The sequence below is a fragment of the Calliopsis andreniformis genome, chromosome 9 (genome assembly GCF_051401765.1).
Source record: "Calliopsis andreniformis isolate RMS-2024a chromosome 9, iyCalAndr_principal, whole genome shotgun sequence".
In the NCBI taxonomy this organism is placed as follows: Eukaryota; Metazoa; Arthropoda; class Insecta; order Hymenoptera; family Andrenidae; genus Calliopsis; species Calliopsis andreniformis.
In genome coordinates, this window is record NC_135070.1 from 20,330,757 (window position 1) to 20,558,052 (window position 227,296).

The following is a 227,296-nucleotide window of genomic DNA, read 5'->3' on the forward strand; positions in this document are numbered from 1 at the left end:
TTGAGAAAAATCACTTCGCGGGATTCGAGGTCGATAAAAAACGCCGGCATGAACCGGCTACACTCCACGAAGCTCGTAAATTTAACGCGGCGCGATCGTTTCCTCCGTTTCGTTGGTTTGGAATCCTGGCCGATCGAGCAGCGGTTTTTACTCGAAACCGAAGAGCAGATAAAAAGCGTTTCCGACCGCGAGGAGTTCTAAGTAACTGTCTATCTTCCTACGAGCGCATGCACGCGGTTTGTTCGGAGTTCTTGGAGTCGGTTAATGGAAGCTTCTCCCAAGTTTCGTTGAGATATTGAAGAATCTGACGGTGAAAGATCGTCCAGGAGCCTAGCAATAGGGACAAGGTAGACGAGATTACGAAAGGGAGGTCTTGGCCGAGGATGATAAAATTTCATTTCTGACGACGCAACGATCTTCTTCCCGTTGCTAATTGACTCGAAGAAAATGGCGAGCAGTCTGGCTTATTGCACTCGAGGCGAACGGGAAACTCGAGATCAATTAATCAAATTCCTTTGCAATCGTGCTCTTTGTTTCCCTTCTATTTCGCGCGCGCGACGCATCGAACATTCGTCATCGAAGATTTCGCTAATGGACTGTTTCTCTCTGCAATTACAACAACCGGTTTATCGTTTATAAAGGCGACAGTGAAGGCGTGTTTAAAGAGTTGAATAATTTAAAAGCCGAGCGACAGAAACGAAGGAAAAGGAGAAGTCACATCGCGAGGAAAATTACGTTGATGGAAAACGTTTCGGGATTCCTCAAAGGAGGCTGCTCTTGAAAAATTAAAATCTCCCGCGTATCTCTTTTTCAGGCCTGACCGTTACTATAAAGGCCCTGAAAAAACTGTCTCTCTTTGGGGCGATGTGTCCCTTTGAGACTCGCCAGATAATCTTTAAATTTGTACTTAAGTTATTAACACTTTGATGGTAACGACATTACAATTCGCTAGTTAAGTTTGATTAACAACTTACGACATTAGAATATTGAATGAGAAGAAGAGTGGATCTTCGCAGGGAAATGATCTCGGAAGTTCATCGAATAATTCCGTGCCTGAGGTACCTAAATCGTCAGCTAAATTGCCGTAGTCTTCTACGGCGTCGTTTTTCGCATCCCCGTTTGCCACCTATCCCACGCCATCCCCGTAGCCGAATATCGCGCGTTCCTACCTCTTTTTCGTCAGATTTTGCCGGAGGATATCAACAGGAAACGACGAACAGGAAACGGAGCGAGCGAAACGAGAAAGAAAAGAGACTGAAAGAGGGAGTCGAAAAACGGGGCGCGCAAAGAGTACAGTGAGCCTCAATGGTGGGGGTGGAAAATGGGGGGCCGAGAAGAGGTGGTTGGTGTGTGGAGAATGGTGGTAGGTGTTCGATGCGACGAAAGAGAGCAAGAGAGTGCAGCTCTTCGACTCGTTCGGCGATGGTGGTAGTTCCGAGGGGGTGGTATTGTCTCGGTGATTATTTATGGCGAATTTTAAGCCCCTAAGTGTGGCTGCTGTAATAATTAACAAAAGGCATTATACCGCGTCGAGAACGAACCCTGGCTCCTGCCTCTCCCCACCAGCCTAGCCAGCCCTATTTATATACACGGTGGGACGCAAAGGTGGTGGCTGGTCTCGTTCCGAGGTTCATTCGTTCGTTCGCTCGCCACGAGAGATAACACCTGGGACCCCGCCACTCGATTGCCCAGGGCTCATTTACTAATGAGTACGTCCCTATAACGTGCACGGGGGTAATGCGACTTCTTTTTCGTTCCTAGCTACACGTACACGTGAGCACGGAAGGGTGCGTGCGTGGTTGCCTCCACGAAATGGAATCGTCTCGTGTGTATACTGGGTGGAAGAAACGAAGAGACGTTCTTTAAAGACCCTCGAATCCCACGTTCAGCTGGAAGCCTGTTTTTCGTTAGCTGTAGCAGAACTGCGCGAAATATCTGTTCAGCTTGCTTTGCTATGAACTGTACAAAATAAATTTTCGATATTTAGACGAACCATATTCTGACTCGTTATACTCTATCCACCCAGTATGCTCACGTGTTCATCTCCTGGTCTGCTTCAGCCCGCGATTCGTCACGAAAGAAGTACGTAAGCCGGATGACTCGGTACGCAGGCAATGGGCGCGGGCTATTCATCGGATGCCACTCGAGAGCAAAGACCCTTTTTTCTAGCCTGTAAGCTGTCTTGACAGCAACCAGACACGGACGAACGAGGTTGCTCGGAGCGATGCAATAGCCGAAATTCGTGGGCAACGATCGATGCTACCCTGTGCGCTTGAAATGCTAAGGTCTCTCGACTATGCGATAAGAGATCAGGCTGCATAATTTTTTTCACACCGGGACAACGATGCTGTAGATAACGTACGCGACGTAATGTAGAACATCGTGCAGTTAACGACGCGTTACAGTAGTAACGAGATTAATAATTGCACCGACGACCCGGTAATCCGACAAATTGATTTTAATCGCAGGAACAGCCGCCCCTGCTCTCTCTTTCCGTCATGTATATCGCGTCACCGATTCGAGAGCGTCTCGATTAAGGGAGACGCGTTTCTTTCGTTACGCAATTCCTACCTTCCCTTCTCCCGTATCGGTACTCAGCCGGGGATCAGAGGTCGCGAATGACAGCCGCAGTTCTACAGGGAGCTAATGGCTGAAATTTAGAACAGTTTAAGTGGCATATGGTGGCATTTTAATTGACAGTCCGCTTAGGTCATCGCGGTTGGCTCGTATCGCTGTAACACATGGACGAGAACGACCGGCGTGATGGAGATACGAAGAAGCCTTAACCACCACGTGGGGAATGGTTTATGGGAACCGGAGCATGCCTGGGGCGTGTGCGCTGAGCGGTTCATACTCGTCTCACGCCTCCTATTCTTTCTTTCTTCTTCGAACCTCGCCGCGGTTCATCGAAACAACTGTTCGATTTTCGGAAGATTGCTTTTTTAATGTATGCATTAAAAGCGCTTTGTCATGTATACAGAACGGGAGAACGCATCGCGCCATTAGGCGTTTAGAAGCAACGCGTGGACGTTTTTCATCCTGAAGCTCGTTATTTTGCCATCAGTCCCGCATTTTCAGTGGGCGAGGGTAAAGAGAATGCTGCGATCGATGCAGCGAGGTAGTAGGAGATAAATAGTGAAGCGCTCGAAAAATCTTTCAGTGATATGGAGATGACCACTTACTTTCAGCATCCTATAATTTTATCATTTTCACCGTGGACTGCTTCCAGGACCTCACTATTTTTTTCTCAGCCTCTATACTGCCATCGTACGTTTTCCCAACGTCATATTAAATTAAACAAATCTCTATGTCGAATAAAGATATTCTTAGTGAATTCTCTCATCGATTTTTTAACACTTCTACTTTAATATCCTTCGTTAGGAATCGTACACGACAGCCATCCATGTATGAAAGGTTTCGCGTATTTGTACATTACCTCGGAGATCTCGGTGCTCTTATCAGAGATCAGCAATCAACGAGGAACCTGGATGATCATCCTCCCACGCTAAGTCTCGTTACTTTCGAATTCGGTCAATTACAGAAGCAGAGCCGGCTTATCTCGCAGCGCACTTGTATCGGTTTATCTGGTTTAGCTCTCGCGAACAAACTCCTCCAATTAGGAGGCAGAGGTCCGGTTAGATGACGACGGGAAACGAACTGTTGCGCGGACCTACGAGGACTGAATCGAATCACTGAGTCGTCCCCTTGTGCCGCCAGCACCACCAACAGCGACCAGACCCGAGATGCTCCGAAACTTATCGAACGTCATCGCGAAGACGTCCGAGAGTGATCTTCGTCGGTGACGTTTCAGGACGCAAATGCATCCGACTCCCCCATCCCCTGAGAACGTCTCGCTTCCACCACGCCTCCGCCGTCCTTCTCTTTTGACAGAACCGCCAGTGAAATATTTGTTTGGACCGCTCAGATCCACGTTACGTGCTTCATGCTTGAAATCGTTGCGGCTGGCTCTCGTACGATCCAGAAATGGAGAAATTTCAATTTAATCGGGCTTCGATTTAAACGAAATTCTTCCGATATCGTATCGTTCGGCTTTCACTGGAGATAGGCGCGGCGTGCGCTGAATTTTATTTCAAACTGTGCTTTCTCGATCTTTTTTTAGGCAGCATGCGTTGAAAATTGCTTGTAAACTATTTCTAGCCAGCTTTCAAGGTAATAACTGTACATGATGAAAGTATTTGAGAAGCAAGAATGTAGAGAATATAGAATTGGAAAAATTGCTAGACGGACACGTGTCGCAAAGTAATTACCAGTTTGACGAACGATAGCATGAGAGAGATAATAAATTCAGTGCTCCTCCGTTGTTCGAACGCCCAAAGGCCCAAAAGTTATTTAGAGACAGGCTGCAGCTGCTGATCGATAGTTGAGATCGCACGATCGGGAATTATTAATTTGCCTCACGCATCGGCTACCCGCCTAAGTCGTTACGATCAGAAGCGTTCGATTCTCGTCACGCGAGGAAGCCCGCTTGCTTCTAATTTGCAGGAATTGAAGTTGACTTTACTCTAATGAAATCCATGAAAACAAGCCTCTGAACATGCTTCAATTACTCGCTCGATACTTCTTGAAATATAAAAAGCCGAATAAAAACGAATTCCTCTAATTAATTATAAACACCTTTCCTAGATTACTCTTGTCCCAATTTCGCGCAACTCTAAAAGTAGAAAGTCTAGTCCAGGGAGCCACCGACAAACCCTAAGGGAGACGTCACACTTCCGAGCTTCTTGGAAAATGAATTTTCTACTTATTTTTCGTCCAGGGAATGACGCCTGATTCTACCCGAAATGGGATGAGCCTAAAGCAAGGTCGACTCTCCCTTCTCGAAATTCCAGCGGGCGAAATCGTGGGCCGGCTGACGGACTTAATCATTAGTGAGTCACGAGGAGTCCAACGACGAGGGAGACTCGTTGCGTGGCACGCTGGTCGATTCGTGACCGGTCGTAACTTTGCTAGGGTCAAACAGGGTCGCCGAGCGAGAAGAGCTCAGCGAATTCATTAGTCACCGCAGACGAGCAACTTCTCCGCCGGTCCATATTGTCGCTAGTCACCGAAATAGGCGGGGAGTGTCTGAACGCGCGAAATGGGAACCCGTTCGGTCAGGGTTGTGCGTCGATGGCCCGGGTTCTTCGAGAGGTCGATTTCTTTATCGGTCACGGGACCGGTGTGAACGACCCTACTCAGGGACTGGCTCCAAGAGGGGGAAGAAATTCGTTTGGAGCATCAGCGTGATCCCGCGTAACGAACGAGAGGGAAATACGGTCGTCGGGGTGCTCCAGAAACCTCGTTCCTCTGGAAAATACTTTCGCTAACGACCTAACCAGCCGCGTCGAACGGAATTATCATTAACACGAACCCGCGTCTTGGCGGATTATCAGCTTTCAGCGAGGAACAAGGAGTGTGGCGACGTTAATGGCAGCTGTCTAATTACGAGAGGACAAATTTTCGTGAGCCCACGCGGTGAGAGAAAAACGCGGGCTCTGGTGTCGACTCGAAGCAGCGGGAGGACTGGAAAGAGAGAAACAGGCGGAGGGAGCGGTGGCTTCTGTACGGTGGCGCATATGGAACTCAGATCCCTGAATGCTTGGTGGTACGCTCTCAGAGAGAGAGAGACAGAGACAGAGAAAGAGAGGCTCGCGCGGAAAGCTTGGCCCTGTGCTAGGCCTTTTGTGAAAGAGAGGGTCTTTTGTCGTCGCGACAAAGCCCGAAGAATATCCATCCTTCAAATGTGGAACAGCTGCCATCGAATGGCCCCGGCCGCCTTTTTTTTCAGAGTCCCGTGCACACACCGCGTGTACACGGGCGCAGTGTGTGTACAGGGCTTTAAGCCAGAGAGAGAGAGGGACAGAGAGAAGGGATCGCGGACGGGGGTCGGGGGAAAAGTGGATAAGAGCGAGGGAAACAGCGAGAAAGGGCGCAGAGGGAAAAAAGGAGGGACGGGCTGGAGGAAGAGGGTAGAACAGTGTTTCCAAGTGGCGGGATTCGGTTTGCCTTTGAAGCGACCTGTAGTGTCGGGCTTTCTGCACTCCAGGCGTCGCCGAGTGACGCGATGCGCTCGCTGGATGCTGCGTCAACGACAATTCGGGGACACCGGCAGAATGAAAACGTCTAACGGCGCGATAATGCGTTTCGAATGCACGCGCGGAACCGCAAAATGGAATACGCGATAAAGCAATAACTGTGCGGTCGATTCGCCGCGAATCCTCCGCGGAAAACGGCTAACACAGCTAGACGAAATCATTTCAGAGACCGCGAACATTAACGTTTCGATTGCATAATTCACACGATGCATTTCCTGCTTTTGTTCCTTTCGATTTTTTTCGCCCAACTACACGTGGTATGGACAATAACCCGATTCTGTTCAAGAGGATTTTTCTAAATAATTGTAAAACTCGTACATGTAAAGTATAAAACACGAGAATGCCATGAGACCGAAATAGAAAGTTACACGTTTCGAGCTTGAGATTTATAGGGGTGTAAGTTCTCTTTGATTTGCGGAAAATGCTGTTGGCACGAGCCACGGATGATCCAAGAATATCGTTAACCAGTGCAGGACAGGGGCACTCGAACAACGCGCCGAAGAGAAGTACGATGAGCTGCGTTTTGAAGATGCATCGGTTCCATGATTTCTGCAACCGAGCTCTCTGTAAAAGCTTTCTAGAACGTAGAAGCATCGACTTAATATCCTGGCATTCCGACTTCAGAATCGTACAGAATGCACTTCTAGGCTCTTGACTTTTAATACTCTGACGCAATACTATCGTCAATAACGCTGCTTTTACTACTTCGCTATATAGACTGAGGTTCTTGAAATTATCACTTTAATTTATGTTCGGCCGAGGTATCATCTTCGAGGAAGAATGCTTGGCTCGAACGAAGACACGAAGCAGCCCGAAGGAGATACATATTCGAAACTGGAAGCGTTCCATCGACGTTTTTCTCCGAAAGCAGCGTAGAAGTACGAGGTTTGGCCTTATCGGTGGGTCAAGTCTCAGAAACGCGCGTTCCTCGTCTGTATCTGCACGAAAGCACTCCCCTTAAAAGCAGTCCATAAACTCCGGAAAAATGACGGCGCGAAGAACAAGAGACTCGAGGCGGCACAAAGCCCAGGGCCGCGATGCATCCAGGCGTCGTTTCATAAATCAAAAGACAAAGAGGAATATGTAGGAGTAGAGTGGGGGGCACAGGGCGGGAAAAGGGAAAAAGGAGGGCATCGGTGAAAAGAGGACACGTCGCGGTGTCGCGCTGTCATCGGAGGGGGCTGCATCGTTCCCCCATTAAACGCATCCTACTTTCCGAACTTAATTCCATTCGAGTCGACCGCTTAATTGTACGGTCACGTTCTCGGACGTGCACAGAGCCGTGGCGTGCGCTGCTGATCCCGAAGGGGCAACCGAGGATTATGTATAGGTGGCGGCGCGCAGGAACGCCGCGCGCAGACAGGAAATCCCCCTCGCGGCTAGAGTGCAGCGGTCCACATTAGGCGGCCGACACCGGGAACAATCGGCCAGTAGGGGCTAATCCGACCGAGGCATTTCCATCCGGCGTTTCGGAACTTCCCGCTGCCGGCCAGATTCCGATGTCTGCCCACGACCCTACCCCCGACCCACCCTTCTCTTTTCCTCTAACTTTGTTGCGAACTGGAGCTAAGCCGCCCGCCGAAATCACAGGACTAATCGCTATTTCGCCGATGCACACCTCCCTGATAAAACGTGTCTGTACTAAAGCGTTATTTCTACCGTTAGTTCTAGCCTTTACAATAATGCGATGTAGAACCGAATCAATTGAGATACCACTGTATAATAAAATAAATTATCCTCCCAAATAGTATGATTTTATGTTTCTCCAAGAAACGGGCAACCGAAATTCTTGAGAGTCCTGAGGAAAGGCACCCTCATGGATACTTAGCTCATACGACTTCCAAAAGATTTCCCCCGCGACTTCTGCCCTCGTAGTTGCTGCTTCCGACGTGATTTTCGCGCGCTGATCCGACCCATTATTATCCCATCATCGTACAGACTCAGATTTCCGGAAACCCAGACTCGTAACGCGACGAACACGGAAGAGAAAATTGTCTAAATTGACCTCTTAGTAGTGTAGTCTCTTTAAACGGTGGCACGCTTTAAAGTCCAATATTTCTTTAAAAATATCCGCGCAATATATCGAGGAAATTACTTGGGAAGGCACATTTAATGCTTTGAACGTATTCTGAGTATAATCAGCCCGACTCTAATTAGTGAACAATCCCGATTAATTTCGCTGCAACTACGTAGGCGTCCACCCCGGGCGAGGTTTGAAAAGGAGGTGGAAGAAAAATAAAAGTTTTCTTGGCGCCACGCGATTATGTGTAAGGCCGAGTGTTTTACCGCGCTGCCTCTCTCGAAAGGCATTTATGACCGCGTTATAACGCTGCTTATTATACACCTTCGGAGGTGGCAGCTTTATGATAGCTTAGCCCGCAGCGGTTCTCAATGATCTGTAAAACCATCGCTCGCGACCTGCAGCGTGTATTGGTCTCGCATAAACGGGCCATTATGATTCTATCGTGGCGCAAATGCAGGTTCCCCGGCGCGGCGAAAGGCAGGGTGCGGCGTGGCGCGGCGCGCGGGTGAGGATCTGTGCGGTTTCCCTTCGAATGCGCCACCAGGACACATTGTTGTATAAAGCTCGAGCTTTTTCCAAGGCACCGAAACGGCTCGGCGACAATACGACATCTTTGAATGGACCTTGAATGCTGCCGCGACGCGGCCGGTAATGGGCGAACTTTTTAATCGGGTAGCTGAGGGGGCAGGGGAGCTGCTGGCAGAGAGACTTTTTTAGCTTTCAATAAATCATAGGCGCACGTACGACTGTATTAAGGGCGGCAGTCGCTGAACGAAGGGGCGGAGAAGGAGGAAGGGGGCGAGAGAAGCTAGACGAAATTCCCCGGAGGCAGAGTCGGTTAAAATATCGACAAATTTCCGATCACTCCATCCTCCTCCCTCTGCTCCTCCAACCATCCCCGTCCGGCTGCAAGAAAGAAATATCTCGCGGACTCGGCGCGAGCATATTTCTCATTTTTCAAAAGCGGCTCGCTATTGACGGAGATTCACGGCGGAGATAATTTCACCCAGCGTCACGAGGATTTTGATTTACTGAATATCAAGGTTTCGCGTCCCCGCCGCGACGTTTCACCGCTAGTCGTGATTTATTCGAGATTCGACGACGCGACGGTGACACGCTCGAAACCTTCTAAACTGATCGATTAGCTTTTCAGTGAAAAGGGAAAATAAATCATTTATTCTGCGAATGATATGAAAAGCAATCGCTTTCAACGATCAAGATCCTGCAAAAGTAGATAATTAGATCGATATTTTTTCACAGGAATTACATACAGGTTCGTTAATTAAAATTTGAAAGACTCACGCGGCGATGAACACTAGTCGACAGAGAGAAACGTCGATCGCGTGGGCGTAGAAGAGAACAACACGCGGAAGCGCCGAATTAGGAAGGTTAGGAAGTCGCTTTGTGACTGAATGTTTGGCATTCTAATGAGGAAGGCGGCGTTTACACGCCTTATGCTTCGTTCATGGTACGCGTACGCTACGTGAGCGCGATTGTTATTGCGACTGTTGCGTGTGGGCGACACGCGTCGACGTTCCTCGCCACGTGAATCGCTTCGTCCAATTTCCGACTACTAACAACGCGCGATGGCCCATAATCCCCGAATTACCGGATTTCGTGCGTGTTCCGCGGCGAATTAGCAGGCTGTTGCATTTTGGAATGTGCTCGCCTCTGTACGACACTTTCGAAAACTCCGGTCGACGTGCACAATCGGAACAAATAGATATTCATGAAAGTACCTACTACCGCACGATTTCGACAGAAGCTTCCAGGAAAATTTCGATGGAATCGGAGAATCGCGAAAGTCCAGAGTCGACAGTGGCGTTAAAAGTATCGCGGCGCTTAATGAACGACAATTAATAATCAGAAGAGCGAAATTAATGGGGGATTCTCGGGGCAGTCGGTCTCGCGGAGTCGAATTACTGTCTCGATTCGGTCGCATGATTAACCTCGAGAGGATCACGGTAACAAGTAGGGAAACCTCGAAGAGATCCGCTGCGCCGCCGCGCTCGATTACGTCGCACGGCGATATTTCACGTCACTTCCGGTTCCACGGCCCCTCCAGCCAGCGAGGTTATGAGACTTTATTCGAAGGGGGAAGGAGGAGAGGACAGGAGCGAGAGAGGCAGAAGACAGAGGCGGAAACAAAGAGCCTTCGCTCGAGAATTAATTTCAATTGGATTACCATGAATATTGTCAGCGCTTAGGTCGAGGCGTCGCATTCCTCCGGGAGGCTGGCAGGGCGTCGCGACGCGCAAAGTCACGACTCTTTCATCTTATAACGAACTGACTGCGAACGAGCAATTATCGTTAAATGCGAAGTAATGCTCTCAGAAGGCGCCCCTCATTTTTTCCCCTCCGCGGACTTCTTCTTTCCCTTGTCTGCGCCTCCAGTCGCTCGAAAAGACGAACTGGCTTCCTATAAAACGCGAAGATGCAATGGATGACCTGACTGAAACGGAACATGGACGTTTCAATTTAGTTTAACCGTGCCTCCTTCGCTCTGTCAAGTAACTTCGGTGCGCCGCTTGAACCGTTCGCCAACTTCCACGCGCACTGCAATCTTCGAGCACACCCCCGCGTTCAATCATATTTTCTCGGTCGAATGGCTTCGACGAAAGTCTTCCAGTATGTTCTCTATTAACCAAGGAAACGAAGCCTGACCTTTTAGAACTCTCTCCCAGAAGTCTAACTCTTATCGGTTTGTATTTTCCGCAAATCTTCGTTAAAGGGATCGAATAGTTCACAGGCCTGCTTTTCGATTGGAAGATGCGATTCTTGCGAGGCGCGACAGACCGCGATAAGCGATTCGACGTGAAAAGGCAGCGCGACAGCACGTGAAATCAAGATGCCGCGGAAGAAAAAGGCCGATAATATCGGATCGCGTTTTCCTCGAGTGACAGCGCGGTTGGGAAGAATAAGCAAAGGTTTCCTCTCGTTAACCAGGCACAATGTAGAGCGGCGTCCATCGACTTTCGAAGTCCAGCCCTGAAGGCATCTCGACAATGAAGATGAATGCGCCTACTTTTGCTGGCTCTTCTTTCCCGTTTGAAAAGTAGAAGGCAAAAGTGACACGTTCCTCGATGCACGATGAAGGCACAGAGAGAGAGGCGTGAGGTGGAAAGAGGGCAGGGGACCGATACAAGGCTCATTGTTACCAGACCCGCGAACCTATTGTACCAGAGTTTCGCCAAAGTTCGCCAATTTGCGTTTTCTTCTCGAACGCGACAAAGACGTGGTCGAAGGACGCCGCATCACCCCTCAGATAATATTTCCACGTTCTACCCCCTTTCTGTCTCTAGCACAATACTACTTTCTTCCCATTCGCGCTCCTTTTTTCCACCCCTCGCGAGCACACTTTCTTCCTCCCCTCCTCCTCTATTCTTCCTCCCGGTTCGTCGCGCTCTTTCCAGCTCGCGATGTCGAGGATCCTTTTATACGGGCCCGTCGTCGCGTAAAGCGCGTTAAAAGGAAACTAAAGACGCTGGATGATAATAATAATCATTGCGCGTAATGACGATGATAAAGGAGGTGATAATGGGTAACGTGGGAAGGGAGGCGAGGAGAATGGAGCCGAAAAGCGCGAGCAGGGGGTTGAAATCACGCGATCTCGACTGCTCCTTCGTCTTTTCTAATTATCTCGGCTCGCGCGCGCTTTTTCCGCCTGGTTCTTCGACACCCGTGGACGCCGCGACGATGACGAGATTTTCCCTGTATTTTCTGCCCTTCGGAGTTCGTTTCGTCTTGGGTTCCTCAGCGGCTAGATCGGCCTATGACCGTTTCATCCGGTTTCGTTAAGCGAGACGACGATGCCGCGGGCTGAGTGACGCAACGTTGATGGAATCTGTCGCGGGCGACGAGAAGACGAGGAAAAAAGCGGACTAGGTCTTGAAAGGCTAAACGGCGGGGGAGGAAAAAAGGCGGGGAACAAGGAAACGAAAAGCTGGAAGCGGCGATGGATGGCGGGGCGAGAGGGAAGAAGGGTGGAAGAAAGCTCCGTGGCGCGGTGGAGAATGGCAGAGTGCTTCTCGAGCCTCCGGCGATCGGAAAGTTTCACGGAAATGCGTCCTCGTGAGAGGATTTTCGACGCTTTCTAGCTCGAGCCGCCTTCAGCCGCGAGGAAAGAGATCGAAAATCTTGTAAGGGAAATCTTTCTCCTGTCCGTGTCGTTGCTTGCACCACGACGTCGCGCGATTTTTAGCGAGTCGATAAACACACCCCTCCGTTTCACGATTTCGCGCGGAAGCAACTGGTTGGTGGCAGAGCTCTCGAGCGTCTTCGCTCGCGTTGGATCTCTTTAAGATTCACAAAAGGACGAATCCAGAATTGATCGATGGAGCCAATTTCCTCCGATAACTTCGTAAAGGCTGCCTTGTGATTGTGCTCGCGAGACGAGCACCTTCCTAGATCCCCTGTCGATCTCCGTGAAAAAAATTTAATAAATTTCGTATTCACCGCGGCGAACGACGCGAAATACGTAGAATCGGTGGCGCGATGCCCCGTGGCCAAGTAAAAGCGCCCGTAAATACTTTGAGGGATCGTTTGAATGCATTCGAGCCCAGCTCGATTGAGTTTCCTGTTTGTGCGAGGTGAAAAGCACAAAAGTTTTCGCCGCTCGTTAAAGTAAGTTTTTGTACCTCAACGATTCCAGATTTGGGTCACTCATCCCCGTCCCCTTTAGCTCGTGGTTTCACGAAATATTTCTAAAAGGGTGACAAAGGGAACTCTGGGCGTGGGGTGAGAGAGGAGTATCTCGAGAGGCTAGGGACTTAAAGCCTATTCGCAGTGGACAATACTCCCGCATACATAGTATACTTGTTTGTGGGCGCGCTGCATCGCCTTTCAGCTCAAAAGTGAAAGAATTCAATGAGACTTACGCAATTCACCCTGCTAGATGAAGGTCCGAAGCCGTGAAAGTGTGAACGATGTCGCTGCTCGTTTACCATGTCGATGCCGAAGCGGGAAATCGATCGATGCTGATTTTTTCTCGCTCTGTTTGCGTTTGGTACGCCTGTAATGCATATAAACGAATAAATGCAAATAAGTCCAGGAATTGTACGGTTTTTTTTTTTAATTTATCTATTATCTTATTTCCACGATCATTTTTGTATCGTTAGTAGCGGTTAAAGCCAACGAGAGAAATCTTAGAGGAAGTCGATAACCGAGCGTTCCAAGTTTGCCTTCACGATGTTTCTCCGTTCCTCAAAGTATAGCCAGCAATTTCGTGGTAGTACGCCTAACCACATTGTTAAACTTCACGCTATCACGTTCGCTTTGTAGCGAGATTATATGAATATCGTGAATACCAAGAATATTTCAAGTGGAAAATATTTTATTTTTACTGCTGTAAAGTATTTATTTGATTTATTGGTTTTTGACGAATTTGGGGAGAAAGCCGAGAATATTTAGGCATTTATGTGGAACAGTAGACAATACCATCGAGATTACTGGCCACGCCAGTTTCTCTCCTCATTGCTTGTGCTACAATCCTTGGTTAGATAGGAAGCCATAGAAAGCGCTACTATAGTCGGGGCAAAATCAGCTGGCCTTTAAGGCCACTTTCCCAACTGCACGATATACTAGCCATGACTATTTCCCAGAGACTGTAGTTTCGTAGATATTATTTCTATGCTCCCTACAGTAATAGAAAAGTGGTTGCGCTTCTTTACTATTAGTATAGGCAGAGAATAGGAAAAGAAGATCTATTATAGTCTAGTCACATCCGCAATTGGTTTTCCAGTTACTACATACGTCGTTTCGGAAGCTCACCCTCGATTCTTCAACGTCGCTGCGAGCCACCCTATATATCCTCGTCCGAATATCCCTCAAAGAACGCGTACAGGCGAGCGTACTCACATGTGTGCACACGCGCGCACACCACTCGTATCCCCTTCCTACGCGTACATCCATCTCTGCTATCCCGGACAAAGCGAAGGAAGCCGTATGTGCATTGAACATTGATTTTAAACGCGAGCCGCATGCTACAAGACTGCCGTAAAAAAGGCCTGAATCCGCCAGGCTTCCAACTTTCCCTGTTCCCCGCTCTAATGGAAAACTGGAAGCATGCAGATACGATAGATTGATATGGAGAAGGATCGGAGATGTCGTTTATCGGCTCGGTTCTGTGATAAGTAGCCTCGTAGATACTGGCGTAGTTACGTGTACGTTCTCCCTACGATTCTTTTTATCTCTGGCGAACACGCTAGTTGATCTCGAGAGTAGTTGCCTCGCTGCAGCGTTCTGCGCCTTTTTTTCAACCACTTCACGGTTGCACGTTCCATCCTCGGCGACGATAGCCTCGCTCCGAATTTCTGACGAACATCGACTTGGGGAGGTTTCGTGGTACTCGAAATTCTCATTTCCTACGCGTTTCCTCTCGCGGAGGATGTTCAGCGAAGGGTTATTTTCTCGGGCAAGAGGGTCGAGAAACACCGACTCGTTCCTGCTGTTAAGAACCATGGAATATCGTGTATCGGCGTGAGTACGTCACTGCACGAAGACAGTTATCTCCTGGAAGCCGCGTATTTTTACGCGCTCACAGTTTCCACATACACGGATCTTTGAACGTTATTTCACTCGGAATGAGAGTAGTCGGCTTCTACTCGCGCATCAATTCTTAAGCACTTTCTTATTGCGGATCCGTTACTGTCGATCAAAAATATAGTTGCAGAGGAAGGGATACTTAATTGTGTATCGCGGAAAGAGATTACGGTTTCGGAACGTTTTCTTTCTGCAGCTACAGAGTGTATTATTCAACGAGCTGCTACCATTTGACGGCAGAGAACACCGTCTACCCTTCCTCAGTTATTTAAAGGGTAAAAATATATCCCACGCTCGGTACGTTCCTCCAGACCTACATAATTTACCGTCAAGTTATTTTTCGGGGCCACGAGTGCTACTTCATGGACGGGCAAGATTTCTCTCTGACATATTTCGTTGAGGGAACCTTTGCTCGAAATGTAAAGCGACGTTTATACGGAGATCGGGTTATTTATCTAACGAGAGGGTGCGCCGCCTGACGAGCCATCAATTGCTCAACATCTTGACCTACCAATTCATGCAAAGCAATTAGGTCTTCTTTGTTAGCTAGTTGAAAGGCCATCAATATCAAACAAGCCTTTTCATTACAACCTATTTTACATCCATACACTAATTTTCAACATTGTTTTCGCGTTCTCTTCCCTTTTTGATTAAAAATTAAGAGTCGATCTAAAAACGTTCAGTCGTAGATGTTGCAATCTCCAGGCAAGACAGATGAACAGAGAGATGAAGGAATACAAGAATTTTGCGATGCCTGACTATATTCAATTTAACGTCGCGCGAGTCGCGCCTCGTGTCTGCCTTCCCCGGTTATTTAAGGGGTCAAAGTATATGTATAACGCAGCCAGGACTCTATCACCGCCACGTGCATACGCCACTGTGTGTAGATACCGGCACTCCAAAGTTATTTCGCGGGGGTAAGGGAGGGGGACCACCGTCCTGTTCTCCCTATGCACATACAATTTCCCTATGTACGAGGACCAGGTTCGGCCCGCGCGCGCCTCTGTGGATGTGTGCGTCTCTATGCGAGGGGAGAAGCACACGAACGAGGACAGGAGACGGAGAAATATGCGACAGTGGCCGAGGAGGGCGAGAGAGAGGGAAGATATGTAGAGTAGCAATGGTACTATGTAGAAAGAGAAGTAGAAGGGGCGGTAGACTAGAACAGGGGTGCGAAGGGGTACGAGCGTAATATCGGAACCCCAAACGGTAATCGATATCACATATATCTCCCCCGATGTATATTCAACCATCCTGCACGGTTTTCCGAAAGGAACTCCTTAATAAAACTACTTACAAGTCTAAGACGTCTCGGTGGTTCGCTCTCTTTCTTTGCGTCTTCTTTCGCCCGCTCGTTTTCCGTCCGTTTCGTTCCTATATTACGACCGACCTAAGAGAGCCGGACGACTCGGCTTTTACGATGGAAATACGAGCACTACGCCATCCATGGGCCAATGGTGCACGCGTTCGGGCTTCGTGAGAAATATTAAAACCTGTCTGAGACGATCGGCTGCTCCTTTGGGACGATGCTTCGAATAACCGCCGATTAACGAGCTCGATCGCGACCCACGACCTCGTGAAATCAAACTCTGAAATTCGATGGGTTTAGTTTCTAATCATTCGGACGAGTTCTTACCTATATTTGGTAGCGAAGAGTTGATTACACGGAACCGCGCAAGGGAATTAAGTCGTTCCATGTAATTATTTGCTTCGATTACCACTCGCGACTCGTCACGCGATTGGAGCACGAAACGACACGGGTTCGCCATACCATCGCAAATATTGTACTTCGCGGGATCGTTTTTCGATCTTCCACGGTGATCGGCGCACAGCCGCGTAAACGCAGCGAGGAACGTATTTGCATATGTTGCATTGCAATGCAACGACAGCTCGGAAGAATCTTGAAATTTTCAGTAGTCGAGATTTCGTTTCCGACGCCGACGAGGATGCGTCAGTCATGGGAGAAAGAGTAGGCAGAAGCGTTAACGAGTCGACGATCGCGAGTCGAGGAAACGGAGCATGGAAAGAAGGAATGAATACGAAATTAATAGTATTCCGCGAAGTGCAGCCTGGCGCGACTCCATGCATTTATATGCGCTCGCTGGAAAGCTTTTGCTTCTGTTGTCGTCTTTTTTCTTTCATGCTCCTCTTTCTTCTGCCTGGGCTCTTTGTTTCTCTCTTTTTTAGTTTTGACTGACTTTCCACGTGTCAGTATCAATTCGACGACAATGAACAACGGGAAGGTCGAGTGAAAGAGTCTGCGTCGAGATATTGTCCTTCCACCGGACCATAATGGCGCTTATATCAACTGTCTCGTGAACGCTGCTATTCTGCTTCTAAATGTTACTGCATCCGTACATCTCTGGTTCGATTTGTTTGTTAAATTCAATGTCACTTCGACAGGTTTATCGACGTCCCAGCTCCCCAGTCGATGCGTTGTTGAGCATTCCTTTCATTAAAAAATAGAATTCACGTCGTTCTTCATCCGATACTCCATTTCCTCGACCAGAGTTCATTAAAACGACCGTGCGATCTTGTTAAAACGTCCAAGCATCCATCAGACCAGATAACAGTATTTACACTAACGACAACGATTCATTGAAAAACTGTCGACACGCGAAGCCAGATGAAACTAATAATCCGTGGCTAACAGTTCGATTTTTAAAGTATGGCTCCCCTGTGTGGTCCACATAAATCAATAATGATCACCGAGAGGAAGAGTATGAAAAACCTTGCAGGTATAAACAGCTCGAGGGCGAAGAAAGAGCCTAAGTCAGCCAGAGATTAACGAAATACCGTGCAAAAATGATATCTGTTTCCAAAGGTCCTTTAGTTCTCTTAACGATAATACGATTACCCTAAAAACGAGTGAAACCGGTGACCCAATGCGCTCTAGAGATCCATGATAACTAAGTTTCCAGGGTAACTGGAAAGTGACCGGTTCCCTTGCTTGTTCAGATTGTCCAAAATCTCTATTAAAGCGGCTCGACTGCGGGCCACAAGACACTGTATGGTAATTAGCCGGGAGAAACTTGCCCGGGCGAATTGTAGCGGGCGCCGTGGCGAACTATGCCCGCATGCCCCTTGGGTACCAAATACCAGCACCGGGGAGGTGGGTTAGGTGGTGCCGACATTACTAAAATGTCAGAGAATGTCACCCATCTCATAATCTATGCCCCAAGCCCGCCTCCACCCTCGGCAGCCTGCAACCACTAACCTCGAGGTTCCATCGGCAGAGCCCTCGGTTAAACCCTCTCCTCCGCTTCGCCTTGCCGCTGCGGCCCCTCTGGAACTCACCCTCCCTCCTAACCCCTCTCGTTGCGCTCTCCGGCTGCCCCTGGTTCTCTTTCTAGTCAGTGGCTGCTGGTGCAGCAGCCGCATTCTCGCGAGAAATTAATTTGGCCCTATTAAAATGATCACTTCTGAATTTAAGTTACGATCTCTCCGCTCTTCCTTCTCCCTCTCTTCTTCCAGCTTTCTCCGCTGCCGCTTGCCGACGTTCCAGCGTTCCATCAAGAGAATGGAGGACCCGCGTATATCCCTCTCGGCTTTCTCGGTGTCATTCGTCGTGGCAGCGGCCCCGTGACGTTTCACGAGCACGATTGCAGGCTAGAGGGTGGCTCGAGGTGGCGACGTTATACGAGCTAGGAGCTGCCGCGCGCTCCAGACACCGGAGGTTTTAGCTGCCGCATAAACGGAAGAGACCGCTCGCGTTCGTCGACTGATGCGCGGATAAAGACAGCCCTATATAAGCTCCTCAAGTGTATAACCGCGAAACCGTCCGCCGACTGGAGTAAAGGATAATATATAGCGGCGGGGTCGCTGGATCATGCTCCCTTTTCCTGGGGTAATTGTCACTGAACTCTGGCTACGTCTTTTCTTGCTATTGTCGAAGGGGATTCTTCCTGGGATCTTGCGAATATCTGCAGTTCGCGATTAAATCTTTTTCTACCGCCACTGGCTTTGCTGGAAACTGCTGCACATCAAATTTTATTCCTAAAATAACTGAATCCTTATTTTGAAGTAATCTCTTGATAGATATTGCCTCACAAAATGCGTGTAAGTGTAACAAATGGTATACCACAGGGCTACTCTCGTTTGACTAAAATAAAAATTTATTTTAGAGTGGGTCTCACTAGCAGTTGCGGCAAGAATAAAAACTGTTCAACGAGCGGCGTTGTTAATCTCCAGCGCAATATGGGATTTGTAAATTACCTTGCATCGATATGTACTCGGCTCGAGTCGCCAGCCCAGGGGATGCTTGCGCAGCTGGTATATGCATGGTGGCTGAATAAGTAATAAAATATGTCGTCCACGCTCCTGGGATGCTGAGCGTGACCACGCGTAATATTACGTGGCCAACATGGTTCACCCGTTGACGGGAAAACAATTTCCTTTAACGCTGTAGAAAATGGTCGACGACGCAGCGGTAACCGGAATAAACGTGGTTCGTCTGTGAATGCAAATTAGCGAAATTTCCATATGTTGAGAATTATTGCTTCGTTCTTTCCAGCCGTTATTAGTTCAGTCGCTGTGTTGATGGAGGTACCATCTTCTCCTTCGGTAAACTTTTTCCTAGTTGATTCGATTGGAGGAACGCTGACCCGCCGCGATAATAACAGCCTCGAATTCCCGTTATCCGTGCGTGTGATCGTCGTATCAAGCGAAAGTAGTAATTGGTTGGAGGCCAGCGTGCCGCGATATGCTTTCTAATATTTGCACACTTTGATTGGAGTTTGCCCAGACGCCCCTCAAATTAATTACACACTTTTTCGCGTGTCCCGCATTCGATGGTTTCTCTCTAGGTTATTCTCCAGGGAAGATTACCGTTCGATTCTTGAAAGCTCGATGAAAATATTCCTGTTATCACTTCCAAGCAAAAAACACTAATCTCTTCATGTACGGAGAAAACTCTCTTGGGCAATTACACCTATCGTTGCAGAGCTAACGAGGAACAGGGAAAATATCGGTTTGATCTGTTACTCGTTGGGCACGATGCTCCTTCAAAGGTATCTTCTCAATTACCAATGCCAATAAAACAAGATACTGGAAAGAAGCGAGGATTTCAGTGCCGCTATCGAGATCGCTTTTGATCAGCGGGCAACCATCGTTGATCGGATCCCGAATAATTAAGTCTGCATCGCGGATCGTTAGCAAGCCATCGAACTAGTAATTGAAGCTGGATTTTCAGCAATCCAACGCCACTTCGTCCATTAACGATCCGACTAAATCCCGTCAAAGACGACAATGTTGCAGTTTCCGTTTCACGTGCGCTATCGAAACATGTTGCGCGTTGGATCGAACGCGAGAACGTTAACCGAGGTCACGGAAGCTCACCGCGAATCGAATTAATTAAAATTCGTTGGTTGTATTGAGCCTTCTCGCGGCGAGACATTCTCTCTTTCCACGAGATTTCGACGGTAATAATCGCTAATTACGCGACATCGACGTCTCGCTAATTAACTCGGGCCCGGGCTTTAATTAACCGCGCGTGCCTCGTGCCTCGTGCCTCGTGCCTCGGAAACGGAAACTTCTCTACAAGGTGTCGCTTGAAAGCTCTTGGAAGAGAAACAAATTTTTGATGATTTATCAAGTACGTGAAACCAACGAATAATCATTGTTGTCTCTGATTGTGAATACCTTTAACACAATTGTGACTGATATTGAGGCGAAGGGATTGCGTTGACCCGTTCTCTTAATCAGTATGCAAATGACGACAATTAGGGATTCCCATTTCGCAAGTTGTATGAAAGAACTTTGCGAATGAATAAAGTAGATCCTGTCTGGCTAACATTCGTGAGTAATCTTAAGGATCGAAAATGCCTGGAAATTAATTGCCTTTTCAGGCGTTGTTTCTCTGGTTGGTCGTGAATGTCGCTGCTTCACGAAAGAAGGGAATATTTGCGGCATTATGCGAATGATGAACGATGACTCGATGCGATCAACGTCAGTTTAGCTCACGTTGCGTTACGTGCTCTGTCATTCCTCCCGTGATGTATGGAGAAGGTCTCTGTGTTTCTTAAGGGCTTACGGTTCTCTACGATCACAGACAGAGGGCTGTTCACGTTCCAATAATATCGGGCTTTCGCCTCGTGCGATACGGTAGCCGTTACACAGGATGGATGCGAGCAAACAGCGCACCCATACTCATTCAGTTAGAAATACCAACGTTTTTCTACTTACAGTGGAAACATGAAAGCCAACGAGAGCTTTTCGAACGAGTGGCAGGTCGATCGACCCATTTGTCTTGGTCATCAGTTGGTCATCAGTCTCCCATGGCTCCGATTTCCTAATTAGCAACTTTAGTTCGAAGAGACGATTCGGGTTCGACAGTTTCGAATCAACAGAGACTATCTTTCCTCCCGATCGCCGCTATGTCGAGTTTCTTTTTCAAAAGATCTGGCAGAATAAGAAAAGCTGCTTATCACGCATCAAGGATCCTGCTCGCCTCGGCTGAAAGCCTTCGACACGTCTCAAATGTGGCAGATGTACGCACAATGGGGCATATATCCGGTGGAAGAATCAGTAGTCAGGATCGTGGGATGTCGCCCCTGACTTACGAATGATCGGCAGGAATCTGCAGAGAAGGAACGAGCAACAGTCGAAAGAGGAAAACGAGGCCAATCGTCGGCTTCCCTATCCTCGGTTTTTTGCCAGCATAGAAAGGAGGACAGGCTTTGACGAATGCAAAGCAGCGAGTAGACGCGAGAAGAAAGAGGAGCGAGTCCGACTGGGGAAGAATTAAAGGAATCCGGAAGGAAGGCGAGATGGCGGGAGCGCGAACGTGTCTCGGTCGATCAAAGTTGCTCGTTCAAGGGATCGATGGAGCGGCGAAGGAGGTCGGCCAGGCGGAGGAACAGATTGAAAGAGAAGCGAACAAGGTGAAGGGGAACGGAAAGAGACGAAGTAAATATAGAGAGATTGTAAGGTGGGGGAGAGAATGGAAGTGCGGAGGCTCGATTTTCCCAGGGCTGGAAAAATATTTGCACGCTCCTCCATCCACCGACTTCTCCCTCCTTCCCTTTTTGCCTCTCCTCCAACATCCGCGAAGTCTCGTTTTCTCGGCCGATATCGGCTATTCCGTCTCCATATTCCCAAGTTTTGCAGCCCGCAGCGACTTTCACGCCGAGTCTCCGATTTTTTCGTTTTCTCTCGCCCCTTGCCAGCCGTTCGAGAGAACGGCTCCCTCCCTTGGCATCCTGGCCAGCGTACATTGGGAAATATGAATCCTTCGTGTCCCGTCCGCATTGTCCGGGGCCCGTGTTTGCCACGGGCACACACGCGAAACCTGTTCTCGCGTTTGCGTACGTGCGTGCGTGCGGCTGTTTGCTCGCAGGTGGTGACAAAGATCGATCGCGGCGGGTGGTGCACCCCGGGGATGAAAAAACCGAGAGGCTGGGCCAGAGGCGTCCAGGGGGGCGAGAGATTGTCCAGCGAACGCGTTGTCCGACCGAACGATGATATACAGCGGGGCTACCTTCGAAATTTTCACAATTAACGTCGCGTATACTGGCTACGGTGAAACACTGCTTTTCGAAGCGAGAGCGCTGCCTGTGACTGCTTCACGCGTTCCATGATGGATGGTCCGATTCACGCTCGAATCAAGTCAACGCGCTGCGACTAAGTTTGAGCTTAGTTCGACCAAAGCTTCGGTTAACTCGTTACCCGCTATTCGTCCGACTAACTTCAACAATTGAGTTTCGTCGTGACGGCTGTCTAATTGTTCGCCAACTCGTCACCGTCGAGGACCTTAACGATTGCAAATAAATGATCGTTTTAACTCGAGACACTCGGTGTTCAAGCTTCCTCCACTATCTCTCTCGTTTCTTCTTGAACCCCCCATCGGCAAAGCATTTAACACGATAAATCGTCTAAACGAGGGAGAAAAGTTTGCTGTTTGAACGCCCACGAAGATCGAGATCGCTCGAAGCCACGGAGGGTCCAGCTCAAAACCGAGCCGACATTTATCCGCGTCAGCGGTGAATTAACGCCCTTCCCTCGACCAGGAGTCGTCTGGAGGGAAAACGCGAATAGAATTCCTAGCGTGAGTGCGAGCATGCACGCGACGTCCTGTAATAACTGTAAATAACAATGAAAGGTTGCTCTTGCTACCATCGGCCACCCCGACTGATCCGAGGAACGTGTTTTGAACGCGACCTCGAGATCCCATAGCGAAAAACCTGGAACTGCGGCTTCGCTTCTTCAACTTCCTTCTCTTAAGTCGTCACATTGTACCCACGCGACTTCTCGCGTACTCTGTTGTGTTCGTAAAACAGCCACTTTTTCCGCTACTCTCAAAGGACCCTCGACTTTCCATTCTTCGATTTCGAAGCAAGTACTTTTCTCTCTTGCTTTCTCTTATTCTACTTCCACTCCTGGCTTAGGGGCGGGCCTTCTCCAATCATCCTGTCGTCTCTATACTTTCCTGGATCAAAATCTCTGTTCGAAATTGTCTTTCAGCTGTGTTTCACCGCGATGGACGTTTCGCTGCACGAAAGGGAGCACAAAAGCACTTGTGCCGCTCTCTGTTCAACTTTTAGCTTCTGTACTGCGACCAGCAACTCGAGTTCTAACCACTCGATCGTGCTTTATTGCATTGCAGCTTGTTCTGTTCCGTCCGCCCGGTCGCAGCGGATCTCAAGATGAAGTTAAAGTCCCGCTTGATTCCACTGGCGTCTTTTAACTTCGTCGAGCAACAACTGGATCGTTTAGCCGGCTTCCTCTACTCGATTTCTATCCAGGGTGTTTATGCATTATTCACGAGTGATCTTGGTGTTCCTACTTGCTCGTAAAATTGTTGATATAGTAGCAGAAGAATCATTTTATCCGTTTTAACGACACTCTGTGGTTGGTCTGAGCACACTTTATCGAAGACTAGACGCATAGCTAGGATTCTGAATTTATTGGAGCACATCGAAGAGTGGGATCGAAAGCATCTTGCCCGAGTCACGTTCCTTTGATACAGGCTCCCCCCTGTGGTCATAAAAGTACTACGATCGCCGCGAGCATAACACCAAGTCCACGTCCTCCTTGAACCTTCCCCTACATGTTCAACCGCGAAGGTTGCGCTCGCGCGATCAGTTCTTATATTCCGTTGTGTCCGTAAAACAGCCACTTTTCCAGTCGATACCCTCCCTCGAGGATGACCCTCGAGGTTTCTTTGTTCGATCTCCAAATATCGTTTACTGCCTTGTCCCCCTCTCTCTCCCCTTTTCTTGCCACTTCCCGCTCTTAAGCACCGTCTTCCGAAACGGAGACGAGCACCAGAGCAGCTATTCGACCGAGTACCGATCACGGTCGACTCGAAACGCTGGTAATGAGAGCGAACAGCCGCATTACTTTCGTCCACGTCGACAGATGCCACGGCTGGGGGTGGAGAAGCAGTTAATAGTCGCGGGGAGAAAAAGGGTAACGTCGCGACCGAACTAACCGCAAAGAGCTTTCCGATACGCTGCAGAAAACAGCGGCACGAGTGCGGAAAACAATTTGTTGGCCACGAATCGGTCGTGGGATCCACCGGCCTCCGGTAAATCGTTCTGTCGAGGGGGTATTATTGCCCTCAACCAACTAAATGCCGCCATTTTAGAGAGATAATTAAAGCCTCGGTGTTCCACGTTCGCTGTTTCGACTTCGTCGAATTTTCCTCGGAAATTAGATACGTTTCGGCGGCCGACCACCATTCAAACCATCGACCGTTTTATCAGAATCTTCGAACTTCATTGGATTCGTCCTCAATCCATTACATCTCCCATTCTTGGTTCAGGAATATGCACGCTTGACGCGATTTGCTAGTTAATTCGAGACAGAATTCTTCACGTGTCGACTCGAGCGGAGAAACGATTGGCCATTTTGTTCTCGGTTCCGCGAAAAAGAGATCCTTCTCCGATACCATTTTCTGAGCCCTCTCCGGGATTGAACTCGGAGACAAGGAAACAATTACTGGGGCCGTGTTACCCTAATCCGAAAATCCTGTTTGCCGCGATCCACTCTCCTCGTACCTCGATTCTTTCCTCGCGAAGACGAACTTCGCCCTTAGTCGTTAAGCGACACGACATCCTCTCCTCTCCGCGACAATTTGCTGCAAGCGAGCAATTTCTGCGACTCCGTCTGGTCCGTTTCTCGCACTGCTTACAATAACCGACACGCTCGCGGTTTTTCTCCAATTTTATCGAGAGGGGAATCAATGCGGTTGGATGCGTATGGGGGCGCGTTTGAATTTTGAACCCAGGACGGAAGAATATTCCAGGCGGCGGAGTCAGCGTTGAATTTTCATGAGAGACGCGACGAGGCGTCGAAATAAAAATCCTGCGCGGGATAATATCAAACGCAGTTACTTTCAGGGGTAAAGGGGCGTGAAATTCGTCCAGGGCGGAAATTCAGCAGGCGAAAATCGGCACCGAGGAAAAAGGAGTCAAACGAAGAGCCTGGAGAGTGTGTGACACGGTATCATCCCGCGAGCGTTCCAACACCCTCTCTCTTTCGCTCCCTTTTTCCCTCTCTCATTCTTTCGCAACGCTCTCGAGTTACCGCAGCGGTTAATTAACCCATCCAAGTAGGATGCCTGACCGTTCCGCTCATCTCGATCGTATTACGCTGAATTTCACGGCACGCGATTCGACGAAAAAACCAGCATGCCCTTCGCGCGCGACAATCATTGCGAATATCGTGGTGTCCCTTTCAGAAACCGCTTCAGCGAATCATTCGTTTCAAAGCGGTTACGATTACAATTTCTCGAAAGGGATGACTGTACTCAAAGCAACGGAAACTGAACCGTCGTCGATTGGTCCATCAAGCTCGAGGAGCGCGGCAAAGGAGTGGAAAGAAAGACAGGGGGGACTAGAAAAAGCAAAGGGAGAACGGCGAAAGTTCCGGCGAGTAATGGCTTTTAAGTGTGAAACCGTTCTCCGCCGCGGTGTCGTTCTCCAGGTTTCTCCTGTCATCTACGTTAAAAGGCGCGGGACCGATTTCTCCATTCGCTCTTTTCTTCCACCACCCTCTCCTCCTGCCTCAACGTCGGTTGATACGAGCGCGAATCGCGAACATTACATGATATCACCGAGCAGAGACGCTTCCAGTCGATAGGGTAGTTCGGGGTTGCAGAGATTCGGTTGGCGCCGGCGCTAAGCCACCCTCTGCCACTGGGATTTGCATCCAGCCCGTTTGTCTTTTCTTCGCCGAATTAGTATGGATTTAATGGCGGCGAGGAGAATGGAACTGATTCGTGAAGCGATTTTAATTAGGCGCCGCTGTTACAGACTGTCGGGGAAATTGAAATTGCGGAACAATCGCTGGCTGATTTCGAGTTCGAGTGCAAAGTTACCTATCTACTGTATCTTTCAAGAAAACTCGATTGTACGTACAAGGAAAAGAAGTTATCCCCTTGTTTAGTAATTTACAGCGTGAACGAGAGAAGTTCCAATCGCAATAATACTGTCTCGAGTTGCATATAATTAACTACACGGAGGTGATGGTATCTAAGGAGAAAGGGATGCACTAGGTACTTAATCCACATATGCCATTTTCAAATCCCTCGAAAACCTTGATTCCTCAGCGATTCAAGAAAAAGGGGAGCACTGAGTTGTCCAGAAACCGATACGTTCGTGGAAGGATCATTACGATATCCCTGGCGGAGGTGCTCCTCGTCGGTAGCATAGTCGAAGGTGGTAGGTATTCGGATAGCGCCGGCGCTAAGCTTCTCTTCGTCGGCTTTAGACCTGGACGTTTGCATTTCACGCTGCCACGAAGGCTAGACGAAGACGCAGCCGACAGGGGTAAGCGGAGAAAGGTACGGAGAATCGGAGAAATGGGAGTCGTCAAAGGGAGAACAGAGACACAGGCGCGTGGAAGAAGGGTGAGGGTTCAAGAAAATGAAAGCTGCTGGGGTAGAGAAGAAGAGAGATCGAGATGGTGGAAGCAAGACACTGTGACGTGTATACGCGGAAAGAAACAGAGGGAAATGGAGCGAGGGCGGGAGCGAGATCGAGAGAGACAGAGAAAGGGCGAGGGAAGGAAGGAAGGAAGGAGGGAGGGAGGGAGGGAGGGAGGGGGAGAGAGAGAGAGAGAGAGAGAGCGAGGAAGGGGCGCATAGAGGGTGATATAGGAAGAGGGTGAGGAACAGAGGGTGGCAGAGGGATAGAGAGCAGCCCGAGGCCATCGCTAACGACGCCATTGTCAGCGGCTTGGCCATTGTGCGAAGCGTCCTGTACGAAACGCTGATTCCTAGCTGCGATCGCGGGCCTTGGTATACATATATTACAGGGACGGGTGAAACAAATCATTTCGCGATGACGGAGCGATGGAATCAATACGTGCACTGAAATCCACGAGAAAAAAGTCGCGCGTCGACAGCGATAAATCTTGTTTCGATGATTCCGCGATGAATGCCTGATCTGGTTCTGGACATTGAAATATTTTTATTCCGACCGATACGGAGTTTGCAGAGCGGCGAAAGTGGGGCGGAACGCCGCGAAACGACGCGGAAAGTGTCTCGACACGCGCGAAATATTTCGACAAGTGGTTCGAGAGGGAAAGTTCGAGGGAAAAGAAACGCGCGTAAAACGGCGGAACGAAATTAATTCGTCGGGAAGGGAGGACAAAGAGAATTACAGTTTTAATGGGACGCGTAAGCTATGAGGAGAATATGAATCGTAGAAAGGCGAGCGAGTTAACGTGGAAATTCGAATGAAAAAGCGAACGGCGCCGCTTTATTTCAGCGATATTAATTCAGAGTTCAGTCGGCAGATAATCCCCGTCCACTTCACGCCCCCTGAAATATTATTTAATGTTCTAGTCGAACAGTTGTCCCGAAGTGGCCCCGTTAAATAAACTTTCGACTTTATTCCGAGTCGAATCGATCGCGCCCGCCTCTCTCGAGTTCCAACCACCGCGGGGGATCGCCGCCTCCGTCCAGGAGAACAATTTCAAACTGGAGTTTGTGGAATTCCGCTAAGAATTCGCCTGGCCTTTCGAATGCGGACCGAAACCTATCAGGCTTGCTCGAACTTCGCCAACGGTCAATATGTTTATCCGACAAAAAACGAGATTAATGGACTGCAGCGCAAATCCTCTAGAAGCGTAGCTATATCTAGACGCGTCAAAGAGCAAGACAAATCTCCTATCTTGCCAACTTTCTTCTTCTTCTTAGTTTCAATTTTACCGCATTCCTTCGGTTTCGTATCCAATTCAGTTCTTCTTCGAATTATGTGAGAGAGAATCTCGGCTTTTCAAGCCTCAGATTTTTCTAGGTATATATCAAATTCGGATTAATGGTAAGACGAGAATAAAGTTTAACAACGAAGTATCGAATTTCCTTTCGCGATCGATTTTCCAGCAGAACAATTGGCCGCGTTGCATAGGTTGACTCGAGAGAAGAGCAAAACGCGGCTCGTTCCTTGAGATACATCAGCCTCATTGTGAACGCGACTGAATCCCTGTCGCGAGCTAAAGGGAAACGCGGCTGAAAGGTGGGAGAGATGACAAGTTCTCATTCCGCCTCTCTTTTACAATGCGATTGAATCGATGCGGCGTGGATACAGCCGCTGTCTGCCTGGTGTGAATATTTAATGAATGTAACCGTTAATGAGGCACAGTCATATTAGTATTAATTAACGGTAGGACGCTCCTCGCGTTTCCATCGCGCGAGAAAGAATTTCAATGAAAAGGGCCTCCAAGATGAGGAAAGAGGGAGAGCCGAGCTTTCTGATCGTTGAATGCACACAATGCTCCGTTTCCTTATTAATTTGCGCACACAGATGCAGGGATTGTTTTTTATCGTTATCGCCGAAGGACTTCGCTATTGTAAAACGAAGCCACGTTGCGCGACGCCTTCGCGAAAAAGGACGAGATCGATTTTTCATTAGCGTCATCCAGGGGAGTTAATTATCGCTCGGGTAAAATATTAACAGAGTAATGTTCCTCCGGTTCCCATTTTCCATAGGTTCCGCGGAAAAATGTATCGACGATAAGTCGCAGCAGGGACCAGTTAAAAAATGCGTCAACCCCGGAGCAACGTTAGCCCGATCAATGAACAAATAAAATATTCTCGACGTGAAAGGCTCTCTCTCTCTGTTCCTCTTTGACGGTAAGGCATCCGCGCGTCCCAAACTCCCGGACGGAGGGATTTAATGGGATTGAGAATGAAGATATCTTTGTATGGCGTAAAAGGCTTTGAATGTGTTGATAGGTTAACAGGATTAAGGCGGGTTCAGTGTGACCCTACAAAGCGGATACTTCAGTTAAGCCACGCTGCCAGAGACGCGACCTGAAATTTGCAAGTGCTGCCCCAAAGCGACCAACGGGAAGAAAAATTCAAGGAAAAACATGATGTTTCAATGGACTGCAGGCGGCATGTAAATCACCACTTGCAACCTAGTTTACGGGATAGCAAGCGGATTAAAATAATCTTCCTCGAGCGAATGACACGCGGCTTTGAATGAGATTTAGCTGAAAAGTGCGTTCATTCTATTCTCTCTCGTATTTGATTACTCGAAATAATATGCAAATGTTGTTTCTACAATCTAGGCCTGTTTTCACCTAACTTTTCCCATTAACCAATTTCGTTTTCAACTAAAGCATGATGTAAAGTTAAACTAACTTTGGTCCCGGTGCACAAAAATAATAGGGTGAAACAATGTTTGAAATATTTATTTCAAAACCTGTTTCGCTTCAATATTTGGCCCAGTTCGACTCCAGATATATTGATACTATTATTGTTACTCGAATAGCGTTTCTTGCGGATGTTACGCTGGTATGCCAGACAATTTCATTCAACGAAAATATTCATTTAGCCGACTTCCTGTCGCAGCTGGCAAATACTATATTGCGCGTGGAACTCGCGCGCGTTAATCCCGCTATTCCTAGCAACGAACACGTACCATTGACTGCCGCTTAGCGACCAGTGGTTGCCCCACAGGATAGAAATTTCGTTTTGTCCAGTTAAATTATGCTCGACACAAAACTTTCGTTATGAAAAGGATCTTGTCTTTGTTTGTTGCCCGATTCTATTGTTTCGGAATTGTGAACAACTTCGGAGAGAATCTTCTTCTGAAGGATCAAGGACTTGGACTCGACAATCGCGAAGAATTTGAAAGAATGGAAGAATACAATTTTATAAATTTCAGTGCCCTTTTCATCGTCGATAAAAAACAGCGCAATCGACTAACTAAATTGCACAACGTTTCAATGGTCCTCAGCGACAACGTTAATTTCAATGCGACTTTTCCAATTTCGGTCGCCAATCAAATATATTGGATTTCATTATCAGCTTTAACATCGCTAAATTTAACGACAAATATGGATGGCCGGCTGCCATTACTGCTATTAATAAATTAATCCCACGCGGATTTATTTCCGGTTAGTTAGATCAAGATAATATGATTAAAATTCTCCGAATTAAACCTACTTCAAATTATTTCTCGCGAAAGTATATTAAGGTAGAAACCTAACTTGGTCGTTTTCATGTTGCAAAAATAGAATTATCGAGGCATCAATGAATTTTCTAGAAATTTATTGAAACGTGCTCTTGAGAAGCCGATAGATACGAAACGATTGTACAATGAATCCAGAAGAAATTTGAATAAAAATGTTGAATTTTGAAATTTTCGCAAGGAAAGAAACCCTTGCTTTCCCGAGGAAAACAAAAGAGATTCAATTTTTGCGCTGACTCGAATCGAAGAGGAAAGTGGTCGACTAGTGCTCGACGATCCGGCAAGTGTCTACGCACGTCTTTTATACCGGCAGCCACGGTTCAACTCAATCGATCAATCAATAACGCTCGTCGGGCTTCGATAATTTCGGTCAACAAGAACGAGGAATCTGCAGTTCGACCTAACCGCGGGGAAAGCTTCCCCCTGGTCAGTTCAAAAAATTTCTTCCCCATTTTCGTTGACCACCATTCGCGCTTCGATCTCGTCGTTATGCGGTTTCGGTTCGCAAGGGGCACGTTTCAAGGTTATGTAAAAGGTAGCTGGCTGATGTGTACTTACCGATGCGGCTGAACGGATTCTCTGGCTGACAAAAGGTCGAAAACACCTTGAATCCCTGCGTGGTCCCGTCCCTGTTGGCGTGAGACAGGTAGAGAAGCCTTTTGTTCTTGTGGACGGTGCACGGCGTCGTGTGTGGAGGACAAGTCCCGTGCTCCGTGGGATTCTCGTGAACGATCGTCGCAACGACGTGACCGATACGCTTCTCTTGGACGAACTGAGCTCTCCCCCCCTCGCGTCGCCCTTATATAGCACCCCCACCCCTCTAACCTTCCCCTGAACATCCCTTCCACCAGAGCAACCCCTGCACGGAAGACCACGGAAGCTACGTGGGGATGGATCCTGGTGGTCCACCGTCGACTCCGTCATCCTTTCTCTCTCTCCTCCCTTCTCTCCCAGTTCGTCCTCTCTTTCCCTTCAACCCTCTCCGAAATTCTCCCTCTTTTCCTTCTTCTCTCAACCTTTTCTCTCCCGCTATCGCTTCTGCTTCTCCCGCTTCTCCCGCTTCTCCCGCTTCTTCCATTCCGATCCGTTCCTCTATCTGTCTCGTCAGCTCCTCGCTCACTTTGTCGCTTCTCTGTCCCTCGTTATTTCCTCCCTCTGTCTCGCCATGTCCCAAATGACAATGTGTAAACTTCGTGCTCGAAACCCCGTGGCTCACCAGCCTAAGCTTTTCTCTGCCTCATCGTCTGCGTTTCCTCGCCACTCTTTCTCTCTCGCCGCGGCAGACCTTACGCGTTACGCCAGGAATGTCCCTCAGGGTCAGAGTCGGCGAGGCCAAGTCGGAAAGAGAGGAAAAGTTCGCCGAGAGAGAAAACCACCGCACGATAGACACGGAAGAGGGAGTCCCGAGCACCGCACGCTCGGATTATCCACGATAAATATTTACGCGTTCGCGGTGCACGGGTCTCGTTCATTGAAAAGCGCAATGCTCGGCCGATGGTGGTGGTTCGCGCGCGAATCGCGCCACTTCAGCCTGCCGCAATGCACGAGCCTCGTGCGCGGCATGCTTCTTGCAGCCAGACTCTGAAATAGTAAAAGAAATAAAAACTGCAGGTTTTTTGTGCTCGTAGCGTGGCTGTTTCGTTTGAAGCTGGGTACACATGCGTGTAGGGCGATGCAACATCTACTGCAGTACATTTACGTGTCTAATACCATTGCATGTTGCATTGTATGGGTGTATACCCGGTTTAAGATTATAGTTAACGATGGTCTTTGAAGGTACCCATGCTGTAAGAAAGTGGAAGAATAAAGGAAGCAAACGGCAGCGGAAAGAATAAGCCGGTTTTCACTTTCGCCCCATTTGTGTCTCCCCTATTTTACCATTGCGATCTTTACGCGCCATCTATGAGCACATAAGTTCTAATGTTTCTTTCCTGAGTCTCTGAAAGACCTGACGATTTTCTGTACCAGCAGGAATCGTCCCACTAGCTGGATGCTTGAGTCATCCGAGAATTTGGAAATCTGCAGCGTGGACGATCTCGAAGCGTGCACGCGGTCGAGCGTGCATACGTTCTCACGAGACGAGCGTGCGACACATTCCAGTAGTCGCTGGTGTTTTTGCCGTTCCGCCGCCTCTCTCCTTCTGCAGAAGCATATGTGTGATCCATGTGCGGCGGACCACACATCATACACTTGACGCGCATAAATATCATTATCTCCAACAGGCCGCGTAACTCGATTTGGAGGCGGATCGAATCCCTCCCCCTCTTCTCTGTCCATTTCCCTCTTCCTCCCTCAATATCACCGACCTCTTTCCTCCGCGCGATGCTCCTCGTTCACCTTACTGATCTAACTTTTGCAGAACGCGCGACAGACCATCCGCACACGCCCACGCTTCTATTTGATTTATGCCACATGCGCGAGCCTCGAAAGGGAGTCTCGTGAGTGGTCGCAATAAACGATCTCCAGGGTTAATGAAAATTTCGGTGCACGAAAGCTCGCTGGGAAAGATCGAAGCTGGTCAGGTGAGGACCTCTGAGACACCTACTTGTCGACATTACCGATTCGTGGGGAGAACGATTAGGGTAATCCCAAGAAAACGATATGCGAGGTCGAGGTAGGTAGGGAAGGAGCGAAAACCGCAAACTCTTGCCCGGGTGTCATTGAATTCCCGTCAGGAAGATCGCGATAATCTAATCAACGATCCAGAAATCGTGTCGACGATATCGTGTCAGGGCCGAGCCACCTGGAGTGACCCACCTGACCCTCGATGCACACAGGGACGCGAGAAGGACACCGGCGGCTGTGAGCGGAAGAGAAACGTGGCCAGCGAGATGATCGAGGAGCGTCGTAGAGGGGGCGAGAGAAAGGGGGTAAGGAGAGACGGGGAGAAAGAGGGGGACTGTGGAGGAGAGGGTCAAAATCCTCTGGCCGTCTCCCGCACACCCCAGAAATTCCTTGCTGCGGCGGCGATAGGGGTGCTCCGTCGCCCCTTTCCTGGCTTTCCAACCCCACCACCCCTGCTACAGCGACCTCGGTGGGGGTCGTAGGGATGCTGTCGTCATGGTGACCCGAGCATCGGTGGGGATGAAGCATAGAGGGCCGACGGTGGCATTGATCGCTGCGCCCGTGGACCATCACAGTGTTGCCACGGATGTAGAAGGGGTGAATACAAACCCCCCACTCCCCGTTACTCGCACGCGTTTCCACCGCACATGCATTATGGACCTCGTATTCGTACGGAAGCACGCGTCCAAGTATGGACTTACGTGCTTATGCGCGGCTGGCGTGAATGATTCGCGACGCGAGAGAGCTTCGTGGCTCCTCTCTGTCAGTCGGCACGCATGCCTTTCCCTCCGTCGATCACTCGCTAGTGATCGCTGGTCAATCGTTTCGATCGCCGAGATCGTGACTGTCGATACGCCTCCACTCCTATCGGGAAACCGATGCTGTTTTACCTCGGTAAGATCAAGATTAAAGGAGAGCAGGCGAAAAGACGCGTTCCTTGGGATCGAGAATTTCGTCGCGCTACTATCCTACTGCTCCCTGCTTCGTATGCTTCTGGTATAATCCGTTGATTAAAGAGATCGAACGTCTCGTAGCCGACATTCTCTAGTTTCTTTTTCGTTCTTTTTGGCCGTTTTGGAAACAAAACCGAGATACGTTCCGCGGAAAAGCGAACGCCACGATAATGGTAAGCAAGATTTTGATAAAAAGGAGGGAGAGGGAGCAGGAGGCCATAGAAATGGCAGAAATTCCGGTTAAGTCGTAGTCGTTGGAGCGAACAGGCGGAAGCTTTATCACGATCTCGGATGACATTATATCCGGATAAGAGAGGTTTTTAACACTGTCATAACCCCATTACGCGTGGCGCCACCCTCGCTCACCCACATAGCCGCTGTGGACTGCGCTGTGACATCCCGTGGGGTGGTTCGAGAAAGACAAAGATACAAAGCGGAGCGGCCTATGATCTGACATTCCTAAGTTTGCATTCGCAGAGTTTCCGTGCATGATATATTACACGGAACCGCCGAAGTTGATTGATGCCATATCTCAGAGACGCTTAAAGCGCCGCGAATGAGACTGGAGATTCTTCAAGATTCTATCATCTTAATGTACCGAGCAGATGAAAGATAATTGCGCGACGCTTCGCGGGGAAAAACGTGATGAATTTTCTGAGTTGATGGAATCCGCTTTTAATCCTAGATTTTTTATGCGATTCCCATTTCAGCTTTGAAATGAATTTTTAATTGATATGTCTGGCACATGCGCAACTAATGCTGCCATTTCTAGTAGATTTAATCTAGTCTATACAGCAGGTAATCGTATCGGAATTTCGGCGTTCCAGTTATGCGATACCGGAAATTCATCGAATTACTCTCTGTAAAGTGATTTGCATTTCATTTAGTATCGCTTTTCGCTGCCAACAATATTTTAACCTCACCCTTTTGCGGTCGATAATTGTGAAGCGTGTATTAAAACAAGGGGAGTATGATCCTACATTCTGTGTTTACGTTTAGACGATTTAAAAGGAGATACTGCGATGCTTTGCCATTTCTGACCACATTTTCTGTACCGCCCTGTAGATACTCGACGTTTCATTGATAGTAGCAATATATTCTCGGCGACTTTCAGTGTAAGAATACACTCGCATCTCGTTCCCTCCACGAGTTCTTTTTACATTCCCGCCTATTACTATTGCTGACTATCACAGGAGATACAATTATTACTCGTGCAATCGGGACGTAACACGCGAGGCCCACTTTGAAGTACAGCCCCTGAACACGCACCAACTAGTGAAGTATATCAATAATAAACGCCACGACGCGTCGTTAAATCGATGGCTCGACAATTATTGGAGATCCTCGACTGGTGTGTTTCCGGTTACATGCAGTCAACGCGAAGGCACTTGCCCCATGTCGATGACTTCATCTATGCTAGCAGTAACGGGCCATCGTAGCATCGGATTTTGCTTGTGCTAATTAAAAAATTCCACGCGAAGTCAGATTTCCTCTCTCGTCACCGCGGAGAGCACCCCTCCGAACAAATCCAATACCAAGCCGTCTCACCCCCTGCTCGACCCCCTTCAGTCCCCTTGCGATGCGTATTTAATTCGTTATACGGTAGAATCCCCATTATTCGAACATCCGTTTTCCGAATTCTCTATTATCTCAATTACTTCTTAGTCCCTACTATACATATATCTGTTACTTCACCTCACGAATAAAGTACTGAACGCGTTGGAGGAGCTGGTATCCCGTTATTGGAAAATTCCCTCACACAAACAACCATATCTCTATTAATTCGAACGACAGAATTAACGTGACGGTGCTCCTTCGCCTATTGGAATACCGTCCGAACACGAAACGAAGCACAATCTCGTCCTTAGAAATTAAACGAATTTAGACATTAATCTCGATACCCACGAAGTCAGCCTCGAGAACTTTCTGACCACAGTCCGAGATAATTGAAATCCACGAGCAGACGAGTCCGCGAAATGTTTCCAATTCAGAGGATCGCGTGATACGCGAGAGACCGATCATGTCGGAAATATTTTTATTCCATCAGGCTCAGGCAAACGTATCGAAAGATGGATAACCGAAACCCATCGACTAAGTAAACCAGCCGATGCCGCGTGTTCCTTCCTCCGCGGGCACTTCTTCCGCGACCATTAAAAACGAAAGGAAGCGAAGCAGCGCGCGCTCCGAATTTCGAGCGCAATAAAGCGCTCGGTTAGGAGGCGCAGGCACGCGCGGAACGCTTTTCGCGGCGGGGATGCAAAGGGGTGCAGCCTTACACGGATGCATTCTTCGTGAGGAGCGCAGCGAGCGCGCGCACACGCTGCTACGGAGCTGGACACGAGACCGGAAGTTTATTCGACGAGCCACGTTTGTCACTACTCTTGCTGGCGGCTTCATTACGGGAGAGGGTGATAGTGCAATTTTTAATTTGCCCGCTGCAATTATCCGCGCCCGAGCCTTTTCGTCCGGCCTCCAGGCTTTTATTCCCGCTTCTTCTTTTTCGCGGCGATAATAACCGCAACGCTCGCAGCACGTCAAGAAAATTAACCGCGGAATGCCGGCTAAATTTACGCGATTCGCTCTCGAGGAGAAACATCGTCGATGGGGTGGGGTTTGTTAAGCATTTTTTAATTAAATCCACGTATCGATGATAACGTCGTGCCTCGCGCTTCGACCCAACGAAATTCACGGGCGAGGCCTAAAGAGGAACGCGCATTAGCGGAGGCAGAGGAAAAAAAGTGTATTCGAGCCGCAGCTGGATAGCGTCGACCGCGTCGCTTTTCCTACTTACTCTTTCACCCCTGTGAAAGGATGAAAGGGAGTAATTTCCAATCGAGAGCTGCCCTATACAGGCCGATGCTTCTGTTTTTCTCCCTCTCCCTTCGCCTCCCTCTCGCGCTTTTTTTCGTCGCTACTCTCTCGTCCTCGGAGCATCGAGGTGTACCGACTCACGGTGGAGGGAGGTTGCGATGCGCGACGAATGAAAAGCGATAAGTGCGGATCGCATGAAAATTGATCGGCTAATATCGGATAACGAAACAGGAATATGCATGTATGACGAATGACTAGATAGCTTTCTGATTGCTTTCAGCTCCCCCTGTCGAGCTCCGCGATCCCCACCGCAAACGTGCTTTTTCAGGGTAGAGTTTGAAAACACCTTTGCCAGGAACCGATAGGAACATATCTTGGTTTCGGTGAAGACTGTGGCATAGATTTTTCGCTCACGAGAATTCGTCAGCGGTATTGAATTAGAACGCAACGCATGGAAACTTGTCCGAATCCCGCGCGTGTGAATTATAACAGATTGCAAGCTATCTGAGGGAGCACACTGTAAGCGAATTAGGCGTCTCGCGAGGAGCCCAAAGATAGTCGCGATGTCACATCGTCACTCATGCTAGCGGGAGTAACACGCGTTTCATCGTGTGCTCTATTGAGTAACTAAGTTTCGTCCCCCTCGCCTAGGTTTGTCTGCCACCGACAACGGTGACAATACCGCAACAAGATCGTCTGCCATTGTGCGCGATTAAATCTCCAACAGCAAAGTGATATCTTCCCGTCTACCGTTCCGCTGAATCTTCCTGCCTAGCATCGTCTAAAGTGGAAGAAATTTAGTGATAGAACGTCCATTCAGTATACTATTTTTAATCAGTTTCTGGGTCAGACTTTGGTCCTGAATCCTATACATATGTAACTTGTGGATGTTGTAACTATGGTAATTATCAAGTGTAATTTCATGATTTAATCTGAGAATAGTGAATAAAAAAGATTAATAATTGCTTACTCTTCATCTTTCGATAAAATTATTGTACAAATAAGGCCTCTTCTATGGGAAATCTGACGCGAATGGAAAGGAGTTTATCCGCCTATCGGTTAAAGAGCAACTAACGGAAAATCTGTTCGGAGCTTATCGATAGTTTGTGGACAACTAGTTTGGCCGCACCACGAAATAGTTCTCTAACAAGTTTAATATACATAACGAAGCATCAATGCGCGGCTCGTTGACTGTGCATACTATCAACCATGTCATTTATTAATTATACTGTTCATCGAGTTATGAGTTCCCTCTCGTTAACAGAATATCTTGTAATACTGTCGCTTACAACATACGTAGCAAGTGTCGGGATAAGATAGCGTATCGTTTCGCGAGATTAAATGACGAAGAGAGTAACCGCCTTTTCATCTTGCGCCGTAAGTCGACGGATCTTCAGAACTTGAAAGCGCGTCTCGCGTGGTTTCGAACTCCGTTGCATAGAAAGTCATTAAAAATATACGCAATGCTGGCATAAACGAATGCATCGAGTCAAAGCTTCTAAAGTTTACACGGAAGATAGCTTTCCACGTCGAGACGACTTCGCGTTCGATATTAAATCTATCCTAGATTAATGTCTCAAAAGGAATGTTTTGTTTCGTCAATCCTTGCAATTTTAAGGAGAGATCCTACGTGCCAAAATAGAACGAAAATGAAGAATAAATAAATTGCACTTGAGTCATTAATTGCTGCAAAAACGCCTAAAGTTGTGGCGAAGTGTGTCTGACTCGAGGCAGGACTTAATCTACTGGCCGCGCGCGTCAGCCAACTCCGCCACAGCAGCGTTAGTAGAATAGGTGAGTAGAATAAATCGAGTCAGACATATTTCACTCACAGTATTAAGTGTACGATGCTTCAAGCCCAATTTCGACATTCTCGATCTTTGTCTTACTTTCGTAGGTGTCCAGAATCATTTCTTAAAACTTGACTGGAATAGGTAAGCTATCAAGACTCAGTGACAAGATCAAGTGCAAAGTTGAAACTGGCAAATCAGCAAGGTTGGTCGGACAACCACGCAACTAGTGGGGGACCAACAACCTGAAGAGCTTGACGGGGTCGCGGTTCGAAATGTCGTTACTTGTAGGAGGAAAGTTATCTCGATACAGGCGCGTCTGTCGCGCGCGCCGTTTAATACCGTAGCGAGGGACGAGCGGAGGCCGCGCTTTATCGGTGTGTTAGTGAGAAACTAGCCTGGCAATGGTGCATAGGACGAGGACGATAGGCTCGCGTTGGTGGTGGTACACTGTCAGTGGTGCAGGCCCATTGTTCGTCAGACACAAAACAGTCGGCGTACAAAGTGGCTGCTGCGTTCACTGCGGCGAAGGCGAAGCTGAGAGCCGTTGGGCGACGAGGGGGTGAGTCGAGGGGGTGAGTCGAGGGTTGAGGGTGGCACGGTGGGTGGAGATGGGTTGGCTACGAGCGAGAGAGAATCACAGCGGTATCAGAGAGTGGGTATTGTCTACAGAGCTAATCAAAACCAGCCCTTTCAACAAACCACTCTCCCTCTCTCTCTTTCTTCCTCCCATCCGTTTCCTTGCAAGTTCGCACACACGTGGACACGCGTGCACGTACGAGAACCCGCGGCCGTGGTGTTGGTGCCGCGGTTCTAGGTAAATAAAAGTCGGCTCGAAGCTAAGTTTCCGCGTGGCCGTGGGAGTGCATACGTGCGGGCCGCAATAGGCTCGTGGAGAAGGGGATCCGTCGGAATATTTTCGCCGCTGAAGCTTACCTTTTTCCGTGCGCGAGTAATTTCATGGTCGACAAGTTCACGGGGGATGAAAGGGTGAAAGGATGAAAGTCTCGGCGAAGACAATGTCTCGAGGGAATAAAGGCTGCGAATGAATTTTTACCTTTCTCCGCTTTGTATCTTAATAGAGTTCAGTTCCTCGAGATTTCGTTAATTTCTCTATCATCTACTTACTTCGCTTACTCTACTAATCAATTCTTCTTCCTCTTCGTCGCCTCTCGGTTACTCGTAATCCAATTTCGTGTTTTATTCAGCGAAAGTTTAAGAAACGATGTTTTGCGAAACTTCACTGCATTCTAAATTCCATCTAGCAAACTTCACATACCGAAAACATTAAAAACCACGAACACCACGAAGATTCATATTTGATTACAGCTCGAAGCTGTTACGAGGGCGGCGTGGTACACTCGTAAAGTTTCGCCTCTGCCTATGGTTAGCAGGAGAACGATAGGAGAGATGAGAAACACAGATAATGTTTCTAATTTCCGAAACGAACTGCTGTAGGACGAAACGTTTGGTCGAGGTGTCGAATGCGTGAACGTGTTCTTTCCTCTCCCCTTTCCACCCGTGACTTCTAACTTATGCTAAATGAGATCGTGCAATCAGAGTACACAAACATTTCAATTCGAACTTTGTCTCTCTATTACCGTGCACCTTTCGAATAATGCTATCAGATGTATTCCTATCATATATTTTCAACCTTCAACTGGTCACCAAAAATATAAAAAATAACGAATATGGACAGCGCAGGAGGATAAAAAACGTCTACCCCTTTTTTACTATTTTATAATACCTGCGATATGAAAGAGAAGCCAGACATCAGAAAGTTGTGGCCAATGTCTCGAAGGAGGCCAAGGTGAGCGAAGACGAAAGAGGGAGAACCGAGAGAGAGGGCAGGGTGTACATTTCATAAAGTTAGATGTGCCATTCGTATTTGCCAGGGGTGGTGGTGGTGGCAGTGGCTCGGTTTCGGTCGCCGGGGGTTGTATCTCTAACTCGAGCGCCTATAACATCCATATCTATATCCCATGTACCGGGTGTCCAATAAATCTATTACCCGTTCCCGTGGGGCTGGAGCCGGCGGGTGCCATACGAGCAAACACGTACAAGCCTGCCTGCGTATAGGGACTGTGTGAGGGATTGCTCCGATGCGCGTCTATCTGCGTTATGATTTCCAGCCGAGCGAAAGGCGATCGCGGCTTTTTTTACGCGACCATTCTTTCCTTCCTCCATGTTTCTTCCGTCCTGACCCGAGCACGCCAGCTCCTCGCGCCGACTCGCGTCCTCCGGAGCGATATTTGTATTCGTTTTGCAACACCTTCGGGAACGAGGCCACACATCTTCCTCTCGACTGAAGAGAAACCGCGTGGAACCCTCTCGAACCGATCGAGCGTAATTTCGCGAAGGTATTCCTCTCGATCGAAGAGACCAGGCTCCCGAGCTACTGCACCCGTTTAACAGCGCAGATCTCGGTGCCTCTCGAAGGAGAGAGGCAACCGCTTTCCGAGCGATTGTCAGGAACAAAAAAAGCTTCGGTGGAATGTCGAAGCGATAACTGTCGTCGGATGGGCACGCGGTTGGTCGAGGAACGGAGGCGCGGCGCGGCGCGGCGCGGCGCGGCGTAGACAAGCGAAACGAAGCCGGCTAAGACCGGCTAGAAAACTAGGGAGGAGTGTGCAGGGGTGGCTTGGGGATGGAGGGAAAAAAAGGGGGGACTGTGGAAAACGACGAGGAGCGGCGAGCTGGGAGTAGGGGAGGGCACGGTAATACGCGAGACGGAAACGGGCGGGAAAAAGGCAGTGCCTAGCGGAGAATAAAACCAGAGAAATTGTCATTGTGCTGAAGAGGTCCGGGCGTATAACAATGACAGCGGCTGACGCAGCATCCCGCAGCTACAGATCATCCCTGGATATTAAAAAGTCGGCCTACCGCGCGACTCTCTTTCTTTCTGTCTCACCCCCTCCGACTCTGCTTTCCTCCTCTGTTTCTTTTTTTCTTTCTACGTTTCTCACCCCTTCCAGCGGTATCCGCCAACGCGTAACCGATACCGGGGGACCGATGAACGACGCAGGGGGACGTGGGTGGTACCGCCACCTCCCTCGTTCTCTTCGTCCTCTCTCCTCTTGCGAAAACAATGGTGAGTACTCGCAATTTCGTGTCATCGACTGCCCCCCTCCAGCGAGCAGGAATTGTCCTTGCACCGCGAGAGAGGAGGCACTTGGGGTTATCGAGGAGACATCCTGGCCGGGTGGCGTCGGGAAGAAAGGGGTCAGGTTGAGCGGTTCCGGATGACTTCGACGAGAGAACGGATACGTCAATGCGAGCAGATGGCCAGGGGGAGGGGGGGGAGTCTGACGATTGCACGGGAGGGTAGTATTGACATTCCTGTGGCATGGAATGACTAGAATGGAGCGGTAGCTTCATGGACGATCTTGCCCGACTGGAATAACGCCTGCTTTTGTGCCATGGACGCAGCACGCGGGGAAATCGGGCCTCGTAGGCACGAATCCACCAAGATTTATCCCGTCGAGCTAAGTATTATTGGCTGGGAGAACCCTGAAGAGTCGTTTGCGACGCGCAACTTCGTATCATCCCCGCTCCTCGCGGCGCGTTATTTATGCTTATTCGAGAGCTTGGACTTCGCGGGGGTTCATGATACGCTATTGGTTGGGAATAAGCGAGGATTAGGGTGAATCTTTCGAAGGCGAACGCTGGCGAACGCGAATGACACGAAAAGCGGAGGAAACGCGATATAGGATTTCGAATTCTGTCAGTGGTGAGCTGTCGATAGCGGTTTTCGCGATTTTCGCGACGCGGATCGCACTGCCAGACGGAAACCGAGACCGCATTCGGGAGAAATGAAATATTTCCATTAGATCCGCCAACGATAATCCATCGAGTGCGTGTGCGCCGTGCGCGCGATCGCCTCTGATGCAGAATTTCATCAGAATACTCATCTCATAAAGTATTCAGGGACACACTGAATTAATACTGTTCAGCTCGGCTTCACTATGATGGCTTTTAATGGCCACACGCCAGAGTCGTACAGAAGAATCTGTTTAGTATCGATCCTACAAGAGAATCGTCAGATTTTTTAACGTCCTTCAGCAGACCTCAAAATAGACAGATTAATTTGGAGAGTTGAGAACAGACATTGACATAATTCTAATACGAACTTTTACTAAAATTTGTTCTAAACTGACGACGAGTGAGTTGATATATCTCGTCGAGTTACGCGTATTAATTTGTATCTTCGAATGTGTAAATGGAGGCTCCGAGGGATTATGGATCACGAGATGAGTAATGGGCTGCCTTATCGCGTTGTTTCGCGGGTCCAACGAAAATCCAAACGTGACCAACGGTAGCGGCAAGCTATCGCGATAGAGCATTGAAGTGCCGTCCAAAATTCGGTGCAAGAGTCCTAGTGCGACCACTCCACGGGGAGGGTAACACATTGCGTTGCAATGTGCATCGGTTGTTCCTAGCTGGTCGTGGTGTGCGTATACAGGATCATGCAAATGTGACGCGTATGTGATACTCGTGTGGCCCGTGACGTCTAGTGTCCTGCCGATGACGTTTACTGCAACCACGCCCTGTCCGTGCTCGTTCCACGTCCATCCTGGACAGGCATCAACCTCCTTAATTACCAAGGATTCGGCTAACGATCCGGCCAATTACACCTTTCCACTTGGTATAATATCATATGTGGATCTATTAAATTCACGTTTCGCAACGATGCTGTTTGTTAAAGATTTCGACAACAGCTGTAGATGATTTCTTTTGTACCTATTGTACCTCATCCGTTTCGTGCTATTTTTCTGAACATGTCTTTTTTCGTGACAGGGTTTGAATATGCTTCTTTTTATTTGGAAATGGGTCATTCTTGGCAAGCTGAATTCCGTAATGACGTATAGCGGGAATTTCGAGCACGATTTAGCAATAACTGGTAAGCCACGGTGACCAACGCATACCCTCCCGGAAATATGTTATAGTTATGTGCACCGAGCCAACAAATTTTTCATTGCAACAGCCGTGTGAACACAGAGAGTGTTGATCGAACGCGTTCTCCCCAAAGTTACACGTTCCCGATAGTCATCGAGAACCAGGCTCCTTCTACCTGCGTACCGTATCAAATAATTCGATGAATAAGTAGTTTAACTTCCTCGTTAGAAAATGCAAGGATGTAAGCATGCAACCCCGTTGCCACGGCGATTATGTCTCCCCTTCCAAACGGAAAAATACAAAAGGAAAAGTAAGGGGAACGTCGAAAGGGAAATGACTGTTCGCCACGCGACTCGATGCGAATAAAAGCGAGTAAATTGTTTTAGCCGTGAGGTACTCGTGGACCCACCGACCGACATCGGGAAGTCGAGCACAACAGTGATATTCGATGGGAGTTTCGAGCACGACATCGAAATATCTGGTAGGCCACAGTGGCTAGAGTATGTACCTACTCGGGTACGGAAATGTCCAGCGAGATAGCCACTCGTAACGAACAATGGCCGATTCTGGTTTCGCCAAAGTCGAGCGTCCCTCACCGTGTATACAGGAATCGCTCTCCTCTTTCTCGTCTCTCCTCTCCCCCTTCCCGCCACCAAGTCGCCATAATACACGCTGGTATCGCTACTTCTGCCAAGTGAGCGACTTCCGACTTCCTTTTCGTCGTGCACGACAATGGGACACAAATTTAAGAGTGTCTGCGAGAATGCCGCGCACCCGTTCGTCTTCGAAAACCTCTTCTCTTCGAGTAACGCGAGGGAGCGGTGCGTTTTCTTCAATAGACACATCCCTATTGACTGACAATCTTCCTTTGATCGTTTCTTATGCCTCTCGACAGAAATGTTCGAGTCTGGTGACATTACTTGATCAACTCTTAATTGTACTAATTTCCATCATCTTGAAAGTGCATCTGTTTTTAATTCATCGATGTTAATTCTAGGGCTTTTGTGATCAAAGTCTTGCCAATGTATTTTTAGGGAATTCTCTAAAAGGAAGATACATTCCAACTTTCGAATGAAATACTTGGATACGATTGACAGTTTTTCTTGGTTGAGTGCTCACCTTACGTAAGCTCAGTGGTTATAAGAACTTATGTGGAAGATTTCGAGTTAATCTTCGCCATTTTTCGCTATTTTCTCGCTGACCACCAGTCGAATCGTAATAGATCTTCGAATTCCTTCGGGATGTAAGATTCTAAAATTTTATAGCCTTTTATTTTCTAAGAAGGACTAGCAGCAAGAAAAAACTGCACGTCCATGTTCACCAGAAATCATGATGGAAACAGTGGAAGGAGAAACGATATGTCAGACTCAAAGGTTCGAGGAAAAACGATTGATTATGATTTATGGCGAAGAGTTTTCGCATCGGCGAGCCCGGCGTGTCCTACGATTCGGAAAATCTAATTTGTAGGGGAAAATCTGAGTGTGACCGAAGTCGATAGCTCTTGGACATTGTGGGCAGAAGTTCTACGAGGTCCAGTTTCCGATCCTTCCAATGAAATTCCTCTCGGCACGATTACCTCCTCGAACGAGGAAAGACCTAATGAATCGTCGACTTGGATCACGATTAAGTTTCCGAATTCGTACAAAAGACAGTAATTACCCGGATCTACTGACATATTTATCGGTCTCGGGGGTTCTTCCTTAGCCCCACGAAAGCAAGGGGTGAAGCTTAGACATTAAATTAGAAACGCCGAACTAATTACCCGCTACTTAAGAAATGATTAATTAACTTCTCTTGAAATTTGTTTTCAGTCTGTTGCACGTATTAACAAGGTTGTGCTACAAATAAAAATTCTGTCAACTTTGGAATACCTAGGTATCGTTTCATCGAAAGACTTCGTTTCTTTCTCTCAGAGAGGAACAAGGTAAAAAACGGTCTATTTTCCGACTGGTTCCATCTTCTACGGTCAGTTGGGTCGCGTGTCCAAAGAATTGCACAACGAAACAGTCAATATTTCGCCGCCATTGGAGCGGTAGTTGGGTCGGCCTTATTCAATATTAAGGAACTGACCGCGTCGAGCGCTGGACAATGCGTCTCACTATCGCAGCTGTCGACCTGGACGAGCACGCCAATTGATACCCCGAAGGACTCGCGAATAGTTCCCCTGGGACGCGAAACGCCTTCCCTTCCGCTGGCCATCTCACTGAATTAATTCCGCCGCCCTAAACGCGACCTACATTCTACATATCTTCAAACATTTTTTCCTGTGGTACGTACTATTTTTAAAACACTCTGGTGATTGAATATGGACGAGCCACTTCTGAACCAAGTTTTTAAAAATATTTTTTTTTTATAAAAAATAGATCAAAAAAGTATTTCATATTTTTTTACATATATTGCATATTCTGTATGCAACTAGTATTTTGAAAAGCCAGTCTCATGTAAACAGTTTCGAAATTTTAGTCTAGTTAGAGATGAAAGTGTAGAGTGAATTAGCCACTTGCTAATCCTGGGATTAAGCACAGACCGTTTGTTTAATTCAGGCGCGAGGAATTAGCGCGCGAATTACGGTTGAGCCTTCGACGAAGGGTGAGCAGTTCGTGAAACCGGCGAATCGATCATTAAACGTCCATGCTGTTAAATTAACCATCATTTCCTCGGTCTCTAATAAAGTGGTCATTCTCCCGTCCCACCGTGGCCGGCTGTACACCCACGTAAAGACGCGTGCTTGTGGCTTGGTTACTCCAAGTCTACTCGCCTTCAAGATACTTGCCTCCGCTCTAACTTCTACACGACGCAACATACTTGGTGTCTTGGAAGTAGTCTGGAAGTATTTTCCACGTGCAAACGGAAGTTATTCGCCAAGTACCCATAGTCTGTTAAATCTCTCGGCCCTTCAAGGAAACGCCTATCGTTTACGATCCAAGCAGTTGCGTATCGTTAATAAGCCCTAGAATCGCATTTTAAAATATATTCAATGTTCAAGTAAATACCTTTGGGATCCCCCAATTAATGTGTCCCAAGACCCTGAAGGCAGCCTGAAAGCAAGGTCGGGGAAGATACGACAGGAACGAAGGAAGAAGAGTTCCGGAAGTTTTCCCGGTTGGTGGAAGCGATTAAACGGAGGCATAAGGTAACGGTGGCGCTCGTTAGGCAGGGCTTGCCCTAAGTGATCTCGTATAACACGGGATTTTATGGAGAGTGCATCGAGGTCTCTTTGCATGCATTCCGAGGGAGGCTGAGTGCCCCTACTATCGAAATGACGATTATCGTCCATCTTGTCGGGATGTGGCTGCGGCGTACCTACTAGCTATCCTCGATACACATTTCTCTTCCAACTCGCTCGAATTTCCTTCGAAGATTTACACAGCGACCGAGCCGTGTTTCGTACACCAGAAACCATCAAACATTCATCGACGCAACAGCTCCTTGCGCGATTCATTATGAAGCTCCTATCTTCGCGCGAATTGACCTGGTGCACGGATCCTGCTATCAATATCTCATGGTGCGAGGGACGTCTTATAATTTCGATCGAAGTCAGTGGGACCATCAACAGGTACGCGTCATTAATACACATTGGTCTTGAGACGACGTTCGCAGCAGTCCTGATTGAGTTTGTAATATTAAAGGCAATTCAAGTTCCCAGACGTGGTTGGGTAACGATGAGCATATTGGAGTAAATAGGCCACCGAAGGACCCGCAGGTTCAAACTTGAACAATTTTGGAAATCTCGATGTCATCTACCCCTGAGTTGACTGATAATTAATTAGGAACTAATATTAGGATTGATCTTCTCACTCAAGTAGATGAACTTTAAAGGGGCCATTGACTTCGAAGTTAAACAATAAGCGAATCGAGAGTTTCTGAACTTTGGCAGAATCAGAATTTTCCGCTAACCTCGAAGAGCAATTTTTTCGTTTTTCTTCTCCTCAGCTAATTTACTTCGTTGAATCTTATTGCTGTTGGTTTATGTCGACCAAAGATGTCTCGTATTCAGAGGATATCAGTCTCGAAATTTGTTTGCCCTGTTTTACGAGGGGGCCAGGTTGCATCGACCGCCTTATTGGATTCTGACGCGACGCCAAGACACGCGTTCGTGGAGTGGAGCACGTGTTTTCTCTGCACACATGAACCTCTACACGTGTAGCCGAGGAAGACGTACATTCAAGAGAACAACGTAGAATAACGAAGTCACTAAAGTGTAACAAATTCAGCAAGATTAAGAATGACTCGTTGTAAAAGAGACACCTAATAGAAAATTGATTTCCAGGGCATATTTAGTAGACAAAGGTACCAGTGACTCAAGAAAAAGAGAAAAACGAGGAATACATAAGACACCAGTCGCGAGCCACGAAAGTGTCTCTCTCGAAAGGGCCCCGAGAGCGTAGAAGTTCGGAGCGTAACTTGTCTGGCTCCTAGAGGAACGTCCCGTATCCTTGCGATGGAAAAGACAATCGAGGGAGTGTAAGAGCAGTACGATGTAAAAGGAAGGCAAGGTAATACGAGGAGAAGACGGGGTGGAGGTGCGCAGGACGAATAGCAAGCAGTGTCTCGTGGGAGTGTGCACCAGGTGCCGGGTTAACCCCTGCGGCTTAGATGTCTTTAGGCGGCGCGTTACCCTGTCGTTTCGTAACCAGAAGGTGGTAACCAATCGGTTCGTAAGGTCTGCGAGTCTGGGGAAGAAATAGACGAGGACGGCGTGATGGAAAGACGAGGTGGATGCCCAGCGTCTAGGCTTCTCTACGTGACCAGGAAAGTCATTCTTCTTTGAGGGACCCTACAAGATGATCCAGCAGCGTTTCTTGTTCCCGAGAAGAACACCGTAAATTTTGATCCTTCGAAGACGCTAGACAACCGTAAGCGATTTAACGCATCGAGAAATTTATTAGAGCAGAGCCACCATCTCGCGGTTCGAAGTTCCACGCGCAATAAAACGTCGAGTCGCTTCCCAATGAATTCTTCAGCGATACGCCATTCCCGCGGCCGTTAAGCCGCCGCGGCCTGCTCCCGCGTGACCCCTAAAAAAGGCGAACAGACCGCCGCTCCTGGACATTAAACGAAAGAAACGCGACAAGGGCGAATGGTAAACGGCAACTGGTTGCGGCGACGTGGACGGAATTTAAACTGCCTCCTAACAGCTTATAATCTGACCAGCGTTTTAAAGACCACTAGATACTGCCTGGAATTGAACCGTGAGTCGTATACTTCTCGCTTTTTAATTACTGCTTCTGCTGTAACAAACTTTCGGAAATCATTCGTAGGAAACCTGTTACCTAACGGATACGAACGATCGAGTGGTACTCCTCGAGTCCTCCACCTTGAGCCCACCCTATAACTCGCATGTTCTTCGAGATGCAGTCTGAAGGCTCAAGGCGTCGCAGAAGGGTGAACAAGAGATGTCGATGGAAGAATCGGGGGGCTCGAGAGTGGAGGGAAAGAAAGATGGTCGAAAATGCATTTTCGTCGGGGAGACTACCCACTATTCCTTTGGAAAAGGTACCGCAGCGTGGTGCGGCGTGCATGTTAGGCCATGCGAAAGGAGCTGGAAAGGCGCATGCATCGGGACCGTACGGATAGGTAAGTAAAATAATAAAATACAAGCAACGTCGGTTGTACCGCGTCGATACGACGGGACCAATAGGAATCTGGGAAAGCCCGTGACGTCGTTGGACGCACGCCCGTTGCTAGGAGGGTCGTAGGTGGAGCTTGCAAGAGCGACGCCCCAGGAGGACAGGTGGAAAACGCAGGTAAAACGCGAGATTCCTACGGGCCGACGCCGAATTCGTGACGCACCCGTACCGTGCACCCTTTTTACCTCCCTCTCTCTGCGCCACCGCTTCCCCGTTCCTCGAACCAACCCCCTTCCTTCTCCGTCCTTTTGTCCCGCGGTACCGTCGCCCAGTTTTGCCCAAAAAAGGAAAAGCTCGCACGGATGGCTCTCGAAAACGGACGATATTAATTCCTAAATTCGCCGTTCCGTTCCCTCACATAAATAATCGAAACTAATCTTTTGGAGGGAAAGAAGGTCCAGACAAATGACGAGTCAGTCAAGTTGCAGATGTAGGCAGTCGTTGAAATTCTACTGTGTAGGTACCTATTTGAAAGATATGAATCTAAATACAGAGAATTAGCCTCGCTTGCATACTTGCTCCGCCCACTCGCGAGGAACCACTTGAATGCAATGTTTCAACATTCGAGACAATGGAAGAGTCTTCGTGCGCCAAATAGGAATACATCTAGCGAGTGGTATCGAGGAAAGCTGTATAACCTCAGTTTCTTCATCTAGGTATTGTGAAAAATGACTACCTTTGCATGCTGCTTTTACTTCAAATTATGGTATCTGATTAAGGCCCGCGTCTCAGAAAAGATCAACCCTGTCGCCACAGAAGTGACTCACAGCTTCCTTAAGAACTACATCTGATACTGCAAGAAGACGCGACGTCTGTCTCCACCACCCAGGCCAAAGGTCAAGTAACGTCTTCGAGGCCTTCCTCTGTCCAACGACAGGCGTCTCCAGAATTCCACGTACAGCCTGAGGATATGGAGGCACGTAGATACGTATTTCGTCGAAGAAATACCTTTTGGCCCTCCCCTCCGTACGGTTCAGGAAGCACAAGGGGCGAGGTAGAGGAAAGAGGGGAAAGGTGATAGAGGAAGTTGAGGCCGTGGGTTGGAACCAGACAGGTTGTTACCTGTATGGAAGCAGGGCCGTGCAGGTGTGTGTTACACGGTCGATGGGCACACACGGAGAAGCATGCGTGTATGGGCCACGTATGGGCGTAGCTCGAAAGACGCCTGCAACTTTCATGCTACGAGACGGCTGGAAGATGGCTGCCGGGTAACAGCCGGCCGCGAATAAACTGGTAAATGCTTTCGTTCGCTGCTCGAAGCTACAACGAGAAGCTTCGAGGTATCCATTTTCGATTTCTTTCGGAGCGCTCTGTCTGAGCCCGTCGAAATTTCTTTCCAGCAATGGCGGATGAACTGATCTGATCTACCACCCCGTAATGCCTCTTTCGGGGAGAATGACGGTATCACGAAAATGGAGAACCGAATTTTCCCATCCCCAAATTCCTATAAACTCTACCACCTAACCTCCAGGTTTACATAATTCTTCCACTTTCAGCTGGTCTCTCTCTGAAGAAAAATTTGAAACAAGATAAGCAAGAACAGATGTAAACTCGTTTTTAAATGTAAATAGCTGAAGCTGATCGGTAATTAATTGCTTACAGAGGGAGAGAATTCACACCATCGGTGGCGAATCCTTATGAAGATCCAATAAAACGATAAGGCGAAAATCAATAAAGCACGTACACGCATTCTTGCGAGATTAAGAGTCATAATCTGCTCTATCGGAAATTGAATCTTACAGCGAGGCGAAGACGGTGGAAGAAGTGTTGCTTCCAGAAGAAATCGAAAGGTTTCGGCGGACTCTCCTGTACGAACTAAATGCTTCGGAAAATGTGGTTGATTAATAGGAAATACATAAAAAAATAAATACTAGCTGGGTGGTTGCAAACTAGAAGTGTTAGTCGCGCGGTCAAGCTTATTATTTATTTTCTCTAATAAATTCGAGAAGTTAGACACTTTAATCCGCGGGGAAGTTCCAAGTGCCTGTCAGTTAGGCTCGCCTACTTATTACTACTTAAGCGTTTTAATGGACAAGTTATTATTCTGATATATTGGCTTTTAAGCCTGGCGGCGTTTCTCTGCAGCCGAGAACCGTGATCCCCTAACACACCGCGAGCAAATTATTCGTCAACCTTCTTTAGCTCTTGCGCTAATTGATCAACAAGAAAGTGGGAAAAATCTTAAGAATTTTAAATTTAATAGGGAATATTATAGTAAGTAGAAGAAGCTATATTGCTGCTATACACCTCCGATATGTACTCCACGCGAATTCTCTATGTGCTAAGGGATCTTGGTGTATTCCTCCTATTCGAAATCTTATCAGGACACCTCAAGAATGGTAACCTGGTAGCAGGGTCAAGGATAGATACACCAGTGGCACGTGGTATTGGCGATTCGTAGAGACAAAAGTTCACTCACGATCGTGTCACTCGCTGAACGATTCTTATCCCGGAAGGAGTACGGTTCACACGCGATTTCGTTCTCTTTCAGCCGATGATCGTGGGGCTCGCGTCAGGGAGCAGGTTCAGGGGCAGAAAAATGGGCTTTGTGCGGGATTCGCAAATGGCGACACACAGAACGACGTGGAGCGACCGAGCGGGTTAAAAAGAAATAATTTGAAATGGAGCCCGCATGTGATACACGCGTGTCTGAGTATCCTTCAGCCGGCACACGCGTGGAGCACGCATCGCTACGGACGACGACGTCGCTTCTGTCCCTCTTTTGCAAGGTTCGCGAGCCACGATTTTACATTAAATCGCCGCTACGTATGTAATCGCGAACCAAGGGCGACAGAAAAAGGGGAAAAGGCTAGGTACGAGCATTAAACTCGTGCCTCCGTTGGAGGATCGCGAACGAGTGCGCGGCCGCGACGCGATGGGGGCTCGATGATGGTTTACGAATGAAGACTTCAAAATGCGCGGACAATGCGCGGGAATCTACCTCTCGTCTGTCTACTCCGCTTCAAAGAGCCGGCCGAGTTAAGAGGGTGTTTACGTATATTCGTTTTACGAGGACTCTCCCTTGATCGCTCTCGGCTGGCGTTCCTTTGCGCGCCACGCGTTTCAGCGGGGGTGGACAACAGGGCGCTCAGACGGTGCCGAAGCTGCCAGGCTGGTTTTAATTTTAATTACTGTGCGGTGGATACGGCCACGATTAAATCAATAGCGGTGTTTGGCTGAGATATTGATCATACGGGTGTTGGGAAAATAACGAAGTTATTTCCGCGGTATTGTGCTCGCGGGTACCGCTGGATTCTAACGTATGATGAGACGCGTCGCTTTTGCGCATTACGAGAAATATTTTCACAGTAGAATAGTGCACGCCTAAATTCCAATAGAGCCGGGTGTCCATATTGGAATTGTCACGTAACAGGTTCAGATTCTGTTCTAGGAAAGAGGTCCAGTTCGAGCAAGTTTCAATAGGTTGGGTTACAGTGACCCTCGAGATAATGAGTAGTGGGGCTGTACGCTTTCGTAATTTTTTCGTACGCAAAAACGAAATAAAAAGCGGAAAAGCAATGATTCATGCCAAACTGTCTAATAAATACTTTCCAGGCTCGAGTGTCGATCGACGAGAGCAGGTGGTCGTGATCCAGCAAGCGGTGACGCAATCCGCGATGTAATACGCAGCGGGACAGGACTATTCAAATTCCAAAGCGAAAGAATGTCTCGCGCGCGCCGCCGCCGGCATGGAAGTCGTCTTTCCCGGTAATGCCTGGTCTGATATGCATCTACGTGCCTGCCAAGGGCAGAGCCTCCCCGGCTTATTAATATTAAACAGCGCCACTTTCCCGAACACGGCTGTGCTATTGTCGATCGAGCCTCGTCGCGTTTAACGCGAGTCCAGGGGACTTAACTTACCCGGTACACGTAGGAGGAGGGCACTTTTAAATAGCGGAACAAGCAATCCACGAGTGAAGGGATTCCCTGATCCCGATGGATACTTCATCCCCTTTCTTGCACACGCTCGGAACCAAGCCCCTTCGCCGCCGTTGCTTCCGTTCCCTACGAAATTTTTATCGGGAGGAACGCTGTGCCATCAAAGACTTCGATTACGAACACGGTAGTCCCTTTGGTTCGCCTTGCAACCGCATGCGAATGCATCGTAGTCTTGTTGGGGATGTCTGAAAACAATTATTTTTTCTTCGATTAAAATGCGAGGTATTGAGCAAGAGCGCTCTCGAAGAACAAGCGAAGGTAAAATTGTGAAGCATGGAGTGCAATTTTCCCGTAGTACATAGATGATTTTTGTACAAGTGAAACTTTGATTGCATTAAAGAATAGGAGGATTTCCTCTACATAAAATGCTTAAGGAAAACTATAGTCGCAATTCCGTCGATTAACCTCGGATCCTACCCCTTCCACTATTATCCAGCCAATATCCCCGTAGCCAGTTCGGGTCATGAAATATTAATCCACCAGCGATCGTAGCAAGTGCATTAAGGAGGAAGCTTTTTTTTCGTTGGTCGATCCAGCGATTGATCGTGGCAATTGGCGCGGCCAACTTATTGGCACAATTTCTTTTATCTTCCCGATCCCAGGTGCATCCCTTAACCAAGGCGAGCCGCGCCGCCTCCCGTGAAAACCTGGGGAAGACGATATCGAGACGAGAGGGATGACAGGGGGAGAAAAAGATAGGAGAAGCGCAGGGGAAGCGTTTCGCGAGATGAAGAGAAAGAGAGAGTATCGGTAGCGGGAGGGAGAGTGGCGGGGAACGCGAGCGAGAGAAAGAGAGAGGGAGAAGAAACAATGAACGAGAGAGTTATCTGTAATGGAATAAGTTGGCAACAATGGCGCATTGTTTGCCGGGGACGTTCGCATCGTCCCTGTTGACGGACATTATCGCCGGACGTTGCGTTTCCGGCGCACAGGAACGTCCTCGTCCCGTCAGAAGACGTGTCAGCCGGCGTGATTCGAGGCGGAATGTATGCCACGCGAGCTGCTCCGCTCGCAGAAAGCCGCCCATTCAAATTCGCGGCCGCCTATCGAACTATCACACGCGGGCCGCGAATAGAAACGCGGCCGCAGTCGCGAACGACCAACGCCGCAACCGCATTTCACCCGACGACACTTAACGACAGGCCGATTTCTCTCCTTACGTCATGGTTCTCCAATAATCACATGCCATTCTACTCTTCAGAGCCTAGTTAGGTAGAAACGTGGCATCGTAACGTGTCGAGTTGTAAAACATTGTTAGCGACGTGTCTGCCTGAGAATTTTCTTCTAAAGAATATTTCATTCAAAGTTTCGGCTGAGATTGAATAATGCAGTAGACTTGCCTACAGCAGAAGGAAGTCAAAAGCAGCAGACCATATAGCGATTCGTAATCGTTCGTGAATGACGACACAGAAGAGGGTGGAACGATTGTGTTTCGGAGGTTCATCCCTTAACGCCAGTAATACCACAAACAGACACCCTGCGGATTAAGACGGCAACCCCTTCGTCTTGCAATCTTTACTTAGCAGTCCGCCAGCTCTCTTCTCCTCCCTCTGCACGACGCGACGCATCGAATGAAACCCCTTTAAAGACCGCTCGAGCCAATCGTGAGACTTGTCTCGGTTTTACCTACACCCGTGAATCGTCGCGAGAGATCGCGGTTTTCGATTCTCTCTATTAATCTCCTCTGTATTCCTCATTTCCAGCATCGCTTTAGAACTTTATCAGTTGTTCTTTGAGTCGAAATCAAACAGGCGTAATCCTCGCATCCTTTATTTTTATGACGCACGCTCCCGCGAGTATTTAACTTGGGCGAAAGCGAGGACGACAGCGACAGGGAGTACTCTACGATTGCTGATAACGGAAACAAAGGCTGGTTACAACAAGCGTCGACGGAAAAATCGTCCTGCCAAGCCTACCGTCGCTGAAATTATCTTAAAGACCCAACAAATGCATTTCCAGCTAACTGCGCGCGTACACCGCCGACGCATACGGATTCCGCTTCTCGACCTAAATTGCGAACAGGCCACCCCCCGTCCTTCCTCTTTTTTGCCTCTTCACCGTCGCAGACAGGCAGAAATGAATGGTGAAATTATGCTCGTGAAACAATTCGCAACCCGTGCTCGATGCACGTCGGATGCACCAGCAACGACAATGCGCTTTCGGAGGCTGTCGAGCAGGGGGAAGAAAGGGGAAGAACAGGAGGAGAGGTTGAAAAAGGAGATTCGGACGGGAAGAATCTTCGGTGGTCTCTGCGCTCGCTCGCGCATTACGGCTCGCGTGGGCGTAAAGCGGATTATAAAGAAGGTAAAAGTATTAAAATCACGATGTATTTGAAACTCGGCGCTCTCGTCGACGTGGATTCTCAAAAACACGAGCCGGAGAAACGAAAGAGACACGGGCGCGGAAAGAGGAAAAATTGCGAGGGTTAGGCCGGAAGACGAGGAACGCGAAGACTGGAGTGGTATGAAGCGCGGAGAACAGAACGGCGACCAAAGGGACCGAAAAAAGACGGCTAGAGGGAGAGGAAGGAGCGCGAGAAACAGAGAGGAGAGGAGGAGAGGAGGAGAGGAGGAGAGAGGACACAGAGAGTGTATAAGTGCTCCGACTGCAGAGACCAGAGATGAAAGGCGCAGCGCGCTCGAGGACACAGATACATTTGTCAGGGAGGATACTAAAAAATAATGAAAAAAAGGGCAAAGAGAAGGGTAGGGGTATGAAAGAGGGTGTAGCTGACAGTCCTTCGGAATTTTTCGTTCTCTGGAGAAATCTTTCCCTTCTTTTTCCACCCGAGGAAAATTGGTATCGCGCAATAGTAATCACTCAGTATCGATAATTCGTGCAAAAAACCTTCGTTATTCACCCCACGCACCGTATCGTGCTGAAACTGAAGATTAATCAGCATCGCTATCGATACCTTTCACACCAGGTTTCTCTCTTCCCACAAGCGTCGACTTAGAGAGAAAAAAATGTTTCACGTAAAGAAATGGAGAACCAGCGAACGTTCGACTCTATAACGTTTACATACAATTTTCAGTCCATCCGACGAGAGGAGGAGAATTAAAGAACAGAGGATTATTCCTCCAGGGGTGCAAAAGGAGGAGAGGGAGAGGAAGCCCTCCGGAGGGTGGTTGCAGAAGAACGGGGTGGAATTAAGCATCTCGCCTGAAGAGACTTCAAGTCACTTCAGCGTCGTTCCCTTCCCTTCACGGGTACGACAAGGATTAAAATCTGCCTGCTATAGCGTCCCGCCCACCCTCGCTCGCTCTTCCAATATTAAACGGATGTTTCGATGCCTCAGTGTCGATCGGTCGCGTCTTTTAAATTTTTCCTCGTCACGAAACTTTTTGAAATCAGTAGCTTTCTCCTCTCGCCTTTTCGAGGGCGAAGAGTTCGTCGATCGCGAGATACGAACCAGCCACGCAATTTTGCGTTCGACGACGAATGAATAATTAATATATCGTTGTTTCACAAACAAAACGCATGGACTGCGTATCTCGCGTCACTGAATTAACAGCTCACGGTGTCACCAACAGACTTGACAATTCAGGAAACGTCTATATCAGGATCGATACCAACGCTGCTGATTACATGCAATTCGCGCACCGTCCTTGCTACGTCGAGATAGCGTGATCGCATTACAACCCCCAGTGATGCTATCATTCCCGGTTACAAGCGCGGTTAGTACCGATTAGGACAAGGTATCGCCGATATCGACAAGTCGAAGCTTTGAGCAGCTGTGAGCGAAAAGATGGCTCTTAAATATGAAACGACCAATTTCTCTGTTTTGTAAAATTGTTATATTTCATCCCCCTGAAATAATCACGAATTTTTCACATTTCAATAACTAAACGTGATTATGTTCATTTCTAATTCTACCGAATAAAGAATTGCTATAGAATTTTTGCAATCTGACAAAAATTCCCTAGAGATCCCATGAGCTTTGAATTCAATAATACCCAGCACCTTAAATCAGTTCACCTAATATTAATTCGACACGAGTAGGAAGGAGATGTCTGTCCACACGGATCTCACAAATGTTTTCCGTATCCCTGTTCATAAAACAGGAACGAAACGGAGAATCTTCCCGCCTTGGCGTGCTCGGTCGAAGATCGAGGAACCAATACCATCGAGAGATGGGCTCGTGCATAAGGTCTTCACACAGGGACTGGAAAGGTCAAAGTGCGACGGCGGGCGAGTTATGGGGACGTAGTCGTAGGGTGGATGTGCCATGGGATCACCATAAGGTGGGATATTTCGTGAGACAGTATCCACCGCGGTAGCAGTCGCATAGGACGCCTGGCGTCCCGCGGGAATTTCGGGATCACCCATTATATCCGTGGATACCGACCGAGTCGACGAACGACTGGAAAATAATTTGCAGTTCCCGCTCTCATGGGGAAAATGACCGGGAGGCGAGAAGCGCGCCAATGTGTGCACGCCTGTGTACGCATGCACTGTCTTCTCCTTTTTGATCTCTCCTCGCTTTCGCTCCCTCTCTTCCGTTTCGCCCGCATTTTCGACGCCGATAATTGGAACGAGATTACCGAGTACTGCCACCGTCGATCGATTTCATCGTGACGCGTTAATTATCCACTACCGCGTGTTCGGTGCTCGGTGGTGCGCGAGGCGCAGCGACTGTGAAAGAAATTCTGCCGAATCAATCGGTGTTTTCCCGCGAGGAACGATGGCCTAAAAAGTTTACTCAATTCTGATACTCGTGTGAGTTTGAGACGCGATAAATTTCCGTGGGTCGCGAAGGCGAGATTGGAACTCGTGGGAAACTGAGATGACGCGTGAGAAGAAGAAAGGATTCGAAAAGTATCCCGAAGGAACAGAGTGGGATTTCAGCGTCCGGGAACCGTATATCTTCTACTCCCTGTGCCTGTCCACCTATGACAATTTCGAAAATCTACCCTCATTAATGTTTCAATATCTAAGTTTACGTCTCCTAGAGCTACTGCCGTAGAAGCTGGAGATCAATGTTCTGTAAAATGTTAACCTTCGAAGGAAGGTACAGCGGCTTGTTACGACTACTTTCCGGAAGGAAACGAAACGATACCGAATCACGAAGGCCGTGTTTTTGAAAACGTCGAAACACACACGACGACTAAACGTTTATAGGCACTTAGGGCAACTTTTCCTCGCGCAACGCTATATGAATAAGTGATAAAGCAGCGGGTGGGTGAGGCAGAGGGCTCCTAGTATAAATTCCAGAAGGTTGTCCTTTCCTGGCTCTCCCAGGGGTGCACCACACCCTCTAACCGCCGGCATAAGGGTTATATTTGATAGATACGGCTGGGCTAAGTGCTTATCGTATTTCGTTCAGACGCCCGCGCCGCCGCCACGTTTAAACTCACGATCTTTGTGAACGCGCCTTAAAAGCGGCGAGCCCAAAGGTCTCTACCTTCAAGGATCGACCGAATTGGAAGTCGGCCAAGACGAAATTTTCGCCGAGCGGAAATATATTAGCGATGAGTGTTCGCCGTTGTGCTGAATTATGAAATTTTTTGTTAGCTAAAAGGCAGCAAAATAGCCGGAGGAGAGAGGCGAGACAGCGGGACTGGTCGAAATAATTTAGAAAGGCAGCGGTAACACGGTTTGCGATAACTTCCAAGCCCCAAGATCGTAACGAGAGATAGGCAAAAGGCTTCTCTCGCGGATTTGTCGCGATGATTGATAAGGCAATCAGAGTTTCAGAGAATGGAGGGGGCGGATTTCGTTCGTTTCGCGAGGCTAACGACCCATTAAATACCCCGTGGCTGGACCAACCCCCGTGATGATACACGACGTTATCCACTTCATTAATAATCGATCGGCTCTTTGGACCATTACGCGGTCCGAACAGTCGATAATTGATAGAATTCAGTCGTGGATTTAAGTGGCCCACCAAATGATAAAGAGAATTCGTACGTTACTGTTCATTGACTTTTAGTTAGCCAGCCGAGTCGTTCGATTACTATTTCTCGCTCCAATTATATATGTACTGTCTTCGCTTGAATTCACAAATAACGCGAAGCAAATAACGATTGCAACGGCAAAGCTGTTCTCAAAACGTCGGGCAAATCGCGCAAGCAATTTGTAATAGCGACAATAAGAGAGTTTCTAAATCGTTGAGCAAATTTCGCCAGCGCATTCCATTAATCATAGCGATAAAACAATGGCTATTGTATCAGAACGTGACCAGGTGTCAGCTAGAAATCTGTCGAGGACTTCGATTCGATGGCTCGCGGCAAGAGGGCCAAACGCTGAGAAGAGGCACAGGGAAGAATAGAAGGAGCCGCAGACGAGGAGATCCGGGGATAAAGAAACGAGAGTAGGCTTACCCGGGCTGTTCGAGATCGAAGTCGCCTTATAGTATGCCTTTTCGATGGTCGTACGAAGGCCTTAAGGGATAAGGCCTCTCTCCTCGCAGCGCCACCCCTCCTTTCATTCGCGCTTTCGTTCGTTTGGGAAGAAGAACCGCGGAGAAACGGGGGTACCTAAGGCACGTTAGTTCCAGGTCCTCCTTACGGCCCACCCGGGGGCTGCATTAAAATGCCTCGAATTGTTTACTGCTCGCCCCCGCGAGCAGCTCGCTGTAATATCCACTGTAAACTACGCCCGGATAAAACTCACCCCTCCGACCCCTCTTTCTTCTTCTTCCTCTCCTCCATTCTGTGGCCAAGCGAGCCAAGCCTTTCAGTCGCGGAATTATTTATACAATTATGGGCGCGCAGAATACAAATAGGGGACGAAAGTTTTTCTATAAAAAACGTCGTTCCTCCAACTAGATTCCATCCCCTCCTCCCTCTTCCAGTCGCCGTCGAGCCTATCGCGGAGCGAGATCCGCGAGATAATGCGTCGATCACGGCAGCGTGGAAGTTATTTTGGCACCGATCCCAAGCCGCGATGAATTCGCTCCTTCGGCTGCTATTTTCTTCGTTAATCGAACCGGAAGGACCGCGCGGGATAATTGCAGAACGGGTCGTGACCGAGTTTCGCGTATAAATGGCTCCGCGAAATAGAGTCGCGAAGGAGCGAATCGAAGGGCTGCAGTTTATTGGGCGACGGTATCGAGAAAGTAGAATTGGAAGCGAGCGTATCGATTGCAAACGCAAGATACTGGTCGGCGTAATCGAAAGGTCCAGTCGCGGCAGCCCCAGACGGGGGCTATTAATCGGCTCGTTACCGAACGACCGAGCCACGATCGTGATGGATGCTCGGCGCGTATCAACGAGAGCGGGCTCATTTTCATCGTGGCCGCGCGTTTATGCCCGGAAATGCCGGGAAATGCCGGGAAATGCCGGGAAATAACGCGTTACTTTGATTTCTTTGTCTGTCCCCGCGCGGAGCGACTCCGCTGCGCACCTATACACCGCGCTAGATCGATACTTGTTCATTCCACGCATGTAAACAGCAGGGCTCGCGTTTCGCAACGGGCCAACGGCCGTTTTGTTACACTCGAGTCCGAACTTTTGTCGTAAACTATACGCTTTATGCGCGGATAGAGAGAAAGCGCGGCACACGCATCTGTACGGGACACGATTAGGCGGCGCACGGCGAAACGGGCTGCTCGGAGGAGTGAGGGAGCCGAGGGGGGCAGAAAGAGGGAAATAGAATCGGGGGAGGGAAGAGGAGGGCGCGGGCGAGCGAACGCGAGGAGGATCGCGGGGTGAAAGAGGAAACGGAGGGTGTGCTGGGGGTTGGTTTCAATTAGGAGGCAGTAACTCTCCCAGGCATTGTTCATTTCACTCTAGATTTGTATTCCTCGTTTGTTTGTTCCCTTTGCATTTGCGTTGACCTGAGCGAAAGCGAGCCGCCATGCGTGCACGCGCAATCAGTCAGGGCGGAAAAGACGAGCCAGGGACCAAAGAGGAATCGGATGATCATTCCGCCCCGCATCATCGTGATTTTTTTCCTGAAAACGTTCGCCGCTCGTTGTTCGGGAATCGACGCCGAGATATTGCTTCGGCGGGATCTTTCCAGAGAAACCGTTAAAGTGTGTTACGGAAGGATCGCGATCGTATTTGCGAGATGCCGCGCATCGAGCTTCGCTTTTGCTGCGTTCTATGCCGGCTGATGCGATTCGAGAGGCAGTTCCCAACAGCACACGTGTACTGGCTTTCGAAAAAGCCTGGCAAAGTAGTGGAGGCTCGCCGAAGGGGAAATTGCCGGAACATTTTCGAACGATTAGCCCAGATTCACAATGCACCGAGAGCATTAGCGAGCGCTTGCACGCGGACTACCAGCGAAATCGGCTTGAGTATGTACTCCTTATGTGCTCGTTCGTCCATGCCGTGGCCCGCCGCGCCGTGCGGAGGAAACTAATGCAGAGACTTATACGCTATTTTACGCGTTTATAGTAAACGCGTCGGGCTTGAATGTTCCCTCGCGAGGGCTGTGAGCCTCGTAACGAAATTCTCGACTAACTTCCTCCGTCCTTCCTCCCCTGCTTAACTCGTAAGAAGTTTCGTTTACGTTCATATGCCGAAATAAACGTAATTTCCAGCGGGCAATTATTCGTCGGACTGCGCCGCGGCACTTGGACGTATTTCTCGATGGTCGTTGGAACGAGTGCAGAGTCGTGATGTGTCGATGGGGAAGATTTATCGGCTGTTAGAAATGCACGGATGCCGCGAGAAGGGAATCAACGATCGAAGAGGCGCGATAGGAGCGAGATGTATCGATCCGTCGACGGGAAACAGTCGGCGTGCCAATCGGAATTTGTTATGCGAAACGTCAACGCGTGTAGCTTCGCTGGCACGCCGTGACGCGAATCGATCTCAGCAACATTATCACCGATGACGTACGCATTTCTACATATTTGGAGATGAGGTTGCTCGTTCGAGGATCCCAGCGATGAAAACGGTACCAGGTAATAGGGAAGCTATCCAAAAATTCGCAATAAAGTGTGCAGGGATTCTATGCTCTTCCATTTCTAATCTGAAGCATGTGCACCATTGAGGTATCCACGTTCAATATTTGAAATACATTTGAATTGGGAATATAAGGCCTCTTTAAGCTGAGTCCCCTTGAAGGAAACGTAGTTCTCGATAGAAAAAAAGAATGGATGTCTGTCTCAGTGGAAGGAAAGCGAAAGCATTCCATGAACGGAACGCTTACCACGAACGCACAGCGGAGGAAGCGGAGATTGCTCCTTGTTCCGTCCTCTGATTTCGCTGGTCTCTTCTTCCCGACCGTGGCACAACTTCCAACCCCCCTTTTCTCTTTCTCGCATCGGAACGGCAAGTTATCAGGGCTAATTTTTCGCCTTTGTCGCATCCCTCGGTGGCCAGCAGCCGGTTCGTTACTCGCGTTTAGCTGGCACTGTGTTTTTAATAACCTAATGGCTCTTACGCGGCACATTATGTCGACAGGGTCCCTCCTCTCTATCCGCTGAACAGCCCCCGCTACCTTTGCAGCTTTTTTTCGTGCCTTCGCTCTTTTATTCGCGATTTTTCGTTGAAACGACAAAAATATCCGGCAGCCCTTCTCCTTCCCGCCCGCACTTGCTCGCTCGCGGCATGCGAAACTTTTGTCTGAGCAAAAGGGGTGAAAGGAACGCGTGGATGCGGCGGCCAGGGGCCGGAGAAGACGGAGAAAACACGGAGAGACCGAGTGCTTTTTCTCCAGCCGAACAAAAATCTTTCACAGTCCCAGCCCTCTCCCTCTCGCGAGTCCTCGTTCGAACGATCGGCCCGGGAAGAAACGATCGCTTAACTCTTCATTCTTTGCGTTTTTAGAGGGAGGAAATTCACCGTGGCTCCTTGTTCCCGCGGTGAAAGCCACGGGGAGAACGGAAGCCACTGAATCCCTTTGCAGTAATTAGCCCCGAGAGAGTACGACTCGTATCGCCGAAGCGACTGGGATCGACTGTTTTCCTCTACTTTTCGGCCAAGATGCCCTCACGATTGGACTCCCGTTAATTGCTCGATATCGTGCGATCGAGCGAAATCGTTCCGCGTGAAAGGGACGAAATATTAAAGGGTGATTCTCGAGGGCGGAGGTTCGGCATTGAAAGCGACAGATCCGCGATATCAGGCTGGCTCGCGGTGAAATCCAGCGACGCGAAACGGGAAGGAATCATCGCTGGAATTATTCCCATTGAAAAGCCTCTGGTCCGAATAACTCTGCGCGGCCCCTTCTCGCTGTAAAATAGCCCCGTTCGTTTCAAATTACTTGCCCTATTTTCCTTTGTCTTGTCCCGCGTTTTGCGGCTCGCTCGTTTCCTCGCGCGCACCACAGAGGTCTCGGCGAGGGCCTTAATTTAGTAACCAGCCACTCCGAATGGCACACCGACTTTCCGACCAGACACTCGCCCGAAATTACCCCCGTAAAATTAACTGCGAGCTCGTTGGATATTAATTCGCCAATTAGAACGATGATTCGAGCAGTTCGGAATTCCACGCGTTGAACAGGCTGCCTTGTCGCGCGGTTCCAAATTCTTTTTTCTTCGTGATTCTCGCAGTCTAAACCGAAGAGTCGAGCGGAAGCCTTCTCCATCGGGAGGAACGGGTGATTACGATTCAGGGTGCGCGACTCAGCGATATTTCACCTCTTTTCGAGGCTTTACGATCGGACGTTTTTAATTTCCCCCCGAAGAACGAGCAGGCCGAATGCAAATTGTGACAGAGAAGTTATGCGGCACCGTGAAATTAATGACTCTCCGGGATCGGGAGTTAATAGGCCGCTACGCATTCTCTGTCGCGTGTGCCATAATTTATTTACCGACGAACTTCGCTTCACGCCTGATCAATTGATTCATAAGCGATGACGCCCGCAGGTAGAGTGACCAAGAGGATCGGACCCACGGTCGATCTGCTTATCTGCGTAGTCTTCGTCGTCTGTCCGATTTTGGCCTCGACGAACGCGGAGAAGACGGAACATGGGAACACGTACGCGAAGAAAACTTTCGATGACTCACGACTCTCGAAAAGTTCCAAGGAATCGAAGGTCTCCACTCGTCGGAGTCAGAACGATCACTTGCTTGTAAGTAAATCTATTTGTGGTATTTAAGCGGACTCAGATCGGGGTGTTAGAAAATTAAAATGGTATACAGTGATAATAAAAAAGTTGAGTGAATTTGAATAATACTTTCTGTCACTGTTCTATAAGTTTCACGTCTCTCAACCTTTTGATACGGGAGATAGTAAAACAGACAATCAAAAAACGTGTCCCATATAAGGACAAGATGCGAGCAACGTGGCATACCAGGTCCGACAGACATTTCCTTTCGGACGCGTTTTAATATCTCAAGCATTTAATTTCTTTTCGCGGGAAACACATTGTTCGTCTCACTTTGTCTTCGCGCTACTGCTCCACCTCCTCCTTTCTCTTCCCCTTCTCAGCGATTCGTCCTTACACCGGATGACAAAATGACAAAGGGGTGGTCGCCCCAGGCCAGCGATATTACCGTTTCCGTTTCGGAACTATGCGAACTGTCTGCGCCCCCCCTGGCCCGCGTATTACGCCCGAAAACGTCTCGTGATTGATTATGCTCGCCGTACTTTTGGCTCCTGCCGCCCTCCCCTATCCACCGTGAACGCGATTGACGGAGTGGCGAAAGGAACGATCGAGATATCGTTAGCGTGCCTTTTAGAATGAGAGGAGTGACACGAAAATATGGATAACGAAGCCGTCGGTTAACCTGACCCACGATAATCACGAGAATGTCAAAGTATCTCCGACGAGACGACAGCTATTCGAGCCACGCGTGGAAACCAATAATGGCTGGCACGTATTCCTCGCGCGATGCAAATGAAACCGTAGGATTTACATAACATTCAACAAGTGATCACAGGGGAACATCGAGTTTCATTTGGGAGCCGCGGCGAGCAGCAGGCAAAGGTGGCAAACGTCGAACAGAGCGTCCCCGAAATCTCTGCTACCTCCTGGGGCAAACAATGCCTCCGAAAAAGAGGCACGAAGTAGAGTACATTAAAGCGGGTCTTCATTAAGGGCTAGGGAAACAAGAGAAGAGAAAGATAGAAGCGAGGAGGAAAGTGGGATCGAAGGAGCGACACAGCCGCAGCCGGGGGTCGAGCAGCGGCCGCGAGCCTCGACCTAAGGGGTAGAAAAAGAAGACGGCGAGTGTTTATTTAGTTAAATGCCGCGTGTAATTGGGTGTAAGACTTTTTTTGTTCGACGATGCGACGACGGTGGTCGTCACGGAAAGGGCCAACTCCGGCTGGCAAGGGCAGCAGCCCCGTGCTTCCTCGCTCGAGCTTTCCACCCCTTTTTCCGCGCGCTGGCAGCCACCTGATGGCTGGCTGGCACAAGGGCCCGCCGGGAATGAGATGCAGATTGCCAGAGGCCACTTCACCCGCTAGAGGGAGTGAATTTTTAATAACACCGCGCCCGTATCCGCGGCGGCCCCGCGCGTTCTCCGCGCGGAATCCCATTGTCTTGGCCGCGTCGTACGCGCTGGAAAAAGGACGATAGCGCGGACGATGCGTAGCGGAACCGCGCTCGCCCGGTATTATTATCACGAAAGGAGGATTGTCAGCGACAGGACATGCCCGAGTCGACGAGGATTCTCCACGGGTCCCGCACCCTTTTCCTTTAACGACGGTGCCCTGGCTTCTGAGCGGACCTCGTTTACAATTTTCAACGTTACAAACTTCATTGCACCAAATTCGTCACTAAGACCTTCTGTATTAGTCTTTAGGGGACACTTGTAATTAAAATTTTCAATTTTCATGTCACTACGTAGAGCATCAGATAGATATAATTTTCTTTATTTCAAATTCTTCCTCCTGATCTGAATGTTTCTTTTAGCCGAAAAGTGAAACACAATTGACAAAGCCTAGCAATGACAACTCTGCGTTGAGTAGATTCCTAGAAGACGTTCTGAGAGCTCAAGATGACTTGAAATGGATTGATCAAGCTGTTCGTGGCATCAATCCTGGGAAGGATTGGGAGAAGTGAGTGTGATCAATTCGTATCAACTAGTAGCTTCCCTCATCATGAATAAAACATGCGGAAATTGGACGCTTGCCCCTTTTGGCAATTCTGATGGGATATTTTTCAACAAGGCCATCCTCTTCTCGTGTAAGCAAGAATTCAGAGTCGTCGCACAAGCAGAAGATCTTCTCGTCTACTAACGCCGATCGTGACAATAAACCGCGCGACAAGAGAGCCTTCGATGAGAACTATGAGGAGATGTGGACGAATAAGAAGAAGTATGAGAACAAAGACTCTTCTGCAGTACCTGAGAGGGTGTACTTGGACAGTGAATTACCATTTAAAAGTGACGTCGATTCTAGTAATTTTGATGAGTATGATATTTTGTTATTATACTGAGTTGAACGTCATCGATCAGGTATAAAATAAATCAGTTCCATTTGCTACAGTTTGAATGGAAGAGAAAGTCCTTCCACACAAAAGAACAAATTGAGCATTCCTGCGTACGAAAAAGGGACGGCCGACGATCAAATACCGAAAGACTGGACCAAGACGGAGGATATTTGCTCCTTAAGCGATTGGCTGAATTCGAATAAGGAGCCTGAGACTGAACACGAGAAGCGAGGGGATCGGTGGATCCGCAATTTCGAAGCCAGCCAAAGAGATCAACCTAGTATGGTTTACTAATTTTCGTGTTCCATTGAATCTTCAATAATTCAACAGTTCCTTGTAATGTTGGTAAAGGTGAAGATGAAAAAGTGCAATCTCGATACTACGTAAGAAGCCAACGAGACGAAGAGAAAAAGGATGAGCCACTGACGCTGGAATCTCTGAAGGAAACAGTGTTGAAATTGAAAAAAAGTCTCACGGAGGCTGACAAGAAGGAACATGAGAATTCCAAAAACGTGGAAGCCGCGAGAGCCAAGGAAGAAAGGAAAGAGCGAATAAGTCGTGAGAAGAAGAAGCACCAGAACGAGGAACAGGATGACGAAGGTATCATTTTTTGTAAAGTACATAGGTTAAAAAAAAGTGAAGATAAATATTGCCCTTTTTTTAGAATCCAACTGGTGGGAGGCTCCAAGATCGGAGAGCTTCGATTTGAAAAAACGCGAGGAAGCATCTCAAGATCTTGACAAGAATACTCCGCTGAAAGTGTGGAGAACGAAAAGGACCGAAGAAGTTAATAACGACGATGGTAACCTGAAGCTTTTTCACCGCGCGGGGTTTGGGGAGCCGTACCTTGAAGAGAGAGCCCTGAAGGAACTTCATGATCGTAAAAGACGCAGCAAAGGGATACCACCCGACGAGAAACGTTATTCAAACGAACCTTTAGATAAGAACAACCTAGAATCTGACGAGAAAAGCGCGGACAAGGTTTCAAAAGGATTGAGTCCCTGCGACATGGATGACTCCAGCAAAAATGAGTTTCCCTCCAATGATATGCACGGGAAAGGGTCGAATGATATTGAACAGTCAGATCCACCTCGCACTGACTCGAAGATAATGGAAAATAAGCTAACACAGGACGAGAGGAAAGGTGAAAATCCTGGAACAAATTCTTTGCAAACATTTGAATCTATAAAAGACGAATTGAAACCAGTTTTTGCGAAAACCTCCAACAATCTTCGGGCAGACGAAGGAGATGTGGCTCGAGAAAGCAGCACGAAGGAGACGGAGGAGAATCAGGACGATGCAAGACAGCTGATCAAAGTCGTGGAACCGCAACCGCGTCTGTATCAGACCGACGAACGTACAAAGGAAGTCCAGAGTATCGGACCGGATGAAAAGGACTGTAGAAAAGTGCCTCAGCAGCTATCGGAGGAAAAAAGGTCCGCGCAAGAACCAGGAAATATTAATATCCTCCTCAAGTCGGAGAACAAGAATCTAATAAAGCTTAGCAATGCAGGAGACAAGGAGAGATCCCCTCAGAATGGTCAGCATCCGTTCGTGATGAACAGATTCGACGTGAAGAAGAAGCTGATTGTGGAGAACGAAGAGAAGCCTGGGAAATCGGTATCCACGATCGTCAAGATGAAAATTGAGAAAGCTCAGATCGACACGGGTGCAAATGCTAACGAAAAACGCGAGAGCGTTCATGAGGGTGATGCAGCTGCAATCTTCGATCTAAAGAAGAATAAACCTAATGAAGAACTATATAAGGACACGCCCGAACTTACGAGCGACTTGAAACAAAGGAACGTCGATGAAGAACGACTCAAGAACTCCATGGAGTTCGACAAAGGATCCACGCAAAGCGGTGACAATGAGGGAGGCAGGAACTGGTATGAAGGCGTAGTTCGTAACCAGATGGGTATGAACATCGATCAGAGCGGGGCGGAGAAGTACAAAGAGGAAGGTGAAAAGGACAAATTCAAGAATGAAGAGGAACGTTTTCGCGAGGATAAAAAGAAGGGGGAATCTACCAAGGATTCTAATGATGGTGCAGCTTCTAATGCAGACCAGAACCCTCCTTCTGTGCATGACAGAGAGAATGAGAGAAATAGGAAGAAATATAGCGAAGTATTTATTATGAATGATGGTGTTGCTGATCGAAAACTTGCAGATGGGTACGTTCAGAGAAAGATACTACAGTATGTGGAATATTCCAATGATGATGTTGAAGATGCTGATCTGAATTACGGAGATAAGGAGGAAGAGGAAAATCAACAACAATCTGGTCCAGCTAGTAAGTCGATAAAAAATTGTAAAATGAATACAAGATATTAGGCATAGATGAAGAAAAATTAGAGAGTGATTTTAGACGTCTTAATACGACAGAAATGAAGAATAATTCTTGATTTTCGTCTTAGTCTAATATTTAGAATCGCCCTCATCTGTAGTTGAACACTCTGTATATTAATTGTCCTTAACAGGAAGCAATGTGGTTACGAAAAGGAAAGAGCGATCAAACGGCAAAGGAAACCCAGTCAAAGCGAAATTAAACGTAATGATAAAGAACAAGATAGACAAGAAAGAGAAGAAAACTCGTCGAAAGAGACGCGATCCAGACGTTATCGAGTACTACGAATACAACAGCGACATGGACCAAGGTGATCGCGATGCCATATCTGCTGCTAGGGACGAAGAACAAGTTCAAGCCAATCGCGAAGAGAACGCTGTTGGACCCGACTCAGGTAATTATGCTTGCACTTCCGAATCATCGAGACTTGAACTCGAGAATTGCTCGAATCTCGAAGTAGTGAAGTAAGAAAGTGTTTGGTGTCGCGAAGATCCCGTATTACGTTCAGTGTTTCAGAATTGGCAGGAATGAATGAAAGCTCATGTTACCTTTCAACCGCAGCAGAAAGCCAGAAGGGTACACAGGCTTGTCCACCGTTTAAGAAAAACGAGAACGAGGAGGAGATGCTGAAGCAGGAGAGGGAGAAGGAGAAGCTGAACAAAGGACCGCAAGAGCAATTCATCCTCACTCTGGGTAAAACACGACCTAAGAACGTGACCGGGAAAGCCGGGAAACTGAGCGAAGACTCGTCAAGGTTATCGTCAAAGGTTACGCTCGACGAAGAGGAAGGACCAACCATAGGCGATCAGCAGCCGGGAAGGTTAGATCAAGGTGAAGACAACGCGAACAGCATTAATCGCGGGAGGTCAGCGGTAAATCCTCGAACGGGATAGTCAAATCTAAAGCATGACACTGACCCAAGTGATCCCGATGTCAATGCATCTATTGTCCCAGCTCTTTGTCTTGTACCTAATCGCAATATCTTGTCAGATTAAATCAACTTGAAGGAGAGAAGTTTCCAGTGGCGAACGGCGTGAAATCTACAGCAGGAGAGAATTCAGAAAAGTGCATCTTAAATAAGGATTTGGACTCTGAAATGTTCGACGATTTTCTGGAGGACATCCAGCTGCTGGATCAACAGTAGGTTTTAGCTGTACGTCTGTCCATGTAGGTAATACTAGGTCAGCTGTTTTACAGACACGGCAAAGTGGCTCAGGATGTTGAACCCCTGTACGAGGAGCTGAAGAAACTGTACGATTGGAGCGACAGCGACTGGAAGAGCAAGCCTAGAATTAAAGGGGATCAAAGGATGTCCTACAACGTTGATGACAAAGTTGATTCAATGAATGCAGTCGACGAGTCGTTCAAAGACCAAGTGGAATCTCCGGAGATTCCCAGTCAATCCGAATCGTCTGGTAAAAGTTATTAATTTGCTCAGAGGCGACTCGACTCGTATCGACCGCGATCAACTCCGTCGTTCAGATTCTAGCCCAAACTTGCTGCCTCTTCTGCTGGCGCAGGGTGGACAGGCAGACGCAGGGGTAGCTGAAAAACTGAACCCAACTGTATCATCCGAGCGGCTGGAAAGCCCCAGTGCGAGCAACGTTTCCCAAAGTAATTATTTCGCTCTTAAAAGCACGGACGATATGTTTAAGGGCGGGTCGGAGCAAAGTAACAGTACCGAGGAGAAATTACGAGGAGCGAGTTCTATCGGAACGGCCGTTCAACGGCCAACACAAAAGGTAAAAGGGAGCAAAACGCCTAAGCGTTTCCAATAAATTATTTCCTCGACTTACTTTCTTTCGCTCTATAAACCTTGAATCGTAGGTGAACGGAGTGAGAAACGACGCGACCGCAGAGAAATACCCCGCGAGTTGGTCATTAACGAACCGTAGGCAATACGTTGACACAGATTCGCGTTCTCCTTACGAAAACCGTAAATATCTGGAATCGCAGCTGCCACGGGAACACATCCAAAATACAGAGCGCCAGAAACGGATGGTTATTAGCTCTAGAGATTTGCACGAGTCCTTCGTCGAGCCCTTGGACTGGATCGATGATTACGATAAGGACATTAGAGTGAGGCTCAGCAGAGGCTTGAAAACAATCGAAGACATGAGCTCTAACTTGGTTACGGATATAAGCTTGTATACCACTTCTAATGTGACAAAAAGTGAAGTCCATGAGGGAGAGGGATCGTCGACGTCAACTTCTGAAAAGACTTTTACTGAAGCTGCTGAGGCAACTTCAAAATCTGGGAGCTTGGGACTTGATTCTGTAGAACCTCCATCTCCGACTGCCCACAATTTAGTAGAAACAAATAGTCTGAGAGTCAGAAGAAACGTCGATGATCCTTATCAAACGTTTTACGACGATATGGATGAACACCAGCGTAATTTAGAGAAAATGGATTATGGTCGTTACTCGAAGAACACGGAGGCAATGGACAATCGCTATCAGCTTCTGAACTCATACGAAGACGTGGACGATATTCGTAATAGATTTTCTAAATCGAATACCAAAATCAAAACGGAGGATTCTGCGGAAGACGAGGACGAAGACAGTGATTATAAGAAGGTAGTTCGTAGTGCTAGCCCAAAAGCAAGAAAGCGTAAGAAAAAGAAAAAACGCTACCGACTGAAATTAAAAAACCACAAAAGAAAAGACCACGAAGACAAATCTAAATATTCCGACACCAGTCATAGAAAACGAAGGCATCATAAGAAACACTTGGATTCAAAGGCGAAGAGTCACGAGCACGATCAAAAGAACAAGAAGCGTGCGTCGAAAAGCGGGACCCATCATACCAGCGTTAAGAAGAGCAAAACCACTCATCAGAACGTAGAGAAAGCTCACGAAGCTCACGATGAACTGGCTGTGAGAAAAGGAAAAGCAGCTCGCGAGAAAATGGAGAAAGGAGATGTAAGTAATGAACCGTAGATAGCTCTGACAGGCAAAAAATACGATGATAGGTAGCGTGTAATTTAATTTAATTTAAGAAAAGGATCGACGGTAATCTTTTAGACAGTGAATCCTGACGACGATTTCCATAGCAAAAGGATCTCGATGCTCCTAGCAGCTGATAATATTGAGGACGAGTCGCAAATGGATTCTGCCCTTCACGGCGAACTTGCTGGGAGGATCGTCGATCATATCTTCGAGCAGGTACTTTTTAGACGTGGTATTTTCAAACTAAACAATTATTATATATTGCTGAAATAATTAGGTTCAGAGTAAAGAAGACTTGAAAGTATCTTTAGGCTCTGGTCTTTACCAGAGGCATAAAACTCGAAGCACTGTGGCCGCCAATAAAAGATACCGCCAAGTCGCCAACGATAATGACGTACGCAAAAAATTCTTCATAGTGACTTATCTTACTATCGTGAGACTTTAATCGTTTAATTCACGACAGATGAAACGCACGGAGGAGCTCTTGAAAAGAATTATGCTGCTTCTAAATCGACTGATTTCGGAGGAGGTTCAAAGAAAGACTTGCGTCTCCTTGTCTCCCGATTTAGTTGAGTTCTTAAATTGGATGCTGGGCATAGACTCGCAGGATTATTCAATGGACCAAGTATTTGGCTCTTAATACTTGACTAACAGTTTTCTAAACATTTTCTACACATGAAATATTTGGTACAGATACCTTCGTTGCCATTAGTGCACCCAGAAAGTCCTCCCGATCTCTTTCCCCGGGACAAGTTCCTTTTCCAAGGTTTTCCAAATCTGGAGATAGGAACTGACATCGTTGAATTACGTAAGAAGCTTCGATTAATCGAGAGCTTGATACGGGAGTACGGGACGCTGTCAGAAAAGGAGAAAACGAAAGTTCAATCGGTTCACGATTACTTGGCAAGTTATGATTTCCGACCGCCTCGCCTGAGAACTCCGTGATTGCTACGTCTTCTCGTTGACTATTTTAGGCGAAACAATTGGATTTGCTACTGGAGTACATCGACGCGAAAGAGGAAGCTGGGAAGAGAGGGAAATCGCCGTCTTCGATAGGACAGAGTACAGCATCGCAGGGAAGGATTCTTCAGTATCAAACTGGAATGAATAACGCGACTAATGAAAGCTATTTAGGAGGATCCAATAATTTTTCTTCGTTAATTAACGTGCCCAATTTCTATGAGCTAAGCAACCCGAACTTTTTTGAAGGCGGAGGATATTTCCATGACAGTAAATCTTTTAGTTGCCAGACCTGTCACCGATATGTAATTGGCTTCTGATTTTCTTGCCCTCCAAACATATTCTCATCCGTTTCAGACAGCATTGATTATCGTAACAAAAGGCATAGAGCAGCTCGGAGTCTGGACAGTCAGACAAAGCAGCATAAGAAGCATAGAAAACGCAGAAAGCGTAAAAGGAAGCATCGTAAACACCACAAAGGTGCAAACGTTATTGATCAGTCCCAACATAAGGATACTGTACACAAAGCAACGTCGCGGCATAAGCGTGGATATTTGGATAAAGAGTTTTGGGATTTCCTCGATTCAGGCTACGAAGAACCGCTAATTTACAGTTCCATGGATCAAATCAACGCGAAATCAAGTACGAATAATGACAAAGAGAAGAATCAGTTTGGAGATATGGACGAAAAAAAGTATGTATCATGGTACACATGTACGTATATAAGTACGTGAAACGAGGAAGCAGTATGTGTTGTTATAGTCTCATTTTTAAACAAGTGCAGACCTTCCTACGGGAAAGATGTGTCCACCAAAGGAGTCTATCAAAGTTACTTGATGAAACGGAACGGTGAAATTAACGAGGACAAGAACAGTGGGCTATCCAGGCCAAGTAATACATTACAGGAAAAAGCTTCTGCAAGTCGAAGCACAAATAGCGCAGCATCTATTACAAAAGCTACAGAACTTGCACCAAATCTAGGCAGAGGAAACAGCTTTAACCAAAATGACAACGGTGAGTAAACTTTTCAGATAATTTTCAAGGAGATTTGGCACGTTGCTATTTTCAGATTTAGCAATGGAAGAGGAAGAACCAATAACAGGAAAAAATCGATTGGAGGATGAAGTGATACTGCTCAATAAACGACAAGCATGGAAAAAGGAGAACGAAGAGCAATTGGAAGAAGTTGCTTTCGGCGAGGACATGCGAAAGGGAATGAAGGATAAAGAGTTGTTTGAACAGCTGACCGATATGGATAAAAAAAAGGACGCGTTGGATTCGTCCAAAAGGGGTAAAAGAAAGGATGAAGCAATAGAAAGCGATGTTCCCTTAATTAGTTCGAGCACGCGCCAAGGGAGCGATTTAAAGGCGGAACGGGGACAAAGTTATAGCTTCAATGATTGTGCTGGAAGCGACCGAAACAACAGTTTCAATTTATCAAGCGAGGACAAGCTGAGAATGCTTGAAGCGAAGATAAACGTTTACGCGTATAATGACAACGATGCACGACGAATTCGCTAGCACAGCGAAGGGCGAATGGAGAAGAGAAAGTTGCCACAGATGAAAAAGTCGACGAATTCACTGAGGGCAACATAGCCACGACAAACTACGAAATTGATTAAAATGTTAAAATGAGAACCGAAGGACTCATTTGAGAGGTCGGAGAACAAACGACGATAGGATTATGCGATTAAAGCAAAAATTAAACACGCAACAAGAACGGAAACCAACCGATATCGAATCGAATTTCTTGGAACACCTTGACGAGTTTCATCAGAAAGTTCCGCGGAGAATCTGGGCAAAGTCTCGAAGGAGGTTGGAAATCTTTCTATGGCATCTGAAGTTTCAACCACTCTCGAGAAAATTAAAAAAAAGGTAACAACTTCGAGTAAATAGATTAACTGACTCTTACAAATGCGGTAATATCGACAGTGTCGAACTAGCAACCAATTTTAGAACTGTATGAAATGAGATTTTTAATAAATTTTCTTAAGTACACGCGTTATCGTGATCGTAATGTTATTTTGGTCGGAACCACTCTGTTAAAATCCAAAAAGGACGACGTCCAGTGTTCTAATTACACCCTTTCAGCGGATCCATTGAATTATCTCACGCGTATATAAATAAACCAATAACTGGAGTACAACGGCGGGCATTTATAGGCGGAGTAATTGTATTTGCGATAGAATAGTACGAGGCTGCGTAATATCGCGGGGAACCGGGCAGGTACGCGTCGTTGCACGACAGCGGCCGTCTAAATAATTTCATCAGATACATCGATCGCCGATGAGCTTTATCGTAATTGACACATTCGCTCTATCTGGTCGACAGGCGGGCCAGTGAAACCTCGTAAATCGTCCCTGTCGTCGCGATGAACTCGACCGTTTGGCCTCTCGTACGTTCGCACGACCGTACAACGCTCTATAACTGCTAATCTACGAACGAAAACCTGTCCCAAGCCCTCGACTATCGCTGGTTAATCGCCAGTCACGAAGCACTCTGCTCATAAATCGATTAGGGTCTGAATAAAAATTACTAATTGCCGAATTTCGCGATGATCATCATTTGAGGAGGGATTTCAAGTATTTGGCAAGTATACAAAAAGAATGGTGCAGTGGAAAATTATTCTTGATCCTGTCTAACTGGCTAAACGATTAACAATTGCGACCGATCAAGGCTGGCTACACCTTGAGCTCATTCAACATTGACAACGTGGCGAGGGTTTGCCTCACCTTACCCGGAATACATTTATACAGTGAATTATCGGTCCCTGGTGAAACAGACCTGCAATTTTCTCCCCTCTACCAATTCCACTTGGTATATAAGACCTCCAAGTCACGCGGAAGATGTACAATACAAATCGTGAGCCATGGAATCGTGTGACGCAAACAACGTTCGTCAAAGAACAGTCTCGACTGACGTTGCCATCGATTTCGCGCTACTTTTAATCGGGGCAACACAAAGAAACAACACAAAGATAGACCAAGCAAAATGTCAAGGGAACAGGAAAAGGCAGCAGCGAAATGAAACAAGAGGCGGAAAGAGAAAAACAGTGAAACGAGGTAAATTTGAAAAGTCTCACTGGTTACGACGCCCGTAAACTTTACAACTTTATTAAACCCAGCACGGACATACAACCAGCTGTATCATGGAAGTTCTTCCCCGAAGAGCAAGGAGGAATTAGTGCAACAGAATACGGTACGCTAGTCTCCTTTTGACGCGTCGACCAACGATCCCGAAAATGAAAGTGTTTCGACTATAATTTCCGTCGTGACATAACATTCGTTATTTTCAATGGATTACTAAGTGGTTTCAGGATTTCGTCTCCTCGAAACTAAAAACGAACTACGAGAGTCTAAAGAGTCTCAGAACCTGTGAGATTGGCTGCAACCGGAGCCACGAAACTGATTAAATCTCACCACGGAAGAAAAGCATCTCGTCGCGAAGGCTCATGCCTCCTTTTCTTTTCTCCCACCTTCCACTTTGTGCCCCCGAAACTCGCGATTCCAGAAGAAAAAAATATGCACCCCTCCCTCCACCGTTTCGCTCGAGGTACAAAATATCCAGAAAGTTTGCTCGTAAAGTAAGTCCACGCGGCGGAATTCCCCCGGGCCAATTAAAGTCCCGAAATCGGACTAAGCGTGTCGCTTATACAGCCGAGGGCAAGACGGAATACGGAAGAGGGAGCAAGGATCTAGCCCGGCGTTATTACTTATTCGACTCCAGGATTTTAAGGGCGGCCGACACGCGGATATTTATTTAGATATTCCACCGGTGAGCATCTGTTCGAGGTTCGACTGGCTCTCTTGTCTGCCGCGGCTCTTCTCCCTTTCGTTCTTCTTTCGCCCGCCCCCGCATTAATATACACGGAGAAAAGGAGACCGTCTGTGTCTGCGACCGTCCGGAAACCCCTGCTATTTTTACATAACATTAAGTTGTTCCCTGCAACGGAGGCGACGAGGGTTGGGGGTCACTAATGGGGGTTAAAACGCGGAAGCGAAACCACGACACCAGACGCGTAGACGACGAACATGCGTCGACAGAAATTTCACCCGATCGACTTTCACCCTTTTACAGCAGCCCTCGGATCGAATCTCTACGAATTCTATGCATATTAAGGAAGAACTCTTTTAAATTATTGTTACAAGATATTTTACCTCCTAGGCTTTAGAAATTCTCTTAAGAGAATTTTTTGGAGAAAACACCACCTTCCCTTTCTCAACCTGCAGTCAAGTAGAAAATGTTCCTCGGAAAAATTCAATTCAGAGATGAGAAAATAGAGACTTTGGCCTTCAAAATGAGCTTAGGCTCACTACTGTACGATTTTTTTTCGCAAAGTTACAGCGGCTCAAATATCGAAAATTTTTTTGATTCCTGGATCAGTGTGGCTTTCTGATGCCGTCGGCACATTTTTCGCTCAAAGTGCAATAACTGGGCGAAAAAAAATCGTACATCAATGATTAAAGTCTCGTTGGAAAGAGAAGGCTTTAAACTTGATATCTAGTGTAAAACGAGAGCTGAAAAAAATTTATCAAGTCCCGGGGAGTGGTTTGAATGTCGAAAATATTCTCTGAAAAACCACCTTCTCTCCCTCGGTGTTATGTGGTATGCTAGAACGTTAACTGTCGTTCATAGTGGTAGTCTACCAATTTTCGAGAGCTATCTTCCATTGTAATCCAGGACTATTGTGAATCGACACAGAAGGAATTGTTAATAGTGCGAGGCAACGTGAAATATTAAGATCGAATTCGATAGCTTTTAAAAGAGACGAAGAAATGATACGATTTTTATACAGAAGAAGAACACAGAAGAATGGGGACGAACAATGACAACAGAAAAAAAAGAAAATTTGATTGCGGTAGATATTCAGCATATTCGGTGGTACTGCGATAAGTACATATTGTTCCATGCATCCCGTCGTACTAATCGTTAGTCACGCTTAGCCCCGCACGTTTTTCAACGCGATCATTCTCGTTCAACGACGACGACCCCAATTTAATAGCACCTATCGATCGACAAGCGAGTCAAATGCAAATCGCGCCTCTTAATTGGAGAATGAATTCGACTACCGAGCACGGTTATTCGCGGGGACGCAACTGCTGATGGCAACTAGTTTCGATATCCCTGCGTCGTTTATATCAATGGTCTCGGGTACTGCAATCGTGTAGAATCGAAACTGAGTGAATCTTACGGTCTTACTATTGATCAAAGAATTTTAAAGCTTATCATTATACAACGATTCTACAACTTCGCTAAGTTAGGTCTTAAAATAGTAGCAACGATAAAAGTGAACAAAAACAATATCATCATTATTTCTTCCCATTTTCGTGCACACGTTTCAGCGCGAATGCTAATACAGCACCGATAAGATTGTACTACAACGTGCACCCCCACAAAGGGGTAAGTTCTTGTTGTCCAGTGAAAGAAAGCATCGAGAAGGAAACGAACGCAAAAAGGATAAAAAGTAAGGGAGAGCGAAGGGAGAGGCAAAGGCACCGAGTGAAAATCGCGGTGGGAAGAGGTGGGTGGTGGTCGACCGTAGGGACGGGGTCTGGCACGCACCCCCGAATGACAGATGGTATTTTCGCGTATCATGATCGCGGCTAGGATAGTTTCCTATATCGTGGAATATACAGCCCCGGCCTGGCATCGTCGACATGTCGATAGCAGGCCTCGCCGTGCGATACATCCACCGATATCCCCGTACCATGAGTATCCGCGGACCATCCCCTTCGTTCGACCGCTAAATGGCCAAGCAGAGCCACCCCCATGGTGCTCAATTATTGATACTTACCCCTCGACGTCGCCTAGCGTTTCCCTAGCTGCATGCTGCACGATGCATTCCTGTCCTACAATTTTCTCCACAAAGATGCACTTTTTCGAAGCAAGAATCCAGGATCGAAACTTCGAGGATGGGAAAATTTTGCTGAAAACACACAGAAGAGAATTTCAGTTTTTTTCTATCCTTAAGAGAACCATCAATTTATCCTTCTTTACGTTAACTTAAAGTACCCACGACCTTCCATTTAATCTTCATACTAATTAAAGAATAAATACTTTGCAAGACGAAAGAATGAATGATGGTATTGAGGAAACTTTTGCTGTCTCAAGTTCACCCTGATTACCCAAGCAGAGAAACGATATCCGTAAGCATCGTTGACGGTGAAGTTCGCAAAGTAGCGGCAGTTTCCGAGTTTGTAAATCGAAAAGACGAGAAGAGTAGCTGAGAACCGCTGGTGGTCGCAACGAGCTCGATTAACCGTTTGACCGGCTAGAGCGAGTGGTCAACGTTTTCCAGGCGTCCAGCTCGCCCTATTAGATCTACAGGAAGCCTGGTACAGATATCCGTAGGCGGACGTACCCGTTTGCAATGTTTCTTTGCATCGAATTCTGGGCGAAGCCACTAGTTTGTTTCGAGGGAGAAGGCTCGACGAAAAGGGACAGATGGGAGCAGGGGGGAAAAAACGAAAGTGCTGTCCCTGCTGATTAAAAGCTCCTCGCTCAATATTCCTAGTCGTTTCTTCGCGACGAATCCGTTCGATCGTTTGCCCCTGCGATTAATCGTGGCCGTCTTCGAGCTGCGGGAACCAAAAACCGATAACGATTCGATTCGAAACGGGAACAAAAGCGGGAAGAAGCGAGCGGTGGGGTGAACGGTGGAGGAGAAATGAAAACGAATATCCCCGGGTGGCGAGGAAAATATGATCTACCCCACGGTCCTTCCGTAAACTTTAAGACATTCGTCTATTCGGAGGTCGTTCGTCAAGCGAGCCGTGGAAAACGAAAAGAAAGGAGGCAGCCTCTCCATAAAGCGATCGGAGGAGGCCACCCTCGCCCTTCCACACCCCCCATAAACGCGAGGAGCCGCGCGTCTCGCCTCTAAGTGTATTAGACTCGCGTTTCGGGTCGTGGAAGAAGCCAGCAGGGGTGGGCGCAAGCCGGAGGACGGTTTCGAAGGGTGCAAGAGGGTGGTCCAAGGCCTGTACCCCGCTAATGGCACCCTCGGGGTATTCCCGGAGAACCCTCTCGTATTTATTATTTAGCGAGGATACCGGTAACAGGGCGGAGGAAGACAGAGAGACAGAGAGAGCGGGAGAGGGCGTGAGCAAGGGGAGCTAGGCGAGAAGGTGAAAGAGAGAAGAAGACGCGAGAGAGGGTCAGCTCTGGCGAACCACGAGGATTTATCCGCAAACATCACACATCGGTCCTAGACTTCCGTCGAGCACGATTTCCAGAATGGAAACCGCAGGGAATTAACGGTGACACGCGGTATTCGATCTAGGACACGTGTTTAGCTCTTCGATAACGATGAAAAATGTCCTATCGTGTTGCGTTTTAATCCTATCGAGGTATCCTCTGCGCAGCACTCTCGAACTCGAAGGCGTAAGAAGAATCGTATATCTTACTGCCTCTTATGAACTGCAACCAATGGCTAACGAATCGCGTTTCGAGATCGATGGAATCGAAGTTACCCATTAAAAGAGCGTTACACGACGAGCGGGGAATCGAGGCCAAAAAGTGGTTAAAGATTCACCGTGGAATGGTATCAATCGAAGGATCGATTCGCAGATTACGCGCTGACAAAACAACTGGAAAAACATCGAGACGGGACAAAAACGGTCGGCAGAGGATTGGTGGGGCAGGCGGAATCAGGAAAATCGGAAACAATTGTCGCTCGTGTAGGGTGCAAGAGCGAGAGAGAGGGAGCAGTACGCGCGCGCAATTTGCGCGTCAGGAAAATGCATGCTTCGATGGCAGCAGCTGCGGGACGTTATTGATACTACATTTCTCCCGATTTGACGAATTGCCGTATTGGGCTAATGGTCCGAATACGAAGGCCTTGGCCAGCGGCTGGCTTCTGACTCCGCGGCTTCCTAGCGAAACTGTTGACCCCTACTCGTGAAACTATAACCCACTCATAATTCTTCGCCATTTCGGTCTGGAGGAGCTGAAGGGAAAAAACGAGAACGACTGCCGAACGAATGGCAGGGCAAGTACCGATGCTTCCGCTCGGTTTGCTTTTCAAAAATCGATGCCGCCGAGTCGCGTACCATTCATCCTTTTACCTACACGATGTCCTCACTTTTCATAACGTCCCAGATCAAATGTTTGAAAGTCTGTCTACGTGTAACGATACATTTCAAAGTCGGATCGTTAAAGTAGAAAGGAACTACAAGTGCTTCACATATGAAGTATAAAGTGCGCGTGATAAACAAACGAGAGTGGAATTGGACTGAAACACTAATTAATGCTTAATAACAACAGAAGGAGGTCAAGCGAAGCCAGGATTCATATTAATATTGTTGATAAAGTTTTCAGCACACGTTACAAAGAGATTGGTTCAAAATTAATTCAAAGAATTTACTCAAAAAATGTATCTTTTACTCGATCGACCATTACTATGAAAGCATATAATAACACGTGACCACTTTCGAATCGAAGAACCAAGAGCACGTATCGTGGAAATACATACATAGCTTGAAGCGCGAGTTAGAGAAAATAGGTCGATTAAGATTGTCGTCCCCATCAAGCCATCTCTTAAAATATTTCGTCGGATCGATCGAAGGATAATCTCCGAAATGGAGGTAGCAAGAACACGAAGCGTAGAAACTACACACGTATTTCTAGATCGAAAGAGACGGAACTGAGGTATGCGCGCAGTGCTTAACCGAAGCGTTGATATCATCGAACGTAACGAGAAGAAAAAACGTCAACAAAGGCGTACTAGTATACTCTAAAAATATATACAAGCCGGTCGACCTGACTCACCAGCTACAGATTACCACAAAAAAAAAAAGTAAACAGTTAACAAAGTCAACGCCTCGGCTCATTGAAATATATCAAGAAGAATCTTAGGCCTGCGTTTGAAATCGCAAGGAAATATTCAATATTTCTAACTTGTAACTTCGAGTCATTAAAATTGATAAAATATATTGTTCTGAAATGGCAAGAGGACTTTGTACTAATTTTTAATTATACGATATATCTATACTTCGATGTAATATGTTGAAAAATCTCCAATTATGCTTTTTCGAACTTTATAAACCTGTATAACCTCTACAAACATGTTTTTTTAAACATTCGCAATATTTGTATTTATGTGAAACACAAGCATAAATTCATTAATTCGTAGTTCTGTGTTTGTAACCGACAATAGAACAAAAAAGTCGTTAATGGCTGACATATTGTATTCCAATAGTGACAAAGCATAGAACGAATATTAATTGGATTTGTTTTTGCATATTCATTTCACTTTTGAACGAGTTTTGTATTAAATTTTTACGACATTCTGTTTATACTTAAACATTTCATACAATTTGCACTCATATTACAAGGAAAACCTCTAAATCACTTTCCCGCCATTTAACAACGAAAACTATAGTTACGACTACATACTATTTTTGCGAAATTGCACTCACCTTATGTGTCTGCAAGCAGAAATTCTTAAACATCTGATGACTGCCTTCGATAGAAGTAATTTATGCTCCCTGAACCCACTAGTTCATCAATCTTTCTTGATTAATTGCCGCATATCAACTGCCAATTAACAATGATGTACACCCCATCACGACAGCGAACACTTTTGAGAAAGAAAACATCAAATCAAACGCTAGTCTAGACGCAAGCGTTGATGCTGCCACCTGCACTCGACTCCGCGAACTACGTTTGTGCTCCAACTTTGAATTATCTACTGTAAATCATTAGCCTTGTCAGAGACGTCTATACAGTATACAGGATAGACTGGTCAAGTAATACATTTTTCTGTCCAACGCTATAGAGGCTCTAGAACCCCATTACTATTTTTGATTAACTCAAAATGTGATAACGCTCGACACTAACCCGTGTGCGTAAAATAAGGTTACAGCACTATGAGTAATAATGAAACGCTCACTGGACGCAGAATTAAATTGTATAAGGTGTCCTGATAAGCTAATAACAAATTGATAAAGCATATACAAGAAGTCAACTGTTTCCATAGATGGAAACAAAGTTCCATCGATCTCCTTTTACAAAATCTTAAAGTCTATAAGCCAAAGACATAAATGAAAAACAGGTGTAAGAAAAGTAGAAATATTAACCACATTCTATTGAATCTAGAACTTAATGGTACTAAAAAGAGAAAGAGTAACATTGGGGTACACACAGAAAGGGGACAACAGAAGAAATAAATTTAAAATCTGAAATAAACTGACCGGTGGTCAAGGATGACCGGTGGTCAAAGATGACCAGTGGTCAAAGATGACCAATGGTCAAAGATGACCGGTGGTCAAAGATGGCCCATGGCCATCTGCCCACTGGTCAGGGTAGTCCGGGGCCCAAGAGTCCCTCCAGTGGATCCCGAAGAGGGTCCACACCCACCGGAGGACCCGACACGAGTGAGTCACTCGTGCTCCTGCAAGGGTACTTATACTCTCTAAGGAAAGATGGGGAACCAATCGAAGAAGTTCTTTGTGGGTAAGAATTTCGAGAATGATTTAACGAACAATATTTTGCGAAAAATATTGTTACATCTTATATATTGGGTGGTATAGTAGGAATATTTTCTTATTTTCTTGCGTTACCAGCGCCAGTGATGGAGACAATGCGTTTCCTACATCCACCGCTCGAAAATCACAGAGGGCGCTCGAAAAGCATTGGTTTTTCGAGAAGTCGGTATTTCAGAACATGAGATACGAAAGTCCATTAGGTGGTCGGTCTATCCTGTGCACTCATCTGTGATCTTATATGTATACTTCAAATTTTATCTCATTCCTCAGCTTAGTTTCTATTACTCTCATCGTAAATATTATTTCTTCGAATGCAACTCAAATAATTAATTCATTAAAACTGTAAAAAGATTACAGTGCATTGACATTTTGATTTTCAATTATTTATAAGAATATCGTATCTTTGAACGGATAAATAATTCAGTGATCACTCACGTCGCGCATGTAGAGTTAAGAGTGAACAAAATAGCAGTTCAGTGTCTCGCACTTTTATCTAACTATAATTACGGGTCAGTCGCAATTAAGGCACTCGTATTCCTTATTTTTCAGCGAATTGATTCAGAAAAATGGCCCCGCGAAGCCCGAGGAAAGACGAAACTACATTATACACAGCGAACCGTTTTGCTTGCAGCATTCTCGGGATGATAATGGCATCGTTTGAAGTGTTCGCGTAATTAATGAAGCTAAAAACTTTTGACCCTTAATTACGCTCCCTATTGTACTTGGAAGGTTCTTTCTTTCTGCTGAGCGCCATGAGAATGCGAATAAAGAATACGGGACTATATGGCAATCAACGAGTGTCGCACGAAATAAATGATATAAATATGATCATTGTTTTCGGTGTTTGGGGTACTTGTTCCCATGCCATGAAATTCATCTCAGAATTCACAAATTTTTCCTTTAACTGCAAAATTAAAATTTTTTATAGGGCATATAAAAAATTATCTTTCGCATAGAATATTTATATGCGATATATATCATAGCCGACTGACACTGAAAGTCCTGTGATCCTCATTCTCAACAATTCCTTCAAAGCTACACTGATAACCAGCACCGTGTTACACTTTCCAGCATTGCGTTAGGCCATATACCTTATACACGCGGTGCAATGAAACGATTATCGTTGATACGAATACTGGCGAGCAATAATTAAGCACTTGAAATTGAACTGAGCACGGTAAAACCAACGATCGATCGGTAGGAGACCATTACAGCTAGATTCCTGGAGAATGTGGCTCGCTCGATAAGAGGAAACTCGTATCCTTCGATACGAAAACAGTGAGGAATTTTTCTAACTAAATTTAAAGGATAATCAGGATCGCGATCGTTATTCCCAATTACCCATTACTCCAAGTAATTGCGTTACTAGAAGAAAAGAGAACAAAGTGGGAGGACCCTAAAGCCCATGAGAATCGACCCACTGTTGCCTTCTTGAAAATTATACCCTTACGCTTTAAACGCTTATGAACCAAGTAAACTGTGCGCTTATACCTGTCTCGAATACTAGCCAATCTCTCGTACGGTCCCGTAACTCGTTATCCTTTGTCTAACAATAGTAGGACAGGGAAATACCTAGCCCCATGGAATGTCCGAAAATCTTCCTTGCTACCTGATTCGCAACATTTCCTCTGCACCTACACAGAACCCTTGACGATGCGGTTCAACGAGCGAATCATCAGGATTACCAGACGAACACTCACGAAGGAACGAGGCCCATATTTTACCGAGAGAACGATGCTCGAGGAGGCATCGCAAATTTGATACGGCCCTGATTCCGGCATTTGAGCACGCTAGGACGATCTACCCTATCCAGCGAGTCTCATCGTGGCCCGGGAGAGTGGGTGGGCCTGACACTCGCGGTCCCAGGATCGAATCGACGGTCGAGTTCCGCACGGCGGGGCATAGCGGGGTCCGCGACGTAAGAGTCGGGGCCCTGAGGGCCCCTCACTCTGTGTTCGGGCCCGGCAGAGCAGCGGAGAGGGGCTCGACGGGGGCAAAGGCACATTCCAAGGTAGAACGGCTGGCAGTGAAGGTGGAAGGCACCGACTCAGTCTCTCACGACATTGCGCTCCGCTCGCTTCCTTTCTGCAAGCTGCTCCTCGCTCGTTTTCGTCCGTTACGTGATCGGGGACAGTTGCGACGCGGATACGCGAGGCTCGTGCTCGGATTAACGGAGGATCCCTGATCGAGGGGTGACGAGTGGACGCGATACGGAAGTTTGATGTGTCCCCCGTGGTACGGTGGGCCGCGGAATAGAGAGTGCGAGCGTGTGCGAGCGTGTGCGTGCGTGAGGTCGTCTTTTTTGGCGCCACGCGTGTTGGAGCGACGATTCGAAAATGCGCACGCCTAGCGAACTGCCGCGGTATTCCAGTGGGAAGACCAAGGAACAGAGTCTACGCGGCGAAAATAGATCTCGCGTTCAGATCCGTGGCCCGATCGTCGGGCATGCGGAAGGAGCGTCACCGGGAGACAGTGATTGAGAGGATCCGGCAGAGCAGACGGGAGCACTTGAATATTCGATCGCGCAGGTGAGCCGCCGCTATCTTGTTCGCTTAATGCGGGATACACGCGATGGATGCCGATTCGAGGAGACGTAGGGACACGGAAAATAGGTACGAGGCTGGGAGTGCTCGGTTAAACGAAGATTTTTCTCACGGTGGTGCATAGGTCGGCACGCCACGAGCCTCGCCAAATAACCGAGCTCCTTCGGCCACATGATATCCTTTAAATGTCGAACGGAGTTGAAGCTATTGCCACGCGAGTGCTATTTATCCGTCGCCTGGAAACCGGTACTCGGTGCAAAGGTAGATAGCTTATCTGAATGATAGAAATTAACAGCTCCTGACATCCCGATAAAGGATACTATCAGCTCGTGTCGAACGGTGGTCGATCTTTTACGAGCTAGCACGATTTCCCTTCTCGACCCTTTTTTTATAAATCAGGCATTTTCCCCTTCCAAATGAAATTCAGTTTTGAGCACCATTTACATCAGTTTCACGGTCCACGTATAAACAGAGCGAGTAACTTTTTCCAAGACAGGCATTCGATGAGAACCGTCTGGAAGACGATGGTCGCACAAGGGGGATCAGGATCGCCGGTCCGTTCTGCGTGAACGAAATTAAATCCACGTGCCGCGAAGTATTCCCATTCTTCCCCCAGATCGGGAGATCGTCGAACGATGAGAAAAACTGATCCGTGTCCGTGCAACGCCATCGGCATCGAACTTGACCATGGCCTTCGGAGCGTTTGCGCTCATATAACGAGATACGAGGAATGTGAGTGGCCGAGCAGAGTCACCGACTGTACTCACCAGGAGTACATCGGACTGGTTTTCCGTAACTAGATGCTCGATGCCGAACGAGTGCCGAGGTGGCAGCCGATGGGATCGATTTTGCAGGTGAAACGCAAGGGGGCCATTAGGCTAAGTAGATTCTCTCTTAAAGTAGACACAAGTGGCTCTGCTGTCCGTCACTGATAATGGTTAGTAAGAAAGCCGATAACGCAATGGTTTGTTTTGTCGTTTTATCGGCAGCCAAATAAATCCTAAAAGTCGACCGTGTAATTCGATTATAGAGATCAAGATTTTACTGCACTGATCAGTAATGTCAGTGAAAGCGACGCTTGCGGTTATGTTTATCGATGCAATTCATATTCCAGCTCTATCAACTTTATGTACAACTTTCCAGTAATATTAATACAAATGCTGAAGACTCGCGACGCGTTTCTGTGTTTAAAGCCGTCGAGAAATTTGACGACTGCGATAAAAGACGCTATAGCAGTTTGCAACGGCGCCCATTATCGGAATTCGCAACAATTCTTTAACAAGCTAATGCGGTGCGAGTTATGGGAGGGCGATGGAATTCTTTCAAATAGGTACAATAGCCGACCATGAAAAGCCGCTCTTCACGACTCAAGAAAAGAATCGTCTAATATTCGCCAAGATATTTATATAAGTTCCACGAAAGCTATCCGAGAAGTTTTAACGACGGAAGGCGCTAATAGGCTCTGAAAGTTTTCCGCGTTTCCACGTCCGGTTCAGAGTGAGCATCATCCCATTGCTTTGGCCCCCCATTTCGTCGTAATTGAGGGACTCGTTAGTTCTTTCCTTCATAAATCAATACAGCCGTAACTATTCAAAGGGAATTTTGATCTTCGTCCACTTTACGCAATCATGTTTTCAGGTACGAAGATGTCCCAGCCGCAATTAACCACCGACCTGGACATTCCAGAGAGTCCGCAACACTCTTGCCAATGCTCCGCACTAAGTAGCATGGATTCCATGAGAGCGCAAAGGGACAGAGCGGAGAGGAGCGTGGGAAGTACAAGAATTTCCAACAGCCAAGAACTTCCTAGAGGTCTAGAGGCTCTTCAGAGCGCTTTCGAGCCGATAAGACGGCTGGAAAGTCCGCTGTCGCATCAAGAAAGCCAACAGATCAATCTGGAAAACACTAGGAATGTCGATATATTGGAGCATCAGGCGGGCCTGTCTCCGAATCCACGCTCGATGGAAAGTCAAAGCACGATTTTGTCTAGACACAGTCATAACCTCTCGTGCAGCCCGAGGAACTTAGATCTCTCGCGAAACTTGGCATTCGAGGCTGCGCGAAGAGTTCAGGAATCCAGCAGCCTGCAGGATAACCAACACAGCCTATCTTCCAGCCCTAGTCCTTTGTTGGAAGCTAGTTCAGCGCTACTCGAGACGTCCGCGAAAGATCTGGACAAGCAGCTGGAGGATCACGCCGGGTTATCGCAAAAGCAAGCCGCTACCGGCAAAGATAAACTGAAGAATATTCAGCAGGTCTTAAACCCTTATCAGCATCATCACGAGCCGACGTCAGCAGACCGCAACGTCCATGGACATTTCCACGGGGACGCCCATGCGCACGTTCACAAGCACGCCGACAATTTTCGAAGCAGTACGAATTTGGACGCTGGAGATGGACTGATGACATATCAGCAGCACCAGCGGCCGCACACTCATCATCACCATGGGACCCCGAAAACCACAAACGTGACCCACCATCATGGACCAGCAACCGTGCATCACCCGCATGGCCCGCAAGGAATGACGGGACATCATCACGGAAACCTGGCACCGAGCCTCGCCAGCCATGTTCATGGCAATTCTTTAAGTAGCTCCAGTTCGACCTCGATGAACCATGGAGTTCAATCTACTGGAGGTAACCCAGCCACTCATCACCACCCGAATCCGATTTCTACGTCCACCACGATGGGTCACAGAGGTTCTCCTACGAGTCATCACCGTCTTAGTAGCGGTACTGGCCTGAGCAGTCATTATCCTTCGAACTCAGGCTTCGCTAGCGACCACCATGGCACGTCTAGCGCGATGAGCGGAGCCTCGTCGAATTCGAGCATGTTAAATCACGGCGGTTCCCCAGCGGTTCATCGACACGTGGTCAATGCGAATAGCAGCCTTTCGACCACGCCACTGGCTGGCCATCATCATGGCAGCTCGTCAGGAAGCTTAACCGGACACTCTAGCGTGAATCATCATCACGTCAGCTCTGGTATATCTTGCGAGTCTTCCTCCTCAAATGCCAACACGAGAACGCATAGTCGTTTGGATCACGTCCACGATCATCACCATCATCTGCAACAAGTGCATTCGTTGCACGCGACCCACCCCGATTCTCGGCAAAGAGATAGAGCTCCTTCGAGTCTGGAGCATCACAGTCATCATCACGGACACATACACAATCACACTCATCAGCATCCTCCGACCAATGATACCAAAAACACGACTCTTATCGGAGTCGACACGATACAGGTGAAAATAATTTCGAACCTCATGAAGAATTTGGAAGATTGTAAAATTTCAACTTGATGTCACTATCGTCATTAAAATTTAAATTTAAGCTCTAGAAAATTTTACTATTTTTTTTTGTATGCTCAGTCGAGGTTGAAAGCGTTTACAGAGGCATACTTTTGACATTTAGGTGTCGGCTCCTTCGAAGAATAAATGTCAGTGTCATGTGGTGCAAACTGGAGGAAACAAAAGAGGACAAGAGGGTGAAAGCGATCCTGGTGCTGAGGTCACGTCGAGAACGCATCAACCCCCTGCACTACCGCCTCGACCACCCCCTAGACCAACTAGAAGATACGAGACAACATCCGCAAATCAATGTAAGTATTACCAAACTTTTTAAATCGACAATATTAATATTTCTCAGAAATTGTAAAAATGCTACTAGAGACAGTAACTTTAACTGTGTTACGTCTCTGTCAATCGCTATGAATATTTCATATAAAGCGGTATAGCTTCCATTCCGAGTGCTCTTTCCACCCTCCCTTGACTTTCGGCTTAGACATAGGATTAAATATAAAGAGTAGGTAGTCGCTGGCTCCATCCTTAGAGATTTGAAGCGACGATGATCTGTATGTCTGCAATATCAGCAGCATCAGTAGCGAGAACATTGCAGCTATAGTTGCCTGGTTATCAGTGGCGAACACTCGCGTTATCGACATCGTAAAGCGGTGTTGACCGATTCTACTCGCTTGGAGGAACAACCCCCGTGGAATTTCAACCCTCGACCGCGTCGAGTCGCTCGAATCGTGACGGTATATCGACCAGTCGATGCTCGCAGCAACCGAGAGCAGAAGCATCGTGTCGAAGAATGCTGCGAATCGAACAACAAGCTGCAATACGTTTACACTTTGTGCCACTGAACTGAGCCAAGTTGCTGAATGGGCGTGGGAGGAATGCCATCTTGGGTGCCTTTTCAAAGGAATTCCTAAGCTTTACCTTCGACCACCTGAGCTTACCACCACCACCTGTGGGACACCCCAAGCGTGCAGAGCAACAGAGATCTCGTGGAGTATCTCTCGAGTTGTTGTGCTCTCGCATTCGTCTCGAGCGGTCTAACGGGTCGCATAAGGAGGAATACAGCCTACGAAGGAAGTGCGGAAGGAATATTATATCAGTGTGACGTTCTCAAACACCTTCAACCCTGCAAGAGTTCATATCGTGATCGTGTCAAATGCCACCCCCATTGGAAGATAGCATCAAAATAATAGACTCTCGTGATCATTATGCGCGATTGTAGGCCAATCGATGGGAAAGTGAATATTGGATAACTGACCTTGAGCAGCGATCTTTTGGTGGTGACACATGATGCGCAAACGTAGACCATAAAGAAGAAAACAGTGCTTCGGCTTCGATCTGTTCGCGTCCGGTTAACGCAAGCTCGCACAATTTGCAATTCAGATTTCTAACGTGTACACGACATAATTGTGCAACGCAAACATATCATACAAGTTTCACATTTGACTGACATTCGGTGAAGAAAAACACTGGTCATGGCTGCCACGTGTTAGTTGACAAAGACAAGAGAGAACGATTATCTCGCAAGAGGACAGTGAACTTTTATTAGAAGTTGGATACTTGGAACGAGAGGAAGATGGATGGGTATCCAGTGCTCCAGATAGTGCGATGTCGACTTGGAACGGAAATGGAGATGGATAACCAGGGTTATCCATTCACAATGGCGGCACACTCGCATTCCCACTTGCCGCATCCGGCAAACCACGCGCACTTCCCGAGATCGCATTACCCTCACCCCTGTGGTATGCCGATTAACCCTTCTTGTTAATTTATCAATCGGCCCCTGCAACCCTATGCTACCTCTCTTGTCAATTTGCATGCCCGCATAATCCGCTATTAGTTATTCTATTAAATCACCTCGCATACAACAAAGTTACCACCAGTGATGATTAATTCCCTCAGATGCACGAATGCACTTCCTGCTCTCATCAAAGGGAATAGAAATTATTCACCACGCATCGTATTCTTGCGTCAATAAAAATTGATTAAGTTCCCTGCCAGTAGTAACTCCTACAAGTGCACGAGGACTTTAGTTTCACAAATTGTTGACCAAGATTTCAATATATTCAGTTAAGATCTCATTCAATGCGACGAATGTATTCTATCATCCACATTCTATTTTTGCCCGTAAGAAACATATTACAGTGTCGTGGAAGGTCACATGGATGACGAAAGGTTGCCGTATAAATAGGTATCGACAAGTTTCTTCATCAAACATGGTCGCCGTCGTGCCAGAGGTGGCACGATAAAATCTTAAAAATTCAGCTTCGATGCATAGTAAATCGAGTAGTTTTCGAGGAAGATTGCGCAGACCAAGCGACCGGCGAAAAATAGAAAGGAGTTTTATCTGTTGGATCTGTGGCTGCCCGAGGCTGCCTTTCCTCCGAAAATCGGGGAACCTACGGTTTCCTTTTACCCTCGACATACATTTTTGTTTGTACTCTATGGACGTTAGTTTCGTTTCGGTTGGTCCGTTTTCTCTCAGTTCTAAACCTACCGATTCAGGTAGTACAGGTGCACGTCAACAATTCTACCTTCAATTTTTGCCGGTTGAATTCACGGAAGGCAGCAGGTATCTCTAGCTACCCGAACTGCTTTCAATGGAAAGCGCTGTAAACTGTTGAAGCAAAGTTACGTGTATTCAAGCCGGAGAAAAACGATTCTGAAGTCATTGAAAAGAAAATCCTGGGATATCAAACCTCCTTTTGACAAAGCAAAGTTCAGGGAAACTATTTTTTTCTAAAGAAAGTCCTAAATCCACCTTGCGCCAGAGTGGGATTGTTAAACCCCAACAAAAGTCGAAGTTGCTTAAAGATAGAAACGATCGTGGGAGAAGTAGTTCTTGGCTGTTTTCGTTTCGATGGAATCTCCGATTGAAACTTACCTTCGTAACAATATTCGTAGATACTGCGCGTCAGGAGAGAAATAATTAGATTTTTAATTACAGAAGATGAGCTCTCCGCTAGTTCCGCGTTCGCGTTAAAAAAAGACTCGGTACCCTTCTTTATTAATGGGAAACCTGATTAAAATGTTCAGCTCTGTCGACTCGCTCTCTCGTGCACGCAACAGAGATAGACTCTGACCTATTGTCTCTGAAGCGGCGCTCTACCGGCGTTTCCATCGTTCAACATTCATCGAAGGAATTTCCAATACAGCGTAATCGGTTGAATTGCGAGCTTTGACAACAAAAATCAAGTCTGAATGACACAGAATGGAGATGCCTCTGTTATAATCTAACAAAAACTCTAGCCCCTCGGTAGAATGCTCTTATGATGTTCACGTCGAGTAGAGGCAATTTCGTTCGATAACGCACGATGCAAGTAGCCGACGTTATTAGTAGGAAGATTGAATGCAATCAGCATCGCGGAAGAAGAACAAATTCTTTAATTAGGGCCAAGCAGCCGACAATTTTCCCTAACGATAACTGATTAGAAAGCGCAGGTAACAAGCGGGGGTGAGAATCGAGTCGATGACGGAGGATAATCAGCGAGTAGCGAGACGCGAGGAATCTTGCTCGCGGCACGTTTCTCATTGTGGCCAGATCAGCGCTCCCGTTGTTAGGTTCTCACGCAAGGACAATCATTATCCCGTGAAAGAAGGAGCCAGCACGACGGGAATAAGTCGTGCAGGACCTTTTCTGAAAAGGGTCGATAGTCATACAAAGGAATCCGTTTTGGCCACCGAAAAATATCCTTCGAGATATTTCGTCTTTCCCAGCGATCCTTTGGAACGATAGCGGGTGGAAAGATTCCGCGCAAGATTACATTCGACCGAAACACTCTCGTTTTTCTGACTGGAACGTATCCGAGGCATCCCATTGAAAATTTCTCAAGCGTGTCTCGTACGCGTCGAATGCTCCCTATCGTTTTTAATTCCCTGCTCATCGTCCCCTGACTATCACTGACCGATTTTAATTTTACAGGCCACACTGGGGAAGGTGGTTGCTGCAAGAAGTACGTTGTCCTTTGTTGCCTTTGTGGGGGGCTGAGCGCTGCGGTCGGTAGTCTCTTTTTGGCGGTACACGCGGTCCTTTCAGCCCACACGGCCAGTCTAGCACTCTTTGAGACTGTACCATCTTACATTCCTGGCATAATGGTGAGGGGTGAAGATCGGAATCTATTAACCGACCTTCCTTCAACTTACACGCGAACTTGAATACATAATTTTAAAGACGAACCTTAATAATCTGTAGGCAGTCAATTTTAGCATCTTTCGCGTATAGTAATTGACAACTTTTTACAGTTAATTTTAATGGGTCTGTTCACGATGCTACTTGCGAGGCGAAAACACAGATACGGACTCCTGGTAAATATATTTATTATACATTTTCTGAATGATCGTCATAAGACTGAAATTCTGATTTCTCCATAGATGAAAGTCTGCGGATCCGTGGGTGTGGTTTGTGCCTTGGTGTGCGTGCTTGTCACTGTCACAACCACGGTGATACACATGTCTAGACTTCAAGGACTTCGAAAATGTGTTTATACTGTGAAAGCGAGGTACTTTAAATAAATATACCAATACCTTGACGAACAAGTTCTAAAACAGCCACTAACAGTTACCATGTATTACGTCAGGTCGTGCACTTGTTACGGTGCTCCAGAGGGAGACCCTGGAGTCCTGTTCGAAGGCACTCCTCACTGTGAAGCGGTTCACGGTGCTCTCCACGCCTGCCTGAGAGCTCTGTTCGGCGTGTCGGTCGCAGGAATCTTGGCCTGCATATTTTCCTGCATGCTGGTGTACCAGTTGTTGAGTCACGAGAAGAAAAAGATGTACTGGGAGCAGTTGGAACTCAGATGCAGATCTCTGTATGGCCAAGGGGGCACCGTGGGACCGCCGACTGGTTCCTGTGGATGTTGCAACGACTGTGGGGGCGCTAGTCCATGGTGGGCACAGACACCAGGGAATCTTTACACGCCGAATCCTGACTTGGCACCATCCAGGTACGCATAGTTAAAGAGTTAGTTCCTCAGATACAAAGGGTCAGCTAAGTCCGAGTGTTGCACTCGAAAATCTCTTCCAACTGACCTTAGAATAGAATCATTCAGTACTAGCAATGTAGATACATAAACGAAATCCTCTCGAGGAACGAATTTCGATTACGAGTACGGTCACTTCATCTGGTTATATGTTATGCTTGTGATGAACTACATTGATCAGTTATTGATGCAATTCAAATGCACCGTGTGCATTTCGTTCCCAAACAAAGCGATACATATTCAATGGATTTCATTCACGAGTATCACGAGCGCAGGGGTGCAATAAACTCGTAAAGGCAACGATCGTTGGCTCTCAGGACGCATTGTATTCCGGTAATTCCCTAATGTATGGCATTAATTAAGTCGACATTCCATTCTGGCTTCTGCCATTTAGGAGAGAGTTTTTCGTCCTGAAAATACATTACGATGAACGACACTGCGTTCGAGGTTTGCCCTCATCTATTTGGTAAAAACTGCGATCTCGTCCCCTGATCTCTTTCGCATTCGTTCGCGGAAAGATACGATCGGTGAACCATCGCAATATTTTGCGCGAAAAATTCTGCTTCAGAGGGAAAAAATTCCAACGACAGTGGAATGCGTACAGCAAGCCTGAAATTCGTTCCTCTGAAACACTCAGCTACTCATAAACCGAACTCTCGTGAATTCTAATCTTGCAGAAGATGGCGACTGCCTTGGTCGAGGTCCAGAGGACCTGCTCCGAGTCCAGACTCGAATTATGGCTTTCACACGCAGGCCAGGCAGACAGAAGCGAACGTGGAGAACACGAATGGCCCTTACAGCGTTCTTGGTTCCCAATCGAGCGGACCCTACTCCGTTCTGAACACGCAGAATGGACCATATAATCCAAGTACAGCCTCTTACAGTGTCTTAGAGGCTCCAGTACCCTTATGGGGTCCCCCACCACCCTATAGCGATCCCAATAGCCCAGCTAGAAGACCTCAAGTGGCTGAACAGAGGCCAAGGATTGCCAAACGGATAGAAAATTTTGAAAACAATGAAGGTGAAGGCTCGCAACATTTGTAAATGTTTATAAAAGAAGAAGAATATGTTCTTAAGTTTTTGATGTTCCTGTAGATCACAGACCTAGACCCGCGAAACGTCCTTCCGACAACTACGAAAACGCTGAAGAAATATCCAATAGCACTGACCCAGAAGGGGGGACCGAGGGTACCATGAAGAGTAGGAGAATCAGAAAGCCTCTAAAAGGAGTAGAAAACGGAGCGTTCCAACAAGAAGCGAATGCTGGACCAAAACAGTCGGAGAGCGAGTTGTATTTCGGCGATGTGTCCTCGTGTTGTGGGCCTGAGAGCAGCTTCTACGATTTGGCCGTGGATAAAGAAGGTACTGACGCGGAAATTCCTATAAGTCGAATAGAGCAAACATTCTGTGATGAATGTAGCTAATTAACCAATGCAATTTCTGTAGGGGCAGAACACGCAGAAGGTGTAGACTACTTGGCAGCGCGTTTAGGCAAACGACAACTTTCCAAACGATCTAGACTGCCTCTTCCACTACCTTCGGATACCGGCGACATGCCTTCTGATAATTACGCGAATAGCGACGAGCCCAGGGGAGCCAGGGGACCTTTCTTGGCTCCTGATGCACAGTACGAGGTCATCCAACAAGGTCGATACTCTTATTACACGTCAAAGGACGACGAACAGCTTCAGGAAGGTCCAGCAACTTCGGGTTACTTCCGAGAGGAGGAGACTGACAGAGGAAGAGAGAGAGATTACAGAGACTATAGAAGTAGCCAGGAAGAAGAAACACCACAATGCTGTCTGAGCGACTCGACAACCTTGGACTCAGGATGGCAAAGCGGTGAACAACAACAGTCTGACGATAATGTCCGACCAGTGAACGTGTAACAGCGTTTTGGCGATCGGGGCAAAATGGTATTAACTATTGCGGAAATTGGAGAGATCTACGTTTAAAAGTAACTTTTATGGAAATAGACCTAAACCTTGACTCAGTACAACTCTCTGATTGGTTTACCAGAGCAAAGTATGAAGAACCGTGCCCATTTAGCCTTTGCATCGCATTTCTTCGAGCCTTTTTTCAAGTCCAACTATTTACGTACGAACTATTGCGAATTAGATAGAGAAGTGTCTATGTAGTATACAAAGCTGGTGATACTTGCAAGTCTAAGATTAGCGTTTTCGTAATAGAGCCGTAAGTGATGTGATTTGTGGTACAGTTTAGTTTAAGATGTAAACTTTAATTTATAGAATATAAGTGAAAATGTATCGCGGTGGATCGTGGGTTTTCTCGCGACCAACGCACTACGATAGAAGTCTGAAAAGGATTACGGGACGTAACAACGTATTTTTGTTAATTAAACGATGTCGCCCATGTTGTTCGTAACAGTAATCATAAATGTATTTCGGGGGAAACTCGTACATATAGAGAAAAACAATTTAGTCTGATAGATGAAATGCCAAAGGAAAGGTCTCTACAGAAAGTCAAAGAGTTAAACAAGAAACGGATTTTCGAAAGTCATCACCTTCCGACAGAGACCTGTCCTATGGCCTCGCGTTAGAAACGTCCATGTACAAAAATGTGTGCTTTACTCTTGCCAATATTTCGCTAGACGTCAGCTCGATTTCGCACCTAGACGCTAATCGTTGGAAAAATGTTTATACCGTCGGGAAATACGTTCCAGTTGATGCATCGAAAGATTTCGGTGAATTTACTAATTACTCGGTCACTGGCCACTCGACATTCATTTCTTTCCCGCCTCGAATGACACGCGTGCTTGTGATAACTCGACCAGACACAAACGGTCAAGAATGCAACGAAAACGCTACTCTGTAACCATCGGAAAATTAAACGAATCGCTTCAGCACGCCTGGAATTCGCCGCGATATTCGATTTCCATGAACTATACATGTGTTCTCGGATTTATAATCTTTCTCTTTTATGGAATACGGAAATGTTGATGAGCATTCTCGTTACGCACTTCAATTTGCAAATAGGCTGCCGTCGTTCGTGCTTGACGAATTCTTCAAAAGAATTTCGTATTCGTGTTAGCTTCGTTGAGTTTTAGTTGCGTTGTAGGACCGCGTTCACTTTTAAATGTTACAATTCAGGTGGACCAAAAACGATAGAAAGGAAGATCACCGACTATCTAATGTCGCTGCCAGCCGTGCAGTTATGTAACACGTGTAAAACAGATACAATATTTTGTAATCGGTATTCGGGAGCGAAAGAGACGAGGCCAGCTTAGAGGAGTAGTTTAACGTTGTTTACTCGATAAAGTGTACCTTAAGAGTGATACGTAGCAAGTCGAACGATGTAACAGACAATTATCACGAATAAAGCTTCTCGTTTTGTAAAGAAACTATTCGATAAATTGTAGCAATTCTGCTGAGTGTAATAAAAAGTCAAGCAGCACACGGCACCAAATCGAACCTAACGATATCGAATTTATTAAACGATTGTTTTACCTTTTTCGATTGGTGGTCTAATTAAGGGAACCAGTATTGGCCGCTAATTATCTCTCGGTCAATGATTTTATCGTGTCCAATATGTCACAGAAACACGCCCAGGTAAGCATTTAACAAGGTATGCGTGGGTCTACCATTGTCAGCAATTTTCTTAGCAAACTCCCGCGCTCTCCGCGTTGGCCAATATCTGATTATGGGATTTCGCAACAGACCGCACGATCGTTGAACTTTCGCAACATGTATGCACACACGAGAGAGGCTAAGCCCATTGTAGGTGGAACATTAATTTCATTTAATCTAGATCGATGACTGACGGTTGAACAGAACTACTATATTATATTTTTTCATATTTACATACTCAAGTTTAGCGCAACAGTGAATGGGCTTAATATTGAAGAAAGATATCTCAATCGATGCAACATATGCTTAACAAATTACAAATATTGAGTCAAACATAACAGTATTTGTTATATTAGCTCATCTTCCACACTTTTCACTAGAATTTTTCACATGCAGAAAACTCGTATCCTTTGAATTCACGTTGTAAGCTAAAGCATTTAATTAAGAGCAACGAAGGCACGTAGAGACTGATGTTAATAAATTGCAATTAAATGTTCTCTAGGATCATGTCACGAGCGATACAATTTCGCGGAATGAAGACTCGTTTATAAATAACTGCCGTTCTTTAACCGTATCCACTCACGCGTCTGAATCGACTGCAAAGGTGGCTGTGTCGCAATCCTAGTCTACTCCACACGACGCTATGTACATAGCATATTTACAAATTGCTAACTGTGTATTTAACAGTAGACTTGTATCGCCACGAACTAATTAATGCAGCAATTAACGAAAGGAATCGATAGCGGAACTAATAGATGGACATTTATTACTTTCGCCGAACCTTACATCATTAATGATACGTTATCTCGAAAAGCTACTAGTCTACAATCATATTACGACTATTGAGATCGAAGAAAGCGTGCAGATTAAAATGCTACAAAGGATTTCCGCATCAACGTCTTTGAGAACTAAAACTATTGTCGAGTCTCAACCTCAGAATGCACTTTCCGTTATTCATCGTTATCTTCCACACACGACCCACTTCTGTCTCACGAACAGGATCCTTCGTCGACTCTGTGCGCTGCTTGGTTCGCCAGAAACCTTTCGACCCTTTCCCTGAACTCTCTGCTCGATTCTGGCAAAGGTAACCTTGGCCCCGAGTTTCTCAGGTTATGTAACGTGTTTAAATTCTGCAGACTCTCCGATAATCTTCGATCATGATCCAATATATCCGGTCTTGGAGCTGGTGGCTTCCTCTTTCTCTCCAATGCTACGTCTGAATTCGCGTTGCCTGTTACACCATTCATGTAGTTCGCCTCTGGCAAGCGATTCATCATTCCTCGCAGCGCAATTTTCGCACTGAGGATCGACCAAAATACTTCCAGAAGAGACGCTACTAATACATTCACTGTCAGCAAGATCTTCGTATGAGACGTGTCGTGGTAATTCTTGTGCCAGAACATCACTCTGCTCTTTATCGTCTTCAACGATTCCTCCGTCGCGTTATTCGATTCTTGCTCCATTATCCACTTAGAGCTTTCGCTTTCGAGATCATCATTAGTCAACGTTCTGCTAGAATTCTCGGAACCGTCTAGCATAGGATAATTCGTAGAGGTTCTCAGTATATATCCAGATATATTGGACATGTTATCGATTATGATCCCAGGCGTTGCGCTACTTAAATCTATATTCGAAGCCCCACGATGTATTCCACTGTCGCTAAAACTTTCATCATCGGCTGTTGGCATCTCATTCATCACGGTTTCATTTCTGAACTGTTCCTCCAGGTGTGGATGCTCGAGGATTTTCTCCAGAGACCACAGGGACCCTCGGCTGGCCTCCGCCGCGGCTGCGATGTCGAGCACTGTGGCGATGAAGCAAAGAACCGCAGCGATCAGAGAGAACAGGCTTCCGTAAAAGAAAATAGCGATGTTTCGATCGATGTACCAGCGTCTCCAGGCAAGCAGGCCCGTGACGAAGGGAACCAGACACGCGACCGATAAGATGGGACCTTGAACAGATAACGCGAAGCTACCCAGCAGAAGCGAGAGCGCTCCTAGGCCAAAGTGGACGAAGGAAAGACCTCCCACGGTCGACGCTGAGTAGCGACGCTCCGATGGGTACAGGGAGGACAAAGGTGGCTTCGTTTTCACCTTGATCACGTACACGTTTTCCATCATTGTTCGTTCTCCAAGTTCCACGCAACCGGTAACTAGAGCACAGTCACGCGAGCCCAGGGAGCAGAACCAATTAGGGGGCAAGAAGGATATTTTCGAAGGTAGAAGCAAAGAATCCAGCACACCTGCTGTGGGGACGCATCGTCGACACTACTGCGTTGCCCAGACGCGCATACGTAATGGAATATCAAGCTGGATCCCCCAAACGGAAATCGCTCCGTGTTTCCTGTTGCTTCGGAACTACAGGCACTTGACCGTGAACAAAATGCACCGGGTGACGCGAGTTCACGGAGGATCGCGTCGAAGCGCGAGACCTGCAGCTTTTCTGGCGCGAAGAGTGGCGAGTCCCGTGTGCCGTGTCGCAAGGAGGAAACGTAACTTTTCTCAAGGAGAATCGGTACTGGTTTCACCACTCCGTTTCGCAGCCGTAATTATTCTTCAAGCACAGCGTGCAGCCGCTGAATTGTCTGCCTCCGCGCTAATCCAGAAGGAGTCTTCAATAATTTCCGGGCTGGCAGAGCTGCTGGCCAATTATGCTAACCGCGCTGTCTTAATTGAAATCCTCGTTCCTCCATCACGTGGATTTCTTCGTGACTCTCAGCCAGCTCCGCGAGAGTAGGCTTGTGCAATTCGTCCGCAACAATGGAACGAGGACGAAAACCGCGGCTGGAAAGAAGAGCGCCACCACCGCGGTTGTATCCAATGAGCGTGAACGCGGAACGGTGAATAGGTTTAACAACCTGACGCGTCGCTGTTGCCTCAATCGCCTTTTTTCCTTCTTGCTTCGCGAATATTATGCAACACCGGTTGATCACGAAGCAATGCAGTTATCTAGGTATGCGCGAGTGCCGGTGTTTCCAGGCTTCACTTTTCTCAGACACGGTTTCCACCGGTTTCTGCCCTCTCGAGCGCTCTGGATTTTAATCGCTTGTGAAGTCACTGATCTAGTTTTCGTTTGGTGAGAACTGTCTGGATTCTTGTCGAAGATAGATCTATCTTGTGATCAGTGACGAGATGGTTTAAGAGAACAACTGACGAGAAACGGCAGCGATAGTACATTTAGTACCGTTAGTACAGTTAGTACTGTATCGAAGGACGCAAAACGAGAACGCTTCATTATCACTTTGTCCGTTTAGAATTTTGACAAACGATCAAGAGAGAATTTTCTTCGGAACGATAAATCTTATCGATGATATCGAATCGAATGTGTGTCGGGTGTCGCGACTGATTTACGAGGACAGGAGAGTAGTTACGGGAGACACTCCGGTGGAGACTGAATCGTGGACGAAGACTAGTTCGGGTGGAAATTGCTACGAGATCCTGAACGGGCCTCCCACGCAGTCGCTTGCAGTGAAAGGGACAACAGAGAACGATGGATAGATGAACCTTCGCGTTGTTTAAGCCTTCTTCACACCACTTTCTGCGCTCGCGTAATGATGTCACGCTTTGAAGAAAGAAAAAGTTGTAATTCTGCTTCACTAAGCGGCTATTTATAAACTTCAGGGTTGCTTTAAATGATGCGTCAGAAGTACATTTATTAAGTGCAAGAATTTTAAATTTCTAATAAAATCAGTATTAAGACCGTAGTTAAAATAAATGTATTCACTAATTGCGACTTTTTACAATCGCTATTATATATAACCCATTCTTGAAACAGATCAGAGAATCAGAATTGATTTTATATCGGTATTCCTAATTATAAAGCGTTAAGCAAACTCAATGGGGGCAAACGAATCCCAGAAACCTCACGAAGAATCATGCTAACCTTTATTCTTCGCGATGGAAACACATGGGCTCGGCAATCGACCTTTTCTCTAAGCTGTTGCTAAATAACAATACAAAGGTGAGTTTACTACCGATTTTCTCCCCGACAAAGGGACGCCAGACAATAGAGTACCGCCTTCCGTTGACACCGTCTTGCAGTGTGACCCCTCAAGATGATTCTTAACACAGCGCAGACTAATTGAGAAAGTTTACTGCTCCGTATTAACGGATCAATTAAAACGATTAATAAATGTTTGCCAAGCCAGGGCAATTGCACCTCATAAAATTTCTATTTAACTGTGCAGCCATAATACAAGTGCTCTTTTCTTATGACTGAATTATACTCATTCTCAGACGCGAGAAATGTAAGAATATTTTAGCAAACAGTCGTAGTTGCTGAAGCTGTCCAGGATAATAAAATGTAGGTATCGACCTGGTACTCCTACAGTGATATTTTTTCGAAGACAATACGAGCATTGTAAATGGTACTTCGGAGTGAGTTTAATTCTCTAGTGTGCGCCCACATCTGCCCAAATACCTAATTGAACGATACAGTAGTCTGCAAGTTCGTAGCCCTCCCTGGAACGTAGAATTGGTGATGGAAAAAGGTACGATGAGTCAAGGCACAGTTCAAGCGACTAACAAAAGAGAAATGAAACGACACGCGTTTTGGCACGTGTAACGTGAATGACTACGCACGTGCTTGCTCGTGTTTTCCAATTCGATCTCTGGAACCATCCTCAAAAGCAGTCACTTTGCGTTTTCAAGCAAATAGTTCGAACATTTGGTAAGTGTTTAGAAGCAAACAGAATTTAAAAAAAAGTTAAGAATAAAAAGGTGATATATAGGTGCAAACCCGTACCTTGTACAAGAAAAGAGAAAAGCTCACTTTCTCGATCTTCCGGAGTACGAGTCTATTATCGTTGATAAATCGTTCAAGCATAAACTCTACTGGACTTTCCTAAGGATTGATTAGCATCCCATGACCAATAAGTTAATGCTATGGCTTACTATGAGTGAGAAGAGTATCATTAGAACAAATCGAATAACCGTAAATACCACTAAAAAATGCATCAATTAATTTACGGCACTTATAACCCCTGCCATTCATCTAACTGAAGCAAGAAATATGTTAACGAAGAAACTGCAAAGAAAGTTTATTTGTCCATTAAAATCCTTTCTGCCCTAGATACTTAACGCATGTTGATCCCTATCTTCACTATAGCAAATTCCTTTAGGTAGTTTCGCGCCCAAGTCTCTCGAATCATAGAGAAAAATGGCTCTGTTCACTCGGGCATGAACCCAGTCACTTCTTACGGAAATCGATCCTTTCCATCAGCGACACGATCAATCCTTTATGGTACCTCGAACCAGTGTTCAAGTCTCCAACGTTTTCCAACAATTTCTACCCTCTGAACTGTTGGTTGCTCAATACGTGTGCGGACATTTAATATGCCGAGGTCTATTCTCTTTTGCGATATGACTTTTTCGGCCGTTAACTTGGCATTTGTCGCCATGTATGAACGGGCGTATTTGGTGTACGAAGAGTGAAAGATAAAGAGCATGTGTGTGTGTGATCGAAATGCATCCGTGTTGGAGCAGCTGTTACGATTGGGGCACGCGTCCCAACGGTCGCAGCAGCTGCCCAGAAAATTGTCTATAGTACCCTCAACTGGAGTTCTTTTGCAGTACACACGTGATGAAGTTCCGTGTTTCGTATGCACGATTTTGTGACAAACATTTTGTTATAGGAAAAATACATATTGACAGTATAGATACTGAACAAATTTACAATATGTATCCACTTTTGTTACGCGACTCTCTGCACTACTTGTACCTCCGTATTTAAAGAAAACTAGAAATTTGCCAATAGTTTTTGGTAATTATCTAATGGAAATCAGAAACAAATTTTTAAATTTCAAACTTCAAATGTTTAAATTTCAAATTTTCAAATTTCAAATTTCAAATTTTTAAATTTCAAATTTCAAATTTCAAATTTCAAATTTCAAATTTCAAATTTCGAACTTCAAATTTCAAATTTTTGAATTTCAAATTTTTAAATTCTAAACTTCATCTTTGAAATTTCTAATTAAATTTCGAACTATTTTTTCGAATCACGATTACAAACATGACATATAATGACTAGAGAGTGAATAACAGAACAAATAAATCTTCTAATTGCGAATGATAATTAACATTGAAAGGGATTTAAAATTTAAATGTCGCGTTAAGGTAAAGGCAGTCATATGAATTCTTTGTCGTTTCGTCGAGGGTAGTAGTAACATAGGAAACGTTAGAAAGAAATTGCTATACGTGAGTCGGTCCCACCCCACCCCGTGATGGGACGCTAGGCCCGTATTATGCGACCCCTCTAACAACCCCTCAGGTAGTATGGTACGCATACAAACGCGTATCCGCTGGAAACGCATGAAGAAACGCCCTTCGTGCATCTGCTCTTAAGGGAGCACGCATGGCAGTTTGTTGGAGGCAACCGTAGCGAGCGGAACGGACGCAATTCCGACACAGGACTTTGCCCCAACAAATTCGTAAACTTTTCGAAGGAAATTTGAAATCTACGAGTGCTGTACCTAAAAGAGAAGTGAGTTTCTACTATTTGCCAATTTTTCTTTCGAGAAAAATTTGCAACAGTGTAATTAATTCTCTTCGTGCGAAGAAGACGTACGAGCCTCTGCAGTTTGTGTTAAAATATCTCGACAGAATCACGCTGGAACTTGAATGGACACCAAAGCAAATAAACATCAAAGAAAATGTGCAAGAAATACAAGGATCCCGAGCGAGAGATCACCTCGCCGCACGTTCAGACAGTGACTTTCTCTCTGGAGACTTGGACGTCCCCTACATACATTAGCAGCATCGTGATCTACGTAAATCAACCTTGAAAATCTTCTAAACGCGTCTTATTTTCTACTACGGTTCTTGCTCGTGCACGAGCGATGAACGTTGGAACGAACTTTAAATGTGCGTGACGAAAGTCGTGCGCGTCTTAATAGAGAATCATCCATTTACGTCCAGTGCCGCGCGCAGACTATCAGCGTACAGTGTCTCGTGCCTAGTGAGACCTACATCGGGCAAAAACGACTTGTTCTAAACGCATCAATCAAACTTGGACGAGTCGCTCGCGAGGCGATACGAAACGATAAAAACATGGCTCAGGCTTCCGAGCCAGTGCCAGTACACTGCTACACCAACCCCTCGTTCTGTCGGCAATCCGAATACATTCCAGAGGATCACTCCGGTGATTTACCACCGCCTCCTCAGTTCCAAGGCGAGGACCTTCCACCACCGCCACCACCCCTGCAGCTGCAGTGCAACGGCGGTCAAAGCAACCCTGCGTTTCAAGGACACAACGAAATTAGTGGACTCGAGCAGCGCGAAAGCAGGGAACGATACTGCTACCTCGAGGAAAGTAGAGTCTCCTCGCACCAGAGGTATGGAAGCCTTCCGGTGGAAGAGCATCGGCCGACATATAATCAGAGTTCAAGGTACGAGTACATACAGGACGAGCAAAGGGGTCAGCTGCAGAGGAGAGGTTCCTCGAGGTACGATTTCATACCGCAGCAGCAGGTGCAACAACGTTCCGCACCGGCGGCCAACCAAGACGATGGTCGGGAGTTGCAGATGCAAAGCTGCCGAAACAACGCCGGCAGATACGCTGTTATACCGGGTGATCAGGATTTCCAGGATGAGGAGGCCACGTGGAGCAGCGCGAAGCATGTCTCCCCTGTACGGAGGCACATCAGCACGCCACAGGGTGAGTCCAGATTAATTAGCAATAAGGATTCCAAGTTCATTTGGCGTAGTTAATGGCTCTTTGAGGGTCTACTGTATTTTTATTTGAATGTGGTGGCTAAAGAGTAGCGTGTTACTAGGTCGTTATGCCAGAGTGCCCCTACAAGAAGAAGACCCTCCTGTTCTGCCAGAAAGAAACGCGCAAGAACTTTCAGTATCCCCGCGGAACAATTTGGCCACGCAAAAACTGCACGAAATATTGACCACTCCCAGGAAGCCTCGGTCCAGGTCCGAGGAAAGGACCCTATCTCCAAAGAGACAACAGTCATTCAATCAAACCGGTACACCGCAAAGAAGAGCACTCACTCCAGGTGGTTCCCCAACCGGTACGTATCTCTTGCGGCGAATAGTCCTTTCACGAAACTACGTTTCAAGTGCTTCTGACCTCCAAAATTGAACTCGAGTCGAGCACAGTCGAGTACAGGGTGATTCAAAACACCTGCTCATGGTTGATTCAGAGATTACATGAATATGTATGAAAATTTCAGGTCGAACCTTCAGTCCCAGCCGTTCGACGCCACACGGAACCCCTCAGAATCGGACGTATTCTTCCGGACCCCAAACTTCCACCCCCAACAAAGAATCATCGGCTCGGAGATGTCTACCACTGCTGGAGAACCCGTCTCGACAGCCCGATGTCTGCCAGGCTAGTAACTGTGGCAGACTCCGTTATGTTGGTACTGCTCCAGTCGACCTTGTGTCGATGGGTCATGGTGACCTACCACCTCGTTACGCGTATATGGAAAATGGACCGGAATCTATGCCGATGGTGTCCGGTTCGCCGAGGTATCAGGTGATACCCGCAGGACAGAAGAGGAACGGCTACCAAAGCGTGGAAAGTGCGTTCATCGCTAGAACCGCGGTGGTAAGTGAGTCAGGCTTTCGAGATAATGTTCCCTGTGGTCCGGTGATGCAACGACGCAAAATGCATGATGCGATTTAACTGTATCTCTCCTCGTACAGGTTCCACCGCTGTCACCACCAAACAGTGACGCAAACACAACCGTGACAAGTGGTATAGAGAAGACCGACAGAAGAAACGCACCTTTGCTATTGGTTCTAGTGGGTATACTGACTTGCGGTCTCGCGCTGTATTTGTCGTGGACGCAAGGACGAAGGTAAACATAACTAGTTCTGATTTCTCGAAAGGCTATTAAGTATCTGTTGTTTCGGGTGTCAATAGACAGGTAAATGATTATCTACAGGTACTACTACGACAGTGCAGCGGGCTGTGGTGCGTGTTGTACCCTGGCAGGAGCTTGCAGATCACTGAGGAGGACCTGGACTGGACTTGGACTCGCGGGACTCTCGGCACTGAGTTGTGCAGGACTATTGCTTCTCGCTGCCAAGTCCCCTAAACCTGGAACGCCGTTGCACGATATCACTGCTGGTGCTCTATGCGGAGTTTCTTTATTGGGCGCTGCTTTAGCACTTTTGGCGCTTCTAGCACCGAGATGCAATTTGGGCAGGCACAGAAGAGTACACTCTTGGATACCACGACTTTCACCTTGACCTTTGTCCTCGCGATTCACACCGTGAAAATAAATCTCGGCGAAAGTTGGGCGGTAGTCGCTGAGGTTAAACGTAATTTCGAATTGAATAAAACTGAAATCCTAGTCTACTGTTTTACCATGTGCATGGACTATTATAGAATATTAAATGAAGAGAGAAGGCGATTTATAGTCATGATGTATCTTTTTTTTTAGTAGAAGTCGTTATTTGTACGATGGAATTTTATAACGAAGCCAAATAAATTTGTAACACCTAGTTTATAAGTTAAACTCACGGCGACTGATAGAGTTACGAGCTCACAGTGTGTACCTTACTAAGAAAACATTTTTAAAGAGGATAATTTCATAGGATCTTGTGTATATTTTATACTGACTATTGAATAAAAACTTTTATATGTCATAAACTTTTACTGCCCACCCCCACTAAATTGTTTTTTGTAAAAGATTAAATTTTTTAATACGTCATTCGGGACTGCCAGATACGCCCAGTCCTTATCACATATTCACCAGTAGGAAGCCGAGTTCCTTTGCCTGATACAGAATCTCCCATTTTAAGTTTCAGTTGCATCGAACTCGTGTCATGGTTCAACCTTTTACAATTAGCCCACTTTTTATCTTTCTCAATCTGAAGTTTAATACTTGAAGTTGATTAATAATGCGTGGATTACCATTGGTATTTTTTTTACTAGAAGTATCTGCTGCTTCTGGAGAACTGACTGTGTTAAGAGGGAAGGAGTATAACTGGAACAGAAAATTAATGTGTCTATCAGAAGACGACGGGAGTAGTTTAATTTGGAACAATAATTTAAACTGGGTGTACAGAGAATATAATGAACACAAAACAGGTAAGATTTAACTAATAAATTTTTAAAGATGAAAGAGCTTGTAGTATGTACCATACATACATATAGAACAAGATCAGTCTGTCTCTTCTATAAACAAACATCTAGGGTCTACTTGAATTTTAGATTTTCAGTATTTGAATATGTATGAAAATGGACAAATTGATTGTAATCTGAGTTCTAATGATAAATGCAAGCACCAGTGGACTATATTCGATTGGAAGTTAACGAATTCGATGTCAACGCCCATGGGTCCAGTATTGGATCGTCGATGGGAAGGTTGAATTTATATGCTTAACAACAATATTAGTCATTAATGGAAATCTGCCATTAATCTGAACTTATAGACTTTCCAGAAACCAAGACTAGTTATGACTCATATATAGACCTGCCTGGAACTTTTGCAATCTCCATTCGAGGTTCTACAGACGCTCATATGTTGTTTTGTAAAAGTAAATATTACACAGAAGACTTTTGCTACTGGATCATCATCGGTGGATGGTCCAACACTAAATCTGTGATACGAAAATGCGCAAACGGAGCGACAATTCCGCCAATCCCACCTACCGAACCTAGCTGTGAAGAAGAAAGAGCTTTCTATTTTGTAATTTATTATAAAATTATGATAAATCCAGTAATTTCAAACGTAATTATAATACTTTAATGGTCGATTATTTGTAATGATAAAGCACGAGCCTCTGTCCCCAACTGAATGGAGGACTTTTGTCGTCAAATGGGATGTGATCACTAAAACTATATCCGTATACGATACTAACAAGTTGCTTTTAACATACGTAGACGATGAACCACAGTTGAATTTCAAACATCTATATTTAATCAGTATCAAATCGATGCTGTTTCGAATTCACAAATGTAAGTTGTTCGAGTAGAGATCAATTAGGACTTGAATTGTTTCGACAGTAATTAAATATCGTGAATTTTGATATAATCAGAAAAGAAAAGGTATCATAAATTAAGATGATTTCAGACGATTTTCTCTACACAACCACGCCGGAAGCTATACTAGAGAGTCCTCCATTAGAAATATCCACTCATTCGCCCAGATACTGTATACAAATGACAATTGGCTTGTGCACAGAATGTAATATAGAAATAGTGGTGGTAAATCGTGGAGAAGAATTTGCATATAAAACAATAAGAGGGTCCACGGTGGCTACCGCTCATGGATTACCCATGTGGCAACACATCCAGATCAATGAATTTCATAACTACACCAGAGGGTCTATAAATATAAAATTCATCTCCAAACTTAATCGAGAAAGCCCCGACCCATTATGGGCGATTGGAAGCATTCGTGAATGTCCACCAAAAGGTGTGTTTCTGTACATTTACAAATTAATTGATAATCATGATAATATTTTATTTAGGCACAATACGGTACGCTAATATGGAAGCTATGTTAGATTATGATAATAATTACTACTGGCCGAATGTTACATGTCAGAAGCTTTTTTACAATGAAAGTATCATTGTAAATTCTGCACGTGATGCTACAACAAATTTAGAGTTTGGTAATATTACTTTCATGTTATACATATTTTCCTTGAACATATTTTTTTAAAACAAATATAAGAACTTTGTTAGTCTTATTGTAGATGATCTAGATTGTCCTGAAGGGTATGTGGGATCCAACTGTTCTATAAGTTGTAGAGCTCATTTGGAAAACAATGATGATTGCAGAGGAACTGTGATTTGTAAAACAGCAGGCTGCACATGCCCACTTGGCTTTGTTGGGAAGGATTGCCAATCACGTAAAAATCGTGCAGAGACATAGATGACATGGAGACGCGGCAAAAATCATTTTTATTCACAGAGTTAATTTATAGGTTGCAAGAGTGGTCAATATGGACACGACTGTAAGGAAATGTGCGGTTCATGCGATGCTAATAGTTGTAACTTTAGAACGGGAGAATGTATGTCTGGCTGTGACAATTCTATAAAATACAATATACCCCCGCTTTGCAAAATAGGTAATGAATTAATGCGTTTACACGTAAAAATAGTCGTAAACAGATAGATGATTCATATCAAATTTTCAAATTTGAATATCAGAAAATAATTCGATTAGCGTCATAATATTTAAAGTTACCACGCTTCGATTTAACAATATGAAAATTGTAATATTCATTAGGTATACGTGACATACCATCACCTGATATCGATTTCGTCAATGAAACAGCTGTTCGCGTAATGCTTCCAGTAAAAGAGGAGTATAAGTTAATTGCTTCTAGTTACACATTTTTTCTAGCGGTAATTATGAAAAACATTCAATACGATAAATCTTTGGCTCATTGAATTTTACCAAAGAATCATGTGTCTTTGGTAGAGCAACATAACTCGTCCTAGCGGAGATTACGTTTGGAACAATATATTCAAAAATACTACGACAATGATTGGATACATGGATAGTTTACTACCTGGGACTGTCTATTACGTTCATTGCATTCTACGCTTTCACGAGAAAAATGGATTTCCAATCTTATTTGGACATTGGAAGAAATTTACGACATATTGTACACGTAAGCTATATCATACTAAATAAATTTTTTGACAATTATTAGTACAACGCTACAAAATAAATTTTGAAATTTTTCAGCGATCACTCATTTTGAAGTACACATAAGCAACATAAGCTTGACGTTGGAAAAGAGTCGACAAATAGTAAGTAATAGACGTCTGCAATTCATATTTACCAATTAATAATAATAAAATTATTGATATCTAGAATACTGTCGATTCTTGTCCATACAAGTGGTACGACTTTACTTTGGAAAACTGCAAAACAAACGTGCAAGTTAGCAATGGATCTCTAATTGATCTGCCATATAAGTTTATATATTTAACTCCATATACTAGATATAAAATTACTGTCAGCAAAGATGAGACAATTCTATTTTCGCAGGAGGTTCAAACTCTTGAAGGAGGTACCTACAGAGCTGCAATTTAATTTTAAATATTTTGATTACTAATAATTAATAATTAGATACATGATTAATGTCTACAACTTTCAACAGTACCCACTCAAGTGAAAAATTTACAACAAATTCTGAACTCGGAGAAAGAAACAAGTTTGAAATGGGATCCTCCTAAATTCTTGAACGGAAACATAAGAAAATATGAAGTTATACTGGAGGTAAACAAATATTGGTAGCACAAAATTAGTACCTATGCAGCAAAATTAAAGTATCACTAATTTTGAACCGAAAAAGTGACGAACTTTGAGCTCTTGTAACTTTATCAGAAAAATCGCACAACAATGACCACATGCACATTTTAAAGGGGAAAACCTCAACTTTCTTTTTCCTCAATGGAGTTTTTCCGAAGATCATCTATCACTCGGCTACAGGCCGAAAAAGAGAAGTTGGATTTCCTCCTAATATTTGCTAGATTCAGAGTACTTTCTGGGACTTGATAAATTTTTTTTCAAGCTGGTTTTACAGTACATTTCAAGTCTGAAGTCTCCCCTTTCCAATGAGACCCTAAAAATTAATCTACTCACTTAGACTCACTTAGGCTCACTTCTGTGCAGTTTTTTTTCGCAAAGTTACAGCCGCTCAAAGATCGACAATTTCTCAATCCAAAAGTAGTAATCCTTTAATTTTGCTGCGTGGCATTTATTAATTTAATTACAATTTCAAGGTTCAAGAATACCGCGGGTGCTCCAACCTTAAGATACCATCTCCACAGAGTGTTACATTATTTTCTACTTCGCATACCAGTATTAATCTACCAAACTTGGCACCATATGCTATTTATATCGTAAGAGTTTCAGCGTACACTTCTTATCGTGGACCCGAAAGTAGAATTAAATTTTCCACCAATCAAACCGGTAAATGAATAATATGAAATGTAATAGTTTTACTGTAGGAACAACGAATCCTTTGGTGTTGATATTGTTTCAGAAACTCCAACTTCAGTGTACAGTAACGTGAGAATTCACAATTATACCTTAATGTGGGACCCACCAGAGAATTGTTCCACAATATCAGGACCTATTGTTTCAAAAATCGTCATTACGGGTGTTAGCAAATTGGTCATGGGTAACACTACTACAAAACAGACTGCACTCTATTCTATCGATTTGAATAATGCTCTTTTTGGAGTAGAAACATATGAGGCACGAATTTATGCTATCAGAGGCTACAATAAAGAGCCAAATGAGATGCTTTACCAGCAAATTGTGTTCACGACACCGCCGAAAGGTAAATAACATTAGTTTTTATGCTCCCAGTGAATGTAATGAAAATATATTTGTGTCAGCACCACCTCCAGTAAGGAATCTGGAAATTTTTGAAATTAATCTTCAAAATTGGAATATATACTTAAGATGGCAAGAACCAAAACCACCTATCAATGGTGAAATACAGCATTACATAGTTAGCAATTGTGATCCTGTCTGCAAAGTTTTATTGAACGTATTGCCAACTGAATATTGCAACTTGTGGGATGGCTACATCTGCGCGACCCTTAAGGAATCTATCCGACTACATGGACAAGTAACGGTAAATGAACATAGTTGGAATTTGAAGAAAGTACATTATGAAATTCAATGATTAGTAAATTCCAGGTCTCGGCCGTGAACATGAACGTTTCGAAACCTGGCACATCATTCTCTGTGCCAATTATTATTCAGGACTACGCTAAACCAGAAGCACCTAAAAACTTTACCGTGAAAGTTCTTGAGAAAGGAGTTGTCGACTTGAATTGGTTTCATCCATGGCGAACACGTGGACATCTTGAGAAATTTTTCATAAACGCACAGCTGATATCCTCGAATTTATATGACAGCAGCGAGCAACAAAATAGAGTCCACGAACATCAAGTAAAAGAATACCAAGTCCAATACAATGATCAACTGTATTTATTGCCGTCATCCGTTTACAATATTTCCATCTGTGGTGTGACAAACACAAACTTATATGGCGAGAACACAAACGAGATCGTACGAACACCTTTGGCTATGGCATTCGAGAAAGAACTAGTGACAGAAATTTCCGAAGCAAACTCGACGATTTCATTGCGCATTCCGACTGTTCTGAACAGCACAAAAAACAGTTTGACAAGTGTAGTGGTAAAGGGACCACAACCTTGTAATCACACAGTGAATTTGAACTCTCTCCTCCGACAAAATGCAAAAATCGAGAATTATGAGTACGCATGGCGCGTTGCCACGTTCTCGGTAAGTATCTTCTACAAATTCAAGTAATCAGATACTATTTTTTCTTATCGAATTTTTTTCCTTTACGACAGACAAACAAATATGCCGGACAGACGTTTACCATAGGCGACAACAAACTCTACAACGGTGCCAAGAATTGCCCACTAAAGCCTGAACAGTCCTATGTAGTAATGGTAATTGTGCAAAGTGACAAAAGATCGATAAGCGATCAGATTGTGGTCGCGAAAACATCGATTCGTATTCGTGAGGTACCGACGCAACACGAGGTGTGGATAATTCCTCTTGTAATATTAGTCATCGTTGCAGCTGTGGCTTTTTACCTTTATCAAAGGTAGAAATCAAGCGAAATTCATTTGGGACTTGTTTACTTTTTCCTAACTCGCTGCTCTTTTAGGAAAAAAAGGAGATCTCTTAAAGAGACTGTTTTTCACAAGGAAATGGCTTTGGCACACACAACCGAGGATGTCCAAGAAGAATCGGTTTCGCTAAACAGTAAGCAAACATTAGCCGCCAGTCCTAATTTAAAGAAAACCTTATCGCCAGTGAGCACACCTTATGGCAGCGATGGTGTACTTGCGAATGAAGATAAGCGGAAAAAAGAAGAAACTTTTTTAGTAAAAGTGAACGATTTCGAGGATTACGTAAAACGAGCGATCGAGTCTGGAGTCTTGGATAGACAGTTCGATGTACGTGTTTTAGTATGCTAATCAATTCGAAATCAATAGTGGATTTATCTGTTATTTAAATTGTTTGACAGACTCTTCCGAGAGGCCAAACGAAAGCATGGGAATGTGGAACGCTGCCACAAAACAAGTTGAAAAATCGATACGCAAATCTCATAGCGTGTTAGTATATTTTCACTTCCACTGCTTTAAGCCACTTCTTGAACTGGCAAGTAATCAGTTGATCATTTCATAGATGATGAAAATCGTGTTATATTGAAGAAACTTCCTGATGATCCCCACTCGGATTACATCAACGCTAATTACATCAAGGTTGTAAGACTATAATTTTACAAACTGTCCGTTTACCAATAATATACCTGAATTTCATGTTAAAGGGGTACAAGAGAGATAAATATTACATAGCCACGCAAGGACCAAAGGCGAATACCGTCATAGACTTTTGGAGAATGATCTGGCAGGAAGAAACCCAAGTCATTTGCATGCTTACAAACGTAATCGAAAATAAAAAGGTCAGATACAGCTCCAAACCATAGATTACGTGTCACGGTAAAAAACTGAATCAATACTTATTTTTTGGTAGATAAAATGCGAACAGTATTGGCCTGACATTGGAAAGAAGAAGAAATACGGTGACGTGCTGGTTTTCAATGCCAAACACACAGTATTTGCGAATTATGTTTTTCGTATTTTGCACGTGACGTGCGGAAACCAGACACGTAAGGTAATAATGACAAGGCTTGAATGCGAAGTAACTCATCGAATTAGGAAGGTTGTTACTCTGATGATGTTTAACAATTAGATCGAGCATCTGCATTACACTGCATGGCCAGATCACGGCGTACCACTAACCGTGCATTCTGTGGTAACGTATTTAAAGAAGTTGTTGGCAACATCACCCGGAAATGGACCAGTGGTTGTTCACTGTAGCGCTGGCGTCGGGAGAACCGGAACTATCATTTTATGCGACATGTGCCTGCAACGAGCCGCCGCAGAAGGGGTCAAATATTTGTCAAAAATATTTCTGAATACCCCTTTGATGGTGAAATATATTTTAACGACATTTTCAGGTAATAAACGTATTTGCCGATACCGCAGCGATCAGAGGTCAAAGGGCTAACATGGTGGATACCAAGCAACAGTATCTTTTAGCTCACTTGGCCCTTGTAGAGTGCCTGTTGTCTATTTCAACATCAATACCCTGCACCGAGGCTCTAGAGTCAAAGCTTAAGGAACTTAAAAAGCAATTGCCAATACAGATGCAGAGGTAAAACTCTGATTTTCCTGCGAATGATCGACACAATTGTCAATTACCATAAACAAATTTTAGTCTGGAGAAAACAACATGGCAAGACGAAGCCCTACGACCACCGATCTATCCAGTGCCATTGTCAGAGTCCAACCTTGCTAAAAATAGATTCCCGGAATTAGTTTCAAGTTCAGAATATTATGATTATTCTCCCTATACGTTTTTTTATTGTTTAACGTTTAGAAACATTAACGTAATGACTCCTTTGCAGAAAAAGTCAACAGAGTGTACTTAAAAAGATATCCACCGACAGATGAGGATAGCGATTACATATCCGCTGTTTTCGTAGACGGCGTGAGATTGCAAAATCAGCATCTAGCGACGCAATTGCCGTTGCCTACGACTTTCAGTGATTTCTGGAGAATGGTGGCCGAGTACAAAGTTGAATTAATCATTCTGCTCCAGCCACCCGATGCGAATGACACGGTTAGTACTTTATTAAACATTTGGATCTCTCTAAAATAATTTTTAAACAATTGTTAATACTCTTGAGACTACATTCTGAATAATTCTTTGCAGACGTGCTGTCCTATTGTACCCAGCGAGGAATTTAAGCCAGTACCGTACATGACACTCAAAACAAAAGAATTTACCGAATTCGAGTACTACACTTTGCAAAAGCTGACACTTGTCGATAATACAGAGGTAAATTGGTCGAAATTCTTGTAATACGAGATGTTACAATTTGTGTTTTCTTTCAGAAGCCTGTGACAGAACAAGAAGTAACAATTCTATGTTGCACGGAATGGAAGGCTGGCAGAAATGAGGATCCACCAGAGACGAAAGCGTTGGTGACACTGTGGCAGGCCACGGAGAGGATTTCAAAAGGAGACGGGCCGACCGTTGTTGTATGCCAGTAAAGTCAATCGAATTTCCAGAAATATCTTTGTATAAATTGGTCAGTTATTGCGAAACACGCTGAAATCTTTCTACTTCCAATTAGCGACGGTGTAACTGGCTGTGGACTTTACCTAGCTTTAAGCTTTCTTCTGGAGAAAATGGCTGTGGAGAGGGAATGCGATGTTTGCTTAGCGATTCGTGTGATTAAAAAATCGAGGTCCGATTTTGTTCAATCTCTGGTGAGTTTAATAAAAATAAAATACGGTAAACTCATTTTTAACTGGTTGAGATAAACGAAAAAAATGTTCTTTTCTTATTTCAGAGACAAATGGAATATTTATACGACGCAGCGATAACGTATTTGAAGTACTTCGAGACGTACGCGAATTTTACGTAAAACGATCCCCTTCCCTGACAGAATGATCGATCATAAATCATTTCGATTAATTTCAACAAATTGACAGTGTTTCAACGCATGAATCGCTCAGTTTATAAGTTACTATTGTTACGTAATCGACTCACGCTCAAATTTTCGATCATTTGGTTTCCCAATTTTCTTTCATTTTCTCTTTCCAAGGCAAATGACTTTCATTCCCACGGGCCGCTATCGCGATTTATCATAATATATGCAATAATGACCTCGCTGCAGCGCATGCCTCTGCACCGTGACGTTGCATGCATGATCAAAGACATCAACGAAGCGTCTTCGTTTTATTAAGTAATCATAATAAAGCTTAACCGACGTATAGAAGTCTTTATAAGAACGTAAAGACATCAATCTCAATATAAAGGGGAAATTATTTACGAACGAGATTATTTGAAATGGGTACTTACAAGACTTCGAGGGCGTTTCGGCTGAATTCATTAGTCTCTTGGTTAAACTAGTCTTCGTGGATCTACGCAATGCGCAAACGTCGACTACCGAGAATCAAACACTACGACGACGCTATCCCGATTTTCGCGCCAAGTTTCAGGGAGTCGGCATATTCGATTATCGACATCTATTCAGGCACTGTAACAGACAAATATTTACTTTAGCACTCAATTTCAAAGGTTAATGCACAATTTTTACAAAACAATGGTCAAATTAGCAGAATGTATAACATAAATACAGCACGCTGCAACACCTCCCCCCTCCCAACCTATTCCCAACTAAATTAAATAATAAAATCGAGTATTGACATATCATACAAGTATCCCTCGATCTCCCCTGACAAAATATTACATATCACTTGAAAAACATTATAAGGCATGATTCATCCTTATTTTCCACGTTATTACCAAGAAACAGATATGAATATCCAACCTCAGATTATCTCACCTAATCTTGCAAAATGTAAACAAGAAGTCTGATCAGTGTGCTTGCACTTATATCCACCCAGCGTGGATACAATTCGTCACATGACATAAAAGAACGGTCAATTCTCATGGCTGGTCGAGGGATCGGTTCGTTATTGCGGTAACTTGTAAACAGGATGAAAAAATCTTAACGAAGGAAAAAAGGAAACGAAAAGAAGCGCAGCGCGTTCGCGGTCGCATTTCCCTTCCTCCAGTCGCGAGGTTGCGTCAATGGTCGACAGAGGGTGCGCTCGCAGCGCCGATAACTCGTAATCGCGAAAGGTATAAGTCGACCTCCTGTAAACGTCCATCTCCGCGGGTATCTTCACGTGCGTTTCCGTGGTATTCGTGTGCGTGTCGTCGATTGGCTGCGAAATATTGTGGATCTTGTCAAGGTGTGGCTATCAAGGTGCTGTGTTTTCGCCGCTGTTTGTCGTCAGGAAGAAATAACGCGAAGTAAAGCTTGCGTAGGAAGACTTGTGTGCTCTTGCAGCAGCAGGTAAGAATTTCGATCAATGACGGGGTCATTGACGGACACGACGAACACGTGTGCCCCTCTTTCAACGTCGAGTAGCCCCGATCGTGTCATCGATCGCACTTCTCGCTCGAGTGCGCTTGTTTTGTTTGACAAGATGCGAGACACGCGTGTCACATCTCGTTTCAAGGCCAGGGTAGACATATTGGCGCGTGAACAGAGCCTATTGAAAACATGGACCGCCCCGATCGAGGGAATTTTTGGTTTCCCGCGGAATCTACGCTCGTTCGTCGATTGGCATCGGTTCTGTCGGTGCTCTTGTAGCTTCAGTACATTCGCCCGATAAGTTTACGTTTATGCGTGCTGCGTCACCCGAGCTCCGTTTGTTGTTCCTTTTCTGTTATATAAGGAACACGCTTCGCGCGAGTGTGCCACCACCATCTTGATCGACGCAGCGCGGCGCGAAATTTGATTGCTGTTTCAAACGTCAATACTCGTGACGCGTGATTCTAGCACTTTGGAATTTAAACCAGACAAGCCACGATTGTGGCGGTATATTTGAAGTTCTTTAGTCTACAAATGACTGAAATCTAGCATTCCAACCAGCGTATCGTAATTTATAAATATTTGACAATCTTGTCTGTCTTATTCGCTGATTTATTTCCTCAAAAATTACTTCGCCATAATATACTTGCCTTTCGTTAATATTTTCGTTAAGATTTCTCTTCCATTTCGAAAAAGTAAAATAGTCAGAGTTCACAATTCGACGTATTTCAAATTTTTTTTAGTCTTATCCACGTTAATTCCATAATTTCAACGTCTCTATGAATATTACGGGAAAATAGCATAACTTTTAAATTCTTACTTAATCCAGTTGTATTGCAATGTCTCCAGCAGACCTACTTTGCTCGATATCTCTTTGCTGATAAAAGATATGATAATACAAAGCTAAGAAACATTTTCTCCCCACGTTTCGTGAAACTTGTATATTCTACTGCCGTTTTTGCTCTGTGATCTAATGCAATTTGGGGTACCCGTGTGTTTCTTGCATTTTGTGGGTCACTCAAAGGCTCCAAATGTACGGTGATCCGTGCCAGCAAATGTACAAGTCCATAAGGTTCAAGGAGAGTAGGATTTCGTAAACGTGTCATCGCCTGCTGCATCCGTAGGCTGAATGGCAGTCGCGAACGTTTTCAATTTTAATTGAAAAGTGATTATGGCATCAGTGGCACGGCAACGAAGACGCTGTTCCTTCTGTCCCGCGGATCGTCGTCGTACAATTACGCCTAACTCCGACAATCGATCTGACCGTGGCCCAACTTGACAGCAATTTAAAATCGCTTCTCCTTCTGCAAGAAGCTCCAAGTGCATCGCCGTGAGCCAACGGTTCTCCCGCGAAACGTACCTACTCCTCGTGGAACTTCCTTTAGCTTTGCAATTACGAGCCACCCTTATGACGCTGCACACAAGGCACACTACTAGTACATTGCAACAACTATCGATGCAACGGCACTGAACGTAGTTGGAAAACCTGTTGCGCCCATTCGAATACTTTCAAATGCAAGTTCAAGTGTGATGTTGACGAGTCGAGCCTAAACGATTCGCGAAACGTGTCGCATCGTTGCCAAAGCTAAAGCTTTGAAAGGATAGAGATGTTTCGACGTAAAATGAAAGCACCGTCTTTTCAGGGAAAATGGCGATCATCTCGCCGAAACGCGCCAAGGACAACGAAATGGAAAACGCACCTAGGAGCTGGATAGCGAGACCAATCTTAAGCTCGGAATTTAAGAACGACCCACCACTCGAGGACGTCTATGTAGGCCTACTCAAGCAGAAAAAAGACATTTCGACTGCGATTCAGAGTATATCGTCCGTTTTTCCTGGATTCCACCACTTAAAGCGTTGCTCGACGAGCAAGCTGCTATTGGCGCCGCTGAGGATCCCAGAGCTTTTGCGATCGTCAGTCGAACCATCAGAAGAAGACACTCTAACCGAGGATAAATTGAAGACAGTATTGAAAGAAAGGGGATTTGACCTAGCTTTGTTAGAAGATGATTTTCAGGTGGTAAAAGTACCAGCAAGAGCAGCGAGAACAAAAGCTCAAGCAGAGCGAGCCTCGAAGGTTTGGCCGATGAATTTCCACCCAGACCCCAGTATCGAATGTCTGATCGATGGATCGATTTTCACACCTCACCAACTGACACTGATAGAGAGGTATATGAATGTTGCGATAGAGGCGGCCAGACTAGGAGCTATTGGCGATGCAAATTGCAATGGTAGCGCGCTGATTGCTGATCCAGAGGATGGAAGGATTCTCGCCATCGCTGCCTCGAAAATCGATGAGCATCCCATGTGGCACGCAGCTATGTTAGCCATAGATCTCGTTGCCAAATTACAAGGTGGAGGAGCTTGGGAGTTGCACAAACGAAGAAACAATGTTACAGAAGCAGAAACATCAAGCATTACTGACACAAGAGAAGAGGAAAACTGTGTAACGAGGGAAAGAAGGTTGAAGAGAAGATATATCGAAAATGCTCCTCTTTTTTACCCAGAATCATTGTCCAATATTACTCTCCCCAAGAAAGAGACACTTAAGACAACTATTGTTCGAAAAGGACGAAGAAACAACGGCTTGAAAACAGTATCTACAGAGAAATCAGACAAGTTTGAAGCAACAGAGACAGAGAAGTGTGGGCCTTACTTGTGCACAGGCTACTGGACCTTCCTGCTGAGGGAGCCCTGCCCTCTCTGCGCCATGGCTCTCGTGCATTCCAGAGTTTCGAGGATATTTTATGGTACTCCCAATCAGAATACTGGAGTTTTGGGGTCCAAAACGGTGCTACACGCTGTGCCCGGGTTGAATCATCGATACCAAGTATGGAGCGGAATCCAGGAACAAGAATGTCAGCAGGCGTTGCAAGAAATCGAGCATAGAAATCTAGATTGACTGACTCTGCATTTCCTGAACGACAGAACATAATTTTCTACTAACAAACTGCTAGAAACGCTAGTGATTTATCGATGAATGCTCTATGTCTGGAAGATGGTGTTTGTATAGTGTGGAAACTAAACGAGTGACGAAACAGGTTCTTCAAATCATTTCGATGCAATTCGCCGGCTTGCATTTATGATTTATTGGTTTCCCATTAATGGTATCTCCAAGAGATTCATTTCAAACTGCTCTCGCTGAACCGCGATGCTGTAACGCGAATGTAACGACCGGTTTATGATTTCAATCAGAAACCAGCGGCGCAGATCTTACACGTGGTTCGGTCGTGCTTTCATCCATTACTAGGCAGCATATACGAATGACCTTGTCGTCTTAGTATAATTTGCGGGAATAGAGATGTGGTAGCTGCATCTGCTGCTGTTTCTTCGTCCACGCGAGTTAACTCTTGCTGTTATACAATGACGCACTGCTCCCAGAGGACCATGACAATCATTTTCATGAATTCTTTTACCCCTGTATCGCTCGAGTTGAGCCTAATTAAATGTTGCGGAACTTTCCGCTTGTAAGATACAAAAATCAGCTTCAGGCAACTGCTCGACTGATTCAGAATTCTCCTTACGTACCCACCACATGGAGATGATGAATTACCCGCAATTAATTAAGCCGATTCTTTAAATGCGTTGCGTCAGAGGTAGGAAGCGTCTATGCTCTGATAGAAGAAGAATACTCCTACTTGGATCTGTTAAGCAATTTGATAGTTAAGCGGAAATCGACACGATTGAAAATTCGGTTGGACAGTCGACCGAGTCAACGACCATGTAAGTTGACACGGTCATTGCCGTCCCGACGGACAGTGACTGAATCGATGACTTTGAACTCAAGTTTATCGACTAGCAAGCCGATCATATGAAAGTATCGCTCGTACGAATCGAATAGCGGTTCCCTAAGCGAATAACCTTGTCCTTTCGTAGAATCAAGATACTCTTTGCGGTGGTAAGAGGCAAGGTCCCTAAACAATCCAGTGACCCCGATGGTCGTTGCACTCCTTGGAGCTGCTCGAAATGCCGCTGAATGTTCTTACAAAGTTCCTTCCTCGGGAATCCGGCGATCTTGGTAAGAACGACGACGCTTCTCCGCCTCTGCAATCTTTCCTGTATAAGACACAGACAGTTTAATTTGTGTGAAAACGAGTAGCGCGTATAACAATGACCTCGCGGATTAACTTCAATCAACGAAACTTCAGACTGTGTAACCCCGTTGCACTAGTCGGTTTTGCCGAACGGACGTGCGCACTAAGACGCAGAGTACGACAGAATGCGATCGGAAGAGAATGACGCCGAAGAGAACTAGGAAGAAGAGCAGTTGAACGTCGTGAGTGATATATCAATGAGCGGTTTGCGGGGAAATTGATTTTGTATAGAAAGAATTTTATTATTAAATAAGCATTTATGTTTTATTAAGTGTACTATCATTTCGACCTCATCTTTATCCAGTTGGTGTATGCGAAATTGCCGATTGCAAATAGTTATTTCCAAGAAAAGATAAAACGGCAATCTCATATATGCAAACTCAATGTTTGATGACTCTTTTTTTTTATATGCATTCAAGGATGAAAAGCGTTTTGTCCGATTAACAATAAGAACCGCCTGCGTGTTATGATACGTATAGTGTACTCTTTACACATCAGTTAATAGATTTAGAAAACTGCATTGCGCGATTAGTAATCGTTTTATCTCAGAATGCACTTAATTACATGAAGTTAAAATTCACGGAAAATTCCCTACATGATATTTGTTGTTTCAGGTTCTGCTACTGCACGGTATATGAACTCGTTGAATTCTTGGAACATCACTTAAAGATATTGTGAGCAACAAGCTGAAAGTCCTCGAGGATTGCTAATAAAGGACACTAAAATTTGTATTCAACAAGGGGAAAAATAGTATAGTAGATTCCATCGTGTAATTCTATCTCAAACAGGCTAGAATTTCTATTCAAATAGATCTCAGCGCGCTCTGAAGAAGTTATACCAGAGATAGATAGTTGTTCCACGTCCTTCGCTAGACTGACTGGGCACGTGGCTTCAATAACGTCACCCGGAAACGCATCAGCACACATCTTTTCACGACCGTCGTTCGTCCAGGCTGCGGTCACACTCGATAAAGGAGATTCGACGAAAACAATCGGCTCTTTTCTGTTGCATTCACACGGAAAAATATCGCAAACGAAAACGCACAGTATCAGAGATAACGTCTTCATAATAATTAATCCATACGGCAAACAGACAGGGTTTACAACGCGACTGTTCAAGGCGACGTAAACGTCTTCACCGTTCTCTCCGATATCAGTCAGAACGTCTACGATCTTCCAAATCGTGAAAAAATCGATTTTCTGAGAAAAAGCGAGAGAAAAATCTTAACGACGCTTTGCAATTTTTTGAATAGAGAAACAGAATAGGTCAGGTATTAATCGAAATTCGAATTCAGTGCACAACCAAATACGGGACGATTGGACGAGGTAGAACCGAGTCACATTTTGCTCATCAGCACTGAGTGGTTCCAATTGACGGGTCGGGTCGACCCTCCAGCGTAGTCACTATTGGTCAGCCTTTTAATACCAGCAGTCGCGATTGGATCAGATACTCAGATCGTTCTTAGACAGGAGACATTGCTGGAGCATTCGGTTCAAAACTTTTAACGTCGTCAGTGTCGCGCAATTTGCTGTCTGTCGTCGTTCTTAACTGCAGAGACGCATCCGCTTGTCCGGTTTATCTCAGTCAGTTTAAGTCGGTCAACGGTAGCAGTCTACTTCGAGGAAAAAAAAATACAAGAAAGAAAAAAGGCTCGAAAAGAATACTATCGTCAGGAAGTCGGCGCACTTGGATCTCCCACGCAATCGATTTCAAAGGAGGATTCACCTTGGTGAACGTTCGCAAACAGTCTTCGTCTCGAGAAATACTTTCTTCGTCTGTAAAACGAGCAAGCATTGCTGTCGGGGTTCTTCAGCGAGACGGTTTTATCGAAAACAGCTGTGCACTTGATAACACGCGATAAGCAAAGATCCCAAAATAACACCTCAAGTTTCGATTACCAATTGGATGGCTGAAATCTATTGGCTGTTGCTCTTTGAGCGATCTTGATTATTGCAACATCTGATTTTGAAAACACAATTCAAGAGGAGTAATTTGAAAGAGAAAAAGATAGGAAAATTTGAAAAGAGGATTCAAGTTTTTCGCACCTGGCCAAGAAGAACCGCTCCTGGGTGACAGCTTCGGAGGACTCCTTCTCTCCAACGTAGTGACGACTTTAGGAAACGTCAAGGGACGAAACAACCTACCCCATTTGGCTTTTACGGCACGAAGCCTCGCCTTCCTCTTGGATCAAGTTTCTATTTCCATCGACACCATGGAACGAAGGATTCTGAAAATGTGGTGACGACGTGCCAGGCGAAGGCCTTCGATAACCAAGACACTATCAAGTGTGTGAGCCATAGTCGTTAGAAAATAATCAAGATATAGAATTCACGTGTCTAGTGACACTCGCAAAGAGCAACATCCTTTTGCCATTAAACGAATAAGCACCATCGCTTTAAGGATTAACGAAAAGTTCCCCCGAGAAATCGAGACTAAACGTTCGTTTGGCGAACCTGAAAAGTGACAAATTTCCATCGACTATACAGTTCCCAGTTCGTGAGACACTTGTGTCGAGAAGAGCCAGAATTGACAGACCCGTGGTCCTTTCGCGCAGCTTCAGACTTCTAAAGAAAATAGTAACAAAATGCGTTGCAGCCAAGGTGTGGCGATGGTATTCGAGGACGCGTTCGTCGTCTTTTCGCGTTTTTTGTCCCTCAAATCGCGGGGTTGCGCACTTTTGGAAACGCACCGGCAGCGCGAGACAACTGGCATTAAGAAACTGTACAATAGCTTCTTCGTAATGTTCTAAGGATAGCTTATCCCTGAACAAAGTCGGCCCTTTGTTGACGGTGGTCGAGTGATGCACCGTGCACTCCCGGGATCTTCGAAGATCCTGCTAAAGCAAACGTGGAGAACGCATGAACTCGGAGAACGTTTTGGTTAGTCAGGTCAGCTGGAACAAACAGGAAAGTGGAACGTGAAAATCAAGAAAGAACGAAAAACCGGAAGAATTAATAGCCACAGAATGTACGCGCGCGTTTAAAGAATCCGAAGGGAAGTCCTCAAGTCCTGGTCAACCCCGGAATCTCAACGTGGATGATCTTCAACATTACACTCTCAGCCCGGACTTATCGCCTTCTCTTCCGAACAAACCACCAAATCGTTCTCCAAACAATCTTAGAGTACTCGAAAAGCAGGGACGCACAGAATCGCAATCAGGATCATAAAAATCGATATAGAACAGGTAGTGAATTTAGAGATAGAGTCTAGTACGAGTGCTGTGAGGTTTAGGGCCATTGAATGGAACTCCAATTCATCATGGACGGCGGCGCAGATGCTTTGAACGGGACGATATGGTTTCCTAACACACCCTCGCCACCGTACGAGCAGCTGTCTCCAGTTCACGAGAACAGATGCAACGCCACTCAGCATGTAAGTTTCACTAAACTTTTCACCACATTAATGTTCTTCTCGATTAACTTCGCTAAGAAAGAAATCTCCTCCATGTTTCCAGCAGATATTCTCCATGTTTTCGCTACCATGTTAACAATATCAATAGCTACATTTTCCATTGCTTTCTCACACCCTCCTAAAGTCAGATTAGCATAGATTTTCTAAATCAAACAGCAAATCTTTTGTTGCAAAAGAATTGGTGATGTCTCTACGGTTTTTCTTGTGTAAATTGACAACGATCAAACCTTTTTCAGGCGTCAATAGGATGTCACACTCCGCAAAATTCTTTATGGCAAGACAAATACAATTCACCGAAGGATTCTCCAAAGGACGGTGTCCAGATACATTCAAATAGCGGATCACCTCAACGCTTAAACTCTTCTTCCGACCATACTTCGAATTTCCAACAGAGCAGCCTGAAACGTCGAGCCGGAGAGTCGTTGCAGCAAATCACAGAACTCGATAAGAAGCAAGCAAGAAGAGATGGTTAGTATGTATGTCTAAAATCTCTGTAAATTTCAGACGATCCACTTTCACAGACAATACTCAAAAGCTCAAGAGGTTCATTGGGTAAATGACCAAACTTAAACGTTAGAAAAATTCATCATTTGTTCAGTATTGACGCTCGAAATAGCAGGAAAAAGTCTTGTCCCTGTTCCCCTTAGCCCTTTCAGGGACTTCGATGGTTCCTCAAACTCATTTTCCTCAAAAATTCTTGAATTTATTTTCTTGATCTTATAGAATATTTGCACGATCGAATGCAACGCTGTCGTTACTATCGACACAGCTTTCATTATAGATATATCGTATAAAAGGTCGTGTTCAATCGACCCCAGATACACAGTCGTAGGCACAACATTTCTAAAGTCTTATCCTGTTTAACTTAACCATGTTATACTAACTCATTACGATGGCCACATAGAAAATATTATAGACTCTTGAAGGGATGCACTGGTTTCATTCGCCAAAATTTATTCCCCATTTGTCACTACTACTCCTACTGAGTTCTCTTGAGACGTCATAACTTGAAGTTTCGTATAAGTATTCTTCGAACGAAACGCAATCCTTCTTTTCTAAGCGAATTGACGATCTCAACGCATGTATAACAGAGCTGATGCAACCTCGAAGATCCTCTTAAGACTGATTCGCGAAAAGTGTCACGCTGGCTGGACAGCTCGCTACATTCGACGCCTTTTCGACCACGTGGTCACAGAAAACTGATAACTCTTGAGTACACAGTGTATCGCAGATTAAGTCCGTCCGAGAAGGAAAAGAGAGGAAGGCTGACATTAGTTCTCCGTGTGAAAGAAACTAACCAGAGGCGTTGCGTTGTTTCGTTTCAATTGTGTTCCTTTACCTAGTGATCGAACCTCTCGCTTTGGCAAAGTTAGAATGAAGTGGTGTGAGATCGATAGCTCCAGGCTACCGTTACTACAAAGTCGACGATATCCTCCAATTACTACGAAGAATCGACGACGAAACGCGGTTCCCACTCTCCAGGACACCAAGTCTAGGATCGAAGCCATGCACCATCAGTTTTACGTCAGTTATGCCAACATTCAGGGTGGTACGATGTCAAATCACTGGAGATAGTTTTGATCTTGACTTGGGGTCATCGGTAGCTTCACAAAATTATTCTTAATAGGAAAACAATGCTAAAAACATTACATCATATGTTTCTGTCCCCTATGATCGGGCAATGACTCATTTATCATAACGATCAGGCATCTAAAGAGTACCTGCGGTACACTATATGCGGTACACTGTGAAAGTATACATATTATTGAACTTCTCTGACTTTCTAGGGTCTGTCGGAAGCAATGGCTCTGGTCCGGGTTGGTCAACTCAAGTGGAAGAATTGGCAGAACATCTCGCTGCTGATTTTGACGGATCTCTATCAGCGCTTGCGGCATCTGACCTCGCTACAGCCGTGGCCTCCTACAACATGAGGTAAACGTTATCATAAATAACATTGAACTCCTAAAAATAGTTCCGAGTGATAGTTCTCGTTATCAACTCTGAAATTGCATGTGAGAAGAACAACCAATTTCTGCTAAGTTCGACCGATAGTCGATCACAAAGAATTTTCTCGCGCCGATAAGGTAGATTTCCCACAAGAGATTCACTCGCGTGGATTGAATCTCGATTAAAGCGTGGTTGGGAGCGTAGTGGGAAGAAGCTTGTGCCGAGTTAGAGATCCGGTTAAAACCAGACACAGTTGTCGGTGTTTCGTCGAGCGTACGGTATGCATTGAGAGACGCCGGGGGTCTCCACGCCTGACCATAGACGCTTGTCGAGTATCGCCCGCGTATAGCCACGTGCGTTTCTCTCCGGTAATTTCTAGAAATAATTTACCTTATGAAATTTCTTCTTCTTCTTTCGTACAGTTTAATCCAATCTCTGAGCTGTCCCACCTATTCTACCAGACCAATTTCGTGACCAAGTGATGCTATGCCTATGTTCGATTTCTCTTCTTTACATTGATGTAACTCTATGTCCCAAAGTAGCCGGTTGCGCATTCGTCCACGGAATCACTAGTTTACCGTTCTGTTCGATACTACTTTCGACTCCTTCAAACACATGCTCCAAAAGAAACTCTTATCAATTCCTCCGCACATTTTCGACGATCGCGCTGACGCTTATCTCTTCATCCTTTTTGCACCATTCTACCCAATTATCGCTACCACCAATATCTTCAGTGATAAAATAATAGAGAGACGACTAACAAGTCTACGATAACTGTTTCTAGACTAAAAAGATCGGGTTGAAGAAATCAGTGTATAAAATTAACTAGCATGCGATAAACACGTGGGAACAATTTTGAGACCACGTTGCTAAGTGTTGTTTATGTTTTTTGATCATTTATGAATGAAAAAGTCTGCGAAACGTGCAGCACGTGATACGAATTTAAGAAGGACCTATCTCTCAAAGTGTTCGCGAGCGTGGTACCAGTTATTCTTAGCGATTTGAGTTTGCTGCGGTGAATCACTTTCCACTTTCTAGGCAGACTTCCTATTTAGAAGGTCCCTGTGTCCTAGACCGCACGTGGTACCAAGTATTCCAGTGAAATTCAAACAAAACGAGTTTCGCGCTCAGAGAGTTTAGTGCTTCTATGATTCGGCGTCTTGCGAGTTGAAGTGTCAGTGGAATCGTTGTTAAATGATTTTTCGCTTCTTCGAATCTTCCTAATCATGCATCAGTATTTGAAAAGTAGGTGAGTGATTATTTCTTTGTTCGCTGTTTACTCCTTGAATCGATCAGTTTGCATAATAATATGCCAGTAGTATGTTTGAAGTTCACGCGTTAGTCGTGCGATAAGAAGTAAATTTCTTTTCAGTGGAAGAGTCAACAGTCAACAGGTTTCCCTGTCGTGTGAATGTAATTTGTGTTTCTCCAATAGATGAATGAAACAAATTCTTTTTATATCATTTTAAAACAGTGAAATTTTTAATAGGCTTCTTCCTATCTAAAACAAAATAACATTAGTGTTTCATTTTTTAAACATATGCAGCCTCGGATTCTTTCGAGTACCCGTTGAAAATGTAGCGAGAAATAGAAAGTATAGTAGCATTTTTGGCAGTACCTTATCGTGATATTTCGTGTGTGGTTGATAATTTGATTGCACTTGCGAACCGGAACACTCCGGTTTCGGTTGACCTTAAATGACTTAATCTTTATCATAGCGGTTCTCAAACTATTCTCCCACGTCATGTTGCGTTGTGTCGTTTTAATAATCGAATGACCTGCCCACGTGACCCACCTGTGCATTTATATATTTCTACACTTATAGTTCAACTGTAACAGACCTGCGCTTCAACGCTCACAACGTTTATATAAAAACGAGAAAAGCAAAGTGGGGAGGGAACGAAATCTTAGAATTTGTTGCTTTCATTTACATAAAATACGGTTTATGTAAGCGACGGTTAGTATCGTTCTGGTTTACGCTGGTTTTCCGCCGGCTACCATGTTTTATCTTTGAGTAAATTGCCAGAGATACATATATTCAACCGTTTTTTTTGTTTTTTTTCGTAATTTTGATTGCAAACGCGTTTTTTATAATAAGAAGGAAAAAAAGTAATCGCCAAGTTATACTGCTTATCGATTTTACTGTCAAAGGTCAAACTTAGCTAACTGTTCACAAAAAAAAGAGCACAAGATAGGACTATTTGTGAGAGACTTTATTCATTCACTCCACACGAATCGTTATTTTGTATAAAGCCTAATACTTCGGCGATTAAAAAGCCAAGTTTAAGAGTGCTTTGAATAGAATATTCTTAATCGGTTTCTCCGTTGCTTGCGTCACAGTGTCTTAATCAATAAACGAAGATAACAAAAACTGGAATCTATCGGTTATTATCGGATGAAACATCCTCCGTAGACCCAAATCGATTCTAATATCGTTTCGCGAGATGCAAACACAGCGAATTGTAAACATGACCGTTAAAGTTGCCACATGTTTGCTTAGAAAGATGCATTAATTCTTTGTAAATTATCTAGTCTCTCTCAGAGGGTCGAATTCTGTTTCTACTTGCTGTTTATTATTTTATAGAATCATAGTAATGCATAGTAAAAACTGTAAAAAAATTTTTGTTTACTTCCAGTGAAGCTCTACTCGCATTGCCATCGCTGACGGTCTTTAAGCAAGAGGCACCATCACCAGAAAATCAACAAAACTCCAAGTAAGTCCATTGCAATCGCTGCAAAAACATATTTGACGTTTCACCTTGCCCATTGGTTTCGTAACCGCATTATTACCTGCCACTGAGTCCCCTATTTCTCAACGCGAAACGTGTGAACACGACGTTACCGCTCTAAACCAGAAAAAGCTTAGATTCATTCTGATATTAATGACCAGTACTTATAAGAAACTTCCTCCTTTTCGATCCTTTACTTTGTGCCGATGAGCAGATGAGTTGACTAGTATCGCAATAATACTATACGAAATTCGTTACTTATCAAAATTTAAATGTCAAAATGAAATACAAAATTTTCCAGTGCATCCATATGTCTAATTAATAACGACCTACTAAAGTGGAGCATCGTTGTAAGTCAATGGGCAGAGAGTGAAACATCAATGGCGATTGATCGATAATACGATTGCAAAACGCTAGAAGAAACGGCGGAGAAAATCGGTCGTGGAAAAAAGGAAGAAAATAAAGGCACGAACGGAATTTCCCACGAGCCTCCCCCGCAGAGACTCGAGCCCGATAAGCTCCCTATCGTCCCGCTTCTTGGCAAAACTATCAGGCAAATGGCACGCAGGTCAGACCTTTACTCTCACGAAGTTCCTCCGCGGATATCGCGCGTCGTCACACGCTCTGTCAACGCAAAGTGCAGCTTCTCCGTCCGGCCGTGCGAAAACGTAATTCCCTATGTATCCGCGATAGCTCGACAGCTCGTGACGTCGTGTGTGTTCCGTGCGATCGCAAAGAATCAGTCTACGTTTATCTTCCCAACGAAACCATTCGGAAATCAACGCCGATTCAGGGTCGATCTCGAGAGCAGGAACGCTTCTAATCGTAATTCTTTCCGCTGACGTAGATTCAGTCGGGAACCGCTGGTTTAAGCACTTTTCGACAACTGAATTTGCTGTTTCAGTTTAAAAATGGAAACATTGAGAGCGCCGTATCTCGAAAGCCGAGCAAGCAATGGTTAATTCATTTCCGTAAGAACGAGTAATTGACGTTGAGTTGTTGGTCTAGTTAGTGAAACCGTTCAACACCTGCGATGAGAACTCCCTTGGATTTAAGATTCTCGCCTTCGATGTACCTTAATTTCTAGTGAGTGTAGAATCAATGAATGAAACCCTGTGATTCGAGTTTACACGTGTGAAAAAGGAGCCTAGTCTATTTTAGTATATTGTCTTAAAGAGTGATGTCAGCGAAGACTAAAAAACTGGCAAACTTTGTGACTGTTTCTTGTTCAATGTCTGCTTCAGCTTAAACCACGTGACACAGAGAACGATTAATCCTGCTCCAACGAACAATGCGAACGGCGCCGTTGAGGCTGACAGTAACAACAATGGGCAAACTGCGACTAGTCTACATCAGTTGCTTTACCCGTCCAATGAAGAGTATCCTCCGACATCATCCTCAGGAAATCACGTTTCCTCCTCTCAACAGGGAAATGAGTTCAACGAGAATTGCCGGTGCGTGGTCGGTTGTTGACATTAATGCCTTAATTGCTTCTACTCCAGAAGAGAGAGACTCTTCTGTTTGATTTCATTCTAAAGATAGGTATTTATAACATTGTCGGTGGAACGTGAAATCGTTTGTTCAGCTTTCAGTATGTGCTCGCCGCAGCCACAAGCATCGCGACTAAGCTCAACGAGGAAACCCTTACCTATCTGAACCAGGGCCAATCATATGAGATCAAGCTAAAGAAACTGGGCGATCTGTCAGCCTATCGCGGAAAAATTCTGAAGGTATCTTTCCCATCAACTACGATTTCGTTCGGTGACTCTTTGTGTTTGGGTAGCGACATCTTAAAAAACGTGCTAGTTTCTCACGACGGAAACATGCGAGCTCATGCTGGTCGAGCAGCGTGATCGTTGCAAAAATAGCTAACCGTCCTTTCGAGTGAAAGGAACGGTGTCGTAACGGGGAAGACGAAATTCCGTCCGAGTACACGTGTGTAACGTAACACGAAAGAAGAATAAACGAATTTCGTGACATCGTAGTTGTAACTAGATACTATCGACTACTATTATCGTTCCGGTTATTTAACGTCGTTGAATAAAATATGAAGTTTCACAGTTTCACAATTTCACAATTTCACAATTTCACAGCCGACGTTATCTTCAATTATCAGATATCAATATTGGCCAACAAAATTGTTAAGATATTGCAAATTTTGGTAGAATATTTTCTGGGTGAATAATTCCTCGAATTGATATTACTCCAATATGCCCTTAATTAAATCGACGATTGCCCCCTGCTATCCGTCACGCTCAATTAGTTTGAATTTCGGTGTGAGCTCCTAAGGTTCTCGACGTTCGAAAGATGTGAGTCACCCAAACGGTGCTACAACGTCTCTGAAGGGACATCCAACCTTCTTGTTTCAGTCGACGATACGCATATGCTTCCACGAGAGGCGGTTACAGTACACCGAACGGGAACAGATGCTCGCTTGGCAACGCGCAAGACCTGGTGAAAGATTGCTAGAGGTCGACGTTCCCCTCAGCTACGGGATGGTTGACGTTTGTCAACCGTCTCCATCCAATAATAGCGTGGAATTCATGTGGGACCCCACCAAGGAAGTCGGCGTTTACATTAAGGTATACAGAACCATTTAGAAAGTCAAATTTCTTTACTGCACAGATCCACGAGGAATTCGTCACTATAATCATGTTCAACCCCTTTGATTGCAGGTAAATTGTATAAGCACCGAATTCACCCCGAAGAAGCACGGGGGGGAAAAAGGCGTACCGTTTCGAATCTTAGTGGAGACACGATTGCCAGGCGGTCCTCGTTTGCACGCCGCTTCTTGCCAGGTGAAAGTCTTTAAGCTAAAGGGAGCCGATCGCAAGCACAAACAAGATCGCGACAAAATTTTGAAACGACCAGCACACGAACAGGACAAGTATCAACCCAGCTACGATTGCACAGTCCTCTCCGATGTAAGTGACTATTTGTCATGGCTCTTTCACAGGAAAGTAAATCCATATTCCTTGCTTTTGATTACAGATTCCTCTAGAGTCTTTATCAACCTCCAATTTGATCACGCAAAGTGGAGGGAGCCCTTACGCCCCGACAGAAGCAATGTAAGTACAATTTCAATTACGATTTCTAGCTTAATTCCTGTTGCGACATTCTTGCGCAAATAATGGCAACGAGTGACTGTCTGAAATGCAATAATTGCGATTTCTTTGTAAAGATTCTACGTCGATTAATTACATCTATTTAATAATATATCCTCGACCTTGTTTAACTTACAACATCTGTTATCATTAAGTACCGACGTTAGTGTTTGTTGACGATACGTAAGGGTTTTTATATCTCAGACCTTATGCAAGAGCATTTTAGACTTGCAATTACAGAATTTTTTACAGCTACAAGATATTTGCAATGACGCAATGTATAGTTACTTTCAATCTTTGCCACTACTATCCAGTTTTGTAGCCTGTTAAAATGACATTTGTTGATATATAAAATACAGTACGAATTGTTCGTTCGGCGATACGCTAAAATTACAAATTAAAAATTTTGTTCCCTTCATAAGCCATACAATGGCATTCTACCTGTTCTATCCACCCTGTTCTAAATTGGCTCGCGATGCTTCCACCCTACTCCTAAGCACCGCGACCATCGATGTCAAGAGAATCAACATTTTCCTCCAACGTGAAAGCTATTAATAGTCCTCATCGCAAACAAGGAACGCAGAACTACGTGTCCTTCGCGTTGTCACGCAGAAGGAAGAAGCCTCGTTTACTCAAGGCCGCATTGAACGGCGATACAAACACCCGATTGATTATGAAAGGAGAAGGAAAAAGAAAGAAATTTCTTGATCAGTCAAATGAGGTCTGTCACGCATCGCGTGATAAAACACAACCCGATTGCAAACTCCTCTAACCAGAGAAACGCGAAAACTCTGGGAAAAAGTTGCGTTCCTCGAATTCTTATCTAGTAAGAAGAGTCTTAGCACCGAAAGGGAGGTATCGGCGTGGATGATATCGGATGCACCTCGGTGCAGAAAATCGCGAGCCGCGAAAGCGCAGCAGAACTGCAGTGCTGCGTTGCCACGGTTGCTCTGCTCGCGTTCTGCTCGAGTGGGGAAGAGTCCGCGGAAGAATCGCGCAGTGGAGGTGGTAGTTCGCGAAGTGGTGGCAGAAAGCTTGCGGCGATGGTAATGGCAATGGACGATACCGTGGCTCGGGATAAGGTAGTGGAAGAGGAGGTGCCGGCACGGGGAACTGAGAAACTGGCTCGAACTGGCGCGAGCCGGCACTTGGTAGAGCCGACAACGATGCTCCGCAAGCGCGAGAGAGACAGAACGGACGACAAATAAATTCAGAACGCCGCACGATACACACATCGCCGCGCAGCCGCTGCTTCGGTTCTCGCTTATATCCCATCAGCCTCTTACGACACGCGGAGTCGCTCGTCTTTTCGCGATATTGCACCGGTACGCGACACGCAGCCTCTCCTCTCTCATCGTCTCTCCCACCTTGAGCAATCGCGCGATCCACTCGCTGCGAGTGCAGCCAACAGTGCAACGACGGAAAAAGAAAAACGTAGCCGAGTGAGAATCGCAGACATGATCTACCGCTGAAGTCGCTTGTTTATAAATAAAGTCGTGATCGGTGACCATCTTATACTCGAGTGAGAGTTCCCAGCGACCTGGACGTGTTGTGTCGGTTTGCTTCGGCGCGACTAATCGATACGCTGATTTCGCCGCTCATTGTCGCCGTTTCTCAAGGCTCGGTTAGATAAAGCTGCTTCAGAGCTGGCATCGAGGGAACGCAGCGCTGCGTAACGGGTCCGGGAGAACCGTCCCACGTGGAGTGGTCAGTATCGAGACAAGGTGATCCACCGAGGTTCCTGCACGATGCACGGAAATGAATGCAACCGTTCTGTGAAATAGCCTGTGAATCGTGCAGCGGTACGGTCTGCGTCCTTCGGAGCAAATAAAGCGTCGGGAAGAAACGGAGCACTTGATCGGCCGTGAATTCAAAAATAAATCGTCCGCGGAATCCGGAATTCGTCGTTGCTTTCCCAGCTAGAGAAAATTCGTTGTCGTGGAACGTGAATCGTGCTGCATCATCGATACCCACTGGTATCGAGCCAAACGAGGAGATAAAGGCAGCGTACTTTGAACCTGACTTGTGATGCTCGACGGATCACGGCGACGATAATTTTCGTTTAGGACCAGTGCCGCTACGAGAACAGAGACGGAGCATAGCAATCGGAGCTGGCGAAAGTTTCTCGTCGATCGAGCGTCGAATCGAAAGTGAAGCGTCTGCACACCGTTGGAATGCCCTCATCCGGCGTATACGCTCGATTTCCGGCCGATCGTCCGCAATTCTGTCGCGCGTCGAGTCACCTTAATCTCGAGTCATTACACGCTGACGACCAACGCGTGCTGTTGCTGTTTACGATCGAGAGTCTGGCCAACCAATTGCTTCTGTCACGGCAGGATCACTTGCTCAGATGACGAGCAGCCTGGCCGCCGGAAAGCTAATGCCAGGGCGGTTCGATTCGGCCTTGATCTGAACTTCCGGTTCATTTCGTCTTTTTTATTCTTTCTGCTGCGTCGAGGGAACGCACGATTTCAACGCTCCGTCTGATACCACGGTCTTTAGATGATCGCTGGGAGGCGCGATCGAAAAATTTCGTTATCTCGTCAAACGAGATAATACGATCGGAGAAAGTACGCTGATTTTGTTCGAGAACGGAGTTCTCTATTTTCGCCAGTTGCTCGACTCCCGTATCAGTTGCAACGACGGGATCGATGTGTTTCGATACTGGCTGCGTTTCTAGTTGTAATCTGATGATCTCTGTGAGGATGAGGGAACGTGGGAAATGAGGATGAAGCCAAGGAATAGGTTTTCTTACGAAGCATTTCACTGATGCAGGCAACAGTGGGAAGGAAAGAAACAGTGGGTTTTATATAGAAAACGAAAGGCACAGAGTCTGAAGGGATCGATAAAAAGAACGTAGAGAGAGATAGAGTCAGTCCGTTATCGCCAGGAGAATCAACATTTTTAAAACTTAGCGAGACAATTGTGAGCAATGGCGCCGTGACTGGAGATATCCGGTTTAGGCCAGACTCCTTTACCAATCTGATTCATACCGATCGTATCCGACACCAACCTTCTACATAGTTCGTGAATCGGTACTTTCGAACAATCAATTACTGTCTCAGTTACAAACGAGAAACAAAGCTGATAGTTTGGAGCATCGGATGATCTTCTAAATTGTCGTCGAGGATTCGTAACAGAAAAAATGTAACCGTAAACGAAAATTGGTTGGGAGCGAAGATTCGTACGAATGGATGGGAAAGTAATTAAAGCAATTAAAGATGGCTCGATCGTCTCTACGATCAAATTATCGGCGTTTATGAAAGAGCGAGTAAAAAGACGAAAGAAAGACTTCAGGGGTAACGCGAGTCGCTGTACAAGATAAAAGACGAAAGAGAAATTATTGGAATCGCAGATGAAATATAAGAGACAAATACTCGAGATGCCAAAAAGCTGTTCTACATGGAAGTTGAAGAGCTGCTGGGCCGTCCGATCGGCAGCCGAATTCCTTGGAAAGAACACCTCGTCTTATCTTCTGGAGCACGAAGTAACCGTCAGCGGTGGTCCCCTGCAAGTGGAAGTGGTGGCTAAGTTTGTTCATTCTATTTCGGAATCTCGGCCGAGAAGAGGCAATCTGTTACACGGGGGATTAGTCAGCCTCACAATAAGGAAAGGCAGGAACAATAAGAGGATCGACGGGAAGGGGATTTCCAAGCTGATTTTTCACTTCAGAAGACGATCTATGTAAGATTTCGAGGGCACTGTTGTCGCGTTGAAGATTGGAGAAGTCGCTCTAGCTCGCGTAATTTCGGAATCTCGCATTTACGTAACTCGTCAATAAGTTGGGCAATTTTTAAGGTCAACGATTATAAACATTACCGCTTATTTCTTCGCGGTTCAGTCCGAAAGGAACCTTTCATTGCGAGAATAAGAGCTCTCGCTCGCTGATAGCCTGACAGGGTCTAACAACTTAATATTCGCGCTGTGCGATAGGTTGCAATGTCAATTATCACCATACTTGCTTCCATTGTGCTTAATGCCGTTAATTTGCGTCGCTCACGAACATCAATCTTCGGTAACGTCCGCTTTACAATGTATATTTAGTTAACGAATGCAAAACAGCTGAAGCGCTAATTCACACTTGTTTCTTCGAACTGGTAAAGCATTATGATTGAAGTTAATCGAATGAAAAACGAAAGTCAGAATTGAAGTCGCGTCCGAAGAACGTTAGAGAATATCTTTGGTACTCTAAGTACGCAAGATAACTCAGAGTTGCCTTATTTTTATAGATCACCGCAATCTCGTTCAACCATAAGCGGCAATACTTCACCCGTTGTCGCGCCTTTGGCACTTTCGGTTTCCAATACCGGTATCGTACCATTAGTTCCTGCCTCGGATGCTGTCAAGGAAAACGTGGGAGCTGCGCCTGCTCTACCATCACCTGCGGTAATTTTACCGGATAATTCCTGCATTGAAACTGAAGTTAGTTGACCTGGAATAAGAATTGAAACTCAATCTAGATTGATCTCTTAGGAATAATGAATATTCAATTGCCTAGGGATCATCGTTTCTGACACAATTGTCACCTGACGCAAACGCAGCTCAAACGAGCACATGGCTCCGAGCAAGTCGCTTCAGCGCCTTCGAGTCCACTTTCGCCAGCTTTTCAGCCTCAGATATCTTGCGGCTCTCGCGAGACGATTTGATCCAAATCTGCGGCCTGGCCGATGGGATTCGATTGTTCAACGCACTACACTCGAAGGCGCCTACTCCAAAGCTCACCCTTTACTTCTCCTTAGAAGATAATGGTTCGATTTGGAGAGTCGCTTACTTGGAAAGTCTGACCAGCAGCGCCTTGATGAACAAGTTGCTAAACACCTTAAACTTGCCGCACGATCGATTGCATTCTGTGCTCTTCCTTGGTCCTCAGGGTATCCACGTCCTAGTTACCGATGAATTAGTAGCAAACATGAAAGACGAGAGCATGTACTTCGTCGAGACCATCAAAGGTATTTTGGAATATCTCGTGAAACCTTAAAAACATCTTCTGTACTTTTATTTAAAGTATTTCCTTACTGTCTGTTTCAGACAACACGAGCGAACGCTACAAACTACTTCTGAAGTCTTCGTTGCGCTCCTGAAAAGCACACCAACCAATGAATTGATTGCGAACTATAGTAACAACTCTGTAAGCCTTGTATTGCCAAACATGTCTGTGATTCGATGAAAAATTACCACGTAGAGGGCCACAGAAGAGTATGTTATGTACATAAATACGTAAAAGTGGTCCGATTGTTTTTCTGTGCGACAGATTTTATGCGAAAATATTTTTGAGACATTTAAAATTTATAGCCAATTTTAAACAATTTTTTGTGCGATAAGTTTAAAGCAAACAATTCATATGTACTGCGAGTTTAAAAGGAGGTCAAAACAGTTTTAAGTAACAGACATAGATCTCAAATGAGGACCTGTTTGCAGAAAAAGCATAACTAGTAAATCATCTACTACTCTATATTTAATACTCAATAGAGCTTTCAGTATGATTATTAATTACATTTCCAGAATCATCCATTTTCTCGGCCTCAAATAAATGCTTTATTTCATGCATATCGAAAATACATACATACGTACATATATCAGGTATATATTTTATATATATTACTTTATACGGAACTATCAATTAATTTCTTTTTTAGGATTTAAGTGAATCGTTTAATTTTGAGACTCGTCTAGGAAATATTTCCGTCGCGGTAATGTCACCACAATTACTCAACTTTTTGTGCCACAAACAAATTTGCGAAACTAATACACAAAATATTGTTATTGTTACGATTATTCATCAGCGTCGTATCTATTGTTGTTATGTGTTTATAGATATACGTTTGAAACGTAAAACGACGATGCTGCTAATGAATATGACCACTATTTACACAAAGTGTAATACTGTTTAGTTCTACAAATTATAACGTTGTTAAATAGTTATAAAGAGCACATTGCTCCTATAGGGAGCAAACTTGCTCTAAAAATTGTAGAAGATAAGAATAGAGAAGCGAAGGGTCTATTCTTTAACGCTTAAGAAATCATTCGTAGGGAGAACATAAGTGCCTTATATTTTTTTCTTTTTATTAGAAAAATGTTAGGATTTATTTAATAAGCGCTTAAAAGATAGAAATAATGATGATTATTTTATCGAGGAAGAAGCAAAATCTTTATTCTGTTCTGTAGTACAAATCAGAAGGCAATTTTCCTTGAGTGTCTTCGAAGATCTTGGAAAAACATATGAAGTATTATAATCTATAGCCAAATGCAAGTAGCATGATAGTAAATATTCTGTACATAATCAGAAGTGCCTTCGTATGGAATTTATAGTAAGGCGCATCCGATCAATACGACATAAAATCGCGAATTGTAACTCTGAAACATCGTTCAATGATCAACAATCATGCTACATTTGAAATAATTTGTTCATTTGAATTTAAACCGTGTCACGCAAGAGTTGCGTACGTATCGATGAATTGCATGCTGTATACTCCAACTGAAAATTTTCATGCATGTCGTGTATGTCACAAAATGGCACAATAAATAATGCTCTGTTGCCAAAATCTGCCACCCTCTGCATATTTATCAATGGACCAATAAAAGAGAATAGGATTTTATTCATAAATATATTATTTTATTTAACAAAATAGAATAAGTCGTAATAAATCGTCTTTCATCGTACGTCAAATACGATTATTCGCAAAACAACCCAACGCATCCCAGCTAGGAAGCATAAAACACGTTGCATATTTGTTCTTGCACCATATTCCAGCCATTCACGCGTTACTTTTTCTTCTTCAATTGTTTGTTTTTCTTTTTTTCTTCCCGCTTCATCTCCCGCTCCGACAAACATCTGAATAGTTTGTAAACGAAGAAAACTGCAAGCACAGAAACACGTATAAAAGTCAACTAATTAACAAAATAAAAGAGAGCTGTAAACAAGCAAGGTCTAATGATCTCTTTCGGAAGTTGTAATTATTCTACATATCGCGTAAACTGTAGGGAGTGAAATAACATACCAAGGACAAGAACTATTAATAACACAGCGAAAAAAAAGATAGCGTATTGGTGCATGTAGAAAAATTGCATATACGAGTTCGAATTACTGTAAACTTTTTCATGCAAAGACTGCTTCACTTTTGCCAACACAGTATTCAAAACTTCATCCTTCTCTTCGTCTTTCAGTTCCTGGTATCGCTGAAAGATTCCCATTAATTTTTCTTTCGCCTCTTCTGGCATAATTTGCGATAACTTCTGTTGCAAATCCTCAGTCAATAGACCTTTACTTTGCAAGGAATCCAGAACATTCTCCGCCATAATTTCGAGCAACGTTTACTCAGAAAAAAACTAAGAGAATCGCAGCACTCACTGTTGCTCTAACACTGTAGCCTTCTAATTAAGGTTTATCACTAATTCCTTTAGCAAAAGAGTCTCGATGAAAAGATCGTTCACGGATAACAGATTAGTAGCCGATTAGATAGCAGGCATTCAACTGGACTGTGATTATATGTGGTATACAAGCAGCAATTTGCAATTCGACCATCGTTATTGTGCAATGAAGAAACGATAACATTCCCTGAATCAGCGCGAATCTTTTATGAGAATCTAGAACAACGAATGAAGGATTCGATCTGGATAAAATATTTACCGAAAATGAGAGCAACTACGCCCAGCAAAGACAAGAGGATTAACGTTTCCATAGTCATAGCATTGCCAGCTACTGGATTCCCATCAAAGCCCTGCCCTTGTATACTCTTCAGCAAATCCTCCTTGAGAGTTGCTTTTTCTTCTTCTGATATACCGGACATGGAATCGATCATCTCCAAAAGTTGCTGCGGTGTTGGGAGGTTTCCATCGAAGCTAGGAATTGCATCTGGAGGTATAGTTGCATCGGAAACATCTTCCTCTGCAACGTTAACTGTTTCCTCCGCAGACGCGGAAGCAAAAGCCTGAAGACCACCCGCGAGTGTCATCCACATCCTATTTAGAAACATCGTTCCTTGTTACAACTATCCTATAATTATCCCCAAAAGCGATCTATCCACTCAAAGATTAGATAATGGTATTTTTAAACGGCCACTGTGACCGATAGCGGGCACACTGTGAACGACCATATGCTTCTTCGTTAAGCTACTTTGAGAGCAACACTTACAGACAAATTTGTTCAAGTGGCACAGTCAAAAGCTCGCACCAAGGTGGGAAGAAACATTTATTTCTAACTCTCTACAAGTAGTTGGTGTACTTTATCGTCAAATATACTTAGCGAGTTAATCATTCAAGGCACGAATATTGACTCACTGGCATACCTGCAGAAATGTCTCTATTTCTTGAAAGAGAAAACTGGTGGAGATCCAAAACACTTCTAATTAAGGAAAATTGAATGTTGATCCGAACGTGGGCTCCCAAAACTGAACAAAGTACTCAAAAGACTGTGTATTCCCGAAGATGATTACTCACTGGAAGAATCACTCGTCTTTGGCGGGAAGATAAGCGATAATCAACCGTGCAGTCGACGATTGGTTGATTCGAAATGGAATATCTTTATCTTATTGGTAGCTGTGCGATCGAGCCAACGTGGCTGCTTCCAACGTGTTAGCTGGAAAGCCACGAAATACGAGTTAACTTCGGCTGAATGACCTGACCTTTACAACGTGTACATTGCAACGCGTAAAGCAGGCGCGTTGCGTTTCTAGTACGTCAGCACATGATCTGAAATGTTGCATCGTCTAACACACTATAGAACCCCTCTCCTTACCTCAGTCTTTAAAAGAAAACAACCTTCCCCCCCCTTCAATCTTTTTCAATTAAACGAAGTAGCATGGGTTAACTCAGTCTTTAAAGGAAATTAAGACTCGGGACGCAAAATTCAACGGCTGGTTATTCTGCAGCGTTCTTTTCCGTAAGGATTCTTCGGTGGAGTTCAATGAATGCTTCATGAACTGATAACTCATCGGTTAACATTCCGGTTCATTGCACGGTGGTAACAATGAAGTATTTCAATCAGTGAAATGGGACGTATAATACCTATCGCGTCACATTTTGTTCTGGAGCTGCATCACGTGGAACAGTTCAGGTGCTTGACCCAAGCGAATGAGGTTCAAACCTGTTGCCTTCGACAAGCTTTCCGTGACGAGTCAACGATCGACAACTTTCAAATGAAATTCGTTATTTCCTTGAAGGAAAATCTACAGACATGCTCGTAAAAACGAAGGTACTGCTTTGTCAACCTAACACTTAGAAAAGTTGAAATATAGATACAGAAAAAGTGAAAAAATTAGAAACCTAAAATAGGAAACCATATGCTTACAGAAGCCGTTATAGAGGAGCAAAGGTAGCGTTAGATGCCGCGCTTTTCTTTAATGAATCTTACCGGCAAGCCCAATGACAATAACCGCAGGAATGATGAAAACAGTATTGCTGAACCCATGCTCGATCGGACCTTCACCACCACTGAGATCTACCATCTCGTTAGATAAGAACTTTTCAACAAACTTTACAGATACGTGCGCTATATAACTGTCCTATGCTAGACGGAACAGGTGTCACGATAACGCCATCTGGAAAACATCTGACATCTCTTTGAGGTTAGGAATTGATGGGCTAGCGGTACTTCCAATTTCTGTCTATTTTTCAAAATTGTTACTATAGAAAGTTCATCATGTTGTTCTGGTATGATTTCCAATTATCATCAATTTTTTTTCTTAATAAATGACATTAATTGTAAATGGTTAGGAACATGTATTGATTTTTATAGGTAGCGCCGGCGCAACGTTTTTTGTATAATGTTTATAATAATATTTATTTGTGAAATATCCCAGAAAATGAGTTATTTTATAGAGACAATATTGGAATTTTCACGTATAAAGTTTATTACGAATAGTGTGCTAACATTTGCACATGAATCATATGATATCTCGTGTTTGGCAAACTACGGTGGGGTTTAATAATAGTTAAAGTAAATAAATTGCTGTAATACATAGGTTCGCAAACACGTAATGAAACTTCCACGCTTATAAAAGCGACTAAAAATATGTTGAAAAATATGAAGGTTTAACGGATGATATACTGTAGAAGAGACGATAACTTTATGGCAAGTTCAGATTGTGTTTAAAAAACAAAAGAGAATGAGAATACTAAAATATTATAGAATTACGCAAATGACAGATACAAATGTTATAAAATTTAATCGAATATTACAATTTCCATGTTTCATTTTTCAAAAATTATTTTCAATTTTATACAATTTTTGTGTACTTCAGTATACGTAAAAAAGCTATGGCATAAAAAGTATTAAAATCTAATTTTCTAAATGCCTTTTATAATAATAAACAATTTATTTTACATTTCATTATCTGTTATTATATTAAACGATATAGAAATAATATCTAACGACATTCAAATTTCGCGGTTCGGAACCATCTGTGCACGTTATGTTTCATTCCTACTGTGAAATGAAACGATAGGATTATTTTTAATGGAAATTATAATTTCCAATCACAATAAAATTAATACACAATTTATATAGCAGGATATATAGCACTACAGATTCATTTTGTTTTTATATAAAATAGAAATATGAGGAAAATGTTTACTTTTGTGAGTCACATTGTATCGTTTCCTGTAGCAAAAGCGCGGTAAAACGGGGTGCAAAATGTGCCGGTTGCCGGTCATTTGCACAGTCTTCTTACGCACGTCTAGTAGAACGGATTCCCAAATTAATCATGGAAATGTTAAATGGTAATGCCCCATTGAAATTCGCGAAGTTGTCTGATAAAGCCCACGCTCCGATAAAAGGATCGAAATATGCTGCTGGATACGATTTAAAGAGGTACGTTATCATGTGCAATTATTTTGCAAGTAAAACAGACATTAAGTAAATAGCGCCATGAATCACGGTCTTCTTTGTTACAGTGCTTATGAGTACGTCGTGCCAGCACGTGGTAAAGAACTGGTTAAAACTGATTTACAAGTCGAAGTACCTGAAGGCACGTATGGGAGAATCGCACCACGTTCTGGACTCGCGTGGAAAAACCATATCGACGTAGGTGCAGGAGTCATTGATGCTGATTATCGGTGAGTCTTTATTACAATATTAAAGTTGTTGAAAAATGTATACAGTTGTCTGAAGTTAGAAATAAATGTTGGCTCTGCGTGATAGAGTTATTCTTGACAAGTTGTGTGGATGGGCATATGTGGATGTACATTTATATCAAAGATATTGAAATGTAGTTTTTTTTTTTTAATATAGGGGAAATGTTGGGGTGGTACTATTTAATCACAGCAATGAGGACTTTAAAATTGCTCCAGGGGACCGTGTGGCTCAACTGATTTGTGAAAAAATTACGTATCCTGAAATTCAGGAAGTAGATACTTTAGATAATACAGATAGGGGAGAAGGAGGATTTGGTTCAACAGGAACCAAATAATAAGTTCTTTATTTGCATTTCCCAAGTATATTTTGTTATTTTTTTAATTACTTCTTTACCTAGCAAGTATTAATATTTTAATAAAAAAAATGATAACAAATAACAAGACATTTCAAGATTTAACCATCGAATACCTCCTATAAAAATCCTATAAATGAACAGAACCAGCCATATACGTTCCCATAAAATATTACTGTTTCCAACAATGGTTTATATCTTTGAAATAGGCACAAGACCTGTGTACAATGTAGGTGTCTTTACCAAATTTTGTATATTTTTAAATTCCTTGTGCTTTGCATCTGCCATTAACTTAAAAATGACATTTTCTGAAGTAGTTATATGGCATCCTATTTCTCTCATCCTCTGTTAAAATAATATTAATTAAATCCATCTATTCAATTTGTATCTACTTGTAAATACTGTTTGCTTTTTACCTCTAAAGCTAATAATCTGTCTTCTTGGGTACGCGAAGTACAGCAGTCAGCAACTGTATGCACTTCATATCCACTTTGTCTCAAGTCAATTGCAGTATTTTCTACGCATACATGGGTTTCGAGACCAATGAGAATAACTGAATCTGGTTTTTGACCAGAACATATAGTAAACAGTTCCTTATTTATCTAAAATACATGAAGGTATTTGAGTATAATGTAATTACATATTCCATAAAAAAAATAATTACGTAGTACTCTTACTTCAGGTATGCACATACTAAATTGAGTCTTTGAAAACGGTCCCTTGGCATTGGAAATGTCAAACGTAGAAATTGTTTTGCCCAAAGCCTTCGGATTTTGCTCAGATACTATTACTGGCACCTCCAAGAGCTTCAACGCATTTATCTGCACGTGTAAATAACGTAATTTAATCTTTGCAAAAACTAGACCTAACCTTGAATTCTCTTAAACATTTGAAACCATATACAAAAAACCCAAAATGACCCAATCGCGAAATCTCTGCAAAATCATGTTGTACATGATGTTTCGATATTTACCAATTTTGTCGAGTTTTGCGTGACTTTGTCGAATTCGAACATAGCCTTAGCAAATTTCTCTTGGACGTCGCATATGAGCAAAACACTTCTACCCGGTTTGAGAATAGCTCTGGAAGCGTTCATTGCCATTCTTCTTACGATATCGACTACAAAAAAGACCGTGGGAATATATTACGACACGATGCTCGTGTATCACAAAGCACAGCAGTGACGAGGTCACTGGGACAAAGTACATACGAACATACGTAAAAATCTCCACCCCACAAGCTAACGTGCTTTCATATTGTTTGTGACGCACGTGATGTATTTCTGCGATATTCAAAGTTCATGGTCAGACTTAGCTTTACTTATTTTAGATACGTTGCATTTAATCGATTTCGAATAAACCCCGTCGATGCGCGAGTAACGCAATTAATGGTGTAAGTAAGGGCTTGGGATTTATTTATTTAAGGAAAACCGCAGAAATCCCTTAATATATTCAAGATCATGTTTAAAATAGTAGTGCATAAGACATAAATAGGATACAGTAACATTGAAGTTCAGATAGAAGTGACAATTGCTCGCTAAGAACCTTATTACAGTAATGAGAATGATACATATTGGTATTGAACTGATAATGAACAAAATAGGATGTGATCTCAAGAAATCTCCCAGTTCTTATAAAAAGAGATCTCTCTCATGAAGGAAGGTGTACATTTTTCCCTAATCGAATGACTCACATTCAGAAATGTTTATCTCCAGATTTCATAGCGATAGTTAAAAATCAGAAACGAAGGAATTTTTTGTAAATGCGTTATTCCGATTTCCACGCGTTTTTGCGTCATCTCGTGCAGATGGCGAGCGTGCATCGACCGGAATCAATTTGTAAAATATATTTCTTAATGCGTATCTAGTAGCGTAAGTTTACTGATTTAAATCGACTAGCTCAGCGCGTGCGTGTCGCTGCAGCGGCCCAGGTGCGAGTCGAGTCGAACGTGGAAAGGCCGCAATAGAGCAGCGACGGCGGCCAGCGTCAGTCAAACAATGTTGTTCCGACTGGTCGGATGTACGGGTTCGTTTTGACTTTGCTAAGCTGATCAGGTTGATCCGACCAATCGGATACGATGTTCGTGTGCGGTTCGTCGACTGAGAGATCGCAGACGATTTAACGATCCGTGGCCCTCGTAGCCCTGTTAGAATTAGTAGTCGAATTGTCGGTGTAGTTCCCAACGAAACGAGTTTGTAAACAAAGAATGGCCGTGGAGCCTCGTGAGGCCGGGCACACGAAGCCGCTGGTGCAGCTTTTCCCCAAGGCGTCCGAGTGCGTGTATACGAGTTGCTATTGGTAAGTGCTTCTCAGATAAAATCCTCTCGACATTTCTGCTGTACGAGAAATATCGATTTGAGCAAATAAAACGTGTCGTATTGCGGTATATACCGTGGATGGATCGATACGTTGCAGTGGTACAGAGACGGCAGTGCGATATGCTGCCGCCATCTTTGAAATGTATGAAATACCCACGAATCACCGTGCACCGTCTGCTTTGCTTTGAAAAGTACCGCGCGTTTCTGTGCCTTGTTGCTTGTCACGGTGCAATTTACGCGATTGTACCCTTGTTATCTGCGGTCAACGTTGCCTGTATATACAAGCGTACGCGTTCCCTTCGCTTAGTTTAATAATGCATGCATACTGCAGATAATTCGCACGACACCGTATACAGGATTTTTTTCTCCACACACACGAGGCACACATAGCCGTACATGTTAATCGCCTTGCGCGTATCCAGTTGCCCCATTTCCATCCGTTCTTTCACAACGCTTTCTGTGCATTCATTTTGCCAGACGTACAATTTATCATCCACATTTAACAATATTTTATCCGCTATTAGTATTCCCTCGCATATGTTTCGCTAATGTCCTTCGCTGATGCACCTGCGTTCCATATTTCGCAGCACTCTTGCTGAAACGTAACACAAACGTAACTACACTTTGTACAGAGCATCTAAAAAATATGTGATACGAGCTAAAAAGAGATAATAGATATATTTAAAGCAAATTGATTTGTTACATTCTGATGAAATGTGCCGCAAATTTTTCATTAACCGATTTAACACGAGTGTCAAACATGTAGCAGATGGATAATTAATAAAAGGTTATTTGAAATTCCACTGTAAGTCCTTCTGAGTCGTATCGCATAGTCTGAGATTCTCTAACCATCCTTGCATAGGATGGTTTCATAGTTGCACCGTATTGCATAATATTTACGCTCAAGCACGCAATTGTATTCTACCGTTTCTCGAGCACCGCTCGTCAGCGAGAACATACTATTATCATTCTAGCGAGGAAAATGTATGGAAGCTGTGTCAGGATGTAGCGACGAGACACGGATCGGAATTACAGCATTGCTATGTTGCTTTCGTGAGCAACCCATGGCGTAGCGTACCGCTTTGGCGACAACGGGCGGGGAAGGACGAGGATAAGCTCGTTGTTTGGGTTAGTTAGACAACAAAACAGCAGCGTTGTTTCACCAAGAAGTAGCTGCATCTCAGTTTAAGCATCCTAGCTTTCCTATATGACGGCTTTGGGGACAAAACGTGTTTGTTTGTTACATTCATAGGACTTCCACGTAATCCTTATCTACGCGCCCGACGAAAGGGCGGTCGTGTACGATTTAGATAGCGTGTTGCCATTTCCGACGCACTTCTGGAAATACGCAATGGAAACGTTCAGATCGGACGAGGTGGTGCAGCCGGAGCATCACAGGCGATTCCGAGTGGTACCAGCCAGCGTATATTTACGAGAATTCGCGTCGGATCGGCATCACATGAAGCGCGAGGATGGCACATGGATCAAGACACCGCCGGATTATCCGCCAATTTCAACGTCAAGTACGTTTAGCAAACTTGGGAACCCATTTATACCCGTCCCGTGGGTGGAAACTTGCGTTCGTGTTATCTCCATTAACGAACATTTGACGCGGTAACTGTCTGAATTCCAAATATCACGTGTCTGGACATAAATGGGTTGACAAACATTCGTACCCCCAAAACTGAGAACATACCTTTTTTATCAGATACGTTTCTTTTTGTGAACGTTCCAGCGTGCAAGGATAACTTGGATTCGTTCATTAACATGGACCCAGGGACCGGGTTCGGGGTGGTGTTGACTTTAGAGCAATTATTCGATCGATTTCATAGGCCGATCGCAAACGCAACGGCCCCTCGCACGCCTCAGCCACAACCAACACCGACTTAAGAGAACCGTTGAGTAAGTTCTGCAGGGTAACGATCGTTTGCTTCGATTTCCAATCAAGTCAAAATCAATTGTATGGCCTAAAGGAATTGGTAGGTGCATGTACCTCTTGCGAGCTGAACTTATTGGGTCAAAATTTGATGATAAGACTTGTTACTTAATCGTGGCTAAACGTTCAAAATCGCGCTTGCGTTTCTGTCAGCAAAGATCTTACTGGAACCGATTCATTCTTTCCTACACGTTCCTGATTTCGGACTGTTCTCGTTGAACAGTTACGGCATTTGACTTTTATTTGTCACTTTTGCGTGCCTTGTTCTTGCCTTTGATAGAGTTTCATTGCGAGGTTATCGTTGAACGCTTCGGTTCCAGTGCAACGCATTTCAAAAATGTTCACACTCCATTTTGAATCAAAACTTAGGTCTATCGGTAGCGAAAAACAGATGGATCGTGTTATTTACGTGTGTCGATAAGCAAATTCGACTTTATTGCGCGCGAATAATAATTGTGCTGTGCTATTCTCTTTCCAACTAATCTCGACAAAGTATTTGCCCGTTATATATGTATATGTATATCTAGGATACGCTGAAGTGTTTCTTTTCCGTCTTTTTGAAAAGTCGTTTTTGCAGAGCCTTGCGGAGACCCTAGTCTCCGTTCTGTGCTACACGTTACGATCGACCGTATTCCAAGTTTTGAGTCGTGGTTTATAAGTGTCCTCGTCTTCGTACATTTTACCGATAAACTCGTTAATCTTTATCACGGCTTTGCTCTATCGATGGTATTGTATCGTTATAATTATTGTGTCAAAGACTGATCGTATTTACGGACAATTTCCAAGCTCGAAGGGAAATAATCGCCTTCGAAGACGCATAATTATTCATATTAGCGCGTTCGAGACACCGGGCGCGTCTAAAGCGCTTATTATTATTGTGTAATCGATAGGTATAGTAAGGGCAAGAACTTGATCTTTGCGAGATAACGTAATTATTACAATTATTGTAATTCTTGTGATACTTTACACTTTCTACTTTGAATACCTACGCTATACTTGTCTACTGTTTGTACTAAAGATTGATTCTTGACAACCGTGCGTTCGCCTGTCGACACGAATCAGGTCGGGTCTTGTTGGATCAGAAGAAATCGAATACGAATTTACACGAGGTTACGAATCCCTATGACCAAATTGTCAACATCGAAAAATGATCTCAGTGTCAACGAATACGTGCGTATTTCGACTACATAATCCTGACAACGAAAATTTTGAATTCTTTGATCTTCCACTTAAGAGAGCGATGTTTATGGCATTCTGAGACACTTACCCTCCATGCGTGTACAGTTGTCAATGCGTTATCACCATGCTGATCAAACAGTTTCTCTAGATCCAGGAAAGATGACGTGTCACGTAATTTTCATTTAATATTTCAGAATCATGCGTATTCACTGGAATCTTCTCGATTCCTTAAAAAATAATTCGCTGTCGTTGACCTGTTGCATTTCGTTCTGGTGTAACGTGGAACGACTCGCTGTAGGAAAAAGTTGCTCGACAAGCGAACGCAATCGGGCTGCTGGCTCGTCGAATCGCGATGAAAAATGGATATAATCATCAGAAGTGGACGAGCCGACGGTCGTATCGATAGTTTAAGAGTTCGTCCACTCTTTGCCTTCCAGAATCTTTCACTAATTCTCTTTATCTTTGTCATCGACATACGTTTCTCTCCAGTTCACGCGTATATCATGTACTAAGCGCATACGTACTCGTAAGTAGCCGTGTTCGCGACTTTCTAACACCTAGTCATCGGAAATCGTTCTAATGTTGAGTGCGATGGATCAGTAACACGGAACAGTTTCTCGTCGCTTTTACACGAACACCGACGTCATTTATCGTATGTGGAAAACCCGGGACCGATCTTTTTAGCGTGTAATGTCTTCGATTACCAGGTTAAACAAGAAAAAAAAGTGGAAAAAAGATCTAATCTCTCTCTATCGTTCAGGATATTACTAAATATATCAGAGGAAATTATATTATCATAGCGATGATGATTATTATTACTATATTATATATATACATAGTATATTATATACATATACATGTATGTATATATTTATCAATATTTCATATTTATTATATTGATATATTTAATTATATTGTATCAATTTCGATACGCCGATAAGAGAGTTTAGTCGAAAATGTTGAATTATACAATGTTTTATATAATATATACGTATACATATATATATACAAACATATATATATATATATATATATCTCTATATTTGTCGACGTTCGGTGACATTATTCTCTTATCATTGTCATTCAGCGATATACACTTACGATACGATTTGAGAGTTACAAATCTTTCATCACGATATTCACATGTTCACAGTCAAATTATTATAAAAAGAGAAGAATTTAACTTCGTCTTTCGAATCTACGATAAGTTAATTATTGATGAATGGATGCGCACTACGTTTTTCATAGCTTGGAATATTGTGAATGTACTTCTCGGTCTTTAAAGAAAACATTATCACGTATTCTAAGGTCCTTTCTCCTCTTCCTCAAACGGCTGCCATGTTCTATCCTTAATACATTAAAGATAAATGAAAAAAAGAAAAAAATACATAAAATACATAAAATACTTCCATGTGGTAATCGAAGTTAAAGTTCCAGTTTGTTGTTTCGTTTTTCCTTTTAAGACCGAAAAGTTTAAATCGATGCGATGTAGTTTCGTTCGATGGACATATTTATTTAAGCACGTATCGATACTTCCTTCCGCACAATCGACTTTCTACGCTACGTTCGACATATACCAGATATTTAATGTTTCTTACCAATACGCGTTTAAACGTTTTGCTCATTACGCGCACAGTATTTTCGGCGTTTGTTCGATCTGGTTGTACACTGTTGAGATGTATCGTATCATAGGCATCAGAGAATTAAAAGGAAAGCGACGATGCGCATGAATTTTCAAATGTATATTGTATTCGATTTGCAAAAATATATATAATGTACAATTACAGAAGTTATATGATGAATTATGTCTCACACCCTGCAACGCGATGCACGCGCCGAGTGACTTCTATACTGCCCTTGAATTTTTGCGTTTTCGATTCGTAATATGCAAGGACAACATGAGTAATATTACATAAAAAATTATTGCATCGTTCGTCAGTTTGACAATAACTGTCGAAAACATGGTGATCACAACGTGACACATAAAAAAGATAATTAATATTCTTTCGGCAGAATTGCAAGTCCTCTTTGTGTCAGATTGCATCACCCTTTCGTCAATACTTATAGTTAAACCATACAGTATAAATAGTAATCCGTAATGCGAGTATTAAACTAACTAATAATTCAAAGGAGCAATTGTATTAGATACTAATTGTTCAGTATGCACCTTCGTTTGATAGGATCTTATAAAACAGCCTAACTATTTTTTCAGGGGTTGTTAAAAATACATTTTCTCAAAAATAATACTAGAGTAATAAATATCTATGTAATAACGAGTACGTAACTAAAAAATAAGTAATGCTGAAGTTGACTTATACAGACACGAATCGTAGAAACTTTCGTATAAAAAATATTGGAAAATAGTAACATAAATGAGCACAGGTGTTACAATTACATTCATTTTTCCATCTTCTCTTCTATGAATCGCGTTTTCAGTTCTTTTTCGTTCGTTGTAGTAATTAATATAAGTCACACTTTTCTAATCACTGTCTTTGTTAGGATATAGCTGAACTAACATTTGTCTGAGCCTCACGTACGATAGTACGGTCTATAGGTAGACATGGGAATATTATTTTTTGATAAATGGTGCACGTCACCCTGGTCATACTCCACGTCATTGTAGATTCCGCTTTGATTCTGAAAACAGAAAAGCCTTGATACACCTCTCGGCTACCTGAAGACGAAAGTGAGAGGGATAGTGATACTCACCGCCAGGGATGATCGGGACTTTGGCCTGGGAACATGGAAACCACTATGCTGTGGGATCAAATCGGCCCTGTCTTTATCCTGTGGCTCGGAGTCCGAGCTATCTGGATCAGGTTGGTGTCTCTGTCTTGGTCTCAAAGGAGCCTGTAGTCTTGGCAGCGGCACTGGTGGTAACGTTCCATGGACGTTGATAGGTGGATATCCGAACACGGCTGAACTTGGCCGTGTCGGGCCCATCGGCTCAGTCTGAAATCAAATAAAAACGTGACGCATGTTCGAAGCAAATTCAAGAGATAACTCTATAAAAAATAAGAGGGTGGTGACTTACCGCGTAGACGTTGGCAGTTGCCATGTGGTCGCCAAAATGTGCCCACATGTACGGTGGCAAATTAGTCGGCGGCCCCTGCTTTACGGAAGCCAAAGTGCCTACGGAACCAACTCTCGCCAAAGTTCCAGGAAGGGTACCAGGGATGCCACCCTGAATGTACCCATAAACCGGTGAGCCAACTGATTTTTGTTCACGTGACCACCTCCGGCTGCAAGACAGGTTTAGAGTAATTTTTCAAGAAATTTTATTAATCAAGCGAATAAATTCAGGAAAAATATTCACCTCCACATAACCAGGCATACAAGTGTTAAAACTATGATTATTAAAGCTGCTACTGACGCTCCTATTGCTACGCCCAAGACCTCTCCATCAACCTCGCATTGAGCGCCATAGTAATTACCAGTGCACCTGTATAAAATGAACAATCGTTTTGAAAATGTCACATTTTTTCTGAATTATACAATTTCGTTTACTTACGTGCACTGCATTTGATCGCCCTGATAAGAGCACGACCCGCGATTGTTACAGTAAGTCGACGGACAGGAAATGCAGGTCCTTCCTGACTCGTTTAGATTATCCTTGTGAGGATCCTTCAAACCTGGGTTGCAGGAGCAAGTGAATCCACCCCAATTATTTGTGCAGGTTGCTGAAGAGTGGCAGTCATTTAATTCTGACGATGCACACTCGTCCAAATCTGTAGTATGAAATATACAATGAATCAGTGATCAGGGATGAAAGATTTTTTCTAATTTTTTTTATGTCTGACCTTGCAAATTTGATATGGATCCAGGTGGACTGTCTACATAAAGTGCACTGTTCCCTATATTATTGCTTCTCCTATGAATAACACCAAGTAGATGCCTCTGCAGTTCGCCTGCTAAACTCGGTCTAATTGTCCTCGGCTCGTGAGTGAGTTTCAAGGTTGCATTGACGAAGACACCCCCTTGTCCTTGACTCACATCTCCCTGGTAGACGGCATTTATCGAGGAACCCATGTACTCATCCGAAAATGGTGTCATCGACATGGCAGATTCGATCTAAGAAAACGAATAAAAAATTGTCATAAATTTCTTACAATTTTTTAATATAATCAGAAGTAGATTTCACTCACAGCTCGATTTGCTTCGTACGCTAGTGTCTGATACGCTTCAGAATCTCTGTCGGTGAATCCTCGATCCCATACGACCCTTTTATCGTAAATTTTGTCCACCCTGATCGATACCACAATACTGACAATTTCTACCAATAGAAATTTCCAAGTTAGTACAAATGATCAGTGTGAAACTCTGCTTATTATAGATTTGATATTTTACGAACTTTTACACGGCAAAGAGTGCTGCAGCCTGGCATATCCTGGCTTACAGTGACAGGCAGACACTCCTTGAATTGTGGCACACGCTTCGTGTTGACTGATATCGCACGTGCTTGTGTCACCAACGATGCAAGTATCGATTCTGACCGGTGGTTGAGTGGGTCTTCTAGGGAATGTTGGTCTTCGAATGGGTCCAGTGGGTCTTGGACTTGCGGTTGGAGAATCAGGTTGCGCAACTGCAAATCTGCATAAAACATATTACAGTCATGAGGTTGTCGAAGAACTAAAGTGAATTTATATCCTTAAGGAAACGAACCCTGTGCCAACGATGGGTGGAGGTTGCGTTCTAGTCGGTTGAGGCTGAGCTTGCACGTGGGTGGAAGTTCGATCTGAGTTTTCAAAAAGATGGAGGTACGTTCTTTTTCCGTCGATGCTGACGAATCCTTGACCCTCAACCGCGGAAGTTAAGATCACCTCTGCGTTTCCTGCGTTAACTGGTACTCTAACGCCTTCTCCTAATTAAAGGAAGAGAGAATATAGAAGTCTGTTCATGCAAATATCGTACAGTTAAACGGGCTATTGGTTACCAGAGCCTCCACCGCCAGGGCCTTGGACAGCCGAGACCGTGACATCAAAAATATCACCAAGAGGTGGATGTCTCGGTGGTGCGTAAGGTCGTTGGGTGGCCAGTCCTTGAGGTCCTGTGTAATCTAAGGTATCGTCAAGGACAATTCCAGGCCGGGGTCGGTAAGCATAGCGATCCGTGGGGGCTACAAAGGAGATTAATTGAGCATAGCCAGCTTTACCGGGTGTACAAAGGAACTTAATTGAGCATACTTATTCGCGAAGGCCACGGGAATACTTCATTATAGACTGAATGCGACATTATCGTTTTATCGAATGAAAAAACTCACGGAGCGTGCGTTTCAGCAAACTTCCTACCTGAATTCTTCGTGAACGTGTTGGCGACAGGAGTATGAACGATACTTTTCTCCGTGGTTGATGTGACTTTCGTGAACATTGAAGGCAGGCTTTCTGTTGGGGTTGCGAGGCTCGATGTGCTCGTCGAACTTTCATAATCGGGCGATCTGCTCGGCTCCAAAGCCGTTGTGTTCGATGCACTCGAAGAATTATTCACATTGTTACCAGAAGGAATGGCAGTCGCCTGAATGACCGATTTAGTCGTCGTAGGTTCAATCACGTGCACTGACGAACTGGTCTCGATATTTAACGTGGAAGTGGAGAAGGATTTCGTCGACGATTTGGAAATAGTCGAACTGCTAGTGGAAGTGGAGTCTCGAGAAGTACCAATCTTTGAAGATTTCGTAGGCTTGATTTCCAATGGTATGACAGGCTTTGGCTGATCATCGTTTGTTTGATTAGATTTGCTAGCATTGAATCCACTCGTTTTCTCATTATTTAACTTATTTTCTTTAGATGGAGACTGATGCTTATTATTCTCCTTTTTCGAATCTTCAAGCTCCGGTTTCTTCGACGGGCTCACCGTAGTTTTATCATTCTTCGTGGTTCCACCTTCATCGTGGTTCTTGGTTACATTCTCCAGATTATTAACAGTAGTTTCATTCTGATCGATGTCTTCCTTTTTCGTAGAGGATTCCTCTGTTTCCTGAGTCTCGGGTTTCGAATCGAAATGATGTTTATCCGAGTGTTTCTCATCTGGATCTTTCTCTCGGTGGAAACTGGAATCCAGCGAGGGTGGCAGGGGTTTATACGGTGGAACTGGCCGTCTGTTTCCTCCTAGATATCAGACATGGCCATCAGTGATAACATTCAAGAAAAACGAAGTATTATAAAAATTATTAACCACGTTCTGATACAATACCTGGCCGATTCCATGTCCATGGCCGATTTCCCTGTGGCACGATCTGTTCGGGCAAGGGAACTCCATTTACAAAAGGTCTGATAGGCCTTTCTGGTGGCAATTGGTTAACTACAGGCCTATCGGGAGCAGGTGGCTTCTCAAACGGATAAGGTTGATCAGGAGGTGGGGGTGGGTTCATTCCAGGCGTATCGAAATCAGGTGGTAATGGTGGAACGTCAGAAATTCTCGGAGGACCTCTGTTATTAATTCTGTAAAACAAGAAAACGCCTTGTAATACAAATTCCTCTTACAATGGATGATGTGACCGTTGGAGCAAATAATTTACCTGGTGGCTTGAATGGGCTTGAGAGGTCTCACGGTATGGGCGGCGACATTTACGTTCCCATTGAGCAGCTTGACGATGCCCGTGATGATGTCCTGTATGTCAGGATTCGCTTGACGTTGTCCTGGCGAGGCAGTCTGCAGAATGGGAGGCGGAGCATGATCGCTATAGATCCTCGGCGTCTCTTGACGAGCTTGTCTTTGTTGATCTATCGCTTGCAGATAATGTGCTCGTTGATTCGACACTCCAGCCAGGTGATGGGGCTCCGACAAGAGTTTTGGTCTCTGCGGAGCCCCTTGTCCTTCCCCCGACATGGATTGGCTCGTTGTGGGCGCTATGCTGTTAACAAACACAGAGGAAAACCCTCTTCGTTCACTTTCCCAACAACTCATCCAATTATTATCGACTTCTATTGGAAGATTGACTGACTTACTGGTAATATTCGCCCGGCTTTACTTCTATATTGTTTCCATCAATTTGGTCGACGTGCTTCGACGAAGTCAACTCGTCGATAGCCTCGTCGAGGCCAGTGTCTTCGTCCTCGAACCTCACATCGTTCTTATCGAAATTATCGATGCTCTTCGAGCTCTCCAATTGAAACGCCGGCACGGTTCTCTGGAACGTCGGCGATCCATCACGGTGGAACACGCTGGACGTCCTTTCCGGTCCCATGTACGCGCTGGCACTGAGAATCACGTCCTCCTTGGAGGAGCGAGAGGACGTTGGATCGTTTTGGATAGCCAACACACCTGCACATAGTTAAACAGTCATTTTCATTGCTGTCTTTTACGCTTCTAATTTTCTGTGAAAGCGCTTCTAATTTCCATAAAATTACACCTATGCCTATGGAGTGCTTCTTCTACGTGCACAGAAAAATGTATATGCTCTGAAAACAAGACACTTAATTATATCACGGTTAATGAGAGTCTCATCTACGTGAGAAGCACTCGATTCGTAAATGCCAAAAGCAGTTTCGCCTGGAACGGTACTTTCGAGCGACTTTTTGCACCTTCGTTCATTTTTCCCCATCGATCAAAAGTGTGCACCTGTTCTTTTCGAATAGTAGGCTTGGGGAAGCATCGGAAGGAGTGGCGTGTATCTATCGGACGAGCTTGAAATCATCGTGGTAGTCGCAAGAAATGTTGTGTTGTCGATAACCATGGAAGGGTCGCGATGGAGAGTCACAAAAACTAGAGAAGATCCACGGTCGATCGGCAAGGAGAACGGTACTCGAACGGTTGACATTCTCGAGGCCGGTATATCGAGTGGTTTGACCAATCGTGGACGTGACGCGTATGAAATTACTACGTTCCATCCTCCTCTCTCTCCCCTCACTGCTCCTTTATTCTTTTGCATTCTCGTTCCGTCACACCTTCCGCCTTTTCGTCGCAGAAAAAAGATGGTCGGCATCGAACACCTCGCTTTCGTCAGAAACCAATTATCCACCAGTCCGGAGCTCTCTTCGATTTTCATTCGCGAATCGCCATTTATCACGCGATCAGGGGTCTCGCTATTATACCCCGATATCGCTTTTATCGTGGCTGGCGATTCACGATCGCGTTCAAGCAGTGTCCAGTATTGAAATTGCGCGGCAGACGGGACAGAAACAATGGGGGCTTTTCATGCAACAATTCAGCGATGCGCGAAGCAATTTGAGTGAAACTGCAATTGCAGACCGACGGATAGATCGCCGCATATAGATAGTAACGATTGGTGTCCTGAATATCAGCGTGAAAATGTGGAATACTAACCGAGATAATTAATCGTTTCGATCATACGCCATACAAGTTTTCTCCACCACCGTGACGCTTCGATTTTGTCGAAAGTCGCAATCCTTGAACGGCTGCACGTCAAGCTTTGTTTCTTAGAAAGTGCACCTGTATAGTATAGCATTTTCCTCTACTTTTTCCTTCTTTTTAGACCTTTCACCATCTTACAACGATTATTTGAAGTCGTTCATTACCTCAAGACAATTTCCCTTCTTATCGAAATAACAAAAATTTCTTCTAGCTTTAATCGTCAAATCGATTTCACAGATATTTACGAGCAGCAAAGAATAAGTGCTTTAATTAGTATTTCCCTAGATTAATGTCTCCTAGAGGAAGGAACGAGTAATTTTTCTGCAATTAATGTTTATAGTTCGTTGAATCTACGTACTGCTCTGGGGTAATTAATTATTCATCAGCGAAACAGTGAATAGCTGAACCGAGAAACACATTAGCGTCTTTAGAGTCTTGATTCGACTTTTCGATCACCTGCAGCCAGAAACTGTCGATTCTTGACATATCGCAAAAATCTCGCTGATCATCTGAGACTTTTTTCTTAAATCCCAACCAGCTTGACGGTCCATCTCGCTAATTGCTCATTAAGAGCCGTGCGAAGCGACACGATTTTCGAACCGCTGCCCGCTCGCGGTTGTAATTAAACCAACTGCTGCGCAGCTTCGTTCTACCCAACGAGCATCATGCTCTCGATCTTCCCTCCACGATCCTCCTAGATAAAACCTTTCGAGATCGTCAAGAACTGGCCAACCATCTAAAAAACTTCTCAAGTGTTCATCAAACACCTTCAATCATTTTCCCTGAAGAAATTCAAATCGCTCTGCTCGAACGAAACTACAGTTATCCTCTTGGTACACGCGCCAATTAATTCAATTTTCCCTCCGCCATTATGGCAACGCCTAGGCATTGTTTTAGAACAGGACGCTCCATTATCGCCGTCAAGATTATTACGGTTTCGGTTGTAGCTAGCATTAGATCGTCAAGTACTGAAGTTCATTTGCGCGATATGCATTACGAGCTCAGCAGGACAGAGTTACGATCCAGCGTGAGAATCCAAGGAAATTACACAGTTGTTAGTATCTAGACCAGCGTGACACAACCGATGATAAGTTCTATTGCAAGTACCGTATAACTACATCTTGTTCGTGTTCAGAATTTCTCTTATTTTATCGTCGAAGGAATTTGTCACCTGCTATAGCCAGTAATTAACCGACTGCGTTGTCGAGACTTCATGTCTACAGGAGAATCACGTTCCACTCGATAGATTCTATCGGTAGACACGCAGTTAGAACTTAGAACGTTCGTTACCGAGGACTTTCGTTTCCTATTTAGATCGGTGGTAGCGTTGACGGCAACGTATAAATAATAATTATAAACGCTGGCTGCATGCTGCGAACAAGTAACGGTGGTTCGCCAACAGCGTAACCTTCCCAACGTGAGAGCATTGGATAGGGATGCCGTGAGAATGTAGGTGAATTGCATGGTTGATCCTGTCGCGACGAGCGGAATGCAGCCTGTTGGTCAAGCTCGAATCTTCGAGTGTAGTGAATCATTCAGGAGGCCAAGATTCTCATCTGTCAGGGATTAACGAGCGATCGTCGGTTAAAATAATCAACGATGCGCGTTCCAGGGATTAATCAATCCAATCCCATCCTTTAGGAGCGAGCACCAGCTAAGCAATTAATTGTGGAAGATTTTGAAGTTTCCTGGTGCCTCGCTGCGTGCTTTACTCGAGCCAGGAGTTGCTCAAGCGTCAAGACATTTTTCCCTCCAAAGGAGAACTATTCACCGCTTCACAGATGAGCAACTTCGAGAATACAGGAGAGTCGCGAGACTTCAAGTTCGCGGTAAACACAGTCTGTGCCTCACGAGGTAACGAGGTAACACAGTTCTGTCTTATATATAAGGCATCCGTAAAAAATATTACCGGTTCTAGATACCACCTTCGATTGCCTTGCGAGATACGTATACTCTGATAATATTTAACACTGGACTCTAGCTAATGGAACCTCGCGTGCACGCGATTAATGACCTTCGTTCCCTCCCCTTTTCATCAATTACTTTAATTGCTCCCCGTTTTCAATTATCAGAACACCCCTGGTGCTCGCGGTTCACCGCTGCTTTGTTCATTCACCGCCGATCGATTACACGAGCAAAAGGAAGATCGATGAAGGTGATACTGCGAGTGGCGTGAAATGGTCGTAAACTATCCTGCAGGAAAGGCGTACCAATGATAGAAGTTTCTAAAAATTCCTAAATGTGTGAATGTTCGCTGAAGACTGCCTGGAGCGACGTTCGACCCTGTGACGCAATTCTGTCATACAGGACGACTCTAAGGCAAGAAGAAAGAAACGTCGAAGGGGTTTATCCGTGGAAGCGTAGACCGAGCTATGCGCCGTCTCTCGAGGCGGTAACGGCAGAGTTAACGGTACACCATTCCAGCCCAATATTTATTCTTTTCGCCAGCGAACGCGACATTCGGTCGCCCCTCCGCGAGATTCGACAGGTGTCTGGTTCGAGTTCTACCTTCTTCATGGCGAATACTTTCAGGAAAAGTGCGCTTGCTCCTTGAAGAAACGAAATCTCCAACGATGAGCCAGTGGACTTTCCGTTCTGTCGCATACGAAGCGATTTCGTGACACTTTCACGACTAGCGTGGTTAGGCGAAAGTCGAGTGACGAAACTCCCTGCCGGATCTGTTTCTTTGTGTTTTAACCCGCGTCGACGGTGAGACGTTACGCACCGCATGTAAATTCCGGTAGTTACGTAAACGAGTAGTCGATATCGCAGATGAAATTAAGGAAAAAAACTCTTGAGAGGTGTATGGGCTCCTGCTGGTCGATGACTCGAGGACCTTGACTATTGGACCTCGCCTAGACTGCGAAATGCTTCATTTGCATATGCCACCTGGACCGGTTGAGTCTAAATTCGGAGGTGGTTCTCTTCGATGACTGTTCAACAACTATTGTAGTTACTTTCGAAGTAAAAGTTTTCAATTTTTTGCGGTTAATTTTTTTTCCTGCTAGCCAAAATGCTTTCGATCGCATTTGCAAACTACGAACGTATGTATTATCACTCTTCCGCTGACTTTTTAAGTCCAAGGTGTGAAAATGTTGGATACACATACGTGCCAGGACACGAGTGCGCGGTCATGCTTGCAGCTTTCTCCTCTGCCGTTTCTTAAACTCGCCTCTGTGACGTGTAGGTATATTTCGTTTTACGTATAGAAATTTTCTCCAGTAGCTTCTATTCTCTATAGTGTCTGAATATTTAATTATCTCTTTTTTTTGCTCGGTGGGGACTCAATGGTCTTCGCACGAGCGAATGAAGCTAATTGCCGCAAGCTTTACTGTACCTTTAAATAATTTATACGCGAGGATCAACCGTCCATGGACGGGTCGATGAACTTTTTTTTCATCTTTCCACGATCGACTATCTAGCTATAACTTTACCTTGCATTTACAAGATTCTCATAGCGATTGTGAATCATTTATGTTTATCAGCAGCGTCTGCGCCGCGAATTATCCGGAACCGGATATGTTCCTACTTACGTACCCCTTTCACAGAAATAATAAATCATCACCGGTTGTCATTTCCCACTGCAATTACGAAAAGTCAATTACTCAAACTTTGCAATGATCCTGCGAAGTCGACCTGCATCGTGGGATGCACGGAAGAAAAATAATTGGGAATATTTCGCAGAATTACAAAGTTGTAGCATCGTGTACTTGACGATGCCATTATCGTTGGTAGCTGAATCAAAACCTCAGGATATTGCCTTTTATCTCGACGACCTGCAGCCTTGAACGACATGGAGTTTTCGACAGGGGTCAAGATACCGGTTCAGCATTGAACCGCACGTGGCTGCTTTAAAAGCTCATCGGACAGGTTCACACGTTAACCGGTTGAATATTCGCATTCTCTCCTGGGTAACTAACAATCGCCGAGGCTAAAAGCTAATCCAACCTTGAGTCTTCCATAAAAATATTCGCGATGATCATTAGCATCAGTGGAACACGCGAAACGGCGTAGAAAGCGTGCCTCGAGTCATCTTGATCGGAATTCCAAATTACCTCTCAACATGGATGGCTTACTCGTGTATTCTCAAACACGATAAACGACCTGCGGATAATCTAGATTCTCTCTAAACAAGCGTCTCCACCTCAAACTTTCCCATTTAATCTCGATACGCCACCTGGTCCCTATCCAAGCCAGTTCGGAAAGTGGATCGAAATCAGGATCGCCTGTGGACTTACCTGCGAGTATCAGGATCGACAAGGTCACGAGGACCCTCGGCCCCGTGTGTCCTGGCATCCTCGATCCCTGCACGGATTGCGGTCGAACGGTGAGCCGCGGTTACTCTTCCCGATCAAGGTCAAGCCTAATGTCAAGGACACGGTAAAGGATTTCCTCAGGAGTGCCAGTAGCTGGACCAGTCGTTATCGTTGCGAAACGTGCCACGATACCAGCCGCTCGCCGCCATTTTGGATTGCAAACCTATGCCAAGTAAAAACGTCGAGCATCGTGGAAACATTGATGCCCCCGGCCCGTCATTCTTTCCTTTGCTCGTCCTATCCTTCCCCTCCGATGCGTTTTTTCTCCTCTTTTATTCGGTCTCGCACTCTCGCGCACGCCGGTTGACCTACTTGGCCACGGTTAGGTCCGGTGTACGCGTCAGCTTTTCGGTAGGCTATTCCCAACAATATTCGTCACCTGTTTCTTAGTTTCCAAAACCTCGCGCCACAATTTTCCCTGTTAAGACTTTCTACCAGGTTCCTGGTGTATCACCGTGGCTTCAATGCGGGCAGACGTCACACGGAGATACGTCCTGTGTCCTTATTTGACCAGGAAGTTTCACTTGAAGCTGAAATTTCGAAACGTTCAACCTGGACGCAGGGCTTCGTTTCCCTGCCGACAGCTCGGCTTCTTTTCCCTTGCTAAATAAACGTTATTCTACATATTTTAATTTCTCGATTTCTTCTGCATAATTCACAATAGTTGGCGCGAATCACGTTTAACTTGTATCACAAAATCACACCGATGTTCAATCGCACCAATCTATAGGAAGTTTGATCTTCGACTTAGCACCGAATTACCATCTGCAGACAGGACCACCAGACTTTCTCGCCAAATTTCTGTAGCACCGAGGACGCGAGCTGGTCAGACGATTTCATTCGGTAAAACCGTGACCAGAAGAAGGAACTTGTTTCTCGTAGAAGGAACGAAAACCTTCAATGCTCGATCGTGTTTCGTTCGAGGTTCGCTTCACGGTCGTTCACACGGGACTGGCTTACGGTGAGGACGGTCATACACGGTTTCTCCCACTTTAACTATGCCATGCTACACCATGGTGCACTATACCTCGCTCTTCTGGAGTATATACGTCACGTCTTCGTGGCTCGCTTCCACCATGCTGAGCTCGCACGTCCACTCAACTCCTGTTCCCCCCTCTCTTCATCGAAATTTCTCTCTCCATCCCTTTTTCGTTCGCCCCTTTCTCCGTCTCTTGTTCCCTCTTCCCTCAGCATCTCGAATGGGCAGCTCTACCTCGACCTACCTTTCGACGCTTTCGGGACTCCGATCTTCCCAAATCTTCGTCCCAACTCGCGGCTCCGCGTCACATCCAGCTTCTCCTCGCCTCTTTCTCTCCTTCGCCCGCTTCCTCCGTCTGCAGTCTCTTCAGCGGACCGTGTCTACCTGTGCAGCCGCCCGTCGAAACTGCCCAGGAGCGCGCGTTTTACACCTGCGCGTCTTCTCCAGTTATTTTCTTGTTTTGGTGGTACCGTTGCGAAAGGGAAACGGATTTTTCCGCGAAGGAAATCGCGGAAGCGACACTCGCCAACGGAACGGCCGATTGACTACGCAACAGATGCGGGTAATTGTGCAAAAATCTTGGACGAAAGCGCGTGCTTGCGCGAGTAACGGGACCCTGCAGGTAGAACGTAAATACGGGGAATTAATCGGTTCCGGGCGACACTTGATCTATTCGGTTTTTTATTCAAATTAGAGAAATCGCAGCGATAGTATCCTTTAGAAATTGAACTGTCGAGTATTTTTCATTGGATCAGATGCCAAAGGTTTCAGAACAGCATCTCGGCATCTCGTGTCAGAGCGATCAGGAAACAAATGTTTCGCCGAAGATAAATGATCTTAGTCAGAAGAAGGGAACATCGTAGCGGGCCACGGCGGTTCTTTTTTGTAATACTCTGGGCGTTCATTACGTACCCTGTGTATCGCGAAACTGGTTAGAAGAGGTGTGCATTCCTCTCAGGATTAAATCTGGAGGCTGAACGATTTTCGTGGAAAATTTTTCTCGGTTTCCTTTGGTGTTACCTCTATTTCTATTTTACCATCTCGTGCCGATGATTATTCTGCATTTTCGAATTCTTGGAATTCGCAGAATTGTGCTTTTGCTTCCAGACATTGTATATTTGAGAATATGATCATGAGCGTAGTGACAAGCTTATACAATTGCAGCAATTTATCGAGAGAATTGCTAACTCATGAAAGTTCAACAGGTGTAACTGTTGGATGGAATAAGCAACTTCTCCAGAACGTCTCGATCGTTCCTTCGGAGGCGAAGTGGTATTCGCACGTTGCAATACGGCCACGACCCTTCATCTTCTTCTTCCTCCTCCTTCTGGTCTCTCAGTATGGTAAAACCAGACTGGAATGCGCGGTTCTACCTGCCCGATTGATCAAGCAACATTGATCTTCCTCGCGATGGGCAGATCACCTCTCTGACATTGCAGCGTAATCTTTAATTTCCTTACATGAAATAAACCTTTAGTTATAGTCTTATTTGACTTAAACGCTGAGGTAAATGTTACTCCAGATTGTTTCGTAGTTCTTTGTGACTTTTTCCTGAATAACCACCATTCCAGGTTTCGTTTAGAATTCTTCGAGAACATTCTTGATATCTATTTACCCATTGACCTCACGTAACGCAGGCGCACCTTTCCTATTGTCAAACTTTAAGAAGCTCAGTTAGCTTGTCTGTATTGCAACACGTGGTGCGCATAGAATTAAAATTGCACCTTAGTATAACGGATAGCCCCTTGGGCAAGTATCCATAAAATTAGTCGGTCAGTAACTGATCCTCATCCGGGAGGGAATAATAGAATGAAAATTGTTTCGTTATTTCGATCGGTTCAGGGAACAGGTTACTCCAAACCGTTGCCTTCGCATGATGTATCCATTACTTGATAACAGACTCCTAGATGAAGTCTTCAAAATGCGTGAAAAGTAATTGCACAGGTGAAAATACAATCTGATCGACCATCGAAAAGGTAGCTCGTTGAACTACCAGGTACCATCGAGGAAGGCTCGTGCCAGGTACTGGAAATACAGGTTCCTACGGTCGATAATCGAATGCCCGCTGTTCTACAGCTGGTAGACTAAACTTTCAAATTTATTTTCAAAGTTTCCACTTCATTCTAAAACTGTGACACCAGTGCTATAAAGAAATATAAAAAATTGTAAAATGCTATATCGATATTCCAGTGACATCGTACAGGCCCACTAAAAAAGTTCCCGGGCAAAGAGAAAAAGGGTAAGAAGAAATTCCAAAAGAAGTAGAATCGTAGCGAGCAATGATCACTCGGTGTGGAGTGTAAGTTCGAAGGTCATCAGTATCCGGCCATTCCATCCGCGTTTTCCTATGCAACACACGGCCACAGTACGGGCCGGGCCGTATTCTCTATTTTCATTCCAAGCCGAGCCGAACAATGGGGGATCTAAATTGGGCAAAAACCAGTCTGCCGTCTAGTTTAGCGAGGCTGAAGGCATTCTGCGGCGCAGACGGGAACAACGACGACCCCGTCCCCACAATAAGGCCCTGTCGCCGTGGCTGGTGGCTGAAATCGATCGAGACGGCTCGTTTCCGCGGCCTCGCGGCTTCACGATGCCTCTCCACGATGCCTCTCCACGATGCCTCTCCACGATGCCTCTCCACGATGCCTCTCCACGATGCCTCTCCACGATGCGAGCAGCCTCTCGGCTCGCCGGGTGAAAGTGGTAATTAACGACGCGCACCGAAGGAATGTCCCATTCCTCCTGCCGTTCCGGGGGGAACAGACCCTGTCGCGAGTGGTTCATCGTACTCTCGACCGGTTATGACACCGCTCGCTTTTTATTTATTCACTGCTCCTTTATCGTTCAACTCTCCGAAAACGATCCCACGCGATTCCCTCTTCGCCATTTCTCCCGTTTCTTCCTCGCGATCCGCTGCAGACTTGACGCGGACACGCGTGCTTTCGAGACGATGCCTCTCGCGATCTCGTCTCAACGTCCAAACAGTTCGTACTAGAGTCTTATTAGTATGGGTTGATGGGGCGGTTGCGATGACAGTCGGCCCGAAAGGTCGGGATTATTTTTAGCGTCTCGACCCGACGCGAATCCGGCCAGAGACAGAGGAAACTCGACCCCGCAGGGTCGATACGCGCGGTGCTGCAGCGCGGACGATAAGAAGACGGGAATGCACGTTTCCGTGGCATTTCGCGTGGGGCTCGCGATTCTACAATCGGTTCATTGTGTCCCCTCTTCTGCTTCCTCTCGCGCTACTCGCTTTCAAGTACTATACAGGCCTCTATGGAGCTTACCAGGTGCACGCAGTTTCCAGGTGGTACGAAATTTCGAGGTCGATGAAAGAAACCATGAACAATCCTTTGCTGGATCGAGAATAGAACGATATCGCGCGCCTTTGATTGAAAAAGTTTGCAGTAAATATTAAACCTTTAGAAATGTATAGGTCCTATAGGTTTCTACCTACAGGTTCGCTGGTTTTTCCACAACCATGAGCAAAACAAATCGCCTCGAAAATGGTAAAATAATCTGACGGCTCGACGAGACAATAGTAGGTTCGTGGGTGCACCGAATTCTGGTTATATGGCACATAACGGAACTCTCGATTCCCTTCCACACTTAACGTCGCCGTACTTTCTTTTGTGGAACGTCTGGTCCGCCTCATCGCCTCTCCTAGTCCATGCTCGTTCACGTCAATGGCCGTGCCATAAAACCTTATTGTTTTTTCTTCGCTTGGGGACATTCATGGTAATAATCGAACTGCTCGGCGACCCAGGCCATTGATAATCTGTTCGTCGGTCGGGGAAAACTTATTCTCTGGCACGCTTTCCTGATTAGTCACGGATCAGCTCGGCGCGACTCGTGTACGATTGTTGATTCACGGGCATAGTGTCTCCGTGCGTCATCGCGACTCCCTGCATTTGCAGAAACGCACAACGGGCCACCTTTCGTCTCATCCTTCGTCGTAGCGATCCGCTCGAACGACCGGCGTCGCGCATAATGAAAATACTCGTAATCGTTACTGTACACCGCATCTCTTAGTCACACGCAGATGCGCGAAATGATTTTCTTTCCCCTCCCAGCGTGTCCGTCGCGCGACAGTGACGTCTCGCTTAATCGCGGCGCCGAACATCTCTCTTAATTAGAAAAAAAAAGCTCATCCGCTTGAGCGCGCACGCGCGTGCACCGACCTCCAAAAATCTCGCGGAACTGCGAAGAGCAGCCTCGCGGAACGGCCTCGAGGACCGGTGGAGGAGTGACCCTGGATAAATTGCGGACATCGGAATAACGAAGCCGCGTTGTGCTACGCAATTCCAACTGGACCTCCTAATCCAACGAAACGGAATACGTAACGAGCACGACTATATGGAAGGCCCACCCGTTCGGCCAGTCTTCTCAGACCAGAATTCGAATCATGTATACAGGGTGTTGAGAAAAAGGAGTTCAAGATTCAGGAGATGTGCGATGATCGTTGAAACCATTGGGGACGTGCTTGCCAGACGTGGGTCAGGAAATTAACTTCGTTGGAGTAAGAACCATTTTCATTTATTTCTAATAATATGTTAGAATTATGTACGGGTTGTTTAATTGGCAATGGCAATAACTCGATAGGTGCTATTTTCATAATAACCTCACGTTTAGAGATATCGAACTTCTACCTACCGTCAATCAAGCTACTCGTACCTAATCTGAAATACATGGAATAACAAGAAACTGTCTTGAACATTTCCAAAAGGGTTTACTTCACATAGAAAAAAAATAAATCTCAAAATAAATCCGATGAAGTTACAAGTCCCTTCGTTAACTTCGAATAAAATTTTCCACGGTCGTGCAGTTCGAAATTCGGGGACGGAAAAGGGGCGCTTGGAGCGCGCTCGCAGCGTGGGTGCCCCTGGAAGCCCCAAGGATCGGAAGGTCGACGGTCGCCCTACGAAGGGCTCCCGATGTAAAACGATCCGTCCCTGGGCTGGAGAGTCTCCCGGCCCATTCCATTCGAGAGCCGTCGTCTCTCGCGTACATCGGCCGCCGGAGGAAGCATTCCATTCATGTTTCGGGACGCGCGACGGACGCTGATCGGAGGACGGGAGAGAGAAAGAGCCGGATAACCGGGACTCCTCGCAAGGACTAGCCCTGGCTGGCGCCACCGACAGGAACAACGACCTGCCGATATGCACCAGCCGCGATGACACGAGGCGAGTTAACGTGAGAACAATCTCGGTCCACGTGGTGTCGTCGCCAGTTCCCGAAGCGGTCCTTGTCCTCGCTCGGTTACAGCGCGGAGACATCGTCTGCTCCCGTGGAACTTCAGCTGGGGTGCGTTCCCTACGTTTAATCGCGCAGTGTGCCGCTTCAGTGTGACATAGAGGCGAGATCAGTCGATCAATTGGAAACGACAGACATACGGGTTTGGTTGGGAGAAGACTGTCTTCTCGGTGCGTGAATAATGTGTCGCCTGGACTGTTTTTCAAAGGGCTTTTTACTCGCTGCAGAACGGATTGCAATTTTGTCAATCCTCTGGATCTCTTCTCGGATTCTCACTCTCCGTCTTTCGATCCTACTCTCCCCTCGGCCTCCCCTGCTGCATATCGCGCCTCTCCTCTTTCACGCACCCTTTGGCCGAAACGAGAGACTCATCTTTACGATCGCACGGATGTTGAAATAACGGAGAGACTTTCTCGCCGTGGATCTTTCGAAGTTGAACTTGGATTGGCGCAGTGTCAACTACGGATGATGGATGGGAAGAATTATGTGAAATTCAGTACGGAAGCCTCAAGTGCACGAGCGTGTACAGAGTGAATCATATGATTCAGTACGATTAGAAGAATCAAAAGTTGCTAATAGACCTAGCGATGACGTTTCCTCTACTCCTAGCTGATGGAAAAGAATTTGAGTCATCCTATTGGAAATACGAAAAACCTGAAACAATTGACATGGTAAAAACTTGTATGAAACTCAAGAGTCATCACTGATTTCTATGACTCTACTAGCAATAGTAATAACTATGAATCACAGTGCCGCCCCTTGAAACACAGTCATTACCTATAATTCGTAACAAGTTTCCTCGAAACTGTTCCACAGTAATTGATAACTCATAGGGGCGGATATAAAAGCACCGCGAGACACAGTGGCCCTGTCAGTAGGTAATTCGAGGGCCTCTGTAGCGCGAGTGTCGAGGCTCGGCGGGCGTCGCGGCGCACCGCGGCGCACCGCGGCGCACCGCGTCTCTTCCCAGCTTGTTCTCCTCTCTATCCTCCCTCTCCGCGTGCATACGGATAAGCCGATGGAGTCGAGGCGGCAGGAGCGAGCGTTGGAAGGGCTAGTGGCAGCTGTCGGTAGCGGTCGATCCAAGTCCCCTCGAGTGTCGGGCCTCGTCTGTGTACTTCCTCGAGGGCTCGCGGCGGCAACCACCGACTCTGCCCGTATGCGTGTCAGTACTTTTCAGGTCGGTCCACAGTGCAGTCCGTTTACCATCGAGCGTTTTCGGCCGGCACGCTCGCTCGCTCACGACGATTCGTCGAGTCACCGTTGGGTTACGCTCGCGCGCGACTGGTCGACCGTAGTGCAACTCGGCTATCCAGCCTGTGTCTCGTGCATCCTGCCCGTCTGCCTGGCTGCTCGCCTGCGGACGAGTCCGTGCTCGCGTCTCGTAGGGTACGAGGGCCGCATTCGTTAACACCGCCTCGCTTCCGGCACGTGGAACGCGTACCGCCGCTTGTGTTTTTCTTCCCTTGGCGCATCCGTCGGCTCCCTGCTTCTCTCGTGGGAGGTCAGCACCTAGCCGGCTGGGTAAGTTCAACACAGAGACACCGTAGCTCACCGGTGCAGCCAGTACACCGTACACCTTTTCGGACGAACCCTCGAAGATCCTCCGCGAGGGTACCTGAGGATTCGCGACCACTCGCTGCTACTACGCATTTTCCCGCTACGCACCATCAGTCGTATGCAAACGATACGCGACACTTGTTGCTCGTTTTTCTCCTGCAGGCGGATGTGCATGTTAGGAAAAAACGAATGTGCTCAGGCAGGGTGACGGTCCTCGTTCGCGTGCTTTTTCCTGCTGCTTCGATCGCTCGTTTGAATCTTCAAATTTTTGCCGGCGTAACAGGACATGGACCGTGGATAGTGACGGTGGGTGTCGTGGAGGAAGATTACTCGTGATGGAAAAAAGTGACAGGGAATCGTTTCGATCGATCATCGTCTTCGTCGACCCCACCGGGGTATTTTATCGTGAGAACGCTGACTGCGTTACAGTAGCGTATCTGTGGAACGTGAGAACGTGGAATGTCGCGACGACACGTGAAGATAAGACAAGAGGCAACCACTTACCGACGGGGGTGGATCTCCCTACGGTTCTCTTGTTTACGTACTGTGTGCACATGGAATCTAGTCAGCGACAGCGTGTCCATGGATCGCGAGCTTCTTAGAAATCGAACGCAGACGAATCAAATTTCGCGTAGCTGTGCTTGGAAGAAACGATCGATTACTGGGATTATTTAAATACTAGATGTCAGTGACCCATGGATATTACAGGAATAAAATGTGCACGATTCATCATCGATGAAGCATATTTCTGTGATAGTTGAACAGCATGAGTTGAACAGCTTTCAACTGTTTTATCGAAAAAGCATCGAACTGTGACATGTTGGTGATTCGCGCGTTTATCGCTTAAACGGGAAAACACTTAAGATTTTTCGAATGGCCATACGTGGAGAGGTTTGCACGCGGCAACTACTCGATTAGCCATCTCGAGGAGATAAATCAATAAGTACCGGGTGATTCCATGCATCCAGTATAATCAGCCGCTGGTTTTCCGCGGGCAGGCAGCCGTTCCGACGACTCCATTCATCTCGAGCCGACTCGTGTAAATTCCAAATCGATCGTGCGCAACACACGCCGGTTCCTATGTGTGCTTGACGCACACGCGTCCTCGGTCTCCCTTCAATTCGTTCAGTTTCGAAATGGGAGTGAAAAGGAGGGCTCGCTGCGAGTGGGTTTCACTGCCTAGTCGTGTGAAAGACCCGAGCAGATAGTAGTGTCAACCCCATGAATAATCTGAAACCCAGTGGCGCCTTCTTGTTTACTTTCCTTGTCGTTGCTTCCTGCCTGGCCGAGACCACTGTGCTCTTCGTCTAACAATTGTCTCCTGACCTCTGTCTAATTTCCAATTCTTTTCGTCGAAGGAACCGCAGGTACGTTTCTATCTCCGAGCCCCAAAAAGTATTGTTCCGCTTTTCACTGTGCTTCCGGTCGTCGAGGAACTGTAACAGCGATAATAGCGCGTCTGATAACTTTGTGGTCTTGTTTACGAGAGCACGCGAATCGATTCATTTATGCAGACGGATCAAGCAACGTTTTCGAGCGATTAGAGTGAAGTAACCGAGAACCTTTATCGCTTCGTGCTACATAGCTCGTAAACAGTGTAACACGTGTACCAGCGTACGTTGAGCAATCTTGACGCTACCAACTTCGAAAATCACGCAGTTTTCCAACGAAACGAGGCTAATGTTACGTTAACAATCGTTCTGGTGTTCCGGTGATAATGGGAAATTTGATCTACACGCCTTCCAAAGTTTGCTGTCTACATTCTTCGCCTCCCTTTTGGCTTCTACATACCTTATCTACCATCGAGTCGGAGCTGAAGTTTTCCTACGTTATCGCTCCCCTCGCAGCCTGTTGAAGCAACAATGTTTTTTCTCGTTTCTCAAACATTTGTTGCAATCGAGAAGGGGACTAATGTTTTCACATACGTGTCTCAGGAAATACGTCCTTTTTGTGAAATATGCTTCCATGCTACAGGTTGCCGAGGCGGGATATTCGTCCCGTTAAAATGCCACTTTAGAAACATGTGACTCTTCCGAGAAGGTGGCCTCAAGATAATGTTACATGGGAACTCGCTGGTTTCTTTCGTGCAGCGCGGTCCTATTTTTTAAGGACCGCCAACGAAGTTCACGGAGAGCTTTGTATTTCACTTCGCGATCACTCGGAACAATAAAACACTCGCTTCTTCGTTAATGTTCGCTTTTTTAACCCTCAGACTTATCGTAAAAGGAAGTTGATAAATGAATTTAATCAAGGCACCGAGCGAAGTCTATCACGTGCCTTCCTCGAAAATGACTCGCCACCGAATATTTATAAGTAGTTGCGATGAGAAAATTGTTTTACAGGCCGCAGCAAAAGAGTTACATAAATTTCAGTTCCATTTAAGGAAGGTTCGTACGATAAAAAGCTTCCGGTAGAGAGAAATCCACGGTCGAAGCGATAAATATTATAAATCTAGTCGCGATAACATCGCATGCTTTATTAGATCCTTCTTGATCTACGATAAACGTTACGAAACCGCATGATTTGCCTTTTCCAGACCCTTAAGTACCCATGTTTAACATTTTTGTAGCTGGCAACGCGTGTTACACCGAAAAGTAGGTCTTCATATCTGTTCACGCAACTCAGTATTATCTGTTGACTCCTTCATTCAACTTTGTCACTGACAGCGTGACGTTTGGCCACCGTGTACACACAGCCAAACCTAATTGTTTCCTTTTACGCTCAGATACGTCGGTTTGTAACAGCACGGCTGATTTTCAACACGCAGAGGCTACACTTGCTCGTTTCATCGACGACGATCTCGCATTGTTCGACACACGAGAAGCGCTTCTTAACGCGTCTACAGGGTGTTCCTAATGCGGTAGAAGCCAGCCTAATTCGAGCGAAACGTAAACACGGGTGTTTAGCTATTTTGCAAAGAGGAATTTCCTTCGCCTTGCGGCCAGGTAACACTATTTTCGGGCAGGACTCGAGGCGGTCACTACTATCGCCAGCGAAAACAAAGGCTAAGGACCCTGACTGTACGAAGGGACCGTTCTTACATTTACAAGATGTTCTGGAAAGCCGACGATGAGGCAAAGCTATTATACGAACGCAGGTGTCGGTGCAGATGTCGCATAGCAGACGGTGCAACACGAGCAAGCGGCCTCGCGCGCACGGATATTTTAATGAAACTCCAAGAGTCGGCGATATTTGTGTTCGGGTCACCGCAAGTATCTTTTTACGGCTGTATCCATGTATACCCCGTTCGTGCTCGATTATTATTTCGACTGCACGTTATCGCGGCCGTCTTAATATACTTGTGATATTTGAAGCTAATATTTACGTAATGATAATTGCCCGAATTGGATTGTGATCCATGGATCGAGCGTATCGTGTACTCCCAGTCGATTGTACGCGTACGATGGAACAGCTGTAATTTGAATACGAATACGACAGATTTTCTTCCATTCCCCCAAAATTGAATCGTTGAGATTAGAAGACGTTTGGTTTCCCTGCTTTAGGTAGAAGTCGACATGTTGTGATGGCTGGAACATCACGACGTCCGAGCTCAGAGCTCGGACCAGACCTGTCATCTCCGACACCACCAAAGAAATCCAAGTTCTCCGAGGCCTCGATTGGAGGGACCTCCGAGAAGGAGCATGAATTGAGCACCGAGGAGCTGAAGAGCGTGGAGAAGCTCGCGAGTTCAGTGGCAGCGTCGTTGTCCGGGAAAACGATCGAGTTGATTCCAGGAGGAGAGACCAGCCCGTTCGAGATCAGCGAAGAATCTTTGGACAGCACGAAACAGTTGATCCAAACCAGTTTGGAAGGGCCGGCAAAAATCACGGCTGGTTCCTCGAAGGAAGGACACTTTGGTGGCTTCGAGACGATCGTGCAAATGAAGTACAGCGGACAGGAGGAACTTTCTGGTGGTTCTAGCAAGAGGCCAGATACGGACAACGATGTAGAAATTCAAACGTCGCTTCGGGGCGAAGCTGCGTTGTACCAAGAGCTCTCCCTAATCGGAAATGGCGCCTATGGTACCGTTTACAAGGCCAAAGACTTGAACACGGGACAGGTTGTTGCTCTTAAGAAGGTTCGGGTGCCTCTGACGGAAGATGGACTGCCTACCTCCACGTTAAGGGAAATCGCCACTTTGAAGCAGCTCGAAAGATTCGAGCACCCACATATTGTGAGTATCCACGGATCATATTTTAAGTCTCACCGCTATTTCTCGATTGCTTCTTCATATCCCTTATTGTACTTTGCAGGTAAGATTACTGGATGTCTGCCAGGGAAATTATCTGCATTTGCCTTCTGCTGACGGAAGGTCGGAGAGGCTGGATCGAGGACTCACCTTGTGGTTGGTGTTCGAACACGTGGAAAGGGACCTTGCCTCTTACATGTCCTCGTGTCCACGTCCAGGTATCCCTTCTCATCTGGTTAAGCAGATGTCGAAGGAAATATTGAAGGGCGTTGAATTTTTACACAGTCATAGAATTATACACAGGGACTTGAAGCCTCAGAATCTTCTAGTCTCCAGAGAAGGAAGAATAAAAATTGCAGACTTTGGTTTAGCGAAAACGTACGATTTCGAAATGAGATTAACTTCAGTGGTGAGTAGTGAATGAGTTGTTCTCGTATTGGTTGCAAACGTAGTACAGAGATGTTAAGTTATCGTTTCTTTGCAGGTCGTCACACAGTGGTATCGCGCCCCTGAAGTACTTCTAGGCTGTTCTTATGCTACTCCCGTTGATATTTGGTCTGTGGGATGTATATTAGCAGAGTTGTGTCGACTCGAGCCTTTATTTCCGGGTACGAGCGAAGGTGACCAACTCGATAGAATTTTTCAGTAAGTCAATAAAAACATAAAACAATAGAGGTCAAAACCTTGAATGTGAAAAAAGGTTCCTCAAGGTTACACGAATTATTTTTATTTCTTCTGCAGAGTAATAGGAACTCCATCGCAGGATGAATGGCCTGAAAATGTGTCCCTTAGTTGGACAGCTTTTCCTTATAGGCAACCGAAACCTCTAGCGGCAATAATACCTGATCTCAATGAAGAAGGATTAGATCTAATTAAGAATCTACTCATGTTCGATCCACGCAGTCGAATGACTGCAGCTCAAGCACTTAGACATCGGTACTTCAGTGAAGATGACTCGTGATGGCTATTTTTCGTGAGTATTCTTTCGTTCTTTAGCAGTTTCTCAAATGCAGACTGATGGTGCGATATCCAGAAGGGCACATAAGGGTATAAAATGAACCGAACTTTCCGTTCTTTTTTTTTTTTTTTTTTTTTAACGAGTTGGTATAATCTACTGCGAGTAAAACACAATGCATATCTTCGTAATTAGGTACGCTTTACAAATATTCTTTTCCCATTTAGGAATTATAATTGAAAAGCTCGTTTTGTTACGACGTATGTGACTATCACTATATTTAATTCATGCAATCGTTGTGTTACTGTAGTTCTTCAATTTCCATCGTTAGTGTATTTAGTTGTAGCATTATTGATATGTTATTTATTTAGCGAACGCTTAATTAGTATTTCAGTTGTTTTGGTTTTTACGATATTCGTCATCGTATTCAATCAACCTTTTTCTGATTTGTATTATTCTTGGTATCTCTCAGCTGCGTAGGGCAAAATATCTTTGAACCAATATGGACGTGCAACAGAACGCGCACCAAAAGTTATTTAGTCTAACGATTAAATTAGGTGTGCCTTCCAGAGTTGCTAGAACGTTCGTTCGCATCCCATGCCTTAATTTTCTACGTAATTAAATTTAAATGATAAGCGTATTATTAAGTAGCGTTATTCTGGTAAGATTGGGGCCCCTCTTGACACGTTAGATCCGTCGGAACGACATAGGATCTTTCGTATACGAAACCAGAAAGTACACTGCCATATATGTATGTAAATCGAATAATTACTAGCGTTTAATAATGTGTATGTGTATAAATCCGTAACTTTGCGAACAATATTTATATAGACGTCTAATATACGCAGTTTGTAAGAAAGTGTGGAAGACCTTTAAAAAGACTGTACAACAAAATAAAGATTTTATAGTTTTATATATAGAAACTATCCTTCAATGAAAATTAGTTACAAAACTCTACAATATGCGATTTGAATCGCCCGCCATTTGTTGTTCTCAACATGGCATCTTGAACATCGTACACTGATAATCACGCAATTTTATCAGTAATAAGTTTGCCATATTGGTGAATCGATGTTACTATCGAGACAGTTTCAAGAAGAGTCAGAATGAAATTCCTTCTGAATCTTGCGGTAGCTTCGTCTAAACGACTACCATGTATGAACGCTAATCTATTAAATCACAATCCATGCTGGAGAAAAATGGCGACCGAGGTGGAAAAAGCACAGGCTGCTGCCCCCGGAGGTGATACCATATTCGGGAAAATACTTCGTAAAGAAATTCCTTGCAATTTCATTTACGAGGACGATCAGGTAAATAGGAACAAATGAAATAGAATACGTCATCTTTCGATATTGAACCCTTTACTTCAATTACTCGAGAATTTATTAGGTTAGATTTACCGGCTTGTCACGTTGTGATATTTATCTTTCGAGACGACACATCAATTTGATATTTGCTTCAGTATTTAACTTCTTGTAATTAAAATTCTAGTTCCTGCTTCCTAATTCTTTTGACATTAGTATCTTCGTATTATTCCACAGTTTTTTGTTTTGAGTAATTACATGGTTCATAAATATTTGTCTCGGAGTTATTACCTTACGTAATTTGTTGTCATGGTGAGATTACCGTCCTTGACATATGCATACAGTCGATAAACATATACAATTTTGCTGCATTAGTGTGTTGCATTCCACGATATCAGCGCCCAAGCACCGGTGCATTTCTTGGTGATACCGCGGAAACCGATCTCGCAGTTGTCGAAAGCTGAGGACGAGGACGAAGCTCTATTGGGCCATTTAATGATAGTTGCTCGTAAAGTGGCAAAACAACAGGGTCTCAACGACGGTTTCCGTTTGGTTATTAATGACGGCAGACACGGAGCACAGTCAGTATTCCATTTGCATCTGCACGTTCTCGGTGGACGCCAAATGCAATGGCCTCCCGGTTAATGAACTTCCGTAAAAGTGTAACGTTTAATTGTAATTTACAATTATAAAAAATACGTTTTGTCAATAATAAAGGATTGAACAAATATAGGGTTCTTGCAGTTTTATGGGTTGAAAGATTAACTGAACTTTTTTTTTCGAAAATGTTTATTTAAAAATAAGTGGTATATTCTATAAAAATAGAATATTAATATTTATAAAAGTGGGAAATACTTTTAAAAAATTCTGATGAAAATTCATTTCTTCTCGTACACTTCGTATACGAACTGTATACCGTCTTCTTCTTGAACTCCTTGAGGAATGTCTAAGTCTCTGAAATATGAAACCTAAAGTTAAAAAGATCTGAAAAGACTAAACTTATATTAAAAACTGAAATATTAATCTTACTGCATCTTGGTGAAATTATTTGGAATAGTCGGAAAAAACGTGTCACACTCGAAATACTGTTTTATTCTTGTCAAATATAAACGGTGAAAGTTTGGCGATTCCATCGCAGCCTGCAAGTGAAACTTATGTATAGAAAAAATTGCGTTGCGATTTATGCAATCAATACACACCTTGTAAACGGAACTGCCACCTATCACCCATATATTTTCAACCTTATCTTTCAATGGACCTTGGGAAATTATTTCTAAAGCGTGAGGAATACTTTTGCATACAATCGCTTGGTTTCCGTAATCCCTACATGTTCATACATAACATAAATTTTGGTTCGAGTATACGCACAAATAGAGAAGTAAATATTACAAAGATTGCGATGTTAAAACCATATTTATTCGATTCCGAAGAGGTCTGTATTTACTCGGGATACATTCCCACGTTCTTCGTCCCATAAGAACAACGTTCTTCTTATTCGCGTCTTTTGTTTTTGTAGTCATCGATGTGAAAAAAGCCATTTCATTTCTGTATCGACGTGTAAAGAGTGGATTAGAACGTGCAGCATCATTCTCCGTTCGCTTTCAATTCAAGGTCACACATTATCTTACTTTAGTTTCCACGGTAATGTTCCATTTATACCGATTCCCATATTCTCGCACGCAGCTGCAATCAAATTCAAGTTTAAATGCATTTTTCGAACGTAACAAAGTCTCCAGTTCGACCTGAGCACGTGGTTAACTGTCTATGTATATATGAATCACTAATGTAAGTCACTGATCCTTTCCTTCAATTTCGATGAATCTACACGTGACTGCAATGTAACTGGTAACGAATTCAAATCGTCGTATAGAGGACAGCACAAATTCTGAAAAGTATCGTTCATAGATGGCAGTACAAGTACCTGAAAAGAGTAAACATTCGCCAAGTTTTTTCTAAAGAGGGTAGCACAGAGCGTTAAATGTCGGCACAACACACAACCTTTGATCATACTATCATACTGTCTAGACACGTCTGATGTAAAAGAATTAAATTGTAACTAAGTCGGATTACACGACTAGCTGTTGGTTTCGTCTGGAAATTTTGACAGTATCTTCAGGTAAAAAAAAGAATGTTGCTACCATCTAATTTTAGTTACATTTAGCATAAATTTTTTTATTCAATTTCCGCAAAGTATATACCACGCGTTGTTGGCATGTGTCTCGATGTGGTTTCGAATTCTATGAAAATTCAGTAATTTCCTGTCATAAATTTTGGCAGATTGCATTATTTCACGTTGCACATACGAAGTACATATCATTTTCACAACAATTTCTTGAACTTTCATTGTTTCGTGAATGATACAAGATTTATAGGTTATGTTTGCTCGAAACGCTTCGTAGATATGTACGATTGAAGTTTGACATTGCATTCGAAACCAGTGTTTTCATCGTTTCTTTCTCATCTCGATATGCAACTTAGGAAGCAGTGAATCGTTTCGTAAGTATTACTTAAAATTAGAGATATATACTTTTAGAATGTCCAGTCGAGAAGGTGGTAAGAAAAAGCCTCTGAAAGCACCGAAAAAGGAATCAAAAGTTTTAGACGATGAAGACCTAGCCTTCAAACAAAAGCAAAAAGAACAACAGAAAGCTCTAGCTGAGGCTGCGAAGAAAGCAAGTCAAAGGGGCCCTCTTGTCACTGGTGGTATCAAAAAATCAGGCAAAAAATGATCCAGCTAAGACTGAAGAAAACTCACAATCTCTGTGCACACTGTGTTCTTATCAAGAAATGATTTTGATATTACTCGATTAGTAAAACGGCCGAAATAATTTTCGGTACTTGTCTTTTGACAACTGGTTAACAACTTGTAAATAAAATATTCATGGATTAAATTGCAATAAAATACACGTATTTAATAGGTACTTGTATCTTTCCATGTGACGTAACCATTCAACGAAAATATACTCGATTGATCCAAAAAAATTGTCATATATTTAAAGTCGATTCGTTCGACTATCAAATGATAATGGCAATGAAATAACAGAAATCTTGTTGATTATGCTTTCTGTGAACTCGAAATAAATATTCTGGCCCATAATCATCGTATTTTTCGATTGCTTAATGCTAGATTTGTTCTCATTTAATTGTCAAATAATAAATTGTTACATCAATTAACCTTGATGCCAAAATACTCTGTTTGAAGCTTGCAAATGCGTTCAACCATCGCAATCGTGCCCATCAAATTGACAAGATTGAGCAAGCTCATCAAAAACCTCATAGAGTCATAGAAGATACAAATAATACGCTGTAAATAATCCATTATTTTATTGCATGTTTCTTAAATCCAGCGAAAGCATACGTTCATAGAGGGAGCGTGAATTACAGCTGATTGCCATATGATCGACAGGGCTGGCAACTTACGCGAGAGAAATTCCTTTCCGCTCCGTGCAGTGGCGTCTCTCGAACGTGAACTACGTTTCAGAAAAAAAGTAATATCAACAAATTCAGCGTCCCTTTTGCTTATTGACAAACACAGTTATTTCAGGTATACTTGACAAATCATCCAAAACGTCAACAAGAAGTAAATAATAGCCAGTTTTACCCATTCTCTTCCATCTCGTCCTTCCACGCACCCATGTAAATCGCTTGGTCATATTATCAAGAAAATCTCGACTTTGCCCTCGAACAATGGGGACCCTTCCTTACCCGAAGGTCGAAGATGGAACAATATCTAATCTCTGAGAAAAAAATCTCACCCATTTACGACTGTCCTTACATAGAAATTGTGATTCAGTTTCAGACAGCCTTTGTGCAACATTGTGTCGACAGGGAAGAGCAGTTACTTTTATCGAGCGCGCGTTGGTACTATGCTGGCCCGCAGAGAGCTGTCACTGGCTGGGTCAGTTGGCAACAGACCTTCGTGGTGGTCGCGAGTCCTCGTACTGCTCTAGTCTCCGACTTGAACTCGTCAAACGTCTCTCGTCAGCTTTCGACGCAAAGGACGGTCGAAAGGGTTCACCGTGTGAGTCGTGACAGAGTAACTGCGTGGTCGAGAGACTAGTCCAGGGGTGCGTCGATAGTTCAGGAAAGCCATGGGGCTCGCCGAGATTATTTGACCCACGGGAACGACTCCAGGCTCGGTGGATCGTGCTACCTCGCGTGATACTACAAATCGGTGAGTAACAGTAATGATTCTTGCTTCTCTTTCATTGCTTGACAGTTCGTTCCTGCTCTGTCGAGACGAGCAAGAAAGACGGAGACAGATACTTGTCTCTCCCTTTTTCTTTCTCTCTCTATCTCTGTCCCTGCTCTCCCTTCCTCCCCTATCTCTCTCTCTCTGTCTCTTTCTCCCCCTGTATCCCCCTGTCTTTCTCTGTCTGGCTGCGTCCATCGCGTAAACGCTTCATATGCCCACGAAGATGCGCGTGTGTGTTCGCGTGCTTTGCCACAAAGGGACACCATGTTATTCACCTGCATCGCGATACCATATTGCGAACCTTGTGCTTTTTCTGCGTCTCGTTCACCCTCGACGGGACGACCCGTGACCACTGCTCGAGATGATCGAGCACGATTTCCTGGGCTGACATGCGTGGGTAACCCGGTGGCCGTGTAAACGTAGGTGTATTGCGCTGCGAGCGAAGGAAAGAGAGCGATGGTAGAAGGAGACGCAGCACAGGCTCGGCTAATGCGTATATCTTGTCCCTCGCCACGCGTGTACCTCATCCGAACGAGAACTTCGGATCTCGGCCCTTTAAAGGTCGCCAGCTTTTTCTTTCGACAGCCTCACGCGTATCATACTGCGTTTTTCTCGAGCTTGAACTTTGCGTTTCACGATGGTACGCCAGCGATACGGTCCTCGAATGTCAATTGTTATACAACGAGTTTAAACACGTTCCACGGTATACTTATGGCTCATCGGTTGCGAGTGGAATGATACCGAGTCAACACTCTCAGTTTGTAAATCAGAATCTTGTATCAAGTATTGATATGCAATAGGAACACGCAGATAGAATATCTCTTTATAATCGTACGATTTTTTATTTATAGAAAACGGAGACAGTGCGGATAACAAATGCATTCCTGATATCTTTATTTTTTTTCGTGACTTTTGTGTCAGATTTGTCGATTTTATGAGAAGTTTCATTCAGTCGCGAGCTCTGCGACGCATTTCTGTTCGCACACGTGCGGGCCACGTATTTTGGGATGGACTGTATAGCCGACTATAAGTTACGAACGCAGTTGGCGTTACATTTGACCTTCCGATTTGTCCCTATCACGTTCGAGAGTTGTCTCAGATTTTCCGTTTCCTTGTTAATATTTTTTCACCGAATTGCGTCAAACTTATGACACAACGAAACCACACGTGAGAATAAACGTTTCGATCTATGACGTAAGAACCAGTATATCTGACTTGAACGCAAAGGTTACGTTTAGTGTTGTTGGGTTAGCTTTTTTTTTTGTCGTATCGACAGACCCTCGTTTTTGCTTTTGATGGTTCCCAAAGACTAGTCCTACGCGGTACAAGAGCTCGTTGCGTCAGACTTTAAGCACGATCAAAGAAAGACACGTGCTGGCACAGTGCTGAACTTCTGTGCGGGTATCGAGGCAATTGCGACAGAAAATATCACGCGTGGAAAGTGAAAAGCAGCTGTTAGCTACGTTCGTTACATTTATCGGATTTTCGTTTTGTACAATTAGGAGGCTCATAAAAACAACCCCTGTCCACGTTGTCCGTTTTTAGAATAGCACTTACTATGCCACACATATTACATTTTTTATAATAGTGTGTTGGAAATCTTACTTAGAACCACCATAACATGTTTTTATAAAAAAAATCATAATATCTGGCAAGGGTTATTTTTGTTATGAACCGCTCAATTCTACAGACTATCCACATTTTATTGTATTCGTATGGTGTTTGCCCTTTCCAGTTCAAGTGTTGATAATACTAAATCAATTTAATTCGCGTCGTTTATAAATTGGAACTCGTTTCGACTAATGACACTTGAAAGCGAACGCGGTAACTTCCAAACCTATCTTGTTTTAAACATTATTTTTTTTGTGCCTATTCGTTATCCACCTGCATTCGAGGTTTATAAGTTTTTTTCTCATCGTTGATTTCCGCCTCGTCATCACGCGCGTGTATACGTATCTACGTTACAGCCACGCTGTAACCTTGTGCAACGTTTTAACGGTTTGCACCTACGCAAAACAGCTCGCAAGAATCGCTCGAAGACCACGCGCCGAAATGGTTTGGGAGTAGAATTTTTTGTCATCGACTGGATTGAAGGACCTTCCGTCTCAATTGCTGGCAATCGACCACATCGGTTCTGAGATTTCGCGAGGTAGCTGATTGCGTCAGTTGTCGATTCACTCGATTCCAGAAAGGCCATAAAATCGTGGAGGTACGTAATCGGATGTGCCATCGGATATAACGAGGGGGAGCTTTCGTCAGAAATATGATGCACACATTGCACGTCTGAGACATCGCATTAAGTCTTCCAATTACTCATAATCGTAGACACTCGACGCTCATTGGCGATTATTTGATGCTAACAGTAATTTCTTTGCGATAATTACGTCACATCGATGCACGAGTCTCTTGTAGCTTGGATTCAACGTGAACCATTTACATACGCATAATTGATACCGTGCCAAGGTTGAAGTTCAATTACACTCGCACATTCGAGTGTCAGCGTTCACGTAGGAACTTGTATGAATCGTCATGGGGGTATACAGTAAATAGAAATTGAAACCAAAGGGAAGCTAGAGCTTCCATATCCCGACAGGGTTAATTGATCTAAACTTGAGCAAAATTAGGTTTCTCTCAGTGGTCGACAAGACAATGTTTCCTGTATTTGCGTTCGTCGAGCAACTTTCTCACTGATAAACGAAAAAATGATCGAGGGAAAATTGATGATAGGATTCAACGATATATTACGTAAAGACGATCGCGCGCGTGCACGGCGAAGATGTGTCAGGACTTATCGCCGATCTCGTTGAATTTCATTTAACCTATCGCGAGTCGTGAATCGATGCAGACGTTATTAGCTGACGTGTACGCAATATGGGCAGCAGTGAAAACGCGGAAATGGCCAGGCGTGATTTTAATTTTAGAAGAATACCGTCGTTTCGCAGCGAACAGTTATCTAGGTCTAATTCGAGCCATGACTAAAATTGCTTCGGCCAAAAGGGTTAAGGATAAACTTGTGCCAATTTTCTTACGCAGCGTAATTCACGCTGTGAAGCACGAATTCCGGAGCATCTCGTTTAAACTGATAAGAGTCGCGGGTCCCAGCAGGCTATACAGCCTTGCAAATCAATCAGGATGAAGATACAGGCAATTCGTTTTATTTTCAGAAACCAATCGTGTACAGCAACTGTGATGCAATATTTACCCATCTTCTTCACATTCTTGTCCCAATCATTTCTTTCTCAGAGATACGCGGAAAATTTCCTTATGTTTGTGGAATTAATCTACATAAGTCATCAGATTTTCTAAAATTGATGTAATACCCCGTTAGAAAAAACTTGAATTTTTTTTCTGATCGAAGTTGATTCACAAACATGTTTAACCAATCTTCATCAGTAGGTATTTCTAATTCTTCTTAATTGACTTATTGATACTAGCACTAGAAATTGTCATTGTTAGCGCAATGCAAGATTTAATCCACGAACCAACTGTGGTCGCCTTCAACCTCTTTTTCTTCGTTATCTTGAATTTCGCGCACGGCAAGCTTATTCTTTGGCTTCTATTCAGCCCCTCCTCGAGGAGCACTCTTTCTTGAGGTTGATTTGTAAAAGTTGTCGAAATGTATGCAGCTTAAACAGCCGGGAGATAAGCCGAGAGCCGGTCGTGTAAACGAGCTGACCCACATTACCAAAGAACCGTTCGTACAAGCAGGATGCGTACGTGTTCACCGGCCGTCCGTATGCACCGGAACACTCGTGCGTTCCGTGACGACAGAATGCATAAATTGAAAATACTATCAACGGAACCCTTCCGCTGCGCCTACTAGAAGTCCTTTTACTCATTCTCGATCGATAACTTTCTAGATTTCATCTCTCTATTTGGCTCTACCCTTTCGTTCTCAGGAAAGATCTTTTTCTCTTTGCCTCGTTTGATGATGATACAGTAATTTTATGATAATGACTTTTGGTCATCGAGCACGAAGAAATGTCATAGAGGCAAATTTTGAAAAATGTTTCTGACAGTCTCGGTTTTATTTCGTTGGTGTATTCGATCAGTACCTTGCACCATAGATCTAGTCGATTAAGCCTAGCAGATAGAAAAGGATTGAAGTTGCGAATGTGTCGAGAGCCCGTGACAAGAGTGCACGTGCGTGTTCACCGCAGGTTCTCCGTGTTCGTAATAAAAGACAGTAGTTTTACAATCTGAAATCTAGTACACCGGTGACTCATCGGACTAATCGCACAGACTCGTAAAGTTTCCTCGCATGGCTCCACTTTCTCGAGTGCAAGTAGCACATCCTCCGCGTTTCGTGCACCTTGCACTTGTGCACGGTTGCCCCGCTGCAGTACGGCTTGCTCTTCTCTTCCGAGTGCTCAACAGAAAAAGAGGCTTTCCGTTAGAACGCTACTAGGGACCTCTCGACAGTTTTCCTTTTTAAAACCTCGTAAAACAATAATGCCCCCGTTGTGGACATTATGAAAATTGTTGCGAAACTATTACCCGACCCATGAAGCAACTGCCTTTGCGTGTGCTCTGAATGTATATTCTAAATGGCGAGTAAACTTGTGTGTTGAAGCAGGAGCTAATTGCGTTCTGAGAAGTACCTATAGTAGAAGCTTTCTAGCCGTCGCTAAATTATCGTAGAACTGTTTACAGTTGGCAATAAAGGAAATGTGAAGTCGTAAATTATGCAAGACTATAAACAGTAGCATATTTTTATCGACAAATCGCATGGCCGAAAACTCAAATCTTTATTGTCATTCCTTTCATACAAATCCTTTTAGAATCTTAAAAATAGGAATACCTACGTCGTTTTCTTTGTAATGATAAATTGAGGTGTAGCAGTCGCATGGTCTTCCTCAATTTCCAAACTCATTCTATCCTCGCTTCCGCTCCGAAATCGTTATTAGAGAATCGTGAAGGCGCGTCGAGCACGCTCGCCTCTTTATTCGAGCAGTTTCGCAACTAATCGTTTCACGCTGCAGCAGCGTTGTCGTTGACAAGACATAATACCGCGGTACCTTATGTAAGCCCGATACACGCAAGATAGAAGGCAAGAGTCGCACGTGTTATCTGAGAGACGAGACCGTTTACCGCAGCCTTGTTCGGGGACGATGCAGCTCATGCAGCTGCATTGCACCTTGGCCACATCGCGATACCATATCGCGAATTGGGCCCCTCTATTCGGTATTTATAGGAACTCCTAGCCAAGGTTCCGCTTCGAGATTTTCGTCGGAGCGAACGAAACCCATTCCTTCCTTCTGCGCTTCCGAGGAAAATGGGTTTGGCTTGCTACTCGATTCGATTACGAAACGCGCCGCTCTGCTTTCCTAATTATTTCGCCGAACCCATATCCGTTTTCTGTACTTGCAGCAAATGCTCGACGATTGATGCTGGAAGCTCGTTCAATCGATCCTTCCTGAATTAAGGCTCTTGCTATTTGATTAAAGGATAGAAATTGAATAGGAAACAGGAAGAAAAGCGCGCTCGCGAATCGCTGGCGTATCTCTGAATTGTTTGAAGGCATTAGCCATTGCGTTTCGATGACTATCGTTTTCGCTCGCTTTCACTGCGATTCATTTCTATTTGGCCGACGATAATCGTTAACTCACAGATTCGTGAAAGTCACGATAAACAGGCGACTGTAATTGCCAGTCAGAGAATTGCTTCCTCCGACAATTATTTTGTAACTGGCTGTTGGGTTTTTCGATCGACCGATCTTTCGCGGAAGCGAAGACTTCGAGGCTGTACGATTAAGTGACGCAGAGGCTCGTTCCGTACTTGAATAATTTTTCTTCGAAAGAGAATATTTACGCGAGAAACGAGTGACGGGTTCGATTGGAGCACGGCTCGCCGAGAATTTATTTCGAGAGTCGAGTGAAGAACTTTCGAGGGTCGTCACCTTGAATTTTCTCGAGTGCAGGTCCAAAACAGTCGCGAGTTCAACGTCCTGCGGCTTACGATACGACGCCCTCGCGTTGTTTTGACATAACTCGCGTACCACGCGTTTTGTTGTCTACGTAGATGATCGAGAGAGGAAAGCCGACCTCGGCTCGTTATTCGAAGCCGCTGAAAGTCACACGGGTTTGTCCGCCGGGACTCTGAGGACGATCGTACATTGCCCATTGGATCGTTGACGCTGACGAGATGAAAAAAGTCCGTTCACGGTTCGAGAAATAATCCGCGCGCCAGGAGTGACGCAGATAGCCATAGGGACGAAAAAATGCATGCCTGTGCCAAAAATATTTCTTACTTCTTCCTCTTATTTCGGGACTAAATTCTGGCTTTCCCATCTTTCCAATTCTTGGCTTCTTAGCTAGCCTTCTTGTTCTTCGATCTTCTCAATTGTATACGAGTTGTAATAAAAAATATTAGTTTAGGCTGAGAGCAGAGATTCGCTGCAAAAAAATGATAGAAAAGCTTCGAGTTTCCAGTGGTTCGCGAGCACGGAAAGTCGTCACGAGTTTGCTTGTTCTGCATCGATACGTTAATTACCAGTTGAACAGAGAATGGTTCGGACGGTCCGAGGGCCGCTAATGATCCACGTCCATGTGCATACGGTTGCACGTGCAACCGCGGAATCGCGACGTGTTGGTTGCATAATATGCAGGTAACCTAGATCTGCACCCACTGCTTTCCACCCACCGGCCTCATTACCCCTTTGAGATTCCTCTCTTCTCTCCGCGTGTCCCGTAGCCCCTCCAGAAAACCTTTGTGTCGTGTCAAGACGCTCTCCATGGCGTTTCGAGTCGTCCCGGTGTCGGGTTCACCGAGCACGAGTGCATTTTCGTCTAATTGTGCCAGGAGAGGCTCACAGTCACTAGTTGCAGTTTTCTGGAGCTCGTCGTCGATCTTCACGTCCTCGTCTCATTGTTGGTTAATTGGATCGTGACAACGACGAGCTGTTAATTACCAGAATTCGTGGGTCTCGGCGAAAGGGGCTGATTTTTTGCGATAAGAAACGAAAAGGAAACTGGTGCCGAACGGTTTATTTGCAGCCGGGCTAGTAAATACTCGCGATAACGCAGCTCGAACGCGGGAAGGGGTCCAGCCCTTTTTCACCCTCCAGCAAATTGACGTCATTCCCTTCCCTCGTCGACGAGACATTCGTCGGTGTGGGAAGGCGCATTGTGTGTCGTGGCACGACATATCGTGATATGCGGTCCAACCCTATCATTTATTCGCGAGGTGGCGCAAGCCGTCTCGAAATAGTGCAATTATTCATCGTCCAAGTGTTTGCCGATGCAAGGGACTTTCTAGCGAAAATAAGAAAATTTTCCCTCTCAAGTATGACAGTAGTCTAAGGGAGAGCATTTTGAACCTTGATGTGTTATTTTTTTACGACTTTAGGATATCAGATTATCAGTAGTATACGGGATAACTTTGTTACCGATAAATAAATACCCGTAACGGATATATTAAGTAATAAGACTCCATAATAGGAATTTAACGATACATCAAGCTAAAGTTGAAATCCTTCAAGATTAATGGAATTTAGAAGTTTCGATCGACCAAGCCGTCGTCGTATTCACGCTCGGTTTCACTCTTTTCACAAACTTTTCCTCGTAATACCATTTAAATGATCGATCCATAATGTGAGGAGCATCAGATGATGGCTACGATCGTTGGGGAAAAATGGAACGTTGCTCAAAAATCGTCTGCTCGACAGATAAAGTTTAATGGCGTTCATAAATCGTGTAATGATACCTGTCGAGTTATTTAAATTCACCCTGACATCCGTGTTATTCGAACCGCTAAGTGTACGCACGAGGATGCCTACGCGCACGCCCGTGCCCAAGGCAGAACGGATGTAGCGAAAAGAATCCAAAACGACGCCCCTGGATCTCGTTCGGGGCCGGCTCGGATTTCGATATTGCAGTCTACTCTTACGGCGTTGATTATCATCGTGAAACTAGATAGCCACGGCCCCCACGTGCATTAGAGCTGTATCAGACAGGTACAACAAGCCATTTTTCTCCTTCCATTGCCATCGTCTTCTTTTCATAGATTTCATCCGCCAAACTCGATAACTTCATTTCGGTAATTCGGTGATCGCAACGGGATATCGTCTTCCATATCAATCCACGACGTTATCACAATGAGGCAACCGTGGAAATACCTTCACCTCGTTTCCACTCCGATTCGAATCGAGGATACTTGTGGAAACGCGGAAACGCGGAAACGAGGAGTTCCGCGCTCGAGAACTCGTTTCGTTGCAAAGTCGGTTGAACGTGTATCGCGGAAGCATTGGTATCGATCATGGCGCGAGAATTCTCGCACAATGTCTACGATAGTATCCACCTGGTCGACCTGGTCAAGAGAAGACAGGTTGCCTCGTGGCGGAATATTATTTTACGCTTACCGTTCATACATTTTAGCGAATGTGTACTCTCGCGGTACATCGTGTGTACTTTTCTACAGCAGTAGGAGCTCATCAGGGACACGGTTAGGATGAAAACCTGCATCTCGTCTCTCAAAAACTGTCATTTTCGTGTCCAAGGTTCAGTAGGTTGATTTAGGTCGCGGTGTCGCCTGAACCATGTGTCGAGAGGGCACGTTTTCATCGCACGATACAACTAGCCGGGATAGATTCGTCCGTAAACCGTGCACCCCTTGTTACTTCGGCCAGCCGACCCAATTCCGAGCTCGTACTCCGCAAAAGTGGAACGCGGTGGGTCAATCTCGAGAGCACTCTCGATTTTTCTAAGAAGCCTCGCTAAAGGTGTCCCGACGTTTCTCCGAAATTTTCTTAGTCTCTGCGTCGCTATTCATCTCGTCAACGTCAACGCGTTGGAAGGAGGAACGAAGAACAGAGATTTGACTTTTCGCGATCCTCATTCGGCGCGGTCTCTCGTCGTGGATGCCTCGAGGCTGCGAAACAGCCCAAGCCTACCGGAAGTACCAGTTTATTTTTGGGTGGTGTTGGAAGCGTTCTTTTGGCAGTCCAATAGCAGATAGGATCAAAAGGTACGCGACTTGATGTATTTCTAGCGATTAACAGTGCCCTCTAATTCAGTAGTAAATGCTTGCCATCTGATTTAATACACCGGCCAATAAATTAGATTCCTCTTAGCGTTACGAAATGAGGAAGCTAGCGGAAACAGAGACCGTAACAGTAGACCGTTAAGTACCTACCTTCGTTGCGTAGCGGTTGGTGGAATATTTGCGTTTACTTTCCACTTTCATGAACTTACCTTTTTAATAGAGTTCAGTTACGATTGAAAAACTAGTCATTTATAATTCCCTTAGCCTCAGCGTCGCATTCCCCGACCTTGCGGTCTCGTGCACGGCATAATAGCAATTTCATTTTGGGATCACCTAATGATCCTGGTACTATGTATAGCCCCTCAATCTAAGCGGATCACCTTCATCAAGGTGATCCATTCTCCCTGTTGCTTCAACCCATCGTTTCAACTTGGCTCGAGCGTATTCACGCGTTTGTATCAAAGTCTGTCGTATCGGAGCTTTTTCAATCTTCGACATGCTTCAAGCAGTGACGTTCTTTGTAAGGTATTTTTATTTATTGTATCTTATCGAACCGAACTCTAATTCTAAGCTGCTAAACACCGTCACGAAATCGCGAAACGATAGCACGAAGAAGGCGCGGTTACGCGAGTTAGCAACAACCAGTTGTGTGACAGTATCGGCACATCGTGCCACGCACTGACACGTGTGCACTACCGTTGCACTCGTGCGAGCGCATTATGCAATCGCGTGCGCCGATTTTACGCGCAATTCGCCGCGAGCCCCACGCCGATATGGACACCACACGCGGAAGTGTCGCGGCTGAGCTGGTAGATCAGTGTCGCCGAGCGATAGATCTTTCGGAGATCGATAGCCACGTGATCGAGGCATCGCGTGTTGCCTTTCAATCACTCTACGCTTTCTTCCACGTCGATACGAACTTTTCCAGATGCGTGAGTGATCAAAGATCGGTCTTCTAATCTCTCAGCTGTTAGTATTGGCAAAAAAGGAGCGATTGAGTGTTGGGAAATTATGTTAGGACAGTATCAAGTTCAGTATTTGTCCTCGATCATAGATTAATCTCATTCGCCATGGATTCGATACTATTCATTTAAATAGTACAATGCTGATCAGAATTGAAGAGAGAAAGAACTCCTCTCCTCGAGGTACCACTGGAGGATGCACTGCCCTTCAGTTTACGTAATTGCACACGATTTATAATCGACTCATGTTCCGTCATTGCGCTGTCACTGTAGCCTCGATCCCATCTCACAACCGCAACCAAATACGTCGCTGAGCTCTAATGAGCAGCTGAGCAAGAATCGTAATTAAGTTGCATAACATTATCATCCGTGTAACCGTCGATGTAATGCAGGATGCAACGTCAGAGCTCGCAAGTTCACGGTAGTCTTCTGAAACTTGAGCCTGTGCCCCCAAGAGCGATATAGTCACAGCAACAACCTTTCCCACCCTGCATTGAATTATTCAGCGATCGGCGACCTAGGCGGCCACTTGTAGCGGTCGAAATTCGGGGCTGGCTCCCATTGAATTCGAGTCGAAATTGCTTTCGTCTGAACTTTCGATTCGGAGCGGGGCGTTCCTCGTTTCGGTCCCGAGGAGTGCCGTTGTTTTTGCTCTGGCTCTAACCAGAGCAATGGTTCACGAGTGCCTACTTAGTCGGTCCCGTAATTCGTAGCACCTGGCTCGAGTGAAAGGACACGAACGAGAAAGGATTGCTCGCTCCTTCGTGCGCGATCTCTCTTTCCATTGGATTACAGTTAGCGCGATTCGGTTCTGCAGCGATATTCGGAACTGGACACCTGACTCTGCTTTGTAGACCTCTAGTTCGACTCCTGTCGTGCACAATGTTGCACGCGAATCGAAGCCGTTCTCCCATGCTCGTTGTTGACTTTGTGGGTCGTATAAAGTTTCGAGCATCGGATGACGTTGTTCGCCGTAGCTACATTGTCGATGTCCTGTTCTGTTCTGGTAACCTGAGTACGCTGCAAAGTTGGTTCTGGTTTTGAAACAGGAGGGGCTTTTCGAAGGACTTCCGTCTACCGAAACAGTTGCTACCCTGTGTGACTGTGCTCACCTGGTCCGCGCTTATGAATTTTATCAGTTTTCCGCGATGAAAGATCGTGGAAAGATTGAGGACGACGCGAAACCCGGAACGGAACCTTAGTAGTTGAGTGCGCGATTCGAGCACCTGGCCAGAGTGAAAGGGTACGGGCAGAAACGTCACGAGCGTGCCGCAATATCGTGACGATTAACGTTGGCACGATACCAGCTGGAATGTCAAGCTTATAAAGCGTCTTTCGGTAAGCATTGCGAGCAGCTGCGGCAGCGGCTTCGATCGAAGTAACCTCGCGCGACAATTTCAAGGGCTCCGTGCGTTCGAAAAGCTGCATACAAGCGAGAACCTTCCCTGTGGTTTCCTTGAGCTTGACGACATCGCGTGGAAATAGCCCACAGCGACGCAAGATGAAAGTGTGTTGTGTCCTAGAGATAACCGACAGTCGACCGACGATAAGATAAAAGTCCCTTCGATTTCGTGACCTTGCGAGCTTTGTTACCAAGGCTATCTCGAGGTAATATTAGAGGAGGATGCTCGATCGATAAGGGATAAACTGAAGACCCTGGTTGGATAGCCGAGGATTTGAAATTTGCACGTGCTGGTCGAAGGGTTTCAAGCTTCAGTGATTCGAACGGAGATCTCCTTTTCAGATTTTCAATCAGCTCGGTATGAGAGCTCGAACGGTCCCCCATTCACAATGACATATTTTAATGGAAAGAATTCTCGAGCGTAATGCTTTTCTCCAAAAATAATCGCACGCTCAAAGGGTTATTTCGCCTTTGTTCCCCTAGTCAGGAGGCAACGCGAATCCGAGCCATATGGCACGAGAAACGGTAAGCCATTTTCGTCGGCAACCTGGAAATAGACTTTCGATATTTCGCACGTGTGGCTCTGTGCGCTTGTACGGCGTCTGCTAGCGCGGTGCCAGTGCGCATGCACGGACGGTCGATCAGCTGTTCGACGCCATCTTTCGCTCCCAGCTGAGGGCTCGACGCTACGCTCAGCTGACCTCGTCGCTGATACGAGTCCACGGCACTGTCAGGGCCGAGCCTAGGCGGGGGCCCCGTTATTTCACACCTCAACATCTATTTTTTTTCTTTGCGCATAGAAAAATTATATTTCTTCCGAAATTTATAGAAATAATCATTGATTTTTCTGTGTTATAAATGTAGACAATTTATTAATATTAGATATAATTGTATCTTCATATTTGTTTCCCCTGTTCAAATTGGATATTTACTGCACTCTGAAGTGGTTTGACATTTTGAAGACATTTATTTATAACTGACATTTTATTTCCTGCAAAAATTGAGCTGAATTGTTTATCAAGAAGAAATGAAATAAACATGTTAGTTGACAATATGGGTCACGTACGTACCGCAATCGATTCCAGAGCATATTCGTGGATACATTTAAGCCGATTACAGCCAGACAAGGTCCCCCTCTATTTTGGTTAAAATCCGCCCGTCTTCCGCCTCGTTCTCCCGCTCCATTAACAAATTTAGAAGTGACACTGCGCGTTAACGCGAGGGACAATTCAAGAGCCAGATCTATGGTTGCAACCCGAACCGCAATACAAAATTATTAAACTTGGGAAAAGCGATCCCTTCCGGAGGTTTTGAACGCGTTCCGCATCAAGCGTTTCGTATGCAAGGACGCAGGGTTGGCGCGAGGATTTGCATTTAAAAGCCACAAGCTGCGCGTCCGCAGGACGTCCGTGCAACGGGAATCAGCAAGTCATAAATCTGGAGATCGTAAAACCACGTTGACGGCCAGTTTATTACGAATAGAGTGCTTTGTATCGTCGAGGCTGGTCCCCCCATCCGCGAGAAAGAAAAGCTGCGCGTAGCCAGAATAAATTTGCTCGCGCGGTGTTCGTGGTTGCGTTTCCTCGACGAAACCACAGGCCTGTCTGGTCATCAAGGAGCAAACAAAAGTTGCAGAATGGTGGGGAGCGGTTTCGGGGAGCGGTTTCGGCGAGCGGTCACTGGTTGCAAAACGCCGTTCTACTCGGGCGGCAGTGGAAATGCTTCGGCTCTGATCCCCGACCCTTTTCCACGCGAGCGTCCAGAGCCGAGCCTAGGGGAAAGGATGCAGAGAGGCGACCTGCTGCGAGCGCAGTCGATAAGCGGACGCGTGTACGCGGACTTACTACCCGATCGATAAACATTAGCCTTGACACGATATCCGGAGGACCGCTCTTTCACCTCGAGCCTCTTATTCGAAGCCAGCCGCCTACCGCTGTTTCTCTTTCCATTTGCCATGGGATGTGGGTGCCCAGGCTCCTGCCTCTGGCTGCGTTCAGAGACTGAATCGATGCAGACTCGGTTCTCATTCATGCAGGATAGTTCGGAGTATGCATACATTAGTGTATCATAAATATTGTATATCTTATATTCCTGTAGTATTCATTCAAAGTCACAATATATGAACCACTTTCTTATGCAGAAATGGAGAGAAAAAGGGACTTGGAAAAGCAACCGAACACTTGCCACAGCGATTGTAACTGGTCGCGTTATGTAAACCGAGAATCCAGTACGAACGGAAGCTTGAGGTCTCCCGGTATCTACTCTCACTGTCCAGTTACGTCATTTCGCTCGAGCGGCCAATTTTTCGCAATCTCCCGTGATCCCGATTTTCCTTGGAAGAAGGTACTCAGCGGTGCCTATGTAGTAGAGTCGTTTAGGGCTTCCCGACGATCCAACGAACCATTTGCTAGTTGGCATTGGTCTCAGCGAGCTTTCTCGGGCGCTGTTTCAGCGAAGGCGTCCCGATTCTAGTGGTGCGAGCCACGCGAGTCTGTCCGGTGTCCACCGTGTTTCTGGAAATAGAAATAGAGGTGTGCTGAGGAGGTGGCGGATACTCGAATCGCTGGTGGACGCCTTTAGACACTGGTTTTTCCATTCCTGACCGCTCTACGCCGATATCCTAGCGAACGCTTGGACCGTAACACGATACGCGTTTCGACTATTCTCTGACTCGCTCTCTTCTACACTTTGAGCTTTTTCAATGCTGCAGTTCGTCGAGTTAGCATTCAAGAGGCAGCGATTCGAGTCGACCTACCATACCCCACTTGCTGCGCGCTCCTTCCTGTTCTTATCAGCAGGTCGGAGCGCAGTCGATGGTATTTAGGGCGTTTCAGTATCCCGTGTCAGTTTAGGGTCATCAGCGACTCCGATGGAGTTTGCTTGTCCAATCAGAATTTCACTCGCGGCTATTTAATATACATGACACCGGTGCATGTGCAACAGCTGTCTCTCTAACGCTTCTGGAAATAGAAAGTCATCCGCGAGGTGGATGTTAAGCTATTGTGCCATTAGGTGGCGGCGTCGAGCGACACGGTTCTCAATTTTTCACCGGCTGACATTTCGCCGATGAAAAGCCCCTAGCATTGCATAACGATCTTCCTCGAACTTCCTTTCGATTCATTTCGACTTTTCCTGGACGGCCGATCGAGGTGTACACTCGAGCACGACTCCTTCTCGATTCGCTCTCCTCCGTTATTCACCCTCCCGCTTCCAAACGAGTATTTCCCGAGTGCATTGTACTTTGTTCCAAGCGTATCTCAGGCTTTCCACTGTTTGCAGTTGTGGTTCAACGAAGGCCACCGTTCCTCGTAATAATATCTTGCAGATGAAGATTGCGTTTTCTGTCCCCGCTATCGCGCCGCCGTCAATATTAGACTTCCCAGGGATCGTTTGTGGCTTAAGAGACTGCACGGTTGCAAGAGCCTCGGAGGAAAGACCAATCATTTTTCTATGCTCGTGTTAAAAGTTGTCGCAAGGAAGGCGTATTCCACCAACGACGGTTTAATTAAAGAGACGTAGATGAGGCTTACCGTTGATTCGAGCAATTGCGTGAACGACAATTTCCCCGTAGAGGCGGAGTATAATACCGTAATGGATGGAACGCCCTCGCCGGAGGTCGATGTCTTTCGATTACTTCGTGCTAGGGCTCGTTCACGAAACCCACACGGTACCCCTATGTACAATGTGGGCCATAAACTGCATAATGAGGGAGCTATTAAGTTTGATAGTTTGATTCTGCCAGTGGGAAAATATCCGACGTGAAAGTTTTCATGAATGAAACAATTGCAAAATGGCTGCCGATTCATTAGGCTTCTTAACAGAAATCTACGGTCACAAGCATTGACGGTGACAAAAACGTCTGATAAAAAGCATATTTAGCGAAACAGCTGTGTAGATATACAGCAGAAAGCAGATAGAAGCCAGTATCTAGATAAGGACGCAATTTCTTATCTTGAACTATCAACTCCAGGCTTAACCATCGAATAAAAATAATTATGGCAACAATTGCCGATGAAAATGTTAGTACCTGAAAAATGCCAGAGCATAGCTGAAAATGCTAGTATATACCCTTAAAGTCGAAAGTTGCTCTTGTCAGACAAGTTGTGTAACCTAAAAGCGGACTCAGTCGTCAGTGGCTTTGGCTCTGGCGAACACGATCAAAGGGACCGAGTGTATAGTTGCCTTTAAGCCGGATAACTGCGATTTTTGTCGTCCCTTTAATTACCCTCGCTTCGCGTCCGTCGTTTCCTGTCGAGCGACGAAAGGGCGTCGTTGTTTGCGCAGCAACAAGAAGCGAATTGCTGTAATTAAGTTACCGTGGTCCGCGCGTCACGACCTAAAATGGAGCGGAATTAAATTTACCGCAAGATCCGATAAGGCAGTCCTCCTTGCAGCGTGGACAAGAATGGCCCTTTTCAAATCCCTTTACTGCATGCTCTTTGAACGGAATCGCAGTCACAAAGAATATTAGAAAGATTATGACAAACTCAGCTGACTATGCACTTTCCCGAGGTCTGAGTTTCAAGATCTCTGGTCGTAATTTTCAGTTGAGACACTCGAGACGTTACTTCTTCAGCTCACTGAGGCGGCAGATGCATGCAACATGGTTGATAGATCTGGGGATTTTCGTAGTCCCTTTAAATTTATTGTTGCGTCGTTTCTACGCCAGACTCGTATTCCCTTGCAGCACGTGACGAAAGAGAACAAGGTGCAGCGTGTTTGGGGCCGGTGCAGCAGGTTCTAGGTTTCCTGAACGGGTTAGTACGCCTTTAGTAGCGACGCTGCTTGCTGCTTGCTGCTCGGGATGCAATCAATGGGAACGCGTGCTCCTAGTTGACAGTACGTTCTTCGACCCATTATTCCCCATAAAAGGGGCTACATTTTCGCAACGGACGAACAGCGAGAAAGAGTTTCACCGTTCTGCCTGCGAATAAAGGCACACCGAGCCTGTTCCATCCATTGTTCGCAGGAAACATGAAGACGGAGTGGACTTTGGATGTTTGCTGCACTTACCGTTTCCATCATTATTGCCACGAAACTGTGCCAACCTGGAACTTACAACTACACCTGCACTTACTATAATAATAATAATCTCGTGCGTTTCTCTTAATGTTTCCTTTCATTCACGGAAATTTCAATGAGAATCGGTTTCGCAAAGGCTACATTCTCTTGCTACTCTGTTGCCAGATGGCATTGTCATCATTATCTTGCACTCGTTTTCGCAACCCGGCGACACCATGTGCAATGTTTAGTCGATTTCGTCAACGTGACATCGACGCTTCAAGATGCGCAATTGGGACCAAAAAGTGGCTAATTATTGCGAAGTCAAATTTTTGAACGCCAATACTGGTCATTCCAGGGAGACGAAGATCATTACTTTCAAAGAGTCGCGTTGCACAATAACTCGTGCCGCAAGAATTTATCGTCCAGCAAAAAGAAATAACGTAAACGTGGACGTGGAGACTCGTAATTCATGTTATCGCATGGGAAGAGGAGATAAGCTGGCTTCGAACTTTGCGTAATGACCGTGAAATCATCAAGAGGATAAAGAGAGTTTGGGGCAAACACGAAATTAAGAATAAAGCAATGAAAGGATGCTAGACGTCGCTGAAGATAGCCGGCTGTTCCAAAGGTCGAAAAAGGTTTGCTCCATTCTCGGGTCTATAGTCATTCTCATTTCTAAAAGCGATCCGATAAGACGTAGCCTTGGTTGCTCCATTACTGCGATTGTTGTTTCATAAGTGTATTGTTTGAGGTAAAAAATGGAAATCTTATCTGTGATAATTAAAGGCTCCCTCTATCAAAAGAATACGTGTCCTCTATCAACACGATAAAATGAAAAGAGAAATATCTGAGTGACCTTCTACGACACGATTCCAAGCCTTGTCCCCAAAGGCTCTCGAATTAATCCAGTGACTAAGTATTCCATTTTCGCATGCGTAATCAGAGATCCTTTGTTTCCATCGGGCTTTTTCCAAAGCCGTTACGGTTCTTCAACCTCCACGGTTGCGATTCCCCCGAAATCAGAGGGTGGGTCGACCATGTCTAGACAGAGGAACGAACCGACCCTTTTCTCCGAGGACGAAGGGAGGTCGACAAGGATTCGGTGGGACGATAACGATTGAGAGAAAAGGCACGGTCTGGCTCGTTCCAGATTCTGTTGATGAAAAACTGAACCTATATAAAAGAGAAGAAATGATTACGAATAACATGAATTTGCTAAGTAATATTCAAAGGAACATCGATGACTTTGAAAGAACGTTAAGATGCGACTGGTTAATGAAAGCAAGTGCCGCTAAGAGCCTTTTATTAAATGGTTAGAATCGACGACTCGTATTTCCGTCTGGTATAATTCTCGTCGCATTTGATTCCCCAATGAGAGAAATGAAGCTGTCTGGCGCGGAGAGTATTCAAATGCAGCTCACCAGGAATGCATCTCTCCTCCCATCTGCGGTCAACAGACGTTCTTCTGATTTCCTATGCAGTACATTCTGTGGCTCGAAGCCGTGCACAGAAATAAGAAAAACACCGTTTCCAATTCCCTCGGATCCTCTCTGGAGCAGCTCGTCGACGCGTGACGTAGGAAGATTTATAGGATTGCTTCGCGACTCACAATCGTTACTTCTTTTCAACATCGGGACTGATATATCGCTTCACATAAACTGTTGTCTCAGGATATTCTAAATCATCAAATATTTTGTGTGAATAACTGTGAGCTAACTCTTGAAGTGCTCCAGAGGAAATGGTTAAGTCCCTAAATAAGAGACTAGAATACTGGCTGCTATCTTCGAAAGTCCCCAAGAGCGACGATTAAAATGTTGCAGCTGTTAGGTTGCCATAGTTCCGGCAATTGGAATAGTCGAAGATAGAAAGCACGTAGAGCTACTCAAGATGGCAGTGTCATAGAAAAGGGGACAGTTTTGGTGTACGGGATGCGTGTAGAGGCGCGGTCTAACACATTGTCAAGCATGTTAACGAGCTAATGGGTAACGGATCTGTGGCAACGGAAGACAACCTTCTCTTGATCAACGATTTCCTTCGCTGATCGTTAAACGTGCATTGCTAGAAGGAAAGAACACGCATATCTACAAGTTTCGAGCAGTCACAATTTTTTGTAAATTTTTCCTTAGCTGTTGCGACAATGTTCAAGACGTCAATGAACTATTTAATATCAGAAAAGCTGCTACTCAGGACTGCACTTTCCAGAATGCCGATTCAGAGTTCCGTCGCTCCAGCAAGCTTGCAGAATTTGAGGTCGCTTACTTCCAGTGGTTTTTAGCTCTTCAAGTGTTTAGTATAGTGTTCACGTTGGGAGAAACGAGGAACAAGCACGCAAATTAATTTACTCGATTTCTCCCTCGATTCTAATTACTACTTAGCACAGTATCGCCAAGATTTTTCTGTGATTGCAGAGATTTCGTGAAAAGCTTCTTACTCGCGATGCTATTCGAAAGCGAAAGGCGCAGCTTCGCGCTGTGGCTGCTTTCTGCCTGCACGCGCCGGATCTCCTGCGTTTTTTGCGTCTCGAACGAGTAATCTCTGACTTTCCTCTGATCTAGTTCCAATCGCACACTTAACTCCTCAGAGAAGAAAATTGAATGGTATCAGAAGGAATACGTACAAAAAGTAATCAGCTTTGAGAGCGTAGAATTAAAGACTCGATTCGAAAGTTGATAGTAGGTTCTATCGTTGTTTTCGCAAATTATTTACAAGCTATGGAAAGTTGACCCAGGACAGGGTCCTCTGTTATCACTGGCTTATCTTCATGACGGCGAAAGGTTGTTTCGATTGCGATAAGACCGCGATTTCTCACTTCGGATTTAAAAAGATGGGAATCCAAGCAGCTTCGCGGATTAATGAAGGGAAAAGATATCGTCACCGTTAATGAAATTACTGGGCAACCCTGGAAGCCGTGTAATTCTGTTAACGCATTTACATGTGCGTTTCAACCGTAAATTTCACGCTTCGTTGTCTCGCGTATGGAGAAGTTAATGCGCACTCCGCGTTTCACGTGCACTTCGCCCTGCCGTCTTGCGCCGAGGCATTCGATCAGCCGGAAACCATTCGCACAGCTTGGTTGGAGGGTTTGCCACCGTTTAGACCTGCTCTGTTTATTAAACATTCTTCTAAACACCACCGATTGCTGACAAGTAACTTGCTCGATAATGAAACGCACATCGAAACGCAATACGATAAAGGAGGAAAAGCCTCTTTATTTATCGCCATCTGCAGAACCTACGCGCAAAAGTTGGCAGTGTCTTCTTTTGTCCCAGTGACTCTCACACGATAAACATTATCGTCTCGAGGCAAAGCGTCGATCCTCCTTTCTGTTTTGCCACGCGCAGATGGCCACGGAGCACTTACTAGATAGCCGCTCGAGCGATTCCGTCTGGTAATAACCGACGCTCGAATCCTGATAATTGATAGTCGTTTAGTGACTAATTCTGGCTATCTGTTTGTTGGCCGACTGCCTCACAGAATCTTCCACAACTCGAGACACGCTCTCAGGGGCGAAGTTTACGTTTTCCGCCAGCGGAGGATTTTGCAACGTGCTCGTTGCCATTGTGTTTCCAAAAGGCTCGCTCTTGTACGCTTCCTTCTCGACTTTCTCTCCTTACCTATTGTTAACGAGCGTATCGTTGTCCAGAGAGTTCCCAGTCCCACAATTGATTGCCTTCTCCGAAGAAGTTTCAAGGGAGAGGGGAAGTTTATTGGGAATGCATCAAGGTCGGTGCACTTAAGAGCGATCTCTCGCGATGCTCGACTGAAAGTGGTAAAATCGCTGCGATTCAGGACATCAAGTCCACTGGAATAATCCTCCGTAACTTGTTTACTCCGTGCTGGATAACACTGGCGCCAACAAGCCGCTGTTTTCTCAGCTGGACCAGTGTTCATGCCGCGGTGCACCAGAAACGCACCGCTCTCTGAACCTCCCGCGACGTCGCCACATGCATTCGCCCCTTCTTATTCTTGCGGCGATCTTGGTCCCACGAGACACGTCCCTCTTATCTTCCAATTGAGTGCTCTCTACTTCTGTAAGATCAAATTCCAAAGCTTTTCATTTATCCCACCTCCGATCCCCTCGAAGTCATGTCTGCATTAAGGGTTTCCCTTCGTTGCATTTTCTTAGCGGAAACTGTTTCACTATTGGCATCTGTATAGTGGGTTCGAGGCAACCGATTCGATGGAAAACTCCGACAGTCTCGGAGACTAACGAGATTTAAGTAACGGATTATCGGCTACTGAGAGCTATCGTACGATACGATTAGAAGCAGTATTAGACACTTCTCTGTCCCTAGATCACCTTACAATAGCCATGTCATTGAAGACGACAAATATTTGTCGTAGGAGGATCAGGTTCCAAGTACGGCGACTCGCGGAATAATCCCAGAATACGGTGGTTTAATCGAGATGACTTAAGTTATTTAGTGTTTACTGGGAGAAGCAATCTTAAAGTTAAAGTCCCTCTTAATCCTGGCTGTCGAAGGACTTCATCGAGGGCTGAAGTTTTTGCGCATGACACGCGAGTACGATCACCCTCGTGCGGAGCCCCACAAGCTCTCCCTTGCACACAGACCCCCGACCCCGACACATACGAAACGCGCGTTTGCCGGGAGCTTATGCTGCGCAGTTCTTTATTCAAATTCCTCATCGCGCCGCGCGACGACGACCCCCGCTCTCCGTGACTTTTCGCTTCGTTGCGACGAAAAGTCGTCTAATCGTGTGTCGAGGCTGACTTTCCCAGTCTGAGTGCCGTCTAATCGTCTACGTCTCCGTCCTCGAGGAGTTCGCGTGCATCGTCGCCAAATTGAGGTTTTTCAAATTTTCGTCGAGTGGATGCTTCTCTCTCGAGTGCATCTTAAGCGATCGCTGTTTCGTTGTCGAATAATTTTGACTCCCTGCGTGGTAAAATTGAGGAAATCGTCGATTAGACAGTGCTCTTGGTTCGGTGAATATTTTTAAGGCTACGTAGATATTCTTTAAACTCCGATACGAAATTGGAGCAGCTGTGTTTGAGTCGGTTTCAATTCAAGGATCTGTTTTTGCTGTTCCTCGTTCACTGCACGATCTTTTCAACCAAACCTCTTCGAGAAGTCTTACCTCGACTTATCCTCTCTGAGAAACATAGTGTTCAAAGTTGCTTTGATTTCGCAAATCTAAATGGAGGTTTCTGTGCTCTGTTGATCAAATTGCTAAAGCTTTGAAGTTTCAAGAAGTCGAGGGTTGCAAAAATTTCTTTGCTCCGGTGAGTAGGCAAAAATAGCTCTCTTGTCATCTCTGAAATTCTGTTCAAAGCGGAGATTTGTTTTCTCTTTTATTCAAGAGGAACACGTCAGAAATTGTTAATCGACGCCAGTTGAATTTCACCAGAATCCGAGTTACATTTCCCGAGGAATTTTGACAGTTTTCGTTAGGGCGTGATCTACAGGCTGATACGCTCAGAGGAAAGCGGCGATGAGGCCAATCCGGTTGGTCGCTTTCGCCGCATATGGCGGCGGTGGGCAAAGTTATAAATAATGCCCATCGCCATCCTGTGTACTCGCCTTTACATAATGACCGGCAGAAGACGAACATCGAATTCTTGGATCGAATGTCAGGTGAAAACAAACGAGAAAACCGTATGAAAGCAGTGGGTCCCTTGAAAACACGTACGGCCGATATCTCGATGCCGTACAAGTGCGATTTTTGACTGCCTGATTTACATGCCTGTCTTCATGATTCAGCAACAGTTTTTATTGCCTTCACCGAGCAATATTTTTAGAAGGATTCTTAGTCAACAAGATCAAGTGAACACAGCGTAGGAAATTGATAATTTCAGTAAAAGTTACAGTTCACTTCGCTAGATTCGTACACTGATCATTATCCATCGAATCTCTCCTAATTAGTTCGAAAGATTCCAAGTGACACACTCTACCCGACACGTTCAATAAGGCGAGTGCAGGCAGTTAAACGATGAATCATTGAAAGGCCTGAGCGTATGTACAATGAACGTGAACTGTTTCATTCATCTTGGCTGGCAAAGAAATGGGAGAAGCATGGCGATGCGTGGCAATTTCCGCTGAAAATACGGTCAGCTCGGAGAGCAAAGTTCGCCTGGCACAATAAGTAGGTACCTGCGGCATGAGTCGTCGTGCGTTCGAGATCGGCGATAGCGGAGGTCGTGTACGAATCGTTCCAGTTTTCATTCCCGCGAGACCAGGCTTCGAAAATGTCGGCGATCCTGTTACAGTGCGTTGGAGATTGCTTCCACAGAAGGAGAATACGCCCAGGTTCGTGCTCGCGCCGCTTTCTGACCAGCAAGCTTTGCTTCTAACCAACTTTTTGCCTTTTAGATCCCGCGATCTTTGCGCCAATGAGATCTCAAATCCTTGACGTTCGAAGGATACAAGATCCTTCCAACGTTCATGATACAACTTTCGTTGAATAGGAAAATTGAAGCCGTTGGTAGAAGTGGTTTGTTGGGGAAATTAACCGTATCGTGATTTTCTGTTGCAGGTATGCACTGCCTAGGTGCAGTGACAGGAGGCATTCCCAGCCCAGATGGGGCTGACGGTCGGGGTGGCATTCTCAGCGTGTTCCGAGCCCTTGGAGTCCTTGTGTGCGAAGGGAGGATTCAGGGCCCTCCACGTGGATACAAAGAGGGCCCACATTGCGCTACGCTTATGCAGACGACTCCTAATGACCACGTTTGCGAGGAAGATAATTACCTGGTAAAATAACTGTCCTTGTAACCTCTTTGAAAACTGTCCAAAAATCGGGGGAAATGTCATCTAGGCCAGCTTTTATGCATTCCTTAACGACCGCTTAGCGTCCCTTCCAGAGATTGAGAAACTACTTAGCAGACTAAAGTATCTTTTCTAATGCTATTTGTCCAGTGCGATCGATATCTTGTACTCATCCGGGAGATCGCGGACCGTACCGTGGTTGGTTCGTTCCTCTGCGTCGAGGTAGTGTTGTGCAGCGACTGTCCGTGCGGTTTGGCTAAAGCTACCACCAAGAACCCGATCTGCACTGTGCCGTCCTTATCAATCTCACCATGGCAACACGCGTCGGAGATGCTGCTGGAGTACTGGTGTATCTGCGTCGTTCCCAGCAAGTGAGTGCTTATTCATCCCCCCCCAAGGGAATTGATTTTTCCATAAAGACGAGGTCTTTTTATGTCGTCTCGTATCAACCGAAGAATTATTCAGTAGTACAAAAAGATTCGACGAGACATTCGTGGCGTTCTATAACGAGTCGAATGAATGACTATCCCCAGGAGTCCGGAGACGATGAACTTCTACGGACTGTATCAAGCGGTGCGTTCTCGGCTTCACTTCAGCCAGGTCGCTGCTTGGTGGTCCAGAAGCAACGGCGCCGAGCCAAGTTATATCGCGACGAGGGTGGTACCGTATAACGAGGAAAATCTGAGGAAGTTCCGGGAAACCCCTGTGGAGCATACCTTCCCTCTGGCTGGGAACAGTGATGGAAATTCGATGAAGGTAGGAGACCCGCCACGATCCATTACCTTCGTAGTCATTTCGACCCACCCTTCACCTACTCAAGCATATGCATCATATGGGTGACGGAAGACAAAATTTGAAGCCAACCTTTCGATTAATGCGCATGTTTTGTCAATGTTTCTTTAGAGAGCATCGTTATATTGAAATTGTACTTTGCTGTATTCGAGACAAAGTATGTACCAAAGTGTGTTCAGATTGGCGGAAATAGATGCGCGCCAAATCGATCCTGCGACCCTAGCAAGCCGACAGCTCGCGGTGAACGCTCGAAATGACACGTTTGACTCGCGGCAAAGCCGAGGTCAATGTTCCTCGAACCGTCTATGCAATTCCGCATGGTGGTTCCCGTCCACGTACGCGGACCTACCTTCCACGGTTCTATTCTGGTGGTTGAGGACACTAACGTATGCCTACTTTTAACCAGCAGATGACTCACCGGCTTCCCAATCTCGTTCGAGAGTACCATCACTGCATTTAATGGAGCTGAAGAGGATTTCTCGTGTAAATTTTAGGTCACCGTGTGGGCACTGCCAAGGATGGAAGAGGTGCCGGTTCTCACCTGCCCGCTGCACCCGATCAAAGAGAAGGACGAGGAGGGTGTCGCGAGGGCTTTGACACCCACCAAGGCTATCCCCGTCCCTACTGGCTCGCAAAACCCCGAAGGCCTCGTTTTACCTGGTAATGAAGAAACTTTTAGTCGATGATTGTGATATTTCGACATTCGAGTATCACCTTCACAATCGATTTCTCTTTCCTTTGCATTCTACTCTCATCGATCTACTATTGTTCACTCACATTCGATATCCACTGATCTCTCATCTTTCTCTGACATGCTTAGCATTTAGCAATCTTTCCTTTCCTCTTTTTTATATCCACACACTCGAGCCACTAGCTCGTCATAAATCTTCTAATACTGTGAATCACACGGAGGAAATTATGTTTGACGTTCTCTCTCTTCTATTGATGTTTCAAGTTCGTTGATAAATTAGCGAAGCTGATGCTCGAAGAATATCTTACCAAAGAGTCACGACCGAACATGTCGCGAAACAAATCTGCTTTTCTGGAATAGTTTTGGTGGACGACAGACTGCAGACACCTTGCAACAAGCCTGGCAAGCACCATTGTCGTTGCGAGGAGGAGGACGCTTCGCCGCCGTCGCCGTCGATTCCGCGGCCAAACGGCGAGAGGAAACGGCGCCGATCGCTTCCCTGTGGCCCTGCCGAGGCGACTTCCTGCGTGACGGTTCAACCGATGCCTCTGCCCTCGGTGCAAGAGGCAACGTCGCGAGAGTCGAAGGACAGCCAGAGCTCGAGCTACCCGAAGTGCTCCTCCGAGATCTCGAACAACCGTGGCGTCAAGGCTGTTCTCGTCCAGCCGGGCAAGTTGGAGGACAACGGCGTCAGAAGTCGCAACAATCTGAATTCCGATAATTTGGAGCGCTGCTTCAAGACGCAGTTGAGCATCGACGAACGCGAAGGGAACTTGGAGAAGCGGTACAAGAGGACCATCGAGGACCCCGAGCCCGCGCAGCTGAAGCCGTCCGGCAACTGTAAAGAAAAGCAATGCAACTTGGAGAAAGACATGCAAGGTGGCAGCAAGAAGATGAAGGAGACGGAGAGCAAGTCTACGGAGAAGAATGGACTGTTCGAGAACCTGATACCGTTCAATTCCTCGCTACCTTGGTCTTTCGTGGAGTCCTGGAACAACAGTAGCGCCAACAGTAAGTGTGCGTTTCAAAGCTTACGAGGGAATAGAGAAAGTTACTTCAACGACACCGAGAGAACTTGTAAACCGCCAATCGCGAAGGAGTCGAGCCTCGTAATAAATCCCTTTAGGCAACCCAGTCCCTTTCACGAATCAAATCCAGGACCTTCGACGAATAATCGGTGGTTGAAGCATGACACCTTCAACTCCGCTTGTATGGTACATCAGAGCTGTACGAAACCGTTGAACAAATTATCAAGTACTGAGAATGTGTCTCCTGGACAAGAAGCGTTGGAGGCAGGAATGGATAGTGCTACGAACAATAAGGGAAGACCTGGGAAAGATTTGAGTCAGTTGATGTCGAAACTTTCCTTCCCCGATGACAAGGACAAGTCGAAGGAGGAAGGAGGATTCTTGGATTGGTTCAGTAAGGTTCCTGGACGAGTCCTAGGCGTTGCTCCAAGCACTGGCTACGTGGATAACAAGGTTAAAGCTACGAACTTGAAGAGTCAAGATCAGCACGGAAATGAAGTCAGGTTTAAGAACTGCAATTTGGAGCTGAGTCAGCGAGAGTTCGACGAGGTTTTGGCTGTGCTCAGGGCTAGGACACCATCAGGTCGTAAAAGGACGAACTTGAAGACCTTGAAGAGACGGGACCGATCGGAAAAGTCAGCCGACGATGCGACAGAGAAGACGACTGTTGGGAAGTACATGAACTTGGACAACAGCGAGTATGCGACGAACAACATCGTGAATCGCGCGAAGTCTTGCGAAGGTTGCAGTCACAAACTGTGTAGGAAGAACGATCAACAAGCTCTGGAGAAGTCTAATTACAGTGAGATCTATGGCAATAAAAATATTTATAGTCCCACACAGAAGCGGGAGAAATTAGACATCGCTGGGTCCCACGAGAATCTGCAAGCGATTAAATGCAATAATTCTGAGAAGGGAATGAACGACCCTGTGGACTGTTTGCAGAACGTTTCGAACAAAGCGGACATACTATTGGGAGCAATTTTACGAACCAGTAAAGAAAGACGGAACCGGCCAGAAGTTACCAGCGGGACCAAACCTAGGTCCGCGACAGTAACCTTCAGCGAAACGGATGATCCCTGTGCGAAAGTGCACCAGGAGCATAGAACTCTATCGCTGCATGACGAAAAATCCTTGCCTATGGTTTTGAATAAAAGATTCAATCGTCTCAAGCAACTGTTCAAAAAGGAGCAAGAAAAGAAGAGTTCGACGACGGAGGACGGTTCCCAGGATGTGATCCAGCAATTCGTTCAACGTTCGTTCTTGTACAACAACGTTCAGCCAAGCTTGCACGATCCGAAGAACCTGAGGGACAGCAAGGTGAAGAGACGGATAGACTTCTCGAACTTAAGTGAGGAGAAAGAGAGGACGTGCACTGATCCGGAGTTTAGTATAAATGGCGCACATCAAAACTCAAGAACCTATAGTACAAATTTCAAGGAGGACAAAAGCGATAATGCCAAATCGCCCAAATGGCAGAACAGACTTCATAGTACAAACGAGGAGGGTGGTAAAGCCGAACACGAAGAGGAACACGACGACGACGACGAAGCTGTTTCAAAGTTGCGAAAGGATCCTGTATCCACCAAGCCTCGAAGTAATGGCCACGTCAAGGACATCGCGATCCCAGAAGAGGATGAGACACAGGACAGGACGGTCCCAACAGCCATTGAACAGGAGAGATTTCGACGGTCCTTGGAGAACGCGGCTTCGATGGTGTTCCACAGCAGGACCGGTCTGCCATTAACTTCTAGCCCCGCACCATTGAGAAGAGGCAGCTGTTGCTTCGATTACGATAGCAGCTTAAATTCTGTCTCCTCCAAAAGAAGGTACGACGTATCGAGGAGTTGAACTTAGTAGAGGTTGAGTCCATGCTTACGAGCTTCTCTATTTTAGTGCTTTATTCGAATTGAATACACCGCCAAGTCCTGGAGCGGTGTCCTTAGAGGAAACCGATAGGGAGACCGAAACTGCTGGGGAGGGCGAGGAGACACCGAAAAGGCGTTCAACGTCGCGCAGCAGGCCACAGAGCCATGCACTTTTAGGCAGCTTCGAGGAATCAGCTTTAAATGGCAGACTTGAACCCGTGTCGACGGTTCATGGTTTCACGGCAGAACTTGGTGCCAGCGGTTCCTTCTGTCCGAAACATCGAAAGCTTCCTGTCACCGTGTTTTTCTACACGCTCGGTGACAATGATAAAGTTTCCACGCCCTATCTCGTATGTATTCCGCTTCATTTATTCTTTTAGCATTTTATCTCTTCTTTTTTCTTCTTTTTTTTTTTTAATACAATATGCTCGGTTTATGCGTGTATACATAATGATTCGTTCAGAAATTGGCTACCTTTCTCGTTTTCGTTTGCAGAGGTGTCCAGTTATAGTCGCACTTTTAAGAATTAAAAATTTTAAACTGAAAATTTAAAAATTTAAAAATTTGAAAATTAAAAATTTTTGAAAATTTGAAAATTTAAAAATTTTTGAAAATTTGAAAATTTGAAAATTTAAAAATTTGAAAAATTGAAAATTTGAAGATTTGACTTCTTGCCACCTCTGCGTCACGTATCGAAAGAAAAGATTTTTTGCACACTGAATAAACTTATCTAAACTGTACAAAAGGGGACACTGATTTGAACGATTCTTATTACTTTTTACATAGGCACATATTAATTTGGGCAAAAAGGGCTACCAAGTACCAAGAAGCGGTACTATTCAAGTAACGCTTCTGAATCCTTTGGGTACAGTCGTTAAGATGTTCGTAGTATTATACGATCTTTCTGATATGCCACCACGATCTCATACTTTTTTACGTCAGAGAACACTGCGGGACAAAACGCTACGCTACCTCGTTCATCTTAGGTGCGTACATTTCTCTTTGTTCAATTTACAAACTTTAAAATTTTATGTACTAGTGCGAGGACAGACGCTCTTCCTCGTTGGTTAAAGTTTTGAAGCTTTCACGACCAGTGTTCCTCCTTCAAGTCGAGGTTTTCGAATATGGTTTCGTTCGCAAAGTAATTCCAACACTTCTGCTACTGGAAAACTTTAAATTATCATCTTAATTCTGTATCGGTTTCATACTCGAAAGCTACGACTGGAAACTCCTTCTTTCCTAACAACTTTTGCTGCCTTGTTTCATTCGTTTTCCACTTTTATCTATTTTTTTTATCTAACTCGTGAATTGCGCGAGCTTTATTAATCTCTCCCTTGATTCCTGTGAAGATCCGAATGTCATTCCCGCATGTGGACGATCGTTATACGTGTTCAGGCCATTAAAATCTACTCTTATATTTCAGATTTATGTCTGGCAAGTCCGGCCGGATTTACTTGCACACGGACATTCGTATGATTATTTGTCGCAAATCTGACGTGGACACAGCGTCGGATTTCGGTTCAGAGCCGCCAAAAGAACTACGAAGCTACATCCACGGCCCCACTAATCCGAAATTTTCGCCAAGGTGCTGAGCCACGTGGCTCTTTCCATGGAGTTGTTGCCAGTCCCTCCGTTCACCTAGTCCCCTTTACGTAGAAGTATAATTGGGACGAGTTGTTCGAGGGAATTGTTCGGAAAAAGAGTGGTTTTTATCGTAAGAACTCGATGAGGGTTCTACAGCTACGATTTTGGAGGAAAAGGAACTGGAACCGATAAGAGGGTGAAATGGAGATTGAGTAGATTTGATGGAAGCGAGTCTTTCGAACCATCGCTTCCTCACAGACGCTATTCGCCATGAGAAAGAAACGTTAACTGATATGGTATAAGAGAAGCAGTCCACGAAGGTTTTTGGATTTCGTAAAGGAAACGTTCCTTAATTCAGAGATGGTTGTGGAAAGAATTGGATCAGAAACCTCTGTGGAAATGGCCTTTCCGACAAAAGGAAGGATAGTTGTGGAAAATGAGGATTTAGGTGGATTCTTAACGTTTGATAAATCTACTCTCTGCAAAGAGAACACTGGGTATCCTTAATGAATGTATTTTGGGGAAGATGCGATAGAGGTTACAGAAGGATCCGAAGACCCGAGAGGGTGGGTGGATATTTTGGAAGGAAGATTAAGCTGAAAGGACCTGTTTTCTTGAGAGAGATTTTTGTGAAGAAATACGAGAAAGGCGTACTAAGGGGAACATTTACAAAGCTGTTTCGTGTAAGAATTGTTTGTCTTGCTGTTTGGTTCTTTCTTTTTCATGTTTGTTTGTTTGCTGTATCAGTGATTTTATTTATAATACGAAAGAGAGTACTGCGTTAAGAGAAGGTCAGTGGAAATTTTTTTAATAATTTAATTGCTTTGGAAGAAAATTTCTTTTTTCTTTTTATTTTTTGTTAAATTAATTTCATTCGCTCGAAACAATTCCGAACGGATACGCAATGTCCTCGTTTTGATGATCTGTGAATCATTTTTGTCTTTTAAATTTCGTGTGATCTAACGTGAACATTTTAAGCGCATTTTTCGATCGAAACGTTTATCTAGTTGCCCATCTCCACGGATTTAAACGCAAGCTAGACGATCTCCTTGGAAGGCCATTTTCTCGATATATTGTTGTAAATATAAGTCATGTGTAAAGTCGAATAAGAATTTTTTAAACGGGATGATACTGTCATGCGTGTTTGTAGCACCCTATGTTTAAAAAAGTGAAAAGAAGAAAAAAAGAAATAAGTGATAACGAGCATAGAAAACGTCAAGTATCGGGTCTCTCGTTGGCATTGAGAAGAACGATCATCCTCGAACTTATTGTACAAAAGAGAGAGAAAAAAAGAGAAAAATGTGATCTAGAGAATCGTTTAAAGCGTAATTTAAATAGATGCCATTTATCGATTCGTTAATATTTTCAGAAGAAAGCAAAAGACGATCAACAGACGTCGTTTATTTTATTAAAAAAAAAGTGAGAGAGAATAAAAAAGGAAAATCGAAGAACGCTTTCGCGTAAAACGTAATTTTTGCGATCAACGAGTGGCTAGATTACGCGACTTTTCCTCCTCGAAGTAAGGGAAAAAATAAAACAGAAAAAAATCATTGTTTACACGTATAAACAGAACACAATTTTGTGTCCGTAGCACTGTGATGAATATTTTGATAGACTATAAAGAGTAATTATTATAAAGTATCTATTTGAGTAGGGAATATGTCCTAGATTTAATCGATAATTGTACTAATGTTGTACGAGGAATGTAACCGAGCGTAATTACTAACCGTTGATAAAAAAAAAGAAGAATTACACATACTTTTCGCAGGACACACGCAAAGGGCGCTCATTATTGTCTCCGTACCGTACAGACAGTTCGTTTCCCTTATTTTTCTATGTGCGTGAGCGGGCGAACAGCCGGATTCGAATCGGATTTCGTGCAAAATAGCAGATTTAGAACATCTCACCTATCTCCGGGTTAGAGTGATACACCTTTCTGCGTATATTCTGGAAAAAGTCGCTCGAATTTCACCTGAACCGTGCACTTATATCGCTTCTAATTTATCGCCGACTTTCGGTACAGTTTCTGACTTGCAGTTGCAGTTCAAACCGAATGTTTCATGAGATTTCACATCTGGATGAAGTTTGAAGTTCAGGTGATTGTTCGAGGGCTCACTGTATTTGCTTCGAGTAAGACGAGAACCATACAATTATTAGTGGGACAGAAAATATGGAGACGTAGACATTACAGAGGCGCAATTTGCGATTTGTCTTTCCAATAACGAAAACGTTTACCAGGCATAACGAGTTGTTTAGATAGGCCAACAAGCACGTCATTGTGACCTGCGCCGATAATCTTTTTTGTCTGATCCACGCGAAATGTAGTCGAATCAAGTCGAATGAAATCATTTTTCCCGGGTCAAGACGAAATACGCGCGATCGATCTGCAGCGAAGGAAGTCGTTCGCAGACACAAGTTAAAACAGTTTCAGGAATTTTTGTAGCACATGTAATGTACGGCAAGGAAATGTAGAGTGTATAATCACTGCCATGCTGTATATACATTATAGCATAGGTAAACCGTTGAATAACGATTTAAGGGAATTTTAGCAATAGCTCCTCGCCTGATCGGGATCCCATTGACCAGAAGCAGGAAGCAAAAGCGGGATCCGTTGAAAAATTTCTAAACAGTGGAATCGCTTGCATTCAAATCTTGAACGTACCTTCTTTCGTTACATCTTCTCCTTCGTATCGTCATTTCAACGCGATTATCAATGGCGATCGAATTTCTCAAGAGTCTTTAACACCTTTCGTCGATTTTTTTCAATCGAATCTCGCCCAAAAATATGATTGGATTCACGTCAACATGTTTTTTCAAATTATTCGAATTATTAAGGATCGCTTACTAGCTTTCACTCTCCGTAATCGCGTGTAATTAATTTTCATACGACGAACGAAAGAAAATGAAACGAAAATACGTTGTGCAATTCACTAGTGTACCTTTGGAAAATCGTCGCACTGACGCGAAAGAAAACAAGATTGTATTTTTGGAATCTTACAATCGAGAAACACGACTTGTACACAAATTGTAGGACGCGCACTAAGAACTTTATTAATATTATTATTATTGTGATAAACTTTTATCGAAATAGAAGTTCACGATTGTCTGGAAATCGAGCGCCATTTTCTTGTTGATGAAAAAGGAGGACGAATTGATTCGACGGTGCCAAACATGAGGAAGGAAAAGGAAAGATTTTGAGGGGATACAACCACGCAAATGTGTCGCGTTTTATAACTTTTTATTTAATTTTTTTTATTTCAAAATTTTCGTTCGCGAGTTTTAGCCAAATTTTATCCGTAATTGCTTCCGGTTCCTCGCTTCGTGTCTCGGTACTTTTAATTCGTATTTTATCCGACAGCGTTTTAAGCAACCGAAAGAAAGGCTTATGTTTTATCGTTGTATCATACCACTGCTTTCGAACGTTTTAATTACAAATTGGCGAATCAGCTACAACCTGATTTGTAAATTACCTTCGATTGGCGGAACTCTCGAAGATACTCTGCGATCTATCGTTCGTTACTCCACCGACGGTGATTCAAGTTCCACCTGTCAGTGCTAAGTAGTTATTAGAACGTTCTCTGTTGAGTCACCTGAGCACAGTGATGAACGCCAGGCATGTACATAGAGGTAGCGTTAATTTTATAAACGAATAATTATTTGTTATCGCTAAGACGTAATTTTTATTATTTAGCGAGCGAAGCGTGCGGCAAGAGAGGGAGAAAAAAACATTTTTGTCGAGCGATTCACTTAATGATACGCATGGCCAAACGTAATAAAAGTACAGCAATGCATTACAAAAACCGCCAGCGTGTGTATGTGTGATTATTTGATGGAAACGCAAAGAGAACGAATTCCATCTCGATGCCTCTCGAACATGTTTTGCATGAAATTAGATTAAATGGTTTTATTTTAAGTCCCTTTCTTTCATTTACGCCTGTAAGCCTAATGAGAAGAGAGTTCTTATTTTATCTTGTAATCTGTTTATTAACAATGTTTTATAAGAGCTCGTTCGTGCTTTCGCACTCAAGTATCTCTATAGTCTGAATTAACAGCTAAAAATTATGATCTAGACGAATAGATTACTCTGATTTCGCTAAAAATATAAGATTATACATACACGGGAAACATACAGAATTCATTCGCAACTGCTTCGTGAAATCGTTTGTGAAAAGAAATCTTATACAGAATATTTGCTCGATACATTATTTTAGGAACAGTTTATGAGACTCTTTCTCTCTTTAGATTCGTTTTTTCCCTTCTTTACTAAAAGTAGACGCTTTTTTTTAAAGAAAGAAAATCTACATCGTAGAAAACGCGCGGAACTCGCAAATTATGCAAAATCGCTATGTCATTCACGTCCTCTCGACTATTCTAAAAATACAGAATTAAAAAATGATTCATCGTTCTAACGTACATACATGTTGCATTGATACAAGCAAAAATTCCAACTTTCTTACACTGAAATAGAAAATTGTTTTATCTGAAACAAGTGATGCGCATAGTTTCTATTTATGAAACGCAGTACAGTATGTGGCCCTCGATTTCTCGAGTTTTGATAAATGTATGTATGTACTTTAGAATAAAAACGACACGTCCAAACATTTCGATGTTTGTATGTTAAAGAATTCGTCCCGTACAAATCTTCGGCTTAGTCTTATAAAAGTCCATTGAAAATTCGGCTTCTTAAGAGTTTGTTTGCTTGTTCACAGTATATAAAATACTTTCCAGGGTTTGTAGTGGGGAGGACAAAAGAGATATTAAGTAATAATTTGTTCTCAGCTAGTCCTGCTTGACTCGCGTGTCGGTTTCTGAGCCCACGCGCGTAAGTAATCGTTAAATTATGATTTTTTTACATCGTTACGGCTAGTAGAACGCGAATTGCGCGCTATACATTCACAATTCGTCTAACTATTGAACTAAAATCGCGCATTTAAATCACAGTTCGCATTTTGTGGCATTCTTTTTTACAAAAATTCCGCAGAATGTTCGCTTTTCACAGCTTCTCGCTCTAAGTGCGATGAAATGTTTTACAGTTAATTACACGATTAAAATGCTGACTCGATAAACCCACAGCGTATCTATAAGTATCTATAAAAAAAGGAAAAGGATTTTCTCGGGCATCTAAATAAGTTTCGAATAATTTTCCTTCGTAAATGCTTTAAGTTGGGCTTACTAATCTAATAGCGAGTATGGATAATTGAAGTATAACGCAACGTGCTTAAGAAACTAAAAACAAAAGGAGTATAAAAAGTGAAATAGCAAAATTATTTGAATGTTTTTGACTTGATGAAGAAGATGAAGTAAAAGTATGATGAGACAATGCAAGATGAAGTTGAATTTCGTGATATGTAGTGTCCTAGCCAGGGCCACAACGATCATTTTCTCGTCTCAGCCGTTGCTGTCACTTTCACGAGTCATTTACCATTCTCGTGAAAAATGCGAACTCTATTATGAAGGTCTCGATCGCAGACCGCCTCTTATTTGCTTTACTCATTGTAACGCGGAAGTCGCTCAAATTCTGCGAGCCACGTATAACAACAAGTAGTTGTCCAGAAAGTTTTTCATCGAATATCAGTGCTCGTTATTGCAATACTTGTCTAACAAGAAAATACTGAAACAAATAGATAAGCTGTGTGTAGAACGATCAGAAACTTAGGCGCTCAGGTACAATTAGATTCGACCAAACATGGAATACAATTTCGAAGGCGCCTAGCTCTACAACTCTAGGAGTTCCTAGATTCTAAAAACAGCAAAGGATATTCTTTGGAGGCTTTATACTTACTTCATCTATCTTTGGTCCATAGAGATAGAATTTTGTTAGCAATAACTGGCTTCTATTCCTCTTTTGTGCCCTATCGTCTGACTCATACGAAGTTGCCTCGTAGCCATTCCGGTTACACAATGACTGCTCCAGTCTGTGTTAGATACTGGAGTTCGATAGAACTTGGACGAAGTTTTGTTGAAGATCGGCAATAATTCGTTCGCTTCGTTGGACAATGCCTGTCGAATGAAAGATGGATTTAAAGAAGAGTACTACTTCAATACGAAAATCTATCTGTTCAATCTAAACAACCCGCGGTAGATATCATTGTAACACTATACAACGTTACGCAACCATAAAGTGCAATTCTTGCCTTGAGATATACAATGGCATCCGTTCCATAGCCATCACAACTGTGGAGAACAAGATCACCATGGAAATATCTGGCGTACAATCGGGAAACCGGAAGACCGTAACCATAGCCAGCTAATGGGACAGAGTGTGGATCAGTCCTGTTTGGCCTAGGAGCAGTACTGTACATGTACTTGAATAAATGGTCCATCTGGGAACGAGGAATGCCACCGCCTCGATCGGACATCTGCAACAATTTCCCACGGAACTATTATTTCCGCGACAAGTAGAATTCGCGATAGTGCCTGCATCAGAGGAACGAAAGGGGTACCCCTATCTGTCCTCTTCGATAGCCCGAGTTATCGCGTCTAAACCAAATAGAAATTGACTCCTATGTTTCAACAACGTACAAAGCTGACGTGTATGGTTTATAAACGCACCGCACGTTAGATATCTGATGCATCGGTATTGGATATCAATACTGGCGAAACGATGGATTCAGTTTCCACGTGGACTCTTGATAATTGATAGGTCGACTATTCCTTATTTTTGTTCAGTGAATCGATAACGCGATTCTCTTCATTCAATAACTGACGAGACAATTTTAACGATCGTTCGCAAGACTTAGGATAATTTATGGTTGTTACCTTGACACATATGTCTTCTTTGCCACGCGAGACGATTACTTCTATGGGCGGATATTCCGACTCTGAACTATGGTGTTCCATGACCGCTCGCATGCTATTCTTGAACAGTTCAAACAGCATGTGGAACAAGTGGCTTGGAACGTAAACTATCCTAATCTCGCTACATCGTTCGAACTCTGGAAAGATAGAAATGGACAACAATGAAGCAACCACTTTTCATCTTTGTAATCCTGAAATCGGTCAACTATTATTCTGACTTGTTTGTGTGATTGAAAATTTGTTAATTTCATTGTACCACACATTCACTATACCTACTACAGAAAACTGTTTATATCATACTACTTACTAGCAATACTCTAGTACAATCAACTTTTCAAACTTGCCGTTATGTTGCTTGACTATCAATTCCGGGCTTGCCAGATAGTATTGATCGCACAATAACCGAGCTTTCTCGTACGCATCTTTCACGACACCTATAATATCACACGATGGATCTATGGATCCCACGTGTCTACTGTGCCCATTCAATTCACTGCCGAATAATAAAGCTGCAACAAAGGACATTGTCTCTTAGATATCAGTCGAATTAAACTTATGATAATCTTCAAATGATAAACAACGTTTTTTAAGGAGTCAACTTACTGTGTTGATTGATCAGCATCCGAATCGAAATTCGAGACATGAGGAACCTGTCCAAAAAGTACTGAATATTATTTTCTGTTTGAGCGTCGACATCGTGCGATTCTTTGAGCTCCAGAACACCTTGAGCTATCGTCTCGACGATGTCCTTGTGCCTGTTCCTGATTTTCACTAAAGTCTGACAGAATCTGTAAGAATAAAGAGGAAGTACCATTTAATTTCATTCAGGCGATGTGCTGTCGATAGAATGTAAAAGGACTGAAACATTGATTTTCTTTAAGTCGATAGACTCTTTGCAATAATGGGAAAACGATCAAGTGCTTGTTCCGAAGCTAAAGACTCACTTGTCTAAAGTGGTCTCGTTGACTTCAACCTTCTCGAACTGCAAGATATCCTCGAAGGAAGTGGCGTACAACTTATTAACTATACCCACACTAGGCATTTTCAGTAAATTCTCTGGCAGTAGGTGGATCTCCTTCATAATGTTGGCTAGACGAACTGGTAATTCCTTCCTTAAGAATATAAAAGACTTCCTCTCGCAAGCACTTAGTCCTGAAACATGTAACATATCCTGTGACTATACTCTACAAGTTTACTTTTATCTGAACACTTAATAAAACATGCGTTAATGAGCGAGTAATGAGCTTTGTTTGCTTGCGCAACGGAATACGAGCGATAACTCGCATTTTGTGTTCTCGTTCGAGGTAAACATATTTGCTATGGGAGATAGAGTACGTTGTAAAGACATGCTGCGATAATCGCAAGCGATCTTATCGCGATGGTTTAAAATTCCGTATATAAGGAGGGTCTCAGCGATGTTTTGACGCATCAGGAAGGTATTGAGCAATAGATTCTGCAAACAACTGTCTATGTTAGTTGCTTATGTGGTAATTTCAGCGGAGAAAATGAAGTAGAAAGAGACGTAACATGTTTCAGAAAAGGGAATTTATTTTTCTGACATTTGTACTGCGCGGCAGTGCGTGACAAGTAAATAGGTCACCCACACATCTGTTTTTGCTTCCCCACTACTCTTTTTAGAAAGCACGATCACAGTGGGCTTGGCTCTGGCTAGGCTGATACGGTTTTATCAATCCTCTCAGGACACATTTGCAGTGTTTATGTTAGCTCCGTATTGAGATTGTACGATCACTTTTGACTGTCGTGAATCATCTGTTATGAGAGTGAGTGACTCAATCAAACGATGGAGCACGCACATCGATCATTTTTCATTTGTTTACAAATGAAATGAATGCATTACGACACGTGTTGTCTATAGAAGCTCAGAGTATCGATACAATCGTTTGTTGTCAATAGACACATGTACTGACCTAGTTGCACTATCATCAGAGATATCGATGTAATTGAACAACTACTTTTTTATATGGATTCTGCGTGCAAGCTCATTAGTAGTTACGCTTATCGGTAATGACCATACGTGTATTGTCAAGGTAAACTTATTTCAGACATTCTTCTATTATTTAACTAATTGCTCAATTTCATATTACGAATAATTTGAACTCTAATCTAAGATTTTATATATTACAAACAATTTCCATTTAAATAGATGTCTATAAAAATGATCTAGTTTGTTGTAGATATAGAGTGCACTATCAACTGACGTAATCATAGGTGCTATAATAGTTAAGCTTATCTCAGCTACTGTATACTCGAGATTATTCCAATTCAATGAGAGACAAAGATCGAGAACTGAAATAATCCATTTCCTTAGCTTACTCGTTCACAGAACTGTGTATGTTCTCCGATTTTTGTCCTGCTGACCAATCTAAAAGCGTGCCTCATAAAACTTGACCATGTATTTACGTCACTGCCGTCAGCGTGTTTCCGTCGGACAATAGGTTGATCCCATCACTTAATTGGATTAAATTTACCTCGTGTTAACTTCACCCGACGATCTTCCGTGATCACGTGCGCACACACCGATAATTTTCCTTGATTGTGGTAATAGTGTGACGCGAGTGACGGAAGTGAGAAATTAAGAAGAAAATAAAGTAGATATCTAATTAATTGAGTTTGATTCCACTTGGAATTGTAAAAAAAATATTTACCGCAAAAAATAAGTAATATTTATTGAAAGTTTAATACGCTCGTGGGGGTGTTATTCCCATCACTACTAATTAGAATTGGGAGCCATAAACGGACGAAGAATCGACTCATAAAACCGTTCTCCTTCGAGCAAACCTTCCTCTCCTGTTTCGTATTCGGCGCGCGATCGTCCTCGTTTAACTTTGACTATCCCAGAGGACGAAGGAATTCTCGCGCATAGAATTTCCGCGACTCGAGTTTTCCATGCAACAAGATTGCATTCTTATACAGGTTGCACCGGTAAGCAGCTGAATCATTGCCAAGTGCAATCAGTCGCACGCGATAAATTGCTGTGAAATTGCACATTGACTTTATCCGCGCTCCGCAGGCTGAACTAGGGTGCAAGGTCTTTGCCTGAGAACGATTTTCTATGCGATCAAAGCCTCTATCGGGGATGTAATTCTTCCGCAGCTGTGCACCCCGTTATTAAATCTCTTTCTATTACCTCCTTATTCTCTCGCAAGTCTCTAACTTGTGAGTAAAACGTAAAATTAATATTATCCAAGTATTTACAATTAGTAGGGCTTGTAACAAATCGTGATATTTAGTAAGGATTGTTTTTTTACGAGCTCTTCATTTTTTTCAAACCTTTTCAAACTTTTCAAAACCCTTTTAATTTGATTATTCTCATCGTAATTATGTTCCGCGCCTTAAATTTTTAAATACGATAATTTCCTTTGTTTCAACGCAGTGCACTCGTGCTTCTGTTATCTGTTATTCTTAACGTCGTGTCGTATATCGTTGTTCATTAAAGAATGCCGCGATTATCGGCTTTACTATCCTCTCCCATATAATACTATTAAGACGCGTGAAGGTGGGGATGAAGAGATCTCTCGAAGAAAACATGCCAGTGAACATGAAAAGTAAACAGAGTTTCATTAAAAAGTAATCACCTAGAGTATTTTGCAATTTGTGTTTACCACATTGTTCCAGTCAAAACAGAAAATATAAAGTTTGCTTCGTGATAACGCAACATGGAGACTAGTAGCAGAATTAAGCTTGGTCACTGTCGGAACATTGTGAAATCAGGTTGACGAGCCGATAAGAAAAGAACACCTTGGGTAAACCATAAGATTGCGAACACGTGGCATCATTCGTTCACGGTCGCATGGAACGTGGGCGGACCTTTAAACTCTGACCGCGTGTATTTTCGCACGTAATCATCCAAATGCATTTCCGTCTGTCGCTAGAATAATATCTTAACCTGGATTTACGTTCCATGCGGTACATCTACTACAAGTGATAAATGTAGCAAATTGAGCATTTAGAATTTTCTTAGAATATTATACAATTGAGAAAGGAGGAAGATGAAACACAACTACATATTTAGAGATAAATAAGCTTCTTATGATTATCGATTGATTACATCGTGATGAAGGTTCCCCAAGTGGCAAATTAATAAGTAATTTCATGCTTAATGCAACAACGTGGTAACACATACAAGCTCTCCTTGTCCAATGAGTGAAATGTTAATTATTATCAAACCACAACTACCGTCGTGAGAAACCGCAATGAACGGACTCAGCGATGTAATACGCGAGACAAAAATATGACTATGTACTGTGTTTGTTCATCGCCCGTTGCGTATGAGATTACGGAAACAGTGATGTTACAGTCACAAGCGTGTGTCTGTACTTTTTGCTGCGAATTTGCTTTCCTTTGATAGGGGGAGGGCTTGACCTACATTCTCGCATTATCGAGAATCATTAGAGAATTGGAGACCAGACGACCAAGCTTCGAATTATATGGTGCGCAAAGCTTGATCTACTCGAGGGAGACTATTCGTGAGATTCTTGTCCTTTAATTAGAAGAAACTGAGTATAATTTTCAAGCATACTCGAAGATATTTAGAAAGAATTGAAATCGCTCGATTGCTGCGATTTCAATTACATGTGGAATCTTTGACACTATCTCGTGCACCTTGTAACTACAGATGAGAGGGTCGAGTGTCAAGAATTATAATGTATATAAAATGCATAGAAAAAAGATGGACTTTGCACGAGTAAAATCACGTTTATTGATACTTATGTAAATTTGTGTATACTCAGCTCGTACCAAGAACAGTGATTTAATGTAAAAATCAAGAAACATGAATGCAGGTTTCTTTTGTTAGACTTACGCAGTAGCTATGCTCAAAACAAGCAAAGTGTCGTGGAACATTTGTGAAAAATGGTTGGTTTTTACGTATAAAGCACTTAACTCAGGCTGTGGTCTCAGCGAAGTCAAATAAATCGCATACGGGTCGTCAGCAACAACATGACGCATCGATTACCATGTTTCAATACAGAACACAACATTTTCTGTTCTTTCTCGTTGTTCACTCGTGCGAAACTCTTCTCTCTAATTCTATTCAGAGAAAACGGAGCTTACGTGCGGTTATTGGACAATGAGCTGGCAGCCCAAATGAATAGTTCTTTGATCATTTCCTTTTCAAACTGCAAATTTTCCGAGCGCTCAATTCCTTTCAAATCCATACATGTATCCTTAGTACTTGTCAGAGGTTTGTCGAGGAACGAAAAATCGTAGTTTCCGATCGAGATATGTAGATAAACACAAGGCGTCCAGAATCCATGGAAAGAAGAATTGAGAATTCTTGTCAAATACAAATCTCGAAAACAGTCTGGTTTCTCAAATGCAACTTGAAAAGCAGCTGTTCAGCCACGTGACTGTTCCATTCAGCGGAACGATGTTTTTTTCCACGAAGAGATCGCATCTCGACAAATATAGCTTCCATGTAAAACTTGTTCTATTGTGGATAATTATCGAAATTACGTAAGGATGAGCTTAAATGGTGTTACGCCTGTCTTGGAACGCAATTATCACCGCCTGCCAGCTTTGCCAGCAAAGTCTTTATTTCAAATTTACGACGAAGAAGACACGGAGGTTTCGCGTATTTTTTCAGCAAGGAACTGCTAGAAGACGAAGTCAGGTGTCCTGGAAAATCGTTTTCCGATTGCAAGGTCGAGGATCAAATAATAAGGGTAAATATGCATGTGCAAGGAAGACTCGATCCTGCTGGAAATCTTGGACGAAATTGGAAAACATGATGGCTTTCCGGCGTCAAGAAAGCTAGAAAGATTGGAGGTGTTAAACAGCCTCAATATAAAAGCAAACGCGTCGCTTCTATATTCCGACCTTAACCACTGGAAATCAATTTTCTTCGGGGATCCAAGATCTCCAGCTTCCGCGCACAATCGACGTTCGATGGTTCGGTGGAGAATCCCTGAGAAATGCCTACGTGCTTGGCATCACGTGCTACTGAAACCTCCTTTTATCATCCTAAAAACAGGGGAATCACCGGTTGATATTCGGCCATGTAAAGTGATCATACCACTTTTCTTATCTAACAAAAATATGAAATTATGCAGACCAAAATCTCTATCTATAATGCAGAATGATGTTTTTAAAATAGGGGACTATGTGATTAGAATACTATATTTTTTAAAACGTCGTTATGAAAAAGCAAAAAAGAAAACCACGAAATTTATTTAGCGTAGAGTGGTGCGTTGTTACGAAATATTCCTCCAATGATCAGAGGGACTGGTTTCTGTCGCTGAAAGTTTACAATTTAGACAAGACACTTGCTGGCGATGTGCATACATATCATTAGGTTCGACCTCTCGTTGCTGTCTCTCAGTTATTTCCGTGAACGCATCGTGAATAATTAACGTTTCTCAGTAATCCGCAGTTAAACGTGATAAAAACGTGTCAAGAATACGTATCAGCGTTGTTGTTCTCTGACACGCGAAGATGTTCGATAGTGGTCAATGCTTCGTATGCACTATAGTCAATCAGTACGATAGATGTGCGATTCATTGCTTTTACATAATATTGAAAACTTTATTTTGCTATTATCATAAGCTGCAAATAGTACCTCTGCAATCATCTTTATAAATAATACATTCAACTTTAAGCGAGCGCGGTGCGCGGAAAAGTAATTTTTCTTTGTGACAGGAAGTGTATTAAAAAGTCATTTCTATCGAGCTTCAGAACGAAGAAGAAATTGTAGGAATCGAGGAACGAACTGCAGAACAAAGTTGGAAGAAAAAAGAGATTGGAAATGAAGTCACCGGATACAGAAGGTATTAACTCTTCAAGCTCGGAATTGCGTTCCTGTTGCTCTTTTACCGCAATTTCTATTTCAGATTCTTGGAAACTGTTCTGAATATTTTATTAAATTTTAAAAAGAGATAGGCACCGACTACTGGAGTTTTAAGCATATTTGGTGTATGGCAACACTTCAATGTAAAGGAGCTGATGGTCGAATACGAGGTTGATTGATTGATTGATTCAAGGGAGGACGAACGATACTTCTTCTTGGCTCAAACTTCATTGGCGTGATAACATAAAAACTTGGCCGACTTATGACCAGTCGTGATCACTTCCAGTCCGTAGAACATACTGGAAGCATTCTAACCGTGGTCTAACGACGTAGCGTCACTGCGTGTGGGTGTCATACCCAAGGGGTGTGATAACTTCGTACAGATCAACACTAGTCCTTTATACATATCTAATACTTCCCTCCAACAACAATTCTGCGTCAGTGAAGACATTTTCCCACTCAACTATACAGCTTCTTCACCTACAATTTTTAACTTAGAATTCTCGATTTATTACTGTTCACAATTTATCCAACAGAATATCACTATCGCTTGGAACTTCTTAATAAAATAAACATGTGATACTAGAATCAGAGAAACATTTTAGCAGATATTCTCTCGAATCGGAGGAAACAGTGACGTCAACCTTATCATTAGAAGGAAAACAACGATATGTCATCAATTTAGTTCACTGTACTGTCACGAGCACATCTATAATAAGTCAGCTCTTCGTTCCAGAACGATCGATAGACAGCTATAACATGCCAGGAAGCAGCTGTTTAGTTTTAAAGCTTTAATCTTAATATGCTACTGCAGACACATGCACCGAGCAGGCCAATGCACGCGCTGTCTCTGCATGCTGCATGCATAAGCACTGTCATTGAATCAGCTGTGTAGCAACCTTTAAACGTCATTATGCTTTAGAGCAATCCTTGAGGATCGGAATGTTATTGGATTATCTTAGAAAGTGAGACTTTAACGAACCACTTGTATGCGTGATCCTTAAATGAGCAGAAGCTACTCTCTAACGTTTCAACACATGCACTAGGGAATGGTGCTTTTGTGCAAATCTTCGATGTTTATCAATCTCCATTCGTATTCCTATATGCTTATTCTTTAACTTGAATTGGAAATTGGAAAATCAATAGTCATAAATGATTTGTAAAACGTGGCAATAATACCTACCAATGACAAACGAATTGCAATAATGATTTAGGGGCGAGATAAAAGAAGTGAAAGCAAAAGCAAATACACATATTTTCTTATCAAATATTGTTTATGCATTTGCCTATCACTAAAAATATATATTTCGAAACAACTACAAGATTATGCAGTTGAATGCAGTTAGAAACTTTCCATGTTATAGGTATAATCATTTCAAAAGGTTCTAGAATACACCCTAATTATTTTTAGCAGTGTAGCATATTCAGTTCAGGAACAAGAATGGCATAGAAGCTCCGCGTTGAAAGCATTGATTGTCTCTAGTCACCCTTTTGATCCAATGCACTTCATTGTTGATTCTAAGTGGATTAGTACACAGTATATCTACCGCTACTTCAATATCTGATCAAGTAATAGTCTCGAAAATACTTTGGATTTGTCAATGTTTTTCACGAAGAAAATTTGCTAAGAGCTAATAAGAGCTATAATGTTTCCGTCAAATTCGTCTTAATGGCGGCGCTTTTTCAAGCGTCAAAGTAAACGGAAGACGCCAAATTTCTCGGGCTTCGCGACAGATGGTGGGTGTTGGATTCTGGAATGGTCCGCTTACGTCACAGGCGCACGGGCACAGATTCAGGAGCGAATTTATCAAAGAAGTTCAATTTACAAGAGTTTAACACGCCTATATGTTGATCAAGTTGCGAGAATCCGCAGGGGAAGTGGCAGCAGTCCAGTCGTAATAACATCGTATTCGCGATTCTATTTTTGTGAAAGTCAACCGAAACCAATGACAGTGACCGAAATTAGGGAATGGTAGTCCGTTTCCGAACCGATTAACGCCGCCAACCTTGACCTCCTCAAGACCAACCTGCGCGAAGGTCGGTGCATGCTTTACGACTGGACTAGATTCAGTTTTGCGGACTTAGCGATACAGAATTCAGTCCAAGTTTGCTTCAAATCTGGAGAACCCTTAAATAATCGCTTCTACATCTTCTATTTCGACGATTGAGATAGACATCATAATTCTGTGAGACATATTTCAAGAACTATCTGTGTACCTGTTTTGTTAGTATCAAACTGTGGCAAACACACGGGTCTTCTAGTTTGCAAACATCAGCTGACGGATAAACGATCGTCGTTAATGTCAAAATATAGGTAACGGATCAAAGACAAAGCAGGATGTTATTGCTGAGCGTGCTTCGACTTATTTGCATGTTTATTCGCTACGTAATCACTTTGCAAAGAAACGCCGTGCTCTAGATAGGAAATAATAATAAACGCGAGTTTATTCGCATGAAAAATGCCTCGAACCTGACCTCGTAGCGAAAATCAAGCATCGATTCAGCGATACTAATTTTAACTATGTGAGATAGGAGTTTGTCGTCATGGATGGTAATCAAGTGAATGTCAAAATTGGTGGTGTCAACATAGTCTACCACCGCTAACATGAAGGCCAAATTTTATCTAAATAGCAGGAACTGTGGGCGGAGCTTCGATCATTTTTTCACGAGGAATGTTTGATATATTATTTAAATCGATGAACAATGGAGTTTGAAATCAAGATTCATTACGTTTGTCTGCGGTGTCTGACAGTTTGAAAACAGGGTCGACTTACAGACGAAACACATACGGTACTGTTGAGTAAGCAGAACACTCGTTATCCACGAATGATTTTTTTCCATGAACTTGTTACTTCAGCTGGCGCGACAGAGACTTTCATAATAAATCTATTCTATCCTATATTCTCTAGCTTAGCTGTTACGAATCTATCGGTTTAAAGGGTGCAGTGACATTCGAAGATCGATGAAAGAAAGAACAGGAGTAGTGACTCTATATTTCGCTGAACTTGCAACTGACAGTAAGCCTCTCAACGAACCACTTTTCATTCATTTATTTTTGCCAATAATTGACACGTTTTCTCGCGGAGATGCAATCGTTATTTGTTACTCAACTACTATATCCGTCAACTCTCAATTTCATTCATCAATCGTTCGTACTGAATTTGAATTAGAGAATGAACAAAGTTGCATGTAGTTCCGTAACATTGCGCGCAATCGAGTCTACTTGCTAAGTACGTCAATCATGGCCATTGTCGTCTACACGTATAGTGTCTAAGGAAAGCAAGGATTAAATTTCATGTTCCTCCGAGCTCAAAGAACTAAGTATAGCTTTTTCTTCGTGATCTTTTGGTGGGTAAGAAAAAGGCTCGATCGTGATCGGTGTCCGTTTTGTTTATACCTCTAGCACTGTTACATCATCCATGCATTTCTAATCGGGGATTTCGTTTCGAAGCACGGCGCGATTACCGCGTGACGTGACGACATTATCAATCGAGATCCATGCTCCGAAACAATCCTTAAATGAACGAGTGTGATCGTACTGAGGAAAAAGCGATGGGGTGCAGGAACGCCATCGGGGCTTTTCATTTGGCAATTGTTAACTACCGTGTAAATTGGACACGGTACGATGCCCTGGAATCATTACTATTGTTACCGAAGCGACCCTGAAAACGACAGTCTGCTCTTTCGAGGTCGTCTTTCGATCGATTCGCGTCCCCTTCGGGAGAATTGTGTGCACCATAAAAAATGCGAACGAGGTAAGAAAATTGGGGCTTTGGGTTCTCTTTTGGAAGATACCACATTTGCCAACGAGCTAGTTCTCTCCTTTCATTCCTTCTCTCTCTACTTCTCTACCCCTTTCTCTCTCTCTCTCGCTCTCTTTCGCTGTCTCTCTTTCTTTCACGCAAACTTTCGACTCACCGAAATCGATGAACTGTTTTATCGAAAGCGGCGAGGGGTTAAACTGCGAGTAAAAGTCCAGCATCTTGGTAATATTTCCGAAACACCTTTGCGTGAGTTTCATCTCGGCGTGCGTCGTAACACATGAACCTTAATTTAGTCAGTCGAAGTCCGTTTCCCTTGCGATCACACGACAGAGCGAGCTGCCTGGCTGGCCACTGTTCGGTTGCCCCGAGATCACGTTGTCGAGGACTGTCAAAATGTTAGCCGAGAGAGAGCGTCTACCACAGGCAGGTGAAATAGCGCGAAGCTTGTAGTACGCCGGCACGAGGATAGGAGACACCGCCAGTCCTAGTTGGTTTGTGGCAAGGCTAGACACGATTACTGCCGTTTCAAGAAAGGGATCCTCTATATATTCCTCTCTTGTCGCCTGCGGCTGCGTAGCGCTTGGTACACAGTCGAGTGGGGCTGCCTGTGGCGCCAGTTTCAAAGTATTCTACTCGTACAATAATTCTGCTCTGGATTTTTAAATT

The 227,296-nt window shown here is 44.7% G+C and overlaps 17 protein-coding genes and 3 long non-coding RNA genes across 31 annotated transcripts; 12 read left to right on the forward strand and 8 right to left on the reverse strand.

Moving 5' to 3' along the window:
* Positions 1–70,287: 70,287 nt before the first annotated feature.
* On the forward strand, positions 70,288–73,719 carry LOC143183490 (uncharacterized). Its single transcript, XM_076385034.1, is given in 10 exon segments — positions 70,288–71,211; positions 71,314–71,454; positions 71,516–71,632; positions 71,702–71,870; positions 71,873–72,141; positions 72,213–72,468; positions 72,556–72,912; positions 72,961–73,212; positions 73,268–73,478; positions 73,584–73,719. Coding segments are annotated over 10 exon segments (2,832 nt in total).
* Positions 73,720–86,874: 13,155 nt separating this feature from the next.
* Positions 86,875–95,395, forward strand: LOC143183516 (uncharacterized). Its single transcript, XM_076385064.1, has 9 exons — positions 86,875–88,473; positions 88,643–88,829; positions 92,450–92,622; positions 92,770–92,832; positions 92,899–93,026; positions 93,105–93,470; positions 94,184–94,527; positions 94,602–94,868; positions 94,953–95,395. The coding sequence occupies exons 1-9, from the start codon at positions 86,875–86,877 to the stop codon at positions 95,393–95,395; spliced, it is 3,570 nt and encodes a 1,189-aa protein (XP_076241179.1).
* Positions 95,396–98,043: 2,648 nt separating this feature from the next.
* LOC143183517 (uncharacterized) lies at positions 98,044–99,213 on the reverse strand. Its single transcript, XM_076385065.1, has one exon. The coding sequence runs from the start codon at positions 99,211–99,213 to the stop codon at positions 98,083–98,085; it is 1,131 nt and encodes a 376-aa protein (XP_076241180.1). The 3' UTR covers positions 98,044–98,082.
* A 4,867-nt stretch (positions 99,214–104,080) lies between these two features.
* On the forward strand, positions 104,081–106,429 carry LOC143183364 (uncharacterized). The gene is made up of 5 exons (XM_076384890.1): positions 104,081–104,746; positions 104,865–105,110; positions 105,273–105,649; positions 105,748–105,902; positions 105,990–106,429. Exons 1-5 carry the CDS (start codon positions 104,140–104,142, stop codon positions 106,294–106,296), a joined length of 1,692 nt encoding a protein of 563 aa, XP_076241005.1. The 5' UTR covers positions 104,081–104,139; the 3' UTR covers positions 106,297–106,429.
* Positions 106,430–106,869: 440 nt separating this feature from the next.
* Positions 106,870–115,649, forward strand: LOC143183491 (receptor-type tyrosine-protein phosphatase F). The gene is made up of 32 exons (XM_076385035.1): positions 106,870–107,140; positions 107,185–107,220; positions 107,264–107,416; positions 107,485–107,741; positions 107,827–108,010; positions 108,126–108,470; positions 108,526–108,664; positions 108,743–108,909; positions 108,985–109,128; positions 109,290–109,408; positions 109,485–109,677; positions 109,755–109,819; positions 109,884–110,082; positions 110,173–110,291; positions 110,798–110,987; positions 111,061–111,360; positions 111,419–111,660; positions 111,726–112,337; positions 112,409–112,668; positions 112,732–113,023; positions 113,095–113,182; positions 113,256–113,332; positions 113,398–113,532; positions 113,604–113,744; positions 113,823–114,020; positions 114,091–114,287; positions 114,351–114,457; positions 114,541–114,755; positions 114,849–114,974; positions 115,031–115,185; positions 115,273–115,408; positions 115,492–115,649. The coding sequence occupies exons 1-32, from the start codon at positions 106,951–106,953 to the stop codon at positions 115,564–115,566; spliced, it is 5,856 nt and encodes a 1,951-aa protein (XP_076241150.1). The 5' UTR covers positions 106,870–106,950; the 3' UTR covers positions 115,567–115,649.
* A 1,218-nt stretch (positions 115,650–116,867) lies between these two features.
* LOC143183665 (putative inactive tRNA-specific adenosine deaminase-like protein 3) lies at positions 116,868–120,710 on the forward strand. Its single transcript, XM_076385326.1, has 2 exons — positions 116,868–117,006; positions 118,671–120,710. Exon 2 carries the CDS (start codon positions 118,676–118,678, stop codon positions 119,927–119,929), a length of 1,254 nt encoding a protein of 417 aa, XP_076241441.1. The 5' UTR covers positions 116,868–117,006; positions 118,671–118,675; the 3' UTR covers positions 119,930–120,710.
* Positions 120,711–124,353: 3,643 nt separating this feature from the next.
* On the forward strand, positions 124,354–138,861 carry Gem (transcription factor CP2 like gemini). Of its 2 annotated transcripts, none has more exons than XM_076385324.1 (12): positions 124,354–124,493; positions 124,769–125,000; positions 126,320–126,464; positions 129,116–129,193; positions 130,453–130,662; positions 130,794–130,938; positions 131,554–131,790; positions 131,884–132,132; positions 132,200–132,276; positions 136,542–136,734; positions 136,811–137,261; positions 137,341–138,861. In XM_076385324.1, exons 1-12 carry the CDS (start codon positions 124,362–124,364, stop codon positions 137,391–137,393), a joined length of 2,202 nt encoding a protein of 733 aa, XP_076241439.1. In that variant the 5' UTR covers positions 124,354–124,361; the 3' UTR covers positions 137,394–138,861. The 2 variants fall into 2 exon arrangements, with proteins under 2 accessions (XP_076241439.1, XP_076241440.1); XM_076385325.1 differs by having other exon boundaries at positions 131,578–131,790.
* LOC143183668 (uncharacterized) lies at positions 125,220–126,137 on the reverse strand. 2 transcript variants are annotated; one of them, XR_013002633.1, is made up of 2 exons: positions 125,872–126,137; positions 125,220–125,731 (listed from the first exon to the last, which is right to left on the reverse strand). It is a non-coding gene; the product is annotated as an uncharacterized LOC143183668 (long non-coding RNA). The 2 variants fall into 2 exon arrangements; XR_013002632.1 differs by having other exon boundaries at positions 125,220–125,740.
* On the reverse strand, positions 127,853–128,679 carry LOC143183670 (uncharacterized). The gene is made up of 2 exons (XR_013002636.1): positions 128,098–128,679; positions 127,853–127,980 (listed from the first exon to the last, which is right to left on the reverse strand). It is a non-coding gene; the product is annotated as an uncharacterized LOC143183670 (long non-coding RNA).
* A 42-nt stretch (positions 138,862–138,903) lies between the features above and the next one.
* LOC143183667 (uncharacterized) lies at positions 138,904–141,766 on the reverse strand. 7 transcript variants are annotated; one of them, XM_076385329.1, is made up of 4 exons: positions 141,047–141,059; positions 140,598–140,887; positions 139,940–140,271; positions 139,599–139,867 (listed from the first exon to the last, which is right to left on the reverse strand). In XM_076385329.1, exons 3-4 carry the CDS (start codon positions 140,268–140,270, stop codon positions 139,740–139,742), a joined length of 459 nt encoding a protein of 152 aa, XP_076241444.1. In that variant the 5' UTR covers position 140,271; positions 140,598–140,887; positions 141,047–141,059; the 3' UTR covers positions 139,599–139,739. The 7 variants fall into 7 exon arrangements, with proteins under 7 accessions (XP_076241449.1, XP_076241450.1, XP_076241444.1 ...); XM_076385334.1 differs by lacking the exons at positions 139,599–139,867; positions 141,047–141,059 and adding an exon at positions 138,904–139,169 and having other exon boundaries at positions 140,598–141,016; XM_076385331.1 differs by lacking the exons at positions 140,598–140,887; positions 141,047–141,059 and adding an exon at positions 141,662–141,766.
* On the forward strand, positions 141,047–141,737 carry LOC143183669 (uncharacterized). Of its 2 annotated transcripts, none has more exons than XR_013002635.1 (2): positions 141,047–141,502; positions 141,601–141,737. It is a non-coding gene; the product is annotated as an uncharacterized LOC143183669 (long non-coding RNA). The 2 variants fall into 2 exon arrangements; XR_013002634.1 differs by having other exon boundaries at positions 141,583–141,721.
* A 114-nt stretch (positions 141,767–141,880) lies between the features above and the next one.
* On the forward strand, positions 141,881–147,942 carry LOC143183671 (protein N-terminal glutamine amidohydrolase). Its single transcript, XM_076385336.1, has 6 exons — positions 141,881–141,960; positions 142,916–143,119; positions 143,203–143,364; positions 147,027–147,180; positions 147,305–147,575; positions 147,788–147,942. Exons 1-6 carry the CDS (start codon positions 141,950–141,952, stop codon positions 147,940–147,942), a joined length of 957 nt encoding a protein of 318 aa, XP_076241451.1. The 5' UTR covers positions 141,881–141,949.
* Positions 143,429–145,002, reverse strand: LOC143183666 (isochorismatase domain-containing protein 2). The gene is made up of 4 exons (XM_076385327.1): positions 144,709–145,002; positions 144,413–144,556; positions 144,152–144,337; positions 143,429–144,080 (listed from the first exon to the last, which is right to left on the reverse strand). Exons 1-4 carry the CDS (start codon positions 144,835–144,837, stop codon positions 143,928–143,930), a joined length of 612 nt encoding a protein of 203 aa, XP_076241442.1. The 5' UTR covers positions 144,838–145,002; the 3' UTR covers positions 143,429–143,927.
* A 3,754-nt stretch (positions 147,943–151,696) lies between the features above and the next one.
* Positions 151,697–161,848, reverse strand: Pwn (calcium-binding EGF-like domain-containing protein pawn). The gene is made up of 15 exons (XM_076384919.1): positions 161,716–161,848; positions 156,112–156,427; positions 155,682–156,017; positions 155,357–155,604; positions 154,456–155,271; positions 154,101–154,283; positions 153,830–154,028; positions 153,519–153,757; positions 153,313–153,440; positions 152,968–153,238; positions 152,679–152,895; positions 152,484–152,609; positions 152,202–152,409; positions 151,877–152,119; positions 151,697–151,804 (listed from the first exon to the last, which is right to left on the reverse strand). Exons 1-15 carry the CDS (start codon positions 161,771–161,773, stop codon positions 151,697–151,699), a joined length of 3,696 nt encoding a protein of 1,231 aa, XP_076241034.1. The 5' UTR covers positions 161,774–161,848.
* An 8,750-nt stretch (positions 161,849–170,598) lies between these two features.
* Positions 170,599–179,854, forward strand: LOC143183519 (cyclin-dependent kinase 4). 2 transcript variants are annotated; one of them, XM_076385068.1, is made up of 5 exons: positions 170,599–170,952; positions 173,089–173,759; positions 173,839–174,183; positions 174,259–174,419; positions 174,516–175,651. In XM_076385068.1, exons 2-5 carry the CDS (start codon positions 173,109–173,111, stop codon positions 174,733–174,735), a joined length of 1,377 nt encoding a protein of 458 aa, XP_076241183.1. In that variant the 5' UTR covers positions 170,599–170,952; positions 173,089–173,108; the 3' UTR covers positions 174,736–175,651. The 2 variants fall into 2 exon arrangements, with proteins under 2 accessions (XP_076241183.1, XP_076241184.1); XM_076385069.1 differs by lacking the exon at positions 170,599–170,952 and adding an exon at positions 179,827–179,854 and having other exon boundaries at positions 172,955–173,759; positions 174,516–174,747.
* Hint1 (histidine triad nucleotide binding protein 1) lies at positions 175,763–176,780 on the forward strand. The gene is made up of 2 exons (XM_076385074.1): positions 175,763–176,039; positions 176,409–176,780. The coding sequence occupies exons 1-2, from the start codon at positions 175,836–175,838 to the stop codon at positions 176,676–176,678; spliced, it is 474 nt and encodes a 157-aa protein (XP_076241189.1). The 5' UTR covers positions 175,763–175,835; the 3' UTR covers positions 176,679–176,780.
* Positions 176,820–177,881, reverse strand: Dhfr (dihydrofolate reductase). The gene is made up of 5 exons (XM_076385073.1): positions 177,662–177,881; positions 177,423–177,578; positions 177,233–177,356; positions 177,063–177,172; positions 176,820–176,987 (listed from the first exon to the last, which is right to left on the reverse strand). Exons 1-5 carry the CDS (start codon positions 177,742–177,744, stop codon positions 176,912–176,914), a joined length of 549 nt encoding a protein of 182 aa, XP_076241188.1. The 5' UTR covers positions 177,745–177,881; the 3' UTR covers positions 176,820–176,911.
* On the forward strand, positions 177,995–178,954 carry LOC143183524 (translation machinery-associated protein 7 homolog). Its single transcript, XM_076385075.1, has 2 exons — positions 177,995–178,149; positions 178,567–178,954. Exon 2 carries the CDS (start codon positions 178,568–178,570, stop codon positions 178,760–178,762), a length of 195 nt encoding a protein of 64 aa, XP_076241190.1. The 5' UTR covers positions 177,995–178,149; position 178,567; the 3' UTR covers positions 178,763–178,954.
* Positions 179,855–180,061: 207 nt separating the features above from the next.
* Atos (atos homolog atossa) lies at positions 180,062–209,287 on the forward strand. 2 transcript variants are annotated; one of them, XM_076385066.1, is made up of 9 exons: positions 180,062–180,207; positions 203,071–203,285; positions 203,451–203,671; positions 203,834–204,056; positions 204,587–204,752; positions 205,144–207,640; positions 207,708–208,029; positions 208,466–208,665; positions 209,103–209,287. In XM_076385066.1, the coding sequence occupies exons 2-9, from the start codon at positions 203,073–203,075 to the stop codon at positions 209,269–209,271; spliced, it is 4,011 nt and encodes a 1,336-aa protein (XP_076241181.1). In that variant the 5' UTR covers positions 180,062–180,207; positions 203,071–203,072; the 3' UTR covers positions 209,272–209,287. The 2 variants fall into 2 exon arrangements, with proteins under 2 accessions (XP_076241181.1, XP_076241182.1); XM_076385067.1 differs by lacking the exons at positions 180,062–180,207; positions 203,071–203,285; positions 203,451–203,671 and having other exon boundaries at positions 203,942–204,056; positions 204,502–204,752.
* A 3,197-nt stretch (positions 209,288–212,484) lies between these two features.
* Pdk (pyruvate dehydrogenase kinase) lies at positions 212,485–226,924 on the reverse strand. Its single transcript, XM_076385071.1, has 8 exons — positions 226,785–226,924; positions 217,006–217,213; positions 216,665–216,849; positions 216,406–216,570; positions 216,023–216,198; positions 215,398–215,622; positions 215,046–215,263; positions 212,485–214,874 (listed from the first exon to the last, which is right to left on the reverse strand). Exons 1-7 carry the CDS (start codon positions 226,885–226,887, stop codon positions 215,081–215,083), a joined length of 1,245 nt encoding a protein of 414 aa, XP_076241186.1. The 5' UTR covers positions 226,888–226,924; the 3' UTR covers positions 212,485–214,874; positions 215,046–215,080.
* Between the last annotated feature and the right edge of the window lie 372 nt (positions 226,925–227,296).

What these genes read in the sequence shown, in the direction of transcription:
- LOC143183516 (XM_076385064.1), top strand. Translation starts at nt 86,875, where the DNA reads ATGTCCCAGCCGCAATTAACCACCGACCTGGACATTCCAGAGAGTCCG. An exon ending in CTTACATTCCTGGCATAATG is followed by an intron (nt 92,623 to 92,769) that starts GTGAGGGGTGAA and finishes AACTTTTTACAG; the next exon opens with TTAATTTTAATGGGTCTGTT. An exon ending in CCTGACTTGGCACCATCCAG is followed by an intron (nt 93,471 to 94,183) that starts GTACGCATAGTT and finishes CTAATCTTGCAG; the next exon opens with AAGATGGCGACTGCCTTGGT.
- LOC143183517 (XM_076385065.1), bottom strand. Translation starts at nt 99,213, where the DNA reads ATGATGGAAAACGTGTACGTGATCAAGGTGAAAACGAAGCCACCTTTG.
- LOC143183364 (XM_076384890.1), top strand. Translation starts at nt 104,140, where the DNA reads ATGGCTCAGGCTTCCGAGCCAGTGCCAGTACACTGCTACACCAACCCC. An exon ending in GCACATCAGCACGCCACAGG is followed by an intron (nt 104,747 to 104,864) that starts GTGAGTCCAGAT and finishes GCGTGTTACTAG; the next exon opens with GTCGTTATGCCAGAGTGCCC. An exon ending in TCATCGCTAGAACCGCGGTG is followed by an intron (nt 105,650 to 105,747) that starts GTAAGTGAGTCA and finishes CTCCTCGTACAG; the next exon opens with GTTCCACCGCTGTCACCACC.
- LOC143183491 (XM_076385035.1), top strand. Translation starts at nt 106,951, where the DNA reads ATGCGTGGATTACCATTGGTATTTTTTTTACTAGAAGTATCTGCTGCT. An exon ending in AATATGAAGTTATACTGGAG is followed by an intron (nt 110,292 to 110,797) that starts GTAAACAAATAT and finishes TACAATTTCAAG; the next exon opens with GTTCAAGAATACCGCGGGTG. An exon ending in GACTACATGGACAAGTAACG is followed by an intron (nt 111,661 to 111,725) that starts GTAAATGAACAT and finishes AGTAAATTCCAG; the next exon opens with GTCTCGGCCGTGAACATGAA.
- LOC143183665 (XM_076385326.1), top strand. Translation starts at nt 118,676, where the DNA reads ATGGCGATCATCTCGCCGAAACGCGCCAAGGACAACGAAATGGAAAAC.
- Gem (XM_076385324.1), top strand. Translation starts at nt 124,362, where the DNA reads ATGGAACTCCAATTCATCATGGACGGCGGCGCAGATGCTTTGAACGGG. An exon ending in GAGTTCAACGAGAATTGCCG is followed by an intron (nt 130,663 to 130,793) that starts GTGCGTGGTCGG and finishes TCGTTTGTTCAG; the next exon opens with CTTTCAGTATGTGCTCGCCG. An exon ending in TACGCCCCGACAGAAGCAAT is followed by an intron (nt 132,277 to 136,541) that starts GTAAGTACAATT and finishes TTATTTTTATAG; the next exon opens with ATCACCGCAATCTCGTTCAA.
- LOC143183667 (XM_076385331.1), bottom strand. Translation starts at nt 140,270, where the DNA reads ATGTGGATGACACTCGCGGGTGGTCTTCAGGCTTTTGCTTCCGCGTCT. An exon ending in CGTAGTTGCTCTCATTTTCG is followed by an intron (nt 139,868 to 139,939) that starts GTAAATATTTTA and finishes GCGCTGATTCAG; the next exon opens with GGAATGTTATCGTTTCTTCA.
- LOC143183671 (XM_076385336.1), top strand. An exon ending in GTCATTGATGCTGATTATCG is followed by an intron (nt 143,365 to 147,026) that starts GTGAGTCTTTAT and finishes TTATCATTCTAG; the next exon opens with CGAGGAAAATGTATGGAAGC. An exon ending in TCCGCCAATTTCAACGTCAA is followed by an intron (nt 147,576 to 147,787) that starts GTACGTTTAGCA and finishes TGAACGTTCCAG; the next exon opens with CGTGCAAGGATAACTTGGAT.
- LOC143183666 (XM_076385327.1), bottom strand. Translation starts at nt 144,837, where the DNA reads ATGGCAATGAACGCTTCCAGAGCTATTCTCAAACCGGGTAGAAGTGTT. An exon ending in CGCAAAACTCGACAAAATTG is followed by an intron (nt 144,557 to 144,708) that starts GTAAATATCGAA and finishes TTACACGTGCAG; the next exon opens with ATAAATGCGTTGAAGCTCTT. An exon ending in ACAGATTATTAGCTTTAGAG is followed by an intron (nt 144,081 to 144,151) that starts GTAAAAAGCAAA and finishes TTATTTTAACAG; the next exon opens with AGGATGAGAGAAATAGGATG.
- Pwn (XM_076384919.1), bottom strand. Translation starts at nt 161,773, where the DNA reads ATGCCAGGACACACGGGGCCGAGGGTCCTCGTGACCTTGTCGATCCTG. An exon ending in AAGCCCATTCAAGCCACCAG is followed by an intron (nt 155,605 to 155,681) that starts GTAAATTATTTG and finishes CTTGTTTTACAG; the next exon opens with AATTAATAACAGAGGTCCTC. An exon ending in ATCCATATCAAATTTGCAAG is followed by an intron (nt 152,896 to 152,967) that starts GTCAGACATAAA and finishes TTCATACTACAG; the next exon opens with ATTTGGACGAGTGTGCATCG.
- LOC143183519 (XM_076385068.1), top strand. Translation starts at nt 173,109, where the DNA reads ATGGCTGGAACATCACGACGTCCGAGCTCAGAGCTCGGACCAGACCTG. An exon ending in GATTCGAGCACCCACATATT is followed by an intron (nt 173,760 to 173,838) that starts GTGAGTATCCAC and finishes TGTACTTTGCAG; the next exon opens with GTAAGATTACTGGATGTCTG. An exon ending in AAATGAGATTAACTTCAGTG is followed by an intron (nt 174,184 to 174,258) that starts GTGAGTAGTGAA and finishes GTTTCTTTGCAG; the next exon opens with GTCGTCACACAGTGGTATCG.
- Hint1 (XM_076385074.1), top strand. Translation starts at nt 175,836, where the DNA reads ATGAAATTCCTTCTGAATCTTGCGGTAGCTTCGTCTAAACGACTACCA. An exon ending in TCATTTACGAGGACGATCAG is followed by an intron (nt 176,040 to 176,408) that starts GTAAATAGGAAC and finishes TTGCTGCATTAG; the next exon opens with TGTGTTGCATTCCACGATAT.
- Dhfr (XM_076385073.1), bottom strand. Translation starts at nt 177,744, where the DNA reads ATGCATTTAAACTTGAATTTGATTGCAGCTGCGTGCGAGAATATGGGA. An exon ending in ACATTACCGTGGAAACTAAA is followed by an intron (nt 177,579 to 177,661) that starts GTAAGATAATGT and finishes ACGTCGATACAG; the next exon opens with AAATGAAATGGCTTTTTTCA. An exon ending in AATAATTTCACCAAGATGCA is followed by an intron (nt 176,988 to 177,062) that starts GTAAGATTAATA and finishes TTCATATTTCAG; the next exon opens with AGACTTAGACATTCCTCAAG.
- LOC143183524 (XM_076385075.1), top strand. Translation starts at nt 178,568, where the DNA reads ATGTCCAGTCGAGAAGGTGGTAAGAAAAAGCCTCTGAAAGCACCGAAA.
- Atos (XM_076385066.1), top strand. Translation starts at nt 203,073, where the DNA reads ATGCACTGCCTAGGTGCAGTGACAGGAGGCATTCCCAGCCCAGATGGG. An exon ending in GTGATGGAAATTCGATGAAG is followed by an intron (nt 204,057 to 204,586) that starts GTAGGAGACCCG and finishes TGTAAATTTTAG; the next exon opens with GTCACCGTGTGGGCACTGCC. An exon ending in AAGTTTCCACGCCCTATCTC is followed by an intron (nt 208,030 to 208,465) that starts GTATGTATTCCG and finishes CTTTTTACATAG; the next exon opens with GCACATATTAATTTGGGCAA.
- Pdk (XM_076385071.1), bottom strand. Translation starts at nt 226,887, where the DNA reads ATGAAACTCACGCAAAGGTGTTTCGGAAATATTACCAAGATGCTGGAC. An exon ending in AACGAGACCACTTTAGACAA is followed by an intron (nt 216,850 to 217,005) that starts GTGAGTCTTTAG and finishes TTATTCTTACAG; the next exon opens with ATTCTGTCAGACTTTAGTGA. An exon ending in GATAGTCAAGCAACATAACG is followed by an intron (nt 216,199 to 216,405) that starts GCAAGTTTGAAA and finishes CTATCTTTCCAG; the next exon opens with AGTTCGAACGATGTAGCGAG.